Below are 282,487 nucleotides of genomic sequence, written 5' to 3'. Positions count from 1 at the left end.
TCTTATCACAATCCTCATTTAAAAAATGAAATTTAATTCTAGTGTCACAGCAAGAAAACAATGAAGTTGGGACTAGAATTCAAGCATTGAGATTTGCTGACTAGAAGTGCCCCCAAACTCTAGTCCAGTGGTTCTCAACCTGTGAATCATGACCCTTTTGGGTATCAAACAACCCTTTCACAGGGGTTGCATATCAGATGTCCTACATATCAGATATTTATGTTATCATTTGTCATAGTAGCAAGATTACAGTTAGGAAATAACAATGAAATAAGTTTATGATTGGGGGTCACCATGACTGTGTTATAGGGTCGCAGCCTTAGGAAAGTTGAGAATCACTGCTCTAGTCCATATAAGGTGTCAACACCATCTAACCAGAGAAGCTGGCTCTTGCTAGCAATGCCTGGCTGTGAGCTTTCTGTGACCCATACTCCACTGTTACTAGAAGGTAAGGAATGGACTGTAGAAACTTGGAGACTCTTAGCAGAAAACAGAGAACTCAAATAAAGGAATGATTACCAAGGACAGAGCCAAAGGAAGCAAGGGCTGCTGCAGCTAGAACCTGCCTGCAACTAGAACCTTCCACCCCTGAGGCCAAGGGGAAGAGCTAGCAGACAGTGTCCCTAGCACTCATTGAGCTCTGGGACCCATGTAGAGGTGTCCACAGGATGTCCCTTGAGAAGTGCGATGAGGTGGAAGAGCTGGATGGATAGAAGCTCACTGTCTGGTACCCTACAGTATGTGTGGTTTGGGTGGGATTAGCAATTGCATGAATGGCGCCAAGCATTCCATAACAGTCTTAATTGCTGCCAGCTTCCAAGAAACACCTTGGAGTCAGCTGGGTTGGGAGTTCTTATCTGCTACACATTTGCCCTAGAACATGCTAACGGGAGCTTTTCCTGTAACTGCTTTCATTTTTAGAAAGCATCTTAGGAGCCTTCTTGTCTTAGGTCCCTCCAACCTATGCTTCTTTTTGTAGCCTATGTGGAGTAGTGACCCTCTCCAAGGGAAGTTCATGGGGTAAGCAGTATAAGGACATCTACTATGAACCAAACTGCATCTTACCCAGAAGACCTCCCCTCCATAGAGTAGGGGGTAGGGTAGTCCATTGTGTCATCCCTCTAAGTCACACTATGTGCAGTCTGCCACATGGGAGACAGACTTGTTGATCAGTCTGACTAGAGTATTACATGAGCATACACTAAGCTCAAGGTGTAAGCACAAGACCCTTCCAGGCCTGTCCTAGGACAGGTGCTGAGCATGGAGTAAAATGAAAGAAGAAAGGTCAAGGGCATCCTGAGAGTGGACCTCATGTAAGCAAAGGTTGAGTGCAGCATTCTTGACCACTGCCTTTGGACCTGTCAGGAAGAGAAGGGGAACAACCGTAGAGCTAGATTCTCTCTGCCTGCCTGTGAATTGGGGGCATTCTTTTTGTTCCCTCACCATTTGTTTCCCTTGTGATCACTGATAACTGTCATATAGCAGGATGTCAGGTGTACCTGCCATACCTCTGTTCACAAGCTCCATGAAAAACAAAAGAAGCTTCCATGTGCACATGTGTTACTTTGCCGTCAACCCCCCCTTTTATGGGAACCCAGCTAATTAGTGATTTTCTGACATGCCTCCCTGTTTCCAAAATTAGCTTTTTTTTTTTTTATTTTACTTTTTTAAAGCTGTCAGATACCTAGGACTTGACCAGCCAGTTCCATGTCATTGTTTCTACAGAAGGAAATGAAAATTCTCTGACTGTTCACATGCCCTTTCGTTTTCCTGACCCTTCCTCGGATTTGGTTGCTTTGGAGACCTTGGTGAGGAAGCTGCTGTGGCTTCTCTTTAATGAAATGCGCTGTTCGGGCCTCCTGTGGCTACCCCTCAGTGAAGAGAGCAGGCACAGGGAAGTCAGCTCTCACAGGAAAGAAGGCTGGCCCTTGCTCCTTTCTCTTTGTCAAAGAATTCATATGGATGTGGTTTGAAATTGCTATATTCCCTTGAACACTGCTGAGTCACATTTAGAATCATTCTGTTGATAATAGTTTACTAAGACCATCATGCTCACCACAGAAAGAGCTGGGTTTGCAATGACTCCCAGTCATAAAGCCTTCCCTCCTGAGTCTGGAATTGCCATGCATCCAGAGACTTTAAGCCTTTGAGGGCTGGGCCTGGGTCTTATCCACTACTTAGGATAGCCTGGGGCATGAGGAGAACTTGACAAGGAATTGTGGAGCTCCGTGCCCACCCCCTGTACCTGTCCTCAGTTAAGGTTAATGTCCCTGCCCCGTGCTATGCTGTGGAAGGTCTACAGATCCCCTCAGCTGGTTTATTTGTGCTCATGAGAGGCTGGGAAAGTATCTAGGGCAGGAGCGAAGCTCAGGGCCATTGGCTCCATTGTAACAGCCACCCTCTGGCTTCTCTACCTTCTGGCTAAGTTTCTGGCAGACCTTTGACATTACTCTTGGCCCCTTTCACTCATACCCATGCACTTACTATGGGATAGCCTCAGCTTGTTTTCATTCATTGCCTTTCTCTTAGTTCCCAGAAGTGCCTGTTGCTCGCTGTTTGCTATAAAGCTAGCTGGGAACAGAGTTCACTGGACCAGTTCCCAGCGTTCCTTGAAGCAGCCTTCCCTTTAGAAATACCCAGAGTTCTGCTCTGTAGAGGAACTGGACCCACGCTGAAGCAACAGCACTTCACCCTGCAGCCAACACAGACAACCAACCACACTGGCTCCTTGAAGTTACCTGTTTACATAGCAGGGTCACATGTCTTGCCCCCTCACTCCCCACCCCCATCCCATGCCCTGTCCCCCCACATCCCCCACCCTCCACCTCCTCACCTCCCCATCCACCCTCCATCCCCCCATCCCCACTGCTGGAAGGAGATTCCACCCAGGGTTCTTGGGAAAAAAGACTTAATTCTGCTGTGAACTTCTTTCTGAGACTGTAATTTTTTATTCTCTACATTTGCTCCATTCTGTATGTTCTGTGGAGCACATTCACATGTATTGATCGGTCCTTTTCCACAGTAAGCCTATGAGCACCGTACATTTACAGTTAGTAAACACAAACAGCAAAAGAAACCACCTTTAGCTCATGTGCAGACTGTGGGTGGCATCTAAGGCCCAGGAGCTACTGAGAAGATGGGACTTTACCCCAGCTACAGGATGCCTGGACTATACACACACATACACACACACACACACACACACACAGAGAGAGAGAGAGAGAGAGAGAGAGAGAGAGAGAGAGAGAGGGAGGGAGGGAGGAAAGGAGGGAGGGAGAGAGAGAGCCAGGGAGAACAATGCCCTGACTATGTTTTTAGAAATTAAAATTATTCTATCTAATGCAGAGCCAGCAAACTTAACTAAAAATAATTGTGAAACCACAGTGATTAACCTCCAATCTCAGAGGTCACATTGTTTTTGCTCGAAAACATTTTATTTAAAAAGCAAAAACTTCTAGTCCCTGAAAAAGAATGACTTTTTAAGAAAAAATATTTGTTTTTTTTTTTTTTTTTTTTTTTTTTTTTTTAGGAGAGAAAAAAGGAGCAGTGTGTCAAAGTGAGTTATGGCATGAACAGCTCGACAGCGAAAACAGCTGAGAATGGAGAGTCCACCTCTGCCACTGTTATCAGGAATGGCCCTTGCTTATGTTATGCCACTGTCCCAGCACCCAGCATGCACCTCTGCCCCTGGTAGGTGTGCACTCACAGGCTCACCGGGCAGAAGGCAGGAGTCCATGAACGGAATATGGCACTTGATGCCTGTTCATGTGAAACTCTGTCCAACAGCTTACAGTTGTGAATCTCACAAGGGGAGACAGGAATCTGTGCCTTGTCTCCATATTTCATGAGATCTTTGCTTCTAAACCATTTGAATCCCGCCCAAGAAAACAGTCATCACCAGGAAATCAAGGTATGCACTTTTCCCAGGCTATGCATGGGAGAAGCCCTCCTATGTGGAGATCATAGCATCTGTTGACAATAAAAATCAAAAAGAGTGTCTTTGTGACACTTCCCAGGAAGCTGATGGGAGCTGGCGGATTAGCTGATGTCCTCTAACTCCAGATTTCCACATCGGGTTTAATCACAAATGTATCTTACTGCATTGGCTTTGTCTAAAGCATTACGGTCACTGTATCTTACTGCATTGGCTTTGTCTAAAGCATTACGGTCACTAGGTGAGTTCTTTGCCTCCCTGGCTTCCTCCCCCTCCTCCAACAGACCCAGAGCTGTGGGCCTCAGTTTTCAGAGCCAAGGAATGGGGACCACCTTCCTCGGTTTCAGTAACATATCAGATAGACAATCAACAAAGAAGAAAGTCTCTCTCATTGTGTGACTGTTAGAACTTTCTAACTTACCACTTCTCTTTAGTGTCTACAATAGCTTTCGACTAAAGGGATGAAATGAATTTGCTCTGGTTACCTTTTTTTAACCTCAAACTTCACCAAAGTGAGGTATTATGGGGGGAAAAATGCCCCTCAGCCTCAAATTGTAAACCATTTCTTACTGTGTTTAGGGGTCAGGTCAAAGATGCTGAACATATTAAGTGTTCCCTCTCATGGGACTGTGTCTTCATTGAGGGTAGAACCTATAACCAGGCTAACAGAAGGCCTCCCCGGAGAAACACACACCCCACCAGCAGTCCAGTCCTTGAATTATTTTAGAGTAATTTTGACAACAGCTAATACTCTCCGAGAAGATCTGCTGCACAATTTAGAGGGATAGTCCCCAGAGCTTCTTTGAGTAATGACAGCAACTGCCATTTAAACCAAGGGACAGAGAAATAGAAAACAACAGTGCTTGGGGTTTGTCTTTGGTTCTGCCTGACTATGGCAGAGGGTTGAATGGGCAACAGGGACTTCTGCATGGCTTCTAACCCTTTTTCTCTTCAGATCATCATGCCAGACCAGGTATCCTGAACCACAGGTTTGAATTTTAATTCACATCCTAACAGAGAATACAGGCTGCCTATAAGACACACCCATGCTGGTTGCTTGCCACCTTCCTGGCCATGTTGAACATGAGTGGCCATGCATACACACTATTTTCCACAGAAAGATACAGGCTAGAGCTAATTAAACAGCCCGTTGGGTTGCATCAGGTGCCAACAGACTGCAGCTGTCTGACCAACAAAAAATATTGTGAGCCTCCTGTAACCGTCTTTGGGGACAACAGAAATACAGGGAATCCGTCCCTTGTTTAACAGGGACAGTTCATCATGAAGGATGTCACCGTCTGGATGATCTCCTTCTGTTGTCAATCCCCTATTTTTTCTTATTTAAAAGAGAAAAACTGGTTAGCAGGATTTTAAATACCACAATCCTCATCCATCTAAACTATAAATTCATTGACTGCAGTAAGTCCACAAAGATGATTGGCCATCTTCAGAGTCCGATTTCTGAACATCCTCACCACCTAGTGAGACTGGCCTGTCCTCTTGTGTTTACTTCCCAATCCTACTGCTATCAGGGCCCAACTCCAACTCCCCTTCTGTTGACATTGCATTGATGCGGAATCACACTGCACAGGGTGCGCAGTGTCCCTGTCTGGCATCCTGTCTCCAGTGTAAGGTTGCTGACATTTGTCCTGCTATGATCTGTAGCAACAGACCTTTTCTGTTCCTTGACTAGTCTGCTTGTTTTTTACTTGACTCTAGGCTCATGGTGAGTGGGTAGGACCAGTGACTCTGCTGGGGCTGATCTTGCCCCCTGGGGGAAAATGTGGCAATATGTGGAGTTGTGTTTGCTTGTTACACCTGGGCTAGGGGATGCTTCTGGCATCTATTACAGAGGCAAGGTTGCTGCTGATTCCAGAAGTACAAAGAACAGCTCCTCAACTGAGAACTAACTCACTGGCACTGAGTTCAGAGAGCCTCCCCTGGATTCCCACTCCTCATTAGGGCTTCTTCTGTAAGTTAGAGCGACGTTAGAGCGACGTGGTGCTAATCTACCCATTTAATGGACTTGTGTGTCATACCATTGATGTTCTGTCTGATTTTTATGTGTATCTAAAACACAGATGCTTGTGAAACTGATCTCTTTTAGCCATTGTATCTACTTTTCACCAGAGGGGAAATGGAGGAGAGGGGATGAATAATTCCTGTCTCTTAATATATATTGGTTTAAAACATTTAGAAATTTTTAAAATAGTAAGTATTGGCTGCTAGAGATAAAACCCCGAGATGACATGAAACAAAATTTTGCATCTATGTTATTCTCAATGAGAAAAGATCAAGTCTGCACAGGGGTGGGGTTGGAAATAAAACAGAGCTAAGAAAACAAAGCTAAAGCTCTTATCACCCAGCATTTGGCAGAACATAAAACCCTCTTCGAGCAAGAAGAAATCAGCCAGAATTAAAATATTTCTTTTATCTGAGACCAGGGACTTGCTGGCTGCTTAAATCTCTCAAGGGTGACTGAGATGCCAAGAGGTGGAATTCTATCTCCCAGTTCTTTGTGGCTTTATGCAATGATACATTAGCAACAAAGTACTGTTTGGAGCTCTCTAACGTAAAAGGAGACTGATGCTGCATGAGTCAGAACATTGTGCCTGTCCAGCAGCAGGACCTTTGGGAATCTGACAAGTAAACAGCAGCATTTCGGCTACCCTGAGCAGCTTCTCCTCACTTTGACCCCTCTTTTGCTCCAGTGGGCAGCTCTGCCTCAGCCCTGTGAGGCTCAGTGATGACAAGAAAACACAGATGCCTGTAAATGTGCAGCAGAGAGGCCAGAGAGCATGGATCAGGGATGACCTTTATCCTCCTTTCCTGCACGCAGCAAAAATGAGCCATGTTGGAAGAAGAGGCTGGAAATGGGGTCTAACTTAGTGGTGGCCATTTACTTAATGTATACAAGCTCTGGCTTCTTATCCCATCACCACAAAGAGAGACAAAAGAATAATGAAACATATCATGAAAGTAAACTGAGGGCAATTCTCTTTCCTTCCCTGCCTCCCTCCCTCCCTCTCCTCCCCCCCCCCCAAAAAAAAACCAAACTCCAGACCTGTGCAGACACCTGCACCTGCATGTACATACATACATTCCTACATAACCGAAGGCACTCTACACACTGTCCATCTTGGCCACACATACACTGCATCTGTGTTCTGTTACGAAAGCTTTCTCCAGTCACTTACACAGCCTAAGGGCACAGGGTCTCAGCTGAAACAATTTTTCTCAAAATCCGAACTCCAAAAGGAGAAACAATGCAACAGTAAGTCTTGCTTTTAAAAAGCTGTGGAGGGGTGGAGGGAAGGGAAACTGTGTATGTATTGTATGAGAGAAGAATAAATGAAAACAGGAAAAACTTCACTAAAATGTAAGATTTTAAATAACAACCATAAAAGCAGTATACTTATTTAAAAGTGCTGTGTGTGTGTGTGTGTGTGTGTGTGTGTAAAACATATTGAATTATAAAGACGCCCCCATAGACCAGGCTGAAAAATAAAATTTTAATCCACACAATAAAACGAAAGAGAAAGAAAAAGAAGATGTAACTCTGGCCTGGAGATGTGACTGTGGATAAAAGCAGAGGACCTTCCTTTTGTTCCCAACACCCATGTCAGCTGGCTCACAGCTGACTGTGACTACAATTCAAGAGGATTTGAGGGCACGTCTACTCTCTCTCTCTCTCTCTCTCTCTCTCTCTTTCTCTCTCTCTCACTCACTCACTCTCTTAAAAAATTCTATCAAAAGTAGATAAACATTCCAGCTGTGGTTTCAGGAAACTTTCAGGCCTTTAGCTTGCTACACAGTCGTGCAATGACCTAATTCTCCACCTTTAAATAAAGTAAACACCTTTTCTAAAACTAAAAATAGCAGATGTATATTGCCCAAGTAGCCTGCATGCACTGTCTCCATCGTTCCTGAGAGAAAAGCAACCTCAACACCTTGTCAGACTTCCCGCAGCAACTTGCCAGGCAGTGCTTGGACAGACGGATACAGGTGGACCCCTGTACACAGACAACTCTCAGTGGACACTGTCCTATTACAGGCTGCTCTCTCTCACCAGTGCACATGACATTCTGTGTCAACATGCCTATTTCTATGTCATTATAATGGCCTTGTGCATTCGCAACCAGTATGTTCGATATGCAGTCTTTGAGGTTGGCGCCATTTTTCTAGCGTCGAGGATTCTTCCAACAAATGCCAGCTATAACGTGTAGTCTTCATCTTGTGGATGGGCCAGCTGGTCCCTGTCCTGCGCACCTACATGCTGGTGGAAGGAGATGAATCAAGACACAGGAAGTGAGAGTCAAGGAGGGGCTGTCATTATGGTGGGCACTGCCTCTACCCTTCTTGGGAATACTTGGGAAAATAGCATTTTTTCCTTCGGGTAATTTTCTAGAAATACCAAGGAATCACAGGTGCTGCACATGTGGCACAGGATGAGACTGTGATTAGTGTGTGATGGTAGAGCCAAACAGGTTCTGCCCAGCCTGTTCTTGCTCTCACTCCCCTTCTGTATTCCCATTGAGAAAAAGAAATGCAAATCTGCTCCCTCCTCCTGCCTTTCTTCTATGCTTTTTTCTAGGAATCTGCAGTTTGTTTGTGAGGAAGGGCCACAGGTGTTAGTTGGCTAGTGGGCAGGGCCAGTGAGAATCCTCAGTGCCTCTCTTCACCCTCCCAGGCCTGTGGGTGGGTGACTCTCTGAGAGCCCCAGGAAGGACTTCCTGTTCTCTGCAGTTACTCTTTCCCTCAGGGACTCTGTTCCTCTGTGACTGATGGGGACAGCCTGTCTCCTCGGAGGCCTTTGCTGCCAGTGGAGACTACATGGCTCAGGAACCTACCTCAGTCCTACAGGAAGACAGACATCTTTAACCCCTCCCCCCGAAGCCAGGTTCCTGTCCCCTGACCTCACCCAAATCCACAGATAAAGCCTGTCATACATGCTGCTTCCTAAACCTTCCACCCGGGGTCCTTTCTCTTTGAAGACATTTTATTTTGTAGAGAAGTGGGCTTGGGTTACTATTATTTTTAGGGACAATTCTGGCACTCGGGAAATGTTTTTCCCAGCTTTGGAAGATCTAAAGTACTGCACTGATCTAAAGTACAACGGGGGTGGGGGGAATCATTCAAAATTGGCTAACTGCCATCTGGCTCCAGCCCTTGGCTGAGGCAGGTTCTCACAGTGCCAAGAAAGAGGGTACACTGTCCTGTGTTTATAAACTGTCTCTCCAACTGAAGAGCACAGCACACTTTACCACAGCACACTTTACCCTGTGGTTTAATTTGTTTGTTTGTTTTCAATTTGACCAAAATATTGGGTTTGAGGTTGTTTTCAAATATGTGCACACCACGAAGTTCAAGAGATTGATCACATATCATGTGACTATTGCTAAAGTACTGCAGACTTAGAAAGAGTGAGTAGGCTAGGTGTATGCTAATTAGCTAGAGTTGCCACTGCACAGAGCATTCAGGGGCAGCTTTTGAACTCTTGCCCCTGTCCTGGGAGATGGTTTCCATGTCTCTGGAAAGGGAAAGAGACTGGTCTCCTCATCTCATCGGAAGGAGGGCATGCTTCCTGCCATCTACAGGCTGAGGATTTTAGACCTTGAATCGTCCAGTCTGTTTCTCCAGCTGTTTGTACTTTCTAACCAATGAGAAACCTGCTCAGGGCCCCTTAGTTAAAAATGACAGAGCGAGGACTCTACAAGAACCTTTGCCCAGAGGCTGCCCATGAGATCCTGCATCACAGGCCAGACATTTGTGGTCTATCTGCCCAGGGAGGGGGCCTCAGGGAGCCTCAGAGGAGTGAGTGGCTGAGGAGTACTGCATGCTGTCTTGTCCCCAGAAGGTCAGTGGAGCAGCTGGGGCCCCAAGTGGTCTGCCACCTAGGTTCTCAAGCTTTACTGGATTTTTTTTTTTAATGTGTAGTGTTTTACCTGCCTGTATATATGCATATTGTGTGTATGCCTAGTTCCCTTAGAGACCAGAGGAGGGAATTGGATCCCCTGAATCTAGAGTTACAGTTTTGGAACCAAACCCATGCCCTCTGCAAGAACAGCCAGTACTCTGACCACTGAGCAATTGAGCCTTCTTTACTTGCTTCTTTTGAAGAAGGGAAATATAAAATCTGTAAAGCATACTATTACAAACAGTCAGAATCCTACTTTAATCACTGATAATGTTTTGTCATGTTTGCTTGTATATATATATATATATATATGTGTGTGTGTGTGTGTGTGTGTGTGTGTGTGTGTGTGTGTGTGTGTGTATACACGTATATATACATACATATTCAAATATATTCTCTGTAACCTTTCCTTTTTTTGTTCATGTTTGGTGTTTTGTGTTGTGTTTTGAGATAAGTCTCACTATATAGCTATGGCTGGCTTCAAGATCAGGGTGCCTCCACCATGGCCCCTGAGTGCTGGCATTATAGACATGTACCACCAAGCCCAGAAAATGTCCATAGAGTTTTCAAGCAAAGGAAAGCCATATCTAGTTTATATAAGTGCATGTATAAAGGTTGAAAATAGGTCGGGGTATAGATCCCAGTCTCTTGGGAGGCAAGAGCAAGCAAGGCCTGGGGTAGGCTAAAGCAGGGACGAGACTGCATGCCACTGCCTCTTGAGGACTGTGAGGTCTCTGGGAGATTTAGTTACAAACACCCAAGCCTGCAGGTAATTATCTAAATGAGTTGCCTAGTGCTTGGCATAGCCATTCAGTTCCTAGACTCAGGCTGCTTAGGACAGGACAACAGGCTGCATTGTAGCATGAGATGGAAGTACCTAGAGCCTGTCTTGCTAAGCCCCATGGTCTAGTCTCCATGCTGGAACTTCTGCCGTTCCCTCAAAATGCCTTGCCCACTTAGACCCCCAGCCCCAGGTAACGCTGAGCTGGCCCCTGATCTGACATGCTGTCTCATAGGAAGCCTACCAGCTCCCCCTTCCCCAGGGCCGAGCTTTTCAGAACCGTCTTTGATCCCCAGACACATTCTTTGTTGCCTTCACCTAAGTAGAATCAAGAAGACTCCTCTTTTATGGTGTGTTATCACACTGAGGGGCCAGGGAGGACTCCATATTTGAAGTTAGAGATGATGTCTTACTTATCAACACCAACCTCCAAAAAGATGCCTGTTGTAAATGCTATTGAATAAATCATTCGATGAGTGTGGGGCTTTCCTAAGTCCATGTTGTCTGAACCTCTACAGACAGCAGGCTCTCTCTCTCTCTCTCTCTCTCTCTCTCTGTGTGTGTGTGTGTGTGTGTGTGTGTGTGTGTGTGTGTGAGAAAGAGAGAGAGAGAGACAAGTTACATTCCCACCCTCATCCCCTGAGACAGTCAATATCAAACAGCCATTTTGAGCATTTCAAACATAAGGATTGATTTCTCTTGGTTTGAATAGTTCATTCATTCGGGGCTTAAAACTGGATTCTACAACCCCACTGAAGGAGGATACATATATTGAGCCATTTTTGTCCCTGGGGAAGACTCCCCAGCCACCTGCAGGCCTTTAGAGACCATCTCCCTATAGAACCTTCTCTTGGGACACATAGCACCTCACTGGTGCCCACATAAGTTCACTGTCTCTGTCTAGGCTGAGGATCGCTTCGGTTTGCATTTTGATACTTAACATTACAAAAGGAAAAAAACAGCTGTGCAGATTATAAGACACCTGTGTTCACTTGGATGCAAGCTGTGGGGGTGGGGGTGGGGGGAGTGGGAAGGACTGTTCCCAGAGTGGTACTTGGTAAGGCACAGATCCTTGGCACCTGCTTGCTGAGGAAGTGAAGGCTCAGGGCTGAAACCAGCTTTCCATGAAGCACACACTGACGTACCTTAGGTAAAAAGACTTATATGGAATCACTGCCTTCCGGTCACTCCAGGCCTCCAATGGGCAGCATCCTAAGGCCAGCAGACAAGCTCCCCTTACCCGGGTCAAAGCACCTTCCCTGTAAATTATCTGCAGAGTTAAGGGGCATCTAGGGTCTAGTCTTCAGATGTGCAGAAAGATCACGGCAAAAAGGACTTTTCTTAACAGTTTCTTGAGTAGAGGTCAGCGCAAAGGACAGGCGAGGTGGTGGGCAGTGGCCATTGTATCAGAGGACAGATGCCACAACAGCAGCTGCAGAAGGAGTGGCCACAGAAAGCAGCCTTGGGGATGCTTGTGACCACAGAAGTGGTGGGAGAGACAAGTATTAGACAGTGGCAATGGCAGCCGACACAGTGGTGACAGGGGTGGTAGCAGTGGGGGCAGCAGCAGCTGAAGCAGCCGCAGTGGCAGTGATGAGCAGCAGCATCCCTCCATCAGCACCATCTACATGGCCAGTGATGCGCCAGCACTAGGTGTGAAGGCCCTGACATCCTAAACCAGCCTTTCCAAAGCCCACACGGGCTTCAGCTCTTCACTCGCCCCAGCCGCTTGCAGCAGTACCCACTGAGCCCCACCTCCTCATCGCTTGCCCACCAGCACAGCCTGCAGCCCTTTCAGTTCCTCAAAGGCAGCATCCTCTCCGCTTTTCCACTGCACAAGCCTCTCTCCCTCCCCTGAGGGCCTTTCCCACATCAGTCCCCTTAGGTCAAGCTTGATGAGTCCCTGCCTCTCCATCTGTAGAACCATCAGGGACAGTGTGGTCACTGAAGGTTAGGAGCTGGCCAGCAGGAGCTCCCATTGGCCAGAAGCAGGCCAAGCAAAACTGGTAGCATCACACTGGATCTGGGCTGGCAGCACATCAGTTCCTCAAGACCATGTTCCTATGGGGAAACAAACGGGCTGGGGTGTGGCTCAGTGGTAGAGCACTTGCCTAGCATTCACAAGGAAAAGTGCACAGCCTGTACGGGCGGGGCAGGGACGGTGCGTGGCAAAGCTGTGTTAGCATCATGTTAAACAGAGGGGGGTGATGGTTGAAGAAGCGTAGCTGACTGCACTGCGGACACCAGAGCAGGCTGCATCTTCAAAGCCGGATTTCCCACAAGGTTCCAGAGATTTCCTGCCCCGCCCCCCACCAATTTCCCACAAGCTTCCAAAGGTAACCCCCTGATTTCCCACAAGCTTTCAAAGGTAACCCGGAGTCTCCATGGGCTCCTGAGTTCTATGTGCTGCAGAATGAGTCAGAACATTAGGCGATTCTGTAAGATCCTGAAACCTATGACTTTCCCTGTAAAATATAAATTATTCACACTTCATCACACTTGAGGAATGTTTGTGACTCCGGCAGTATGTCTCCTAGTGTCATCAAGGCAGCGACAGCAATTGGAGAGAAGTGTTTAGACCAGTCTAAGGAAAGCCCACTCACCTGATTAGAGGGATTTGCCAAACAATGACACTGGGTGCTCTTTTCAGGTACTTCGCTCTGGCGTTTATTGTCCTCAGCCTGCTGAGTGTGTTCCTCTCTGGCTCTCAGGTATTTGTGCATATATTTGGTAAATACACGCTGACAAACTCTTACACATTCGTGTCCACCGATGCCACTGCTGAGATGTCCTGTCTTCTGGCTGCCTGCACTGCGCTCAACTGCATGAGGGCCTTACTGTCCTGGATCCTGTTTCCTTAAGAACTATTTTTAGAAAAATGAGGACAGAGGTTTGATTCCTAGTTCCAGGCTCCACAGGCTGGCAGAGGCTGGAATTGCTACATGGTTCTCTCCCTGGCCCTTCTCCAGGACATTTTGCTGAGTGATCAAGAGCCACTAAAGGAGATGGGAGTGGTTGATGTTACTAACCACTCTGAGCTGCTAGGCTGAGTGGGAGCTGTCCTAGGTGGTGTGGATTGTGGCTGGGTCCCAGCAGTCAAAGCCTTGTCCTTTGGTGGCCAGCATTTCCTACAGAAGGTAATGGCAGAAATCAATGATGACGTTGGAAAAGCTCCAGTACAGGATGGGTTTCAGGGAGGAGTGGTTGATGCCAGGGCTTGAAAGGGAGAGAATATGTGATGTGCCTGAGACATTTTTACAGCCAGGAAATAAGGAAGTGCTTAAAAAAAGAAAGGACACGTCAAAAGGCTGCAGAGCCAATCAGGGCCAAACGGGTGTAATTCGAACAAGTTGTTAGAGCACTATAGTCCAACCCACAGAGTAAAATAAATGCCCGGGAGTCCAAACGGACGTGCAATTGGATGAAGTGTTCCCGCCTGTGGCAGAATTCAGGTGAGCAGATATGGAAGTACAAGCTAGAAAAGTACAAAGCCACCATTACATGTGACAGTAATGACTCTAGGCAGACCACCCACAGTCACTGAATCACTAGGCACAGCATGAGGGAGACTGTATTTGCATAGTCTGGACTTATCTCTCCCATGAGAGAGAACAATTAGAGAGAAAAACCCAATCAGTAACCAGTGGGGAAACCCTTCAGTTATAACCCTAATTGGACCATCCTGTGCAACAGTGACACTAATAAACCCTGTTAACTGTCACATGTCCATTGCTGCGATGCACTGAGGACACAACATTGCTTCTGTGGGATTTTTGTCAAAAGCGCACAGACCTCAATGGAACCAGAACAAACATCAGACAATGGAGAGACATTCTGCAAAATCGCTGACTAGTGGTATCAAAAGCCTTGCAGCATGAACGACTAGGGAGGACCCAAAACCACCAGAGGGACCAGCCGTTAAAAAAAAAAAAATACTGCTCTGCTCCCCTCCAAACCAAAATGAGAGCCATGCACAGTGGTACTCAGGAGGTGAAGTCAGAAAGATCACTGTGAGTTCAATGAGGCCAGCCTGGGCTATATATCAAGACCTCTCTCTCTTTCTCTCTCTCCTTTTCTCCCTCTCTCTCTCTCTCTCTCTCTCTCTCTCTCACACACACACACACACACACACACACACACACACACTTAAAAGCACTAAAATGACAGAGTTTTGGGTGTTCTGAAGCCTTGGCAAAAGCTAAACATCACCTATCTCTCTGGGTTTGGTGTCAGGAGTAAAACAGAAAAAGAGAAGGCATCTGAGTGCACTGAGTGTAGCCATTCTCAATAATGAAGCCAAAATAACACATTAAATTAGAATCAGCCTTGTTCATTTACACAGCTGCAGCCACCTGATCTTTTAAAAAGTGTCAAAAACATATATTGGAGAAAAGACAGCCTCTTCACCATACTGTGCTAAAGAAAATGAACGAGCCACATGTATAAGAATGAAACCAGATCTGATGTCTCTCTGTACCAATAATAATAATATAACAATGATAAAATAAACAGTTCAAGTAGGATCAAAGATCTTAGTGTAGCCCTAAGAAACTTTTAGAGAAAAACACTCTAGACAGAGGTACAGACAAGGGTTTTTCCAAAAAGGACTCTGGTTGCACAAGAAATACCACCCAAGGATTGACAACTAAATTACAAGCTCCCCCACAGCAAAAGGAAACAGCGAAGAGGTGGCCACAGAGTAATGGGGGTGTCTCTGTCAACTGAGCATCTAACACTGATTAAAATCTAGAACCTGTAAGGAACTCAAACAACAAGCACAAAAGGATCAAAAAACAAAAAACAAACAAATTATCGATTTGATGAGTGAGCAATGAATAGAAGGCTGGTTCCCAAGGAAGTGCAAAGACTGTGAAATGCATCTTCAATTGTCCACAGCATTAGCCTTCTTGTAAATGCAACCCAAAACTTCACGAAGAGTCTTATCTCACCTCATTGAGTAGCTGTCTGGCATCAAGAGAACTCCCCCAAATAGTGCTGAGGCTGTGAGCAGAGAGAAGTCTTTATACATTTCTGGTAGCACGTAAACTGGGACTGGCACTGTAGAAATGAGTATGCAGTTCTGAAAAAGAAAATGTAACCATTATATAATCTAACTGTTCTACCCCTGGGTTTGCAGCCAAAGGATTCTAAATCATCATACCACAAAAATACTTCACATCCATGTTTTCAGGGGTTTTTTTCTGCATTTTTCACGACAGCCATAGTATGGAAAAGCCTTGAGGCTTGTCAACAGCACATAATGGGGTTTCATTCAGCCATAAACAAAAACTAAATACATTATTTGCCAGAAAATGAATGAAACTACAGATCATCCCTTAAGCAAAGTAAAAGACTCAGAAAGATAAATATTTCATATTTTATATGTAGGATCTGTATTTCACACACAGACAGAGGAAAGGAAGGCAGCTAGTGGGAAGAGGTGTAGGGAGCAAAAGAAATAATGCTGAGTGAATGAGTAAGGGGATACATTGATATATGTGCTTGGAGGTGTTATAAAGAAACCCATTATTTTGTATGCTACTAAAAACAAAATAAAGCAGAATTTAAAAAAACTGGCCTTATTTTTTAAAACAGTCTACAACTTTATACTTTTGGGGGGCAAGTAGTTTTTCTCTGTGCGTGATACTATTTTAAGTCTGCTAAGAAAAAATAAAATAAGAAATAAAAAGTGTGATCCTTGCTCTTGGAAGTTCCTGGGTTGAAATAAGATATAGCAAGAGAAACACACAGATCAAAGATTTAAAAGAATGCCTAGGGCTGGAGTGATTGCTCCATGGTGGAGAGCACCAGCTGCCTTTACAGAAAACCCAGGGTTAAGTTCACCTGATGGCTTACAACCACCTGTAACTACAGTTCCGGAAGATCTGAAGCCCTCTTCTGGCCTCTGTAGGCAACCAGGCATGCATATGGCTCACATAGTACCTGTAAGCAAACACTGCCATGCTTGAAATACAAATAGAGAAATAAAAAGAATGCCCACCGGGGGGAAAGAACCTCCGGATCACTGATGCTGGGAAGTCAAGTTAGTACAACCACTATGGGAAATAGGGTGAAATTCCTGAAAAAATTAAAAAAAAAAAAACTATTAAAGTATATGAAGGTCAACAATCCTGTTACTTAATATGTACCCAAAATTTAAGCGAGCATGGCAAAGAGATTGCTGAGCTCCTATGCTTGTTTTCTGCTCTCACAATAGCCACGTTATCTAATCAAATTGTATGTCCACCAATACAAGACTAGATGAAGGACACAGTGAGCTTAAATGATAGAATAATATATAACCTTCAAAGGGAAAGAAATCTGGCCATTTGTGATGATGTGGACGAATCAGGGGGACCTCATGTTAAAATAAACACCCAGGTTAGAAAGATAAATTTCACACTCTTAGAAGCAAATGGTGGATATAAAGATTCAGGGGAGAAGGGAACATGGGCAAATAGATAAAGAATTTCAGTTGGACAGAAAATGTATGTGTCCTATTGCACAGCATCATAAATATGGCTAACAACATGCAAAGCAAATATTATAAGGCAGGCTCATAGGAGAATGAAGTCATGCTGTTTGTGACAGCAGGGATGAATGTGGAAGCTATCATCTGAAATAGACAAGGCACAGGAAAACACTGCAGAATCTCATTATATGCATAATCTAAAATCATCCAATTTAGAAGCAAAGTGTAGAACGGTTACCAGAGGAAGGGACCCTGTATGGGAAGGGATTTGGGGGGATGTTAGTTAAAGGACACAAAACAAGAAAAGAAGAGTAAACTCATGGGACCTACATGGTGACTAGAATTTCAGACAATGAATTACATACTAGAGAACTGTTGGAGACTAGATAATGTGTTCTTGCTAAATAAGTAAGTGAGGAAATGCAGATCAGCCAGTTTAATCTAGCCATTCCGCAGTACATGCACACACCAGAGATATTAGTGTGCACAATATATACTGTCATCGGGTACTGAAAGGTAGCAGGACCTTAGGAAGTGGGTTTAGTGGAAGGAAGTTGGGCCACTTGTAGTTACCACTTGAAGCTGTGCTTCTCAGCTGCCATGATGGCACAGACTTCTTTCTACATATATTGACATGACATGCTTTGCCATCTCAGAACTACAGAAACAGGGCCAGGAGCTACAAACTGATCAGGATCCAAAACAAATCTTTCCTCCTTTTTAGTTAGTTATATCATATGTTTTGTCACAGAAATGAAAAGTTTACTAAGCAATAAATATGCACAGTTTTGTGCCCCCAGCCTTTAATTCTATAACTCTAGAATAAGAGGCAAGTGGATCTTTGTGAGTTTGAGGCCAGCCTGGTCTACAGAGAAAGTTTCAGGAGAGCCAGGGTTATACAGAGAAACCCTGTTTTGAAAAACCATAAAATCTACAGTCTTTGTCATTCAAATTGAGGGAAAGGAGAGAGAGAGAGAAATGGGGGGGAGAAAGGAAGAGAGAAAGGGAAGGAAGGAGAGAGGGAAATCAGAACAAAACAAATAGCTTGTTTTATTGGCTTTCAATTCCGTACTTATATATTTATAAATATATATTTTATACAAATTAAAACTACACTGTGAGTCTCATCCCAGTCAGAAAGCCAATTACCACCATCAAGAAAAGAATAACATCAACAAATGCTGGTGAGGATGTAGGGAAAAGGAACCCTTTACAATGCCAGTGGAAACACAAGTTGGTCCCGTCACTATGAAAAATCAGTGCAGAAATTTATTAAAAGAAAAAGATAGTTTTTAAAATAAAATTACCGTGTGACTTTGCTACACCATCCCTAGGAACACACCTGAAGGACTCGGTGGCAGCACTTTCATATTTTTCACAGCCTAAACATCCACAGACCACAGACAGATGAGGAGATATGAAGATATCATGTGTGTACACACACACACACACACACACACACACACACACACACACACACACACACACACACACAGGATTTTTTTATTCAGCTAGAAGGAAGAATGAAATTCTGTCATTTGCTAGAAAGTGAGTAGAGCTGTAGAGTGTCATGTTAAGCAAACTAAGACAGACTCAGAAAGACAAATGGCATATTTTCTCTCCTATGCTCAATCTAGGTAATATTAATAACTACAGGGTAAAAGTAGGAGGAATGCTGTGAGAAGATGGAAGAACTCTAAAGGGAGTGAACAGGAGAAGGTAGTTGGGAGAAGGAAGAAAGACAATATAACATGTGTTTTTAAATCATATGCAAGATGCAAACATAAGCACACATATGTCTGATCACACAAAAACAGAAGGACTTCTTGGGAGGAACCACTGGGAGGAAAGATGGAAAATCGGAAGAGGGTAGTGGACTGGCATGGTAAAATTATTTATATAATGGAATCCATTATTTTGTGCAACGAATTTTTAAAAGAAAATTTGGCTAGCACATTTTTTTTCAGAGTGCCCATAGATACTACCCATCCTATAAATATTAACTTTAGGTGGCAAAGGTGAGTGGGTTAGGCAGCACCATCCAGAAAAAGGAAGTTGTGGCACAGCCTGAACTGGCTGGTGAGAGGCCTGCCTTCTGCTCTGCAAAGAGCCTGGACTCTCCAGCAGGTGCAATGGCTGGAGGCAAGAGGCAGCAGCCAAGTTCTGTGGGGGCAACAATGAGCAGCGTAGGTCAACAGAAACGAGTGAAGACAGTATGATGGAGATGCCAGTCCTTCAGGTAGTGACTCAGCTTACTGGCCAACTGGACCGTATGGGGAGGCGTAGAGGTCTGAGAAGGAGGAAGGCGTGCTTGGTGGATCATGACGTGAGCACTGGCCGCCAAGGGTGCACAACACCCACAATGACCACAGTGGAGAGATGTCATGAGGGGACTGACCACCTTGGCAGAAGTGTTGAGAGGCCTAAAGGCTTAGAAAAGGGATGAGGCCGCTGGAATTTTGCCAGAAGATTGTCACTGGTGGTTTTGGTAAATACAGTTCCTCCAAAGTGAGGAGCCGAGATGAGGAGCCCCTCATCTGTCAGTGAGCTGCGGACAGGAACTACATTCCACTGTGTCTGTGTGTTCCTGTAACACAAGGCAGATCTCAAATAATCCAGAAAAAAGGGGGGCATTCATACAAAGATAAGAGCAACCGGCATCAAAGACATACTTCAGGAAACAACTATCCAACGAAAAGGAAGAGAAACAGGAGCTGCTAAAGCCAAGGGAGAGAAAGCTTGCTGTAAAGCAACATGGTTAGTTACGCTTGCTGGAAACTAATTTTCTCATCTTAAGAAATATCTCTATAGATTTAATAACGTGGTGTGTTTATCCTCAGAGAGCGTTAAATTCACGGGGGAAAAGAGAGAGAGAAAAAAAACATATATATAAATTCTGTGTGGCCCCCAACCATGTTGGTAACATGTTGGGGATTTCCCTAACTGCCATATCTTTTTCTCAGAGTTAAGATCACATCATGCATGCAATTTTGCATCTGCTATCTTCCCTTAACCTCGAATCATAAGCTTTTCCCCAAAATTAACGAAAATTTTCATAAGTCTAAGTTTCCAACTGTGCAGATGTGCCAATGCCTAGTTAGTGGTTCCCCCATGATTCAGTATTTAAAGTATCCCTTAGCGTCACCTCAGCCAGTGCTGAGATGAGTGTCTGAAAGACACTGAAAGAAAAATGCCCATCTTAGCCACATGGTTGTTATCTCCTCTCATATTAACGCATGTGCATTTGCTGTCTTTTTCCAATGGCCAGTCGCTTGTCCATCCACTCAGAAAACACCGTTTGCACAACTCCACATTCTAGTGGAGATGACACCAGAGAATAAGACAATCAAAGTTGCCTGTTTTCTGGTCAGAAGAAGTGACTGTAGAGCATACTTAGAGTAACCGGGGCAGAATGTGACCAGCCACCAGGGCTTTGTGGATAAGCCAATGTGTGAGTGCTGGAAACCCCTAAAGACAGCCTTGGAAGTGGCCTTTGAGTAAAGGCCTTAAGGGAGGCAGGAGGCAGACAGCATTCCAAAGAGTGATTGCTAATGAGGGTAGATGTGTTTTTCTTTATTGTTCATATGGGACATTTCTCAACGAGGCATGTGGCTGGCAGAGGCTGCCCTCACTGCCCAGATGGTTCTTTTGACATTGTGGAGCTTGGCAATTCCCCTTCACTGTACTGTACTCTCTAGAATGGAATTATAATGTCTAGTTATATGAGAAATTACTGAGATTCGGTAAAGAAAGTCCCATAGCCTCAGACCAGATAGCCAATTGACCCTTGTGCAGGTTGATGCCCAAGGCTAATTCAAGATTCAAAGTGGTTAAATCTCATACATGGCTACCTCCTGCCTCCCAAAACTTTTCTCAGTGATGGAACCAGGCCCCAGGCTGAGCCGCCAACTCTAGGTTCCCATTCCAGAGCTCAGTGCTTCAAAGTTGACTCAGGCGAGAATGCTCAAGTCACTCCATTCCTAGAAAGTCTCTTCAGACAGTGTCCCACACCATGCACACCCAATGAGGATCACTATCCCTTTCTTCAGGCTGCTGCCTTTGTGCCTTCCAGACAGGCAGCATTTCCTTCCTGAGCACAGGAGAATGCTACCAGCTTCCAAAGGAAGTGACCCTCACTGTTCCCACCCCAAGTGACTCCAAAGGCAAGATGAATAGACCTGCAGGGAGGAAGTGCTTACTGTCCATGGTCATAGGGAACCTAGTTCCTCCTGACCTTCCCCTGGCCCCGACCTAACCAGTCAGAGGCAGGAAAATAGAGAAGCCAGCTGCTTACCACAGTGTCCATTGTGTTCAAGATTCTTCACCATCCCCGTGTTCCCTGTGTGTGTACAGAAGCATCCTAGATGTGTGTGTCCAAGCTCACCACTTTGTGGGGTATTCTGGGTCATGGTGGCAAGGGCTTGAGATAGCTGGTCACTTTATGTCAGCAGCCAGGGAGCAGAGCAATATGCTTGTTAAGGCTGGGCTCTCTCCTTTATGTCAAGTTCAGGACTCCAGCCCATGAAATGATGCCATCCCATGCAGGTGGTCATTCTAGTTTGAGTTTTAGGCCTCAGAGTGCCATAACAAGGGGAGGCAGACCTCAAAGATATGGAGCTTTGGAGTGCACCAGCAGTGCCACCAATTTTAGGAAGAGTGGTTTCTGTAAACACTACCTCTTCACAAGACTGCTAAATATGGTAGACTATCTCATTGACTTACAGAACAATGCTGAGCCCCACACAGAGCAGGGGGCTCTGCAAAGCAGGGGCATGGCCGACAAAAAGAAACTGTGCACTGGCCCTTGGGAAGGATAGTTCATGGCAACAAGAAGGGAAGAAAGTGTGAAAGGTGAGCTGCAGGCACCTGCTCATTTGTCTTTTAAAGGCCTGGAGCCATTGTGAGTGCACATGCCCTGGAAAGTCAAGTTCCCTCTTGGAATATTGTGGCATGTTGAGATGTCTTTTCCTACTGGCCAGATGGAAAAGCCAGCAGATAGCTCTCCTTGTCATTTTCAAGCTTCATCTAATGCCTGATACCCTCAGGATACCTGGGTGATGGGAGATGTCACTCTGTAAATATGCTTCTCTTATTGGCTAATGAATAAAGCACTATTGGCAAATAGAAAGGCAAGATAGGCAGGACTAAGAGACAAGGAGGATTCTGGGAGATGTAGTAAGAGATACAAAATGTAGGACCAAGTGAGCAGAACTCTGGACCCTCTCTCCAGTAAGATAAGACCACATGGAAATACTTAGATGAATAGAAATGGGTTAATATTTAAGACAGAGCTAGCCAATAAGAAACACTAGTAACAGGCCAACAGCTTTATATCTAATACAGCATCTCTGTGTGTTATTTGGGGCTGGCATGGCTCTGGGACCAGGCTGGTGGAAAAACTACTCATAACAAAATGGCATCCAACCTGGAGCCCTTCCCCAGACCTAGTTTCCACGGGTAACATCTGCCCCTGTCCCCACCCCCAATGGGCATGGTCAGTGCCAAAGATGCAGACAAAGTGAATATCTCACTACACCTAAGTCCTGAGGATGCAACAGCAGTGGTCCTTTGCTGAATGCATCAGACTGGTCACAAAAGACTGACAATACTCATGTCAAAGATAACTGTGTTCTGAAAATGCCTCTTTGCTTATGCATTATCACCCACTGAATGCATACTGATGGAGTGAGTAGCTGTCTAGAACAAGCGTCAAAGTGATCACAACCTGAAATTTAACTTTGTTTGGGGATTTGTGCTTGATTTTTTCCAAAGGGGAAATAATTGAAGGAACTGGGAAGCTTCGATGGAGAAAATGTTGATTTATAGTTTGTAGAGGTAAATATTTAGATGTAAATAAGTCAATGCACAAGAGGCTGTCCATTACAGAGTCCCTGACAAAAAGCAAGAAGTATGAACTCAATAAAGGAAGTGCTATAAAATTAAAAGTCCATACAAATAAAAAAAAAAGTCTTAAAATTCGACATGTTAGGTTTCTTCTGTGCAGCTCACTCCCTCTGAGCATGCCCACATGGTGCTCAGAAGAATCCAGTTTTGCAGCTGATCACACTACCAGGGGCTACAGTGCACCGTGACTATTCCCCATCCATCAGAGTGCACCTGCCAAAAAGGACTTGTGGGAATACTCACAGCTGGCCCTCTGGGGAGTTGGGGGCCCTGGGAGCTCTTCTGTATGAATTAATTTCTTTTACACTCAGTGGGTAATATCAACTAAGAACAACATATTCTGTAGCCGCAAGTAGCCAAGGTCATCTATGTATTCATAAGAAACTACCTTTGGATCACTATTTTACAGAGTCAAGGGAAAATCACAATCTTTAGAACAGGCAGTGATTCCCAAATGGAGCATCATAACCTCAGTTGGTCTGGGCTGGTGAGGAGCCAGGTTGCCTTCAGTCACACTGAAGACTTTCAACAGGCTAAGCAAAGAGACCCTTCCAAGAAGATGCTTCCAAAGGCACCTGCGGAAACAGTACAGGAAAGCTGGAAGATGTGGAGGGAGGGAAAGAGCACCAAGATGCTCACGTGTTCAGAATCGAGGTGCACTCCATCTCACAGGGGATCTTGGGGCATTGTTTTTAAAACAAATTAGTGCGTCAGTACTGCTTGTGGCTGCTGCCTGCTTAAAAAACACATTTTATATAAAATAATCTACATCACATTTTCCTTTAGAGAATGTCCTCAACATGACCTGGACCCATGCCCTTATTGCCATTAGCACTTTCTACGTGAATGGACCGCCCACATACTGGGGAGAGGAGCAAATGAAGGTGGACAAAGTGAGCCATCCCAGACAGTGACCCCAGAGAGGTTAGATGAGCAGGCCAAAGCCTAGGAGAACATGACGTCTTCCAAGTGTGTGGTGAGGCAGTCCTCAACCTCAGCTGATTCCGTGGTCATCTGGACAACTTCAGGTGACAACCTGCTGTGGACATATTCCTTTCTAAAATAGGACCATAATCCCCCATGCATGTCCCACACCTGGTCATAGCAAAAACTGACTGAAACTGTAACCAGGTGCAGCACAACTCTTTGGAGTATCAGAGATGAGACTCACCTTCTTCAGGCTGCTACTGAGCTGAAGGTGTGTGCCATGGCACCCTGTAAAATCGGAAAGGCAGGGATTCTCATCCAAAGCCAATGCAGGTCTGTAGAGCAGGCCTCACTCCAGTTAAGAAAAAACTACACATTTCCCATCTGCCTTGGAAGACCTGTGGACACTTTATATCACACTGCCTTGAGGGCCTGCCCTTAGAGAGAAACAGAGAGCTGAAGAAGTAAATGTCACCCCTTCACTCAAGCTCGAAATTCAAAGTGTGAATTCAACATTTAGCTTCCAAACAAGTGTTTTCCTAGCTGTCACTGGCCCCACAGAGTAGATGGAAGGCACAAATCTAAAGTCCTGTCCAAACAGCCCTGGCTGCCGTGGCTATGCAGTCCTCTCTAGTTGAATTGGGAAAAAAAAAATCAGCTGTATTCATAAATGAGAGCCTTAGAATATTGAAGAGAAAACATGTTCAGATGTTTAAATGTACATGGAAGGAAGTTGAAAGAGAATCTGTTCCAGGTGATCTAATGCTGAAATAAATGGAAATAAACCTTTCAACTCTCTTGCTAAAGTTGGTTTGTTGTGAAAATCACTTCAGATGCTTGTGTTCTGCTGGAGTACAACATGGACTAAGTTGGACTCCAACAGTCTCCACTTTAAAATTGCCTCCCTAAACAGCAAGAGGCATGACTCCAGGACTCAGAATTGGAGTGGTCCCAACAACCACCCTGGGAAACTGGTCTGTTAGCCTCTGATTTCTCTATCTGGAATTTTCCTCCACCTGCCGGATCTGGAGAAGTCCAGTTCTGCAATCTGAGTTCTGCTCAAATGTGGCGTCTTACACCACAGTTCCTTTATACCCTCTGAATAGCCTAGTACCCATGTCTACTGTGTGGGACATTTTTCTGTTTAAACCTCAGGGAAGTATGATGCTCTCACACAAGTCATGTGGCACATGTTGGTACTCACTGGCTTATCACAGCATATATAAAAGAACACTGGAAACATATGTATCAAACTACTACATTGCACCCTAATAATACACACAATTTTTGTGTCTCTTTTTTTGTATCACCTAAAAGATAAGTTTAACTTGAAAAATGTTGAGCCCCTAATATGGGAAATAACTTCTGTATGCTAAGAATGCTTTGGATTGGAAACCACATCCTTTGCCTCTCTGCTGTAGCAGGACCAAAGAAACTCAAGATAACTGCTTCTGTGTACTTGCAATCATCAGATATAAGCAGCAAAAGTTGTAATATAACTGTTTTTTAGTTTCTCTTTCTGCCCTGTGTAGTAGGATAATCTGCATTAATAAACTATGTCAAGATTTTTAAAAAGAGAAGTGGAGGAGAAGGTAAGGGAAGCAGAATAGGGAGGAGGGGGAGAGAGGGAGGAAGGACAGAGGGAGGAGAGAGGAGAGGGGGGAGGGAGGAGGAACAAGCAGGTGAACTCTACACAGAGAAGACAGGAAGGAGATGCCCTGCACCATCCTTCCTGGATGCAGGAAATACAGCCCAGGTGGCCCTTGGGAAAGTCTCTCCTGCAAGTCACCCTGATCCAATTATCTGCACCTCCCCCACACCGTCCTCATGGCTATGCAGAAACCAACAGCCAGGGTTAAGTGACTAGAGACTAGATGGTGCATAATAGGGAGGATGGAGGCTGCTTTCAAAAGGAATCACAGTGTGGATGCTCTCCAATTTACCTTAGTTTGACTTAATAGTTTTTTTTATACTGGCTGAAAATGATGTGCATCTGGTAAAATTATCCTTTGAACTCTGAACTCTGATCCTTTCCTAAGTTAGCCACAAAGAGTTGAGTTGATTCTATGTAGCCAAGCATCGGGGGCTTCGACTCCCAGTCATAGCACTGTCACAATAGGAGACAAGTCCGCACTGTGTACTGTCTTCTGAAGCGAGGCTGTTTGAAAGGTTAACTGTAGTAACACACTTGACTTTTGGCATTTTCCACTTAGGATGTGTTTGGCACAGCATCAGCAGAAGTTGAGGAGCATCTATATCTACCTGGAAGGAGCCCTCATTGGGCTGGTTCTGGGGAAGTGGGGACACTGGCTCAGTTGATAGAAAAATCATTCTGTGGTCTTGCTTGGAGGATACGTGACACACTCAGAAAGACCCCTAGAGATGCTAACAACACACCACTCTAGGATTCCTGGAAGAGAGAACAAAGGCCCACAACAAGCAGGGAAGATATCAACAGCCAGGCTGTGAGGGAGAAGGGATGGAAGGATATAGTACACAACAAGCAAATCCCTGCACTTCCTATTCATCTTCAGAAAGCCAGTTCGAAGATGCTTGCCAGCACTGCCCAGAACTCTGCAGGATAGAGGTCCAGAAGACACAGAGAGCTACATTTGGCTAGAAGCTAAGATGGGCATTTAAAAGTCTCCTCTGGGGCTGGCAACAAGACACCATCGACATGCTGATTGTCTGAAGACATGGGGTTATTGTACATGAGATGCTGAGGACCAAGGGGACCGGCTTGGATACCCTTAGTTCTTTTCTGTCAGTGTTGATGGGCAACGATAAAGGGAATGCAGTACCTTTGGACCAGGAAGGATTTGGTGACCAGCAATTAAGACTCATCATGGCTGAAGGCTTGCGTTGTCTGGAGATCTACTAGCCCACTTTCCATAGCTGCCTTAAAAATTCCCGAGATTGGAGGGGTGTGTGTGTGTGTGTGTGTGTGTGTGTGTGTGTGTATTTCTAAGAAGCTACTTTGTCTGAGATTCATTTGCATACCTAGTGTTGTGATTTGAATGTCATCCCATACATACACACACACACACACTTATTATTTAGCCTACCATTTGGAGGTTATGACATCATCATCAGTTTTGATTTATCCAGACAAAACTCCATACCTGGTGAGGACCTTATGGCAGATGGTGTCACAGAAGCAGGGATACGTGGGAAAATGGCATATCTCACAGTGACTCTAAAAGTCAGAAACGGGGTAAGCTCACTCTTGCTCTTTATTTGCAGTCTTCTCATGATAACTAGCCAGAGAGCTTCATCAGTCCCTTCCAAGGGCACTTTCCATAATGGTCTAGTAACTTTCTGCTACACCTCATCTTTTAAAGACCCCACCATCACTTGCCTTCAGGACACTGAAGATCAAGCTTCTAATACATGAATCTTAAGAGACACCAAGCCTGAAAATATCTAAACTACAGCACTGGTTTTTAAAAAAAAAAAATGAAAACATTTAGAAAGGATAAGAGGAAGCTCTTGATGAACCAGGGCTGGAATTTACCCTACTTACCTTCCTCTTCTGCATTCCCCCAGAATATAGTTGTCAGAACTCTTCCTTTGTATTCTGCGTGTAAAAAGAATAGCAGGTGATTTACAAAGAAGATATTTTCATCATTCACAGTTTTGGAGGCTGGAAAGGCTGGAGCACGATGCACACATCTGGAGAAGCTGGGAGCATGATGTTCATATCTGGAGAGACTGTTTGGGATCATGATGCTCACATCTTCAGAGGCTGTTTGGTTGAATCATACATAGCAGGGCACAGCACTGTGTGGTGACACAAAGCAAGCAGCTAGTTCAGGCCTCTCTTCTTGTCCTTATAATGCTCCTTCTACTAACATGGGGCCACACTTAGGGCCCAACTAACGGTAATAAAGCCACCTAAAGCCACCACTTCCTAAAGCCACCACCCTACCAAATAAATTTTTACTGTGGAATTAAATTGCCAGTCCACAGCTGTGAGAGGACATATTCAAACCACAGCATCTTATTGTGGTTTAATAAGGATCAGGATAAACAATTAGGCTGAACAGATGTTTATTCAGGGAGAAATAACTCACAACATAGACAGGTGAACACCAACAGGTTCCTGCTTCCAAGAATTCCTCTGGATCTCCTCCTGTCCCTGTGCAGCTAGCAAGAGAGTGCTCTCCCAGGCCTCCTCCGACCTACCTAGTTCCCCAGTTCACTTCCGCCCCAGGCTCCACCCCCCAATGGGTGTGGTCAGTGCCACAGAAGGAGACAAAGTGAATATCCCACTACAATTCCCCTTTTAGTCTAAAGAAAACATTTAGGCTTTATACAAAACTATATACAAAACAGTGAATAACAAGTGTGCTCTAAGAAAAGGAAAATCAAGAACAAAATGACCTACATATCTAGTCCTAGGGTGAAGGCAAAACGGAGTTTACCATATAGTTGTCCTAAGCTGGAAAATTTAGGTCTAGTACCTAATATATCTAACTAGAAAGAGAGAATAATAGTTGTGATAGTTTAATCCCCAACCTCATCAAGACTTGAGAAGGAAAATAACTATACTAGGGTAGACAGGAAGTGTGGCTAGGCAACTTCCAAACAGTGCAACGAGGACAGAAACAGCAGGCTACCTGAAAAGTCACCCAAGGTCTCACAGCCACGTTGGTACACCCAGTTTTGGCTAAGGCCAAGAGTACTTGACAGACCACAACAGCAGGGAAATAGAAAGGCTGTCTTACCCTGACTTGGCAAGGTCCAGCAGTCTTCTATGTTTGTCTCCTGCAAGCAAATAGGACTGCATGTCCAAATCAGTGGTCAAGGTGGGGGAAGTTCTTTGCCCAAGAGGCCATTAGCTGAAGTGAGGATGAACTCCAGAAGGAGCAACAACAGTGTCCAACATATTTTCAAGTGCTGTCAGGAGCAATAGTGTCTCATGTCGACGGAGTACTAATATTAAAACATTTAAATGCCATGTTCTGCATGTCTATGAAGTGATCGAAGATTAAGCATCTATATCTGACTAATCTCATAGGTAAAGGAAACATGAGTGAAGATAATCTGTACGACTCAGGAACTTAGCTAAAAAACTGAATGAAACTTCCCTGGGTAAGGCAGGAACAAATACCTAAACAATATAACTATATATATATATATATATATATATATATATATATATATATGCATATATATATATGCATATATATATATATATGCATATATATATATGCATATAAATCCCTAAAATAGAGGTAGAGTAGAAATGTCTAGACAAGAGGTAGATCTATAAAGGGCAGCAATGTAAATATCCCAAGTTGTATCAATATACAAAATGTCTTGAATACAAGAAAAGTATACATACATAGAATATGGCAAGAATAAATGTGCATAAATTGTATCAATATATGAAATGTCTTGAACATAAGTAAAAGTATACATACATAGAATATGATAAGAATAATGTGCATAAAACATTGTAAGTGGAAAGATTTCACACAATATAACATAATATAATATACAATTCTTCTGGGAAGGGAATATAAACTTAATTTTACATAGCTTACCACAAATAAGAATATATAACAATGTAAGCTGTACAATACTATTATCTCACTCTTACTCGATAATTCAATAATTCACAAGAAGACAGGCCAATCTACCTATATCCCATCTAAACCATATCTTTCCCAACCATACCCTATTGCTGTCTAAAAGATAAAACTGAGTCTAAGCAACACCTTCCATACCCAACCCTAAATAACTAAAACCAACCCAAAGAAGATGAATATTATCCCCAAATTCCAAGAGTAGGGAAGGAGGAAAGAGGAGGTAGTAAGGAGGAGTCAAGGAGAGTCTGGAGAGAACAGGACACCAGCTGGCTCTCCGGTAAGAGCCCGTGGAAATATTAGACTAATAGAAATGGGTTAATAATTAAGACAGAGCTAGCCAATAAGAAACTAGTACATGGCCAACAGCATCATATCAAATACAGAGAGAGTCTCAGTGTGTTAATTGGGGCTAGTGCTGCGGTGGGACCAGACCAGTGGCGGGCAGAAAAACTCTACTCCTTGCAGCATCTGATATGCATTTGACCCTCAGATGAAGTAGCTTCAAATACTGTGTGGAGCATAAATTATAATAATTACTCATGTTTTATCTAAAACCCAAATTTAATTCTGAATTTAATTGTATGCTACAATGGGCAAGCCTACTCTAGGCAGAGAGGCAGAGAGATGCCTGGATGTGCTGTTCCTGGCAAGTATAAGCAGAAATGGATCAAAGCAGATCAAGACACAGACTTTGGAGGGCACTCTTCCATGATGGCCCAGATTTGCGTCAGGGGAGTGATTGCCTTGTTTCCCCAGGCTCTGAGAGGTTTGGTGAGGTGATACACTATGAATATTGTGCCAGTTCACCCCTCCATCCAGGGACAGCACAAAACCACCCATGGAGCTAAGCATCCTGTCCCAACTATGTAGCTGCCTCCTCCTAGCTCCAGAGCTCTGTAGCATGGACTGGAATCATCTTTGCCAGCAGCTGCTCAGTTCTTCTTTCATCCCTGCTTCTCTTTGACCCCCCCCCCCCGACACACACACACACTTTAGTGATATTCATCCCAAGCACTTTCTAACACAGGCTAAGCATCTGTAGTTTAAAAGTGTAATGCTACAAGCAAAATTACACATAATGAACCCCTGTTTTGTATGAAAGTATTGCATAAAACCTTTTGGCTATGTGCCAAAGGTATATATAAAACAAGGGATCACATGTTTAGAATTGGGTCCTGCAGTAGTTATTTTCCATGTTGTGATAAAATGCCCAACCAAAGCAACAGAAGAAAGGGTTTATATGAGCTAGAAGTTGACGTTATCAAACTTGGATACCCTCAAATTCAAAAGAAATCAGTCTCATGTAGCTTATCTCTTAGATAAGTCTAGATGCCATCAAGTTGACAGTATTAACACAGGTTCCAACAACAACAACAACAACAACTATCGAGAGAGAGAGAGAGAGAGAGAGAGAGAGAGAGATATTTCAATTTGATCATCAGTCTGAAGCACTTTTGGTCCCAAACCTTTTGGATATGAGATATGAGACTCTCAGCCTGTGAGTCTCCAACCCTGAGTCACACTTCCTCTGTGAATCTGGGAAGTGGATTATTGGTAGTACCATTTCCTAATCTCAGCACCTGGATCTTATGGTCCAACCTCATCAGGCCTCTTGTCCTCTTTCTTCCCATCCCCTCCCATTTCCCATGCCTACTCTGGCACCTCATCTCTCTCTGTAGAATCTTCTCAAGACTTCTAGACATTCCTCTCTGTCTGCCATTCCCAAGCACAGCCAGATAATTCCTTTGCTGTGGGCCTCATCTCCTAACAGGGGATGTGGGTCATGGCACTATAAATACTGCTAATTGTCAGCATCACAAGCCAGTTCAAGGTTCTTCTTGAATCCCTTTTCTTTGCCAGTGATCAAGGATATTTCAAACTAACTGGTCTTGAATAGCCCACACCAACAAGAAAGAACTCACATCCCTAAGCCTAAATTGAGCATACACAATGTAACATTCTCTGAAAGATATGCTCTAACACCCCAAGTGCCCCAGCATCAGAAATAATGGTACCTGTGTGACAAGTGATGTCACACTGTTTTTGCAGTATTCTGCTTGAAGAATAGCAGTTACAGTTTAGACTAATCCAGAACCAATGTTAGAAATGGGTGAAATGAGACAATGCCATTTGCCTTTCACCCATTGCTTCAGTTTTCAGAAGACAACAGCAATTGCACACCACTTGCATTTTTGTTGGCTGGGGAATAGGAGTTGGCAGTATCGAGTGGTTCCTTGCTTACAGGCACGTCACTATTTACGCAGCAAGCATATCAAGTCTGAGAGAAAGGAGTGTTACAAGGAAACTTCTTAGAATGCTGCCGATAAAAGGAGACAAAAAGGGAACAGCCCGTTGTTTATAAACATGACGGAATAGAAGGAAGGGACAATGTTGCCCTAGAGTCATAGACTGTGTGACTCCTTATTACATAATTGATTAAAATAACAAGTCTCGTTTCCTATAAGCCTGAAAGTGATTATTTTCTGCCTTCGAAATAGCCACATACATCGACTCCTGGCATCAACTGTGTCCACGACAGCTTCTGCTTCTCAATGGCTGGATGTTTGATACTGGAGCTGTGCTAAATCACTGAAACAGTCTGAGAATGTTGCAGTTTCAGTTAAGGAGCTATATTTAGTACTACATAAAAATAGTTGTATAAATTATTGCCCAGTTTTGCATCACTTTACTAAGAATGCTCAGTTCAGCTCTTAGGATCCACCTACCTTATCCTCTCAATTCTGAGGTTATATGAATACAAACCTATGTCCAGCTTTTCTACATGGTACTAAGGACTTGAGCTCAGGCCCAATCCTTATACTTGCAGAGTAAGCACTCTTGCCCACTGAGCCATCTCCCCATCCCCTGACTCTAACCCCAGGAGCAGCAAGTAGATGTAAAAATGGGAAAGACCAGTTCACAAAAGCTGAGTTCTTGACCAAGTCACAGAGGTGGCCAGTAGCCTTCTGGCCCTCTCTCCCCTGTTCACAATTGGACTGAAGGTGTGCTACCTTGAACAACATGGAGGTATGGTTGAAGGATAAGTGTCATTATGTCTGTGACACTTCCCAAGTGCTGATATAGGACACAGTCACAGTTCCAAGTGAGTAAACACTTGTGATGTTCATAACTTCATCGTTAGGAACTATAGAAGGTGGGTCACCATCACTCTTGAACATGGGAAAGGTAGATCACTAGCCAAGCCTTCATTCCTATGAACTCTAATCACCTCCTCCCTGCCAGTTACCACAGAGTTGTCAAAGGTCATACCTGGCATTCCCTGTCACTTACTATAGATTGGTCAGAGGTCATACACCTGCAGTCAGAATATCAGATTTTACTTTTGTAAATGAGAGGCAACCTGCATCAAAACAATAGGACATTTAAAAAAACTTTCCTGTTTTATTTTTAGTTTTTTACAAATGATCAAGAACAATTACATTAATATTTGTTCCCAGGGACATATTTTCACTGTTTTTTTTTTTTAATCTAATCATTGTTCTTATTTTAGGGAGTGAATTTATGAGAATATACATTTATCCAAAACAAGATCTTGACTTCTTGAAGGGATGACAACCTTGCTTTGGGTTGCTGGGGTTGAAGCCAGTGCCTGCCATGAGTTAGACAAGCATTCTACTAGCAACCTTGGCCAAATAATGACTTTTTGTGTGTCTAACATGGGCTCTGTAATCCATCTTTCTTCCATATGACTGTGTGATTTTAAAAGGTCAGTTCATAAAGCAGTGAACACAGGTGTATCCAGCTTTTCTCCAAGTCTCTTTATGATTAAATGTGAATGAAAAGTTTAACCCTTTCAGACCTGCTTCCCCACTGCCCACTCCATGGCTCTTTTAGTCAAATAACCCAAATAATCTCCGTGTGGACCATAGAGCTCTGTCTTTGGGATAGGTGCTCAATCAACCAATTTCCTATGACATTTTAGAATAACTGTCCACTACTTCACTGTGGAATATGTCGGTTTTCTTAAGTCTCAGTGGGAAAGAGGATGAGGGCGCTCTTAATCTCAAAACTGTCCTTTCTCCATCAACTGTGACTATGACTTAAGAAGTTCTCAGTGAGTAGCTGGCAGCACCCACTTGGTCACTCCTTTCTTGTCCCAGCGACAATGTGAACATCAAGAACTTCAGTGATTCATAAGGAAATTTCATTCGGCCAAAAGAGAAACCAAAATGCTCCGTTTGCAAGGAATGGTTGGTAAATGGATCTCAGTGTGTTGTGTGAAACAATCCAGTCTCTCAAACACGTGTAGCACACGCTTTCATGTGCTGGGTCAAGGGTATGAAAGTAAAAGGGGACTGCTTAAGGATGTGGGACAAAGGGGAAAGCTTCAGGGGTGAGAGGTAAGAAATGGCGATTGTGGGTGAATGTGATCTGACTAGTCTATATCTGTGTATGAAAATGTTACAATGAAACCCATTTCTGGGTGCAATTAAAAGATGCTAATAAAACAGGACGTTTTAATGATTCAGATAACTCATTGTTTGAATTCACCTCACTTTAAAGTATCACTTTTAGGGGATCCATAGAGCAAACAACAAACCAGAAGATGGCGTTGAAGATTAGTAATCATGTCTTCAAATGAAATGGCCATGTGAAGTCTCAAAAGGTTTCTTGTAATGACTGTTGTTCAAAATTCTGAAAACAGAGGGTGTGGATGGGTGAGGAAAATGTTAAAACCGTCTAAGCCAAGGCAGAGGACACGTGTACGAAAGTGCAAAAAACCCTCTGGTTTGTGCACACTTTGAAGCAAAGTAATCCCCCAGTGGTAAAGTGGTGCTATCTGAACCAGCGATCTCTGCTTTGCTCAGAGATGTCTTGTCTCCAGCGACAGGACAGTTCCCAACAGATAGGTGTTCAAAGCATATTTTTGAATGAACGAAGCTGTGAAGGGAGAAGAGGGGAAAATGGGTGTGACCAAAATTTTCTTTGAACGAAACTCTGTTGTTTACTACCCAGACTCTGACAATGGAAAACTGACTGGGGTGAAATAAAGACATGGCATCCTGTTAATTTCTGAGAAAGCCTGTTGGTGTTAGGAAAAAGCATTACCTGTGAGCATCACTGTGTCTGTTTTGCTATGGCTGAACCCGGCTATTTCTTCCAAAGTCCAGAACTCATGGTAGAAGATCAAAAGAAAAGCCGAGAAACAAGTGAAATGAAAAGACTCTACACATGTTCCAAGTTGACCTGTGGTGGCCGCGATCTAAAATCATATAGAAACTCGTTATCTGAGAGCTTACCTGAAAATATCAAGTAAACAAACATGGTGCAGACCTCCAAGGTGGGCTGGAGAAAGCGAGTGGTGAAAATGCAGGGGAGTTAAATTCGGAGGCCAAAGACAACGTAGAAAATAAACTCCTCAGTCCACTTAGCTCTTAACTTCTATTTGGGACATTCATGCCTCACCGGGTAACTGCCTCTCACAAGGCTGAGGTTAAAATTATCATTTTAAGGTGAATTGACATCCGGAAGTGCTAACTACCAGAATACTTAGGGATCCCCCATCTCTTTTATGTTGCCATAATTGAAACTTTGGGGGCTGTGCGTCGTCTGAGTCATCTCAATTCATCAGTTTCATACTTCCAAAGTGTGTAAGCGTTCCAGACACAGTATTTGGACCACGGTTTGTGGACTTGCCTTTCTATTTTCTTTTTAGTGAGCGTGATTGTGATTCTCTAAACACTGCTTAGAGACCGGGCTCCCTGTTGTCCATGCCAAGGTCTATCTCTTCCGTCATGTACTGTAAGAACCAAGTTCCCTGGGCTCCAGACCCTCCATCACTTCCTGCCCTGGCCATGCAGGTAGAGATGAGTGGTTACTAGTTATCAGCTGGTCTCCATGCAGGTTCTAGTATCCAGCCAAGATTCCCTTTCAGAGCTTTGCCCTCCACTGGAACGGGCCAGTGACTGTCCCATTGGGCTGAGGATTTCCGAGTGCGTCAGAGTCCCAAGCCCCTTCCACTGGGGGTAATGGAGAAAGTCAGAGCTTGTCCGCAGGGGGACAGCCCCTGACCCTATGGGCTACAGTCCCGATGCTTCTGTCCCAGCCTGATACCACGCTTTGGCCAGGCGCAGGGCAGGGATGGAGGGCGGGACTCCGTCTAGTTGAGTCACGCCTTTGCAGGCGGAGTCGCCCCGCCTTACCCAGTGCCGAACCCCGCCCCCGGCTCTATAAAGTTCCTCTTTCTCACCTCGCTTTCCGAGTTTCACCACTTGAACTTGGGACCCTTTGCTGCCCTCAGCTCAGAGTGCGGGTGAGGTAAGGCCTGGAGTGGGGAAGAAGGAGGAGTGTGAGGCTGGTGACAGAGGACAGGGAGGGAACGAGAAGTCCAGCTTCCATCTCTAAGCCCAAGCCTCTAGAAAGAGGGGAGAGATAGGGGTCCCCGGCTCCTGCAATCTGCGCTGGCCCGGGACATATGTACTGCGTGTTCTGTGTGAGGTTACTTGAACAAGCGTTCCAGAACATCTCCACGGGCTGGGCGGGACGAGCTAACGGGACTGTCATGCCATCAAAGGGTCATGCACAGACAGCAGCTTGTCTGCAGGGGGACAGCCACTGACCTTGTCTACTTCCATCAGAAGCTCCTTTCCCAAGCCTGGTTCAGAAAGGACCCAAACTCATAGAGGGCTCCAGCGCTCGATTCCTAGGTCGGATGGCCAAGGAGAACTAAGTGTTCCAAACTTAGGGTACCCCCCTACCCTCTCCTTCACTTCCCGCGCAGGGGAGCTGGCATTTCGCAGCACCCCGTATTCCCAGCCTCACCTTCATCCCCACCTGGGGTCGCGCTAACCCTCTGCAGGCTGGAATCTCCTGATTCTAGGCTGCGCTGCTCGCTCCATACCCAGGCTTCCACTTGTTGCTTCCAGGGTCCACATAATCGTCTCTGGCTGGGTAGGTAGGCCTGATGTTATTCCAGGGACAAAGTGAGGGTGTCGAAGAAAAAAAAGCGGAGGGAGAGAAGAGCTAGGTGCTCCACACCTACAAGGCATGGGCACAAGACCTGGACAACTGCTAGTCCACGTGCCAGGTCTTCCGCTAGAGCAGCCTAAATCCCCCCCCCCCCTGCGCCGGGGTGAGGGATGGAGGAGTAGAAACAGTAAGGAAAAAGTGGGGTGAAAGCAGCTTAAAGCAGGCAGAGGGAAGCGAGTAAGAAAACGGGCGCCCAGGGTGGCAGATAGTTGTGTGTCTAGGAGCTTGCTGTGGAGTGCATTAAAATAGTGAACAGCAACAGCGAGTGCAAGCTGAAGTGAAAGGACCAACTTTGAGGATGGTGCGCGCCAAGGGATGCTCCCCACACACACCTTCGCCAGAGTACTTTCTCTTGGGGTACTCTGGTGACATTGAGTGGCACCACACGCGAGCACCTCAGGGACTCCGGGGCCTCGTGGTCACTACAAGAGTTTGGGACAGGGCGACCCGAGAGCGATGCTATGGTGGCTGCAGGGAAGTTTGTCTTCCCGCAGCGCGCCAGCGCAGAGAAGGTTGGCACGCGGCATGAACCTGGAGGCGGGCAGCCGGGGAGCAGAGTTCGGCATGAGCGCGGTGAGCTGCGGCAACGGGAAACTCCGCCAGTGGCTGATCGACCAGATCGACAGTGGCAAGTACCCCGGGCTGGTGTGGGAGAACGAGGAGAAGAGTGTCTTCCGCATCCCGTGGAAGCACGCGGGCAAGCAGGACTACAACCGCGAGGAGGATGCAGCCCTTTTCAAGGTACCAGCACTGGGGATCACAGGCTGGGGAGAGTCAGGGAAGAGAGGCCACTTAGACAATTCAGTTCGCAACTCGCTGTGCCTCCAGAGCAAGGGACCTGGAGGTCGGCTGCCCCCCACCCCCCACCCCGAGAAGCAGAGGCCAGGGCACCACGCATTGGGTCCTGCTTGTCAGAAGCTCAGGCAGAAGGCTTCAAGCTCCCTGGAGATTACACAAATGGAAAACCAGGTCCCCACACAAGCTTGTGTGGAGGAAAGTTCCAGGGGCATCCCTAGGGCCCAGCGGTGACCTGAGGCTGGGGCTCCTGCAGCATAGCCGAATGGGCTGTTTCCTGCCACTGTCACCAGGAACTACTAACTAGGACCACTCTTAGCTTCCCTGTCTTTATTTCGCTACTTTTCTGAGTTTCTCTGGGGTTTTGTTTCTTTGGCTGGACCCCGATGACTGGTTCTAGTTCTGGAGGTTTCTATCTCTGTTTCTGTTGCTTGGGTGACTTTGACTATTCCCAGTCTTCCTCTGGGATCCCCACCCCCCACCCCATGTGAGTCCCTTAGGACTGATGTCCCTAGAGAGCTCACTGAACTGTGAAGCCCCCAGCCTCCACCTGCCAGCAGGGTAGGGAAAGGGGACTTCCTGCGGGATTTTGTTCATAGTACCTCAGTGTGATGTCCTCTCTGGGGCCTGCCCCTCTGCAGCTCTGCCAGTCTTGTCTACACTTGATGCAGGCTCTGGGTGCATACAGCTCACACTAAGGGTCTCCCTATCTCAGGGCAGGGTCCTAGTAGGGAAGTTCTTTGCTTAGAGGACTCCAGTATCATCATGTTCCACGTTTTGGGCAACAGCAAATCTGAGACACCAATCTTCCTTTCAGAAACACAACCTGTAGATTCCTTGTGAAGAGCTGAACTTTGACTTTTCCTTCTCTTCATTCTTAGGCTTGGGCACTATTTAAAGGAAAGTTCCGAGAAGGTATCGACAAGCCTGATCCTCCTACTTGGAAGACAAGATTACGATGCGCTCTGAATAAGAGCAATGATTTTGAGGAACTGGTAGAGAGGAGCCAGCTGGATATTTCAGATCCGTATAAGGTGTACAGGATCGTTCCAGAAGGAGCCAAAAAAGGTAGGGGATTTCCCCGATGTAGGTCACAGGATAGAGACAGTCTGGCACTCATGGAGCCTTAATTCCTACTCAGGATCACTTTCTACTTCTGTTTTGTAGACTACTACCTCCTGTCCCATGGCCAAGTCCAGCCACCTCTTTGTCCATGCTCTTTGGGTTATGAGTGAAAACCTTGTGGTGTTAGTTGAGGATTACTTCTCAGACTTTAAGCCCCATGGGCATGTGGGTATGCAGATGCAGATGTTAAGTGTTCCAGTTACTCCGTTCAGTTGGAGTCTGGACCAAATTTCCAAACAAAACTACAAGATCCATTAAAGTTTTACTTACCTAATTTTCTATAACAATTAAGCACTTTCTTTTTTAGAGAGAAAGCCCATCAAACACCCCATAAATATTCACATTTATTGTAATAAAAATGTCAGAGCTTCAGTACTTATGAAAATTCAGATCTTTACACCCCTCTTTCAAAGATTCCAACTGGTCTGTCTAGATCAGAGCCCAGCAATGTGCATTTGTTCCAGTCATTCAGGATGCCTCAACTAGGCACCATCTTGCTGCTGGAAACCTTGGTTTCACAGTGCCCTACATGGTATTTCTTTCTCTGGCTGTCAGAAACAAATCAGAGCCCATTTAATCAGTTTAATGGCAAGGACAAATAACTGCTAGAGGGACTTGCTCGAAAAAGCACCTGATTGGTTAGCATGGCTATGCATTCTAAGAATAAAGCACTCAGGTATTTTTCTAAGATTTGCTATTCAGTTAAGTCAGTTCCTTCTTTTTACTCTGTGTTATTTGTTCTTCTTCTTCTTCCCCAAACACTCAGGAGCAAAGCAGCTCACTTTGGAAGACACACAGATGGCTATGGGTCACCCCTACCCTATGACAGCACCTTATGGCTCCCTGCCAGCCCAGGTATGTGGAGGACTTGTTGGGCTTGGGGAAGCCTAGGCTGAATCTTCTGTGCTGGCTCCACAGAGAGGGGAAAACACAGATCCAAACAGGAGGACTTACAATTTGCTGTGGCTAGTACAAGTGCGAACAAACCCTGGTCAGAGAAGGATGTTTTGGTTTCAGCATGGTGTCACTGTCCTTGGTGGCTTAGTTGGGGAGTTTTATGTGTCCTGTCTGTTGGGATGTACTTTTCTAATGATGGTCAGATCTTCTGGGAATCAGACCTTTTGTAGAAGCCAAGGATTTTGGAAGTGGTACTTTATCATGTGAAACCACAGGGCAGCTGACTTCTCTAGGCTTCCCCGGTGTGAATTACAGTACTGTTTTATTTAATTTGGTGGCTTAAAAAGGGCAGACTTTGCTGCAGTATTGTGGTGCCAGGCTCAGCCATATGATGAAACTTTAAAAAAGTCACGGATTTACACAATGTCCCCATTGTGCTTTGTACCCTCTTTGCTGTTTCCTACCTAGTGTGATAGACAGTTCATGCCACTTTTTGGACAAAATTACTTGGCTTCTGGACAAAAGAAAGGATCCCTTGAGGAGTTGTGATAATGAAAGCACCCCAACACCCACTGATGCTTTCCTCTTAGCCCTGCCTGTTCTCTGCCAGCAGGTCCATAACTACATGATGCCACCTCATGACAGAGGCTGGAGGGACTATGCCCCTGATCAGCCACATCCAGAAATCCCGTATCAGTGTCCTGTGACATTTGGCCCCCGCAGCCACCACTGGCAAGGCCCATCTTGTGAAAATGGTAAGGAGTGTGCCAGGGAGGGAGGCAGAACAACAACCTGGGCTCGGGGTGCACCCTGGGTGGGTGGCCCATCCAGGCAGTACCACAGGGCTTTCACCTTCCCCAGAGATGCAGAGACATTGCGTGAGGCTTGGGAGGGATCTTGCTTTGTCCTATAAGATGCCGAAGTCCTCAGAGCTATGATAGTTATCACTCTGTGTGGGAACTTAATTAAAAGACCACAGAAATCATTTCAAGTAGATGAAAAATGCCCACCCCGTTTTTAAGAAATAAAGAAAAGCATGGTTATCTATCTACAAGTGACCATTGATAAAGGATGTCAATTATAAACCTTGTTTACTTTTTGTTCCAATTATTTTGTTAATATGTTTTCACTCTCTGTAACATTATGCTTTCTTTGTCACATTAGGATGGAGGGATAGATTTTTGTCAGTCTTTCCTCTGAATGTCCCTTATTACTTACTGATAGAGAGCCATACTATCTCCCTAATCTATTCCTTTCAATTCTCCTGTAAAGGGACCATACTACAGATGTGGCCAGCTCACCTCTGCAGAGACTTCAGGAGATCATTGTTGATTCATGTCCCTTGGGCAGTGATGAGTCATTTGTAGCTGTTTTTGATACTGAGGAAGGAATAGAACAAAAGTAATCCACAAAACTTCTCCATAAAAGAGTGCCAGGCTCCAAAAGACCCACAACTCCCATCCCAATGCTAAATGAACTCCCATAGAAGAAACACTTACTAAATTATCCAGACTAGATTGCTCTTGCACCCTCTTGCCTTGAACTCCTGAGTAGCTGGGATAACAGGCCTGTACCACTAGGCTGGATATAAAACAAGCTTTTAGGACTTTCAAGTTCATCATTTAAATAGAAGTCTTGTCACTGGTCACCACACATGCGGTCCTTTTATATTATTCTGCAAATAATTTCCATGTCACTGTTTCACTGCCCCCCCTCCAGCACCCAGATTCCATCTATGCTTAGACTGTTCTTGGTTTAATGTGACATAACTTCTCTGCTGCCAAGGAACATGGTTCAATTTTCCCCAAAACTTGTAAACAGCAAGCAGAATAATTGAGAATTGGATAATTTATTCATTTTTAAACTAGCCTTATGTAAATTTGAACTCTGGCCCTGCTGAGAACTTGCCATGTGAGCTGGTGCAAACCCGACTCCTTCTGGGCCTCAGTGTCCCTGTTGATGAATTATGGATGGAGCCCCACGTTTCCATCCAGAGCCATGCTGTGACTCCTTCCTCCCCATCGTCATGTATTTTTCCCACTGAATTTGAACTTTGGCCTTTGCCTCCTAGTCACATACTCTGCTAGCAGTGGGTGTTTTAGAGCCTCTCAAGCTTGGGTTGCAAGGTGACAGGATGTGGCTCCTCCCAACTCAAGAGCCTCCCTGAACTTGGACTCTGCTTAGACATCATCTGATTTTCATTTGCAAATGCAGGTTGCCAGGTGACAGGAACCTTTTATGCTTGTGCCCCACCTGAGTCCCAGGCTCCTGGAATCCCCATAGAGCCAAGCATAAGGTCAGCTGAAGCCTTGGCACTCTCAGGTGAGTGTAGCGCTCCCTTTAAGGCTCTGAGGGAGGTGGCATCTCTCCTCTGGGTAGGCTGGGTGAGGATTTAGACTCTTACCTTGGAAGAGTCTGGATTAGGCATGCAGGGACCAGGCTGTGTGACTATCACAGTAAACAAAGAACACTTAGAAATCTCCACTAGCTAGCCAAACACTATTTAGATGAAGTCATTTAACCTGTACATTGTTACCTGACCAGCTTTCCAGGAATGTGCAGCCAGGCTCCTCCTCCAGCTAACATACTTCAGCAGAGAGGCTTCTTAGGCACAAACGCTTTTCATTTCCAGATGCTGTTTGTCCTTTCAGGGTTAGCCAAAAACAGGTGGCCCTGAACTGCTTCCAGGGAACACAGGCTCTGGACCCTGGTCTCTGAGAAGTTCCTATGTCTCCAAAGGACCATATTGCTCTGTATCCCTTGAAACTTTGTTAGAATTTCTGAGCATGCATGGATTTGATCTGATTTTAAAGTTGCATTACTAATTAGAGATACTGACCTGTTTTAAGGAAGCCCCCAACACACTTGAAATATGCATCTGATGTCCATTGAGTCTTTAGATGATTTTTGGATGTTTATAAATCCACATTAGAATTCTCACAATGCCTAAGGCCACCTTAAAAGTCTGTGATTGAAAACATAGACTACATTTTGAACGTTTTAGACACTTCCCTTATTAACAAGGGAGGAAGAAGTCTGCCACCTGGTTCCTTCCAATTCTGATGCTCATGGAGACTGTGTGAGCCACTTAAGAGCAGAAGAGGGACACTTCTGAGCATCATCAGGGCTTGCATTGACACTAGAAACCTTTAGACCCCCTTTTGGAACATATAAGACTCGTATAGGTACCCCAAGAGTAGGAAATAAATAGCTATTTATAGCTCTGCAATCTTGTGACTCTGGTGACATTAAATGAAATGAAACCTGCCCTACCAGTCACCTCAGATGGCCAACGCCCCCTCTCTTTGGGTGCATCGCCTAACTTACTGTTTATAGCAGCAGGAATGGAAGACACCATGATGTGGGCTGTCTCAGAACCATTGAAGAACACGAGGGTTTTGTGGGTTTCTCTTTTTCTGGTTTGCATAATTAATGATCAACCCAGAGTGCACTCTTCAGAAAGCTACTCTTTCCAGGCATTGTTTGGGCTCCAACCACCACCATGGGTATCTGTCCCTGCTGGGGAGCCCTTTGCACACACAGCTTGCCCTTTAAGCTTGTGGGTGGTGTTTTAACGCGGTTTCTGAATAAAATCACCTGTCAATAAACTCCTGTCTTAAAGCTGTAGAAAATATAGTTGTTGGGTTCTTTTCAAAGTTGAACACAAAGTTTAGAGGGATTTCAGGAGATTTAACATTAACTATTGGTTCATAGAGCATTTTCTCATCAATTCCTTTCTCCCACCACAAGAAAACTGATTTAAGATAAGAAAATAAAAGTATCATTCTTCATAGCCCAGAAGTTGTTATTTTCGTGTTTACCTCCAACATATCTGTGTGGGTTTTCTTTTTGTTTTTGTTGTTGTTTTGTTTTTACTTAAATGACATCATGGTGACACTTTAGGGAAGTTCCAGAGCTGTCTACACATTTACTTTTCTTCTGAGATATCTCTGTTGTTTTTACTAGTAGAAATTACTCTTAGAGTTCAATTCCAAAATTAAAATTGATTTGGCTGGAAGATGAACTCCCATTCAGTGGTGTTACTTCATATTTTAGACAAAATGCTATCCCCAAAAAAGCTTCATAACAGAGGTGCTGTCTAGTAAAATTGGGCTGAAAATCCAAGCAATACACCCTTCCCCAAGATGGGTAAATAAGTGGCCACATCAACACTTGAAAATGACCGTGTTAAAGAAAGAAGTTTCTTTCCATGGGCTTCTCTTCGATTTGAATGTGCTTGCAATCTAGGAATCTGTAAGGGGACAAGGACATCTAACATCTCCCAGGCTTCCTTAGCCCTAAGATTTCCTACTTGTTCACAGAGTATCCTGATATACTAATGTTCCACCTGCTATCCTTCATATCAGAATAGTCATTGAGTCTTTGGGCCCCTGGGCATTGTGGTATCTGTCCCAGAGCCATCAGTACTGATTCTAGAGTTCTGTTCACAGACTGCCGGTTACATATCTGCCTGTACTACCGGGAAATCCTAGTGAAGGAGCTGACCACATCCAGCCCTGAAGGCTGCCGGATATCCCATGGACATACCTATGATGTCAGCAACCTAGACCAGGTCCTGTTCCCTTACCCAGAGGACAATGGGCAGAGGAAGAACATCGAAAAGTTGTTGAGCCACCTGGAGAGGGGACTGGTCCTCTGGATGGCCCCAGATGGGCTCTATGCCAAAAGACTCTGCCAGAGCAGGATCTACTGGAATGGGCCCCTGGCATTGTGCAATGATCGGCCCAACAAACTAGAAAGAGACCAGACTTGCAAGCTCTTTGACACACAGCAGTTCCTATCAGGTAATATACCTCACAATTTGCTAGAATGGAGGTGGCAATGGGTGCTGGCCAGGAAGGTGCTAAATGGTAGGGTCTGCTTACCTTGGGCAGGAGTCTTCCTCCTGAGATCAGTGAGCTCACAGGAATATTGTTTTCTGCCTGGTTCATGTCTTACCTTTGCCTGCTGTATGCTTCCCTTATTAGCAGAGGGCCAGGAAGAGGGCTCATATCAGCTGGCCGAGAGACTATGGTGCATGTTGATATCTTAAGTTATCGTAATTATTATCGGTCCTTTTATTTTTGAGGCAGAACCTATGTAGCTCAGGTTGGCCTAGAACTGGAGACTCCTTGGGATTGTATATGTGCACCATCACACCTGGCTAATGAATTAAAATGTGGGCTTTCAGCAGCACATGCCAGGGTATTGGCTCTCTGCTCTCAGAAAGTTTATCTGCGGACACAACAGCTTCCTGGGGCTTCCTAGAAAAATTAAGAGGGTTAGAAGCACATTGTTAACATTCTTGGTTATGATATGTGTCACCCTTATAAAAAGTGCCACACTGAAGGCGGGACCAAGGCTGAGAGTGGAAGGGACAGCTTCGGCGAGAGGGAAATGCTGAGGAAGCTTGGCCTTATCTCTGGCATATGAAGGCTTCAGTCATGTTTTCCAGAACCTATACATCTGACTGTTTGAATTCTGATTTCGTTTAGTTAAGTTAGTCCTGGGCTGGCTTATATGACAGCGTTAGCTATGGCACTGTGGAGTACCATCCGGTGGGCAGAGGATGTCTTTGGGAGAGGTGGCTGCTCTTTCGGCTGCTTGCTTTCTTCCTGTTGCCCCTTTCAAACAGCCCACGCCTCTGGCTTTTCCCGTGCTTTCCATTTGAACCTGAACTTGTTTTGCTCCTCTCATCTGTGCATACCATGGTGGTTTAGAATGTATGTACACTGTGTTATGGATAAGTTGTACCAATTACCTCCCTGCATGCCTTTCCTTTTTTTTTTTTTTTTTTTTTTTTTTTTTTTTAAGAATACTACTTGAAGTCTATTCTCAGCTATTTTCAAGTGCATGGTCCATTACTATAGTCAAGAGGATATGCCATTGTTGAGTTTGTGTTCAGCAAACTCCTCTTAGTGAGAGTTTCTATTCTTTGACCTACAGCTTCCTGGCTGCTCCCCACTTCAGGTGACCACCATTCACTGCTACTTTTACGAGTTCAACTATACTAGAGTTCACATGGGAGCATCATGCATGGTTAATTTCATTTAGCATGATGTTCTCCAGGCTCATCTGTTTTGTTACAAAACAAAGGACCTCTTTCTTTTTTAAAGGCTTAGGAATATTCTATTGTTATCTATACCACCTGATATTCACTTTATGTGTGTACATAAAGGGAAACTTGGGATGACTATCTGAGCTGCTCCAACTGGCGCTGTTGTCTATGGAAGTGCAGCTGTCTCTCCAACACTGATTTACTCTGCCTTGGATGTGTACACAGAAGGAAGACAACTGAATCCTCAATGTGTGTCTTCCTTCCATTCATTTACAATGAGGACATAAAGCACCGGTGTTCTTGGCATTAGTGGCATTTCCTCAGCCTTTTGGGCTCCAGTGGCCAGTATTTGCTTAGGCTCATCCAAATGCTTTCATTTCCCAAAGTGAAACATGTTCCTTGACAAATATCCTTCCCTAAGAGTTGGGACACAGGAAAAGGAATCATCTTAGGCTCCAAGGCAGCCACATGGTGAAGACCTTTGGAGCTGGCCATGAGCCAAGCCTTCGCCAGACTGTTTTGCCTCCCTTGGACTGAGTTCTAGTGTTCATAGTCCAAGGCAAAGAAAAGCAACTTCTTGGGATGATTGATTGCACATCCTATGTTTGTCCCGGGGTCTGGAAGTCCTCATGTGCTCCCTCTAGAAGGCTACCACTAATTCCCTGCTTGACTAAGGTAGCCCAGAACAATGACAATTACCAGAGATGGGACTGGGAGGTACACAAGTCTTGTTTTTTTCCAGTGGGGATCCAGGCAGGAGGCAGGCATCATAGTAGAACGGACACCATGGGCTGAACATTCACTTTCTAGAGCTTATTAGCTATCCATAAGCAAGAGCTGTTTGCTTTTGTTTCCCATGTGTAATGGTGCCTGTTCTTTTTGCCATCCACAGCCTCCACAGTCCCCACACCTCACTGAGGCTCGGGAAAGGGAAGATAACCCTGCAGCTGAGGGGCGGAGCAGCCTCTGCACCTAGGTATTCCCACCCAATGTTCTCCAGTTAGTAGGCTGAGGTGGGCTTTCTCAGCACTGTACTCACTTGCTACTCTGACTAGCACTACCTGTGGGGTGGGTGTCTTCCCAGCCACAGGACCATGCACTTTACACAATTGTGACTAAACCATTTGATTTGAATTCTGGAAGAAGAAAGAGAAAGAAAAGCAGGAAGTCGGGTCTGTGAGCTTCTAGAAGCTCTTCAGTTGCAGAGAGCAATGGGAGTCTTTGATATCTACCCATTCAGGATCTGCACCCTACTAGGGACAGTCCCCATAGGCTATAGGGTTGAACATTCACATCAGATAAGGGCAGAGTCTTCAGGGCTGCTCCGCAGGGGCAGAGCCTTTCTGTCGGTATCATGCAGATAAGACCTGGGAACTCAGGGCCAGGAGGAAGAGTAAGGGTCAGTGATTGGATGTGACTTTCTTTTTGTGCTTTGTAGCAGTGCTGGGGGTGGCGCCCAGGGCCTTGCACATGGAAGGCAAGTGCTGTGTCAGTGGCAGTGCCCCCAGCCATATGGACAGCTTTCTTTCCAACGATGACCTTGTCTATTTCACGTCTCTCTCAGGTAGGAACAGCCTCAGCAGGCACGTCCTTGCCAGAGATTGAAGTCTACTCAGGTCATAGTTTGGAGTTTTTGATCTCGTACCCAGTGGGACACAGCTGCCAACAGCTGGTGTGGGACACAGGTGCCCTTGGTGCCCAAACACCACGTGACCCCCCCATGGTTAGGCAGTGGTGTTTAAAAATAACCGGAGGCCACCAGAGCATTTTGACATTTTACATGAAAACATCACTTTTGCCTGTGCTGTTTGTTTGCATCAGCGAAGCTACTTTTCTTTGTCTTCTCTGTCCTCCCTCATTTCCTTCTCCGACCTTGTACATTTCTGTGAGTCCAGAGCTGCAGAAGCAAGTTCTTACACTTCAGTCATGTTCCCTCAATAATGAAGTAAAACAACCATGTGAAATCACTGTGAACTAGAACATGTGGTTTCGTGTCTGGGGTCTGCCTTAAGGGCTGGTCTTAGGGAAACAGAGCTTGGGCTCTCCCAAAGCAGAACCACATATGGCTCTTGTTTTCCATTCAGCCCACTTTACCAGGTGTCTGAGCAGTTTTTTTTTTTTTTTTTTTTTTTTTTTTTTTCTTGTGGGTTCTCAGAGCTGCAAGTGTTTGCTCACCATGGCCGGCCAACACCCAGATTCCAGGTGACTCTGTGCTTCGGTGAGGAGTTTCCAGACCCTCAGAGGCAGAGGAAGCTCATCACAGCTCATGTGAGTATCCAGTTACATCACTGTTGAGTCGCACGTTGTGGAGCAGGCCCTTTTAGAGAAGTAGCAAATGAACAGTAAATGTCAACTCACCTGGGAAAATAAATGCAGTTCTTAAAATAGCTTAGGAGGAAGCAGGCCCCAGTGAGCAACACAGCTCGAGGGACCCACAAACTTCCAGCCATACTTTGTCAGCACTGAAACAACAGGGTGGATGCCTTGAACCCAAGGCTCTGACTATCTGGAATTCTTCATCTTCCCTTTTAAAAGAATTTTAAGTAATTGGTACTAAGAGCTGTGTTCTGACACCTCTGTTTCTTGTGAGATGTTTGAGATGTTGTCTACTCTAGAAAAGCTTCCTTGGGGGTATGAACTTTTCCTCACTGGGAAGCTGTGTGCTGTGTGCTATATCCAGAGAGTTCCCAGGACCTCTTTTTATTTCTGAACTTTGGGAAGTCATTTATTAAGACAAGGGGTCCTGGAAGGAGGTCTGGTTTTCCCAGGAGTCCAGGTAGGACAGTTTGTCCTCACAGTTAGTGTAGTTTAAGATGGGTGCAACTGTGACCTGTAAATATCTTGTGCAAAGAAAAGATATTTAGATAATGTTTAGCACTAATTTAATAATTAAAAATTCTGAATAACTGATGTTTTTAATTAGAAAATTTTACTTCATTACACATCAAGAAAAGTATCCAGTACCAAGTAAATGTTACATCCCCAAAGATCCAGTTTCCAAATGCAAATGAGATTTTAGTTCTGATAGTATTTCTATCAGATTGAAGCCTGGGCATATAAGTCAGTGGTAAGCAGTTGTCTGGTACTAGTAAAGCCTTGGGTTCTAGACCCAGTTTGGGATGGGGTGGGACACTGATGTTGAGTGTTCAGCCTCACTGCTTGATTGCAAAACAAACTCCAAGAATCAATAAAACTATAGTACTGGACTTCAGTGTTTTCTCAGTTCTGTCTGGTGGTTGGTAACAAATGAGATTGTAAATGAGTGGATGAGTCTAGCATTGATAGCATTTTAAAAGTAGTGAGTGAGTTCCTTCATCAATCTGATTTTAAGGATTTTGGGTGCAGTGGGGCTCCACAAGGAAAAGGCAAGGATGGGCCCACAGGCGAGGGGCCTCAAACTGCTGCCGTAGATGGAAAACATAGGCAGGCGCACACTCATGGACTCAACTCATGTGGGTGCTTACAGAGGTATCATGTCAATGACTGCATAAAGTATTAATGTGGATAAGATTGGTTGGTACAGAGCATTGAGCCTGACCTGGTGGAGGCCGGCTTTGACTGGGGATGTGGTCTGTGCTCACCAACAAGCTAGATCCACCAGAGCCAGTGAACACCGTTTGCCATAACGATGTGTTGTGTTCTGTTTGTCATCTACTCATGCTTCAGTGTTGTCCATATGGCATTAGACGTTTGACCATTCCAGGTGATCCCTCTCACTGTCAAACTCATGAACCTAACTTGTCCTGAGTTTCACTTAGCATTTTAATTTGGTAATTTAACCTGATAATGTCCAGCCATTTCGTTAAATAAATTCCAAGAGGCAACTGATTTGAAAATTCCATATTTAGCTTCAGTTATAAAATCAAGAGTTCTATTTCCAGGATATTATACTCCAGGTATTATAAGGGCAAACAAAACTGGTTTTTCAAATGGCTCTGACTGTGACAATATTTCGTTATGTTATACAGTTGTGGTTTTGCTTAGAGTCTAAGGGTCATTCTTGATGCATCAATTGTATGGTGCAAAAAGGAATGTTTTTAAATGTCTACTAATGTTTTTTAATGTCTACTAATGTCTTTTTTTAATGTCTTATTAAAGGTGGAACCTCTGCTAGCCAAACAACTGTATTATTTTGCTGAACAAAACAGTGGACATTTCCTGAGGGGCTACGATATATCTGAACACATCAGCACTCCAGATTACCACCGATCCCTGCGCCATTCTTCCATTCAAGAGTGAGCCAGACACTGGGAGGATTTGGTTTCACTGTAAATACTCTGGCATGGCAGCTAATTGACACCCCCTTTCTTTGGAAGAGCCATGAAGTGGGTTCACAGTTGAAGACGACACCAGGGATTTGTGAAAAATGAAAACCAGCTCTGTTTGCCCAATAGAGGAGTTTGTCTCAGAAGAATGACTGTCATCCAGGTCTTGACAAATGCTGGTATTTTGGTGACTGTTCCCTGGCTTATAACTGTGAGATTTGATCAGTGATGTGTTTACATGTACTTAAATTCGGGCTTGGGCCTGGTATAGATGGGGCTTTTGCTTGAAGACTGAAAAACTGTTTCAGTATGATTGCCCAACTAGAGAAGGCAGAATTCAGCAGTATTATTGGTCAATTTCTCAGGGAAGTAAAGTCTAAACTGGAGACTCCTCTGCCTACCCACGGAGAAATGCATTCCTGGATGGAGGAGTGCAGTTCTCCTGGATCATGCCCACTGAGTGAAGGGTCCTGAATCTCAGCCCCAGGCTAGGCTACAATGTCACAGCCATGCAGACCATGGCTGTGGTCCAAGCGGACCCCGTCTGCATCCTATTTGCTCCCTCTCTACGGCCTTCCCTTACAGCCAGCTTGTGGACTCCGTAGTCACATACTTGAGGCAAAAGATGTCAGGGATACATAAGACGAGACATTTTTGTATGTCTTTCTATCTAACAATGACTAGAAAACATTTCACTGTTTTGTCCTCTTGTCCTCTCCCTTTTGGTTTTTGGGTTTTGCCTTTCATTCTTTAGAATTGTTGCTGGCTGTAGTTTTTTTTTTTTTTTTTCAGAAATAAAGGAAGGAAAGAAGAGAGAGAGAGAGAAAGAAATCAAGAGACTGAATACTAGAGATAGTTTTTAAAAGATCGGTGCCATTTCCCCTCTATTTGTTTTGTTGACCACCAGCAGTCTCCATGGCAACACTGGAGGGGAGGAGCTTTTGAGGAGGTTGGGTACTGTCAGGACACCGGTGGTTCAGCTGACTATACAGCTGCAGACTCAGTGGGCTGTTTCTGCTTATTTTGTATATTAGATGCTTCCTTGTGCCAATAATAGTTTGACAGAGCCTCAAAATGACTGGGCTTTTCCAAAAATACATTCCTTCAAAGAATTCCAAAGAGCCCGTTTGTCTTCATAAATCTGGCCCTTTACTTTCGTGTTACTGTTTTGTTTAGGTGGCTTTGTCATGCTCCAGGACTTTTCTTCTACTACAGTGTAATTTCTGTTTCTGCCAGGCTCAGGAAGAGTCAACTGTCAACACATGACACTTGGTTTTTCGTTTGTTTGTTTTTTTAAACACAGCACGCTTAATATTTCATTCAACATTGGGGTGTCCTTTTATTTTTCAAAAGTAGCCTTTGATAAGTAATACACATGACAGGAAAGGGAAAAATGAGAAGCATTTTATATTTAAACCTTCCTTCCTAGAATTAGTTCTGAGAGTTCAGTCTGTTCTTTAAACCCATTTTAGTTTTCTACACATGTACATGAAGTTGCCTTTTTTTTTTTTTTTTTTTTTTTTAAGGAGAGAGAGAGATGTGGTGACACACTTTTCTGTACCTAACTATGCAGACTTACCTCATCTTTTGAGTGGCATGTGGAATTCCACTGCAGTGTGCCTGGCTGTGGCTTAGACATCTCATTAGCTATTCATCATAGATGCATCCCAGCAGCCTACTGAGTCTTGTGAACTGAAGTCATTTATACATCTTATAGATGTAAAACATTCTGGGGTATATTATCCCAAGGGAAGATGAAGGAAAAATTGGGAAATGCCTTTCCCCCCTGAGGCTCCAAACTGTAGCTATGGTCCTGGAGAATATGTAACCACACCTACATCTGGCACTTCACCAAAGTTCTCTCCGGGTCCTAAATGACTGTGATTCTTCTTACCCCAAGCAGATGCTTCATCCCAGCTGTCATGTGAATCCTTTTTTCCTTTCTTTCTTCCTTCCTTCCTTCCTTCCTTTCTTTCTTTCTTTCTTCTTCTTTTTTTTTTTTTTTTCTTTCATGTTATGCTACTTTCACAGTGAAGCTGAATTTTCTGAAACATTCTGGATGGTTCAGACCACCAACTCCTATCTCACTTTACAGCCATGCATGCCTATGGCTTCAGTCTTGATGGATCTGTAGGAAAGTGAAGCACAGAATGGTCAGGCAAACACTCCCGACACAGAAGCAAATGGCCTCCTCACCCCTTGTTGAAACAAAGTGGAATGTGCATCCTGGAATTTAGTTTGCCCTCACTGGAAGGTGCCATTGAAGAGGCAGGTCTTGGGAACAGTGCATTGCAGGGAGAAAGTGCGAAAGTCTCCTGGGTACATGCTTGTCTCTTGTCCATGAGCAAGTCATTAATGTCCAGTTTAAAACCAAAAGCTTCTGTGGTGCTGGACAAAGAAAGTGGCACCCTGTGAGAGCCAGCTAGACTCTGGGATTGGAGCAAAGAGCCCCCCCCATTGTGAAAATGCCAGGACGGTAAAGGCCTGGTGTACTGCCTGGGTGGCTATATGCCAGGAACAAGGAATGCACAGGCGGATTAAGGCATGTGTGAGGTGTCCTTACTCTGTAGAGGGCATGAGTGTGAGATCCACCAGCAAAGGATTCTGGGAGTTTGGGCATCACTACTGCTTTAAGCTTAGGAGGCAGAGGCAGGCATATCTCTGTGAGTTCAAGGCCAGCCTGGTCTACAAGAGCCAGTTCCAGGACAGGCTCCACATCAATACAGAGAAACCCTACTTGGAAAACAAAACGAAAACAAACAAACCAAAACCAAACCAAACAAAACAAAACAAAAAACTGCTGCTTTAAGAACTTATTGTTCCATGGGTTATATTTTGACAAGATTTCAGAGGCTTAAATATCCTTTCATTCAAGTCCAATCACTCTTGTTCTTCCTACTGGTGAATATTTGTTGTTGTTGTTGCTGTTATTAGTGAAAATTGTGAATTGTTAAGGTCTCCCTAAATCATGTGGCTGCTGTATCCATTTTGATGTTTCCATAGGCTGCCCAACCACACACATCTTTTTGCAAATTGCCTCTTCACTAGTTGAGGCCTGCCTCATAAATGCTAACTTATGCAGTCTGTGCTGAGTGCTGCTCACTGCCACGTGAATGCAGGGAAGGCTGATTTTTCTGGATCTATTTTCACTGCTTTGAGAAACATATCTCCAGAGACTACTAAAGCGGAGGAGAAGAGAAAGGCCAGCAGGCCAGCTCTATTACACACTGCTTTATGCTTCGTATTCTTCAAGGGGGACCAGCCTCACAGAAAAGGTCATCCATGTCCTCCCTGCTCCCTGCTCTGTACACCCACTTCACAGTGAGAGAGCTGGGGGCCAGGACCCAGAGACCTCTGGCTAGAGCCCATACTTTGCCATGTCTGCATGTCTGAGCCTGGAAGGCAAGGACGCCCACCATCCTGCACGTACTGTTTGCATGTGCCATGGATTTTGCTGTAAACTCGCTTCACCAAGCAAACTGTGTTTTGTTTTGTTTTTTTAAATATTTGGTAAATAAAGGATTTCTAGGAAGACTGACTGCAGAACATATTTAATGCCATCCTGACAGCCCTTGACATACTTCCTCCATCTGCTGGGTTCTTGGTGAGGCTGTCAGCACCCTACTTCCTGGCTGCCTGTGTGTCCTTGAAATAGGAGCTCTAAAGTGTTCAGTTGAGAAGGGGTGGGGGGGGGAGGGAGTAAAGGAGAGAGGAAGAGAGGGGGAAGGGAGGCAAGGAGGAAGAGGAAGGGGGAAGGGAGCAAGGGCAGAGAGGGAGGAAAGACAGCAAGGTAGCTCCACAACTGTGCCCTATGGGCCTGAGTCTTCAGCTGTGTCTGAGAAGAGTACCCATTCACCCTGTGTTCCCTCTGTTCCGACTCCTCCTCCATGGAGCTGTGTTCTGAAAGGTCTGGTGGATCCAGGGAATATTTTTTCCATTTTAAGAAAAAAAATTAATTTATAGTGTGTGCGTGTGTGTGTGTGTGTGTGTGTGTGTGTGTGTGTGTGTGTGTGTGTGTGTTTGCTGTGTGTAGGTATATGCACATATAGGTGCCCATGGGGCCAGGAAGGTGGTCTGATCCCCTGTGGCTGTTGTTACAGGGGGGTGTGGAATAGAATTCCAGTCCTCTAGAAGAGCCATCTCTCCAGCCAGGAGAAGTAGTTTTTAATTGTTTAATGTTCTGTTTTATACTTCAAGTCCCTCTGAGTTTGTCATCACAGGGGTGACACATAGCAAGCCAGCATTCTGATAGGACAGATTTTGGGAAATAGGGTATAGGTAGATTCCTGGTGTTCCCTGGAACATCTTGGCTGAAGTTCTCTCTAAGAAGCCAAGGCAGAGGCCTGCTTTCCCAGCAGAATCTCTTTTCCTGACATGGCTGTGGACATCCATGTCGTCTAGTCTCACAGGAAAGACTGTCAAGCCACAACCATAGACTGGGCTGTGAAAAGCTCAGGGCTTCACAGAGCTCTGGAGAAAGGTTTTAGTGTGGCTGTAGATACCCAGAATATCGGGATAATTTTGATTTTACTAAACTGTAATCAGTTACCCCACTCCTTCTACTCTGGGGGCTCCCTGTGTCCCATAAGCATAGATGGACTCAGTCAGCATATGTAACCAGGGTTTCACCAAATAATTCTACTATTTGAACCTACTCTTGTCCAAAGGGATTTTTCTGGTTTAAGTTCTTAGGTAGTTTTGTATTCCTCCTGGGCCCCAGGTCTTAGACTTTTCTTTCCAGTACAAGTTTGGCTATTGTAACCAGTTGGTAGTGCCAGAACAAACACAGTTGTGCCTTGCACATGAGCAATACCCATCTGTCTCAGAAAAACATGGCATCAACACATGCCATCTTTCTGGAAAGGAGTTGCAGGGTTGGCTGTAATATCTCATGTTTTCTAGCAGAGGCATGTCTTTTCAATTTATATCTAATTATGAACTACAGGGCATCTGAGGCCAACCAAGATATGACTTCCACAGCTCAAGACAGTGGCTGGATGGCTATCTTGAGTATGTCTTCACAGGTACCCTGTTCCCCTCCCCTGGGAGACTTCTCTGGCCACCTGCTCACCCAGCCAGCCCTCTCCCATGAGGTTAGAGTGTCTTTTCTGGAAGCACTTCATCCTTCATGCATTCTCTGTTTGGTTCTGAAAAGGGTGGCAGATCTGTGCCACTGAGAAACAATTTCATACTCTATCTCTTGCTCTGCCTTCTCTAGTTTGGGACCAGGGATCAAAATGGCCAGAACTTTGAAAAAGACAAATCTTGTCAGCCCTGTTTGCCTTCTTGGTTAGCAGCCAAAATGTTTAATCTAGAGAGATAAGATAGATGATGAAACCAGATGGGGTATAGATGCCAATAGTCCCTCAAAAAGAGATTTTTCTTCTGCCTCCTGGAAGTGATCTGAGAGAGGTATGTTGGAAGGGATGGTGAGGACCACAGGTGATAAAGGACCACATAGACAGGATGGGAGGATGACTCCATGGTTGACTATGTGAACCAATAACTTTGAATGATGAGCATGCCCAGATTTCATGGTCTCACTTTTATAAAGGATCAATGCCAACATAGAGGACTTCAACATGGAGATGAATGAAGTGAGGCAATCAACTCAGGATCTAGATTTCAAGTATGCAAAGAGAAAATATTAAAAGCAATAAGGGATGAGGATGTCTGAAAAAGCCATGTGAAAATCTATTTTATAAGCTTCATATATACACAGAGAATAATGCTTATCCTTGAAGCCATATGCTGCCAACACCAAGTATGAGATACTTCCTCTTGAGTTATTGGTCAGAGGTGTCCTAGAGACACCCAAAACAATGCAGACCAATGTCATTGCTGTTGGTTGCCCACCAGAACTTCATGGTAAAACCCCATTGCTGAAGACATCACACACATTGGTCATAGGAAGAGAAAAATCAACTTGGTATTGACCAGGAAACTACCTAGTACTCCAGGTTGTTACATAGGGAATGGGGGAATACCATAAGTATTCTTATCTGGCTGTGAACCCTGTGAAATGTAATGATTGGTATGGAACAATAGTGGCATGAATGTTGTATAGGTAACTGGATTTAAGGTCTATTCCGCAGGAGGAAACTCATTGCCTGGTTACTGTAAATCTGTTCAAGAACCCATGGTAGATTATCTCATAGGCCTCAAGATATTATTCTATTAAGTGGGCATAGTTTCAAACTGCTCCTTAAATTCATATCTTTATACTCATAGATCAGTGTGACTTTCAAACCTCATCTGAGAAGTTTCTTTACAGAGTAGATGGTAGCTAATGTAGAAACTCACACATAACTGAAGTGCAGGAAATATATGTCAGTGGAGTGAGTTCTCAAGCACAAGTGGGACATCCAAATCACACCCCTCCAAGGACAAGTTAAAGAGAAGGGGGCAAAAAGATGGTAAGCTCCAGATATTGAGAAGGACCAGAGTAAAATAGTATCTCCTAGACACAGAAGAACTGTGGCACAAGGCACTCATGAACAAGGTCAGTCAACATTATGGCACAGAGGGAGAATATGTCCATGAGCCCCCACTCCTAACCAGGGAGCTATAGACAGTTGATGGCTTGTTCATAAGTCCCCCATTCATAACTGAGGGGCTACAGATGGGGGTGGTCAGTTTTCCTTTAAAAATGTGGCTCTGGTAAGTCAACCATGCTCCAATGTATGGTCTCACACTTAGGAGTATATGACAGAGCTAATCGGATTTGATGTGCTATTTTAAAAAGAAGACATAAAATCGGGTTCATAGAAAGGTAGGACTGGCTCTTGAAGATGAAAGACTGGGGGTTGATGTGTTCAAAATACATTGTATGAAACTTTCAAAAATAAATTTAAAACATTAAAAGAAACTACAAGGGAAAAGTGTTTGTTAACACGTAAATGAAAATTCATCAGAGTATCATCAGCTCAACAACACCAAGCCCAGCCTCTCATCTTTTCAAAGTTCTCTGTTGTTGTGGAGTAGAATATTTGTTTAACTATGTAAAGGTGTATTGCTTTTGTTTATGCTGCATTTGTTTAACCATGTAAAGATGTGCTGCTGTTTCACCTTGCCTGCCTAAGGCACCTGATTGTTCTAATAAGAAGCTGAATGGCAGCAGAGCAATAGGTAACTGGTGAGCAGAGAGATTAAGTACCAGTAGGAATCTAGCATCAAATAAGAACAAGAGAGAAAAAAGGGAGATAATGCCAGGGACCAGCCAGCTAGGCAGCTGCCAACCAGGCAGACAGGGAGTAAAAGCAGGAAAGTAAGACATACAGAATAAAAGAAAGCTAAAAAAAAGCCCCAAGACAAAATGTAGATGAAGAGGAAGAGGTTAAAATAAGTTAGAAGAGCTCACAAGACAAGTCTAAACCAAGGCCAAACATTCATTGTGTCATGATTTGGGGGCTGGCGGCCCAAAAAAGCCTGCTACACTCTGTGATGGTTAACTTTAACGGACAACTTAATGTAATCTAGGATCACCTGGGAAGAGAGTCTGAATGAGGGATTGTCAGCATTAGCTCAGCCTTTGAGCAAGCCTATAGAGAATATCTTATTAAGATAATTGATGTGGGAAGACCCAGCCTACTGTGAGTGGCACCACTCCCTAGGCAGGGGGTCTGAACTGTTTTAAGCATGTAGAAATGATCTAAGCACAGTAAGCTAGTATGTGCACATTCACTTCTCTCTCCCTTGTCTATAGGTTTGACTTGACTTGCTGTGTGATGTTTTTGCCTTGATGGACTGTAACCTAGAATTGTAAGTTGAAATACAACCCCATTTCCCCATAAGTATGGTTTGGGGGCAGGAAGTTTGTTTTGTTTTGCTTTTTCAAGACAGAGTTTCTCTGTAGCTTTGAAGGCTGTCCTAGAGCACACTCAGTAGACCAGGCTGGCCTCAAACTCAAAGAGATTCACTTGCCTCTGCCTCCCTAGTGCTGAGATTAAAGGTGATGTGCCAACAACACCTGACAAGAGAGATTTTTTTTTCTTAATCACACCAGGAGTTTCCAAACTAAAATATATCAGATACCAATGAACTTAACAGGTGTTAACAGACTCATTCATCTAAAAGATACAAAGTATATATTCTTACTTTCTCATTGAAGCTTCCTTAAAACGAATCACATTATAAACCACAAAATAATCCTTAACAAACATAAAAGAACACTCCCACCCCCACACTCCCACCCCATCCCACCCTACCCCCACCCCCAGTATTTGGAGACAAAGTCTCTCTGTGTAGTTCTGGCTGTTCTGGTACTCACTCAGTAGACCAGGCTGGCCTCAAACACACAGAGATCCTCCTGCCTCTGCTTCCCTAGTGCTAGGATTAAAGATGTACACCACCACCACCTGTCTAACAAACACAAAAGAACCTTTAAAAATCTCTTGTTTTTCATTATACCATAGTGGAATAGAACTAAAAATTAACAGATACTACACAAATTCTAGGAAAGTGAGCAATTTACTTCTGAATGAACTATGAGTCATTGAAGAAGCAAGGGCAGAAATTTATAATTCCTAGAATCAAATAAAAATAACATACAACTTATCAAAGAATTGGTATTTGAAAAGATAAACAAGTTTGGTATAGTTGATATACCTTTCAAATTAAGAAAATAAGAGACATAGCAGGAGGTGTTAAAATAGACTACAGTGTAACCCATAAGGTCACTAGAAAACACTTTGAAAACTAAATTTTAAAAGCTAAAAAGTCTAAAAGAAATAGATACATTTTAAAAACACATATGATCTATTAACAAATCAAGAAGATAAAAGCAACATAAACTGGCCAAAACAACCAATAAGTTTGAAGCAGTAACCAAAAAAAATCTCCCCACAAAGAAAATTCCCAAACCAGATAGATTCATTGCTTAATACTACCAAACTCTCAACAGACTTAACAGAATACACCTCAAACTGTTCCACAAGATGGAACAAGATAGGACAGGACCAAAATCATTTAACAAAGCCAATAAAACCAACCCAGATCCCAGACCTGGATAGAGATGCAACAACAAAAGCTAAAAACTGTAGAGCAATTTCCTTTAAGAATTTTCAACAAGATCCTTGCAAACCAAATTCAAGAACTCAATAAGACAACACTTCATAATAAAGTTACTCTCATCTCAAGGATGCAGAACTGATTTAACATGCAAATCAATAAATGTACTATATAATAAACTTGAATATAGGAATCAAAAGATCATCTTAAGTGACACAGATAAGACATTTGAAAATGGACAACATCGACAGATGTCCTGAAGAAACTAGAACAGAAGGAACATAAAGATGTTGTAAAAACCTATAGCCAATATTGTACTAAATGGGGAAAAACTCAGAGCATTTCTGCTAAAATCTGGAACAACACTAGGTTCCACACTATCTCTATTATTATTCAATATACTACTTAAAGTCTTAATTAGACAACAAAATAATGGAAAGAAATAAAATGAATACAAATAGAAAGGAAGAACTCAAGATATCTCCATTTTCAGATGGTATAAATAGACTTAAAAATCTACTAAAGATTCTGCCAAAACCTTTTATATATGATTAAATATTTTCTTTAAGGTAATAGGATGCATAAACAACATACAAAATCAGAATCTTTTTATATGGAAATATGGAATTAGCTGAGAAAGAAAAGAATAAAAATAGCTATTCACAAGAGCTTCAAAATACCTAAACATGAGCCTGATAAAGAATATGAATGCCCTTAAATGAGACCTTTAAGACAATAAAGAAAGAAATTTTAAAAAGTAATTAGAAAATGAAAATGCCTTCCATGCTTATGTAATGGCATAAATTAATATTGTAAAACTAACTACACTAGTGGAAGGGAATATAGGTTCAATTCTATTCTCAACAAACTTCTAATGTTATTCTTGACAGAAATCCTAAAATTCATATGGAAACACAAAAGTCATTAGACAGCCAAACCAATCCTAAATGAAAGAACAATATTGTAGACATCACAATTCCTCACCTCAAATTGTACTATAGTACCACAGTAACAAAGACAGCATGGTATTGGCACAAAACAGTCTAAACTAAATAGATTCGATTACAGTAACCAGAAATAAACCTATACAACTGCAGCAAAATAATTTTGATAATGGTGTCAAAAAACATACATTAGAAAAAAGTAGCATCTTTAAATAGTGCCAGGAGAACCAGATAGCCATGTTTTAAAGAATGAAATTAAATTAATATGCAAAAAATAAACCCGAAATGGATCAAAACCCTTAATATAACACCTGAAACTGCTAGATAACTATCTCAAGACAATGAGTTTCTGAAAAGGACATGTGTGACACAGGCAATAACCCCAAGGACTGACAAATAGGACTAAAGGAAATAAAAAGCGTTCCCATAGAAGGAAACAGTCACTAGAATGGAGATTCAGACTATAGAACAGAAGAAATGTTTGCTAACTGCACTTCCAATAAAGGGTTAATATCTAGATTTTTTTTTTAAAGTACCAAAAGAAAAAAAAAAATCAAGCACACACAAAACCAATTTTTCTAGTCAATAAATGAGTTAAAGAACTGAATAGACCGCTCTCAAAAGAAGATACACAAATGACCAACACATTTTTGAAGAAGTGGTCAACATCCTTAACCATCAGGAAAATTCAAGTTAAAACAACACTGAGACACTGAGACTTCATCTCACCCCAATCAGAAAATAATCACCAACAAACTCTGGGGAACAAGACACCTTTGCCAGTTTTGGGGCAAGCATGAACTCGTAGAGCCTCTATGGAAATCAGCATGGATAAAATAGAACTACCAATGACCCAGCCCTCTCATTTCTGGACGTGAAGGGATCCTAAGTGCTGTCTAGAGATACTTGCCTGCCCATTCTTACTGCCATGTTACTTACTAAAGCTAAGAAATGGAATGACCTAGGAATCCATCAAGGAAGGGAAAAGGAAAATCACCAGAACTTAGTTTCAGGATGAAGGTAAAACTCAGAGCTCCCTTCTCTGGAGGTCCAATCCCAAGGTTTGTCCTAAGGCTGGACCACATCACTGGCTGCCTACATCTGCCTAGGTCTCACCTGCCCTCCGTCCTCCTTGCCTGCTTTTTTATGTAACTCTGTGGCTAAGGAGATGCCCGCACACTCATTGCATGAACTCCTGTTCCCACTGAGGCTTCTCTTCTCCATCGCCTTCAAAGATGAGCAGAGGAAGTGAACAAAGTAACATTCACATGATATCCTAAGTCTCTGTTCCATCTTCCTCCTGCTGCCACCACACTGTGGCTATCGCCTGTCCCCACCCGGTCTGAGCATGCCATCTGCTCAAGGTCTTCCTTATGTGAGTCACATAGGCTTGAGAGAAAGTCCCTTGATATTAAAGAAGTCACATAGAAACAGGGCACAGAGTTGAAAAGCATGACCCTGGCGTCAAGAGTAAGGTCTTATACTCCAATTCTTTATCCAAGACAAGCAATCTGGATGGAGGTACATTGATTAAGAGAGGAAACCCTTCCTACATTGTTCCTAAGCTTTCCAGAGTGGCATCTCTCCCCAGAGATAACTAAGCCCAACAGGCAGGGAGTCCTCAGCCTATCATTTGATATTTTCCAGATTTACTGTTTGCCTGCCAAGAGAGCAGAAATAATATGCAAAGGACTATGTCACTGAGGGTACCTGTTTTGGAAGATGTGTGACTGGAAATGAATGGAAAATATTGCAATGGGTATGCTTTGTTCTACATCTCTATTCCAGTGATGCTGTCCTCTTTGTTTAGGTATCTTAAACTCAGCTATAATGTCAGTATCAGTAATTCCAATTTCTTGTTTAATTTCCATGCAAGATAGGGCTTGCCTGTAAAGTGCACTGACAGGCAGCAGTCTATATTTAGTGAAGCAGATGCTATCTACAAATTACAGGGAAGTGATTGCATCAAGGTCCTGGGTTGGTGAAATAAACCACAATAAAGAAATGAGGGGCAGGAGAGAAGCAACATTCTAGAAGTCACTAAGAACCAAAGTTGGTTGACTTTGACTGGTGAGGGTTTCTTGGTCCCCAAATGTCCTTCCATGCCTGAGCAGTATAGCTTTCATGCCGCTGGAGTTAAAGGAAGAGCAATCACATCAAACAATTTCCTCTGTACCCTGAGAAAATGCTTATCTGCTCCCCTGGACAGTTAAGTGTCTAAACCTCAAACCACCATTGCAACTGGGAGGGCGATGTTAGGAAGGCAGAGAAATGCAGCATACATCTTGTGACTTACCTAAACCCAGGAGCCATCAGAGGGCTTCAGGCCACTTTTTCAGGAAAACAAACAAACAAACAACAACAAAAACAGAGGTATGGGGCCTGCCATAGGACTGATCAAATTGAGGGCCCATGTCTGCAGCGGCCATGCCGGGTTCTTCTCATTTTGAATACAGAACTCTTTGAGATTGTCACCATAGACAAACAAGATTCAGGCTGCCATGGGGGAACTGCCTTTATGACAGTAAATTGCTCAGCAGGGCTTAAAATAAAAATATATGGTTATAATACATTTTATAATAGTCTGCATAATCTAACGCCATCTTTTTGGCTCACATACGTTTAATTATTAGGGATTCAAGCTACCTTATTTTTTCTTGCACTTGCTACACACGTTTATGCAGACCAGCTGCATGCCCATGTCAAGTCATCACTAATCATATGTGATCAAAGGCTGTCACTGTCCTGCTGGCCTATGAAAGTGAGGACTCAAGCACGTAATCAGAAGTTACAGCTCCGAGTTAAGGCCACCTCCTAGCTTTGTGTCCAGGTTTTCTCAGGTAGAAAGTCAGTCTGGCAAACCCCACCAGGCCAGATGGCTAGTAGTGTCTTACCAGCTGCCTAGCCCTGTGAAGTACACTGAGGGCCTCCACTATTGAGAGGAGTTCATGTGGAAGCATCGGGAAACATTCTTTCTTGGCTTGCCACTCAGAGTTATTCAGAACTCACAATGGCAGAGCTCATCAGTGCTCAGTTACTTCATTCATCTGGACACTTCTCTATGCAGGAGAGATTGACTTATCACAGCTTGACGATTAAGTGGCCAGATGCTGCACTGGGTAGAGAGGATGAGCACTCTGTACCGTGCATAATTGTTCTGAAACTCTGAAGCTGCTCTAAAACAGAAAGCTTGTTGATTATAATCAAGGCAGTCATTAGCCTGGATGGACTAGTATAGAAACAAGACACCCCTTCTTAAGCTAATGGTGTAGCCAGTCACCACAAGGCTGTACCAAATACACATAAGAATTACATAGGTGTATATATGTACATGTAGTGACATCCCTAGAGTTGTATGTATAGACCTACACATTAGTGTGTGGAGGCCCTGACTTAAAGTTACTTCATTGGAAAAAACAGTCCTGTGAATCAGTTACTAAAGTAGAAGTCAATGCAGCAATCCACTAACAGGAAAAAAAAAAAAAAAAAAAAAAAAAACTAAAACCAAAACAAAAAACCCAAACACATGCAAAGGCAGAGCATTAAGAAGGAAACAAGACTGGGAAGACAGATACAAGGAAAAGATTAGGAACAGCATGGGGTCCCTAGGCAAGACAAGTAGCCAGTTGTGCTGTGCATCAGACACTAGCTTCACCCCACCATGGCCTCCTGCTGTTACCTGTTCTGTTCTTACTGTTCTAAGTGGGCTGAATACCTGCTGACGTACCCCTGGGCTGCCTCAGTGCTGGGGACATCCCCAGGAGCCCCACAACTTATGAAGATAAGATATCAACTTCAGTCTCCTTAGTTCCTGGGGCCACAGTTCCCAAGAACATGAGTTGGCTCCCCAAAGTGGTCTCACTAACATGACTGACATCTGAGAAACATGCTGGACTGGCACAGGGAGGGAGCCTGGGCACATGTAGCATGGCTACCAGGGGACTTCTGTGCTGGAGTCCCATTGACTATGTCCCACATGTCCATAGACATGTTTTAAAGATGATGGACTCCTCATTGCTATCCACTGAAGTCCACATTATGGCTTTGGCCTTAGTCCTATTCACTAGTCAAAGAAGTTGACTCAACCACAGAGCCAGAAGGACACCACAAACAGTTTCAGATGGCTTTTTTTCCTAGTGAATTAAAATAACTCTAGCAAGATGTACTCACTGGTTTAAAAAGGGTATAAAGACAGTGGAGGAACCAATTAATTTTAAATTGAATTTAAGTCCAATGCCTCAAGATGAAACCCATATCTGTTACATTAAACCTACCAAGAGTGTATGGGCACGAGGGGGAACCTACTACTATTATTCTATATATATAGTATTAAACTAACTCTTGATGACATATCGTTACATCCATAGATCAACGCATCTCTCAGCCCTTATCTGAGAAGCTTCTATTTGCAGTAAATGGTGGTTTGGCACACAGATCCACAACTGGCTAAGGTACAGAGAATGAGAGACTGCAGAATGCTCAGCTCTCTAGGGAACATTTATACCACATTTCCCCTTCCCAAGGCTCAGGGATCATTTCTGAAGAGGAGGTGGAAAGGTTATAAAAGCCAGAAGATGACTACAAGGAACAGTGTGTTCTGGACACATCAGGACAGAGAAACATATATGAAACTCACAGGGGTTGCAATAGTATGCACAAGACCCAAGTAAGACCAAGCCATACCAAGTATCAGCATGAAGATGGGAGTTGGCCATAAAAACCCACCCCATCCATAGAATTGTTGGCAATTGTTAGCTGCTTGGAAAAGAGGAAACAATTTTCTCCAAGACTCTAGCTCCCAGAAAATTGACTACAATCCAATGAAAGAGCACACATCCAAGAATATTTGGATCACACAAATATTGACACAAAGTTGAATGAGTACGGATCTGGGAAGAGTTGGCATATGTGATAAATTTGATCACAACATGGTGTACAAAATCTCAAATATATATATATATATATATATATATATATATATATATATATATATTATGGAAGAGGGCACTTACCACTTCCATCCTGTCCATAAGTCAACACCATGGAGGAAGGGATCCCAAGAAGTGTCTGCCTTCAGTCTCATAGAGCTGGGCTGCTTCAAACCACATGCTCATAGAGACAAAAAGAACATTGCAAAGGACTGAGAGACAGTGGGTGTGACCACATCCACCATAGTTTAGTATCTCCTCAGTAAGGCCTGCAAAAAGAAAGGCCAGTCCAAATGGCAACACATCCTTGCCCAACATGAGAAACATACTATTGGAAGTGAGCCTGAAGGCTAGAGGCCTTAAATAGGTGGCCTGTTCCAGTTCCACTAAATATTCTCCATAAACATTTTCTGTGCTTGGTGCACTCTGAGTGCTGGTACGTGTAGATGCCTTTGAAGTGGGGGATATGTGAAGCCTTTGAGTCATTCCAAGTCTGTTAGTAACAACAAACTCATTGTTTCACTAAGATAGACATAGATGGGACCATTTGGTGTGTGTGTGGGGGGGGGGATTGTCATTGGTATCCTTGGTGACGTAAATAGACATTTGTTCATCTGTCCTAATGCAAAGTCAGACAGTGTGAACAAGTTCCCAAAGCCCTGCAACATGCTCACCATGGGACAGGCAAATTCCTTTTGTCACATCTTTGCTTCATCCTTCATAACAACACTGGCTTCTAGATGGTTTTGTCACTGATGTCTAACAGCCACAGAAATACCTGGGTGCTGGGTAGCTGGCCTCTGCCCTACCTGAAGCTGTGTGTTTCAATAGGCTATGTCTTGCTCAGGGATACTCCAGGGACCACCAACTGACTGGGGATGAATTTTAATGGTGAGTCACTGAAATGAGCCTAAAATAACCAAGGGCCTGGTGAAAGCCCATCTTGTGTTGTCCACAACTCCGCTTCTCAAAGGAAGGAGCAGGATCGCCACACATATGAACAGTGTCTTTAGGGAGAAGTCAGCTGGACCTAGAAGCATTATCTGTGTAGACCTCAGATTGTGCCCACAGAATAAAGAACATATCATCACTGTGAGAACTGCATTGGTAGAAATGGTCACTTTGGTCTAGCAAGAATACTCAGGTATGATTTATGTGTTTGTTCTGTCCCTTCCTTACAGAGTGTGGTAACAATACATACCTTGGCTTGAGGAGCCTTATGGCTGGGCTGGACAGTGAAGACACACATGACGAGGCTGTGATCATGGGGTCAGATAGAGGCAGAATGGCCAAGTAGAAAGGCTGAGCTGTGACTCATTTCTATGATGTGCATTTTCATTCTCTGCTGATCAACTGTCAGCTTGTAAGGGGAAAACGCCCAGGTCACACACAGTTCTTCAGTTATTAGAAATGCTCTGTGGTTCCCCTGATCCTTGGCCATAGCTCCTGGCATGATGTACAACACTAGAGGCTATTTCCCTGCTAGCAGCCTCACTTGTTTTTGATTAGAGTGAGTGAGGAGGGGAGAGACACAAATCTCTATGAGCCTGAGGCACTGATGGGTGGAAGCTGGCAATGCTACAGAAAGTAAATCTGGGGCTCAGGGCTAGAATGTAGATGGTCAGGAGATCAATACTCTCAGTTCTGCCATCTCTTTGCATGTGTAGCAACCGTCAACCCTCTGTTGGGACCTGGAGTTCCCACTTCTCTTAGAGGGACAGACTAGGCTCGGTCCCACTCATAGATGGAAAACCCTCCAAGTAGAACCAATGACCTCTAGTCTTTGTCTCAAATTGGCCCTGGCTTCAGCTCTGCCTGGAAGACACCTGCCATGCTACAGGACCCGGCAATCCCCCTCTTAGGCATATACCCAAAGGATTCACATCCATGCAACAAAGACATCTGTTCAACTATGTTCATAGCAGCACTATTTGTAATAGCAAGAACCTGGAAGCAACCTAGATGCCCCTCGATTGAAGAACGGTTAATGAAGATGTGGCACATCTACACAATGGAATCTACACTCTGCAGAAAAAAAAATAATGGTATCTTGAAATTCGCAGGCAAGTGGATGGCACTTGAAGAAACCATCCTGAATGAGGTAACCCAGTCACAAAAAAAGATGAACACAGTATGTCCTCACTCATATATGGATTTTAGACCTAGATCAAAGGATCACCAGCCTATAATTCACACCAACAGAGGAACTAGGATACAAGGTGTATTCTAAGAGATTCATATAAAGTCCCTCACAGAAGGGGGAAGGGACAAGTCCCCCAGAGCTCAGCGAATGGAGAGAGAAGTAGGAGAAAACGAGGGCGAAAAAAGGAAAACCTGTGCGACCAGGAAGATTGAGCCTGGTTAGGAATAGAAGACAGGAAAAAGAGAGAGAGAGAGAGAGAGAGAGAGAGAGAGAGAGAGAGAGAGAGAGAGAGAGAGAAACATAAAAGAGGGAGCAAATATTGGTTTGAAGATAAAATTGAACACAAAGAAAGGTCTAGAGAACTACAAGACTGCTGCCAAATAACAATTTGAGCTTCCGTGGAAAGGCTACCATAAATGCCCTTCCCGGAGAGATCAACAACTAACTTATCCATGGAGCCCTCAACTGATGCCTGTTGGAAACAGGAGCAAACACCCATACCTAAACACTGAGTCGAAGTAGAATTCAGATGCAGATGGAGAGGACAAGACCAGGCTGCAGAAACACATAGAGACAGCTGACCTGAACAAGGAGGAGCTAACGGCCACCAGACTGATAGCTGGAAAGCCAGCATGGGACTGACTCAGGCCCCCCTGAATATGAGTCTCAGCCAGAAGGACTGAGCAGTCTAAGGAACCTCAGAGAGTGGAGCCAGGATGTATCCCTGGTGCACAAAAGGACTTTGCGAACACATACCCCATGGAGGGATAACTGCCTTAATCTAGAGACAGGAGAGAAGCCCTAGTCCCTACTTCACATGACCTGTCAGATCTACATGACCCCAACTGGATGGCATCCCCCTACATATGGAATTGGGGTGGGGGGATGGGAGGGGAGGGTGGTTAGAGTGCATGTAAGAGGGCAGAGAGAGTAAAAGGGAGGGAAGGAGGGAGGGAGGAAGGAAGGGAGGGAGGAAGAGGGAACTGGGATCGACATGTAAAATAATAAATTAAATAAAAAAAAATGCTTTGACTCCAAAATTTAAGTTCAAGGACAATTTACTGGGGAAAAGAATTTCTATTTTTGTTTCCACAGAAAATGAAAAGATGTGGATTCCTTCCAGACTAATGTGGTTTGATCAAGCCAGACCACCTGAAACAGAGTACCAGGTGATCCTACATTCAAAACAGCTGGACAAAGCAGCCTTACAGACTACAGCCAGGATTTCTGAATCTTCTTCGAATCCCCCGTGACAGTGCCCCTTACCAGCAGGAAGTAGTTTGGAAAGAACGATGCCCAAATTCCCAAATATTGTCTGTGAATGTTTGTTTTCATTTAAATGGACTTGGTTATATAAAATAAAAAAAGAAAACATAATTTTTATTGATTCTTTCAGAATTTCACATCTTGTAGCCCAGCCCCACTCATTTCCCAGTCCCTCTATATCTGTCCTTCACCCTTGTAGTATCCTCTCCCCAAAGAAAACCTAAAAAGAAATAGTAAAAATAATTCAGATAAGAATATTAATTTTAAAACCCAACAAACAAAAACTACTTCTTTCCTCCATCTTTCCTGCCTGTCCATCGCCTCTTCTTTCCTCTGAGTGGCACTGGGAGCTGCGCTGTATCATGCAGTATACTCTTGTCCAAAGCTTTACATACACGTGTTCATTGTGTAGTATACTGTTGTTGGTGGTTGGTTCAAGACCTCTGGTACACCATCCACCATTAATGCTGGACCCTCACCAAAACCTCTCCCAGATATCTTTCTGTTGTCCCTAGTCATGGAGATCCTATGGCTATGGTTCCACTGGGCTAGTCCCTTCACGTGCTCCTGCAGGTCACAGATGGGGTAGATGTTGGGAGTGCTAATTCAAAGCCCCGGGTGTGTGCCTGGGTGGTAGCTGAAGTAGTCAGTTTGGGCTTCTGTGACCACCAGCCTTAGGGATAGGGCTATCTTTCTCAAGTGCAGGGGTTGGGGTGGGGAAGGGGCATCTCTCCTATGAGGAGCAGCACCAGCAGGAGCAGGATTGGCTCTCCTGGTATCCCATGAGTGGGAGCTGGCTCTCCCTAGGCCAGTGATGATCTGGGCCAGTCCAGCATCACCCCTGTACTTCAACACATGGTCCTACACATGGTTCGCATAGACCGCTGCTATAACTTAGGCAACAGACATAGACACAGACCCCAGCTGCATCAGGACCATGGATTCCGACATGACCAGCAGCAACAGCGTGGGCCCAGTTGTCATCATGGCACAGGCCTCTCAGATCAGAAAGGGTCAAGACCCTGAGTTTTTTTCTTGTTTTTAATCTGAGCATCCTGTTACTTAGGCCATAATACCTCACTCAAGTCTCATCCATGCTATAGCACAGGCAAGAGTTGCCTTCCTTTTATGGCTAAACTGAATTCAACTGCATGCTACATTTTGTTTATCAATCTAGACACTGTTGGACTGTGGGCAGCCCCCACCTTTGATTATTGTAAGTAATGTTGCTATGTCCATGGGTGGCTGGCCATACAGGCTCCTTCCAGCAGGAGGACCCCAGGAAGGGGAAGAGCTGCATCACATAGTAAGTGCACTAATTTAGAGGAATGGTCTTAGAGTTCTCCACAGCAGCTGCTTCATTTTATGATCTTGTCATGATTTAGGATGTTGTTTTAACACTTAGAGACAGGTATAAAGGTATTATTTTTAACCACAGTGGGGTTGTGGGTGTCTGCATCCCTGGGAGCTCGGGACAGGAGCACCTGCCTGCGCTTCTTTTACTCTCTTCAAATATGTACCCTACCAGCCAAATTTGAGGAAGGCAACTTGTTGGGACAATGGGGGGGGAAGGCACATCTGGCCACAACAGATCTCAGGGACCCTATAACCATGTCTCAGGAGCCAGAGTGACTAGGCTTCCCTGCATCAGGGAAACAAAATGGCACCATGAGTATAAGGATTGGTGTGGATCTGGCAGAAGCTAAGGTGCCCAGTATTCTTTTCTTTTAGGACATGTTAGCGCTCTCTCTCTCTCTCTCTCTCTCTCTCTCTCTCTCTCTCTCTCTCTCTCTCTCCCTCCTTCCCTCCCCCCTCTCTCTGGGCTAGGTGGGTGGATCTAAGAAAGTCAACTGAAAGGTGTTACATAGTCACTGAAACTGGCTGCCACTTGATGTATGAGGGACAGAGAGGTCACCTGGATCATGGGGGGCACTTGGGTTCACCTAGGGCAGCCTGACTGTAGAAGGAGGGTGTTGGGCAATAAACACCTGCCTCTCAGGGTGCGTGCAGTGGACTTGACAACACAGATAGTAAATGCACACACATGTGCAGTGCCACAGGGGTAGGGCTTGTGCGTGTTCTCTGTGACGGCGTTAACAAGGCCCACTGAAGGCCCCTAGTCACACTCAAGTTTGCGTACTTACTATGGCAGGGGAGAGATCAGTGCCCTGGCCTCCCATCTTTATGGCTGTCTGCATCTCACAACTTTTTGGGACCATAAACTTGGGCTGAGCCCAGTCTTCTGGATTTTATTTATTTAGAAGTCAATTCTGACATCATTAGCCATTTTTTTCACCCGCATAGCAGATGTCCAGGGATACTTCACACACCTTACATTTTGCAGTCTTTAAATTCATCTGCAGAAAGCACAAATACTCTCAAACTACTGATCACATTCTTCCCCTCCCCTCCCCCCTCCCCCCGCCACACACACACTAATCTGAAGGAACCAGAACTTGGGTCATCCATCAACAGATCCAGTAATTTTCACCTTATGGCCAGAGTTCTTGACTGCTACCACCCATCCCCTGGGATTGTATGGAAACAGATACTAGCCGTTATGTCAAGCAGGAAACCCATTTTAAAGCACGTCTGTAAGTGGGTCTCAGCCCACTTCTTATTTCAGAGAAATGTACTAAGCAATTGCAGTATCCAATTTTCATCATTTGAGTTTATCTAAATTGAGCAGGAAAAACTGTCTTCCTAACACTTTACCAATCCACTTGCACCAACAGTAAGATTGTTTTTTTTTTTTTTTTCTGTGTATTTTCATCACACCCCTGAAATGGGCCCAAAGAGTGTCTTGCAATATTAGAAAACATGAGGAGATGACATTTTCCCAGGAAAGCCCTGTTGATCAACTGACTGGGTGTAGCTAGGTCACTCCTGCCAGACTGGGCCTTGGAAGCTGTGGAGTCTGAGGAGAGGGTGTTGTAGAAGCTCTTCTAGGAAGTCAGCTTGTTGAAAACAGGCAAGACTGCCTCACTGCAGCCACATGGAGATGGAGACGTGTTCGGTCAGTGGCTTTGTGATAACCACCCTCTGTGATCTGAAGCTGAGGTGGCAATGAAGTATCTGACATCTGTCCAGCACTTTCCAATCAGGAAGGAAGGAAGAAAGAAAGGAAGGAAGGAAGGAAGGAAGAGGAAAAGGAAGACCTGCCTCTGCCTCACATCACCTTACATGCCTATCAGCTTCCATGCCTTATTTGTGGTTCACAGAAGGAATTCTGTGATGCAAACCTCAACGCGCTTGGAAATGTGGGCACATCAGGGACTGAACTTCCCTAATCGGGGCTTCTGTTCGGTCTGCTGAGATTTCTGATTCTTGACACATCTTCCCAGTGAACAGTCTTTGCTTCAAACTCTAGGCCAGCCAGAAGATGTCCTTCATCTTTCAGCAGTTGAGGCTGTGGGCGAGGCACATCACCATGGCCTAGGAGAGGAATGGTCTGTTTGGCACACCACTCCTAGGCTGGGAGCTTGATGAGACTACCTGAGCTTGAGAAGCAGGTACTCCAACCCATCCTATCCCATCCATGTTTTCTGTCACTACAGTAGTAATGTGACTATAATGATAATTTCACTATAATTTAATTTTAAAGCTAAAAGGTTTATTTTGCTTCATAGTTTTAGATATTTTAGCTCATGATTGCTTCGCTGCATTGCTTTGAGCCTGTGGAAGGCAAAGCACTTTGGGGTTTTGGAAGAGCAAAACTACTTTCTCAGACAGGAAGGAGAAGGAGGAAGACGATGGGATGGCCCCATAATCTTCAAGGGCAAGTCCTTAACCACTCGGAATCTTTTCCAAGATCTCATCTGCTAAAGGTCCCCCCATTTCCCAACCATGCCACCCTCAATGGCCATATCTTGGATATGTGGACATTTGGAGACAGCCAAACCACAATGCCACGTGTCTCATCTTATCTCATCCCATTTCCCCCCAGATGTGTTAGTGTTTGTGGCTGTGACCACAATACTTGACAGGAACAACTCCGTGGAGGAAAGGGTTACCCTGGTTCTAAATCTACCCAGGTGGAGAAAGCATTGCTCAATTATGGTCATGGGAACCTGAAGTGAGTGCTTCTCACCTCACAGTGGGCTGGGAAACAAAGAGAAGGACAGAACCAGGGACTAGGTATAGCCCTTGGAAGCCCACCTCAGCAAGACCCCACTTCTTAAGGTTTCCACAGACCTCCCAGAACAATGCCAGCTGCAGAGTGGCAAACATGTAAAACATTAGCCTGTGTGTGCTGGAAGCCATTTCAGATTTAAATCATAAAACCATCCTTACATTGCACCTTTCTTCCTCATTCTCTCCGGGCACATCCTTTCTCTTTCTATGATATCCTATTGGATTCCAACATCCCACCCCATCCCATCTATGTTAGACACTAATATCCCATCCCAGATTCCCATGCCTAGGGAAGCCAGCAAGCTGCAGCCACCAAACAGACTGTAACTTTATTTTCCTTTCTGGATAGTCTCGGCTGTTCACAGACATCATGGCAAGACTTCATTTCTTTGAAGTATAGCTCTCATCTGTCACCTACTAAGACCGAGGGAATGACTTGTGTCACCTCATGTGGATACCATAAGAGTAAGTGCACAGTGTTCCAGTGTCTCCTTCCCCTTGCCAGGGGGTGCACACCTGTATTATATTTTGGAGGATTCTGCCTGCTATCAGCTCATAGTTCAGTCCCTGCCTCGTTCCTACTTCCCCCAGCCCATTCAGCTGACACAGCCTACCCACTACACGCCACAAGCCTCCCACTCCAACACTGCTATGCTCTCTGAGGGTGAGATTTGGAAGGCAGAGGCACCTGTGAGATGGCAGGGATATTGCAACCTTCAGGTTGCAGATGGGACATCATGTACAGTTTTGAAGAGAGACTCTGTCTACACCATGGCATCACAGAGCACTTCCATAGGAGTGGAGTGGCCATCTCTCTTGGTTTGCCTGGCACCAACTGAAGGCCTCCCCACACAGTCTGTCTCTTCATGAAGTCCTCCTGTGCCCTTAAGCTCAAGAAATGTGACCTCTTCCATGCTCCACAGAGAAGTTCTGGCCTGACTGACTGCTGATTCACAGCCTGTGTAGAAGAAATCAAGATGCAGGCTCAGAACAGAGGAGATGTGTCACATGTACCTGGCTCCATTCCTGGGAGTGCCCAGACCTGGGACATGTGCTGGGCTGACAGGAATGGCTGTTTCTGATTTTCTGCTTACTGATTTACTGTGACGGGTTATTGCAGCTCTCTCCTGGTGTTCCATGCCTGGAGAGACATCTATGCCTGGAGAGGCATTGCCTCCCATGACACTCATCATGTGTTTCTATAGACACCTCCTGTGCTGTCAGCACCCAGGTTCATTGGCACACCATGTATCCTCTTCTTGTGCCCAAGCCACAAGTCCACCAATGTGAGGGGAGTGGGATGCAAAATCCCCACTCTGAGGGGATACTGAGTTTGAATGTGGACATTGCCTGGCCTCCCAGTAGGGCCAACTACAGATGACCCAACATCGCAGATGAATCCAGCATTGGTCAATGGACCATTTATTCACAGTTGTATTTTTAGACCCCTAGGAGCAAATCAAGGCCATAGATTACATGTCTGATGAAACAGGCTCTCCTAAAATCTTCTCTCAAAGCATTCAGCTACATAGTCATGTCCAAGGCTTCTAAGCCTATGTGACAGCCATATTTGTCTTTAGTTTCCTGATCAGACATTTAAGAGATCATGAAGAAAATGCCTCCGGGGTGGTTGTTATTGTAGGGCATACATATTTCACAAGTTACAACTACACACTTGTCGTAACTAAGGCCCATGGTCTAAGAGAATGGATCTGTTTCTGATGGGCACCCCTGCTTCTACAGTGCTGGGATATCAGAGTGCAGTAGGGGAAGGAAAGAGTGAAAAGCCAGAAGCTCATCTCTCTGGGGTTGCTCCTCAGCACCCCACCTTTTGGGGAGGGCTCCTTAACATCACACCTCTGTGGCTTCTTTGTTCCTTTCCAATCCCTGATCATATTCATGTGTTAGCTGCAATCACAATATAGATGCAATTTTGTCATTTGTAAAATAAGAAGTCTTCCATGACAGGAATAGTGAGGCAGTGTTACTAAGCACCATGCTTTGTTTCTTGAGTCTCTGTTGCTGACATTTAACTTGGCCCCATCAGTCAGCTCAAAGCATTCGTCAGCTTTCACGACTGCGATAAAACACCCAGAGCAGTTGACTTAGCTCAGCCTTGGAGGTGTGTGGGCGTGGCACCTGCATGAGCTCACTTCTGGTGAAGAACTCCCACTACAATCACAGCAACACACAGAAGGTTGGAGGCGTGCACGTGTGTGTGTGTGTGTGTGTGTGTGTGTGTGTGAGAGAGAGAGAGAGAGAGAGAGAGAGAGAGAGAGACAGACAGACAGACAGACAGACAGACAGACAGACAGAAGCTTATATTTCCCATAGGAAGTTAGGGAGAAGCCAAGATCCTACACTCCCTTCATGGGCATGGCCTCTGATAGAAGAATCTCACATTGGGTCCCTACTTCTAAAAGTTCTGCCATTTCCAAATGGCTCCACCCTGGAAATTCGGCTTTTTAATCACAAATATCCTTGAAGGACATCCAACCCATACCAGTTTTTGTCAACTTGACATAAACTAGAGTCCTTTGGGAAGGAGGAATCTTTTTTGGTTGTTGTTTCTTTTTTATATATTTATTAATTTTCTTATTTTACATATTGATCCCTGTTCCCTCTCCCTCCCTTCCTTCCTCCCATGCCCCAATACCCCTATCCCATCCTGCCCCCTTCCTACTCCACAGGGAGGGTGATGCCTTCAAGGAGGGATCATCAAAATCTGTCAAGCCCTCCCTCCTGCCTCTAGGCTAAGGGAGTATCCCTCTATGGGGAATGGACTCCTGGTTCCACTGTCAGAGGTCCCTTAGACTGCCCAGGCCTTCTAACAGAGACCCATGTTCAGGGGTTCTGAGTAGGTCAAATGCTGGTTTCCCAGCTGTCAGTCTGGGGTGTCCATGAGCTCCCCTTTGTTCAGGTTAGCTGTCTCTGTGGGTTTCTGTAGCCTGGTCTTGACCCCTTGGTCCATCACTCCTCCCTCTCTGCAACTAGATTCCAGGAGTTCAGCTGACTGTTTAGCTGTGGGTGTCTGCTTCTGTTTCCAACAGCTACTAGATGAGGGCTCTATGATGGCATATAAATTAGTCATCAATCTCATTATCAGGGAAGGGCATTTAAGGTAGCCTCTCCACTGTTGTTCAGATTGTTAGTTGCGATCATCCTTGTAGGTCTCTGAACATTTCTCTAGAGTCAGTTTTCTCTTCAAATCTATAATGGCTCCCTCTATTATGGTATCTCTTTTTTTCCACTCTCATCTATTTGTCCCCGCACTCAATCGGGAAGAAGGAACCTTAACCGAGACAATGCTTCCATTAGATTGCCCTGCAGACAAATCTGAGGGGACATTTTCTTGATTAATGATTGATGTGGGAGGGCCCTGCCCACTACACTGCCCACCGTGGGTGATGCTGCCTCTGGACTGGTGGTCATGAGTTGTATAAAAAGGAAGCTGAGCAAGCCAAGCCAGTAGTCAGTATTTCTCTGTGGACTCTGCTTCAGCTCCTGCCTCCAGGTTCCTCCTCTGACTTCCTTCAGTGATGGGCTAGGACTGGATTGTGCAAGCTGATAAACCCTTTCCTCACTGTCAACCTCTGGGACTTTTGTAATATACAATTATTTTGTCTACCTTTGCTGGAATTTTTCCTTATAAACACACTCTCTCTATGAAAGGGTGTTACAAGGCTCTTAACAGTATTTTTATTTCAGTCTCAAATGGTTTGCCTTCAATTTTTGAAGTAATAATAATAATTATTTGAAGTAATAATAACTGCTGTTAAAAAGAATAACTATCATTTGAGCTGCTTGTCCACATAGATCAAGTTTGTAGAATTCCTAAATGTCTTTTCTGGTTCTCACAGAGATTCTTCATGGGAACAAGAAAGAGGTTCATTATCCACAAGTGATGTGGGCTGTCCCTCTGTGTGCTGCGGATATGTGCGACTTTTATTGGTTAATAAAGCTGATTTTGCCAATGGCCAGGCAGCATATAGCTAGGCAGAAAATCCAAATAGATTTATGGAGATAAAGAAGGTGGAGTCAGGGAGACGCCATGTAGCCATCAGGGAAACAAGATGTGAGGTAAGAAGGTGTGGGCTTCATGGTAAAATATAAAAAATAGAAATGGGTTAATTTAATTGTGAGCGCTAGTCAGGAATATGCCTGAGCCATCAGCCAAGCAATGGTAACTGATATTAATGCTTAGAGTGGTTATTTAGGATTTGGCAGGCAGGATGAGAAACAACCTGCTACACACAAGGATTTGGCCCATGAAGCCAACATTATAACTATGTTCTAATTCTTTCAATAGAAATCTAAAGGGCTGGATAGATGGCTCAGACCAGCGTTTGTTTCCCAGCCCTCATGTGGGTGCTATTAACTCCAGCTCCAGGGGAGATGTACTCTTATGCACATACCCCACCACACACACATAAATAAAAATAAATCTTTATGTAAAATAAATTATGAAGGCATTATACATAAAGTACCAAGGAGTACAGCAAGGCTGACCATAGAAAGCTACTTGCTGCCAAAGCCAGCATAGGACATTCCCACACACATCGCTGATCCCTAACTTCTGCATTTGAAAGGGTGGTCTATTGCAGTGAATGCAAGAACTTGCTGTCCTGCCTCCAATTCTCCTCTGGTCACACTGCTGATGCCACCTTACCTGCCAGATTTGTTCCTCCTTATCTTGTTGGTGAGATCTTCCATCCATGGTTGCCCCATCTCGTAGGATCACTTAACATCTGTCTGTGATCAAATTGCAGGTGACATGTTCTTTTGGCTTGACTACCAAGTGACAGATGCGGCTATGACATTTTGTTGTTGTTGAGTTTCTGACTCACTAGTGGGGGACCCAACTAAAGCAGACAAGTGGGAGAAGAGCCAAAGGAAAGGACTAGGAATGCTGGAATATCATGTCGTCTTCCTAAAGGCACCAGAGATGCGTGGTAACCGCCTAGGAGCACAGGGTGTCATGCCACACTGTGGCTGCTAGGTCCTGGACTCCTCAGCTATGGCTCCAGTCTTGTAGTGAGGAGCAGCAGGGGAACATTCAGGAAGTGACTGAGTTCCCCAGGCTGGAAGCACAAAGAGAAAAGAGGGGGATTTCAATGCAAGCAAAGGAAACCTTGTCTGAAAAAGCTGTCACATGGAAAAAAGTTCGATCCCATGGAGGGGATGACACCTTCTCTGGGAAGGTGGTATTAAAGGAGAGGGTCCAGGACAGATGGAACGGCATATCATTGGCCACTCTGCCTCTCCACTGACTGCTAATAGGTCAAGAGTACCTGTCCTAGGTGTTGCCCCTCCTAACCTCCAACTGATCTCCAGAACAAGTCTCTTCCCAGGGTCTTTGATGGGAAGACCTAGGCCCTGGCGATCATAGTTTTGCCCAGTGAACATGGAGATGTTCGGTTGTTCCCTAGTGAAAATGGTGATGTTTTAGTCTCCTCTGATTTTCTAGGCCAGCCTGTGTCACCACCAGGAACGGAGCCATCCCTTAAGTGGGAATAGGTGAGGGGGGCTGGGGCTCCCAGCACTTCTGACTCCCCTTTCATTATTGTCCTTTCTTTCTTGAGACAAGGTCTTGCTATATAACCCATGCTGGCGTCAATATTGTGATCCTCCTACCTCCGTCCTCCTGAGAGTTGTATTGATTCAATAACAATTATATATTTGTCTTTGCTCTATTGCAACAGAATTGCCCACATGTGAAAATAGGGGCATCACATATGTGCTACCCCACTCTCCCTGGCACCCTCTAGACACCAAAACCAAACAGGCCTTTTGGAACTTGGATCCACAGCATTGGGTGATTTGGATTGAGCCTCTATATTTTTGGTCCACTGCTGTGAGATGTGCCCACCTCCCTTATGTGGTGGCCAACTTTGCTCAGTATGAGTCCTGCTACAGAACAGCTGGGCATTTGGGGAGTCCCTGACTCCCATCGTCTGTTAAGTGGAGAAGGAAGAAGACACAGTTGTACTCTGAGGGCCGTGGTGAGCATGTTCTGAGGAGGTAGAGGACAGTGATCTCTCACAGCAAGAGTGCATTAAAGGGCAATCCAAGTAGCACAGGCATTTTATACCCAGGGAAAAGATGCTTTCTGGGGCCCAAGATGAGACCCCAGCAATGGCTTCTGCCCCTGGGGTGGGGGCCATCCTCCGGAAAGGTAATGCCAGGGGAACTTGAGGAGCTTGGCTGAACACAGAGGTCCCAGAGTGTTCAGGAGGACACAGAGCAAGGCAGGCTGCTGGGAAATAGTTGGTGAATGGATTTAGTGACATGCTCATTGAGATTTTTCTGAATGGAACTTGAATGAGTTTGAAATCAAAGAGTAAACCACAACTCATGAGGAGGAAACAAGAGATGGTTCTAGAGAGGTCGAGGTTGACACAGTGGCAGACAGAAGGGCAGCCACCCATCCATCGGCTCAGAAACCCAACTTGAGCTGCTGGTTTTTTCTTTCCAGGTGACTATGATGACTGTGTTGTTTTGTTTTGTGCCTCTGGGTTTTCAGAGTTTGAAGTAGTAAGTTGGTAGGTTTATACAGAATCGCTGGAAATGAGCTCAGCGCGACTCAACTGGCTCGCTCACTGGCTACTTGGGTTCTGTGTTTTAGCTGTGGAAGATCAGAGACAAACACATGTAGAAGGCTTGAAGGGCTGTGCTTCATGCCCAGAGGCAGCTTCTGGGGCCTCTGTAGACCAGAGAGGCCCCAAGAAGACACTTAAAAGGAGATACAGGCACAGACCCACAGGGCCCTGGAAACACGGATAGACCATGCTAGAAATGTGTCACTTGTAATAAAATATGACACTCTATTAGCCTGTAAGATTGAGGTCAGACAACACGGCAGAGTGGTGCCATAGGGGTGAGCAGAAGCCCGCAGGGTGATGTTGAGGAGCCACAGGGAGATCTGTATCAATCAGGGACAGGACAGTGGCCTTGAAGCTCCAGGGCCCCATGGCCACAGGAAGGCAAGGCAGTGTGTGCTTGATGGCATTCATACCAAAGCTGGGGGAGGTCTTCAGGGCATTCAGCCCTCAAGGAGTGAGCAGCGAGGTCCACACACAGAAGTTTGCTGAAAAGCCTTGCCACACAGAACCATGGAGGTTTGTTTGGACCTTCAGCAGATTCCAGTACAGGGACTGAGTCTGTGGCTGAAGTTGGGGATAGATGTCTGGGTAGAGGGATGACACAAGACATGAGTGCAGGGTTTGCAGCCATCTTGACAAGGCCCTGGGTGGTACCACCCTACCCAATACAGCACATAGTTTACGTGCTGGACTTCAGTGGGATCTGAGAGGCCACCTGCTTCAATGCTACTGCATTTTCTTAGGGAAATGTTTGAGCCTGTCTCTTGGTCTCCTGCCCCAGATTCGAATTTTTGCAACTTCCCGTTTCTTGGTTACGGCTTCCAGAACCCTCCAGTACATCTCTCAGAACTTTTCTTGTTTGCCTGGCTCCCTAAGAGGACACATGGAGAGTGGGAGAGCATATCTTGGAGGGGCTCCAGGAAGAGAAGCTCCTGAAGAGAAAGTTCAAGCAGATGTTACATGCAGCAGGGAGATGGTGAAGGGCACTGAGAAGGAGCTAGCTTGGAAGCCCATTCTCCCCAGAGCATCCAAACAGTTCCAGTGCAGACAGAATTCAGTATGCAGAGGATGGTGGGCAGAGGAACCCTGAAAACAAGGTGTTGTGTGCCTTCTGCTGGCAATCTCCCTACTCCTCAGCTCCTCCTCCTTGGCTTCTCCTCCTGTCCATCTATCGTTTCCTTGAACTTTCAGCTCCCCACCTCGGATTGAAGTAGCTGGATCCAGGGGCCTCTGAAGTACGGGTGTGATGGGCCCTCCTGGGCTGCCTCGGGTTGGGGACAGCAGCCAGCACACTCCTCACCTCTTTAACCTACTTAGTGAATGACTTATGCAATTGAAAAAAACCCCAAGCCAAACAACAACAGAAACACAAGCCACAGCCCAGTGACTGAGTTCCACCGGGAAAGTCAACCTTCTTGGTGGAAACAGTGATGCAGTACTCAATCCTGTTTAGCTGGCACAGGCAGCTGCCGCAGCTCTACGAAAAAGAGGCGCGGCTGGCCTGACTCAGTGGAAGGAAGTGGTGTGTTTCCATCGCTGAGCTCAAAAACAAGGTGGTTTGAGGAACGGCCTGTGTCTCGTTGGCATTTCCCTGTCCTGTTTATGAAATGAGGTGGGAATAAATTCAGGCTTACTCTAATCTTGTCTTTTACAAGAAACCAAGAAGCCCTCAGTGGAAGGCAGGCTGAGGCAGGCTGGAGGCACTGGGGAAACCCAAGGGCAGTGAGGCACGCAGGGGGCTGATGTACTGCCTAGCTCTCCAACGCCTCATCTTAGATGACCAGACAGTCTAGCCTGATCACTGAGTCCTAGGCCAAGAAGAGATCTTATCTAAAATCATGCATGTGCGCTTGCATGCACACACACACACACACACACACACACACACACACACACACACACACACCACTCATAAGGCACAAAAGAACATGAGCACACACTGAGGGAGACCATGTGACAATACAAGGAAGCAACACCATCTCCAAGCCAGTGAGGTCTCCGGAGTAACTGGCCCTGTCTATGACTTGATCTTGTGTGCCAGCCTTCGGGACTATGAGCAAATAGACTGTGGTTGTCAGCGCTGTGTGGTCTAGAGTTTCTTATGGCAAGGCAGCACTTTCCTAGCGTCTGCCCCTTGCAAATAAGCTTAGGACCTATTGAACTGAACCCCCAAATTAGGTCCTCACCCCCAACAGGAACCAGTCACATTTCTTGAGTGTCCTGTAAGTGCCCGATCAAAGGAATAAACCAGAAGTACAGGAAGGTGTGTGGTTGGGTGGTGAAGTAGCTCCAGTGAGGGCCAGAAAGCATACAACTGCTGTAGCTGAAGCCCAGCAAAAGGGCAGAGGCAAGAGAGAAGATAGGCTGGCAGGACAGCAGCTTTGCAATGATGCCAGCGGTGGCTGGGGGTTGGATCTCTGGGCAGAGATCCAACTTCCACAATGGAGGGATGCCCTGACTGGTCAGGAGGCGATAGCAGGAAAGGAAGCAGTGAGGAGGCTGCCATACTTCTCACAAGGATGGTATGAGAGCAGTGGAGAATGTCTGGATGACCTTACTTATGGCAGGACATCTGTGTCAAGGTTGGATGTGTGTATAGGACAGAGGGGGAGAATCAAGAGAGTTCCTGAGCACAGATGTGTGACCATGCATCAGATGATGGGAGGTCATCCTCAAGCCTTCAGTGAACAATAGAGATCTGAGGACTGCAAAATACAGGGCCAGGGAGAAAAGGAGACATGGACCCAAGGGAGAGGAGGAGAAGGACAGGAGAAGGGACCAGGAAGCCAGTGAGGGCCAGAGTTCATCGAATTCTGCCAGGACCTCCAGTCTGTGATCGACAGATGTTGGTCAGTGAGACAAGATGAATTGTCAGGATGATACGTTTGGGCGATTCAAGGAGTGACTGTACAGAGGGGAACTGAGAGATCAGCAAGTGTTGGGGTGCCCTGAGTGGGGAGCATATTTTTAGCGGGAACTAGTGAGGCTTGGCATGACTAGAGAATGATGCTGTCCAGAGAATGTGCGCTAATGTGAGGGAGAGCGCGGCACCAAAGTTTAGCTGACAGCCTGGAGGGAAGGCCAGCGGCCTAGTGGCACCTGTCACTTCTTCTCTACTAGGAAGACCTAATTCTGTTCTCCTTCCAAGAAGCCATACCATTTAGGGAAGGCCCCTAAAGTGAGTGAGATCTCACCAAAAAGAAGTGTGACACTTACTGGCAGATGGAGTGGGTTCTGAAGGAAACTCCACCCTCCTATGAGTAGAGACACTGCAGGAATATGCCCTTCCTTCTCCTGGCCCTGGACTTAGACACTACTTGCAGCAACTTCCTTGGGGGATCTTAAGGAGACCATTTAAAACAAAAGCAAGCAGAACATGACAGGTGCTTGGTGTCACTAGTCACTGGGGACCAAACTCTAGCCTCTCCTTAGGTGAGGCCGTGAATGCCTCGCGAGTCAGGAGCCTTCTTGTCTTTCTTGTAATGTCTTTGATCTTAGAACCGGAGAATGGGTGAGCAGGTATCCTCTCCTGTGTTCTGAAAGTGATCCCATAGCATCACATCACACCAATAAATACTTGAAAACCAGTCCCATTGAAAAGAAGGCAGGTTTCCTCACTTTGGAGGACTTAGCCTGTGACGAGCTGAGTTCCACTGCAATGAATATCTACAAGAGCCTGGCACATGGTGGAGGAATACCATTTCTCTCATGGCTGGGGGTGGGCAGAGTCAGAGATAGCTTTGGGGTGCTATAATCTATTTCAAGGACACAACCCCAATAATCTAAAACTTTACCATAAGCCCTACCAATGAAGAGTACACCACCTCTTTGGGGACCATTCCAGATCCAAATTATATCAGGATTTATATTTCAAAATAATTTAATTTTTCTTCAAATATTTAAAATGTGTGAGGGAATCTAAGCCTAGAAATTTCTTTGTGAAAGGAATGTTAACTGTAAATCCAGTTATAACTGTTTGGGTCATCTAACTCTTTTCCTTTGAGATAGGATCTCACAATATAGCCCAGGCTAGTCTCTAATGTACTGTGTATCCTGAGCTGGGCAGGAGAGGCTGAGGAGGGGAAGGGAGATGGTGTGAGTTGCCAAGAGCACTGAGAAGCATGAGGAATATTCAGCCAATGGAGATACTAAAGGAAAATGAGAAAGGGAGACATCAGGTCTGGTTTGAAGAGCTTGGCTTTGACATTCTGAAACTCTAACACTCGCTTTGATAGTGGAGACAATCACTAGAAGAGAGGATGTTAATTTCATGTCACATGAATCCACTGCCTCTAGAGAAGTTGTTCCCAACCTTCCTAATGTGGCAACCCTCATGTTGTTGCGACCCCAACTATAAAATTATTTTGTTGCTAGCCCATTAGTGTAATTTTGCTTCTGCTGTGAATCATCATGTATATATCTTATATGCAAGATATCTGATATTCAATCCCCAAAGGGTTCATGACCCATAGGTTGAGAACTGCTGCTCTAGAGGATGCTGGGTCACTGAGGGGCAAAGGGCTTTCAGAATCCCAGGGCTCTTCAAGCTCACTGGAAATCATGTGAGCACCTGTTTATTTCAAGGCACTTGTCTAAACTTTCCCACTTGCTGCCATGACTGGTCCTGATGAGGCACCAACACTCTAAATAAAGCTCTTTAGGGGTAGAGCTGCTTAGTCATCACTTTAACTTGTAACATGCTTAAATGGCCCTAAATTCTCCCAGCAACTTATTTTGCACTAAATTTAGACAGACTGAATTGGGGAGATCACAGAGGGTGGCCACATACTCTTGATGTTAACTTTAATGTTAACATTTTTTTTTTCACAAGCATTGTAGAATCTTGCAAGCTGGAATCAATGCTACTTAAATACAAACTGCTTTCGGACTTGTGTAACACTTTAATGAAAACAATTATGCCCTTTGCAGGGGGTTGGCAAGTTTCAGTGCAGCCACCAGCAGGAGGCCTGACTTCACTGTCCCCAATCCTCCCAATGCACTGGTTACATCTTGAGGCTGCAGGTGCTGCTGAGTGAGCTGGGGAAGGAAACCAAGTCAGGTGGGAAGCACGCACTGTCACCTCTGCTCTGTGTCTTGATGGCCCTCTGAGGGTGAAAGTGCTAGCAGAACCATTCTGTTGTGGGTTGTTGTGGCGAGAGACCAGCTCTCTGATAGAGAGGAAGATAATGGCTGTGGGATACTTTACAGTTTACAGAGCTCTTCACAAAATGACTAAGGGTTGTCCAGAATCTGCGCGTGACTCACCGTAGGTGACTCCTAGAGAGATGAGGAGCTTTGGCAATGACTATCCTCCAGGCACAGAGACCGAATTTGGGAATGTTGCTGGGAGTTGCTTCTTCAGGGTCAGAGTTGAAGAGGGAAGAGCCTGCTGGACATCTACGTTTCCAGTGTTCTGTTAAACATTTTCAACCGTTCGCCAGAGTACCAGCTTCTGTGGCAGAAATTCCAGCTAAGACAGAAATCCAACGCCCACCCTCTGCTGTCCTGTTGATGAGCAAAGGTAAGTGTATGAGAGAACCACAGAGGATGCCCAGGCCATCCAACGCTTGCCCGCCCAAGAAGCAGAAACTCTGCTGGATTCAAGGGAGGCTTAGGGAACCCTTAGTTTGGGAATATGGAATTTTAATTCTTTTCCACTTTTTTCTTGAGGGTTCCTACTCAGAGATACCGACAGAGTTTTATGAAACCCAGTTTTTACTTGGGACATTTTTATGCTTAATAAAGTGTTCCATGTTTGTTGTTGTTGTTTTGTTTTGTTTTTGTCTATTTTTCAAATTAATATCTTCATGCTTTTAAAATACTCAGAACTACTTGAGTTTTGTTTGTGAGGCAAGTTATCAAAAATAGTCTTTTTTATTTAATAAATAAACACTTTCTTGGGTGAAGCAAAGTATTTATGACATTTTCTTCAATGGAATGGTGCTGAGGTCTTAAGAAATGAAGCAGTACAGTCCACTCTGCATGGAGGTTAGGGAGGAATCTGGAACCCATCAGCATGGTGGTAGACTCACTTGTTTGGGTACCAAACAGCACATCTCTCAATCTGATCTTCAGTATCTTCATCAGGCAATGAACCTCACAGCTCATGAGCAGGTGTGTATAAGGAATGATGGAGGCCGGGCTTCTCACACACATTGACTGCATCTTAATGAGCTTAATGGCTAATGACCTGAGTGACTTCTCCACTACATGGTGTTATCCAGAGAGAGTACTCAAGACAAAGGCAAGCTACATGGCTTGCACCGAATTATAATCTGTAAGGGCAGACTCATCCCCTAAATACAGAGTGTACAGGTTGGTCTGTAGGCTCCTGGGCTGACTTTCTCAATGGTAAAGCTGCTCCCATTATCATTGGGGATGATTTGGGATGCTCTTACAGGGGCACTTTAGCATACTCTGAATTTTCTCTGAGTTGTATTTTTCCTAAAAAGTAAGAGCAGGAAAAAACAGCACCTCTTATTAACAAATATCTCACTTTTCTTTAAAAGTGTAGGCTGCATCAGAGAGACAACTGTTGGCTTAATGCTTGTCAGCAGAACCTGCTGGGTAAGTCGCTGGAGGCAAGGGTGGTCTTGGGACATATCCTCTTTCTCTTTCCTTGCAGGCATCCCCTTGAGACCTTCCTCATTCCAAGCTCTGGAACCAAGATGAGACTTCATTTCAGGAACATGTGCAGTTTCCCATGATCAGCTGTCCCTGACAACCCCCCAGCCATGTCGCTCTGTCACTAGAGTATCCATCATGATCCCACACAGTAAACTGTGGGAGTGAAGTGGCTGCAGGAACACTGGGGGAGCATCTGATTTTAGACTTAAGCGTGGGATTTAGAAAAACAAGAAAGCTCTTAAAACACCAACCCAGATGTCAGAATTGTTGGTCAGAGATGATGGCTCAGATTTTTGTCCTACAATGCCAGTGGCTCTTTAGTGTAATAGACAATAAGTAGCTCTTTACACCCAGCCCAGAGGAATTGTGTAGTGATATATTATTCATGATTTATTAAAGCTTGACTGAGGATTCAGAAAAGCAAATCAGCCACAAGACTTAAAAGCTAGGCACACACCTTTAATCCCAGCAGCCAGAAGTTAGGAGATGGTGATACACACTTTTAATCCTAGGATTCAGAGGCAGACTGATCTCTGTGAGTCCAGGGTCACCCAGATATAAACAAAAGTAAATTAATCTAAAAGAGAATTAGAACTCACACCTTTAATCCCAGGACTCAACAGAGGTATTTAAGTCAGGAACAGATTCAGTATGAGGCATTCATTCTCCAAGAACATTGAGGAGAGGCATCAGTCTGAGGCTTGGTGAGAGCTTGTGGAGATAGGATCAGCCCTTTCAGCCTGAGGTAGAGGTAAGAAGCTAGTGGCCAGCTGCTTTGCTTTTCTGATATTCATCTTAAAGTTTGAACCCCAATACCACTCTCTGGGTCTTTTATTAATTCCTGTTACAGAATTGTTTACAGATAAAGTGTGATGTTTCCTTGTAGTTCAAATTGATTTTCAGGGAATTTCAGAAATATCAAAATAAACAAAGCAATATTCTGACATTCAGGAAGCAAAGTTGTCATCTATCAAGGATGTGAAATTTATCTCCACAGGCTTCATACTGCCACGGTGTCACTGACACAAAGCCTGAATGCCTGTCATTTCATACCTGCATACATGGAGCACATGGAGAATAAGGCTACTTTCTCTCACGAGAACACCATTATGACATTGACTCGCACTGACTCAGACAGATCATCAACTTCCAGACCATGTTTAAGCTCCTTCTGATTATACCCAAATCCTCACTGTATGCTTTTGCTTGACAGTTATTATAATATAGAAGCAAACTAAAGTGAAGGCACAATCCATTCAGATGATGAATTCTGATGTGAGTGTAGCCAGTCCCCCAAAGGCTGGAGAAATGAGTCGGTGGACAAAGCACAAGCTTGCTGCTCATGAGGACCTGACTTTAGATCCTCAGAGGCACATAAAAGCTGGCTGAGGTAGTAAGCATCTGTAATCTCAGCACTGCTACTACAAGATGGGAGACAGGGACAGAATTCCTGGAAGCTGTGGGCAAGCTGGACTGGCACACACATAAGAGGACATCAGCAAAAATACTGTTTTAAATAAGATGAAAGGCAAAGACTCACATCTAAGGCTGTCCTTCAAGCTCTCTGCCCCCTGGCATGCGCACACACACACACACACACACACACACACACACACACACACACACACACACACACAATCCTTCCAAGGAATACTCTTCCCTCTAGACTTCAGGTTGTGCAAGAGCTGAGGCCTAGCAGCTCACCCCAAGGAGGCCATTAGGGGGACCTCTCATTTGTCCTCTTCAATCAAGCTTCAGCCCCATGGTAAGAAAGGCTCCACTAAAATTAACTCTAAGACTCTATGAGTTGTGGGTTTTTCCCCCTCTCTTCCTTTCTCAAACGAATTGATGATTATACATAGGTAAGTCATTAAACTCTCCTGGCCTGTTTCCTCTGTTCAAAAATACAGATATTAAAAATATTCTGATGAAATTTGGTACCCGGAGGTTCTTGAAAAAGTGCCACGTGCTACACCTATGAGTTGCTGTCCCAGTCAGAAGTAGGATAAATATAGGCACACCTGTGCAGACATGTGGGCCACGAGCAGCTCTGGGGTGTCAGTGGTGATGGTATCTGTACTGGGACTGGCACTGCTGAGTAATTAGCTTGTTTCTTAAGACACATCACTGCCACCAGTATCTTCTTCAGTTGCACACTCGCTCTCCTGTGGGCATCAGGGACTGCACTGTTGAAGCTAAAGTGGCATCTGGTAGAAAAGTTGGCTGGCAATAATTTCCCCTAAAAATCTGTTCAATGGCTATCTGAGCTCATTTCTGAATTCTAGACTGTGATACACCACATTCCTTCTGCCCTGAAACCTCTGCATTATTCTGTCACCTACTATCTTAGTTAGGGCTTGTATTGCTTCATAAAACACTATGACTGAAGTAACTTTGATGGGAGATGTCATTCTGTAAATATGTTTCTCTTATTGGTTAATGAATAAAGCATTGTTGGACAATAGGAAAGCAAGATAGGCGGGACTAGGAGACTAGGAGGAGAGAGGAAGGAGAAGGGAGGAGATCCAAGATGGAAGATAGGGAGAAGAACGCCAGCCCCTCTCTCCAGTAAGATAAGATCACACGGAAGTACTTAGATTATTAGAAATGGGTTAATATTTAAGACAGAGCAAGCTGATAATAAACTAGTAACTGGCCAACACAACTTGGTGGGGAGAGGGCTTAATTGGCTTGTGTTTCCACAGCATTGTTCACCATTAAAGGAAGTCAGGGCAGGAACTCAAGCAAGGCAGGAGCTGACATGGAGGTCATGGAGGAGTGCCACTTGTCTTGCATTCCATGACTTGTTCAACATGGTTTCCTACAGAACTTAAGACCACCAGCCCAGGGATGACACTACCCACAATGGGCTGAGGGCCCTCTCCCACCAATCACACACACAAAAAACTTGCATAGACTTGCCTATAGCCTGACCTTAAATTGAGGTGTCCTCCTTTCAGACGACTCTAGCTTATGTCAAGTTGACATAAAGCTATCTAGCAGACCTGCCTCTATGGGCTGCCCCTTCAGCCTGCGCTGTCTGGAGTCCTGTCCAATGCCATCTCTCTATGACATCACATAGAAGTACAATCACATTCACTCTCCATGGTCTCCCCTAACATCTCTGAGCAGAACTTACAATTTCTTCAAATCACCAATAGTAAGTTCAGAAAGCTGGGAAAATAACCAGAGTTTCCATCAGCCTCACTTTTTGGTTAAAATTGCTTCCTTCCTTTGGAACAATAAACTTGCCAATGGCAACCAATCCAAGGACCAAGAACAGATGGATCCTTCTATTTCCTAGGAGGGCTCCTTGTCATGAAACACAGTGGCTGTGTCTGTGTCTTTTCGGGGCCTTCTGTACTCCTTATGAGTAGAGCAAACATGGTCTGTCTCCAAACCTCTGGAGTCAGGGACTCACCCACCTGCCTCTCTCTCACTCTGACCAGAACTCCAACAAGCCCAAACACATGCTCTGTGCTGGCCCTTCGCCACCACGAGGAACAGCTTCCAATTCAGCAAAGCTTTGCTGCCTTAAGGTCACTTGAAGCCAGAGCAGATGGCTGCTAAGTGAGTAGGCATTGCTGCAAGTCTCCTCAAGTGCTGGCTTTGTTCCTGGCTGTTCTTGTGGCCTTGGGCCAATCATTTGACCTCAGTGTACTTCAGTCTCCTTGTGTAAAGCTAGGATGGCATGTAGACCTGGAAAGACTTGAGTGTGAATGCTCATAGGTGTCAACTTAGAACAACGCTTGGCATATAGTAAAGGCTTAATGTCAGCAAAGTCCCAGGGGACACACCTAAGGTGACATGTCACAGAAGCTGGAAAGTGTAGGTGCTGAAGCCCTCTGCTTTGCACATATCAAAAGCCATAGGGAGTTAGGAAAGAGCATGGAAGCTGGGGCTCCTCCAAGTAACCAAGATTGATTGTGTCCAGTTGGCAATCGCAATGCTTCGTGTTCATGTTCTCATATTTCTGAATCATTTCCCTTCCCTTGAAACATAAAGCAGAGGAAATAACCAGGTTCTCCCCTCCCCTCTTTATCAGCATTATGTCTGTGGAGAAGCTAACCCATAAGGAGGGTTAGGGAGCTTGCATGCATCTGGACAAGCCATCATCTGCATGACAGGGGAGAGAAGAAGCAGACAGTTATAGTCATATATATATATATATATGTATATATATGCATATACATATACATATACATATACATATACATTATTTTTCTAAGGCTCTGGCTGGGAACCTGCATTTTTCAAGAGCCATTTGGTATTCAAAATGTCACCTTGATAATAGCTTACCTAGCAGTTTCATGTTGTTAACTGTCGAACACAGTATAACAACTTAAAAAGAAATTCCCATAAGGGAACAGGATGGTTGGGGAGGGGGATAAAGTGGAAAAACAATGAAAGGATGTCTTAATAGAGAGATCCACTGTGGGGTTAGGGAGAAACCTGGTGCTAGGGTTAATTCCCAAGAATCCACAAGGCTGACCCCAGCTGAGACTCACAGCAATAGTGGAGAGGATGTCCCAACTGGTCTACCCCTATTATCTGATTGGTGAATACTCTAAGTATTATCATAGAGCCTTTATCCAGTACTTGATGGAAGCAGATACAGAGATCCACAACTAAGTACCAGGCCAAGCTCCAGGAATCCGGTTGAAGAGAGGGAGGAGGGTATATATGAGCAAGGGAGGTCAAGATCATGATGGAGAAATCTACAGGGACGCCGAAGCAAGCATGTAGAAACTCATGAACTCTAGACTGACAGCTGTGGAGATTTCAGGGGACCGAACTAAGCCCTTTGTAGGTCAGAGACAGTTGTGAAGATTGATCTATCTAAGGAGTCTCTGGCAGTAGGACCAGGATCTATCCCTGGTACATGAGCTAGCTTGTTGGAGCCCACTCCCCATAGTGGGATGCCATGCTCAGCCTTAATGCATGGGAGAGAGGCTTGATTTTGCCCCGATTTAATGGGAGGAGTGGATGAGAGAGAGGTACGAAGAGGGGGTGGGAGGAGTTGAGGAGGAAGATCTAAGGTTGGAATGCAAAATGAAACTTTAAAAAATCAATGATATATATATAATCCCACATGACAGCTTCAAAGGAACCCCTCTTTCAGTGGGGACTTGCATTAAGCTCTGGGTGGCTGCTTGACCAGGTGTGGGGGGAAGGCTGACTGGTGGAGCAGCTAAATTTCCTGTTCTGTTAGGATGGTCAGAGGGCTGGGAGGCAGATGGTGGGAAGAGAAGGTGGCTCACTAGTATCTGTGCTTCCTGCCCTGCTGACCTGGTCGGGCTCTACAGCCTGCTCTGATGGAGATCTGTTTAACTGGGAAATGGCATATTTAAGAAGAGCTTCCTGCATCATTTCTTTCCTCATCCCAGACATCTGGCCTCAACCTCTTCTTTCCCCACCATGCCAAATTTGGTCCCTAGACTCCTTCAAACCGCTGTCAAAGTATTTTATTTGGCCACCGCTGCCTCAGCGTGTGTTTCCACTGCTGTCGCTAATTTCCTCCCCTCTGCTTTCTTTGTAATCATTCTTTTAATATTTTATAAAGTTTTGAGTTTGACACACAGCTCATGTTCAACAGTTCCTCCTCTTTCATCTAGCAATGAGAGGTAGGCATTTCCCGGATGAATTCACTCGATGTATACATTTTAATGAGAGCATGTTTCCTATTGTCGAGTGCTTGATTTTTCTTTGGATAAAATTTAATTTTGTGCACATCTGTGTTTTGCTTGCATGCATAGCTATACCACCTGTGTGCCTGGTGCTCATGGAGGCTAGAAGAGGGCACCAGATCCCCTGGAACTGGAGTTAAGGATGGTGTGAGCCACCACGTGGGTGCTGGGAATCAAACCCAAGTCATCTAGAAGAGGCTCCAGGGCGCTTAACCACTGAGCCATCTTTCTAGCCAGGTTCTTATTTTTCTAAGTTTTGGAAGGTTTCAGAAGCTAATCAGAAGCTGGCCTGGAGATCAGAATATAAAGCTAGTTACAACCATAGAGGCCAGGCAGTGGTGGTGGCACACACCTTTAATCCCAGCATTAGACTATGTAAGACAGGCGCATAGTCTCAGAGCTAGCATTCAGTCTTGGGTCAATAGTGTCCAGCCACGGTAGAGGTAACAGCTCTCTGGCAGTTTGGTTGCTTTGATTTTCTGATTGTCAGCCTGAACCACAGTATCTGTCTCTGGGGTTTTAATTATTTATGCTACACCCAGATATGCAGGTTGCAGACTCCTTTCTGTTACTGACCTGTAGAGTGCTGTCACAATGGTGGGAGAGTCCACTGCTCCCCTCGTGACTCGATGTGTAGTCACCTGTCATTAAAGACCCTGAAATTTCTGCCACATTAAGCTTGCTAACTACTGTTCAAATTTTTTTTTTCAATTAGATGATTATTACTTTTTTTTTTCCAGTTTAACTCACCAATCCTGAGGAAATTTTGTTAAAAATCCACTAATACAAATATTAATTGCAAATACTAAAAATTTAAAAATTATCTACCGAGGTTATATTAAGCAATTTTTCTTCTTAGAAGACTGATTTATCTATGTGGTAGCTTTTACTCCTAAGTAATTTTGCTCTTAAATGTCTTTTGTGGCATGTCGATTCTTAGCTCTCTTACCATGAATGTCCTTGATATTCATGGGATCTCAGATGGCAATAACAAAGTGGCCCTAAGGCAGGGGGTCTCAACCTTCCTACTTCTGCAACCCTTTAATACAGTTATGTTGTGGTGACCCCCAAACAAAATGGTTTTCATTGCTTCTCATAACTAATTTTCCTGTTATGAATTATAATAGAGATATCTGTTATGCAGGTTATCTGCTATGCAAGTCCCGTGAAAGGGTTGTTCAACACCCAGAAAGGGATTGAACACAGTTTGAGAACCACTGTCCTAAGGTCTACGATGAACCAGTTCATCTGCCATCGAATGTGTAGGCTTTGTCTTCATGATGGATGGATAGTTATATTACTTGGTTCCTTTGTTTCCACAACTCAGATTGATCCCATCTGTTCCTTGCTCTATAGCCTCATGAACTAGATTACGAAATCCTCACTGGTTTCTTGTTTAAAAGCATTTCCCAGTTCCATGCCTGGAATGGAAATGAGGTGGTACATTTCTTTAATCCCAGAATTTTTGAGACAGCAGCAGGAGGATCTCTAGAGTTCCAGGCCAGTCTGGTTGGTGAGTTCTAGACTAGCTAGGGACCAATTTCCCACTATCAGTTTCCTGGGCCATTACTGTTGCCCCCTTTGCCAGGTGTGTCACGGATTTTCTCTTCCTCTGTATTGGAGGTCAGACGGGAGGGTACCGTCCATCACTTCACACTTGCCTTGTCTTCACTGCCAGCTCTTCCCAGGAGTTTCGAGTGTTTGGATCCCAGGAGGGGCTATTTGCTATTTAGCACAGAACTAATTTGTACTGCCCCCCACACCTTTTTTTTTTTTTTTTTGGCCCCGGCTCATGAGAAATGGTAAGCTAGAACCTCCTCTCATTCTTTTTTACCTTTCTTTTTTTCCTGTCAGTTCAGAAACAAACGCTGAAGATAGCATCTGCATGCCTTTTTCTCATTGTAAGCCCCCCTTTGAGAGGAAGTCCTTTTGGGGAACACAGCTGAGCCTTGGTTGTACATTTTATTGCCCATAGAAAGGGCCACAGAACTGAAGTCACACCCTGTTTACAACCTTAAAGTGTCACTAGATTCTCTAGTCCATTTGCAGTTTGTGGGACATCCCCCATTCATCAAGATGTCTTGCTACCTACCCTACATAGAAGTCCCCCACCCCCAACCAGGATTCCCAGCCAGGACACTTGCCCTTCAGTCAGAGCAGGCTGAGCTGCCTATCTTTCCCCTCACAGCAGGGTCAGCGGGCCTGCCACCATAGCATGGAGACATGCTATTCCAGGACACACCAGGAATGGCCCCTGCAGAGGCTCCGCTGCACGAAGTTTAGTTTCCGTTGCACATCTCATCTCCCACAGCAGGTGTGCCCCTCCCAAACTCAGTGTTAATTTAGTCATGTCTCACACATAAGAGCCAAGATTTGTGAAGCACTCTTCCTAAGAAGACAAACAAATACCTATTCACTTCAGATAGGTCACTAACCACAAACCAAAGAAAGAATTCTGCTCAAGTCTAGCTTGGTGAAACAGTGAGCTGGATTAGAGCTCTTTACAGTAACACAGATAGCTTATGGCTAGCTATCCCACGACAGCAAACAACCTTCCTAGCAATAGTGAACTGCCTATACATCCACAGTAGTCAGGGGTGTGGGCTTGAGCCTCTGGGTGCACTGGTTTGAAAGAAAATGGCCTCCAAAGGGGCTGGCACTATTAGGAGGTGTGGCCTTGTTGGAGGAAGTGCGACACTGTGGGGTGGGCTTTCAGGTCTCTTTTGCTCAAGCTTCCTTTGGTGCGACAGTCAGTTGACTTCCTGGTGCCTGTAAGATGTCACCCTCAGCTCCATGTCTGCCTGCATGCTGCCATGTTTCCAGGCATGATGATAACGGACTGAACCTCTGAAAGAGCCACCCCAATTAAATGTTTTCTTTATAAGAGTTGCCATGGTCATGGTGTCTCTTTACAGCAATTAAAACCTAACTAAGACACTGGATTACAACTAGTGCGGGTGCTCTATTCATTTCTGTGCCTTTGGGTGGGGTTTCCTGTGCTACAGAGTTTATGGCTGTCATCCCACAGAATGTCAAAGGTATGAGGTTTTACCCAGAAAGAGAATTACATGCAGTTCTTTTTGAACTGAATTCCTAAGTTTTACTCAACTCTAATAATACTCATTAAAATACTAATCTTGGCTTGGTGACATAACTTGGTGATGGAGCACTGACCTAGCATGTATGAGATTCTGGGCTTGACCTCAGGATTGTTGAATGAATGAAGAATGAATGAGCACACCAATATTCCTAGCAGCCTTAAAAGAAGGAATTAAAATTTTTCTTTATACAACAAAAGTATGTCTTGTAAGGAGATTTCTTTTCTGATACTTGCTTGTACAGGTCACTGACAATAACATGGAAGGGAACAAATGACATGATTTCTCATAAAGTGATCAATGAACATTTGCCCTTAAGAAACACCCCTACATTAGTCACTTTTCTTATTGCTGTGACCCAATACTTGGTAAGAAGTGACTTCAGAGAAGAAAGGTTTACTCTGTCTCCAGTTAAAGAAGGGACACATTCCATCATGCGGGAAGGTGTAACAATAGGTGACTGAAGAGGCAAGTCACCTTGCATCCATAGTCAGGAAACAGAGAGACAAATCTGGTATTTAACTAGCTTTTCCCTCTCTCCCTCTCTCTCTCTCTCTCTCTCTCTCTCTCTCTCCTCTTTCTCTCCCTCCCTCCCTCACTCCCTCCCTCCCTCTCTCTCTCTCTCTCTCTCTCTCTCTCTCTCTCTCTCTCTCTCTCTCTCTTTCAGTCTGAGAGCTCGGCACACAGAATGGTGTCACTCACATCCAAGGGCAGTCCTTCCTCCTCAGTTGAACCTTCCTAGAAACACCCTCACAGATATGTCCAGTGGTATCTCCAAGGTGATGCCAAATCCTGTCAACTGACAAGGAAGATCAACCATCATAAGCCACTGGCTCACATCAGCTTTGTGCCTAAACATAGCTCCACACCCTTTGAATCTTGCTAGTGCCCAATATCCAGTGGCTTTACTGTCATCTTTTCCAATTATGAAAAGATTTGATACTAGTTACCTGCTCCTGTTTAACTGATTATGCTTTAGAATAATTTAAATGTGTAATCTGAGTTTCTCAGAGTGAAGTATTCTGACATGTGACTCAAGGTTCCCCAATGACTGGCTCTGGGCCATTCATTCTTACCTCATATGTCCTGCTCACCCTCCCCTTATCTTTAGTCTACTTTACATCCTCACCTACCTGTGCTTTTGAGGCAAACCTGACATTTAAAGGTTGAAGACATCATATGCACAGTTGTCCCTCAGGACTCCTTGTGGTATTAGTTCTGGGACCTCTGTGATATACAAATCTCTTATAAACAACCTAATGTACCCTGTGTTCTTGAATCATCTTCAAAATACATGTAATACCTAATCCTGTATCAATATCATCTAATTAGTTGTCACCTGCATTATTTAGGGAATGATGGCGAGAAAGGCATATGTCCCAGAAGTGATCACCATGGCCTACTATCAGGAAGGCCAGGTTTGGATAAAGTTCATACAAGAGCTGTGAGGACACGGGCAGCAGAAGCAGCAACAGGACAGCAGGGAACTGACACACTCTTCTGTGCACTCTTAGCATAGGGCTCGGTGCACCTCAAATTCAAGTTTTGTTTTTGAAATGTCTTAGAGGTTTCCTTGCAAATCCTTTCCGTCTGCAGTTGGTTGGGTCTATGGATGAGTGTGGAGCCATGGAAGACAGAGGGCTCCCCACAATCTATCTTTTCCAGAATCTTTTCCCCCTACAGATGTTTTAAGTTCACATCAAAACTGAGTGGTAAATTTGGAGTTCCCACCTACAGACCCTTAGTTCCAGCCAAGAAACATCACCTGCCATATGGCATATTTGCTACAATAACCCTCTACTGATACCTCATTATCATCCACTCTGAAGCACAGAGTTCAGGCTAGGTACTGCACTTTCTACAGGTTTTGAAAAATGTACAAGGATGATACCCATCACTGTATTAGCATAAATAGTTCCATTGCCCTAAAAACCCTGTGCTCTGTCTATTCACTTCTTCCTCCCCTCAAGTCCTGGAAAACACCAATTTTCTTCAGAACTTCATAGTATTTCCTTTCCAGAATGTCATTGATTGGACTCACAAGCATACAGCCTTCTCATATTGGCACCTCAATACACACATTTAGGATTCTACCCTATCTTTTCAAAGCTTTGACCTCTTATTGCTGAATGTCTTTGCACTGTCTGGAGGGACCATTTATTTATCCAGTGACACACAAGTTTGGGCAATTTTAAGTATTTGCTGTACCTAAAAAGTTATGATCCAAAACTCATCTAAGTTTTCTGTTACTAGGAGCTTTCTAGTTTTCATATTACAAATAGATGTACAGTCCATTTGAATCCACTTTTGTGAGAAGTCCGTGTCTATATTCATTTTTTTTGCAGTTTGATAATTGCTTTTTTGGCACCATTTGTTTTAAAGACTTCCTCACTGTATACACCTTTGCTCTATTGTCTAAGATCATGTGGCAGTATTTGTATAGGTTTATCTGTGGGCTCTAGTCTGTTCTATTTATCAAGTTACTTATTTTTAGTAATGACTTAAAACTCATAATCTCACATATGAAATATTAACAGTCCCTTACTACCATCAACACTGCTTAGAGATTTTTATTCTATGTGTACATGTGTGTTTGCTTGAATGGATCAATATGCCACATGCATACAGTGTCCATGGTAGACAGATCCCCCAGGACTCATACCACAGTCAGTTATGAGTTGCAATGTAGGTGCTGAGAACTAAACCCTGGTCTTCTGGAAAAGCATCCAATTGCTGACCCATCTCTCTAGTTCCTTAGTTAACATGCTTTAATTACTAGTGATAAATTTATTGGTTGAAATATTCAAAATCCGAACTATGTCCGCACAATGCCACTGGATGATGGATCTTGGAAGTATCTATTATTGTGTAGGATCTCTCTAGCCTCTCTCTCATACTCGTTAATTTTCCCTGCATTTCCTTCTTGAATTAATGTGGTTGTTTGCTTTCATTTCCAGCAATGTGTTGAGAGGCCACCAGGATTTTTCTGTCTTGAATTTCCTGTATTGTTAAGTAGACTACTTCACTGGGGTGTTTGCAGATCTTCTTTCTAACTAATGTACCAAAGATTATTTCCTGCATGCTAACCAAGGTTTGGTGATTCCACAGGTGACTAGGGAAAGAGGGTGAATTCTTAGGACCAGAAGGTCTACCTTCCATTAATATTATTTCATAGCTCAGGGAAAAGCAAAGCAGTATACACACAAACACTGTTGGTATAATCAAATTTAATCTTAGCTTTCCACTGCATATAGACTAGAGCTACACCAGTCTCAGTGTAGCTGAAATTGCAAACATCAGGACAAGGTTTGGGGATGTAGAGCTTCAAATAGAGTGCACATGTGTCTGTGTGCTTCTTCAGTTAGGTTGCAGGTTGGCAGGATTTCAAGCAAAAGATAAAAACATTTGAAATTCTCATTGCAAAATACCTAATACGGAATCCAGAAGTGAGGATTAAGTTAGGGTCAAAACCCAGTGATCAGTCCGAGGGCAATTAATAAACAGCCTGGTACCCCGGGTCTGCCTCTTGCCCACTCAATTGGGCAAACATCTTATCCTTTGACACCAGAGGTCAGGGCTTTTTTTTTTTTTTTTTTTTTTTTTTTTTTTTTTTCTGAAAAGGAGATGCAGAGGACTTGGGAATATCACTGCCAGCAGGCTACTGCTTGTGAAAAATGACCTCAGAGACTTCCTCCCCACTTGGCTCCCAGGAGCTCCCTCACATGAAACTCTAATCTTTCCTCTTGGAATCTGACCAGCCCCAGAATGATCCAAGAGTGATAATGCCAGAGATTCCCTACTGAATGCCCATCCCACTGTGACTGACATACCACTTGACTGGCCACGCCCACCATATAGCATTGCAACATCCATCAGCTTTAGAGACCCTTACTCTTAAATGCCATTAAGTATCCACAGCGATTATTTAAACCCACAGCTGGATGAACACAGAACCCTTCACCAGAGTATTGTGATTATTTCTAAGAAAATATATAAATGGGTCCTAAAAGTCAGTGGACAAAGAGCTTAAGTTAAAAAAATTCTCACTCAGAAAACAAGGAGATTTTTAAATTTAAAGGACACAGCTAGGGGATCCAAATACTAAGGATAAAGGAAAACAACCAACTGATTTAACCAACCATCCAGGGCTGCTGAAGATTTATAGAAACAATTCAAGGAAATTTCCCAGAATTTGCAACATTCTACTCCCCAGTAGGAACAAAAGAGCATCAATCCAGAACAGCATCACAAATTTCAGAAACTAGGCAAAGGAGAGATTCAGGGAGGAGAAGGAAGGAGAGAGGGAGGGAGAGATGGAGGGAGGGAGACAGGGAGGAGGGGAAGAGAGAGATAGAGATAGAGATAGATAGATAGAGAGAGAGAGAGAGAGAGAGAGAGAGAGAGAGAGAGAGAGAGAATATAGTGGAGAGCATCTGGGCAGAGACTTCGGAGAGCCGAGGGCAAATGATTTCCAGTCTAGAATTTGACATTCATGCAAGAAACTAATACAGATTTTCTTCAGATATGAAGGCCTCAAAATGTTTACTTCCAATGTATTCCTTCTGCAGGAAGTCACCAGAGAATGGATTCTACCAAGTGAAGGAGCAAACCAAAGTGGCACAAAGTGGCTAGCCAACCACAGAAGAGGAGTGAGGGTGAGTTCAGGAAGATGACTGTGGTAGGAGGTGCTAGATGGAGGCCTGCACAGCTCAGTGCACACGGGGACCTGCTTGCCACATTGTCAGGAACTTGCCAGAAAGATACATCTGTAAATACACCACAAAGACACCTGAATATTCGGCATGGAGGTAGTTTTTGAGAAAGTGAAAACAACACAGAATACACAGAAAATACAAAAAGCACAGTCGGCATGGGGGGTCAGTGTGTTACTGTTGAAGTGGATACAGGGTTAATATCGTAGACAGGGAATACTGCCCCAAGCAGAGCAAACCCACTGGAGGATGTGGCGGGAAGCTGTAACGAGAGACAAATTCTTTTATTTTTTTTTAAATAACATTTATTTAAATTAAAAACAATTTTGTTTTATATACCAACCCCAGTTCCCCCTCCCTTCCATCCTCCCATGCCTCCCCAACCCCACTCCCTATCCACTCCTCAGAGAGGGTGAGGCCTCCCATGAGGGATCATCAAAGTCTGTCACATCATTTGGGGCAGGACCTAGGCCCTCCCCCATGTCTCTAGGTTGAGAGAGTATCCCTCCATAGGGAATGGGCTCCCAAAGCCCATTCATGCACTAGGGATAAATACTGGTTCCACTGCCAGAGGTCATACAGACTGTCCAGGCACCCCAACTGATACTCATGTTCAGGGGGCCTGGTTCAGTCCTATGCTGGTTTCCCAGCTATCAGATTGGGGTCTGTGAGCTCCCACTTCTCAGGTCAGCTGTTTCTGTGGGTGTCCCCAGCATGGTCTTGACCCCTTTGGAGAGCCAAATTCTTACATCCAATTGTAGGAAGGCTATAGTGACCCAAACTGAAGGATTGAAGAAAGAATCAGTTAAAGCTGTAAGGAAGTAATATGGAGGTCATTACCAAAAGATTAAGGACAGGCCAAAACCAGCCAACCAATCAACCAACCAACCAACCAACCAAATAAATAGGATTATTTTGGGAAACTAAGGAGGGAAGGAGGATATGGATCTGACTTGCTATGTATTTAACTAAAATTATATAAAAAAGGACACATCTGCCAACATGACTTTAATCAGTAAATTGACAATTATCCCACAAGGGATAGTAGAGCTGGCACCTTATATCCCTGGCCTGGGGATGGGGCATGTAGACAAGGCAGGGAACCCTGGTGGCAGGACCTGGAGGTCTCTGAGTCAGTTAAGATACCACATCTGCATATGTCATGTCTGCAGAGATCCAGTAGACATGGGCATCATGGTATGAGCAGATGTGGGGGCAACGGGGCATGATTAGAAATCTGGGAGAACAAGGAGAGAGCCTAACAGGTAAATCTTACTTCATTTTCCAAGGCTGATGTGTATATGTGTATGTGTGTGTACTGTGTGTGTGTGGGGCAGGGCACTCTCTGCTCTTTAAGGAAATAGCAGCTGTCCTACAATCACCGAACTTGAGCTAGGGGACATGATCCACACAGTGTGGTTCAGTAGCCTCCTGGTTACTATACAGAAAAAGTGAACCATCAATTTCTGATCATGCTTGCCCCACCCCCTGTGTGCTGGATGGTAGGAATGCACAATGCCTGCTTTATACAGAGCTAGCTAGATATGGAGCCTAGGGCAACACACATGCTGGCAAGCACTCTGCCAACTCAGCCACATCCTGGTTCCCTTAGTTATGATTTTTTTCTGAATTCCAGGCTTAGTCATTTCTCAGGACCCACTCTTTTGGTATCTGTGATCTTTGATTTTGCTGACAATCTCTTACTACTGTAATTCGTGACCTTCCCTTGGGACCCCATTATTCTTTGTTTTCTATCTTCTTATCCTCTTGAGAGGGATCCTCTTGATTAGTCAAGAGTAGTGGTCATGGCTCTCAGCGATTCCTATCTAAGAGGAAAAGGAACCGGAATACTGTTTTTAAAATGTACACCCAGTAATAATAGCTGTGACAATGTTAACAGTGACCGATTACAAAATCAGCACAGTTAAAACCAAGGACTGGAGCTGTCAGTAAAAGAGCCTGGGCTCAAATCCCCAGTCTCCATGTAAAAGCCAGTAGGGAGTAGGGTGGTTCATGTTTATAATAGCAGCACTGTGGAGTCAGACAGGTACCCTGCATTTGCTGCCTGACTGTTCTAGCCAATTGGTGACCCCTGGGCTCAGGAAGACCCTGTCTCAAAATCTAGCAAGCAGTGACTGAGGAAGATTAGTGATGATCAGCCCCTGGACTCCACATGTGAATGCACAAACAGGCATTCACTCCCTCTCCAGGACTAGGGGCAAAAGAAAAGACATATTACCTTCCTACTGGCATCACCTCCAAAGTGACAACAGGTACTCTAAAGGCTTCGGTTCTGCTCACAGCACACTTACTGCTATGCATTTATAACCCCACCAAGCAGGAAAAGGCTTTCTAGTGACACATATCCTAAAACTTTAAAAGGCTGGTTAATAGAAAGGAGGCTAGTATATGGGAAGCATGATAGTCCTCAAATACACTCTGCAACTAGTAGTTAGGGTAGAGTGAGACTCAGTGTAACTGTTTCTTACACTGATCTACAACATCCAATATTATCACCTTTAGATGTTCAGATCAATTAATAAATCTGTATCACAGTTATCACAATACTATGGATAAACACTTAATGAAAGAGATACAATGTTCAGTTGATGGGGTGGAAATCTAATTGTTTTAATACATTGCAGCAATTATTTATTAAGTAGGGTTTTATTGCTGTGAAGAGGCACCATGACCATGGCAACTCTTATGAAGGAAAACATGTAATTGGGGCTGGCTGGCTTATAGGTCATAGGTTTAGTCTATTATCATCATGGAGGGAGGCATAGCTGCATGCAGGTAGGCATTGTGCTGGAGAAGGAGCTGAGAGTTCCATATTGATCTGCAGGCAGCAGCAAGAGACTGGGTACCATACTGGGTGTAGCTTGAGCTTATAAGACCTCGAAGCACGCCTCCACAGTAACACACTTCCTCCAACAAGGCCACACCTCCTACAAGTGCTACTCCCTATAGGCCAAACATTCAACACATGAGTCTATGGGACCATACCTATTCAAGCCACCACAGTGATTGAATCTTTATTTTTAGTGAGAATTTCATAAATGCATGTTTGACTCCCCGTCTCGTTTCTTCTCCTTCACTCCTTCTTCTATTTCTCCCCTACTACTTTTCTCTCCCAACTTAATGTGCTCTGTTTTTAAAAGCACATTGACCCCACCTGCATGCCTGCATGTGCATAGGAGCAGAGCCATCTACTAGAGTGTGGGAAGCCTTTCAAGTGCCCCATCCCCAAGAAAACTGATTCCCCCCACCCCCACAGTAGCCATCAGTTGCCAATAGCTGCTCAGCTGGGGAGCCAGCCTTCAGGAACCCCTTCCAATTTATGCTGAGATTTTTGTCAGGCTTGGTTCTATACAGATCTTGTGCATGCAGTCACAGCTGCTATGATTTAATGTACATAATGGCCCTGTCACGTCCAGAGTGATGCTGCAGATGTCCGTGACTCTTACAAGCTGTCTCCTCGCTCTTCCTTGATGTGACATAAACATCTCATTTAGAGCACAGCAATCCAGAATCTTATTCTCTAGGTGACTAGGAGGTGTAGATGTCTGTATTAAGTACCATTTACTGCAAGAAGAAGGTTCTCATAGACAGCACCTGACAGAAAAAAATTCTAAGCAGATGGAGCTAGAAAACTAGCCAGTGCAGCTACTCCTAACATCAGTAAAATCAACTCCAGAGCAAAGCTGACAGAAGGGGCAGGGTGGACCACTACATCCTTATCACCGAGCAATCTACCGAGGAGATAATACAACTCTAAACACATATAGCGTTGATTAGTTTACACAAACTTTACACAAACCTAAAAATACCTTGGAAGAGAGGAGCTGCCTCCCATAGACTGTCTTGTGTGCACATGCGAGGGGCATTTTCTTCATTAATGAATGATTGATGTGGAAGGGCCCAGCTTACAATGCAAGGTGCCGCTCCTGGGTGGATAGCAGGCTGAGCAAGCCGTGAGGAATAAGCCAGTAAGCACAGTTCCTGTCTGGTTCTGTTTCAGTCCGTGCCTTGGTTTCCTACCTTGACTTTCCCTAGTGAAGGGCTGTAACTATAAGATGAAACAATCCTTTTTCATCTCCAAGTTGCTTTTTGGTCATGACATTTATCACTGTAGTAGAAAGCAAACCGGGACACCCACAAAACACAAGTGCAACCAATTTCATAAGAGAAATGCTATTAGATCTAAAGATCACATAATAACTCCAACATAGTGATAGTGGGTGACTCTGACTTCACTCTCATTATATTTGGGTGAGGTCATCTGGACAAAAACTAGACAGAGAAACATTGAAGTTAAATGACCCCCCAACATTAAAGAATGAGCATTTTTCTTAGCAGCCCATAGACAAAATGTCTCAATAAATATAGAAAAATTGAAATCATATCCTGCATTAGATCTGACCAAAATGGAATAAAGTTAGATCCCCAAGGCAACACAGACTACACAAAGTACACAAGCTCATAGAAACTGAGCAACACACTACTGGAAGATAATCAGGGCAAGGAGAAATCAAGGAGGAAATTTTAAAATCCCTAGAAATGAAAATATACCATGAGACACAACAAAGGCAGACTGAAGAGGAAGGTTTATAGTACTAAATGCCTACAGTAAAAAATTAGTGATTTCAAATGAATAGTTTAATGATGAACTTGACGACCCTGGGAAAACAAACACCACACACAAAACAGTAAGGTATCAAAAAAAAAAAAAAAACAAAACAAAACAAAACAACAACAACAACAACAAAAAACAAAAACAAAAAACAGGGTTCAAATTAGTGAAATAAAAAAGAAAATATCAATACAAACATTAATGAAATAAAGGGTTGGTTCTTTGAAAAGATTAACAAGATTGATAAACATCTAGCCAAAATTAACAAAATTAGAGATGAAAAGGGAGACATTATAACAGACACTGAGTAAACTTGAGAGACTCAAAAGCACAGACTTAAAAAAATTCATATTCTTCTAATCTTTATTTTAAAGTAGTTGAAACTTAAAAAAAATACAGCAGTCTTACACAACTAATAGAATCCTCTACAGCACACACTCAAATCAGAAATACACACCATTACTTTGTATTCAAACCAGAACCACAATGCACCACAGTCATGCATTTTCTTTAAGGAACTAACTGCATGCTAGGGTGACAGAAACACAAGGGTGTCAGTGAGCTGTGCCTATGCCAATGCTGCTTGTTTTGCAATGCCCAAATCATTTCTAGAACATGCCACTTTCATGGTACATTGATATAGAAAGTCTTAGAAAAACCAAATCATTTCTAGTAGTCCTTTAGTCCTAAAGTTGAGGCCAATGTGATAACTTCTTTCATGAAGCCATGTGGAGCCACATAGGCATGGACTTGGTAAAGCCACATTTTCCCTAAGGAGAGGCGAGTCCCCTGTCACAAAGCCTGGTCTGCCTCTCAGCTTTCCTCTAACTCATGTCATGCTGCTGTTGCTCTTCACCACTAAACTTACCATTCATGTGTAACTCAAGCTTTTGAAATCCCCTTCTTCCAAGAAGTCCCCCATGACTTGTTGGAAGTTGTCGTCTTTGAACTCCCTCATTTGGATATGGGGCTTTCATGCCACTACTCTCCATTCTCTACGCCATGAAAGTTTTTATATACTCTAAGCTGCTGGAGTTTTAGCAGCCCTCATGCCTCAACTGTGGCCCCAGTGGAAGGATGACAGAAATTATGTTGATTTGGGAGGAAGAAGTGGGAGGAAGATGTTCAGGACCAGGAAACCAGAAAGTTCTAAGTGCAAGCATTGGTCTCCAGTCATCTCCTCCCTAGCTTTAAAGTCTCAGAAATAACTCACCCTTTGCTAGGCCTGCCTATGAGGCTGTCCTAACCAGTGTCTGGAATGGAACAATTCAGTGTCCATGGTACAGTCCTAATGCAATTAACAAGACACTTGATAAATGAAGACACAAGCACAGAATAAAACAGAGAACTCAATTTATTTTGAATATTAAAATTAGAAATATAAGTAATTACAGAGTTAATAAAAATGCTCAAGACAAGACACTTAGAGGTAAAATTTCAACTAAATAACATCTTACAGAGAAGAAAGATTATTGGCTTTGCATACTGTATTTGTTAAGTATTTAAAATAACAAATCATTCCGTACTTTCACTTTGGAATTTATTTCAGTTGTGTTAGATATAATACTAGTGTACCAAGAGGAGACAATGCTGCACATACTTGTCAGCTTTATCAACGCATTTACGGAAGACTAAATTTGTACTTCTAGTTACTGTGACAAAGAGACAAACATTTACTAACCTCAGATAATCCCTATTGTGCACACACTGTGCTCTGGAGTTACCTGAACTAAGAGTGACACCGATTTTGTCACTGAAAGAGCCTACACTATCCGTAGATCATTTTGAACAGTGAACTACAACTGATGCCGAGGATAGGACGGTGGGAGTTACAGAGCTGCTTGCAGGTCACAGTGACCGGATCTACTGGGCAGGCCAGTCAGCAGTGAGTCACCCCTCAATGCTTGGTGACCCAGGGGCACCTCAAATCTTTACAAAACACAGCATGTGTCAGAGCAGCATCTTCGCAACCATGGAGCAAGACACTTGAAGGGTGGGAAGTGGCAGAGAGGGGGGACCTGCTGGAGGGAAGGTTGCCGCTGCCTTGCCCAGAAGCTGGCTTCATCTTTCCATTGCACTGGACACCACAAGGCTTCCATGGGGCTTGTGGGTGTGACAGGGCCTCCATGTGAAGGCTGTTGTGAGCCCTCACACCACCACTGCACACTGATAGATCAACCTAAGTGTAAGTGACAACCAGAGACCTCAGTGTTTAGCGCTGGGAAAAATTAAAGCCAGACTATAGAATTCAGAGTTCACTTATGGACATCTGGGTCACCAGTTATACAAAATTTAACATTTTTATACATAGACTATATATTTTTCTTAAAAAAATTGGAGCTTTAGAACCATTTGTATGACTGATAATTTTTAGGGTTAGGACACAGCTCCCACGCTGTGACTTTAAATCTCTTCTCAGATGCCTCACCTGGGTTGGCGTTTGCCACTCTGAGGCGGTGAATGGTTGCTGAGAAGCACATTAACACACACCATGGGCCACTCCAGAACACTATGGAGAAGTCCCCTGAAGCTCATCCCATGCGATATTTAGCGAAGAAAAAACATTTTTAAAGTGTAAGGTATGTAGCCTTATAGGACCAAAGCCAATAACAACAAAAATTGTTTATATGTACATTTAAAATAGGGTTGTTTAAATAGGCTGAAATTAAACACCTATTGACACCTTTCTGTGTAACCATGCCGGGGGGGGGGGGAACAGAAGTTAAACGCAGTGCTTGGACATGGGATATCCTCACACCTGCTATCTCTAGATGCTCTTCCTCCACATGCGGCTTATGTTTTCATCATGGTTGGAGATGCAGCTTGGAAACAGGTGAGCTGCAAGTGCATACTGCTCTTGAACTTGTTGAGTAGCTCTTCTAGTAACCTGAAGGGAGGACATACTTTAACATTCTGACAGTAAAGGTCTGTGCTAACTAGTTATATGCCAACTTGACACTAACTATAGTCACTAGAGAGGGAAGTCTCAACGAGAAAATGCTGTCATAAATAGGCAAACCAGTAAGGCATTTTCTTAATTACTGATTGACAGTAGAGGGCCTTGCCTACTATGGGTGGTGCCAACCCTGGGCTGGTGGTCCTGGATTCTATAAGAAAGGTTTCAGCAAACCATATTGAGCGAGCCAGTAAGCAGCATTCCTCCATGGCCTTTGCGTCAGCTCTTGCCTCCAGGTTCCTACTCCACATGAGCTCCTGCCCTGACTTCAATGATGAACAGTGATGTAAAATCATAAGACAAACCACCCCCCAAGTTGCCCATAGTCATGGTGTTTCATTAAAGCAATAGTAATTCTAAGTAAGATAGGGTGGGTGTCCTAATCTGCTTTTCTGATGCTGTGATACAACACCATAACCAAAAGCAACTTGGAGAGATTTATTTGGATTACAGGTTACAGTCTATCCATCATCTGGGGAAGCCAAGGCAGAAACTCAAGGCAGGAATCACAGAGGGATGTTGTTTATTGGCTTGCCTTCAGGCCCACAGCAAGCTACCTTTCTTACATAGGCCAGGCCTGCCTGCCTAGGGATGGTAAAACACACAGTGAACAATTAGCAACCCCCCCCCACACACACACATCAAAAAGAAAAAAGAAAGAAAAAGAAAAAGAAAAACATGTCTCTCTGACATGCTATAGGCCAATGTGATGGAGCCAATTCCTCAACTGAGGTTCCTCTTTTCCTGCTGTCAAGTTGACAGCCAAGAATAGCCATCATACTTGCTTAGCAACTCAGCAAATATGCAGGGAGCTGGTGGCCCAGGTCTGACTGCCATGCTGTGTTTAGAGGAAAGCCACTGTTGATGGGATCTTAATCAGTAATAGAAACAGAGAAAGAGGGAGCTCAAAGGCTACAGTAAATACAAGTCTATGTATATTTTTAGTCATCCTCTTTATACTCCTTCTCTAGAGTCCTTCCTAGAACAGGATAATGCATAGGCTTACTCTTTTATAATCACCCTAACAATCAAGGAAAATGAAAACTCAGTCTTTTTGTTTTCCAGTTCTATGACTGTAGCAAGTACACAACGGAGGAACAGGACTTTCTCTCTACATTTTTCTTTTCATTTTATTTATTATTATTGTGTGTGTTGGGGGGAGGTGGCCTGCATGCCACAGCATACATGTGGAGGTCAGAGATCAACTCTGTGGAGTTAGCTCTCTGCCTTTCTGAGGTTGCCGTGGTCACAAGGCTTGCGCCATCCAGTGCCAATTGCCTTTACCTAACAGCCATTTCACTGACCGCAACCCTACTTTTTAGGCCGCCCCTCTGGTGTCAGCCTTTTCCTTTGAATCTGCCCCAGAGCCTCTACACAATTCGGTTATTGTTCTTTCTCATATCTTCCATTTTGTCTGCAGAGTAGTGAGCAGATGTGGTGAGCATGGAAGGGCCTGAGTCAGGTCTACCTCCACTGGAAATCACTGTGACTGAAATGTTCATTTCCCTTGTCTGAGATACTTTAATATGTCTAAAGCCAGAAGGACTCTCAGAGCTCAGCTAATACAGGGTGGAACCCAGAAATGCACTGAGGACCATGGAGCTCGATAGAGTCTGTCTAGGAGGAACAATGATCAACCCTGGCACATCATCCCCACAACACATCAGTCCTGGTCTAAGACACACTAGGTTTCCGGGTCTGTGCTTTGTTTTATTTTTGTTTTGTCTTTAATTTTAAGACAGACTCTCAGTTTTTAAGCCAGATTACTCTAGAAATCTAAATAAACACATGCATTTATTATTATTTTGAGTGAAAGAGAATATGTGCATGACACGTGGAAGGGGTGGGCACGGCAGCAGACTTCCACAGTAGGTATTTTAACTGATGGGGCATCCTGACCTAGACCTTCCAGTCTGCTTGCCCCTGAGTACCACACTTCAGGCACACAAGCACACCTGAAACACAACAGCACACCAGCTCAAACAGTCCGTCTTTGGCTGTTCGTGATGCTCAAATGCACTAACCCTTTGAATACGTTCAAGAATAGTGGTGACTATTCTATTTTTATCTTTTATTTTCAAGATAAGAATAGGGCTTGGAATGAATTCCAAAACAAAAACCGAGTAGGGAATGGAAGCCGGGTGTCCTGTGCTATGGGGCACTGTGCTGCTTGCCTGCCTGTGTGGAGGGTCTGCTCTGGGGTCACACAATCGGGAAAGCTGGGTTGTCCCCTTCCTCCCAAGCCTCCACTCTTCATGGCCACAGGTGGTCCAGGAGCTTTCTCTGTACCACATTCCTCTGGGTTTGTCCACAGAGTCCAGCACTGTGTGCTTTTCCCAAGAAAGGACAGGCGGGTTTTAACCAGGAAACAAAGCAAAGAGCTACAGGATCTCCACTGCCTAAGCTGAGGCCAGACTGGGCATTTGCAAAGATGCCTGGCCTAGACTTCCCCTCAGGCCACAATTTCCTGTTATACGAAGAGTAAAGTTTAAATTGAGGCTGAGCTCATTAATGTGGTAATGACACAGCTATTCTCTGTCATGTATGCAACTTGTCTAATACTCTGTTTTATAGAGGTCAAAGCCAATGGACAGTCCTGATTCCTCTTCTTAATACAGAAGCCAGAGCTGCAGGAGACTGACTAAGTCTAATGCCTTTCCTAGACTCTCTGTACTTGTCATCTAAAGCTGTAAGTCAAAGCTAAGAGACAGATTTCATCCTGGATGTTCAGGGAGACACAGGTAACCTAGCACACCACATTCCAGGGTAACCTACACTCTCCTTAGGCCCGCCTGAGTCACTCTCAGACTCTACAGCTGGCCTCTGCTTACCAGAGCTCCTTCAGCTCAGGCAGTGGGCTGGGAGCGCACTCAGAACTTACTTTTTGTCTGCACCACTTGCAAGCTGAGGCAGGGCTTCCAGGGCCTGTTTAAAGCTAGACCTGAAACACAAAAGCACATCAGCTCAGGCATCACTGTAAACATTCTTAAGCACATTTAAACCCAAAGAAACCAATGGAGACCAGTGAAGTAACTGGAGATGTGTAAGAAAAAGTAAAAGTGAAAAAAACAACAGAAAAAGGAAAAGGAAAAGGAAAAGTAAGGCTACCAAGAAGACTGGCAGGGCTGCAGGGGCAGGGCTAGAGAGACAAAGAGAGGCCACCAGGAAGTGGAGCTTGAACCAGACAAAGGCAAAGGGAGGCTGCACAGGAGAGCTAGGAGGCTGGTGTGACTGCAGAGAAGACTGGCGGGGTGGTGTGTGTGTGTGTGTGTTGAGGAGGATTTAAAAAAAAAAAAACTATAGATAGAGCAGCTGTCAAAGCACCAGGGCAGTAAGTAGAGATGGGATGTGTGCAGAACAGTTGAAGCATTGACAAGGACAGGGCCTGCTTTACAGCTATGTCTTCTCAAAGTGGACATGGGGGACAGTCTCCAGTTCTTATTAGAATTAACACGGACAGGAAAGGGAGATACTTTTCTTCCTGAGAATTTTGGATATATGATACTCAATCTGTATTATCTTGAATCTAGGTCTTAAAACATTCCATTCAGGGGGATAAACAGGCACTCATATTAAGCAACATGGCCTGGATTCTCCCTATTGTCTGTACCATTTTAGGCAGAAAAAGGAGTAGTTGGGAAAAGGTATTTAAACAACAAACATTATGAACAATCTAGAAATGGTTTGTGGTATGCCGTGGCAAGCAGAAAGAAGATAATTTTACCTCTTAAGGAAATAACGGCCATTTTCAGGTGTAGCAGTGACAAAAGGGTGATGGCACAGCCATGCCATCAAAGACTAGGGATGAAGGGACAGAGTCCCGCAGCGGCCTCATGCTCACAGCATAGACTGACTTCCCAGGCAACACTGTGACTGTGGCAAACAGCTCTGTGCACGTAGATCTGCTCATTTCATCTACTGATGTCTCAATAGTAGGAAATCCTGACTTTCATTCAAAACAGCTAAAAGTTACCATCAAATTTCCACTACAAAACTTTGCAAAGAAACCACAGGCTTCCTCTTACGCTGATATTTACAACACTCAAACTATCCAAGTCTGATGAAGATTTAATTTTTTTTTTTTTTTTTGGTTTTTCTTTTTAAAGTAGTATGTCATACTTGGCTATATTATTTAAGAGACTAAGATTTATAAGTAATAAAAGAAAAAAATTACATTAAAAGTATAATGTGCTCTAAAGAAGTGGCCTTGAGAGTCTCTGTCTTATTGTAGGCTTGTGTTTTTAGTAAAAATTTCTGATGAAATGTCAAATTTATTACAACACAAATTTATGAGCATCTTACTTTGGTGAGTTATCATGTACAAAGGACATAACATTTGGCATCTTACCTGCTTTCCGGGGTCAGGTAAATGGCTACCGTGTCTCTCAGAGCACAGATTTCAAGTCTTGCCTGAAGATGGAGAAAGGCAACAGTGGTAAGTGTCAGTTATCAAATAATAGCAAGTGTGAAGAAGGCAGCTTACTGCAGACCAGGCTGGCCACAACGACAACATGGTAACAATTTGCTGTGAAAGGACTCTCAAAGAACACTACTAACATATCAGTATGTCCTTTAACCCCAATGTCAAGTATGACTGTGTGGGCAGGGGATGGACATATTGCATGGGAATTACTACCTGACTAGTATTTGTCTTTTTTTTTTTTTTTTTTTTTTTTTTTTTTTCTCTTGTATTTCTAGCATTTGTCTTTTAGTATCGTTGTGGTGGTGGTAAAGGGTGGGGGTGGGGAAGAAACTAAAACAATAGCCTGAGTGGCTGGGCTTGCTTCCTGGCACCTATATCCTTTGAGGTACAGGTTCTTCTCCAGTAAAACCAAGCTCTATGAAGTCAGTCCAATCTCCGTTAAGTTCATGGATAAGCTTTTCAGGGGGGGTAAAAAAAAAAGCAAGCTGACATGCTAAGCCACATCAGGCACGGAGCTCGGTGATGCAGAAGGAGAGACAACTGATTTCAACAAGGGCCACAAACCATTCAGTGGGGGAAATATCCATTCAACAAACAGGGACAGCACAGCTGGAGCCACACAAGAGAATGAAGCCCAAGCCTCTCTTAATATAACAGACTACAGGCAGATCTAGACGTAAAAACAACAATGGACTATAAACTTCTGGAAGAAAGAGCTGTAAGTTTCTGTGACTTTAGCAAGTCTTCTAGGAAAACACCCAAAGTGCAAGGATCCGAGGGGAAATCAGCTGGACTTCATCAGAACGAAGCACGATCGCTCAATAACAGATGCCACGGGAAAGTGAGCACAAACCTCATAGAACAAGACGCCCCTTCACAGCCAGCTCTGTAGGGCAGTCTGTTAACAAGTGTTGATAAGGCAAGGGTTAACAAAAGGTCCCGTTAATGGCTGTCGGTGGACAGCAGCTTCACTGTTTTGGAAGATACTGTGGTACTTCCAATGAGGATATGTGCACCATCACTCCCACTGAGCCCACACCAACCTCTATTCTTTTGTTCTTGAGTCTTGCTGAACTGCCAGGCTGGTCTTGAACTCACTGTACAGATCACGCAAACCCTGACTTGTCATCTTCCTGTCTTGGGCTCTTGAGGAGCTGGGATTACAGGTGTGGACGGCCATGCCCACCAGTAGATCCACTTTCACTTCACGTTTTCTAGTCTGAGGTGGGTAGGTCAGAATGTTTCCTGGATCAACCAGGAATGTTGGCAGTATAGAGAGCTTCAATGCTGCTCTCTAGGACACTTGCCTGTGTTTGGGACTGCTTCAAAATCTAACCCGAAAACATGGGAAGATTTGTAGAGGGACAACTCCAAGGTTAAAGACCCAGGAAAAATGGGAAATTTACTGAAGCTCCATTTCTATTAAGTCTATTCCCTCAATGCCAGCCTGTTGCCCTTTGGTGTCATTAACTGAGGTATTATTTAAATACAGATGTTACATTTGCAAGTAGTAACTGCAGCAGGCAAGCTTGAGAGAACTTCCTCAGCTATCTGCTGAAGAGCTGCCACTGTACTTTTTAGTGTGTGTGTGTGTGTGTGTGTGTGTGTGTGTGTGTGTGTTAATGAGGAGTGAACCTTCAGGTCCCTCCCATACAAGTAAGCACACCTAACATCACTAAGCTATAGCCCTGTCTTGTGACTGCTTCTTCAAATGCACAAGACTGTCTCAATACACAGAAAGGTCACAAGCAGAAGGCCACTGTCCCCTCTACATGTGCAACTGCATCATAAGTTACCTCAATGAGGAGGAGGAGGAGACGACTGTTTACACCTGTGAACTACACGGCACTGAATGCCCTGGAAAGACATGGAAGGACTTGTGGGTCTGTGTTCAAATAGTTTTATAAAACTCTTGAAGGGTTCGCTCTGTTTTAATGTCTGAAACAGAACCTCTGGGAACTGCAGACAACACACACATTGTGTGTATGAACATGTACTTGTGTTCATGCACAGTGGGTATACACTGTACAGTGGGTATGGCTTATGTGTATGTATATGCTATGTTGTGTTATGTTGTGTGTGCTTTGTGTGTGTGTGTGTGTGTATGCTGCACAGGTATACACGCGCATGTATGTGTGTGCGCGTGTGTGCATCTGTGAAATTAGCTGGGGCACTGAAAATACACTTGTGTCTATAAGACAGGTAGCTAACACACAGTTGCCTATGTTAAAAATAAATTTCTCTATGAAACTGAAGATTGGGTTGTGACGATATTTTGTTTATGATCTAACGAATACAGCTTGCCTGAAGGTGACAGTGCAAAGCTAGTCACACTAGTCAGCCATATAGGCCAGACAGTGGTGGCAACACACCCCTTTATTCCCAGCAGTCACACTAGTCAGCCATAGAGGCTGGGCGGAGGCGGTGTAGCCTTTAATCCCAGCACTAGAGAGGAATGTAAGATGGGAAGAGACAGGCGCTCAGGGTCTCAGTCTGTATTCAGTCTGCAGTCATGCTGAGGACAGGACCGCCCCATCCTAGGTAGAGTAAGAACTCTCTAGTTGTCTGCTTTGCTTTTCTGATCTTCAGCTTGAACAGCATCTGTCTCTGGTTTTATTACTCATGTGCACTGGGTACCTGCAGTGCTCCATTTCTGCTGAAGGATGAGACACACTGCATCAGCCGGCTCAGCTCTTCAGACACTGCTTCTACCACCCTGGCCAGGACCCGTGGCACCAGCTCCTTGGAAACAGTGAACACCTGACCGGAGGGTTAGAAGAAGAAGAAACAGCCCGTTACAGATACTTTTTCTGTCAAAGCAAAGTGATAAAACAGTAACAAATCTCTGAAATTTTCTGAGCTATAGTTTTAAAAGATCAAAGTTATAAGATACATAAATTTTTAAAGATTTATTTTAATATGAACAAGAGTCAAGACCATGATGAGAAAACCCACAGAATCAGGTGACCCAAGCTAGTGAGAGATCACTGACTCCCTTAGTATAGGTGGCAATGGTGCAGCTGGGACAATATATGAGGCCACTGGCAGTGGGTCACAAACTGACATAGTGGAGCCCATTCTATAATGGAGAGATACCTTGTTCAGCCTAGACACAGGGATGTGGGGAGATGCCTTGGTCCTGCCTCAGAGAGATGATGGGGCAGACTTGGTAGACTTCCTAGGGGGAGGCCTTACCCTCTGTGAGAAGCAGATGGGGGGGGGGTATGGGGAACAGGAGGAGAGGAGGGAGAGGAAACTGGGATTGGAATTTAGAAAATTAATTAATTTAAAAAGATTTAATTGACTGTTTATGTGTGAGTGCTTTGCCTATACATATGTATGTATATCACACGTATGCCTGGTACTTATACAGCTCAGAAGAGGTCATCAGATCTCCTGGAATTGGAATCACCAGGGGATGTGAGCCACCATGTGGTGCTGGGGCCAAACCTAGGTCTTCCATAGGAGCAGCCAGTGCTCTTAACTGCTGAGCGTCTCTCCAGCCCCCAGGTGTATACTTTAGTTATAATTATTGATTAATGACCAAAAAAAAAAAAAACTTCTAAAAAAAGGTACTGCAGATGTTGACTAAAAATTGTCTTGAAAATTTTGTCTTCCTAATATCTTCTTTATAAGAAACAAAACTCCTGAAAGGGACAAAAGCTCTGGTATGTATTTGCACTATTTAAAAAAGACTGAGTGAGCTGGGTGTTAGTGTACTGGTGTGCACCTGCTATCCTGGCTGCTCATACTATGAGCAGGAAGAACTTCAAGCCAGGAGCTTGAGTCTGGCTTGGGCAATTTATAAGACCCCGTGTTTTATAAATAAATAAATTCAAGTTCTATTATCTGTATTGATAAACATTCCAGGTTTTTTTTTGTGTGTGTGTGTGTGTGTATATGTACTATAAATACATTACTGACATAAAACATTGTTGTTAAATTTATTTAACAACACACATATTCATAGAAAGTATAATTCCTCTCCCTCCCCCACTTTCTCCGTTGCATGCATGGGGAGGTGGTCTGGGGACAACTTAGGGGACTTAGTTTTCTCTTCCACTAGGGGGTTTTGGGGATCAAGCTCAGCTCATCAGGCTTGGCAATAAGTGCTTTTATATGCTGGGCCATGTTGGTGGCCTTATTTCAAATTTAACATTTGACAAAGTTATATCTGGATGTTTACTAATTCACCAATTAAAGTATGTTTTCTTTTTAGCTTTGTGTGTTCCCAGTTTGAGGTGCTAGTGTTAATCAAACATTGTGTCACCGCAAACAATTTGAGCATTCAACACAGATTTTGGCACTTTAAGATTTTATTACAAATGGTAGCCCTGGTGAACTTCTACTTTGGGTTACTGTGCTAAACTAATGGGGGGGGGTTGAAAGGCTGACACTTAAGTAACCTCACAGCTGTTCATGATGGCTAATAGCCAACCATCAAGACAGTCCTACAGTCCCTTACAGTCCTATGCCTGCACCTTCCTCTGCTCTCTGCACACACAATGTTCCTAACCACTAATCATTTAACACAAGAATTACCTCACATGTTCAATAAAATTACAGAGATCTATGAGGTCAACCCCTGCCAGAGTTAAGTCACATAGGATCTTTCTAGAGAGATGCTCGCAAACACCTTTCCTAAGTGAAAAGTCAGGAGGCAGCATCACCCTTTTGTTTTCTCTGGTTGCTCCGTTCTTCTATTTTTGTTGTCTTCATCTGTATTTTTTTCCAGATACTATGACAGTCTCCAAGTCTTCTAATGGAGAAAGCCACGTAAGCTCCTGCCTGGATGCCTACGGGAAGCTGAGGAGTCGGCTGAGCCCCAGTGCTAACTGTCCTGGCCTTGCTTTACTTTACAGCTTCCCACCGTTCTGTGAGCCACCCTTTGAGTGTGGGCCATAGAGCCACATCCAACTGAGATCACTGCATGAAAATGCAACAGCATGGGCGGCTCTGGCACCAATGGTGGGATCTTGTTTTCCAGTGGGCTTCAGAAGAGTGGCTCTCACTCCTAGGATGTCTACTAAGGATGCCAGCATGAAGTTTTAGAAGTAGAACTGTGGGGACAGCTTATGTGAAACATGGGCAGCGACACCCATACACCCCTGATTTACTAAGGATCACAGAAGACAAGTACGATTTCAGGAAAAGACCAAGCCATACAAACACACACACATCCTGATACATAGGAACACACAAAGACACCTGCATATACAGACACAAACACATGCACAAAGACACACATGCACACTGGTACATACAAATGTACATACATATAAACACACACGCACACAGGCATACTCACACATCCATGCACAGACACACATGCAGACATACATGCACACACACAGACACATACACACAAGAAAGCTGAGCTCTACTTTACTTATATGCACAAGACACATTCTGAAGGGGAAAAAGAGACCCCTCTCGTGAATAATAATCCAATTTGCTTCTTTTCTTTCCTCCCCCTCAATCACCTACTTTTGTAGGAACAGTTAATGACAGCTTACCTCTGCATGCACAGCAATTATATTCACCAAAGCTTCTTTTAGATAGTTCCTGACACCTGAAATTAAGATGGGGGAGGGAAAGGCACTCGGTGAAATCCTCAGCCAGCACTCTCCCCTGCAGCATCAGCATGCAACTGCCAGAGTGGTCTGAGGTGAAACTGAAAATAACACCATTACTGTCCATTTCCTTTTGAGATCAAAATGGTGAAAGGACTATTTCCAGAGAGGTTAAAACCAAAACAGCTTAAATGAGAAAATTTCTTTCACTCTTTTTCATTCTTGTCACTCTTTGCTCTGAATTTACTATCTGTTGGTCTGAAAGTCCAAATGTGAAAATGTCCTTCAGACAAAGTGCAGAGGACAAGAGGAAGGTGTGGACGTCTGCAAGACACACGTTAGACATCTACCATAGCATTAGACAGAATGAAGTTTTGATTCTGAGGAACCACTATTTTTCCTGTGTGTATGTGTGTTTATATGTACCACAATGTGCAGGTTCCTGCTGAGACCAGACAGCCAGAGGGCATCAGATCCACTGGAACCAGAGTTACAGGCAGTTGTGAACCACATGAAGTGGGTACTAGGAAGCAAAACAGGGTCCCCTACAAGAGCAAGTCCCCTAAACTCCTGAGCCATCTCTCCTGTCCATGAACGAATTTCAGAGAAGAAAACCTTAAAGTCTTGGAGATCACTCAGTGGATAAGAGGGCTGGGTGTGCAAGCATAAAGTCCCATGCTTGAAACCCACACACCCATGTAAAACCCTGGGCTGGGCAAGGCTGTGCCTTTGACCTCAGTTCTGTGGAGGTTGGGGTGGAGACGTGAGGATCACTGGGGCTTCCTGGACGCCAACCTAGCTCTAGGTTCAGTGATAGACTGCCTCAAGCAAGCAAGGCAAAGAGTGACAGAACAGGGTTCATAGGTGTGTCCCCCTCCATGCCCCATGTGCCCATATACCCCACTACACAAAACAAAGCGTGTCACAAAATTAATTAGACCCGATTCTACAAAGCAAGTTAAAGACTGGACAAAATAAAGATATCAGACTGTGGGTCCTGAATTAATGAGCACAGCTCCAGTTAACAGCAGCACCCAGATTATGGGTGCAGAGTATGTGGTCACAGCTTTCTGAACCTTCTAGTTGCAACTTTGGTAAGAAAGCCTTCCAACGTTCTGAGTGAGTGTAGATTTTGCACCTCTCTGCCAGACTGAAGTGAGGATAACAGTGACCATACATGCACATCCGTGCTCCCTAAGAGATTGCCAGGGTATAAGAAAAAGGCAAAAGCACAGAGTTGTTTTCTGGTAACTCTAACTCCAAAACGACAGCTTCTTCTGAAGTGGAATATTCTAGACTTTCGTCTAGAATTAACCACAAAGGCTGAAGGACAGTATTCTCTCAGACTGTCATCCATAGCTTAGATATGCACACACCATGAAATGTAATTAACATTTCCTGGTTGTTTGGAGGCAGGAACTTGCACAGTCCAAGCTGGTCCTGAACTCACTATGCAGTCCAGTGACCTTGGACTGATCCCTCCGATTCCCCCTTCCTGAGTGTTGGGATTACAGGTTAACTCCAAGGGAAACAGGACAGAAGAACACAAGGGACCCATGAAAGTTAAATACAGTAACTTGCCAAACAAAGCAATTCCTTCCAGGCAAGGTAAAGCCATGCTCCTGAGGTCCCCTGCAGCAGCTGGGCATGCAGAGCTGGGCCTTCTCTAGACAGCTCCTTGAGCATCACTCCAGGTGTCAGAGCAGGGCACACGGATGCACGTCACTCAAAAATCTGATCACTGTCTGGGGTCTAGGGCAGTCTGTGGGAGAGCAGCTCCTGTATGTTCATATCTCTCTATACCTACCTAATATGCACAATAACTAAAAACACAAGCCCAGTGGTGCTCTAATGAACTAAGAGTTCAATTCAACAGCCTCTGTCCTGTGAAACCAGGCTGTTAGTGCCACTGTAACACAGATGTCAGCAACGATGACTAGAAATGTAAGAGTTGGTTTACATTTTTAAAAACTCTTTAATGCAAAGTGAGAGGGGACTAGAGTGCTGACTACTGAGCCAAAGATTACACTTCGATTCACCAAAGGCATGTGACTCCTAGTGACCATATACTATGAACTCAACATCTAGCAAGAACATTACACTAAGCATTACCAACAAAAAACCCCACAGCAGAGATGGCACTGGATTAGTCAACGCAATTCTAAAGATGCAGCTGTGACAGTGGGCAGTAAGAGTACCAGCAGAGAAACCAGGCTGCTGTTAGCCCAACTGCAGATTCTGCATGGACAGCAGAAGGAGCCTGAACCCTGGGGAAGAGTATTATATAATTCTTGGAGTTTTTATCTTTATGACTAGAAAAAAGATAAAATGGCCTCTCCACAAAACAACAGATACCTGTTTCCAAGGCTAAGGGGCATGCTGGGGCAGAGAAGGGGCAGACAGCCTAGGATGAACAGAAACAGCTTTTCTCCTTAAGCAGTGTGTCAGGTCACTGATAGCAGAAGTGACAGGCTCATGTTGATCACCTCTGAAGAGAGCAATCGGCCTCAGCTGGGGTCTTGTTAAAGCAAATTAACCTCTCAAAGCAATGCATACACCACAGGAATAGCAATTACAAAACCAAAGCTGCTTAGGATGGGGGATGGAGCAGGCCTGCAATCCTAGAACCCAGGCAGCCAAGGAGAAGGAGAAGGACTGTGAGTGACAGGGCTACACAATGAGAGGTTTTAAAAAAAAAAAAAAGTTTAAAATTCTCTGACTCTTTTGCCTGCTCTTGGGACTCATTTTCCTCCTTTTGGGTTGCAGTGTCCAACTTTGGGATAGTCCTTGCTTCATCTAACTATATCTTATTTTGTTACATTTGGTTGTTATCTCTTAGAGGCCCATTCTTTTCTAATGAGAGGAAGAAAGGGAGTAGATCCATAGGGGAGCAGAGGTGGGAAGGAACTTGGAGGAATAGAAGGCAGGGAACTATAATAATCAGTATTTATTGCACGAGAAAAGAATCACTTTTCAATAAAAGAAAAAATGCTGGAAAAAAAAAACACAGGCTTCCTCAATAAATAAGCATCTTTTGCTATCAAGTGAGCTGACATATTTCATTCAAAGGAAGTGACTACAAATACTCATTCGTTCGTTAACACAGATTTCCTGGGATTCTCTGATGTGGTGAACTGCTAGGTGCAAGTCCAGTATTGAGCCCTTTAAGTAGAACATGTAGATAATCCCAGAAAGAAGACCACAAAGTTACTAAATCTTTGATCACTATTTACTGCTGTTGGATTTTGTCTATAATCACCTATAGCAAATTCATACATTGCAAAGAAAACCAGTTTAACAGCATTTGTGTGTTTAGTTGCTCTGCTCATTTTGTGAAGCTCTTAGCTTGTTAAACACTAATACTGAGTTAGAGGTGGAAAAAGTAAAAGGGAAGGGCTAGCCCAGGTAGCCTCTGTGTTTGGCAATGGTCAGGAAATGCCTGACCCTGTACGTGGTGGCCAGCGGCTGGCAAATGTGCTTTGTGCTGACTGGGCAAAGGAAAAGCACAGCTGGGCTTCCATATCCACAGATTCAACCAACAGCCAATGTAAACACCAAAAGCATCGAAACAGACACATTATGAGGAATCTAGAAGCAATTGGCAGCTAGGAGGCCACACAAGAGCTCTGTACAGCTCCGAACCCTTTCACAGAATGGACCAAGCATCCGGAGCATCTCTGTGGATGCTGTGGCAGAAGAAGAATGGAGACCTAATTCTCACTAAGGCTGTGGGCAGATGGTGCTTGGGAATGGGAGGCAGGGCCTCCCTCACCTGTGGCCTCAGGAACAACTGAATCTGCCATCTCTTTCTTCAGTGAGAGGCAGTACAAGGAAAGGAAGGCAGAAGCCAAGGAGATGTCACCCAAGAAAGATCCGAGGACAAATGTGCAGATATGCACTGTCTAGAACAAATGGCTGTCCTCCTGAGGTGAAACTCTGGCTTTGGTGCCAAGGCGTGGGATCAGAATGTGATTTTTGGTGAGGAAGCTATTTTGACAGGATAGAGGACTATGAGGAATGAATGATACTGTGGTCAACTCTGGTGGCAAATGTTTGTTTCTGTCCTTGTCACATTTTATTCTATTTTAATATTAATACTGACAATTGTTAATGACTTTCTATGTTCCTTGCTCGAGGTGACAAAAAGTACACCTAGGACCCAAATTGTTACCTTAGACAACTCAGTTTGCTTCTTAAGTGGCTGCCAAGTGATTATAGTGTCCTTTGCTAACAAAGTCATTATAAAGATACTGTTTAGTTCTTCACTCTTCAATAGCACCCATCCACCCTGTGTGAACACCAATAGTGTAGTGTAGAAAGTAGGCAGAGTACATATAGCCTGCAGCCCCAGGAGAGAGCAGACTTTGGTAGAAGAAGTGTTCTGTTGAGTCTCAAGCGGGACATACATGCCAAGGGCTATAGCTTTATATAAGGACATCAACAGCTGGCTGACAGGCACACTGAACATAAAATGCACCAACTACAGCTGTATCTTCTGAAACTCCAGGTGCACATGTGACTGCCATCCAGCTGCAGTGGAGTTGGTTTTGTTTTTTTTTTTTTTTTCTTCAGTACAGGAATTAACTGCTGAAAAGTTGTTTGTAACATGTGGTGGCAATAGGCAGCTTGACATGACACTCAATGTGGCTGTGGCTGTGGGGGGTTCTAATAGGGGCTCTGTCTCTGACAAAACTTATTCTGTGCTATTTTCACACCAAATGGAATTCATTATATTTTGCTTTGGCTCTGAAAGGAGTGGCAGGATATCACATATTTGCATGGCCAGGCGAGACCACAATATCTGGTTTGACCACTAGATTTTCAGGGCTGAACCATCTAAATGAACTGTTGTGTGAATGAATCAATAATTAAAGGAAAACTGAGGCATGCGTAAGATTTAAGATCCACAGTCAGGCAGCCTCAGCCTTCAGCAAGCTGCTAGCTAGAGACATGTGAACCTGTTATGAGCAGATGTCCTCTGGCTGGGCATCCCTTACTTTTCATAGGACACAGGGAAGCAAGGACAATATTTTTGAGATTAAGCACCAGGATACATTTTAAAATCCAGTTAAAGAAAGGAGAGCAGAATAAAATGTCACTGAGACTCAACCAAACAAGCTTTGCTTTTGTGGTGACAGCTTGTCCCAAACAAAAAGTACTGTTTTGCTCAGTGCCCGCAATGTGCTAGACACTATGGCAACACTCAGGTGGATAAGAACACAGTGGGCACACCCCGTGTGTTAGAAAATCCTGGGTTTAGCTTGCACTCCAACGGCAGTAAGCATGAAGTGCTACTGGCACAATACAGACCTGATTAGGAAAGGGGCCAGACTTGACAGCGTGCACAGGGGTAGAAAAGAAAGCTGACTTGCTTCTTAGAGTTGCAGGAAAGTGCCAGGTTTTTGTGATGTAGTCGTGAGTGTTGTTTTTAAAACAGCTCTACTTAGATAAACCCCCACAACTTTCCATGTTATTTAAGTGAGGGAATGAGAAGCAGTTTCTGAGCATTCAGAATATCGACCTTCTCTGCTCTGAATATGAAATTAGAATGTGTCATGATATTTGACCAACAAAGTGTCCCCACCCACACAGCATGAACTCAGATGATCACTTAGCAATTAATTAGAAGCCTAGTGTGGAAATTCCCCAAGGAGCACAGAGTTTGCTTCTTCTCTGAGCAAGGCCTTATGACTGCTGTTTGCATGGTCAGCTTCCGGTTAGTAAGCCTGTGTTACCTGACATCTCCTGCTAGGAAAACAGTGTTCGCACATATTAACCTAAAAAAAGAAATTTCTTAGCTGGGCGGTGGTGGCTCACGCCTTTAAGCCCTGTACTTGGGAGGCAGAGGCAGGTGAATCTCTGTGAGTCTGAGGCCAGCCTGCTGGTCTACTGGGCGAGTTCCAGGACAGCCTGCAATGCTACGGAGAAACCCTGTCTCAAAAAAAAACCAAGAAAAAAAAAAAAAAAAAAAAAAGAAACTTCTTGATCAGTTTGTCAGTTTCTTCTTTTTCAAGTAGGGAGGTCACATACTATTACTAAAAATATATATACAGAAAGCCTAATATTAATACTCCATGCCAGACACCATGTCCGGTCCTGAGGAGAGCAGAGATACCTTCCTCACAGAGCTTAGAGTTGAGGGAGGTTAACACCCAGGTTTAATATAATAAATGCTGTTTCTTACATATAAGAAAACAGCCCAGCAAACTACCCTTAAACAAGAAAATAGTTGCATGATATAAAATTAATCAGGCAAACAGTAAAAGCTGGCTCGGCAAAGGCAAGACTGCTGTACACGAGAGTGGCACCATTGTGACAAATGACACTGTTGATTGTTAAAGGGACACTGGTGTTCTTGTGTGTCCATTACACAAGAAGGCCTCCATCCTGCACTGCAATGAAAAGTGTTTAAAGTGTGGTTGGAAATCAGCTCATTTGAGCTCTCAAAAGGGCAAATGCTCTACTTACTAGAAAGTGCTACACAGCCCGGTTTGATTCTTTTCATTAATAATGTGAATAAGCTACCAGGCAAACTGCTGAGGATATACCAACAAGAAAGAACAGACTACTGAATAACAAGGCCTTCCTTCCTGTTTCTCTCTTTCTTTTTTAAATTTTGAAATTTAAAAAATTAAGTGTCTGCTGAAATAAACACAGTATATGAGTTTATTTAATAACAAGAGTTCAATAAATGCATTCTTCACCACTTTCCTCATAACAATTTGGTATATTCGTTCAGACTTTTGCCTAGGAATGTATTTATAGAAAGAGAGGCAATACTATAATTCTCTTCTTAAAATTTAATTATATTCTATTAAAAACAAAACAAAATGCTATAATTTCTTCAAAGCAGAGTCGTGTCTTCAATAATCTCAGGCAGAATACACAGACACCCAGGCAGTCCTGCTCCCACTCAGGACAGGTACCTTTCCAGGCAAGTACAGCCTTCCTACTGCCCCCCTCTCTCACTACAGTGATGGCCCAGAGGCCATGGTCTACATTACAGCCACTGTTGGATGTGTACAGACTCTAAGCGGCATATGTTCACCTCTACACTGGGATGTGAATGGTCTTTACCCTGAAGTTTCCTTCATGCCTCCCCCCCTCCACTAATCCTGAGCCACTAAGCTTTATCTCCCTTCACTGTTCGGCCCTTCCAGACTGTCACAGATACCGATGGCCCTGAGCTTTCAGTAATCTTCCTGCCTCAGCATCCCGAGTGCTAAGATTACAGGTATGTACCAGAGGTGGAGCTGCTGAGTTCAAAGGTTTTCAGTCTTGGCAGATTCTGCCTTTCAGACAACCACAGGAAACTGAACTCTTGCTTCTTCATGCTTTTTAAACATGAGTTTAAAAAGTAGTGTGTCCCAACTTAGTGGTGATAGCTCATTGCAAACGTTTAAACAGCTATTTGACAAAACTTTTCATTGAATCAGTCAATCAGTACTTTAAGCAAAATTTAAAGGTCAAAGACGTGACAGAGACAAGCAAACCTGACACTCTCATGTCTGAATGAAATCTCAGAAGGAGTTATAGAGAGCATACCACACACCATTCAAACCTATACCAAGAATGCAGACCTTCCTTCCCATGAAGCACTTCCTGGCACAACTGACATTACTTTTCTAGAGGCAGACTCACTCAAGGTACTCTGCCTAATGTTGTTTTGAAACCTGGCACTCCCCAGTAACACTTCAAGAAATCGGATTGGAAAGTCTGGAGACAACCTACTTCATATACCACATTTCCTGTTTTTAACCCCTGTGCCCTAAATCAGTTAGCACTCCTAGTCTATAGACAAAAATAGATCGAAAAAATACTATAAATATCCCACAATGTACTTTTTAAATTGTCAAACTGAAACAATACATGAAAGAAGCCTGGGGCATTTTTTTTCAAGTAAATTATCTACTCAATTATACTCTAAAGGCGCATCATGATTACTGCCTATTCTTTAAAATAAAATAAAAAGGTAGCCAGAAACTATCAATATTGGCATAACAGAAAAAGGAGCCTATATATCACACAATATAGGCAGCTTTTGCTGGAAAGGAAAAAGCAAGTTTCTGTTGTGTCCTGTTTTCTATCCCAGGACACGCTATCCTACTTTTGAGTATGGCGGGTTTCATAGGAAAAATTAACCCTTTAGAAAATAGAAAGTATTACTTGCAATGAAAATGCTAATGAGTCTATGGGTTTTATATTCATATATATATATATACACACATATATATTTACACACATGTGTGTGCATATATGTACACACACACACACACACACACACACACACACAGTTCAGCAGAACTTAACATCAATAAACTGCATAGAAAAACAGTTTTCCAAACTTAAAAACAGGCATGGGGAGCAAGAAGGGGGCATGAATCACATTAATATAACAGGTTACAGGATATTCTATACAATAAGCACACAAAGTCATTTTCACAAACCTGATGTATTACATTTCAGACTTAAAAGGAGACAGAATTAACATGAACTGACAAGTTACCTTGTTTTAACTCAGCTTTGTTCACACAATTATGCCCCCTCTGGCCAAGTTTTTCAGTAGAAAGCAGCCTCAATTGGAAAAGTGAAAGTAACAAGAATATAAGATTCATTGTCTACATGCAAATGAATGTTTTGAACTACCACTTCTGGATATAATATTGCATAAATAGGAACTGTTCAATTTTCAAAATCTTGAGATCTGTTTAAGGAAAGGATGACTTCAAATAAAATTGAAAGTCCTGCCACTCAGGATGGAAGCACTGCTGGGAAGAAGGCTACTGAGCTGTGCCTCTAGGATGAAATGTGAACCCTGGGGAGCATGCCCATGGCCTGGTACCTGCAGAAGGCACAGAGCTGCTTGTGGGCTTAAGACAGCAGAGGGTAGCAAGGCTGCCCTAGGACTGGAATTCCACTGTGGCCTAGAAGAGACTAAGTGTGGTCCTCATCATCCTCAACATCTAGCTCCACATGCTGATCTTTGGTAAGAAGGAAAAGCCCCCTGTTGCAAGTTATAGTCATTAAATCAAAGGAGAGATCTGGAAATTAAAAACTTTTAGTTTGAAATTGAAAGTCAGTACCTATGAGTCACTCAAGTGATATTTCCATGGTAAGAAGTCCAGGTAGAAGTGTCTGTCTCTAGAGTACTAATGTTTTTGCACATGCCACTTGTCTGATCGGAGCATTAAAATCACAAAGTGCTGAGTTTGAACCTGGGTGAATCCAATGGCAGAAGGAAGAGGTTAAGTGGAAAGGGCATGATGGAGGATCTGTGTGCCTCCAGCTCTCTGCAAGCTATCCCTCTACCTGAGTCTGTATTTGTAGAGCTGTGCTAACCAAAATGGTTCTGAGGACAAGGCATGCAGCCCGTGGGCAGCAAGAGATTTTCAGGATAGCAGAGAATCAGCATAAGATTTTGTTTTTGACTCCTTATAATTCAATCTTCCTTCAAATGTGTGAATTCAAATGGTCATTTCACTCCAACCACTGAGGTATTCTTTGTCTTCATAGGAAGCTTGGTGCTCCTGTCTGTTAAATGTATCCTTTGTGCTTTGCAATAGCTCAGTGTAGATTTTTAATGACAAAGAGATGCAACGCCTTTACTCTCACTAGTATCTCTGCCATTCCTATGAGGGACTTGCTGGTAACACCCCAAGGTGATTAAGGCCTGGGACCTGCTACCAGAAGAAACAATCTAATTCAGATTTTAAAATCTATTGAGTTGTTCAAATCAAAGGCAGACAAAATTTAACCCTCTCAACAAAAGTATATCTACATGTAAGGTTATAACTTGACCTAAATATAAAATGTCTATTTTATAAAAATGTGTCATACGCTATGTCTAGCGCTGGTAATCGGGTCTCAACACTGTGGTGGCCCTGGTCAGGAAACTTCGCTGGAATATAAATTTTCAAGGCCACAGATGTAGGAAGATAGAACAGAACCTCTCCCAGAAGGGGCCAGGAGTTTAGACAACTGCAGTACAATAGACAGTTTCATACTCACAGAGTATGAGAAGTGTTCTAGAGTTATTATTTTCATCATCTGAAGGTCTGAGTCTAAATCCAATTCATTTTTCTGACTAGATTTCATGGCTTTCATAACTAAGAAACCATCACACTAAGAAATAAAAGAGGCATCTTTACCTTTCACAAAATCTAGCTGTCAGGGTCTTTCCTTCTGTCTTAAAATGAAATATAACTTCCACAAAATGAACTATGCAATTCCATTGTATACAATTTGATTTTTCACATTTATATATATGCATATAGTTCCACATGCACTGTCAGGATAAGATAGGAAATAGAATTTCTAGAAGACTACAGTAGCCCTTGCCTATATGCAATGACACAACCTTCCTGACAGTGAATACACACACAGACACGCAGGCTGATCTGTAGTGGATGGTCACTGCATACATGTGTGCACACACATACACACACAGAGGCTGATCTGTTGTTCTCCTGCATGCTGAGCTGTAGTGCATGGTCATGGCACATGCCAATCTGTAGTATGAGGAGTATTGAGGAACTGGGCAGCAGGATAACAATCCCACCTAAAGGGCATCCCTGTCCAGTAGTTTACTTTTAAGGCTGCTCCATGTGAACTTTCATATATTCAAGTGACACTGCCTCTAATGAAAACAAAATTGGAAACAGGAATTGACAGATCTTTTAAAAAAATTACTGGTGTACCCATTTCCCAGCATATAAAAACATAAGCCATACCACCAAGCTACAAGGAAGAGAAATAAAAACCCAAGAACGCAAACCATTTTTTTCTTTTCTTCAGTCCAATAGAAGAGTACAAGATATTATATTTTTCATCTCCATCATATTTAAAGCTTGTGAAGACAGTTTCTGTAATTTTATAAAACCTATTATTAAAGCTCTTTAACACACAAACTTGCTATAAAAGTGATATGTATTCTACAGGAGATTCCTAAAAGTCCTTGTCACCATAATCACAGGGTGTCACAGCATTTGCAACCAGAAATGACAGCAATTTCAAAAAGCAAGAATGGGTTTTCAAGTATATGAGTATTTAGGAATTTATTGTGGTTGTCACTCAAACATTCTGATTATTAGTATGTGATTATTATCAGAAAAATTGAAGTCAATTGATCAAAAAAAAAAGAAGGCACATCCTGAGTATCCTGTACAAAAGAGGTTTTATTAACTTGCTCTGATAGACTCAAACTGCTTCATTTTGTTCCAAATATTTATAATATAGTCACTTGCTGAGTTTTGTATTTGAAGTATCTATTTTTTGACTGCTTATACAATGCAGAGTTCAGACACATTTAAAAAGTTGGGTTTTTTTTTTTTTTTTTTTTTTTTTTTTGCATCTACTTGTGTGTTTGTATGTATGTGTGGTCACAGAATGTGGAGATCAAAGGACATCCTGAGGGAGTAGTTCTCTCCCTCTACCATGTAGGCCTAAGGAACTGAACTCAGGCTGTCGGGCTAAGTCACCTTCCTGCCCTTCAGGCACACTAATTAGCTTGTTGATAATGTTATTTTTGGATAATCCAAGACAGGGAAATTCCAGGTTTGTCAAGCACAGGCAACTCTGCGGCTTAGAGAACATTTCAACTATGAAAGGTGAGGGGGTCCAATGCCTATCTGCCCACCTCAGACCTCTAACTTTCTCCTTTATTATGGACTCTTAGGAAAGGTTCAAGATCTTATTTTCAAAGGTACAGAAGTTGGCATCTGGAATTCAGAATAAACAGTAATCACAATGGCTAACTGCTATGCTGTGCAGGTGGCTTTTACTGATTAGTTGGAGAGAGCAGAACATTAGAAGTGATTGCTTCATTGAAGACTCACTAAGCACCTTTACCTGTGGTACTATTGGAGGAAGCACACAGCAAAGGCAAGTCTAACTGAGTAGGGACTGACTGACTGGTCCATGGAAGACACAGACAGAGAGGAGAATTCTAACCTGAGTAGACATGACAAGGAAGCGGTACTCATGCAATGTCAACAATGTGGTTACCTAAACACACATTCACAATGGTAATACCAGCTGACATGACACATGGATGGCGAAAATCTTCCAAGATCCCACATGTAGAGCTACAGGAAACTAAGAGCTGCCAGGAGAGGGAGAATCAGTTAGCCAATCCCAAGTGGTCAGCTCTAAACACATTTACACCTGAAAAACACTAAATGGACTAGATATTAAATAGCAGTTAAAGAAGAAGAGGTCTTGAATTTGAGAGAGGGTGGTGGGGACACAGGAGGAGTAGAAATGATGTGAATATAATACCTTGTAGCAAAGTCTCAAAAAATACATAAAACTAAACACAACTGTCTTTTAGTTCTAGTCACACACAAAAAGCATCTGAATGGTGCTGCTTTTTCATCAAAACTGAATCAAATCTGCAACAGTTACATATAAAGGAGAGGGTACTTGAAATACAGTTTGTTTTTCTAACTCTCAGAATTATTTTAATGGCTCAAAATTAGTAGCTAGGAGCTATAATCTATTTTACCCTACAACTCCGTAATACAATGAAAAGCAAAAGAATTTAGAAACACCCCGATGCAGGATGGCGGGCTGAGGAATGTGGGTGGTGGAAACGAATGAAGACCTGCATCTTCACCTCTTGTCTCTTCATCCCATCGATCTGTTATTTCTCATGCCCAGGAAATTATCTCCTCATAAGCATGAGGGCCTACATAAAAAAGATGAAGGTGGCAGTACACTCCTTATACCCTCAGCATTATGGGAACATGAACAAGTAGATCTCTGAAGCTCACCAGCCAGCCAGCCTAGCACAAACAATGGGTTTCAGGTTCATTGAGGGACCCCAGGCCCCAGGAAAGATACCTGACAGCAGCCTCAGGTTGTCACACTTATGTGCACCTTTGTGCACACACACACACACTAGCATCCATAGGTGCACACATCTACACCAACAAGCATACCTCATCAATGAGTTGCAAAATCCCCATGTTACACAAACCTCTAAAGGCAAACAGCATCTTCACAGATGACTGCAGTCACTCCAATCTCAGAGTTTCAGCTGGGAAGAGACACCCTCATCCTAGGGAGGGCAGGGCTAGCAACAATAGTCTCCATTACACAATGGTCTTCCATTACCCCCCACCCCCCACCCAAGAGTGGCCTTGAGTACCTGAGCCAAGCACAAAATGACCTCCAGTTTCTTTTCAGACAACTCATGGGTCCTGAGCCTCACTCCCATGACTCTGTTTTCTTAAATCCCAGGAAACAGGGCTACACTATAAAGACACCTTTGATGGTGACTTAAACCCCGTAAGTGGTCCAAATTTAACATTTGGAACCTATCTGGACTTTGGCTTTCTGTTGTGCTGAGTGTTATAAATCAGCAGGGAAGCACAGCACTGATCATTTCCCCAGTTCAACTCAATGTGGACTTGCTTATGTCACAGAGGGCAGTGCACTCACCCATCCAACTCTCATGGCAACCCTCAATTGTCACCCAGCCTCACCTTCAACACTGAGTGAAGAGGCTACCAGGAGCATCGAGGGTTTTCTACGCATCTGCTTTACAAGGCCAGGATTGTGACTCTAAGCAAGATTTAGTTTTGAATTGGTATCAGTGATAACATGGCAACAACCCAAATTTTTAACATTCACTCTGAATCTATGTTCTCAGACGTGGAGCTTGTACCCTGCCTAGACAGCTGTCCACCTGAGCAAGGGGACTGCTCACCAGACAAAGATCATTCTCAGCCAACTGAGTCAGACAACACCACAGAGCAGGCCCTCAAATGCCCTGTAAATACTTTTAGACAGAACTACTTAAGACAGACAGTTCAGGGCTAGCAGTAACCCAGTGTAACAGGCCACAAATGAGCACTACACAGACACATGGAGAAAAGCATGCCCAACAAGGGTTCTCGCAGGATCTCTCCTTTTTACCTTATTGTTTACTGCTGTGCAAAAGGCTGTACAGTGTGAAATTAGTTTTGGAAAGAGCCTCTTAGATTTATAGCTAGACAAAACGGGGAAATCCCTCACACTTTCCATAGTACTACAGAAGCTTAAGTCCCACAGGTTCAATACAGACACAAATTACTACAGAATATACACGTCTACTTTTTCCAGTGCCTCACTACCTGGAAGGGACTGCTGCAGAGATCAGGGACACACAATCTATCAACCAGTAAACCAATAAAAGGATGGTCTAAACAACACTTGAATTCAAGTTTTAACCCTAGCACCACGAACAGGGAGAATGAAAACCTTGGATACTATGGAGCTTTTTCTGTAAGTAAACTTACATGGAAACAGAATTTAACCTAATACCTTTTTATTAATTTGTGGGAAACACAAAGAACAGATAACAGCATAGAGAAACAATCCTAAAACTCAGGATTTCTGAAAATCTAGACAACAAAGACCCTAATTTATTCAACAAATACATTGGAAAAGAAGATCCTAGCGAGTTAATAAAACTAATCAACAAAGAACAAAAACAAGGGCTCATCAACCAAAGCAGAACAGAGACCAAAGGAACCCTGCGCATACCTTCTGTGTAATAAGCATCTAGAATCTGAACTGCAGGACATTTGGGGACATTAAGGAATTCCTATTAATTTTCTTCCATATCTTATAATGAATGGTATTATGATTGGTTGTGTTTCATTTGGAAAAAAATAGTCCTTATGTGATTTGCATATAGGTGAAACAATCGAGTATCTGGGATCTACTTCAAAATTATAGATCCTGCAGGCAATAGGAATCCAGGAGTACAGACAGAACACACAGGGTGAGGGTCAGTAACTGCTGGTGTTGGTCAACAGGTTCTATTCTGGTAACTGTCAGAAATTTTCTATGATAAAACTTAAAAGAATGAATTAGATTTGCACAATAGGACATTAGTTTACCCTGACACCAAACAGCATACTTTACAGCTATCAATTTAATACATAATAAATACTTCAGCAGATAAAACATTCAAAGAAGAAATATGCAAGCCACAGTCCATCTTAAGGTTAATCGGTTTCACATTGAGGACAAGAGAGGCCAAGATTAAGCTTTATTGAAAAATGCTTGGCAGACAAGGAAATTATAACCAAATGTTCAAAGCATGTACAAATGGTTTTAAGGCATTGACTATAATATATTAAACTGTTTGCAAAAAAGGAGACAAAGTCTGAAAAACAAAGTGATCTTACACAATTTAGCTGTGATCTAGAAAGATGAACAGCTAGGCTTATCCTCTTTCAACAATGGAAAACAACTTTTTTTTTTTTTTTTTGCTTATGAACAGATCAAATATAGGACTATTAAAAAACATCCTTACAAAACTTCCTAGGTGAGACCAAGAGGCATCCTGGAAGTTATGAAAGCTTTTCCTTCAGAGTTGGGGACAGAGAAGAAGGACTGGGGCACTCTTCATGGATGAGGTTAATCAGTTGGTATCTGTTTCCATTGAAAACAGCACCTTTTTTCTCTTTTTTAATTTATTTATTGTGTACAGTGTTCTATCTGCATGCATCCCTGTAGGCCAGAAGAGGGCACCAGATCTCATTACAGGTGATTGTGAGACACCACGTGGTGGCTGAGAATTGAACTCAGGACCTCTGGAAGAGCAATCAGTGTTCTTGACCACTGAGCCATCTCTCCACCCCTGAAGTTGAGCTGCTTACTGTAGGATTCCAGGAACCAAAAGGAGTGGACCCAGCACCAGGACACAGACAGGTTCCACATCCAGAGAAGAAACAGACTTTTGAGAAGTACCCAAGCATATAACATATGATCTGTAAGTCTCAAAGAATTATCAGAAATGTTCTGGACTGTTAGGGCCCCTTAGTGCTAAGTGCATTGTAAATACTCTGATTAGCTGTCTGTTATTTTTTGCAACTGCTATGGTATTTAACCAACAAAGTTCCCTTCTTTGACATTCACTGAGTAAGAATAGCTGATTCAATCTGTCATTCTGTTGTAAACATCCATTCATCTAAAAAATAAAGTGTCAACTGGCATTTTATTAATTGCTGCTTATCATCCCATTGTAACTTGCTGGAGGAAGTTTGTCAGGATGTTGCTCATGAATCAACTCATTAATTGCTCAGAGTCTGTCAGAGAATGCATGCTATGAGTCAAGTCCTACAGAAGGTGGACACAGCATTGAATAAAGTTCAGGCAAGGCAAAGAGCCAGGGGACACCAGGAGAGAAGTCCTGGGACAGGTTGAAGCAGCTGAAGGTGCTGCTTTATGTCCCATCTAAAGACCTCAGCTGGGGCTGGCAGGGTAGTGGAAAGTCCAGGGGAAGAAACACTATGTAGAAGGACCTCTGGGAAAGAATGCCATGCCCTGGGACTGGGAATAACTGCTAGTTACAGGAGTAAGTTATAGTAAGCAATGAGTCTGGAGAGGGACACAGGGTCAGATCATGACCAGCGCTCAAGTGTTGCTTGTTTCTGAGACTGTGGAGGGAGGTTGGTGGGGGTAGGGGGAGGTGGGGGAAGGAGGGGCTTTGGAAACCTCCAACCATCTCAGTCTATTACCAAGGCTACTGGTTGTTCTCTATAAACTAACAGTAAAGTCCTACTGCTGACAACAACACTTCCATATTTCACTGAACATGGAGAAGACAAGCTACTGACAGTTCATGGTACTGGAATGTCCTCCACATGCTAGCAGAGAAAAAACGCTGAACACCAACCCAGCTACAGACCCTCCCATCTACAATGGTGACTGCCGTGTGGTATATGCTGAGGAAATAGTGGCACAGACACAGGAGTAAGCAACCACGCTCTGATTTAAGGCTCACCCCATGAGATGGAAACCATACCCAATACTGCTCAGGTAGCCAAGAACATGATACCGGACAGACCACAAGCACCAGGAAAAACCCAATACTATTATTCTGCTAAAGGAACAAAGCAATAAGAAGGTTTCTAATGGCATTCTGCTATATCCATAGATCAGTGGCTTGCCCAACCATCATCACCAGAAAAGCTTTCTCTTAAAGTAAATGGGAACAAACACAGAGACCCACTACTGGACAATGTGAGGAGAATAAGAGGTTTGGAACACTCAGTCCTAAATGGGATGTTGTAATCAAACCTCTCCCTTCAGGGCTCAGGGAGCTAGCTATGTGGAAGAGGAGATGGAAACATTGTGGAGCCAGAGGGGATGGGTGATTCCAAGGAAACAGTGTCATCCAGACACAACAGGACTGATGCACACATGAACTCAGAGACTGTGGCAGTGTGCACGGGGCCTGCACAGGTTCAAGCCAGACTGTGTCCCAGTGCTGAGAAGAGGAAATGGACATGGGCTCCCACCCTTAGCCAAGAAGCTACCTCAATTGTCATTTGCTCGCAAAATTAAAAAAAAAAAAAAAAAAAAAAAAAAAAAAACTAGTTTTCTCCAACGGAGTCTCATAAACAAAAAAACTGGTTTTCTCCAACGGAGTCTCACAGGGAGAGAGGCTGGGGTCTGGGAATGGGTATAGTGAGTCTCCACAGGCTGGTGGCAGGGAGGGAAGGAGGGGGCAGAAAGGAGGGACACACAGGTGGAAACGGGAATGACTGCTGGGTTCCATTACCTAGAAAACCAGAAGTATTTAGGGAAAAATATTTCAAAGTTCATTTACAATGTATAAGTTAGCCCTACTGATCGTTTTGAAGTATCAGCACAAGTATTTCACTTGTATTGGAATTAATACTGAAACATTTAGCTGAAATATAAGCTTCATTAATGGGGTAGCATAATTTTATTTGCTGACACCAATCATATCATTTTTTTTTTTATACTCAGAGCTGATATTGGTCACACATTCATTATGTCAATTGACTACAACTAATAACCGCAATACAGTGTATCAATAATTACAAATAATATTAACTCACACAAGCATCACTTAGGAAGGTAAATTGATGCCTTGTAAAGGATCAGCCTCTCCCAGCATTTCTTTCACTGGTGTGAGAATACAGGCTTAGTCCTCTGTGAAGGACACAGCTACACAGTTCTACTGAATCAACACCTTGATCTTATACTCCCAAACTTATTCTTCATAAACCACCTGGCTGGAGGCATTTTCTTATAGCACCACAGAGGAATGAGAACACAGAGGAAAAGGAAGGGGCACAAACATTTATTTTAATGATTAATTGTTGGGGAGCAATACCAAGATTGTCTTTAGTGTTCAGATTTTTCAAAATCAAATGAACAATCCAATTTTTTTTTTTATCTCCACTCCTCCAGCATCTCTTTTATTCTCTAGATATTTTAAGTGGAGCCTGAGCTCCAAATGATTCATGTGACAAGATAACAACAGATTATAACGGAACTGTGCAATGTCTTTCGTACAGTTCTGTGAGAATACGTCAGACAGATCCCAAAGGTGGAGATCTGAAGGCACAGATGAAGTTGCTCTGGGGAAAACAAACACAGACATGGAAGAGCTAGGTACTTACTATGTCACATGAGCAGTGCATATCTGTTGTGTTTCAGACTTAAGAATTGCTACCTAATGCTCCACTCCGGCAGCAGATAGCTAATAACTCTAACAGTTCAGTCATGGGTCAGGGCACTATGGGTTGTGTTTGACCCATTGTGGGGAGTTAGAATCATGCTGCTCTGGACCACAAATATTGCCTACTCAAGCTTTTGACTGAAGTGTGATTCCAGAGTATTACAAGACATTTCATGTCATAACATCTGTGAATCTCTACATACCCATAGGAAATCTACATATCACAACTAATATAAAGCACTTGGATTAAAAATCAACTGTATACTTTACCTGGATAAAAATGGTTAGGTTTAAATTCATTTATTAAATACTTTCAAAATGTTTATAAATTTAAGTTTATATGCATGATATATAAAAATAGCTGAAAATAGTTAAGAGAAAATTTAAAGTTTTCCCCTGATATGCTTCTAAAACCTAAACTTGCATGTGTATTTGACAAGGAGATACCAACAATATTTTCGATTTTGCTAAAATTCGTAAAATGTAAATACTCAAGAAGCTCCTAATACTCAAGGGTAATAGAACACCTAAAATCTTAAGAACAGTCAGTTATGTGACACAAAACTAGCAAGAATAATTTTAGTGACATATATACCAATGGAAAAGTATATAAGTATCTGTTAGGTTGAAAACAACATAGCTATGGATTTAGCAGAAATTTCTTCTTAAATCATGAAATTAATCAACTAGATTAATTCTTTAAAAACTGCATATAGTTTTGGAAACACAATTTACTAAAAATTCCTGTGATTTGTAATTAGTTACCTATGTGATTTGTACAATTCAGTTTCTTAAATGGTAATGTCCATTTTGACAGATCACTTGACATGAGATCCCTGCTTTTAACCAACAAAAGCTCACTAAATGACCACATAAGACTGAGGTTCAAGTGTAATCAAGAAGTCAAAACTATACAAAGGACAAAACAAAATAATGTTAACAAGTAAAATAAACTTGTTAGTGTACTTGCAATGTGAGAAATGCAAACTGTTGACAGTGCCATAAAGGAAGCTTATCTTACAATTAAGATTAAACTAGGTAAAAATGCCACACAGTCAAACAGAATGAATCCCTATGCTGAAAAGCCTGAGACTATTAATTAGTATAAAGAAAATTCTTAAGATTAAATATTTCACACCCTAATCCTAATCCAAGTGTCATGGGTGGAAGGATCTGAAGATAACAGAGAAATCAGATTTTGGTTACCTGAGCTAAAAACAGTAGAAGATGTGGAACTGTGAAGCCCTGGTTATATAAATGAAGTCAAGGGAAACTTCTCCTGGCACTGGCAATCACACACCTCTCTGGTAAATTACACTGATGTGCTGTCACAGGGTCCATACCACATGAAAATGGCCAGCAGACTCTGTACCCGAAGTGCTGGGACCTCACAACGCTCTCTGCTGGAGAAAGTAGGACTTCAAGAGTGTCTGTGCCAGTTCAAAGATGTCCCTAGAGAGGGAAGTGGGACAAAAACCTGGTTTTCCCCCACTGGGGAATCCTCACTACTACTGCCAGCACTCGTCATTATGAAGCTCTGCTTTCTGCCCCGAGCAGCAGTCAAGGAGTCAGAGAGTGAGGAACAGGAAACTCTCCTCAGGCGCAGTGCAAGTTGCTACTGTTCCTCGGGGTCAATGTAGCTTTCGGTGAAGGCACTCATGAACCCCTGACAACAGAGACTGAAACTCATTTGCCAATTCTAATTTGTGGAAGCTTATTAAAGCAGTTGTACCATGAGTCACAACAACAAAAAGAACATACAAAAGTAGACACCATAGCGATAGGACAGAGCAGAAGGCCTAGAAGCAAATCTGCAAAACAGAAACACCCTGACTCTCAACACAGGTCTAAAAAATACACACTGGATAAAAAAGACAAACCTTTCACCAAATGCTGCTGGATGGAAACATTAAGAAGTATAAAACTAGATTCTTGTTTTTCATTCTGTACATGAATCAACTCACAATAGATTAAAAGAAAAAGTAGCCTCCATATGAAACTTTTGAGCTTGGGAAATAAGAGCAAGAACTGCCAAAGGGGCCTTCACCAGATCTGAAAGCTTCTGGCGGGCAAAGGAAAACAATCTGCACAGCAAAGAGACAGCCTACAGAATGGAGGATACAGGGATGGGTTGGTCCAGCTCTTCACATGATACAGGCTATTAAAAATGCCCCCTCCCAACAACAGCCCCCAATTATCCAATCTACAAAGGGGCAATGGATAGAAATTCTCAAAAGAAGCACAAATAACCAGCAAATATATGAAAACATATTCAAACCAGGTGGTGGTGTAGCACACCTTTAATCCCAGTACTTGGGAAGCACTGATCAGTGGATCTGTGGATCTTTGTGAGTTCAAGGCTAGCCTGGCCTACAAAGCAAGTTCTAGGACAGGCAAAACTACACAGAGAACCCCTGTCTAAAAGAAGAAGAAAGGAGGAGGAGGAAGAGGGGGAGGAGAAGAAGGAAAAGAAGAAAAGAAGGAGAAGAAAACAAGGAGGAGAAGGAAGGAGGAAGAGGAGGAAGAAGGAGGAGAAGAAAAGAATGAGAAGGAGGAGAAGAAGAAGGAAAGAAGGAAGGAGGAGAAGGAGAAGAAGGAGAAGGAGAAGAAAAGGAGAAGGAGAAGGAGGAGGAGAAGGAGGAGGAAGAGGAGGAAGAAGAGGAGGAGCAGCAGGAGCGCAACAGAAGAAGAAGGAGGAGGAAGAGGAGGAGGAGGAAGAAGGAAGAAGGAGGAGGAGAAGAAATAATAAACACTATACAAAAATTTCATTTCACCTCAGCCACAATGATTACCAAGAAAATGATATCAACAGATATTAGGAAGGATTGGAAAGGGAGTTTTAAATTGGCACAGGAACATATCAATCAAGGTAGAGGGTCCTCAAACACTGTAATTACTGCTAGGTAATGCAGCTATTCTACCCTTGGGTGTACAACTGAAAGAATCTAATTCTGCCCCCCACACATACCTGCATAGCCATTTATTGTGGCACTATTTATACAATTCAAGTTACAGGATCAACCTGGGTGACAGTAACAGAGATAAAGAAAGTTTTTTGTTAGCTGGACAAAACAGCCCTACAGACTACAGCTAGGATATCTGAATTTTCTTCGAATCCCCCAAGACAGCGCCCCTTACCAGCAGGAAGTAGTTTGGAAAGAACGACACCCAAATTCCCAAATATTGTGTATAAATGTTTGTTTTCATTTAATTGGACTTTGTTATATAAAATTAAATAAAAAAAATAAAAAAAAGAAAGTTTTTTGTTGAACTAGTGTTTTTATTAAAAAAAATCAGATGTCCATTGGTGTGTGGATTTATGTCTAGGTATTCAATTCCACTGATCAATGCATCTGTTTTTATGGCATACCACATATTGTTTATCACTACAGCTCTTTAGTATACCTTGAGATCAGGTACAGTGACATCTCCAGCAGTTCCTTCACTGTTCAGGATTTTTTTAGCACTCCTGGATTTGGGTTTTTTGTTTGTTTGTTTCCATTTGAAATTGAGAACTGTCTTTACAAGGTCTATAAAGAATTGTTTTGGAATTGTGATGAAGATTACAATGAATCTGGAGATTGCTTTTGGTAAGATAGCTATTTGGCCATTTTTACTATGTTAATCCTACTGATCAATGAGCATGGGGAATCTTACTGTCTTCTGATATCTTCTTCAATTTCTTTCCTCAAATACTGGAAATTTTTATCATACATGTCTTTTACTTGCTTCTTTAGAGTTATCCCAAGATATTTTATATTGTGAAAAGTATTGTTTCTTTGGTTCCTTTCTCAGTCCATCTGTCATTTGTATAAAGGAGGGATATAGATATATTTATTTATTTATTTATTTATTTATTTAGGTAATCTTGTATTTATCTACTTCACTAAAGATGTTTATCAGCTTTAGGAGTTCCCTGATGGAATTTTTAAGGTCACTCATGTATACTGTCATATCATCTGCAAATAATGATACTTAAACTTCTTCCTTTCCAATTTGTATTCCTTTGATCTCCTTAAGTTGTCTTGTTGCTCTAGCTAAGACTTAAGTACTATATTGAATAGATATGGAAAGAATGGACTAGGATTTTAGAAGACTTGCTTTGACTTTCTCTCCATTTAAGTTGCTGTTGATTGCCTTTATTACGCTAGATCTGTTCCTTGTATCCCTAATAACTCTAGGACTTTTATCATTACGGGGTGTTGGATTTTGTTAAAGGCTTTTCACATCTAGTGAGATAATCCTGTTTTTTTGTTTGTTTGTTTGTTTTTGTTTTTTTTCTCCTTTTGGTTTGTTTATATGGAGGAATACATTTATTTATTTTTGTATGTTGAATCATCCTGGCATTTCTGGGATGAAATCTACTTGATCATGGTGGATGATCTTTTTGATGTGCTCCTGGATTCAGCTTACAAATATTTTACTGAATATTTTTACATCTATGTTCCTAAGGGAAATTGGTCTGTGATTCTCTTTCTCTGTTGAGTCTTTATGTATTTTGGGTATCAGGGTAACTGTGGCCTCATTAAATTAATTTGGCATGTTCCTTCTGTTTCTATTTTGGGACATAATTTGAGGAGTATTGGCATTTGTGCTTCTTTGAAAGTCTGGCAGAATTCTGAGCTAAAACAAATTGGTCCTGGACTTACTTGGTAGACTTTAAAGACTGCTTCTATTTCCTGGAGAGTTATAGGTCTATTTAAATTGTTTATCTGATTTTGATTTAACCTTGGTTGGTAAGCGGAACCTATTGAGAAAGTTATCCATTTCTTTTAGATTTTCCAATTTGGTAGAGTACAGGTTTTTAAACTATGTCTTTGTGATTCTCTGGGTTTGCTCAGTTTCTGTTGCTTTGTCCCCTTTTTCATTTCTGCTTTTATTAATCTGGATGTTCTCTCTCTCTCTCTCTCTCTCTCTCTCTCTCTCTCTCTCTCTCTCTGTCTCTCTCTCTCTTAGTTAGCTTGGATAAGGTTTTTGCCTGTCTTGATGTTCTTAAAGAACCAACTCTTTGTTTCAGTGATTCTTTGTAATGTTCTCTTTGTTTCTATTGCCATCTACTCCTCTTGGGTGTGTTTGCTTCTTTTTGCTCTAGAGCTTTCAGGCGTGCTGTTAAGATGCTAGCATGAGATCCCAGAGACTGAATCAACAAGCACGGGGCCGCATGAGCCTGTACCACTTCTTCTGTGCGTATGCTGTGGCTGTCAGCCTGGTGATTTTGTGGGACTCCTAACAGTGAAAGTGGATGTGTCTTTGACTCTTTTGCCTGCTTCTGCAACTCTTTTCCTCACGCTGGGCTGCCTTGTCCATTTGCCTTGTCTTACTGTATTTTGTTCTGTCATATTTGGTTGTTGTCTGTTGTCTTTTCTGAAGGGAGACAGAGCGGGACTGGATCAAGGAGAGAGGGGAGAGGTGAGGGGAGCTTGGAGGAGTGGAGGGAATGAAAACTGGTCGGGATGTATTGCATGAGAGGAGAATCTATTTTCAATTAAAAAAAGAAAAGAAAGTTTTACTTGCTCATAAGGAAGAATGCAGACAGACAGAACTGGGGGTTATCATAAAACAAACCACCATTAAGAAAGATGTTTTCTTTCACATGCACAGTCTAGATTGTATTAACACAAGTGATGTGAAAATAGAAGGGAGGGATGACTTGGAGTGAGGAGGAGAATCAGCAATAGAGATGATACGATGCCAAGAGACAGTAATTGGGGGGCAGGCATACGGTACAAGTCCAGGATATAAATGTATGAAAACACCACGTCCAGAATACACATGTATGAGAGCAACACAGAGAATTCTGGTATTTTGTACAATGCTTGCATGATAATAAAAAAGGAGGGAAAAACTGCTGTTTAAAAAATTAAGTAATCATGTTCATATAAAAAAGGTATTTAATGGTTCTGACTTGGGCATTACTAAATGTAAATAGTGCACAATAAAAACTAAAGGTGTTTCATAAGCTCATCACCATCTAGCAAGAGCAATGTATAATAATTAAAAAAAAAAAAAAGCCACAGTGAGGATGAAGATAAGAACAAAAATCCTTAGCCAACAACCACTTGTAGACCTGAATATATGTGCCCACGAGGACCTGGGGTTAATATTAGTATGGCCACTCCCACAAAAACAGGAGTTCATGAGGTCCATAGTAGTTTAGAAAAAGAAACAACTATTATGTAAATCATAAAGTTTTTAGGAAGACTCAGATCTTTTCTCTCTCTCTCTGATACACGCATACACACACACACACACACACACACAGAGAGAGAGAGAGAGATTTAAAATATTTACTTGATTAAAAAAGCAACAGCTATTTTTAAAAGATCTAAAGTGACAGAAGTTGCTTTCAGCTATCTCACAAACTTAACCCTGGTACTCCACCACCAGCCATCCTGTGTAGTGATTTTTTTCTCTCCCCAAATTACTGTAGTCATCTCATTTCTGTACATTTTCCTTTGATCCTTTATGCTTTCAGCATCAACAATTAGATACTGCACAGAACTAAATTTCTTTTTTTATTTTTTGCCAACACAAGATCACAGAATAAAACTATCAGTCACTCTGATATCTAAGTGGAAAAAGGATATTGTAGGAAGGCACTCTGCATCTCTAAGCCACACACAATCATAAGGTATAATTAATGATTCTTGGGAGGTAAAGAATAAAATCCTGAGTATTCATAAGTGAAAGGACACTGAATTCACTATCAAACATGATTTAAACCAACAAGCAAAAATAACAAAAGTCCTATCTTTGCTAAGAACAGGAAAGAACAAATATAAAGAAAAAGAGTTAAATACATCTTGGTTGACAGAAGCCTGTCTCCATCTATCACCCTAGATAGCATTTGGAGAAGCTGGGAATGTTTCGAGACTTACCTGCTGGAGGCAGGCAGTCTTTCCAGTCAAAATAGCCTGCATATATCCCAGGTTCCAAGGATCCAACAATAGGATCTGCTTTTAGTTCAATGTAACTTTCAAAGAGTCGTAGGTCTAGTTCTTTCAGCAACGCCATGCTAACCTACAACACAAGACAAAGAGTGTAAGATGCCAACTTACAAGTAAAGGAAAAAATAAAATAATGCAAGTAAACACCCAATTATTTTAAAAGTACTTTTCTACAAAGCTCAGGTTTCTATCTTATCTACCACTGTAATAAGGAGAACTATTAGCATGGCTATGTTACACAGTAAGAAGCAGATCCCATCTATTGAATATAGGTTATGATTCAGAACACTTTAAACCTTCATTCTGTAGGCAGAGCAGAAAGGCAGTATAAATACTAAACAGCCAGTAACCTACAATACAAAGGGCACCCACATCAGTGATGTCATTCAAAGGCATCCTGTTCTAATAACTTGCATGTGGCTACCCTGGCTTCCTTCAATCACATGTCTGCATGACTGAGATGTGTCTGCTACTAGAGAGTCTTGGTTTGTGTATCACAAACAGGTTAGCACCAGCCTTACAGGAGTGGGCTTCGTTTCCATGGCATTCAAATTACTAAGATGCCATTTGACAGCAAAAGTGTGTTGGCCCAGGGTACTGTGCAGTGGGGCATGACCCACCTTCTTTCACGCCATTTACCTGAGGGGTACACAGGCTTCTTGAACATCAGGCCTGATCTTCCACAAACTGACAAGAAAGTGGAATGTGCATCTAAAGAGTGAAGTGGAATGTGCATCCAAGAAGTGCACCTAATGGCAACCGAGGTGCCCACCAGGCAGCGATGAGAGCAAGAGCAGGAACAGAACACAATGAAAACCCTGTAGAATGGGTTAGAGCAGATCACAGAACATGATTTTATGGAGACAGGCAGGGCATGATTTCCAAAGAGACTGAAGTGAAAGGTGAGCTGCCCTTCAAAGCACAAGGTGCACAGAAATCTAAAGCTGAAGTTAGAAACCGGGAAGATGGTTCCAGGAGGCCGTGTAACAAAAACCCACAGAAATTAAGGGGAGAGAAATGAACAAGAGAAGACCCAACAATTCAACAGGCAAATGAAGAAATCCTAAGTGGATTTTGAGTCAGATTTTGAACTACAGCAGATTGCTGAATTCCAAGCTAGACTGATGCCATGGGACATATCTAGGCTCATGCTATAAGAGTTTCTTCCCAGTTTCTAAGTGACTATGGGAGGGGGGTGGCGGCGGTGAGAATCTTTCACGTTTATAGAAGACAGTAGTAACACCTACACAGAATAAAGGATCAGTGTGAATTCTGAAATGTCATCCTCAAAGCTGAGAGCACTGCAAGCATTTGCAGTAAAAGAACCCAACCTCAGAACCACGTCAATCCCTAACTAAGTCCAGAAAACATACATTTGGTTATAAAAGGACTCAAAGAATGTATCACATACATTTGTGAGAAAGGGCACTAACCTAAAGTCAAACAAATCAGACTGGGGAAGATGAACCATTGAGGAAAACAGTGGTAGAAAATGAAGTCCAAGTCCCTTCCCAAAGGCCTTCCTTCATGTGTAACATCTACAAACAAACCTAACAGATTAGAACCATCCTAGCAATGTGAAATATAAGTTCTAAATAAGTGTTCTTTTAGAAGGGGTTTTGTTTTATGTGTTCTGCCTGTATGCATGTATGTGCACCACCTGTGCTGAGGTGCCCATGGAGGCCAGAAGAGGACATCAGATCTCCTGGAACTAGAGCTACAGATGGTTGTAGGCTAGCATGTGGGTGCCAGAACCAGATCTGTGTCCTCTGTAGAAACAGCAAGTGTTGTTAACCTCAGAGCTACCTCTCCAGCTCCAAAGATGCTTTAACATATTCTTAAAAGAGGGTAGGAAGTGAAACATGTGCTTAGCATTCAAGAGGGCTTGAAACAAAAAGAGGCTGACAACAAAAATGAAACATATATAAACCCATGTGGAGAGGGCTGGAGAGATGGCTCGGAGGTTAAGAGCACTGGCTGCTCTTCCACAGATCCTGAGTTCAATTCCCAGCAACCACATGGTGGCTCACCACCATCTACAGTAGGATCTGACGCCCTCTTCTGGCATAAAGGTATACATGCAGAGAGAGCATTCATACATATTAAATAAATACCCCTTTAAAAAAAAAGCTTAAAATAAATGTTTAAAACTCCTTAGAGCAGCTAATAAAATAGAAAATTAAAGTAAAAGGAACAAATTCCATTATTTAAGAGATTAAAGAAAACCATTTATGCCAAACAAAGGCTTCAAAGTAGGTAGGTTCTTTGAAAAAAGAAAAACGTGGGGTGTAGCTCAGAGAACCCTTGCCTAGTTCAGAGAAGGTCCTCAGCTGAATACCTGGGGTATAGGAGAGGAGGCAAGAAGGGAAGAAAGGGGAGAATTGGGGTGTGGGAAAAGGAAGAAATGGGACAAAATGAGAGAAATCAAAATTACTGGCAAGGCCAATCCTGAAATGAAGATAGGGCTGGGAGACAGCTCAGCTGGTAAAGAAACAGTCATGTATCCACTTGGAAAGCCACTCATGTAAAAGAGCCAGGCCATAAAAAGACAGTTATGATGACACATACTTGTAATCCCCACATTGGGGAGGCAGACACAGCAGATACCTGGAGATTACTAGCTGGTTGGCCTAGCCTGATAGTGAGCAACTATCTTGGAAATTCTTGGAAAGAGACTTGGTCTCAAAAACATAAATAAATAAATAAATAAATAAAAAATAAAAAACAAACAAACAAAAAAAAAAAAAAAAACATGGACAGCTCATGAGGAATGACATATGAAGTTGATCCCTGACCTCTACATACAAGTGCATACAGACCATGCATACATGGACACACACACAAATGTAGCTGCACACATATGAACATACATACACACATTCTTGCATGCTTACCGCCTAAAAATGAAAAAAAAATTACTGTAACAGAAATAAAAGGGAGCACTACTTCATACCCTCTACTGGCACACTAGAAAGAGGTTATTCCAGTTTTATGCTGGGAAGTTTGATAACACTGAGAAAACAGGCAACTCAAAAGTCAATTGAGGCCATTAATTTAAAAAGCTTTGCACTTGCTACTCTTGCAGAGGATCAGAGTTCCTCTGCAAGTCCCAGGACTTGCATTGTTTGGCTTATAATCACCTGTAACTCCAACTCCAGGAGAGCTAATGCTCTCTTTTGGCCTCTGCGCGTACCTAAACATACATGGTACACACACACATCCACCAGTAAGGCAAATCTTTAAAACTTAATTTGGAAGAGCTGGGCACAGTGGTGCATGCTTTTAATCCTAGCACTTGGGAGGCAGAGGCAGGTGGATTTCTGTGAGTTGGACAACAGCCTGATCTACAAAGTGAGTTCCAGGACAGCTAGGGCTGTTACACAAAGAAATTCTGTCTCAAAACAAAACAACAACAAAAAGAATTAATTTGGAACAAGAAGCTAATAGGTAGTAAGAAGTATCATTATTAACAGAAGAAAGCAAACTGGATGAAGCAGGATACAAGTTGATGGCAGTTCAAGAACTAGCCGCTAGCCTTCCCTTGCAGTGGGTCTCAGTGACTTTCTAAACCTGGGTGATGAATATACCTACACCCCAAATGTTGTTTAATAAGCCATCTGATAACCGAGGACTGGGCTTTACTCCTTTGTTCCAGGCTCCCTCAATGGCATTTTCACATACCTTCATAGACTGTTTGACTTAGCCCCTCACACCCATTGAAGGATACATGAAGAACTCCACTGCTGGTGCTCAGAATTATTCCACAGTAGGTCACCTGGTTTTCCTTCCTTCCTGCTCCCCCCAAAAACTAAGATGCTAGAGTTAGGAATTAATTGAAATATAATTCCAAGGATCAGCAAATTTCAGGGAGATTAGACACAAGTGAAGCTATAAAGAGTAAGAGCTAAAGAAATAACCTATGCAGTACTGAGAATTAATGATGAGGATCAACGAGCAATGACTAACCCTGAAGCACCATAGACACTAAAGCGAGGAAGCTTTATGGTGGATGAGCTAATGAGAATGCAGTCAGGTACCCTTTAGTGGTGGGAAGGAAGTATCACATAATGAAAAAAGGCCAATGGTTCAGAGGTAACAAGATGTTGTCAAGCTGAGACTGATTAAAGAAAAGCCATTCTACACAGACAGGGAAAGCCACGGCAACAGAGCACGAGAAAGACAACACTCCAAATTCAGGGAAATGGAGGAATGTCTTCCATATATACCAGCCAGGGGCATCTTGGTTTTGCTAGTCAGATGTTCTGAAATCCCACTGGATATGTCTAGTGAAGATGTATAGTAGGAAATGGATATCAAGTCAAGGGAGGAGGTGGAAGGTTCAAGCATTTGGGCACCACTAGCATTAATTAATGGTAGATAAAGCTGTGGGCAGATTTGATCACCAAAGGAAACTGCAGGGTGATGGAAGCTACACTCACATGGTTACAGTACACAAACATAAGGGAGATGGTGAAAGAGAGATGCTCTCACCTGCTCAGAAGAATGTTTCTAACTTGACACCCTTACACTCTATCCCGGAGAAGTGGCCATTGCACTCCTTTGCTCCTGTCCGTTCACAGCTTTGTAGAGACACAGAAGGGAATCCAGTCCCTCTTACTTCTGAAACCATGTCCTGTGCCTGAACCTTTCATCTCCTTTCCTGACAGCTTTCTAAAGGCTGCACTGGAGAACACGCTGTCAACGATGGGTTCTTGACTTGACTAATGTATAGTTTTCTTTTCTCCACTCTCTTCACCCTCACTCCCTTTTCTTTCTTTCCTCCCTCCCTCCCTCCCTCTCTGCCCCCTTCTCTCTCTCACTGTGGATTGAACTACTACCAAGCAAACCTACTCTACTCCTGAGTTATATCCTCAGCCCCCACCATGTATTTATTCATGTATGTATCTTTTTTTTGCCTTTCCCATATATAGTAAATAAAATCATCTATGAGGGGGTAGGGAGCTGGCCAGGTTGGTCAGTGCCCTATGCGTGAGCATGAATCCCAGCTATAGTGGCGTGTGCCTATAACCCAGGACTTGATGGCCAAATAGCCTCACCAAACTGGTGAAGTTTAGGTTTAGTAGAGAGCCTGCCTCAAAAAATAAGAGAGAAAATAGAGGCAGACCCCTGATATTAGACTCTGGGTTACACAGACAACATCCCGCAACACACACATACACACACACACACACACACACACACACACACACACACACACAGAGAGATAGAGAGAGAGAGAAACACATATGAATAAAACACACATGAAAATTACCCTAAGAATACAGCTATATCTGTGAAATCGTCCCATCCTTCAATGTCATTGGTCATTAAATGTTAATCAAGTCCTAAAAAGCATGACTATGTATGTACTAGTTACATATGAAATCTGCTCTATTTCAAAGGTTAAGAACAAAATGAAGGGGCCAGAGTGATGACACAGTTGGTGAAGGTACTGGGTGCCAAGCCTGATCATCTGAATCCAATCCCTGGGATTCATATGGTGGAAAGAGAGAAAGAGCTCCCACAAGTTGTCCTTTGACCGCCACGAAATGGAATGGCATGTACAACATAATAAATTTCTTTTTTAAAAAAAACAAGGTAATTAGATAGTTAAGTACTTTAAAAAATAAAATGAAAGGAATCTTAGAAATGGTGTTTTCAGGCTTCTATTGGCAAAGCACCAATAAAGAAGAAAATGGGGAGGGAAAGGAAAGGCAGGAGAAAGGGAGGAAGAGAAAAGAGGAAGGAATCATCATGGAGAAGCCTCCCCCCTTGCCCTTGCAGCCAGCACATCCCGTGGAAGGGATGGAGAGAAGGCTGGCATCCAGTGACCATAGGAGAGACCCTTTAAGAAAGCATGACCTGCAGGACAAATACACAAACAGCTGTCCATGTGACCTGCCCTTATGACTTTCTTGGCAGGCATCTAGAGTTATGTCATTGGAAAGGGAACTGTGAAAAATAAGAGCTTTGGATGACCTTTTCCTACTTGCTTGACACCTGGAGATAAGAGCTTTGGCACACAGGTGTGTGGTCCTAACTGCTTTACTCTGTTCCTTTCAGCCACAACTGAACAATTTTGAAGACATTCAAGAAATCATTTCCAAAAACATAATGTTGAGTGGGCAAAAAGCCTATTGCTCATTGTAAGCCATCTGGGGTCCTCATATAATTTTTCTCTGTGATTCAGACAAAGGTAGGGAATGATATAAAAAACCTTCCTTTATGTCAGTTTCATTTTGCTTTATACAGTTCAGTATAAACTGAGGCAACATAATTTCTGCTTATTACCTCACAAAAAGAGAAAGTCGAACACTGCTTCAACCTATGCAATTCTTAATCATCCCACACACGAGTATTTGACTGAATAAAAGCAAAGTGCCCACTTTCCACAGATCTTGCAATTATGAACATGAAAATTTTCTGGAAATAAACGAGACATTTGGCCTCAAAACCTTAAATCATAGCATTTATCAGCAGGATGATTAATCTTTACGAAAAGGCAGGAAAACAAGACAGAGCCACCCACTCTGACATTTTCATTCTTAAAAAAAAAAAAAAAAGAAAAAACAAAACAAAAAAAACCCAAGCTAGTTTATGAACTGAAAGCATCATTTATGAAAAGCAGATCGTCCACTGAGAGTAAACTCTGATTACATGATTAACAAGATGGTTATCTCTCTTGTTTTCTTCGCTGAGGAAAGTGCACTGGCATTAGACAGCTGGCTCAGTTTTACCCAGAAATCTGATAAACTTTGCTCAGGAACTAGTAACATTTACAGGTACTTCATTCTTTCCTTTTCTGCTTATTTGAAAAATTATAAACAAGAGAGCGAACATCCTAAAACACGAAACCAGCTCCACTAATCTGCATACACACTTTTGCCTACTTCCAGCAGGCGGAGCACAAAGCACACAAAAGTTCTGGTAAGCCAGGAAGGAAGGGGCCAGAGGCTAGATAGCAGGATGTGAGCATGCTCTGCCTTAAGCAGTCAGGCAGGGCTGCAATTTTAGGGGAAGGAAGGGGGGGGGGGGAGGAAACAGGCTGGATCAGCAGGAAGAGGTCTCTGTGCAGTCAGGATCAGGGCTACTGTCAGCAGTGCCTAAAGACTTAAGCCAGCACCGAAGCCAAATGGGGAAGATACTTAAAGATTTCGGTTTGATGTTTTTGTCTCCTAATTGTCTTACCTGACTTTTGAACAGCTCTGACAGGGTTAAGCAAACCATTTCAACTGCAAGAAAGCTTTGCTCCAGAGAAAAGCAGTGTTGCATTAACAGCAAGGAAGGAAGTCATTCCCATAGGTGGGGTGAGAAGAATGGGAGCCTGGGGGAGCCCAGGAAGTGCCCAGAAAACAGTGTGACCTTGCCGACTGCACTTACCTGTGTTATTTTTTCTATTCCCTGGAAGTTGTGTTTTTCAAAATGCTCTGCAATGTTTAAGAAGGTGTGGCGTTCTAAATAGCAGCAATTGCTCAGGACTATCAAAAGCCGCTGCTCCTAAAATTCAAACAAGCTGTTAGAAGTATCCATCGACAGTACTGATGAATGCAACGATAACCTTGATGGCACATGAAGTGTAATGACAGGCTTCTACCCTTTAACATCAATATCTACTGCCTTTATTTTTCTTGGCTATTTATTTCCTAAAATCGACACACAGAAAAACATTCTACTAATTGTTGATTATTCCATTTACATCGAAGAATTAAAAGAGACTTGGTGTTCAGCTTGGCCTTGAGTTGTTCTATGGAATGTGCAAGGCTCTGGGTTCTGCACCCAATATCCCCCAAATAAAAGAGTCAAATATTTCCTTCAATATTTTATGTACATAAAGGACCCCACAAATTTATATTATGAATATAATATAAAATGTAGAAACTATAGAAAATAGTTTATGTATCTTTCACAACTTGAGAACATGTTAATATCATATTATCTATCTTAAGGGCTCCTTGTTCCTTCAAGAAGTTTCTGTATGTGTGGGCCTGTGGGAATGTTTTCAATCTCCAGGAAGAGCCTCCTTCCAATGGGGAGTGAGTTCTCTGAGGCCACCCCTGCCCCCAGGAAGACAAGGAACAGGGAAGAGAGCCTCTTGTTATATTCTTCAAGGCTTTACCCACCTAAATAATTTCCTACACAATTATCAGACTGCACTTGCAATGCTATGAATACAATGGGCTTTTTACAGTTCAGAAGAACTATATAGGTAAATAAAATTCTATGAATGGCCCCTGCTGCTACTGTGGTTCACTTCAGGGTAACCCGGGTCAGTGTCCCTGCAGGTGGGAGGCATTCTCTGGAATGGTGACTCATCCAGGGCCTTCAGTCAAGATCCTCCACTAAAACTAAGGCAAAAGCATTTTCCAGGAACAGTGCTCACCCACAGTTGGTTAGTCTTTCTGTGCATAATCAGAGAAACTTATAGTTAAGTTCTCCAGGGGAGAAATGCAGAAAAACACAGGTTTCTGCTCTTTGAGACACGTGAACCAAGGGATGAACTAGAGCCTCTAAAGTCAATAGCCAAGCAAATCTATCTTCTAGTAATTATACCGACCTCATCCAAATGTCCAACATCTTCTCACTTATTTATTACAATTTCCTATCTTTAGTTCCAGCACAATGTTGCCTACTAGCCACTGGTTTTGGTCATTTACAGATATAAATAAAAGATTGGAGAGCCCTTAAAGTAACCCAGACAACAAAATGCTGCTGGTGGCCCTGAACTAACTTTTAGATGGGAAATGGAATTTTAAAAAGGCCAAAGGAGGTCATAGTCTATATTACATTATTTTTCCATAGTGAATACATGGCAAGAACAATATTAGAAAGTAAGCAAGTTGAGCATGGTGAAGCCATATTCCCTTTGTCACCTTCTGTCATATCATGACACATTGCTTTTATAGGGCACGAAGTAAATTACTTTCCAGCAGCCACTCCCAACATGCTGAACCACACAAATGTGTCAAATGACTTCAAACCCACCCTTTACCACTCTTTCATTTAGGCCTGGACTTCCATTCTAGTAGACTAAGCCCACAGGTCCTTCCTGCTCTGGTCCCCAGATGTCTTGACTTGCTTTTTTCCCACTATAGCATGTATGGAACCTCTTCATAATGAGAAGAAATACTTCCGTGACCTAAAGACTAACTTTTAGCAAGTATATTTTGTTCATACATGTTATATGGAACATCACATGAAATGAAAGCGGAAAGAACAGAAGAATGACAACAATCTAATTCTGAAGCTTGCATGGTTCATCTGACGCTTTTCAGCGCCTGGTGCCGGTGTAAAGACTCACATTTGACCATAACAGTTCTGACCCATAGTCCCTGCATACGCAGGAATGGGCCTTATGTATGACTTCTCTGTACTTCCAGACAGCACCAGGGATAGACATTCTGGCACACAAAGCTCTTGGAGACTGTGAGTAATAACAGTCTTCTAACTCTAAATCTAGATCTCTTTCTTATCAAATTGGCTTTCCTTCTGGTTAGCACAGCCCTGAGAGGAACTTGGTCTCCCGAGGCGAAGACACCCACCCCTCATAAGGAAGAACACCAGAACAAATTTTGGAAACTGATGAATGTATCTTGGAAAGTAAGTGGACAGGTATGAGGAGTAAAAGTTAGTGCAAAACCCTGGAGACTGCTGAGAGCTGATGGGCAGCTCTACACCTTCTGGCAGAAGGATCACATGAACCACCTTGCTCTCCTCTCTATCCCTAATGAGGGATGGAAGGCTCAGAGCAGCAAGCACTCCATAGCAAGGGTGCACACAAACCACCTGGGAAATGGCCTGATGGGTCCCAGTGTTTGATGGGAGGTGGGAAGGGAACAAAGGCCAGAAAGGTCACTGTGTATCAATTAAGGTCCTTCTAAAAGACCAAGAAAACAAAAGCGAAATTGGTCCAGATGGTTGGTAAGGTCTTAGCTCCAAAGGCTTTTTCCTCCAGCCCCATCCCTTCTACCCCTGTTCCCCTAGATTCACAAGGGAAAGCTGGTTTCAATCCACTTGATGGCTTCCTTTATTAGCTCTTGCTCCTTGTCCTAGGTGATTTTGTTCTGTGTTTGGCATTTTACTTACTGAGGTCAAACTAAAGTCTTCATGGATGCTTCCAAACAGATCAGGAGAAGAAACATCAACAGAAAGACTAAAAGCAGAAGAGACAAGAAAGCAGTCACAATTAAAACTGACTGAAAACTGCAATGACTTCAAATGTTTTTGATAAAAGCATCTGTACAGCTTTCTGTAGATTTCCTTTGTGTTTAATTATTAATATCATAAGGAAGCACTGAGGACTATCTTTTATCCTGGGTCATATGAAACTTATATGGGAGCATTCTCAATACTCAAGTGGCTGCATTAAATTAAAAAAAAAAATTACCAAATGGGAAAATGTCAAATAATATTCACATAGTTAAAATGTTTTTGACTATCAAAATTCCCAGGGGACGGACTGAAGCTCACTTTCACAGTTTTACAGGTGAGCTAAGAAATTAGTTGATAACTCAAAAACAATCAAAAATGTAAAAAATATGAAAGATGAGAGCAGGTAAGTAACCCACTAATTAATATACTGAATTAATGGAATCAGAACACCTTAACAGAATTTTTCTTTAGACTTTACTGACTTGAATTCATATGGAAGTCTAAAATGGTCAATATGAAATAATACTTCTAAATAGAGATAATAAAAAAGATCCCAATCAGAGAGAGGTAGTGGTACATGTCTTTAATCCCAGCACTTGAAAGGCAGGCAGATCTCTGTGAGTTCTAGGACAGCCTGGTCTACAGAGTGAGTTCCAGGAGAGCCAGGGCTACACAGAGAAATCTGTCTCAAATAAAACAAACAACAACACCACACACACACACACACACACACACACAAAAAAAAAAAAAAAAAAAAAAAAAACTAAAAACAACAAAAAGATACCAATCTGAAAAGAGTTGCAATATAAAGTAATGATAGCACTAACTGGTATAGAATGTATTTGAATGATTAGAGCAGAAGAAAAGTTTGGAAATGTTGCACTACCCATTAGAATCTAACAATGTAGGAAACAGGAATTTTAACAAAGTAATAAGAAAAGACTGACTTAACCAGATCACAGATCTGGCTGTGAATAGTAACATAACATTCTGGTGGGGTAATGAGCCAAATATATGAAGTCAAGTCAAAGAAGACTACAGGAACTAGCGTGGGTTGGGGAGATGACTGTGGTACAGGGCTTGCCACCCAGTGTGAGAAACAGAGTTCAGATCTCTAAAAGCCATGTAAGTATCAGCTGGGCAGGACAGCTCACCTGCACTCTCAGAACTTATGAGGTGGAAACGAACCAGCTAGAAAAGCTGAGTCAGTGTGCTCCTGGTTCAAATGGATGACCCAGCCTAAAAACATTTTTCATCTATTTCTGACCACAAAGTGTCCAATCTCTCTCTCTCTCTCTCTCTCTCTCTCTCTCTCTCTCTCTCTCTCTCTCCCTCCCTCCCTCCCTCCCCCCCCCTCTCTCTCTCTCTCACACACACACACACACGTATACACATGCAGGTAAACACACTGGGCATGTGTACATACACACAATTTTTTAAAAAGTATTTGTTCACTGGAGATGACAGTTTATATACTGAAGAGCAAAAGTTAATGGTAGGTATGGTGGTTTGAATAGGAATGGCCTGCACAGATTCATGTGTTTGGATGCCCAGACAGTGGCACTATCAGGTTTAACCTTGTTGGAGAAAGTGTGTGGGGACAAGCTTTGCACTCCCATATATGCTCAAGCTACTCCCAGAACACAGTTTCTCCTTCTACTGCCTTCAGATCAAGACATAGAACTCTCAGATCCTTCTCCAGCACCATGCCTGCCCACCACCATTTCCATGATGATAATGGACTGAACCTCTGAAACTGTAAGCCATGCCAATTAAATGCTTTCCTTGATAAATGTTGCCATGGTCATGGCGTCTTTTCACAGCAACAGAAAACCAAACTAAGACACAAGTAAGCAGAAAAATTCTCAAATTGCCAATTAGATTCAAACACCCCTTTTGATACTGTCTATATTAAAGCAGGACCTTTAGGTGCGCAGGAGTTTCACATGTCAAGTGTCAACCAAAAAACTGCTCCATGGAACAGTATTGGGAGACAACTATAAGTGTCCGTCAAAAGTCAGGGCTGGGCATGGTCTCAGAAGGCTCAGGACTGCAGAGAGTGAGGGCAGCCAAAGCACATAAGTCACAGCAATCTAGATTACATGTGACTACCTCAGTATGGAATGTATGTCTTATATTTTATTACTCTTAAATGCTTCAATGAAATTAATTATTTTTACTTACTGAGTAGTATCTATGTCTGCATCAGGCTTGGTGCTCAGTTGTTCCAGACAGTATATAAAAACCTGGATTAAAAACAGCAAGTTTCAGAAGTATGAGTTTTCAGGTATCAGTCTATCTGAATAAAAACAATTTTATACAAATTAAAGCAGAAGTGTCTAGCCCATAAAAAATGAGGTAGGGGAGAGATGTATCTAATAATGTAGGTGTGTAGGGGTAGGGGTGTGTGTGTGTGGGGGGAGACATGTGAACTAAGTAATAGAAATATACATTCCCCATCAACGTCTAATTACGTAAGTGACAGAATATTAAAAGAACCTTGCTTAAGTCAATTGTTATGTCCCTAAATACATTTTAGAAGAAAGACACTTTTTCTTTCCCTTATTTATCCACAAACATGCTCAACTACGTTGATGTACCTATGAAGCACTGGTCCTAATCAAACAACTTTAAAAATCTAGATGAGTTACAAGCAACCAATTTTCATTGAGTTGACTCTCCATCTAAAGGATATGAATGCAAAGTACCATGAAAACAGACAGAACACAATAGAAACGAAATACACAGGCACTGCTAAAATAAATGAGAACTAATCTACAATAGCTCCATCTGCACAGCTGTCTTACTCTAAACGCTTATGTACAGAGATGAAATTTTAAAGAACTCGTATTTAATAGTAAGATCAATATTACCAATGGTGAATGACAGATCAATGCACGGATTCAGAGTCTATACCACTATTTTTAGTTACCTGCATGATATTGATGCTTAGTTGGCAAACCTCCTCCTGTGTTTTAGGCTGTTGAAAGACCTATGAGAAAAAATTTAGATAAAAAAGTTTTGATTATGCCAAGGAAACAAAAGTTAGATATAAAAGCTAAAAGACAGAAAGCCACTCTGCCTGTCAGCTATCTTACTCCAAAGGGCTAGCCTTAGGTGGCTTCCTATCTATGTTGGTTCTGACCCCCAATTGGCTGACAATACCCAAGTAGGTCATTCAGTCCACAAGAACCTTGCTCTGCTTGAAGCTGCTGGACTCACATTTTAACTGCTCAGACTGCCATGGAACCTGAACTCAACACGTCTATGTAGAGAACTAAATGAAATCATTTCAGAAGAGAGTGGCTCTAGGACATCAATTAACTACTGCTTACTGAGATTCCTAGGCAGAGAATCCCTTTTCGTTTTTACATCCCAACCAGAGTTTCCCCTCCCTCCTCTCTTCCCAGTCCCTCCCTACCAAGCATAGACTTCTTAAGAAGGCTAAAGCAGGTAGAACACAACAGAAACTCACGCTGGCTTCTCCAGGCTTGCAATCAACAACACCCTTCAATGACTGTAGGGAGTGCACGATGCACTGTTCAAACTGGCATGGCTGAAAGAAAGAAAACCTCCTTAAACACAGACACTGCCCTGGCTATGAATATGTATTCATAAAGTTGAATGTGGCTAAAAGCTCAAGTCCTCAGAGTTACAGAAAGGAACAAAGACCAGAAGTCTATCCTCAATGAGGTTGTGATTGGAATGTTTAAAAGGGATAAAACTTTTGAAACTAAAGCTTTTCTAATTCATGTAGGAACTGAGTAAATTTTTTTTCACCAAAATTCTCTTTTCATAGAAAACGGACAAGGAGCAAATATAAGGCATGCATACTTGAGGACTACACTGCACGCATGCTCAATTTTCTAGGTGGGCCATCTCTTAGATAGTTCAGTCAAACCCAATGTTGTTACATCAACCATCTGGAGGAGGTGCAAGATCCTACATCACTAAGTCAAAAACTGAAAGTTGCAGCTCACCTTTAATCCTAGCACTCATGTAGAGGGAGGCAGGTGTTAGGATTTGAACTAGATACCTTGATTAGGATTTGAAGTAGACTTGCTTAATCTTTACACCCATATGAATTCCATGAATGGATAGGAAACACTAGACAGTTTAGAGAGCAGCTACAGTCAAGGCAGCAGGAAATAGCAGTCTAAACAACTGCTCTTCCTATTCTAGAAACTTCTTCGTCTCTTTGTCAATCACCTACCTGTAAGAGGTTATCAAAACCACTCTAGTTCTCAAAGAATCCTCCAAGTTAAAAAAAAAAAAAAAAAGAAAGAAAGAAAAGAAAAGGAGGGAGGGAGGGAGGGAGGGAGGGAGGGAGGGAGCGAGGGAGGAAGGAAGGGAGGATGCATTTTTGCCAAAACAGCACACTGTCCACTGAGCTGCTGAGGGGCTTTGGTGAGGTTCTGGCTAAAGACACATTCCAGATCAAGAGCAGCCAGGACCTCAAAGGCTCAGAGCTCACTTCCAGAGCACACAAGGGACCCTTTCTAATCCCAGGCACAGGGAAGGGAGAAGCAGTCTCCTCAAAGGGGTCAGGCAAAGGTTAAGGGCATCTAAATGATCCTGTCCCCCCCGTTACTACAAGCATTAACTTAAATAAAATCCTTTGCAATCCTTTGCAGTTTACAGCATGCTTTAGTGCACAGACCCCTTTTACTTCTAAGCCATCTGAGAGGGGAGCCTAGCTCAGCAGCTGCCCAGATCAGATCAGCCTGTGGATGTCTGTGGAGGGTTGTCCTTCTAACTGATACAGTAGGGCCAGCCCGCTGTGGGCAGCACCACCCTAAATAAACTGTTCCCAACTACACAAAAGTTAATGGGAATATAAGCCTGCTGCCAGCCATCAAACATCCTCTCCCATGGTTCTTGCTTGACTCACTGGCTGTGAAGTGAGTCCCTTGGCTGAAGACAAGGCCTTGAGTTCTTGCCCTGACTCCTTTCAATGACTGACTGTGACCTGGGATGGTAAGCTAAAGACTCCTTTTCTTCCCCTACACTGCTTCTGCACAGTATTTTAAATAGCAACAGGAAGGAAACTAGAGTATTCAAATGATTTCAACATATAATCAACATAAAAGCTCTCTTACAGTGAGAAAGTGAAGAGCTGAGTATTATATATACCCTTTCTCTACAGATTTTTTGAGAGAACTAATCAAAGAATACTATTTATTTCAATGCAAATAATGGAATGAACAGAACAAATCCAACCAGTTAGACATTTCTATCTATCTGCAATAAAATAACTGACTTACTAAACATAATGAACTTTCCCAACTCATCTCTTGAATGATTTAACTTAGAAAACACTGGAGGTGGGCACGTCTTTTCTAAGCTTAGAGAATACTGGTATCCATTTATACTGACCTGGAGTAGAGTCTTGAACTTCATAGGCAACAACCAGCCCCAACTTCTAAAGTAAGACTACTTAGAGCCCATGTAGACTCCAGCAAAAGGAATAATGCTCTGTGGGACCTCCATTCCCAACTTAAAAGTGCTTTACAATTTGTGGGGCCAAATCCACTTTATTCTTGGCAGGGGCTAGAAGTTCCATCCTCAGAATTTATTTTCTGTCCCTTGCAAAGGAGTACATGAAAGAAACTGGCAGTAGCCATATTATTTCTTGGGGCATGGGGACACTTTCTGGCCAACAGGCTCTGGAGATAGTGGCTATGGTACTCAGAGACTGCTTTGCTTTCTTCCTGACAGGTAAGTCCTAAAGGAGCCACCAGGACTGCCACAAAGAAACTGGTGCAAATAGTCATAAAGACCGACAGTGACCCTGGGCACTGGCTGCATGACAAGCTGTCCAGCCAGCGTGAGGAAAAGGCAACCACTGTCCCCCTGTGTAAGGTCAGTTTCAGCAACAACCCAGTCCCTATCAGACTGTTAGGGCACCCATCGGACAGGCATGAAAAATTATGAAAAGTATTTTCAAAGGTACTTGAAATTCTAAACCCACCTGGAAAGAGGTTGATTCTAGAAAGAACAGATCAAATCTGTGCACTGCCTGACCTGTGTGCACGTCTTGCATGTCTTGTTTTAGTATTGTTTTAGCTTTAGGGACAGAACCATTATTCTTCTATCTTGCTTTTCTGAAAACTTCCAAGTTGCTAAGTAATGCAGCAGAATTAAGCACACTCTAGTTTTTTTAAATGTCTTTGATTAGCATTAAGTAAAACTGACTTTAGGAAAAAATATTTTAAGATTGTGTTATGATTTCTGGAAACTAGTAGGAGTAATAATATGAAATAAGTATGGTCCTTATTTATATAAAAACATTTAATTGTATATAACAAACACTAATGACTAATAATGAAAAAAACAATTTAAACTTACTAGGGAAGTCAGTCCTTCATTATCAACAATCCAATCTTCTTTTTCAGCTAATCTCTTTATTTCTACATGGAAAACAAGGACACAAATACTTTCTATTATAATTACCTCAATGAACTCCCAACAGAAACAAAAACGTCCATGGGTTGTGTTTTTTAATTATTTTACATGCTTGTGAAAAAAGAAATACAATGTAATATTGGTAGATTTGAGGAGTTAGTTATGTATTCTTTACATGTGTTTTTCTTTTTTTTTTTCTTTGTTTGTAAGACAGTTTCTCGGTTTAGCTCTATCCTGAAACTCACTCTGTAGACCAGGCTGGCCTCGAACTTAGAGATCCACCTGCCTCTGCCTTCTAGGAGTGCTGAGATAAAAGGCGTGCACCACCATCATGCTCATGCAAACACTTTTGGGGTTTTTGTTTGTTTTTAACACACAGCCTTCTAGACTAGGATCAAAGATACCTCACAACAGTGTTACTCACTCAGTATTCGTCACAAAGTGCTAGATATGTGTAAAGTAAGCCTCCAATATTTCTGCTCTGAACTCCAAACTGTAGGTTAGACTTAGAGTGGGTCCTCTTTCTCATTCCTGAATGGTAGCTGCATCTCACTTGAGGCATGAGCCTTGCCCAAACTTTCAGCAGGGAGGCTTGCTTAGGTGAAGGTGGAGGGAAGTGTTTAGATTCTTAACTGGATTCCATTTTCTTCCCTTTGACACAATGCATCGACTACAAATTATACAGGGCAGGGCCTTCCACACTTAAAATCCTGGTGGCAGATGATAATGGCCTATGCTGTTTATAAAAAAGTTCTAGGGTTTTTTTTTTTTTTTTTTTTTTACTGTATAATTTCTAGTATTCATAGAAACACTGCCAGTGGTGTTCTGATTTCATGTGAATTTTAAATTTACATAGAAAAGATCCACATGCTTTTAAACATATTTTACATATACTTTTCTATTCAGTAGTTTCTACTTAAAATTTATTGTAAAGATGTTCTTAAATTCTTTAGTTTCAGCTGGGCATTGGTGGTGCATGCCTTTAATCCTAGCACTCCAGAGGCAGAGGCAGGTGGACCTCTTGAGTTCAAGGCCAGCCTGGTCTACAAGAGCTATTTCCAGGACAGGTTCCAAAGCAATACAGAGAAACCCTGTCTCCAAAAAAAAAAAAAAAAAAAAAAAAAAAAAAAAAATCATAGTTTCAAGTACATCCACCTTACCTTCTGCAGTATGTTAAATCCCAAGTAAATTATTTTTAAAAAGATACTTTAAAAAAAAATAATAAACACATGCAAATTTCCCTAACACTGGTTTTCTCTTATTTTCATGGCCTTGGAAGCTGGAAAGAAGTCAACTCAGGGAACTCTCCTAGTAAAAGCTATTAATTTTCCTAACATACCTTCTGCAGTGTGTTGCAATGTCACCATTATACAACGTATACGGAGGTCCAAAATTAGGTCCTGGATAATCTGTAACATGTCATTAGGAATTTCTAGGGCTGTCAATGATTCATAAGTCAGCCTGGCAAACAAATGAAATACAACACAGTGAATAAATGGGGCCCCAAGCAATCCCTGCCACTGCCTGCACTATCCTATAATTACATCTTACAGAGCTTATGAGCAACAGTGTTAGCTTGAACGTTGAGTGCAGCAGGAGCTGTACAGGGTCCCTGCAATAGATGGATGCAATACAGGATGACCCTCTCATCCAGCACAGACACCACAAATGCTTAAGAGCTGCTTGGTTAGATTTTAAGTGAGAAATAGGAGCAGTAGCAGGACAGAGAGATAGAAAGTTAATTCTTTGTTGACATATTAAACAACACATCATACCCTGGAGTGCTGACCATTTTCAAAGAGTACTAATGCAAACAAACATATGTAGACCCACTGAGTCCTTTCAATGCCTATGGCTCCCATGGGTCCATACTTACCTTATGGTCTGGATGACATGGGCGAGCCACTGCCCTGAGAGCTCTGCCTGCACCTCCCAACCTCCATATTGTCTTCCATCTCCCTCTCTGAGGCTGAGTGGGAGCAAGGCTCCCCGGATCAGCTTCACCAGGGAGTGCATTACTTCCTGAATCATTTTCTAGAAAATAAAAAGGGAAACTGCATGACAAAGTGTATCATATCATGCCTATAAAGTCTTCAATAAGGCTGGGAGAGGAAACCAGTGCTCTGAAGAGTTGGCAGCCTCATCCCTCACTTACCTTGACATCACTTTGTCTCTGCCTTACATTCTTCGCTCTTTCGATCTGGCCTGACTTCTCAGCAGTCTTCAAAAGAGAAGAACAAATATTAGCTCCCTTGTAGAAAAGTTAAGAAATGCTTTAACATCTATGCACGAAGACACATAAACTTCCCTGGATTAAATGAAATGCTAAGACATAAGCAGAAAAACCTTTCTTATTCCAAAAGAAGTTAGCTTGCCTCTTTCTCGGTTCTGGTAAAAATCTATGTACAAACCCAAGAATCAAGTTGAAACTACAAATTTTGTAGGTGAATTGTGTATGCCTAATTCACTAATTTTTCATCAACAACCTATACCATTAAATCACCAGGTTCTGTGTCCATGACAGTATCCTTCCCATCATGCTGCACTGTTGGGCACAGAGACAAAGGAAGAGTAAAGTCTGAATTAGTGGAACAATCCCTAGGCCATCTGTTCCATTTCTTCTGTAAGTAAACATTTATTATAAACACAAACACTACGTCTGTCACTTAATTTTTGTTTATAAATCGTCTTCTTTTCAGTGTACCTTAGAGAATACATTCTGCCATTCTAGAATTATTTATTTCTGTTTACTCATAAAGCCTATGTCTTTCTTAATGTAATGTGTGGAAGACTGTTTTCATAATTAAGAGTAATCTGTTCAACTGGAATTCTTCTAGTTTCTTATTAATAGATGTTTTAATAACCAAATATTACTACATAAAATACCCTAAAAAACAAGCTTATAACCTTTTCAGATAAATAATCAATAACAAAATTAAACACTGTAAAAACAAACTCTGATATTTCATTAACATAATACAAAACCTAACTGTTAAGTTTAAAATTTCAGGTATTGTTGGATAAGGTTAAAGTCATGTCAAAAGACCTTTCTAGTTAAGAACAGGGACATCATAAGTAATTACATTATTACCTTGAAGTTAATGTGAGAATATATATTCACATATATTATACACATGCTAGAGATGCAGCCATGGAGCTGGTTTATACATGAACATCATTGACGTGAATGAGTAAAAAAGGGTGAGATATTTTAAGAAGCAATATTCATCATATATATATATATATATATATATATATATATATATATGAGATATCACATACCCTTTAACTTACATGGGTCTTAAAATTTCATATTATGCTGTGGAGCTTTTATTAGTTTTTTTTTTTCCTTTGTAAAAATATTCTTTTGCTTTGAAAGTTAAAATGTAAATTGCAAGTTTACTTCATAATCACTGAAAAAACTAACTCCTGAGTTCACTGTCTTATGACATTTCTTTGCAAAACAAGATGGGTTATATTTTGATTTTCAATACAAATGAGAAATACCCCAAGTGTAGTAAGTAGGGAAGTGCCAGGCTTAGGCATTCAGTAATGATAAGCAAGCTCTGGGTTGGCCTCAATGTCTCAAGGGGCAGGCCATGTGCACAGGTGAGGTGCTGTTACAGCCAGGAAGGTATCACACCAAAAATGTTTTTCTCTTCTGCCCAGCTAAACCACAGGGCTCTACTGACCTCATTTCTGCTTTGTCCAGCTCACTAAGTGGTATACAGCAGCCTTCCAAATGCTGCTATTTGTCAGATATTAGTCGGGACGCATTTTCTCTTCTGTCTTCTCTCACTAATTTTGCCTATAGCTTCATATACTATCTCCCATATGTGTATCTGCAACCCAAACCCTTTGAGACTCAATTACCTACTATCTCTTAAATAATTCACAGGAGCCTCACATACAGCACAATAAGAAACGGAAACCTGGCGGGTTTTCTCCAAGAAAGAGACTTTGTGCATGGTACCTTCTTAGCCAGAAACCTGCTGCACTGCTATATCTGAATTCTTGCCCTCATCTCTCCCCACGATCCACCAACAATACCTGCACACCACCTCTGAATAAAAACTACACCACTACTTGCTCTCCACCTTCACTGACAACACCTCTCTTACCCCTGTGCTTCCTGCACACACAGCCCTATGGCTTCTTCCCGTGATTCTCTCCAAAAGGCAGCGGGCCCACTGTGCTTCCAGGCTCTCCTTGGAGCCTTCCCTTGGAGATGCATGTGCTGTGTTAGCTCCTGTCCACTTTTTGTAAGCTAAGGTTCAACCTAGAGATTATGTCTCCTGAGTCCGCTTTTCTCTGCATCCCACTATTGACCATCTTCATTAGAAGCCTGGCTTTGTTCCTTTGATAGATACTCAAGAATTAGGATAAGTTTTTAAAAATTAACTTTTAATCGGCATCTTCAAGAAGGGACGAGAGTAAAAGTTTATGTCAGTCATTGTTTTCTTCACATGGTATCTGAGTGTTTTGGAATGGACTTATGCATGTATGGTACATGTGTGCCCATGTATATAGCATGTACATAAAAGTGTGTGCATCAGCAGCTGGCACACTGGCTAAGAGCCTGTTCTGAACATGCTTTTAAAAGCATTCTTACCTTCAATCTGTGCCTCCCAGAATCACCTAGGTATCAAGTCTTATTGTGACAGACTAGCCAGCCACCAAGGAATAACATTCTGTACTTGCTATATGAAACATAATATACTGTATGATGCTACACTACACTGTGCTACACTATACTACAAATACAGCTCCTGAAAAGCCTGGCAAATTCAGTTCTTTCCCAAAGGCTTAACTATCAACAAAATGGAGAGCAGAGGGATGAGAGTTCTGTGTGATGGCAACACTTTCTGGTTGTTTTGATATTACAGAACTGGACAATCCCAATATAGAATATAGGTTTATAATGTCTGCCCTATTTAAAAGTAATTTTTCAGCTTTTGATAAAATTTAAATTTTCTTAAAGCTTTAGGACTTTTAAATTGTTGATTCCTAACATTTAAAAATTATTTGATGCTTTAAAATACACTACATTCGAAGCACACCCACAGGTGAGATAGTATTATGACCCACTTCGTTAACGAAAGCCTCAGCCCTTTCCTGCACACACAGACCAAAACCAGTTTGTGGTGAGCCCAACGGCAGATTTCACTGTTCTGATTCACATGGGTCCAAATAGTTTAAAGAAGTGACTACTGTTTAAACTGCTAGAAACGTTTAACGAACAAGCTGTCAGTAGACCAAGAGAGTTCGATAACAAGAAAAACAGGACACTTAGTGAAATCTGTTTCAAGGTCTTCCCTCTTACATCAATTATCTAAAGTGCTAGACCTCCTCCTAGTGTCCACTTAACCAAGTTTCAAGTTTCATTCATAGCCTAACTGAGTGGGTGCACTTTCCAACTCTTCTCCTTCTTGCTACTTTCCCGTGGTGGCTCCCAAGCTTCTCGATAGAGAATAAATGCTCTAAAAACATGATGAGTTTCTGAACACAAATAAGATAGAAACACCACAGGCATAGCCAGTTCAGTAGACTAATCAAAATGCATTTATTTGCATTTCAACAGTTTTCTATCATGAAATCTGAAATACATCATGGTTTTTTAATGAACAACCAACTAGGTAGGACATATAAGAAACTATAATCTCTTTTAACTGAGGTAGCAAAAGACCAAAGCCATTTGTCAACTTTGAGTCTTGAAAGACACAAAGCAACTCTGCATGTGAGATGTGCCTCCTACAGGTGGTGGTGCACACCTTTAGACCAGCAGTCAGGAGGCAAAGGCAGGCAGATACCTGCTGTAAGGCCTGCCTGGTGTACAGAGTGAGTTCCAGAATGGCCAGAACTACACAGAAACTCTATGCTACAGAAACAAAAAGAAGTGATCCAAATTACTGAACTAAAACACTTGGCTGGAAATAAGCAACATGGCTTAAAATCTATTTTCTAGGGGACTTGTTTTTATATGCATTAATCTACCTTACATTCTTTGGTGCTACTGTAGAATTTCATCACTCTGGTACTTTTCAATGCTACTAAATTTGTTTACACCTGTGTGTGCCAGGCCAATGTCATTTCAAATACTGGAATAATTCTAATGGGGGACTTTGGGCCTACTCTACTGTTTTTTAGACAAAACTCTACCATGGGGTCACATTCTCAATAACTTAGCAACGCAGCTTTCCATGGACTACCAGTTGTTTCTCCTCAACATCTGTACTTGAAGAGATGGCATTGACATTTTTCACCAGGCCATTAAGTGACTAAAATTCAAAGTGCATTTCTATTGGATGTGCATAATTTTCACACCTTCATAATTGGGGACAGATGTATAATGTGATTAAGATACTCAGTAAATGTGAGAAATTGCAAGGGAAGTGCAGCTCTTCACATACATAAGACCTGCAGTACCAAAAAGAGGCTGTGATGGAGTGCAGAGGGCCACAGGGAACTCCAGAAAAGGACTTGCTACCTCCCCTCTCTGACACACCAGAATCTGAGTCTGCAGAGATCAAAGATTCCCATTCTCTCCTTTACACAGCACCCCAAGGAACCTGCTAGAGCCCGAGATTTGGGAACTTCACCTTTTAACTCGGAGCAGCTGTGCCAGCAAACCACTCCGTAAGTGCTGTTTTTACGGCTTGCCTTCTATTACACTCTTGACTGTACAATTTAAGATGTTTTGCCTTTGCTTGTACATTGCTCAGTAGGGTCTTAGGCTGTTGTTTCTTTTCTCCACCCAGTTTACTGGCATTCAGTATACTCTAGTCACATCTCATACATTCACTCTCACTCCCACATCTTTTCTTCTTTCTCTCATACTTAACCACTCATCATTTTCCTTCTTGATTGTAACCTTCCACATACTTAATGCTCTGAGATATGTGGACTTAGCAGTATCCCAACTTTCCCCTCCCGCTACTTTACCCACTTCAATATTTTAATTTGATCTAATCCTCAACTGCTATCTTTATCAACCCTACTTCTTAGGCTAATCTTATTAGCCAAAATCCAAGCCTACTCCATACTAAGCTTGCCTGTTTATCCTCTAGGAGCTACTGAAGTCAAAACAGCCACTGTTATTAATTGGCTAATATGACTTTTGCACAGCAGTAATAGCAAGCAGATGTGGTTGCTCTCCCACTTAATAATTTACTCAAGGCATAATACAGTATTTACAACAGACACCATGAACCCCTAGACTGAGGAATTATTTTCTAAGCTATTTCCTCAATTATATCACACCCAAGTCCCGCTTGAACATTGTAAATTCTTCATAGCTGATAAAAATATACAAAACAAAGTAACACCAGATATATAAATTACAATGCAGTTACAAAAGAAGTTGAATATAACAACATAACTCCTCCAAAAATGATTAACCCACAGCAATGCCACCTAGTGAGAGTAAGTTAAATGAAATCCCAGAGAATGAGTTCAGGTATGTTCAAAGGCACAAGCAAAAGGCTGAAACAAAAACAAAAACGAGTAGGGTGATATATGGTATAAAGGAGAAATTCAACAAAGAGAAAAACTAAAATGTTGAAACAAAAACATTAAGTTCAATATAAAAATCCTATGGTGCCTGAGTAGTAGAATGAATTAGGGAAGGAGAGGACAGAATATCTCGGCTTGAGAGCAAAGTGGAGGAGCTTGAACAAGGCAACAAGACAAAGATAACTAATAAGAAGGTACTAATGAGCATCTGAAGACACACTTGACATTCTGAAAAGCCCAAATCTAAAGATACTTGACATAAGAGAAAAATCTTGTCCTAAAGGCATAGGAAACATTTTCAAAAGAATCATAATAGAAAACACCCAGAGTTAGGAAAAGAGATGCCACTCCAGATACAGGATGGATTTAGGATACCAGACAAACAAGACCAGGAAAGGACTTCCTCGTATCAGGAAGATACAGAGAGAACACCAGGTGACATGAAAAGCAACTACTAGAATATCAGTAGACTATTAATCTGAAACCTCAAAAGCCAAGATGGCTTCAACAACTCTGTGTGTGTGTGTGTGTGTGTGTGTGTGTGTATGTGTATGTGTGTGTGTTAATTAAAGTAACCTATCATAAATGGAGGAAAATTTTTAAAAAACTTTTCATGATAAAAACAGAATAAAGCAATTTATGACTCTAAGCTCTACAGAAGATACTTGAGGGGATACTTCAGACCAAAGGAAAAAACAAGTCCATTGACAAAGTCACAAGAAAGCATGAGCCCACCCTAAAACTATAGTTAAGCAAGAGAAGGGAAGAAACAAAACACTACGAGATCAACAAGATGATAGGAATTAGCACAGCTTTCAATCAAAATTCACAATACTGATGGTTTCAATTCCCCATTCAAAAAGCACAAGGTAGTATACTGAATCAAAAAGCAAAGATTATCTACTTGTCTCCAAGGAATGTACCTCTTCTCAAAAGGTAGACAGTGCCTTCAGATAAAGGATGGAGACTCACGTTCTAAGCAAATGAACCTAAGAAATAAGCAGGTATCACTCAGCTGAGTATTTAGTATTGTTTTTAGGTAATATATATGGTTTTATGAATCCAGAGCTTCCTATGATGTTTTACCAAACAAACAAAAAACCAACTCAGCCAGGCAGTGATACTGCATGCCTTTAATTCTAGCTCCTGGGAGGCAGAAGCAGGTGGCTCTCTATGAGTTCAAGCCCAGCCTGTTCTAATAACAAGTTCCAGGACAGCAAGGACTACACTGAGAAATCCAGTCTTAAAAAATAAGCAAAAATACTCTACTAGCCTGGAAAATCTATAAGAAATGTATGAATTCCTACAGGCATGTGACTTATCAAAATTAAACCAAGATGAAATAATTTTAAAAATATCTATACCATGCTGTTAGGATAGCAACAACACTTCTCAAGCTATCCCCTAACAGAAAGGCCATTACCAAACTCTTCTAACCCTGATATGCAAACCAGACAACGATGAAAAGAAATTACAAATCCATTTCCCTGATGAACATCAACACAAAAATTACCATCAAAATACGTCCCAACCTGACTGACAGGAGGAAATCCAACCCAGCCACCATGCAGTTCAGCTCAGGCTGATCTCTCAGTGGCATAGCCAGCTGGGGCCCTCAAGGCCCTGGCTGACAGGAAGATATCCATGGCCCACTCGGGTGCCATGAGGCACCAGGCAGGTGGGTCCCATCATAATGAGCAAATATGTGGTGGAGAAATGGGAGGGAAAGAGAAATGAAATGGTTCATGGGCCATGGGGGAGGGCTCCGGGGCTAGGGGAGGATATGGGGGACAGGTAGGTGAGTGGAATTAGGGTACATGATGTGAAATTCCAAAAGAATCAATAAGGAAATTGTGTTAAAAAGAATACATCCTAACCAATTCAAGAACACATTTATCATGAACAAGTCGGCTTTACTACAGAAGTATGAGGATCATTAAATATCATTAAGTCTATATAAATCAACTAATACTATAAATTACATAATGGTCTCAAGAACAGAAATCACATGGTCATCTTGACAGAAGAAAAGGCTTGACAAAAAAATCTAGCATCCCTTCCTGTTAAAAGTCTTGAAAATTCCAGTGACATTCTTCAATAGAAAAACAAAATCTTAAAATATATGGAAGCAAAAAGATCCCAGAGAGCCAAAGCAATCCTGAGCAAAGATAATACTGCAGAAGGTAAAACCATACCTGACTTCAAACTATGCTGTAGAGCTACAATCATAAAAGCAGCACAATTATGGCCCAAAAACAGACATGGAGGTCAATGGAAAACAACAGATGACCCAGATATAAACCTATATATCTACAGCCACTTGATTTTTGACAAAGATAACAAATATACACATTGGAGAAAGGGCAGCATCTGAACAAAGAGCAATGAGAAAATTCAATGTTTACATGCAGATGAAACTAGATCCTTGTATCTCATCTGCACAAAAGACCACCAAATGGCTCAACATGACACTATGAAACTGCTGGAGAACATTTCAAAATAAAGTAGTAGGTAAAGTCTTTCTGACTATGAATCCAATTGCTCAGGAAACAGGCCAGTAATTGTGCTGTTATCAACTTTGGTCAGAAAAGCTTACTTCTGTAGTGAGCAGAGACTCATAATTTGTTACGAACAGTTTTCCTGCCAGCCTGGTCCCAGAGCCACGCCAGCCCCAAATAACACACAGAGACGCTGTATTAGATATAAAGCTGTTGGCCTGTTTAGTGTTTCTTATTGGCTCTTTCTTAAATATTAATTAATTTCTATTAATCTAAGTGTTTCCACATGATGTTATTTTACCAGAGAGAGGATCAGGACCTCTTCTTCTCAAGTCCCTACATCCTGACTCCTCCCTACTACATCTCCCAGAATCCTCCTTGTCTCCTAGTCCCACCTATCTTGCCTTCCTATTTGCCAACTGCACTTTATTCATTAACCAATAAGAGAAACATATTTACAGAATGACATCTCCCATCAATAATTGGTCAAAGAGGCAAGAATAAGTGGCTGAATGTTCAGCCCTAAGTGGGACACTTGTAGAAGAAGATGCAGAATGAAGTAAGTCAGAGGACAGGGAAGGTGCTGGGAAGTGCTGTCCTCTGGACATGCCATGCCTGCTGCCCTGGGGAACTCACAGCAGCTGTGGCTACTGCACCAAGACCTGCACAAGATCAAACCCAGAAGATTCAAGCACAATATGGTACAGCTCATGAGGCCCCAGCCCTACCCTAGGCTACTGACACATGCTGGTTGCTAAGAGAGAGAAACCATTTTTCTTTGGAGATATGTCCCCTAGAAGATTACAACTGACCCCTGTGGATGTCCAATTCCCATGTGCATAGACATCACTAACTGGGCTCTGTGAGTCAGATCGTCTGGGAGACAGACGATTAGGGCTACTTGATGGAGTTGGGAGGAAACTGCTGTGGGCAACCAGGGTGAGTTAGAGGGAGAATGATCAAAATACATTGTATACATCTGTGAAATTCTCAAAGAATAAATTAAAAACATTATGTTAAAAAAAGATACTCACTAAATGCTGACCTGAATGGGTAAAAACGTATAAAATGTACAAAGCCAGGGTCCAGACCACTGGGAAACTCAAATCTATGGCCCAGCTCCAGGGTTCCTCCTTGTCCATCATTTGGTCATACATAATAACATACACACAGTTTGGTCTGATTGACATTCCACTCAATTCTGAATCTCTAAAACAATGCCTAGTCCTCTTCCTTTAGATGCATATCTATCTCATTTACTCCTTAGGACCACTTGCTTGGCAAGAGAACCTTTCTAGTCTCTGTTTACAGGTAAGAAATCTATGTTCCAGTCAATCATATAACAAGCTTAAGGCAGCAGGGATTTATAATGCATTTAACTGATCTTAAAAATGTGAAAATGGACCTGAACAAGGAGGAGCTAAGGGCCACTAGACTGATAGCTGGGAAGCCAACAGGGGTCTGACTCGGACCCCCCTGAATATGGGTCTCAGCCAGAAGGTCTGAGCAGTCTAAGAGACCTCAGACAGTGGAGCCAGGATGTATCCCTGGTGCACAAAAGGACTTTGCAAACATATCCCCCATGGAGGGATAACTGCCTTATTCTAGAGATAGGAGAGAAGCCCTAGTCCCTACTTCACAGGACCTGTCAGATCTACATGACCCCAACTGGATGGCATTCCCCTACATATTGTATTGTGGTGGGGGGTTGGGAGGGGAGGGTGTTTAGAGTGCATGGGAGAGGGTAGAGAGGGCAAAAGGGAGGGAAGGAGGGAGGGAGGGCGTGGGGGGAGGGAGGGAGGGAGGGAGAGGGAACTGGGATCGACATGTAAAATAATAATAATAAAAAAAAAAAAAAAAAAAAAAACGCTTTGACTCCAAAATTTAAGTTGAAGAACAAGTTATTGGGGAAAAGTATTTCTATTTTTGTTTCCACAGAAAATGAAAAGATGTGGATTCCTTCCAGACTAATGTGGTTTGATCACACCAGACCGCCTGAAACAGAGTACAAGCTGATCCTACATTCCAAACAGCTGGACAAAACAGCCCTACAGACTACAGCTAGGATATCTGAATCTTCTTCGAATCCCCCAAGACAGCGCCCCTTACCAGCAGGAAGTAGTTTGGAAAGAACGACGCCCAAATTCCCAAATATTGTGTATAAATGTTTGTTTTCATTTAATTGGACTTTGTTATATAAAATTAAATAAAAAATACTCTATATGCATAAAAAAAATGTGAAAATGGCTAATCTTGGTGGTTGATACTTTTATTTACTTACAAGTTTCTTTTATAATAAAGTTTATAAATTAAAAAAAAAATATGTGAAAGTGGATAAAGGTCTTAGATTTTTGAGTCTTCCAAAGAGAAACTTAATAACTTAAGTTTGAAGACCAGAAATTCAGTGCCCCAGCTCCATCTGTACTCAGAAGTGTATACATACCTCACTGAAAAGACTTCCATTAACATACGAAATCCAGAGTTTCCAGAAGTTAGGCAGCTGACTTAACACAAGTTTGGTTAATTTTTCAACAAATGCCACTCTGTGGGGAGTTTTGTACCTCCATGCTAAAGGATAAAAGAATAAAACACTATGAATACATATTTGAAACAAGAAGGACGACCTAGTGGAACACAGTGACCCCGCCCCTTCCCTTCTCTCTGATGAGGATGCGGTTCCTCAGCAGCACACTGCCAACATCAGGCAGAGGGCAGTGCTCCACCCTCGTCCTCAGGGCTGTTAGTTTCTCTCTAAAAAGCCAAACATGGGGCTGGAGAGACGACTCTGAGAGCACTTGTTCTTGCAGAGGACGAGGGTTCAATTCTCAACATTCACATGGTTCACAACTGTTTGTAACTCCAGTTCCTGGGGATATGACACCCTATTCTGACCTACAGGGATACTGGGCATGTATGTGGTGCAAAACACACAAAAGTGGGGGAAAAAACCCTAAAAATAAAACACAAACAAACAAACAAACAAATAAATAAATAAATGCCTTTAGCCAGCAAAGAAAATACCAACTTAAGGCCTGTTGACAGAATAGAACAAAACTAAATCTGCTGTAGCTGTCAGTAAACACCCCTAGTGGTGAGAAGTCAGTCAAGAACCCAGGAACACGTCAAGTGCAGTCACACAAAGAACAGCATCCCGGACAGAAACGTAAGGTGAAAAGTGTGCCAGTATCTCATTTAATAGAAGAAACAAGTGGAGAAAGTCAAGCATGCTGGCCATTTCCTGGTTCTCCTACCTTTGGGCTATGAGACCATTATGCCCTCTGCCTACAGTTTCCACAGCAGCCACCAGGAACACTCGGGGGTCTAGTCCTGACCCTTACTCTGCCTGAGAGGAGGGTGTCCATTCACTCTATAACCAAAGCCAGGCTTCTTTATGAGATATCCCTAGGCAGGGGTGCCTTGTGGCTTAAGTGTCTAGCACATATAGTACCACAGGTTCTTCCTTCATAGGCAGAAAAAAAGAGTGAAGGCAGGCAGAATAAAGAAACACCAGACAAAAAGTGCTGGGGTTTGCATTCCAGTGACAGAGGGGTGTGGCTGGTTTATTTTAAAATATTTATTACCATCCTGACCTGACAATAAGCTGGAAAATAAGCCTTCAATGACACTTGTCCAGTGGTAAAGAGCCACTGTTACTTGTTTCATGTAACTCTTTGCCAAATACTTCTTATATAAACAAGCAAATACAATTACATTCTCAACAGTCTCAAGTGTCCTGAGATTGCTTTCTTTTTGAAACAAAGTTTGGCTTTCTCTACTTCCCATAGCTGGTTCCTGCAGTTCCAGACTCATACACAGAGCACTTCCTTTTCTCGCCTAGATACAGACTATTTCATTTGCAATTTGTAAGGTGTACAGGTTTTTCTGCCTGCCGCCGCCCGGTCTTGTCCTGCCACTGCGCCAGCCCCAAATAACACACAGAGACTCTGTATTTGATACAATGCTATTGGCCAGGTACTAGTTTCTTATTGGCTAGCTCTGCCTTAGTTATTAACCCATTTGTGTTAATCTATGTATGTCCACGCGTTCTTCTTACCGGGAGCCTGCAGCCGCATACTGCTCTCTCCAGACTCTCCATCTTGACTCCTCCTTACTACTTCCTATTTCCTCCTTGTCTCCTAGTCCCTCCTATCTTCCTTTCCTAATGGCCAACAGTGCTTTATTATTAACCAGTATGAGAAACATATACAGAATGACATCTCCCATCAGCAATTATTCAAATTAACAAGCTTCCTTCTAACAGCTAAGACTGCCTTCCACATTTTAGTTAAAACTGATGCTTTCACTAAAAGAAACCCTCCTCACTTAGCACATGTGCAAAAGAGAATAAATCCCCCAAGAACCACTGGGGCAAGAGTGTGGTTATGGGAATGTTGAAAGGGGCCGCACTGCTTGAGAAGGGTATCTGCACACTTGCAGAAGGAACAGGAAAGCAGCAGCTTTGTGATATAACAAACAAGCTCCCCAAACCCAAGACAAAACATCACAAAGTCTGTCCCTAGGGGCTTTGTGGGACTGAAGTATTATTAACTGTCTTTTAAAACGGTTATTGTCATGAGTGAGAGCGAGGACCTGCATGTGCTTAGGAACCACTGAGACTTCCTTGTGCCAGCTTAGGGACCCTGCATGCTTGAGCTTATCAGTATTTCTACATTGCGGAGAAAAGTTTTGAACTCATTTCCATAAGTAAAAGGAGTAGTTCTTTATAATGAAGGGTATTGTAAACTTTGATCTGCTCCTCTGGTGAAAACCTAAAGACATCTGTGCACTTACAATACAGATCTGTCCTGATCTATGTGGACTGTTGAATAACTGAGCAAACTCTGCCTTCAATATTTCTAGAATAGAAACCAAGTCTACCAAGATGCAGATTTCATCTGAAACAAGGTTATTTTCCCTAAAAGTAAATGATAACGCCAAACTATTTTAAAAATGACAGACAGCATGTTGCCTGGAATGCACAGGCTGTGTGGTCAGGAGTCATAATGTCCAAACTTAGAAAATCTTTGAAAAAAATTAATTTGAATTCTATTTAAACGTTATCTATCTGAGTGTATGTTTTGGCTGCATGGATGTACGTGTACCATGGTGTCTGATGCCCATGGATGTGAGATGAGAGCTTTGGATCCCCTGCAACTGGAGTTACAGATGGTTGTGAGCCACCATGTGGGTTCTGGGAACCACACCTGGGCCATCTGCAGAGAGCAGCAAGGGGCCTTAACTGCTGAGCAATCTCTCCAGCTCCCAATTAAATTCTTTTAGCGGAAGCACTGAAGATTTGCCTGACCACAGCAGTTACATGGGATGTTTTCCAAGAACAGTATTTCAAAGCACTGTGATCACACCATGTAGCTCTCTGACCACTGCTCTGCATTCCTACTGTGGAACACTGTACCCTTATCTCATGGAGTCTTGGTTGGGAAATAAATGAAAGCAACAGGGACAGAACCCAAGTCCCTGTGGTCACTGAAGATGGCAGAACTCTGAATGGCCTGACAAGTTCCTGTGCACTCTACCCATGCATGTACACAGTGAGCAGAACAGACATCTAATCACAGATTCATACATGCTCCATACACAGTCTGCTCTGTAGCACCAAAGAAAAGGGGAACTCTGATTTCTCGCTGACTTAAAAACAAAATACTATTTGAAAACCAACAAGAAGAACAAAAAGAGAGTAAACTCAGCTTCTTTCTTAAACCCAATAATAAGTATTATTGTAACTGAAATCATTTGATGATAGGAATATGATTTAATTATTTTAAAATAGCAAACTGAATCCAAAAGCCTGATTCACTAATCTTTTACAGCAGATTAGTGGGCAAATTGTATTGTCCCATTTCACAGCAATGGAGAAGGCTGGACAGTGCTGTCAGACAGACAGTGGCGGGAGAGACCCTGCAGGTACTGGGCATACTGTTGTTCAATCACCTAGGCCCTTGGTTCTTAATACAGTACTGCTCAGTCATCTAGTCCTGTGCAAGCACGGGGGAACTCAAGAGTATCACGGTCTCTTTCATCTTTTTCCTACCTGCCAATTTTCTTAAGTATGAGATGGAGTCTTTTTTACCACATACCTTCAAAGTGTACAAATCTGAAAGATCATGTGGAGGAAGGGGGTGATAACTTACTGTCATCACGACCAGACTGAAAGCTACTACCCCTCTTCAGTGACGCTGTCTGGCTGAGATGGCCCAAAACTGAGGGGCGCACATCGTTATCCAGGTCCAGCATGGGGCTGTGCGGGCCTGGATTACCTGGAAGAGAGATAGCATTACCGATTACCATGTGATTTGATGTAATGTAGTGCTTGCTTCTCCAAGGCTATTTCTTGTTCAACCTTTCCACTCTTTTAAATATATAATTTAAGGAAAATTTTCTCCAAATAGCCTTTGCATTTTTAAATTTCTTACGGTGCTGAGGACTGAGTTCAGAGCATCATTTAATCTATGTATAACCCTAAACATATATTTACAAAGTCATTTCCATTATGACACATATGGAAAACTCAATTTGCCATTCTGGCTTAAAACAAAGTTCTAAGAGACAATATGGTGGAGTTAATGCATACTTTAAAAGTGAATGCAGAACTTGATATGCCAGTTTTGTTGCTACCCATAGGAAACCTGTCTTTTGTTAAACAGAAACAGGAGTGGATTGGTGAGGGAGAACAAAGGAGGGGTGGAGGGAGGGACTGGGAATAGAGGAGGAGGGGAAACTGTGGTCAGGATATAAAATAAATAAACAAATAAGTTTATTAAAAAAAATAATGACTGCATCAAAATTAGGTGTGGCTATACTACATTAAGATGTCAACTTCTGCAAAAACAAGATCCAGGCTTAGAAAGGAAACTACCAGCTTCCGACCTTTGTTTCTCATACTGGGCACACATATTTACATCATAAATGCACACACCATACATGCTCACTTGCTTTCACAGTCTGTCTCCTTGGGATGTAGGATTTGGTTCCCAAGTTTCACTCCTGGTGCCAGTCACCAAGTTTAACTTCTAACCTCACGCTATTACTATGGCTGAACATTCTACTTCTGTGGAGAAAGTCCACACCTGTCACTGAAGTACTTAGTAGGCAGGGGCAGGAGGAACAGCAGTTTAATGCCACTTCAGGCCAGCCTGGGCTACAAATGTAAACAAATACAAATTAGTTTCTTTTTGGTATTGGCTGAGGCGGGGAAGGGGGAAGAGGGAGGCCTCACCTGCTCTCTTGCTGTATTTACTATTTTATCTACCAGCAGACCACACCCATCACTTCTCTTCATCCATTTATCTTTCATCCCTAAAGATTCAACTGCCACAGCTACTGCTTAGCCAGCTGCTGCCCCAACTGAAAGTACTTTCCACCTGCACTGCTTCTGAGAGAACAGACAACGTGCTCCACTCTGCCAGCTTCTTGTTGCCCGTGAGCAGTTTGGGACAGTCCACCTCCCAGCTGGCTTGCTGGCTCGTCGGGGGTAAGAACTGAGTATTTTATCTCTCCATCCCCAACGTCACTGGACCTTCCACAGACAACGCCCTCAAGAAAAGAGTGACTGATTTCCAGTTACTCACTAAGAACTGTATTCTTCATTAGTTCACAATTTAAATTTAAAGGCATATGGATATTTTTTAAGTTCTAAAGGAAAAATATTTAAATATTTTAATGAGAATCAAGTGATATTTTTATAACAACACAGATGACAGCTAGTCAATAACATCTAACAGGTACTTACTGAGCCATCCTATGTACATTGTTCTGGAGCATTTTAGATTCTGGCTGACTGGGGGCTGCAAATAAATCAGTAACAAAATATAACTCTACTTGCTATTCAGAGAATGCCCTGAGAAGGAACAGGACCTTTTCTCACAGGACCCTGCCACTGTGGATCACCACTGGCTACATTCTACCAGTGGGTTTTGCAGGAAGGAAATCATGTCACTTAGACATGGAATACAATAGTGGAATGCAATATTTGAGGACTATGTTCTGATGACTCTGCTGAATTCCTATTTGGGAATATATTACATATAAAACAAGACTTCTATAATTCTTCTGAAAAGCTTAAATCTTAAAAGGCATATGATATAGAGTTTAAGAGTTATGGCGGCTAACTGCCAGGGTCTGCAATGGCCTTGTAGGTGAGTGTCCTCCACACCCGTGAGGGATTACATGACTGGGTTAACAGAGATGGGAGACCCATGCTGACATGGGCAGCACCGTCCTCTGAGCTGGGTCCTAATTGTACAGGATGCTCGTGAGCACAAGCGCATCTTGCTATCTGCCTCCTGACTGTGAATAGAATCTGTGGCTTAGACCTTGCCACCATGACTGCAGGCCCAACTCTGCTGAGTAAACCTCTGTGCCTGATAGCAGCCTGTGCACAGCGTTTTCTAACAGTAACAGCAAAAGGAGTTAAGACAGGTAGGATAAGATAAAATATACATGATTTTTTTCCACATTAAATAGAAAATCTGTGTGGAACTTTTCACGATTTATAACATTTTACACTGTAGTTCACACAGTCTTCACTGTTACTAATTATAGAATTCAAGAAATATCAAAACATGAATTTTCTGATGTGTCAGAAAAAATATAAAGGGCCTTAAACTTAGTAACATATTAAAAATATTTGAAAATTCATAATGTTTATAAACATGGATATTAAAAAACTTTACAAAATGCTTTTATTTTATACTTATGATTAAGAAGGAAACATTCTTAGGTCTCATGAAAACATACTATTTATATTCCTACAAATATTACAATTACCATTGCTAAAATGGATCCTCAGAAAATTACTTTCCTCTGTAACTGGTATTTTAACAACTTTAACTTAAATGATGTGATATTATTTGGAGTTTAAGCAAGGCTTGAATTTTGAAACTCGAAGATTGGCTTATCGTTTTCTTTAATGTCAGAATCTTTATTAGCTATATTCTGTTGTATCAGAAACTACTTCATCAGTGCTCCATTGGCCACACATGAAAGACTTTCTTAACTGGTAATTAGCATTACCAACAAGGATAACTCAGCAGGCAGCTGAAACAGCACATGCCCAGTAGGTCCAATAGGCACCTGGAACATCTTTGGAGGTGCTATGTGAGTTCAACGGCCAGAAGGTGGCGCTGCAGGGCTGCACGCAAGTGATTGGCACTAACCTGGGAATGAGTTTCTCTCCCAAGGTTTAGTTTCTTTCCTCTGACAAAAGGTCAGGAAACTAGGGAATTTATTCAAACATTTATTTAAGACAAACCATTTATCATGGTTTGCATGATAAGTTGCATCATGTTAAAATCAAAAAGCCTTGAAGATTCTGACATTTCTTCAATTACAGGACTCGATACTCAATGATTACAGATATGAAGTCACTTTGACAGTGAGTATGACTATAAGACAATGAAGAACAAGAGGAACACTTTTATTTTTTTCAATACAGGATATTCTGTCCTGGAACTCTGTAGACCAGGCTGGTCTTAAACTCAGTCTGCCTCTGCCTCCTGAGTGCTGGTGCTGGGGTTAAAGATGTGCATCACCACACCCAGCTGAGAAACATACTGTTTTCACTATAAAATCAGCAAAAGACTTTAAAATACTTCACAAAAAAGTTAGCCCTTCCCCCCCTTGATTGTTTTTACCTTTATAATGCACTTATCTCCCGATGGGCTTGAAATAATCTGTTCATTAGACAAAGTATATACAACTGGCACTGGAGAGAGGACGCGGTGGCAGGACACTTGCTGCTATTGCAGACAACCCAAGCTCAGTTCCCAGCACCCACACGGTCCCAGCTCCAGGGGATGCTTTTGGCCTCCTAGACATTGGCAATATATGTGCACACACCCACATACATATACACAACTTAAAATGAAGTAATTTTTAAAAGCACATTCAATTGAAGATGATGCCATTTTGTTTATTTTCTCTGAAAGATCACTGGCAATCAGTGGAGGAGAAGGGTCTCCACTGTCACACAATTTTAGGCTCTCATTACAGTGTTTGCACTGGGCCCTTCTACAGGTGACAGGGAACAAAGTTTTGTAATGCCATGTTTGGCCCTGTTCTTTTCCAAATAATATTAAACTAACATGGATTATGAGCAATTGTTTTCCTGGATATAAATTTTTTCAAAACTCATACTCTTAAGATTTTTGCTGAGTAGAGCTGGGCTGGGGGTTACTGGCAGCACTGGGGAGGAGGACCGGTTCCACTTAGTCTCTGAGCTACATCTCCAGCACGTGGACAACTTTAAAAACCTTATCATCAAATACGAAACTATTGTATTTATCCACTAACTGCTCTCCCGCATCAGAAACCAGGGCAGGAATTTATCTGAAGAAGTCACATGGCTATCAGTAGCAGAACATTGTGTTGAAAATTGGGAGCTACAAAGATTAATGCTTTAAACAATGCAATAGTTCTACCTCTAAAATTATGATTTTATGATTCAGAGTTCCAATCTGAAATTCTGCATCATTTGAATGAACAAAATTGAAAGCATACTGTTTTTGCTCCCTGGCTCTACAATTTTGGGCTGGATTGGTAATGTTATTTGATTAAAGATATAAAGTTTGCCACTTCACATTGAGAATAGACGCAAACTATGCCATGAATGAATGAATGAAGATCAGCCACCTGTACTGAGATCTATGGAAGCTATCTTGAATCCCCCCACAAAAGTAAGAGCTCATGTTATTTTCCCAGTCATGTCACCATTTTTCACAATTTCCTATGAATTTGAAACATTTCTGATTTTATTTGTGCAAACTGGGATTTCTATCAGAGAAACGCTCTCCAGCTCTTAACTGTTTCAGCAAGAGCTCTTATGAGGCTCACAAACTTCATGTGTGCATTTCTATCAATGGTAACAGTGATGAAGACTTTAGAAGACTATAAAAAAGAAACCTTCCGAAGGCTTCCAGGAAACCTTATCATGGGTCTATATCCTGATTATCAGGTATCAAATTTTAAAGCAAGGATTTTCCTATTTTTGAATGCAAATATTGGTTAGAATGTGTTTAACATGCTTTACCCATATCAGCATGAAGGGCAAAGGAGTACTTAATGGCAGCATGCAGATGTGGAACCAGGTGACTACTGTATTTCCATGCCTCCTGCCTCCTGTGGCAAGTTTCTCACAGTCTACAATAGTGGGGGAACACTGATCCATGGCCCCAGACTCAGGAGGGCAGCCTACTTCCTTACCACCCTTAAACACCTTTGAACACATTTTCCTGTGCACAGCGGGCCTTGTCCTGCACTGTGGCCTGACCACCCACTGTTGCTTGTTGACCAAACATGTAGGGCCAGGAGCCTCCAGGCAGAGGCAGGATAGGATTCCTTTCAAGCATCACACAGAGGGATTTCAATGCCAAGGCTGGGCCGGGGGTGGGTGTATCAAGGCAGAATTACAAATTCCTCACGAATTAGACCTGTGTCAACAGATAAAAATTCTCTTTGATCTTCTGACTCTATATATTTGAAGCTCCAACAGAGAGATTTCCTCAATTTAAAGGGAATAATTTAATCCAAATTAACCCAGGAAGTCACGGTCACCACAGTTTACCTCGCTCACAGTGGAGCTTCCCGGCCAGGCTCTAGACTCTGCTTCCGGCATGTATTTCACCACCATTCAAAGCAACAGTTTAGGAAAGGAAATGCATTTTGAAAACAAAATTAAAGATGTGAACATTCATGACACCTAACAGCTAACTGGCCAGTTAAGCAGTGTGTAATAAGGTGGGTATAGGAATAACCAACAAGGATTATTTATGCTTTTATTAAAGTCTTATATTTTACAGCAGGTAGGTGTGTGTGTGTGTGTGTGTGTGTGTGTGTGTGTGTGTGTGTGTATGTATGTGTGTATGTATATATGAGAAAATATGCCTATACTAAGCTAAAGAATTGCGACAGAATACAGAATAAAAATACTTGCAGTAGTCACCATTTTAAAATTACCAAACAATGTGTGCACATTTTAAAATGATGTATACTTGTGTTTAGAGTTAACCTTACTTTCTATTAAGAAAGATGGGATCAGTTAGACATAAAGTGGCTCTCACTGTAAGAAGTCTTCAATCTCTACAGTAAACCACAAAGAACCAGCTGCTGGGACACCCCATGGGAAAGGTGATCTTGCAAGGAGAGCATGATCCAGCTGTTCCCTATGGCACACAGCAGTCCTTATTTTGCTATGCAGACCAGAATGCCATTATAAAGGCAAACCAAATTCTTAGTCTTTACCACTTTTTTAAAAAGTGCCTAAATTACTGGTCTTAATTATTGGTCTCATTTTTTTATTTGAAAGGTAAAATTGTCATTGTGCTCATTACTTTTTTGTCAACTTGATAGAGCTAGGATTATTTGGGAAGAGGAACTTCAACTGAGAAAATACCTCCATCATATTGGCCTGTAGGCAAGTCTATGCCTTGATTAATGATTGATGTGGACCCAGGCTACAGTGGAAGATGCCAGCCCTGGGCAGGTGGTCTTAGGTGGTATAGGAAAGCAAGCTGAGCAAGCCATTAAACAACATTCCTCCATGCTTCGGCTTTAGCTCCTGCCTCCATGGTTCTTTCCTGCCTCTGCCCCTGCTGAGCTTCTCCTACCTGCTTCTCAATGGTAGACTACAGCTTGTAAGCTGCAATAAACCCTTCCCTCTACCATACACTGCTTTTGGTCAGGGTTTTATCACAGCAACAGAAAAGTAAACTAAGATAGTCAGACAGACAAACAGACACACACACACACACACACACACACACACACACACACACATACACACACACAATCTACAATCAATGTGTTAAAAAGTGTCAATCTATATTCTGGCAAATACAACTGTTTATATATACCTATGCAACTTTCAGACAAAAGTGACCGTTTCTAATGTGGGCACTCTGAGTCCGACTCATGATGCTCTTCCTCCTCTCAAGAAAAGGCAAAGAATGGAAAAGCTCGCCCTGGCCAGGCTGGGGAGAAGACTGCTTCAGGCTCAGCACTGGTCCTATCTTCCCTCTCCTGCATCCACTTTATCCTGTGTCCCTATAGAGCTCCCAGATTTAAAGCAGGTAACCAAATCCTGCTAAACATTCCTCCTTCTAAAGCCAAATTAAACGACTGTTATCACAACATGAGAAGAACAACTGTCCAGGTGAAGTGCTTCCCCCACCAGAAGTCAGCAACTAGATACGGCCCATTATGCTCTCAATAATGGAGGACCTGGCTGCAGAGAGAAGATGAAGACCAGTGTGAATCTACCTGCACTTGCTGCGGCGGTGTATTCTCTCTCCTTCTCTTGAAACCAAGTGCAACCACTCAGGGTATGTTGTGGCAAACACTGCGGAGAAAAACTACTTTCCTTCCATCTCCAGGAAATGAACTCCATAATGACCTCTTCCCTATGTGTAACCACCTTACAACTTTAAAATAGAGTATAATTTTATTAAAATAATGTGTAAAATATATTTACTGCCTTCTTAAGTAAGGAAATATTTTCTACGGTTCTAAAAAACATGAATGAATCTAACAGTTTCCTAATGGGGCCAGCGATTTAGTACAAGGAAACCAACATACTCTTCTATCAGGATGGTATCAGAATTGTATTACTAGCCCCATTATTTAAAATGTTTATGTATAAAATGTATGCATAAAGATAATTGCTATATTAGATAAAATTAATAAAATTAGATAAATTTTAGATAAATTAGATAAATATTAATAAAAGCATAGTTGAGTTATATTACATAAATACACTCAAAATGTAGATACTATTACTCAATGAGCTTCAGCTGAAAAGTTTCAGCTTTTTTGTTTTTTTGTTTTTTTTTTTTTTTTCAGTGAGCATTTAACAATCTGCTACATGTTTGAAATCATTAAATCTTATTTTATTGGCTGGTTGGTTCCCAGTGCTGGGCATCAAACCCAGCACCTTAAGCACTGGGAGTCCTGAGCCACTTCTCCTGGGTGCACTGCTACAGCCCCCACACCACTGTATATACCGAGAAAAGGCTGCTCAGGTGTGACATGTCCCCTCCAAGTCTTCAAAGACAAGCTGAGCCGTGTGTGAGTGTTCCTCCCTTCTGCTGTGTGTCTATTTTGAAGAACTTATTGCTTACATAAGTTCTGGCTCCTCTTCTAAATGTCCCTCGCTGAGCCCTAATTCTAGGAAGTCCTTCTGGAAGTCCTAATTAGAGCACAGATCCCAAGATGCCAGAGCAAGCTGATGGCCTTTCCCCCAGTTTAACAGCTGCTCTGAAGAGTTAAAACCAAGCCATTTTAGGAAGAAAGGAAAAGACACCTTTGATGACCACCTTTCAAAGTCCATTTGAGAATTCCAGCAGGGGGTTAAGCAAAGGCTTTTCCTGCCAGGAAACCTTAAGGCACACTCTAATTTTGGAGCTATTTCATAGGAATTCCTAGAGACCAGTCCTCATGCAGTGGGAAGAGTTTAACACGTGCAATGGTTCAGAGCACTGGGTGCTTTGCACTGAGGGCATCGGAAGCAGGATGGTCACTCAAGTTCAGACTGGAAAAACACACTACTCAAACCCTCTGTATTTAAACTTTCACAATAGGGTTTTATAGTGTACACAAATCATCAAAATTGTAAAAACCTAAAAATACTTATGTTCCTCCAACATAAAACATTAGTTTTAGCCTGACATTTTTCCTCAATGGGGAAAAGACCAGAGATCACACTTGGACTTCAGGGCCAGGAAGGACCCTGAAGGGGGAGGGAGGAAGGAAAGGGGAAGGGAGGGGGGGTATCTATGGTGCCATCTCTGTGAGGGAGTCGGTAAGCCTGTGTCCTTGTTTTAGTTTGATAAGCAGCATCTGCCAGGGCAACTGTAACACTAATATTGTAACAACTGAAGTCCTTAGGAGGGCCTACCCCAGTCCTCAAGGGAAGTCATGGTCAAAAAGACACCAAGAATTCTTTCCCTGCTTTTAATATTTATAGTCTATCCATTTAAAACTGGGTTTATTTCACAAACTGTCTCGGTTCTTAGTCACTGTTTTGTCTGGGTTTAAATAACTGCATCCACTTCTCTTCTCCAGAGTTATAGTTTAAGTGCAGTCACTTGAGACCCAGAGTTTTTAGATTGAGAGGACAAGGAGCACTTATTCTGATGGGAGGTTCCTGAGATGTCTTTGAAAGCCACTATACTCTAAGAACAAGGTTCTAGAGGGAATACAGAGCACACCTCTTCTAAACAGTATCTAATAGCTGGGATACTAATCACCTTCTCACAGGCAGGAGCCACCAACAGACAGCTACAATCAATTCCAAGCTTGCACTTGCCAGGCAATCAGGTACTGTCTCTGACACATCAAATCAAGCCACAAGTGCCATCAGGTAAACCAATGGCAGTGCCTTTTTCCACCTGCCACCCCTGAGTCCTATAGTACTGAGGGGAGGGGAGAGGAGTCTGTCCTGCTCAGCTCCAACCATAATTTATGGGCCCCTTCTAGCAGTCACCTTCATCTTCTCAAGAGTGTCAGCTCAGAGTACTTACTTATACTAAGAGTCACTTCAGAAATTACTAATTAGTACTATACTTTCCTTAATAAAATCTACCTATGACAGAATATGAGCATCATAAATCACCGAAGTTGAAGTGGCTCACAGAGCTCGGGGATTTTCAGCACAGGCCCTGGCACTTTCCTTCCCAGGAAAGAAATCCAGGCTGACAGAATACTTGCAGACAGTGCATTACAGGGAGAAGGGGAGTGACATGCTGTGATGTACAGGCCTGGCAAGAGCAGTGTGGTATGACAAAGACATATCTGGACATGAGCTCCTTCTTCCCATCTTCAGTGTACAGATCTGTCACAGGCTCCTGTGACACTTCCTCACAAGGGACATGGGTCTGCGGTCAGCCATTGCTACATGTCCCTCTAGGTTCCTCCAAATCCAACACATCACCATTAGGAAGGTAGGAATGATGGAGGACCCACATATTTAGTGCATGTTCCTCTGTTCTGCCTTACATTACAACATATTTAATTAAGAAAATTGTAAATATCTGTTAAAGGAGTAAATCAACAACTATTGATTACATGAAAGAACAATTGTTTATTCCCTGTGAACTTATTCTGGAGGCATGTCACACAGACATGTCACCATCATTACATTGCATGCCAAACTCTAAGTGTGTGTTGCCAATGGCATATACACATAAAATGCTGACATGAAAACACCCATGTGCAAAGGATCAACGCTGACGAATCTTCCCAGTGATTGGTTCTTCTGTGCTTGGAAACAACTCCACTGTGTATAGGACACAACTGCCAATATGTCTACAGAAGTACCAGTTCAAAAGTCATGGTATCATTGCTTCTTGGCTTTTAGCTAAGATCAAGTGTAAAAAAGCATGGCATAACACTGAACTTAAAAATCAACAGATATTTGTTATTAAGAAGTCATTAACATTAGGAATGGTGGCACACACCCAATTCCAGGACTCAGAAGGCTGAGACCAGAGGTTCTGCAAGTTATAGGCCAGCCTGGGCTACATAAAGATTCTGTCTTAAAACAAACAAACAAACAAACAAAAACCAAGAAACCCCCAAACAGAAATAAGATACTGATAATATTTTAAGCACTGATATTGATATTTTAATTTAAAAATTTTAAATATCCCTTACCTCTGAAAAATTCAAAATTCATAGATAATTATGTGGCCTACTTCAAATAATATGAGGAAGAGTAAGTAGCAGGTGAAGAGTTAGCTATATGTTAACAACCAATTACAACATGTTAGGTCTATGAGAAATTGTTGTATGTATGTGTGTGTGGGGGGATTGTGCACATGTGTACGAGTGTGAGTGTGTATGTTGTGTGCTTGTGAAAAAAAAATATATGTACACACACACGGGGGTCAGTATGTGCATGTCCCTGTGTGTATACCTTGCTTTTAGACATGCTTGGTGCTAAGAGTGTATGTAAGGTCCTGGATTTAGTCCCCAGCACTTGAGTGCATGCGTATGCATGTGGTTTCTAAAATGAAATAATAAAAACTGCTTCTTCCAAAGGCCACATCAATCTTTTAATTAAATGTTATATGCTAAAATTATTTACATTTAGCACTATTTGGATTTGGGGTTATTAATAACAAAAAGAAAGAATAAGAAGCCATAAAGTTGAGAGTGAGATAGGTTGGGGCACTAGGGGAAATTGGAGGAAGATAGCGTTGGATGGATATGGTCACAATACATTGTATAAATGTTAGGAGCTTTCAAAGAATAAAAACTATTGTTTAAAAATTATTTAAATTCATATTAGTATTTATTAGCAACAAAAGTATATTTAAGCATATTCAGAAGGCTAAAAGACAAATTAATTTCAACAACAACCCATTTAAATTTGCCTAACGAGTTTAGGGAATTAAATGGTACTGCCATGAAGTCTGCAGAGCAGGTTCAAAGACATGTAAGGTACCATATTTTACTTTCAATTAAGAAAAAAAGTTTATAACTAACATTCAATTAATGAGTAAGATCTACAGATATTTTCAGGAAAAAAAAAACTAGAGGGATCCAATTACATGTAAGTTTTTTCAAATACAAACATATACAGCAACATATAACATGAAACAGTCAGTAAGAGGGGCTGGACATACAGTTAGGAGGCAGCGCTTGCCTAACACACACAAGTGTCACGTTTTGTCCTTTTTAAAAAAGTACACAGAAATACCCCAGAAATTTGCATACCTTCGTACTAAATTATCTCTTCAGACTGTTTCTAACAAGCATAGGTAACACAATCCATAGTGCAAACACATCCTGTATGTGGCCAGCAAACAGTGACAGTGTTGAGTACCATTAACATGGATCCCGAAACCTGCTTTGTGCTCCTGCCACCAGACTAGGAACTCCTGCAATATGATTTCACAAATGTCTCTCCACGCTTCCCAACCTTTTCACAATTACAATCAAACATGTACTTATGGCATTTGAAAACACTGTATGTCCCACAGACCCAAAGCTCCAGCAGGCCTGCTCACCACTGTCCTGTGACTCTGGCTCGACATCCAGAACACTGATGATGCAGCCTGGCTGGATGTGACCTGTACTCTGTAGTCTGCAGTCACAGAATTTAGCAGGCATATCCCATCTTTAACCTGTGGGTTGATTGAGCCACATGATAGCCATGAATGTAGCTATCACATAGCCATAAATTTACAATAAAACTTGAATTTTTTCTTATTGTTTTGTTTATCTGTCTGTTTGGTGGATTTGATTTGCTTTTCTAACTCTAGAGGTTGAGAACTTGAACTTTTCAGACCACAGTTTTCTGTCATAATGTCAAAAGGCTGGGCATGCCTATGAGTAGAGGCTATTAGATGACAGATGTTAAAACCATTCTGGGATTCTGATGGCCAGTCAATGGAAAAGAGTAGACAAAAATGATCAGATGAAACTCTTAATGTTTCCAAAGACTGTCCGTATCATATGCTTTCATCTTCTCTTGCAACAAATACAAAACAATTAATGACAACTGAAGTTGTGTATCAGTTCATAATACATGTTTCCAAAGACTGTCCATATCATATGCTTTCATCTTCCCTTGCAAACAATTAATGACAACTGAGGTTGCATATCAGTTCATAATACATGGAGTTATGACAGTATCAAACATACAAACAGAATTGGAACTGAAAATTACATAAACTCAAGACAGCTCATAAATAACAAATATATTACAAATGAAGGTTGACATCTTCCCAGCCACCTCTCTGTGATGACACAATGCTGACCTCATGTGGCTTGTTCCCCATATTCCTGGGACCTGGTTGCCAACGATATTCCCTTCCCAGAGGCCTAACTACAATCACCAACGATACCACCGCAGCCTTAGTGCTCAAGCCATGAACCTCTTTGTTCTATCCCTTTGGTTTCTGCAACTATACTGTCATGCTGCCCCTGTGGCCACCTCTTCACTGTTGCTGTTCTAGGCTTCTCTTCTTTTCAAAGCCATTTACTCAGGCCCCTCGGGCCTTTGTTTTCTTTCTTTTTCCATCTTCATGAATAAATGCATACATTTCAAGGGACCATTTGGGTACAAAACATCTCCAAGTCTCTGAATCTTTAACTGCAACTACCTCTTGGATAGGGGATCTGTCTTCTTTCATGTTAGACAATTCCAAGCTCACCCATCAAATTCAAGTTGGTAAGCACTAAGTTCCCTGGTTCTCAAAAGCACCACCCTGCTAATGAGCTACTTTAGACAGCTGTAGACTTCTAGGAGGCACCGTTCCTCCCTTTCTTCCTCATGGGCCCACTTCCAACCCTAGTCCAATCTATTTCCTAAGCAGCCCTGACTTGACCCTCATCCTTTAAACACCCCCACCCCTGTGCTAGGTCAGTTGCTGGTGTCTGCCTGCCAACCTCACCAATCCTGTGACAGAACTGTTCCTTCTTATCCATTCTCCACATGAAAGCCAGAGATATGATGTTTCCCTGCTTATGGTCACTCCATGCTATCCGCACTGCTCTCTGGACAATCTCCTCTAGGCAGCTAACAAAGTGCATTGCTTGATCATCTTACTGTACTGAACTCTTGTAGCTTTTATCAGTGCTCAGTTCCACTTGCCACAGAGAACACAAGGCTGTCTCTGGCTCTCTTACGTTCTTTCTAGGATAGTTTTTCATTCTATTCAGATCTTTCTTCTTCCTTCCAATATAGATTTCTCAACACCTCTTCACTATCCCGCAAAGCTTGGGTCAGAATTTGCTCCCGTAAGCTTTCGTGCCACCTAGAATGGCCTTGTTTTAGGAAGTGACATATTCTACAGCGTTCCACCTAGTCAGTTACCTCTGTCTCCTTTAGCATGCTGGACACAAATCAGACCCTCATATATGTACTGACAACTATCAGTACCTAAAGCACAGTCAGCAGTGTGTATGTGCTGAATGACAGAATGAAACAAAGAAACATCACCAAATCTGCACACAAAGACAGTTTTAATTTCTTCATTCAAACTTACCTCACAGTCCTGGCCAGTGCTTCCTTTCTCAAGCAACTACTTCCAATTCTTAGCTAATATGGAACCTCTGTAAGCTCTCTTCTCAAAGCAACTGCCTTCAAAATCTTTGTCTTTGTTCGTTTCAATCACTTATCTCAGCCCTATAATTGGCTAGCTGCATGTTTCGGACATTTCCCTTCCTCTACCGGTGACTCCTGGAGGCAGGGCCTGCTTCTCTCACTTGCCACTGTCCCTCTGGGTAGCACTTGGTACCCACCTGACCCACAAGCGACTGCCCAATGAGGAGGGGAACCTATGAAGGACTAATACAGTTTCTACAATATCACATCTACCTCTTGCAAAATTTAATTCTTCCATAAAGTACAATAAAGTTTTGTCAATACTGCTAGACAACCAAACACAGATCTATTAAAAGAGTACTCTCCCTGACTGACTTTGAGCACCCATTGTTAGGTGTAGTGCTAAACAGAGGGGCAGAGGACCAACAACAACAAAGACAGCTACCGATACCAAGGAAGTCTGGCCATCATTCCACTAACTACTAAACATTGTAAAGCAAGTAGAATCTCTTGCCTTTTAGGCTCTTCATGTGGCCCTCTTTGCAGTCTTGCATGAGTTTGAGGGTCCATTTGTGCTGAGCTCCAATGCACTGCCAAGCGGGGTCACCAGGGGCATGGAGGTCAGAGAGATACCTGAAAAAGCAAATTGCAAGGCCCCTCCTGTTATTACAGCAAAAGCAAAGGTTGGTGTTATAATATCACTACCATTTTTCAAAGAAAAAATAAACTTAACTAGTAAAACTAGTAAAGCACTTGACAATATTCATCTTTAATACTTTATTCACAGTGAAACATATTAAATTGTTTCATGCAGTAGGAAATGATAATGCTACGGGGTTTTTTTCTTCTAATTTTTTTTTTTAATTTCATGTGTATGCATGTTTTGCCTACATTGTGTATGTGTACCAGGTAAGTCCCTGGTGCCTGCAGAGGTCCAAAGATGGCCCTGGGTTCCCTTGAACTGGAGTTACAGGCCATTGTTAACTTCCAAGTGGTTAGTGGTTATCAAACCCAGGTCCTCTAAGAGCAGCCAGAGCTCTTAACAACTGAGTCATCTCTGCAAGCCCAGCTGTAGGCTTTTAATTTATCTCTTTGCCTAAGTGTCAACAAGAACGACAAAAACAACTTGACAAAGGCTAAAGTTTTAAGGATTTGTTGAGAACACTTCTTTATATTTAAAGTTATTTTCACTTTCTTATTTAAAGAAAAACAAGGAAGAACAAAAGGGGTAGGGAGAGGGACAAGGTGAAGGGGAGGGGGAGAGACAGCTGGAAAGAGGGAGGGGTAGAGGAATAAACCAGCTGACCAGTAGTGATGAGGAGCCATTATACTTCCCACTTATCAAACACCAGATCCTCTATCCATCCCTTCTAGTGTACTCTACTCCTATAAACGAGCGAACCGCATCACAACAGGCATTAATCATGACCCTGCAACGCAAAGCATTCAACCTAAACCTGGGGTGGGTTTTTTTGTTTTTTGTTTGAGGAAGCGGGAAAAACTAACTTTACATTTAAAGTCACTTCTCTCAAGTGTTTCTATTACCTGACAGTCATTTCATTTAACCTAGATGGAAGCCAGCAGAGGGCACTGAGTGAAAACTTCCCCCCTTTCCAGTATAAACTGTGGCCACTGGATGGCAATGTGACTCTGTTCTACATGACTTAAGTTAGAGGCCACTGAAGTTTAAGATCTCTGACAACATGCACTTACCTCTAGGGTGTAAACTAATTCACAACTGAGGAACTATTTCTCTATGAAATGCAGTGCAGATTGATGCTTTCTTAACTTCCAATGCCTCTTAAAATATTTAGTTTTCTTTGTGCAAGAAATACCCACATCCAGGTAGAAAACTTTAATCTATTTCAACTGATTTTTTTCTACTAAACATGACTCATTTGGCTCTGAGCCCTTATATAATACGAACATGTATCAATTCCAGAAGCATGCTCAAATGAACTTACTGCCCTAAAACAGTTTTTAATCCTCAGCTTCTTTTGTCTTGAGGTTAAAAAATTGTGGTCCATGATAAATGTTCATTGATGGTTACAAGCTGTGACCTTAGCCAAGTCCTAATCACTGGGGCATACCCACATTTCTTCAGTAGTGGGTACTCATTACTCAGACATCTCAATTAGTAGCTAATTAGAGGAGAAATAAATCCATTGTATAATAAGTTCCCAACAAACAAGATGGTGAGCACAAAGCTGTCATGCAGCCAGGAACGCCCCATGCCAAGCCTGACCCTCAGGAGCTGATGGCTTGGAGGCCTGACTCCTAGAGCAGCAGCTCTGCCTGCCAAGCACTGTGGTGGCTGTCTGCCCTACCTGTGACTGTTCAGAGGTTGCAAACAGCTGTGTCTATATGCTGAGAGGGAGGAAGGTGACATAAAGAAAGGATTTCTCTGTGTAAAGAAGGCACTCTGAGTCTTCCTCATTTGTGAGAACACATTCCAGCAAATTACATTTAGGTTAGTATAAGGAATTCAATCCAAACAAGTTCCCCAAATCCAATCTGATTTTTCCTCTCCCACGGAGCTTTTTCTCTTTTATCATCCGAGATCTAGATGCAGCAAATAGTAGCTTGTAACCTTCCTTCCCTAAGAACACACTTTCTGTTCTTTCCTGCTGAGAACTCTTGCAACAATCTCCCTATAAGGCTGCTCTGCTCTCATAGTGCAGAAAGCCTAACATGTTCAATCCCCTGGCGTTCACTGTCCACAGCAAAGCGCGGCACTGTTCTCTTGCTCCCTTTCGGCTGTGACAGTACGGGCTAAGAAGGCAGGCAGTGTGGCTCTGGTCTGGACCCTTTAGCAGTAAACCAGCAAACTTGTTTTGTAACTTCACAAATTATAAATCTCTAACATATACACTATGGCCCTGAAATTTTTAATAATCCTCTATCATCTTAATAAGAAAGTAAGGCTCTTACAAATATTTTATGAATAAAAATGGAGTCCTTGTCACAGAAATTCTAGAGAATGCTTCAGTTACAAAGTGTGATGATTTTGTTCTAGACTTCAATACATTTTCTTTTCTTTTTAATATCAAGCTTAAAACTGGCAGTTTCATTACAAAATCTCTGTTTAGATGGTACAGGTTATTGCTCTTTTTCAAAAACATATTAGAGAACATTTTTGGAAAAGGCTTTCTAGTAGGGTAGGGTAGGGAGGTAAAGAATCTTAATTCTAATGAGCACAGATTAAGAGTTTTAGAATTTAAGGATAAGCATTTTCAATGAGAATGGGCTAAATTCTCAGGAAAACAAAGGAAACCCAAAAGCATTTTCAGCCATCCTCAGCAGCTCCAGGAGTAGAGCTATACTGCCACAGAGAAGAGAGTTGAACTCTGCTTCTTGTGAAGCTACACACAGAGGATACCTTCAGTTAAGCGTGGGGAACCTGTCTGACATATACGGCTGAGCCCAGGCTGTCTCTGGCTTTACTTGGTGCTCACAGGACCTATCAACATAAACAAAATCAAACAGACCTGACTGGCTCTGACCTTATTTTTCTACTCATTAATGGCTAGAATTTTTAATGTTAATTTCTCAGTGCCTTCTTAGTGTACTGTTGAAGGGAAATTTAGCTTGCTCATGGGAATAAAACCTCTAGACAGAAGCAGCAAAGGTTTATTTCCACTTTAAATTTGCAATTCTGGAAGCCAGGAGAGCTCCTCGTATATACATTTCCTTAGAAAGACAGCTGAAGAAAGGCACAGGTGGGCTCTGACACCAGGAAAGCAGGTGTCCTGACTGTGTGCACTTTCACAAGCTTGGGTTCCTTAACCTACCCGGGCACTCTGACCGGAAAGGAAACAGTACCCAGCCCAGTGTGGGCACATGGCCTGCATTTCCCAGCAGCAGCAATCAGTTTCATTGCTCTCTGGCTCCATTGCTAAAACCTCTGTCCTACATCTGCTCCCACTGTCCCCATCATCCCTCCCAACCATATTCAGGCCAGGCCATCCTCCCTGGTCTACAGACAGTATTTCCCACGGCCACACGATGACCAGAGGCAAATGCATACACATATATGCAGTCAATTTCATTTTCAAGCTACTGAAACTTTTATAAATTTCACTACCTAAAGAAGTCATGGAATTTGGGGAAGAACAGATTGTTCTGAAAACAGACCACACTTAAGATAGCCCCAGCAGAAAATAAGTCAGCCTTTTAAATCTCAGATATGAAAATCTTATGATTTATGCTTTATCTCCAAGTGCTCGTGTAAGCTATGCCCCTAAGTGCCAGGTACTGGACTAACCCTTTAAATGGTCACCTTCCCAACAACCCTGAGACACAGCTGTGCTGCCTGTGATGTTTGCTCTGCAGATGAAGAAACGGAAGTTCAGGACTCATGTGAGTGTCCCAGAATGAAAGTCTCATTCCTACAGACATGCCCCAACTCCTCAGCTTCTCTACCGCACTGTGAGATCCATCGCCTCAGATTGCACTGGTTATTTCTTTAAAGTATTCCCAACTTAATATTCCCACAATTACTTCTCACAATGATCACTACAGGGCTTATACACTGACACATACTCAAAGGAAAACCTTCCATAGCCTTTGTTGCCGTGGAGCTATGGCACTAACTTAACACTAAATCCCAGGTGGAGCGCCCAATCCACCTGGGAGTCACATGGTAATCATTACTCAGCAGGAGGAACAGGTGACTAAGCAATGAGGTTGCTTTTCCTTTGGCCAACCTGGCGGGTCGGCTTTCCTTCTAAGGGGAAGTTCTCTGTAACTGCTCCCAATTTATTCACATTCAAGGGATACTCATCCTATACCAGGTCCCCCAAGTTCCTATTGTCTTGCCTTTCACCACTTCATTAGTCTCCTTACTGCCCCCAAATCAGCTTTGCAGGTTTCACAATATAGCACATACATAACACGCAATCTATCAGAATCCTTACACAGGTTTTACCTTATGTAACGCTTTTGGTCATGTAAGGTTGATGGGGTCTCCAGCAATTTCTTTAGAAGCAATTCTCTTAGGTCTTCAATTCCCGCTTCTACTTCAGCATAATCTATTTTTAAAAGATGCACGGTTCACAGAACTGAACTTAAAATCAAATTTCAGAAAGCAGAATACTGGTTGCTTTTTGACTAAGAGACACAAGGGACCTTTGTGGAGGGATCAAAACACACCATCCCACGTGTATGTGAGGGCATAAGCATTCGTCAGAATTCAGTGACCTGTGACATGTAAGGTCTGTGCATTTCACTGCATGTAAATTTCACCACAGTAAAGAAACAAATTCTGCTTTTTGAGAGCTTATGGGTTTCATTCTTTTAAATTTAATAAGACCTATGGTATTTCTCCTAGTTAATAAGTTTTTAACCAGAAGATATTTAAGCTTCCCCCCCCCATAAGCCTGGAATGCAGAGTAATTTTTAAAAGTATTGAGTTTGCTTTAGAGTAAGATTAGAGCTCATAAATACTCTGTTTTAGCCTGAGAAGGAAGACTGAAGTGCACGTTTCCATGTCTGTAAAAGGCTTGTCACTGCTTCTTTCTCCTATGAAAGCTTTTAATAGCACTGTGGTTAATAACCAGCAAAGAGTATCTGAGACTAGCCCCCACCTTACATGCTCATTCTTACTCCATGGCAATAAGAAAACTTGTGAAATAAGAAAACTTATTTTGAACTAATTGTTTTATGTTTTAAAGAAAGTACCACATAAACAAGATCTAAGATTCAAGTAGCACTCTTTGTAGATTAGACACTCCACAGTTACACAAAAGGAAAGGAAAGGTCTGGAAGTAACAAATTCTTGAGTCTTACATTTCTTGAAAACTTGTACCTCTGTTTTTCCAAAGAGTGACTTGGCTTTTTCATAATCATTAATAACCACATCATAATCCCCCTGAAAGTAAGAAACACAGGATGAGGTCATCAGGAAAGAACAGTAAGCACATTGGTTAATATAAAATAGCTTAATACATCTTTAAGATTGGCAGCATCTATAACTGTATATACACATATACTCTACCTTTTGAATATTCCGTTTAATATTGAGAGGAAGGTTGAAGAGAAATTTAAATCTCTGAAGCACATTGAGTGCATTCCTAGTGGCATCTGCCTTGTCTTTTCGACCTAACACTTCTTGAAACAATGTGTCAGCCGTATTACTTGCTCCTGTTTTCAACAGACAAAAAAAAAGAACACTGGTGACTGACAGGGAGCTGAATATGAACACTAAATACAAATGTCATATTGTTACTGTATCTTTACACTGAAATTCAGCAGACATTTTAAAAAGATAACTACAGAGAGATCTTTCATAGTTTGCTAAAAAAAAAAATGTTTAAGTGCTTTCATATGTTAAGAATGGTATCTAATTAAAATAACAACATTTACTAAGGCCAAGTAATTTTCTCTAATGTGAATCTGTACTTATTTTAGTTACTCTTCTAAATTTTGTAACAATTATGGTGTTTAGGCTGCACACACACACACACACACACACACACACACAACCAGTTAAGTTCAATTACTCCTGTATCAAACTATCAGGTAATAAATGAGATATCAGAAACTATTTTCAGAATTTTTTTTTTAAAGACATTATAGTTAACACAACTTTTTGAAAGAATTATCCCTTTATGTTGCAGGGACAGAGAATTATATAAACCTAAATGACAAAAACCAAAACACAGTATCATTACTATTCCTTAAGTCAGCTGAATTTTATAAAATCAGGTACAAAGGGAATATTTCATAAGATTCTTTCCTTTAAAAAGTACAAATTATATGTATCACTTTAATGAATGCTATTTTCTAAGGCAAAATTTGCTATATATGAAAATAGTTTAAATTTTGTAGCATGTGAATTATTTTTAATTAGCTACAAGGGAAAGAGAGAGGATAAACTGCTTTCAGCTGTTTGACCTGCTTGTAAAAAGTTTCTACATTATCTGGTCTAGTGACTATACTTTAAGCAAAGATGAAAAACTCACCTCATCTCACTGGGTGGCTTGCACACCATAGCCACACTGTGGGTGGCCTGATCCTGTTAAAAGTCGTCTTTGTAACATGATTGTTTTATCTAAATAATGTTTAAATTCTGTTGAAATTTTAAAGGTCCGATATAAAAACTTGGTTTGGTCAGGAAAGCTGTTTTTTCCACGCGCTATTTAATGTGGATACTAAACCTCTATTGTGGGATGAGAAATAGATTTCCTTTTTACCATCAAGCCACGAAATGAAGGCTTGAGTATTTGAAATCTGACTAGAATTTTAAAACTTTCTTCAAGAAAAACTATCTTAAAGCATTTGCTTATATTTTAAAAATAGAAACTTCATGAGTTCAAACTTTGTAATGGGATAAGCACATGGAACAGAATCTTTTTAAAGGGCTACTTATTTATATGTGAACTTTTGGTCTTAGACCAGCAAATTCCTTTTTTCTATGCAACAAAGAACACAGCAAACAGTTTGAGTTCAAAAATGAATTATTCTCATCATTTTAAAGTAGCAAGAAATTTACAGCTAGTAATTTTAACCCCAAACAAGAACAGGTAGAAAACATATTATCAAATAAAACATATACATTTTCTAGAAATAGTTTTTGTAGGAAGAAATTATAAACTATGAAAAAATTAATTTATGCCAAAATTTATGAAGTAAGAATTTGAATTTATACAAGGTTGAAATTTATATAGACAAAAAATTATGATTCTGCTGTGATTTTTACTGTAGTCACAATAAAAATATAATTCATATTCTGACAGCTAGGAGAGAGAGTAAATATATGAGAAATTAATGAAACCAAGATCTACAAAGCAATCACAAAGTGCTCTGAGTATCTTTCTTTTCTAGGACTATAAGGAGACAAAAGCACTGTGCCTGCCAGTGGGACTAATAATGCAGACAAAGACTTCACCTAGCTGTCCACAAATCACGTGACAAAAATCTTCCTTGTATGCTAATCCACACACATCTTACTCCACCCTCACACCATGAGTCACCACAGAACAAATGAATGTGGACAAATGAATGTGGGTTGAATGGCCATGCCTTTGCCCTCAGATGCTAATGGAACCTGGTGTTGGGTCTCAAACATCCTCACTGACTAATGGTGTCCCTGCAGTGGATATGGACAATGACTACCACTGCCTCACAATTACACATGGGCCCCAGAAACTAACTAATGGCAAAGCCGCTATGCACACTACAGTGGCCAGCACAGTGGCTGGACTCACAGAGCTCTGAAACATGCCCCAGTGTAGCAAGGGAAGAAGTTGCTGTCACACTACACACTGACCCATCACACTCATACCTGCCTCTTACAGCCACCTAGAAAATCTAGCTTTGTCATTAGAACGGTGTCTTATAATCTCAGGCATATTTATTTAAAGTAGACATTATGCTGTCTCCTATTTCAAAGTGTCCACACTGGTCCCTTTCTTTGTCCTGACAACTTGAGACGTGAGATCACAGAAGTGTGTGTGTGTGTGTGTGGTGTGGTGTGGTGTGTGGTGTGTGGTGTATGCCTCATGGGAACACAGGGGCTGGAACCACACAGTCGTTCCCAACCATCTCACAGTTTGTTCCCAGAGAAAGACAAGCTATGTGAGAGTAGAGGAGCAAATCTGAAAGCAGCTGGAGAATTAAAGTACCTCAAAAATGCACACAGACATTTGGCAAAGTCAGGGCCCCCTAAACCCAAACCTACTTTGAGTGCCTCTGTTTCAACAGGCGCCAGGGCGACTAGCTAGCTGTTCTCTGTAACTGAATGCTAAAACAGAATACCTGAGACAGTGTGCACCTCGCACACAGCCACGCCACACCCTGGGGCCTTACAGAGCCACATCATGTGCACACACCCAGAATGACAGCCGAAGCTGCTGCCTCTCATGGATCAATTTGTTTCAATACAAGTTTGGAGAAGGCTAAAATTAGGGCTGGTTCATCTTTTTCTTTTGGAATGCAACTTAATAAGTTTCTTTCTCACAGACTTAATTCTTCTTGAGAGTTGCTGATTCTCTACTTACTGCTCTAAGCGTCCAGCCTGGTCATTTTCATTTTACGCACACTGCTTAGATTAAGTCACTCAGTCTCACTGCTTCAAATACCATCTCTATGCTACTGACCCCTAACTCTGTATGTCAGGATGTGTCTGTGAACTTTACAGTAAATCTTTTGAGTATTTTCTCTAGACATTTGCTCACACATTTGCTTTACAGGGCATTGCTACTGTAAAGGAAGTGCACACACACACAGAGACACAGACACAAACACACACACACACACATACAGAGACACACACAGACACACATACATACATACATACACACACACACACACACAGGCACACACAGAGACACACACATACACAGACACACACAGAGATACACACATACATACACACAGACACACATAGACACACGCACACTCCACTGTGCACACACTCATACCACTCCAAGACAAACAATGCTTCTTCTCATTTCACAGTGAAAGCAACTGACCCACAGGTCACCTCTTCTGCCCAACACTTCTTAAAATATTTTAAATTTACTGAGAATTTCTTATATGGATACAATGTGATCACATATACCCATTACCCGCTTTAGCACACCCAGGCCCGCCTAACACATGTTTCTCCCAATTTCATATTTTTTTAAACTTATCAACTTCACATTTTTTATTAAACTCACTGAGTATAATTAAGGCTGTTCATCCATATACACAGGTGTGTGATCATCCAATGAAGCATGAAAAGCCTACCAATGATGACACCTTCACAGAAAAAATGGCTGTCTCCTACAGCAGCCATCAACTGTGTCAATATCACCTCAGCTAAGGGTGGAACCTGATGAGTCCCTCCCCAATCCATGCTAGAGTTTTGATTGGCTTATTCTGTGCAAGTTCAGTGCAGACAACCATAGCTACTGTGAGTTCTTGATAACATTTCACAGCACTCCCCCTCAACCTCTGGTTCTTACATTCTTTTCAATTCCTCTCCCACAAGGTGGAGGGGAGTGATACAGATGAACCATTAAGAGCTGAGGTCTCACATTCATTCACTTATCAGCACTTGGACCAGTTATGATATGAGTCTCTGTGTTAACAACAATCCACTGCAAAAAGAAGCTTCTCTGACTGATCAATGTTGGGAGTAAAACAAGCCTATATGAATAAACTCTTCTCTCTCTCTCTCTCTCTCTCTCTCTCTCTCTCTCTCTCTCTCTCTCTCTCTCTCTCTCTCTCTCTCTTCTTCTCTCCCTCTCTCCCTTTCTTCCCCCCTCCCCCCCTCATTTAGAAGGCAGCTTGACAACAGAACTATTTAATAAAACAAGAATAGGTTTCCCACTAGGCTTTAAGATTTTTCCAGACCAACTTTACAGGCATGAGCCTAAAAGTCACAAGAGGTTGGTTACCCTCACAACAGCCATGCCACTACTGCACTAATGCACACATCTTGCCTGGCAGGTCAGTTTGACAGCATGCTGGGGCCAGTTCTGGGTAAGACTGTACTGATATATTTTCGACTCCAAAAGCATGAAAGCTCATTTGCTTTATTTAATGCCAGGAAGTAGTGAAAGTCAGGAAGATACTCAGTGATGCACTCTCAGGAATCCCACCCTCAGGTAACACATGAACTGAAAAGAATTTTCTCTTCTACTCTCTCCTTATGCCCTAAACCAGCTAGCTCCCCTTGTCTTCATTTAAGGCTAAAAACTACTTTACTTTTTTTATTGCACATATAAAACCAATGAGCCAATATCATCATCTTTATTTCCGCCCTGCCATTGGCTCCTGGTCTAGTTCTGTGAGCTATGACTGCTGCCCTTTATCTGTCTCCTATCGAATCTACAGTGGTGCCATCTAGCCTATTCTCCTCATGACTCATCACATAGCGTACTCATCCTTGAGGGCCTCACCATCTTCAAGAACTCTGTTGAGCACAGCAGTCATCTATATGACTCTCAACTCACTGGCTGCAACCTATCTATCCCTTTTCTATCAGGAGACACGGCTGTACCCACCTATCTCACTGCTGGCCTGCTTACCTATTTGGCTGTGTCCTGTGTCTCTTTTAAGGCACATTTGATGATTTCCATATTCTCTGAGGCTAGGGAAAAACAGGCCCTACACTGGGAATGGAACCCAGAGCCTCACTTGTGCTGGGCAAGTGTTATACCATTGAGACACTCCTCCTCTAGTTTCCTTACATTTTAAATAGGTGATTTTTGTATGAGTTCCAGATATACCGCTGGATTATCACCAGCAAAACATGTATTGCTACAGATACTAACACAGCATGACTCAATAACCTGTTTACATGTCTATATTTTCCAAGCAGTTACACACACTTAAACACAAAGCATAGGTTCTATCTGTATACCCTTGAATACATACTAATGAGTGCTCATTAAATGATTATAGAGCCAAGGACTATAGCTCAGGTAAAGTATTCTTTACCCAAAAGGCACAGCACAGTATAGAAAGGCCTTATGAGGTGCCATGGCAACAGATATACAAGCTGAAACACAGCAAAGTGATTTATCAGTAGGAGCAATGTCAGTGACTGTGCTATATCACCTTTTAAAAATTACTCAAATAATCTCATTCTTTTGACATGATGACAGCTCCAATACCCTTTGAGTGAAAATATTCTTCCAAACCTTTACCATATCTAGCAGCACTGGTACAAGAAATGGCTTTGGTAAATATTTATTTGAGTAAAATTCAGAATATATTGATTTTAACAAAGTTTGTGCCATGGTTTTCAGAAGCAAAAGCACAGCAAACCTCAAGGTAAGCAGCAATAATAACAATAATGATAATAATAATAATAACAACAACAGCAATAATAGTAATAATAATAACTGTGAAATCCACATATTTAGGATGAAATGTCCAAGTATTCAAATTCTAACACCAAGGTTAAAATTCTTTACACAAAATTCTTTCTTTCTGACATCACTAGGTCTATGAAGTGATGGTAACATAAGGACCCAGAACATTCTACTCATGGGACTAAACCAAGCTATAAATACAAAATTAACTTTGTGTCATAATCCTGCATTTATAAAATTCCTAAACATCTATGTGAGGTTGCCTGTTTTGTGCTTTTTTTTAATCCCTTCTTTACAAGGAACTCATATAGTCTTGTGAACATCATTGCTTTATATTGCACATTGACTATGTGTGTGAAACATAACTTACATGAAAAACACACTACAATAAAAACTACTTCGTCTGATGAGTTTCTTCTCTGTTAGTAGAGTAAGTAACTTGGAACAAAAAAGGAACAAAAGGGAAAGTGGAAGAGACACCAAATGTGGGGTCCGCTGGGCCCACAACTTTTACAAAATGTTCCAGAGTACATCTGTGGGGAAAGGCAGTGTAAGTCAACAGACACTGCCTGGGCAGCTGTTGCAGGAGCTGAGGTGCTGCACTGTGCACTGGCCCATGTGAGGATGGAGACCCCAGCGTCTGCTCACTGGGAGTCCTGGCTGCTGTCTCTGTGCCTTCTGTTACAGGGTAGCAAATGACAGCTCTTGAGAAGTGTAACTATTCCAGATAATGGTAAATGAAAACAGATTCATCTCACTCCCAGTGCCCTTCAAGTTCCTTAAGTCCTTGTTTAGAAGAGAATGCTAAAACAACTCACAACTTTGCCGTGGGAAATCCTTCGGAACTACACTGTACCTCGTTATAAAGGCCATTAATAGTCTGGGGTAGGAGAGCAAACTTACTGTTGAGGACATTCTCCAATTTCTGTGTCATGGACCCTTCTACTTTTTCTGTTCCATCTGCTTCCAGTTTTTGATGGATAGCTAGGATAAAACAAACAAGTCTAGTTAAAATGTGGGCCTCTTTAATGGGCAGAAACTTATTTCATCAAAATAACATTCTGAAGCCCATTTTTACAAATTAGTCTATTATTTTTACCAAGTACGAGGAACAGACATACGCAATATTCTGGAATGGAGGGGGGGGGGGAAACCCACAGATGAACAGATGACACCATTTCCATTGTTCACAGCTTAACATTATTCAAGTAGTACATAACACACACTCACCCGGGCTTCAACACAGAGTGAAAAAGGAAAAGGGGGGGGGGGCTTCAGGCACTGCGGGCATTCAGCGCCATCTCCCAATGTGGCCACAGGAGAAAGCCTTACTCCCTAGAGTTACTTTGTAAAACAGAAGCACTACTATTTGGATCCTACCAACCTCAAAAAAATGAGGATTGGGCCAGGACTATAACATGAGGAATATATATTATTCCTCTTACATTCACAATAATTTCCTGGACGTTCCAAGGAAACATTAGACGACAACTATCAATGAACCAACTCTGGACAGATGAAATGTTTACAATGCTTGACTCTGATAAGGAATATTGGGAAATGGGTCACTTAGTAACATGTCTAAAGCTGTTGCCTGGTGAAAAGGGGAGGTTTCACACAGCTATCATGCTCCTTTTGGTGAGGGATTACGACTATAATTTCAGATGTGAAAGCTGAACCCAGGAGAGCAAGCACTCGCTGTAAAGAGACTATGCACTGAGCACTACACTTCTGAGGTTTCGTTCTGGTCTTTGAGAATTAACATAGTGAAATAAACATCACTCTTAACTATTAGGTACTAACATTCAAATTGTAAGTCCGTCCCAGAGTCTTCTCTATAACCTAGGCACAGGTGCCAGATTGAGACTACACAAACAATCAAACAAGCCACTCCATGCAAATGTGGATGTGTTTATTTCTTTTATGAGACGTATGTAACTCAATTTGACCCACTGGTCTTAAAAAACTCAAAAGTTAAATTCAGGGTTCAAATGCTTATGAATATGTTCTCAACTCCAGAGAACATTTATTTTTCTGCTCCTTATAATTAGTTTTTAATCCTAATTTTGTCCTTACAACTACATTTTCCTGTACTGCTACCTCCGTTTTGTTTTAAATTCTAAAACACACAGACTGCTTCTGTATTGAAGTTGAATAAACACATTCATAAAAAGAAAAACAAATACATGGGGGAGAAGTAGTCACTACATAGTTTAATCGTCTTCGTTGATTTAGAGTAAAGAAAAAGTGATTTCTTTACTGTCCAAACCTAAGTTATATAGTAGAAGTGACCCAGCTTACATTCAACTTGTAAAGTGAAATGGAACATTCCTACCTCTAAGCATAAAAGCTAAACTAGAAAGACATCTACCCACACCACCTTTAACGCTGCTGCAATGCTCTGACAAGCTTGGTTGTAGAAGCAGAACTGACATATGTGCGGCTTACTGTGCAGGACCACGCATGCCCTGTCCTGAGCATGAAGGTAGTACATTTTACATGTGAATGTTATTCTCTTAAGTCTAAATTAGCCTTAAAGGAAATCGTGCAGCCACATTTTCTGATGCTGACACAAGCCATCAGCGATCAGCAGGTCAAGATGGGGTGAGCTGGTTCTCTGAGCTCAGTTTACAGCCCTTTCTGCTGACAAAGCAACTTCCTCCTGCCCATCTCTACCACAGCAGAGTCACTGTCAAGCTGTCAGCCAAGCATGAGGACTGAGAGACACTGGGATCTGATAAAGGCAATCCTATTTTCCAGAAAATTAAACCAAATAAGCCGGTGTCTGGTTCATTTGGCCTTTTATTTTCTCTGAAAACATTTTTAAATAGAATAACTCAATAAGCAACTGGGTACATGATCACAGGTTTGTTATTGTTTCTAATCTATTAAAAACTTAAATATGTGAACCAGTTGAACATCATAAGCTTAAATTTAGGAAACAAAAAGTCAAAGGAAAACTGAGGTTCTAGGCAAGTGTCTATTTCACTGGAATTGTATCGTCATTTCATTTAACTTGAGTAAAACATACATTGAATACAATATGAAACTACAAATTCAATCAAAAAAATCAAAATGCCTGAACATGCACTTACATAGATGCCATTGTTAAATGAGGCACTAAGAATGTGTGTGGCATGTGTGTGTACGTGTCTGTGTCAGTATCTATAAGAATGCCAGCATCGATAAGTATGCATTGCTAAGTAAGGATAGAGTCTGTATACATACATAAATACATACATACATACATACATACATACATACATACATTCTAACCATTGTGCTTGCTGCTAGCCTTGGATGAGACAGAACATTAGAACATTAAAGACAGAGCAGAGACAATCAAATCACAGAGCAAAGATGTTATAACTTCTATCTTGTAGTTATCATCATCATCACCATCATCATTTTTTTTTTTTCTTACAACTACCTTAAAAGCACAGCCATAGTTAGTTCCAGGCCCATATACCTAGGCTGTAGCCCCATCATGTTAATGTCCCAAACTATGAAGGTTATACTTACTAAAAAAGAGATCGAAGGGGTGACATATGGTATACAGTTAATACAAATTCATTAAAAAGCCTCTTATACATTTAGTTTCTATTAACTATCACAGAAAACTTCTATCACTGCTATAGTTTAGGTGTTGAATGTCCCCAATTATGCACTTGTGGAGGCTTTGATTGCAATGGTGGTACTAGGGCATGTTGTGGGTCATTTGGGCATGCCTTTAAGGGAATACTGTTGCTTTGGGCCTCTGCCTAGAGCTCCTCTTGCTTTCTGCTGTGCTCTGCCATATACCCCCAGCATGATATGATTGCCTTACTAGAGGACAAAAGCAACACCCACCCCCACAACTAGGAAAATTAGAACAAAACCCCAGAAACTAGGAGTCAAAATGAACCTTTTTCTTGTAAGTCAGTTATCATGAATATTTCATTACAGTAACAGAAAGCTAACACACAATGGTTATACCATATGTTACATTTAAATTGACTAAGTAACCTGTGATTCCTTTTCTTCCCTAATTATATTGCAAATAAAAAATAATAAAACAATCCCGGGTGCCACATAAAGACAACAGGTAAGAATGACTCACTTAGATAACAGTCCTAGAATAGCATGCTGCCTACACCACCTTTGTACATCAACACACCAACAACAGAAAATGCCAAACTCGGTTCTGCTTCAGGCTTCCTGAGGTTGCTACAACATGGAAGCACTGTACTGAGCTGCTAGTGTATGGCTCCTGCCCTAGTCTCTGTGTACTGCCAAGAGTATTCATTTAATTTGGTCCTAGTTCTTAAGAGACAAGAACGCTCACAGGTTTGGCTTGCCAAGTGACTACACAAATCTAGATGCATGAACTCCAAGAGCATCCAGGGAAATGGTGATGCAATACAGGAGTCGATCCAAAAGTGCCAAGGAGCTCAGAAGGGCCTCCCACAATAATGTGTGCTGCAGAAACATCTCTCAAGCTAGAAGCCCACTAGAGGCTGGCCTGAATAGAAGCCTAAGACCCTCAGGTGCATTGAGACACCAAAGAGTGGGAGAAAACAGCAAAGCAGAATCCAGGGAAAGAGATGCCTGCTGCTAGAAATGCTTTTGCAGGCTAATGTAAAGAAGAGTGACAGATTACTGAACACAACAAGGGCTGAGCAGGTTGAGCACATTCTACCTGGTATAGAAGGACAAGACTGTATCTTTATTTAAGACTATTTGAGACAAACTATGATTTATGACATCAAAAAAACTATTTTTGAGAAACGAAGGCAATGGTTGGCAGCCTCCAAAGTTAAGCAAGCACTAGAATAAGGAAATGGAAACAAAAAGCTTTAGTATGTCCTGTAAGAGATGTGCCCTACTATCTCTACCTTCTGCCCAACTCCTTTTTAATTCAAGGCTATACAATTATATCTTTTAATATTTTGGTGGAGGTGAACAACTAATTTATATACAAATAAAAAGGATTTCTTCTCAGTAGCATCATCACTAGAATCAATGCCTCCTAGGATAATTATCTTGCAGTCCAGTGGCTGTTCATACATAATGGCAACAGACATTTAAAAATTTATAGGAAAGAGGACAAAAATATATTCCACTGCTCAAAATTTAAAAAATCAAAACAAAAAGGTAGGAATAAAACTTCAAATTTAAAGACAGGGAGATGCACAGAAAATAACAAAGCCATTTTAAAAACAAAACTGACTACAAACTACTATGTCTAAGAGCAAATAATACAAATTTTAAGAGCAGGCCAATAAGAAAAGAAGATACCAATAACAGAACCAATGTAAAAAGATAAAATGTGGTATGCATTCATTTATATGTGGATATTAAACATTAAATAAATGATAACCTATAATCCATAGACCAAGGAAGGGACTTGGGAGGACACATGGATCTCCCTTGAAGGAATAAACAGAATAGATTTCATAGGTGGACTGAGAGGGATGAGTATGGAAGGATCAGGTGAGAAGGGAGGACAGGGCTGAGGGAGGAAATGTGGGGAGAGACTACAGGAATTAAGGGACATTTGAAGGACAATATGGAAACATACTGCAGTGGAAACTTCCTAAAATATATGAAGGTGATCTAATGAGATCTTCTAATAATGGGAGAGATGGAGCCCCAACTAGCCATCTCTTGTCACCAAACAAGGCTTCCAGTACCAGGACTGGATTACAATGGATTGAGTTGTTGGTCAAAGGGGTCTCATGGAAATCTCCAAACAACCCAGGCTGTTGCCAAGATAATAGGTTGCTCTCCACAAACTGAAAAGTCAGCCCAATTGCTGAAGGCAACACCTACACAACTCACTGACCATGGAGAAGTCAAGCTGGTTTCTAAAAGGAGCCTTCACTGCTATGTGCTAATAACATCTTTGCTACAGAAAGGCACTCTTGTTGGGGAATAATCTTTTTGTACACTGTAAAGATCTGTCACTTGGATCGGTTTACTAAAAAGCTAAGTGAACAATAGCTAGGCAGGATTTTCTGGGCAGAGAGGACAGTGGGAAGAAGGGCAGAAAATGGAGAGTCACCAGCCAGAGACAGAAGAAGCAGGAAACAGCATGGGCAGAACAGAGTAAAGGTAATAAAGCCACAAGACAGAAAGTAAATTAACAGAAATGGCTTAATTTAAGTTATAAGAGCTACTTAGAAACAAGCCAAAGCTATTGGCTGAGCTTCATGAGTAATAATAAGTCTCCATGTCATGATATGGGAGATGGCAGATAGGACAGAAAAATCCACCTACAAATGGTACCTAACATCCAGTCATGTATATTCACATAAGAACTGAGAAAGTTAAAAAAAAAAAAAAAAAAGGTTCTAAACACACAAAGATGGAGCCAAACTGAACTCACTACTCTCATGTATCTCAAGCCAGCTAAGGTACAGACACATCTCCCAGTAGCTGCCTGCAATGCTTGAACTGCCAGTGTGCCATGAGCTAAACCACGGGGCAGGGTTAGGGTTTTGCTCATGCAGACAGAAAAGGTTACAGATATACAATAAAGCAAGTTCAGGCAGAAAAGCAAACAGGTTACAGTGTGTTTAACAGTGTACATAGGCTTAAGAAAAAAAATGGGTATAAACAGTCATAGAAAAAAGATAGTTTAAAAGTAAAATCTTTAAAGAAATAGTAAAATAATAAAATAAAAAAAAATAAGCCATGTAAGGATGGAAATATACAGGGAGTCTGGATCCTATATGGTATCATGTTAACTTTCAATTTTTAAATGCTAATATATAAAAAAACAACAGTTTCTCAGAGACATTGAATTACAGAAACTACTAAATTAAACCAACCTGGGTATTTTAAAAATGTCTTAACTTCAAAATGGAAAAAATGCCTTGTGTTGGGGAAGAGGTTATACTTTTGTTTCCAAGGGGGGGGGGGGGAAAGCTGTAATTCCTTCCAGATTAATAGAGATCAGATTTGACCATGAGAGACCTCTTGAGTATCTTGGCTTCAGACACAGGGGAGGAAGACAAGAAAGACTACAGGACAGGTGATATGTAAGTTGATCTCTTGACAAGGGGAATAGCCCTGAGACAAGATGAGACATGATAAATCTTGTTGGCTACAGAGTCCACATGACTTATTATTACATGCCATCCTTTCAAACGGCATGGGGTAGAGATTATATTACAGTTTGATCTGAGTTAAGGCCCACTCCAGAAGATGGAACCCATATAAGAAACTGGTTGAGTGATAAAGGATCTAAAAATAGATAGCCCAGGGAACTAGTAAAATCAAATAGTACTGTTCACTAAAAGAATAAGGCAATAAAATGACTCCTAATGGTATTTTGCTATACTCATAGACCAATGCCTTAATCAGTCATCATCAGGGATTCTTCCTCCTGCAACTGATGAGAAACTCCCAGCCAGACATTATGCAGAGAGCGCCTTGGAATGCACAGTTCTAAAGGGATATCTCCCTCATCCTCTACCTCCGCCCCCCCCACACACACACACTTCCCGGCTCAGATGACCCCAAGGAAAAGGAGGCAGAAAGAGCATAGGAGCCAGAGGGGATGGAAGACACCAGGAGAACAAGGCCCTGTCAATCAACTGAGCAAAGATCATCACTCACAGAGATTGAAGCAGCAAACACAGGGCTGACACAGGGCTGCACTAGGTCCTCTATATTATAGTTTTCAAATTTGTACTTTTGTGGAATTCCTGGGTGTGTAAATGAGTGGGTCTCTGATTCTTGTGTCTGTTCTTGGGACTCATTTAATTCTGTTGAGTTGCCTTGTTCAGCCTCAACTTGATGGATTTTGTTTTATCTTATTATATTTTATTTTGTCGTGTTTGGTTTTATCTCTTAGAAGCCTATGTTTTCCTAATGAGAGACAGAACAGGAACAGTTCCAGAGAGGAGGAGAGATGGGAAGGAGTAGAAGGAGGAGAAACCATTATTAGGATATATTTATGAGAAAAGAATCTATTTTCAATAAAAGGGAAAAAGCAAAATAATATATACAGATAAACTAAACAGACCATGACAAGGCCTATACCCAGATATTAAGTAATTTGAAAATTATATGCAACACTAAAACATTTTTTAAGAAATTATATATTTGCCAAGCTAAAATAAATAAAATATAGACAACAGAAACTGTGTGTGTGTGGGGGGGGGGGGAGGAGGGAAGAAGGGGGATAGAGAGAGAGAAAGAGAAAAAGACTTATGAAGCCTAACCATCACTATTACCAGCCCTGCCACACACTAAGACTTCTGATCTAACAAGAACAACATGATCTCAGACCAAGATACTGAAATTGAAACCAGAAACACAATGACGTTAAATGACACCATGGGGTGGAAATCAGTGAAATTCCCAGAGTGGAATACAGTACAAGGTCTTGTTTCTTCAATGGCATGAAAAATTAAAAGGGTAAGAAATGAGAGGAACCATTTCAGTTTAAGAGATGAGCTGAAAATGAAGAATTCTTATTAACTGTATTATTTTTTCTAGCAGTATTATAAATACAAATGGTCTTAAGAAGGGGATTTATACAAAGGCGTAAAGGGAAAAAAAAACATGCTACTTGATATTTGCTTTAAAAATGTAACATAAAATACAAACTAATCTCAAAAACACCGATAAATCAAGTTTAGAGAAATACTCATAACTATGAAATTCTGGTATACTGGGCTTGGTGATACTATATATATATATACATATGTATGTATATATATATATGTATATACATATGTATATATATATAGTGATACTATATAATATAATAAGAAGTCAGAGAAACAATCTCATTCATAATAGCCACAAAAATAAAAACAACAAAACAAACAAACAGAATCTTAGAATAAATCCAATGAAGTAAAAGACATACAATAAACCCTTTAAGACACAAAAGAAAGAAATTGAAGAAGATACCAGAAGATGGAAAGACCTGTGAAGATGCCCATCCTATCAAAAGCAACCTACAGAGTCATTAAAATTCCTATCAAAAGTCTAACACAATTCTTAACAAAAATTGAAAAAGATCTTAAACTTCATATGGAAACATACAAAAATTCAGAGTAGCCAAACAATCCTGAAAAATAGAACTGAAAGAGGTATCACCATCTCTCACTTTAAGCTCTACCACAGAGCTAGAGTATTAAAAACAGCATGGTACTGACAAAAAACCAGAAACACTGATCAGTGGAATAGTATATACTTATGTACCTACACTTGAGTTTTTGCAAAGAAGACAAAAAAAAAAAAAAAAAATACACACTGGAGAAAATATAGCATCTTCAATAAATAATGGATAGCAAATTGTAGAAAAGGTAAAATAGATCCTTATCATTCACCCTAAATAAAACTCAATTTCAACGAGCAAAGACTTCAACATAAGAAAAGAGAAAGGGGAGACATGTCTTAATGTCATGGCACAGGAAAGGATTTTCTGAACAGTATCCAGGTAGCACAGGCAGCAATGCTAACAGTTGATAAATGAGACCATATGAAACGAAAAACAAAACAAAACAAAACAACAAATAAACAAACAAAAAACTTGAATGTAGTAAAGCATACCTTCATTTGAGGGAAGATGCAGTCTACAGAATGGGAAAAAAAAAATCTTTATTAGGTATACATTTGACAGGGCTGGTATTTAGACTATGCAAAAGAGTTCTCAAAAGAAGAGAGATAGCTAAGAAGTATTTTTTTTAACACTATTCGTTATTGGTGGGAGTGCAATCTAATTTCACTATGGAAATCAGTGTGAAAGTTCCTCAAAAAGCTACAAAAATCAGCCATAAGATATGGCTATATGATTCTTAGGCATATACCCAAAGAACTCTATGTCTTACTATATAAATATCTGGTTCATCCATATTTATCACTGCTCTTCATGACAGCTGGAAAAAAAAAAAACAGAAACAGCCTACATATATATCCATCAGATGATAGATGGATAGTGAAAATGTGGTGCATATGCACATTGACATATTATCTAGCTGTAAAGAAAAATGAAATTCATAGATAAATGGATAGACCTAGAAATAATCATTCTGAATGAGGTAGCCCAGACCCAGAAAGATAAATGCTTCCGGCCTTTTGCATGTGTGGATACTAGCTTTGAATCTTCAGATGTGTGCATTACTTCTAGAATACTCACGTATTCACGTAGGCAGGAAATATGTTAAGAGCCCACGGTGGGAAGGAAAAATTTCATAAGAAGAGGGTTACAACACAGGTAGTATGAAAGGGTAAAGAGGATAATGAATCAGGAAAGCTAAATGGTGTAGGAATAGGAGGGCAGGGAAGAAGTGGGAAGGTATAACTAACAGAAGACCCCTGAAAATGCAATGTGGAAACCTATTATTGTCAAAGCTCCATAAAATAAATACATCTACACATATACACATGTGTGTGTTCACAAACATGCATGCATGCATCCATGAACAGGTAACACTGTGGAGTGTTATCCTATAGTAGAAGGGGAGAAGCCAGAGACTATCCCAAAAAAAAAAAAAAAAGGCTGAGTGCCAGATGTGGTCTACTTCTTTTCGAGGTGTTGTTCAGTGGGGTCCCATAGAAACCCTCCAAACATTTTTTTTGTCATTATCATTCCTTCTGTCGTTGTTCTTGATTCCTCCAGAACATGATGGAAAGACATAGAAAAATCATGGTAGTACTAACCTAGAAACATCTCTACTAGTGTTAGAAGGTGCTGTGGTAGTTTGTACTTAGCCCCCACAAGCTTACTGGGAGTGGCACTGATAGGAGGTGTGGCCTTGTTGGAGGAGGTGTGGTCTTGTTGGAAGAGGCTAGATGACACATGGCTTTAACCCAGACCTTGAGGCTGGAAGGCACACCTTTAATCTGGGCCACACTTGTTGGAAGTGTGTCACTGGGGGGTCAGGCTTTGAGAACTTTTTCTCAAGCTTCCCTCAGTGTGACAGTCAGTTGATTTCCTGTTGCCTGCAAGATGACAGGACTCTCAGCTCCAGCATCACATCTGCCTGCACTCCGCCATGCTCCCTGCTATGACAATAACCGACTGAACCTCTGAAACTGTAAGCAAGCCCCCTTAATTAAATGCTTTCTTTATAAAAGCTGATGTGGTCATGGTGTCCTCCTAGCAATAAAAACGCAAACTAAGACAGGTGCTATCCATGCTTATTGAAGAAACCTCATCAACATTCTTAACTGGATATGAATTCTGTGAGCCATAATAAGTGCCAAGATATGCCCACTGGTGCATAGAGGGATGAATGTCATAGGAGTAACCAACCCACTTTCTGACAGGATTCAAAACCTGCTCCACAGACAGAACTTATATCTGACTGTTGAGTGGGGCAAAAAGTCATGGCTGGCAAGGTCATAGCCCTAGAGGAGAACCAAGTGCTATTATTCTGCAAAATGGCCATCATAATAACCTGTCCCTAAGTTCTTTTCTTTATTGGCATAGATTAGCACATTTCTCAATATAGAGACCTACAACTGGCCCATGCGCTAAGGACTGGTCAGCTCTGAATTAGACATCTACATCAGAGCTCCTTCCCCCAAGGTTGAAGAATCACTGCAGAAGAAGGCACAAAAAGATGGTAAGAGCCAGAGGGAATAGACATCTGCAGTGAACCAGTATTTGTCAGATATGACAACTCTGTTGCACACATGAACTCACAGGGACTAGGACTGCAAGAACAAAACCTATACAATATCAAGCCAACACAGATATGGAGAAGTACTCATGAAATTCCACACCAATCTGAGGAGCAATTGGTAACTGATGGATGCTGGGGAGGGAAGAGTGTATTAGTAACTTTTCTACTGCTGGAATAAAACACCATGACAAAGTTAAGTTATAAAATAAAGGGTTTATTTGGGCTCATGGTTCTAGAGGATTAGGAGCTCATGATGACAGAGTGAAGGCATGTTTGCACGAGAAGGGAGCTGAGAGCTGAAATCTAGAATCAAAAGCATAAACAAAGAAAGCATACTGGGAATAGTATAAAGCTCTAAAACCCCAAATAGCACCACCAAGTAATCAAATCCCTTTGTACAACATCTCATTCAAAACACCACAGCAGGCAGTGCTGATCAGGGATGCAGGCCCTGAAGTGTTACCCATTCTCCATTAGATACCCCTCACCCGCCTATAAACATAGAAGTAGAACTAAACAGACTCACTGACTTAAAGGGGTTAAAAAAAAGAACACAAACTTTAGAGACAAAAAGTGATAGAGAGCATAGAAAAGAAATTGGGACAGGATGCAGGTGGATTAGATCAAAACACAATACATACATGTATGAAATATGTGGATGGAATTCTCAAACAAATGTAACACACACAGCACATGAATAGACTCAAGGAGAAAAATCACATGTTCATCTAAATAAAATTAGAATGACCTCTGACTAAGTTCAACACTGCTTTATACTAAAGGGGGGGTGGAAAATATGAATAAAAGAAACATTCCCTAGAATAATGGTTACAGACAACAAAGGTGTGTCAACATTATAGTAAACAAGAAAAGGTAGAAAGCATTTCCTCTAAAGTCAGGCCTGGGGTAGGGTCTTTTGTTATCTCCACAGTTATTTCAAAGTCTTGGCCTGGGGAATGTGGGGGTAGGCAAGAAAAATAAAGGGGAAAGAAACAGGAATGGAAGGACTTAAATGATCCCTGTGTACAGTTGTTGTAGGACCTTTCCTCCAGAACACAAAGGGAAACTCATGAAACTCAGAAGACAAAAAACTAAACTGGAAAACTGGAAATGTGAAAGCATTTCTCACAAGATGCTGCCTAGCTCTAGGGACAGAATATGTAAATGTTGGGGGGAGACTCTAGTCAGCTAAGCTCCTTCATTGAGAAGGTGTCTTTAGACTATAGAGCCACCTACAAGGGCAGCAAAGAGCTCCAAGGAGGCACTTTTGGGAGTTGTCACACATGTTGGGTTTGGCTTTTGGGTGATGCAGTTGGATTTTTAAGTCATCCCTGCTCATCTAAGCAATTCCCACCAATACTTCTGTTAGCAACCTCTATAATGATGCATGGTTCATCAAGTTGAGCTTGCTGCAATCATTACTTTGGTCTATCATGAGTTTCCTCTCTGGGATGAACAGACATGAATGGGTGTATTGTATCTCCATAGGAAGCATCTGTAACATAACAACAATTGATATGATCCTATAGTTAAAAGATGGGATTCTACCGGAAAACTCTTAGATCAATAAGCACTTTCAGCAAAGTAGCAAGATATAAAAATCACTATTAAATGTCAGTTGCTTTACTATATATATATATATATATATATATATATATATATATATACATACATACATACATATGTATACACACACACACACACACACACACACACACACACACACACACACACCAATAAAGAACCGGACAAAATAAAAATCAGAAAAAGAGAATTCCAATCACAATGGCTCCACAACAAAACAAAATGAAATAAATCTAGGAATAATCTTAAGAAACTGAAAGGACTCTACAGTGAAACTTTAAAATCACTGGGAGGAAAAAATGAAGGGTTTTCTATGCTTATATACTGGCAAGATTATTAGTATTGTGAAAATGGCTATTACTAAAAATTATTTACACATTCAATGCAATCTCTATCAAAATTCAAGTACCATTCTCTACACAAATAATCAATTCTGAGTTTCATGGGGAAGCACAAAACACTCTTGAGTAGCCAAAGCAACCTTGAGCAAAAAGAACAATAATAGAATAGTATCATATATTACTTAAGTTGTAAATCCATAAGAAAATCAGAATTATACTAGCACAAAAACACACAATCTAATGGAATAGAGTAGAGGACCCCAAAATAATCCCATAAAGCTATAGCTACCTAATTTTTTGACAAAGGTGTCTAAAACATCCACTGGAGAAAAGACAGACTCTTCAACAAATGATTCTGGGAAAAATTATACTCACATGTTGGATTTCCACAGAACGAAACTACATTCCTATCTTTCATCTGGTTTTAAACAAACAACAGCAATAAGAACAAAACACCCTACACAAAAGGGATTAAGACCTTACTGTAAGCCTTTAAATTGTGAAGCTGTTAAAGATAAAAGCGAAAAACCCTCAAAATACGGGACTGACAAGGACTTCCTGAAAAGGACTAAAATTGTTCAGAAAATAAAACCAGGATTTGACAAATGGATTGCATAAAGTCACAAGCCTTGGTACAGTAAAAAGGAAAGGAAGGAAGGAAGGAAGGAAGGAAGGAAGGAAGGAAGGAAGGAAGGAAGGAAGGAAGGAAGGCCAGTGAAGAGACAGTCTATGAAATACAGGAAATCTTTGTTGACTATTCATCTGACAGGGGACTGATATCTATATGTAAAGAACTAAAAAAATAAATATCACACCCTATATAATTCTGATAAACAGAAAAAGGAAATGAGGGGCACTTCTCAAAACATGAAGGATCAAGGCCCAGCAAACACATGAGAGAATGATCACATCTTTAGTCCTTGGAGAAAGTCAAATGGAAACTACACTGAGATTCCACCTCACCCATCAGAATGTGGTCACTAAGAAAGACAAACAACAAACAGTACTGTCAAGGAGGCAAGGGTTTGGAAAGAGAAAGAACCTTTATACACTGCTGGCAATGTAAACCAGTGCAGCCATTATGAAGATTCCTCAAAAGATTAAAAATAGAGCCATCATACGATCCACATATACCATTCCTGGGAATACATCCAAAGGAATCTAAGTCAGCATACCACAGAGATGACCTGCAAATCCATGTTTATTGCAGTGTTACTCACAACAGCCAAGTTAGCAAATCACCATAGGTGTCAACCAACAGATGCACAGGTAAGAAAAATGTGACCCATTAAATAGATGATAGATACAGATAGATAGACAGACACAAGGATAGATAAATAACAGAGTTTTATTCAGCCACAGTAAGAGGAAAAGACATACTGGAGATCCTATTGAGTGAAGTAAGCAGATCCAGATGTCCGTTGGTCTGTCACTCACACACACACACACACACACACACACACACACACACACACACACACGAGGGAGGGTCTACCTGAGAGAAGGACAAGAGGAACAGGGTGGGAAGTAAATATAAACAGAGAACATGATCTATTAGAAAAAATTATAAAAAATATCACTTTACACAATGAATATAAACAAAAGGTTTCTAGTACATATAACTCTACATATGGTGGTATGATCTCATTGTAACACAGTCTTAATATTAGCAAAGAAAATACATCACAATGTTAATATGACAATCTCCACCAATAAATAACTCTTAATTATTTCTGCTTTTCAACAAATGCTTTCTCTTTCTATAAATAAAACAGAAGCTAGATTTATGGCATGTTGCTAATGTTTTTAAATTGACTATGATAACCATTTTGTATATGCTATAAAGTTATTAAATGCCTAACAGCCAGAATGATCTTTGCTAAATCTGAAGCTCCTAACATACTTCTAGAGTAATGTCTGGTAAATTCTGTATTTACCTTACAACACTAAACTGTTCACACAAGCTCAGGTCTCTCTTGTTGCCACAAGAATAACTACTGGTAATGCAGAGAGACAGCAATGACATCTCAGTAATCACAGGGCACCAGGGACTCTCCTTGTTCTACTTCCTCCCAGCATGCACATTTCACACAACCAAAGTCCTAACCTCCACCTACAAGGAAGGCACAATATGAAACACTCTTAGTAAAGAGAGGAATATAATTATCTGATTTAAAAAAGAGTTCTTAATACACGTTAACTATTAAAAAGTCTGTCTTTCTTAAGAAGGTGCAATCTTTTACTGTACAGCTAAGAAAGGTGGATAGTTATGGATGGGTAAGATAGCTCAGTGGGCAAAAGTACTTGCCACCAAGCCTCATAACCTTTCATCCCCAGGCACTATGGAAGAAGAATTGACTTCCTCAGTTCTCTGACCTCTGCACAAGTGCTATGGTACACATACACATACACATACACATACACACACACACACACACACACACACACACACACACACATATAAATGAGTACATAAATTATTAATAGCATATAAGTACTTAGTTATACGGACTTTCATTTTCAAAAGTGGTAAATTTTATTCATGTATATTTATATATATACTAAAAATATATAAAATACATATATTTTCACTTTAGGAACCTACTCAATGCCTTTCATTGTGATATCTAAAACTCTGGTAACATAATTTTCCTTTCTTATAATGATGATGTCGTAGATTGTGCAAGTTGGGGGCCTTTAGGATAACAGCTAAAAATACCGCCACATTTCATCAGTCCTTCCCCAATGAAACACGTAATGGGGAACATTTTTAGAATGAGTAAAATGTGATGTCTGTAAAAGGATTTTAAGAATTCGAGAACTTTGCCCATTGGGATTCAATTTCTTATCAGCCCCAAAGACTGAGCATCATGGAGAGGAACAGGAGTCTCCTGTTTCACATGTAAGATGGGTCAACAGAGCTTTCGAGACAAATATTTACAGTACTAGGCCTTCAAAGAGATTCCAGCCTAGTCTGCAACAAATATTTATGGAACGTTTTAAACCTCTACTTTTATAAATACAGACTGAATGTCACACCCCATAAACATGAGGGAGTACAGTGTCAGGTTTCCACAGTGGGAGCCCCAGCAGATGGTTCTCAGGGTTGCCTTACCTGAGAGAGCATCTTGAGCTTCAAAGAAGGTACTGAGGCCGCCCTTCACGTAGGCCAGACTCCCCTCACTCTTCTTGTTGGCCTGCCTTTTGAGGTTGGTGACTGCCATCTTGAGCTGTTCAAAACTGAATGAATTAAAAAAAAAAAATCAACTGTCTTGAGATTTCTCACAAGGTATTCCATTAAGTGTAAAGCGATAGGAATTATAAAGGTTCTGTGAAGCATATACGTTAACATAATAACCACATAAAAACACAAATCTTTCACATTCTTATCTATATTTTAGCCTTTTATTCATTGTGGTGCCCGAGATATATAAAACAAGTATTACAGCTTCACTAATTCCAAGTATATCTATAGATATTATAACATACAAAATTTGGCAGAGAGGTTCTGAGTATCTTTGACTGACAGGAGACCCAGCCTGCCCAGTTCAAAGACTGATTTTTCTAGTCACTCATGCAAGTATCCTGGAACACGAAGCACAATTGTCATCTCACCCTCAATACACAGTCCTCTGTCTTTAATGACAAAATTATGCAAAGCCGCTGGGTGACTCACAATTTAAACAAGAAGAGACAAAACACATGAGAGAATGTGTGAAGAGGCATGATGGGAGCCACTATTGTGTGTTAGCTTAGAACCATTTTATTTCTATCAAAAGCTGACAGCAAGGAAAGGTAGGCCTCTGTATTTAGAAATTTTATTTCCATTTGAGCTGACAAAATCTGTTAATAAAATGTCAGCACTGTTTTAAGTACTCCACAGTAACTCTGCACAACAAACACATCGGTTCTAAGTTATGACAGAAAAAGCCTGTCCATAACAAAAAATTAAAGCTAACTTCTACAATTACAGACTGACTCTGTGTTTTAAAACATTATCAGACCAAACTTACTTATGCATTAAAATACCAACTTTTCCTCGTGTTTTTTAATAATGGTTTTCACCTCTGTGAGTGAGTAACGTTATATTAACATACACTTTGACTGACTGACAAAGAATATGAATCTTAAGTAACAAACAACTCCTTTATCTAAATGGGCTCGTTCACACTGCTGTGTTAGCAGGCAAGTCCCCAGTGTGTTCTCTACAGTTGAGCAAAATGCCAAAGGACAAATGAGTTTGCAGGTGCAACGCTCTCCTTATCTTCACATTGCAGTAAAGGAACACAGGTTCCTGTGCTCTGTGTCTCACGTTTCACACAGAACTCACCATTTTTGTGTGACTGACAAGGAAACATATCACATTCACATTATCTCCATTTCGGTCCCCTACGAAGACGCTAAAAAATGTTAATTAACACAAATAATGAAACACAAAGTGGTGGGGTGAGGAATAAAAGTCTTCTAAGAATGACATTTTACAAACAAGGCAACAGATAACTGAGACAGTTAGCGACTCACGCCGCAAAGAACTCACAAACCTATAGCTGTGTTACCATCTGCAAGGCCAAACTTAAGTCAGGGTTACTGCACAGGCCCCCTGTCGGAGCCCCTCAGAGTTCAGGGTTCGAAGCCCACTAACCTGGTGGTGGAGTGATTCTCTATGAGATACCAGGCAGCTGAAAAGTTCTCACTTGTAAAATCAGCACTCATGCCATGGAACAATGCTTCCAAGTCCTTCTGGGGGAGTTTACTTCTAGAAAGAAAAAGAGTTAAAATACATTACAACTGATATACTAGCATCGCCAAGTACTATCCAATCAATTAAAATACAAGCCTGTACGTTTATATACCATAAGCTATCAAGAACATATTTGAACATAGTATGTACCATGTAAACTTTGTTGTGGCAAACTGACATTTAAAATTAACCAGTGCAGGTGAAATCATTTCTTTAACCTGCCACTGTCCTATCTGAGGTGAACACTACACTGTCCTTGTCCCATCTGAGGTGAACAGATGTATGTTGCTTCCCAGGAAAAGTCCACACTGTATCTACCCTGACCAGACCCTGTCCCTAGTCACACAATTTTGCAAGCTTTGCTACAGACCACATCCCTGTTTGCAGGAGGAAGTCTAAGTTCTCAGCTCTATATTCACTTAAGACTCATTTCTGCAACCCTAGTTCTCTCACTATAAGCTTCAGAGCCTCAAACAGATTCTGCTCTCTGGTACACGTCATGCTTGTGACCTTTCCTTCTTATTAGCAGAACTCTTTATTGAAAATGATTGCCAGGACCTGATAAGACTGTTCAAACCAGATTATAGGTATAAACAGGACACTTACATTTTATTCAATGAGAAACACCCCTATGCAAGAGAAGACACGAGCAGTTCTAGTGTTTCTATATTCATGTCTGGAGTCCTCATATCTGAGTATTACACATCTAGTTCTCACATACACTAAGGAACCTCACCATGATCAACGCTGCTTCACCCCAAGGTAATATTGTTTCTTCCTTCTCCCAGCCATGATGAATAGGCTGACTGCTACAGGGTGGGTAGATGGTGACAGACTATTTTTCCTCTGTTAGTTATTATGCCACACCACTGTAGGTTATAATGGGCACTTAAAGGCTGTTTTTGCAGGCCAGACACAGTGGCACAAGCCTTTAATTCCGCATTCAGGAGGCAGAGGACAGCAGATCTCTGAACATAGCAAGTTCCATGACAACAAGAGAAACCTCTCAAAAAACCAAAAAAAAAAAAGGACAAAGGAAGAAACTGGTTTTGCCCTGACTCACTACTTGGGCCCTCGAGATAACTGAAAGCAAAGGAGTCCTTTCCTAAATCTGTAGTCATCTTGGCCAGATCACCCCCTAGACAAGCAGAGTTGTCCATGACAGCAAAGCTGCACCCTGGAGCAAAAGTTCACCTTCTAGAAACTAGAACGACCCACTCATAGGACAAGAACTTTGTCCAACAACCTCCCAGTACCATTTAGAGCTCACCTTGGCCAGGACAAATAATCACACACATCTATTGTTCCTTACCCCCATCCTGCCTCTTTTGAAACCTCAAGTTCATGCCAGTAACCCGAAATGGATTTGAGATCAACTGAACCACTGAACCCTTTATCTGCCCTTCCTAATACAGTCATGTCAGAGGTGACAGGAACTGAGACACAGTCACCTGCAGCAGCCTGAGAAGTTCCCTTACATTTTAAAGACCTTAACTGAGGTAAAACCGATTCTGGCCTTCAACACAGAAGAGAATTTCAACATGAACCAATATGAAGCAGAACTGGGTTTACTTAAAAGACATCTTCAACACAGAATGACACTTGCTTCACATAGAAAAGGGGACAAAGAAGAGCGTAAGGCCTCTGACAGGTGAGTATGATGTTCCTTCCCCTCAGGTGGCTTTTGGAGACCCCTACCAATGGTCTTTAGATGCATTCACTTGCTCCTTACATTCACTTACACTGGGCTGTCACTCCTAGGAAACACTCATACAGCACTAGCATTGGGGACAATGACTGCATGCTGTAAGCCAAGCATGTGCCACTCTCCTCTGACTCTTTATTTGGTGGCCCCACTCAGATCAGTGATGTCTGAGAAAGTCTTTCTGGAAAAGGCCTCTAATTTTAAAGAGCATTCAGAAGAAAGAGACATTCTTTCACTTCTGAACATCATTATGCCAAGTTTCAAAACCAAGAATTATAGAACACATTTTATAATTATGAAGGAAACTGGTTTATCAGAAGAAGAAACCTGAGTTCTGCAAACCTCAGTGACATGACTACGAGTGTCATCTCTGAATTTTGTAGATTATGAGAAAAGAAATGTCCTTTTCATTCATTTAAAACAAATGAATTGTCATTTTCCATTACATATAGCTGAAGGCATCTTGATTTAATACTAGCTAGCCTTAAAAATAAGCTAAAATATACTAATCTTTTACACGGATACCCAGAAAATGTGAAACAGAAACAGGGGCTGCAGAGACTCATGCCAGGACTCACGGGGGACAGACAGGGATCGGGTACCCATAAGAGCCAAGGCCCCCCTGTATGCACATCCTGGAAAAGCAGCTAACCTCTCCAGATTCCATTTACTCCTGAGGATCACAACAGCTTACTCTTGGCAATAGTTTGAGGATTAAAATTTATGGCAATTCAGGAAAGCTATTCAAAAATGTATTAGCTGTTAAATTTTCTTCTTTATATCATATATATATATATATATATATATATCTGACAGATTGTTTTCTTAAGTACCATTGTGTTTTACCCTCAATGTAGCAAGTAAATTAAATATTCTCATTTTTACAAATGAATTAACATACTTAGAAGTTTTATGTCTTTAGTCATGGTTTTGCCTGGTACTTCTCCTAAACAAAGAACTAGTCTTAGCTCTGAAATAAAAGCACTGCCACAGATCTATGAAGACTAAAATGCCCATGATGTCCCTCATAGCAAAGGGAAGGGGGGAGCACTGGGCCAGGCTGGTCCACAAGCCTGTCAAGAGACAAGGATGTAGGAGGCTAGCCTTCCAAGACAAGGACAGCTCAACAAGCCTGTGAGAGAAAGCAAGATGAGTATTGAGACTTCATCTGCACTTTCTCCACTAGCTGGGAGGGAGAGACCAGGAGGCACCATGAAAACTCCAAGATATTGTCATGAAGGAATCAAAGCTCTTGCTGCCCCTAAAAATGTTCCTGTTAGATGTAGTGAGATTATCCCTCTGTGGTCTTTGAAGGAGTTGAAGACAGATAGTTACGGTTATAGTTTTCCTTAGTTAGGATTAAAGATAAGATACTTTAGACACACAAAGATAGGATAGATGATGGAATATTTTCTTCAAATCTTGCTAAATGTTAATGGACTAAATAGTGTTAACTGTGATTCTTATTTGATAACTGTTATGTGATAGATTTTGCTATGTTAAGGTTAAAACCCTTCTTTTTTATTTAGACAGAAAAGAGGAGATGATGGGAGATGTTATTCTGTATATGTTTCTCATACTGGTTAATGAATAAAGCACTGTTGGCCAATAGGAAAGCAAGATAGGCGGGACTAGGAGACAAGGAGGAAATAGGAAGTAGTAAGGAGGAGCCAAGATGGAGAGTCTGGAGAAAGCAGAATGCCAGCCAGCTCCCCGGTAAGAGAAATACATAGATCAGTAGAAATGGGTTAATAATTAAGACAGAGCTAGCGGATAAGAAACAAGTAACCAGGCCAACAGCATTATATCAAATACAGAGTCTCTGTGTGTTAATTGGGGCTGGCGCGGCGGCGGGACAAAACCAAGCGGCAGGCAGAAAACCGTACTCCTTACAGTTAGATGGCAGTGTAAACTCAGACTTCATCCTTCTAAAAAGGGTCAGCCTCAGGCATCCGACCAAGTAGACAGATATATAACAGGCGTGGTCATAAAACACATACTAGAAAACATGCTGTGTGCTTCTCTGCTTTCCTTGATGCCATAATGGCAGGCAGGCGAGCTGCTGCTGACAGTTAAGATACTGATGCTGTGCTTTGAAGGCAAGTGCTATACTCATTTCTATCAGCTTTCAATTTCAACAACACAATTTACAATGTTACATTAAATATTACAGGAAAAGTTTTGTTTTAAAATCTGGTATAGTTTCTGGACTTAGGCACGGTACCACAGCCCACAAATCTACTCTTAGAAAATTCTAAACGGTAAACTCGAGACACTTCTATGGTCTTCCTAGGAATGACTCTGATGTCCCCTGTCCTTTGGGTAAAGGCAGCTTTCTAAATGTACTTGGAAGACTGGTCGCTGTTTCCTTCTCTTGGAAATTGGACCTGATAAGAACAGAGCCAGATGTGCACTGCCCAAAAGCCACACAGAAATAAAACAGATAATGTGTATGCACCAGCGGGCAGAAGGTAACAGCCCGCTAGAAAATGGGAGGTGATTGGAAACAGGAGCCATGCTCCGCGTCTCTGCCTTCACTTCACACAGGCACCGCTGCCAAGACTTTCCTGATAAACATTTTCCCAGGGCACACAGGACTTTCAAGAAACAAAATCTAGTGAAGACTTTCACTTACTAGGAGCCTATTTTTATCTTCTTTTACAGCTTAAATAGTTTGTATCCATTATAACTGAAACCAGGCAAGAACATATATATTTGTGACAACCAGCCCAGTAAATCAGAAATACAGACCTTTTACAAGCAAAGCCTAGTCTCTGTCAAAGTGAAGTTACCTTTTCAGAGCAATTAGTAACATTTTTATAAGTGTCATGGCACCATGTGTGCAAAAACATCAGTTAAAAATTTGGGGACATGAAGGGCTTTAACAGTCAAAGGCACCAATAAATGCCAGTTGTTAAAAACTTGTGGGCTGAAAGATGACGGCATGCATGCTGGGTTCACCAATAAAATATATTAAAACCTGACTCATACCAAAAGCAACAAGGAACCTATATTGTGTTATTCTCACTTGCTTTTTCATAGTCAAAGAACACAGCCACAGCAGCACAGGACTCCTCACCCTTCCACTGTTCACCTAAGTGGGCTACAGTGAACCGCTAGCATTCACAGGGCAATTACCAGGTGCTGACTCAGCTTCCAAAGGCCTCCTCCCACTAGTCTGAGAAGTCACCAGGACCACAGCTGATTATTTTATAACATGCATTTATACTTCTTCAGACCTTGTTGATTACTATCTTTCCACTAGTAAATAACAGTAAAATCCCCATGTTTTTCATTCAACAATTTAAAAAAAAAAAAAAATTCTAAATGATTTACAGAATGCATACACAAGACAGTAAAAACCAGAGGCATTAAGAATTCTAAGCCGAATGCAGCATCACTCTCTACAAGGACAGAGGGTTTACTGAAACTATGAACTGCATTAGGAAAATAGCCCCGCACTAGTGTTTGACATTATGCCTCTCCTTTCCCTCATTCCGTTTCTACCTGGGCCAGGGAATGATTCAGTCTAAAGCTCATGCTTAGCTCCTCCTCCAGCACACCAAAAGGATAAACGAATCCTCAAGTAACAGAATTCAGGTAAATCCATGTCGGTTTCTTAAATGGGAAGGAGGGAGCAGTAGAGAGAAGGAGAAAGGGAGAAAACCTACTTGAATAAATAATATCTGTTTTTAATATTAGCACAATTTATTTCTGTATAAACTTACTTGTGATAGTTTTAAATGTCAACATGCCACAACGTCTTGAAAGAGGCCCTAACAGAGGAATTACGTAGATCAGGTGGACCTCTAGGCATGTGGGGGGGGATTGTCTTGACTGTTAACTGTTAACGGAGGTGGGGAGAGACACCTTGAATGTGGGTGGTGCCATGTCATGAGACGGGCCCCAGAACTGCTCAAGAGTGAACTAGCTAAGTACTGAACAACAAGCACTCTCCCTCTGCACATGACTGTGGATGTGATGTAAAAGGACAGGAGGTGCCACAGGACATACCAAGATCAAGTTCTCAGCATGAAGGAGACGCATGTGCCCTGCAGAGGCAAAGACAGAGGAAGAGAGAGGGGAGAAAAGGATCAAGAGAGAAGGGTGTAGTGATATCTTACTTGTACAAATAAAGCCTGTCTGAGGGTCAGAGAACGGAGCTTGCCACTAGCTAACCACAGAGGTCTGGAGGTGTGTACAGACAGAAGTGAGGTATCGGGGTAGAAAGAGGTTATAAGCAGAGAGAAACAAGAACTCGCTCTCTTGACTGCTGAGATGCTGAGGAGGTAAGGTGTGGACATGGCTTTTTCCTTCTCTCTGATCTCTCAGCATTTTCCTCTATATCTGACTCTGTGTTTTTATTACTTGGACCAATTAAAAACTCCACTTACAGAAGGGGAAGGGATATTTGCCCTGGAGGAACAGAAGACTGCTTCTGGATAAAGTAGAGGCAGGCATGTCCCACAGGCAGATGGCAGTTTGTAAAGAGAAAAAGGGAAACCGCGTTAGGAGGAGTTGGTTTGTTTTTATTGGGCAGGTTAATTAGGTTAGCCAAAAGTGAGGTCTTGATTGCTGGACTTCAATACTTTGAAACCTGGACCTTGGTGGTCAGCCCCAGGAATGAGTTTGGAAGAAGAAAGTATCCAAATAAGGGAACAGACTCTGGTGACTAGCTTTAGAAATGTAAACTAACAGTTTATAAGGAAGAGAGAATGGGGGAAGGCAAGATCTGCCAGAGCCATGTTTGCCATGCTTGAGCCTACTAAAACCCTTCATGCTTTTAGTTTCTGCCTTGACTTCCCCACAATAATATAACCTGGAATTTTAGTCAAATAAACTCTTTCTCCCCTAAGTTGCTTTTAGCCAGGGTATTTTATCATAACAATAGAAAGAAACTACAATGTTTATTTAAAAGATTTGTGTCCTCAGTCAGAGAGAAGCAAAGTTCCATGGCAATAATAAGCACACAACCCACTATGGCTACAGTGCTGGCCTATCCTCATGCACAGCCCTCACAACAGCCCAAGGAAAGGCCTGATCTTATTTCATCAGTAGTAAGTCCTAGATGCATAATCCAAAACCAGAAGGTTTAGCTCCAAGTCACATGATGCTACCTCTTAAGAGAAACATAAAGAAATTCTGAAGCAAGCTGAGCCCTCTGTCATGCCATGTTTTTGCCGGCCTTCATGACTTTACAAATGTCACTAGCGATGGTTCACACTAAACTGCTTTGTGGCTAGCAGCAGCAATGTCAAAAGGTAAGAAAAGGCAGAGACAGCAAGAACAACTACAGAAAAACTAGCTACCAAAATGAAAATGGGGACAGCAACTATGACAGTGAACATATCCTAACTTGGTTGTTGAACCTTGGGCCAAATCCTAACTTGGCTGTTGTGCTGGTCAACTGTAAGTCAACTTATAACAAGCTAGACGACAGAGGAACTCTCAAATGAGAGAAACCCTCTATAAGACTGTCCTGAAGGCAAGCCTATAGTGCATTTTCTTAATTAGTGACAGATGTGGTAGGGCCCAGCCTATTGTGGGTGGCGCCACCCCTGGACTACTGCAGTAGAACAGTTTCCTCTCCAAGATTGAAGCATTCCACCCTCAGGCAACTCCTTAAGTGGGAAAGTAAACAATGTAAAAATAGCTTCAGGGAGTCCCTGAAAGTGACAAGATTCACTAGGCACCTATGGGCCAGAGTAAGCAATAAAAGCCAGTCCCTCTCAGATAAAGACACTGAGCTACAAAGAAGATTCTCAAAGGAGAAAAGCTTCAAGGAAGACTCTGAGACCCGAACAATGCCTGGAAGAAGCAGAAACCAGCCCAGCTGCCTATAAGAAGTTTAGACCAATTGAGGTACCTAAAAAGGACACTCTCCAACCTGTTGAGCTAGCTGCAGGTTGTGCAGTGTGTGTGCTCCAGGTTCCCAGCTTTGTGAGCTGTCACCCATGCTGGGGTGGGTTTTCGTAATACAGCTGTCTTTGACTCATTTCTCTTTCTGTAAGTAACCCCAATAAAACTCATTGGTTCACCAACTGGTGGTATCCATACTTTGGTCTGTTATAGAATTCCTATCTGGGGTGAGTAAACATATGTGTTATCTCCCAGGAAATGTTGTCACACAACAGCTGAAGGTCCTAGGTGCTGTTAGAAAATAGGCTGAGCAAACTATGCAGCAAGCCAGTAAGCCTTTACATTACTTCCTGCCTCTGAGTTCCTACCCTGACTTCTCACAGTGATGGATATGACCTGAGAGCTGTAAGATGAAATAAACCCTTTCCTCCCCTAGTTGCACTCTCCAGGACATCCCTGAATGTGATTCCCTCCATTGCAAGAACATTAAACGTTTTGAAGATGGAAATTAAAGAGCCAGATGGTACTCACTTTTCAATTTCAATGCCAAGCGGATTTGCAGGACGGAGTGACAAGGGAGGAATCCCTTTATTCCTGTCAGTCCGCATATCATAATAATTCATTTCGTCCACCCACACTGCAGACTGATCTAAAATGCCTGTAAAAGTTAAGAAAATGTACTCAGTAAGACAAAGATTCTCCAGGTACTTTTACATCTCACCACACTGCTTTGTTTTGTTTAAGATTTAAGGACACTACAATGCAAATTCTTTTCATGCCTTGTGGTTTTATAAAAAATACTGAGAATGTATAGAATGGCAAAAGTAACATCTCTTGGTTTATGGTGTCACTATACATTATTCATTGGAGGTGACTTTAACCACTTACAAAACATTCCGGAAAAAAAAAAAAAAAAAAAAAAAAGAACAAGATACTTTCCAAATAACATTATTTGTACACTGTTAAGTATTAATGATTAAGTATATAGTAACATTTGGAATATTAAATATAAGATGCAATGATATAACTTATAGTAACTCTTTATGCAAGAAAATACTCTGAACTCTGTCAGTTTGGGGGAGAAAACGGCTGAGAAATCTCAAGACACAAAACATTCAAGTTAAGCGTTAAATCAATAGAAAGCTCCTTGAACGTGACTTCTGAGACGCCATCACACACATGTCTCACTTGTACGTAACATAGAGGTTCTTTTCCTAACTTCCATAATCAAAAGTCATTTTACTACAGGTGAAACACAAACGTTTTGAAAGTTGTTTTTGGAAACTTTCAAGGAATGCCTTTTCTTTATCTCTCTAAACACCAACATGTTCATGAATAATTATGTCAAAACAGCACAGTCCTTGTTATTTCTCATTCTCTTCATTATTCAGAATTCTGGAAATATCCTACATGACACTTTAAAAATTCCCTAGGTTAGGCTGATTTGGTAAGTCCAACAAAATATCAAACAATTAAATTGTTTAAAGAATGCATGGCTTCCATCATGGAAATGTCTATATTATTCAGGGAAAGCCAACTGGATACAGATCTGAAAACAAGATACAAACTCCACAGACAGCATTGTCTTTCATGGGACCAAGCTCTGTACTGTCCTAGTCAATACAGCACATACCTATTACCACTCTAGGGACTCTGGGCATCAATAGAGCAGGACTGAAGAATGGAGCATAACGGAGCAAGTATGCCCTGCTGGCTGCACTGAGAGTGGTGGAGGCTGAGGCATCCCAGGATAAGGTTGTCTAACACCAGGCAACAACAGCAAACAGACTACTTCAGCAGCCATAGCAGACATTAACAAGGGCTCCATACAAGCCTATGCAGAAGTCCAACACTCTGGGGCTATGTCATTAAATCTATCTGCACTGCATCTTCTATGAGACATTCTAAATACCCTGGGCTGTGTATTCAAAATAAAATTATACTTCCAGCTAAGTTTTCGTCATGTGCTATATAAACAAATAGTATAAAATATGTATTTTACCCAAATGTTTACACTTCCTCCAGAAAGTTGTAAAACGGGCTCATGCTTTGATTTCAGAGTTCACTTTCTGAAGATGTGAATATATATATATACATACATACATACATACATGCATACATATATATATATATATATTAATTAAATGGGGTTACATTTCCATATATACATGAATACATAATACACTAATTCAAACTTTACTTTCCCTCCATTCCCTACATTTGCACTTTGAAAGTGTACATGAGGATTTATGGAGGACAGCACTTTAGAAACGCCCTATGAGCTGAGACAGATAATAAAACTTGATTTTTCACTATGGTGAGTGTACTGCCTGAATTTAATTAAGACTGCTGTTCTTTTATTACACAACAATTCTGTTTTTGTATATTTGTGCAAGATCATACTGGATCACAATGAGAGTTCTAACAATATTTTATTGAGAGATAAAGTATCCATGGGAATAATCTTAAAATTACTAATTTGTTTTTTAAAGTACTACACACTTTTATAGGACATTTATGTTCTAACTTGTCCAATCCTATGAGATAGATGTTACCATTCTACTTTTATTCCCAGAAAACAGGCATTGGAGCTATATAGCTATTGGTGGTAAGAACCAGGGTTAAGAATTTGAAGAGTCTGACTCCTCAGACCCAAATCTTAACTAAGTGCTGCAAGGTAGCAGGAAGTAAGCACATAAGAAAAAAGGAAGTGCAATTCTAAGGGAACAAAGAAGAACATGGAAAGCTAGAAGGCCACATGTCATCTGGCCCTAAGGGAAAATAATGAAAGGAGGGATATGATTTAGATAAGACCACCACAGATTAGGCCAAAGCAGAGCTATCTCACTTTGAATTTTAACTGTATAACAGTGAGAAAGCAAAGTCATTTGTTCAAGATCAAGAAGCCAAAACTAGTATCCCAAACTGCCAAGGGGACAGACTTTATCAGTTGTAAGACATTTCTTTATAATTATCATCTTCACATTGATAGTCAGCTCAGTAAGCTGCCTTTCAAAAGAACAGTACAGTGAGTTCAGAGCCAGCCCATGAGGCTCTACCAGGACAGAGAAAAAAGGTTAGGCAAACTAAACTCTGAGACTCATACCGGTGTCATCAAAATGAACACTCTATATCTCCTGAGACATGACAGTTAGGTGTGTTTTATACAAATTCCACAAGTTTTGAACATCTGAGGGATGTTCAGGATAAAGTTACTACAAGTCTTACCTATTTTTTCAGGTTTGAGTAGCTTAAAAGAGACTGTTGAGGTTCCTTTGCCCCCTGACTTGGTTGTGACAATAATGTCTCCTTTGTCATTTTTGGCTTGCCCTACTCGACACACAATTTTACTTGCAGACATCCATTCTGCCGTGAGGAGGCAATTATGTCCACAAATTGTCAGGCCTGAAAGTAAAAGCATGTTTACAACAAATTAAAAATAAATAAACAACAACAACAGTCTTACAGTCTTACTGAATGGACTGAACGGGGGGGGGGGGGGTGCTGGATATATTTCAAGCACAGGCTAGAACAGTGACTCACAGATGACCCTAGGCCACTAGTGGATTACTCTCAGTTCTTACATCTCCCCAGCAGCTTCTCAGAAGTAGTTTATCTGCTTAGGGTTTTCCTAACAAAACTGTCACTACACTAGCCTTCCATCATTTGGCTCCCCAGTAAACCAGCAACCCAACTCAGACCCATCTCCAGGCCTTGACAAGGGATGACTAAAAGTAATGCCCAGCCAGGCTGTCTCAGAGAATGACTCAACTCTAAATGCCAGAGCATGGTGTAAAAACACAGTATTGTGAAGCACACTCATAAGATAAGTATCCTGCCAGGTAACAACTCTGTAATTCACACTGAGAAATGGGAGCAGATTTCAGACCCACTTCATATGAGTCAATATGACTGATATCCAGAAAGGCACAAGTGGTATCAACTACTCAAGATCAAGGTTATGCCTCTGCTCATGCCTGTTATACCAGCTGTCAAGGCTCCTCTGATTTAGTATTGACCTGCATTTTACCCCAAAGATTAATAATCACCATATAATTTAAATAGAGTCCAACAATTATTTTGACTATCACAAAGTAAAAATAAGAGATGTGATCTATTTGTTTTATTTCTTAAGCCCTCTTTTATTTTTTGTTGTTGTTGTTATTATGATTATTATGATTATGATTATTATTATTATTATGCATACTTACAAAAAATTAACAAATCTACCCAATGAAACACAATAGCATCACTTTTTATTGTTTAGGGTACACTGGAGTTTTTTGCTGACACTGTTCATTGAGACAGTGTACGTTGTGCTGACTGGTCTGGAACTCCATATTGACCAGGCTGGGCTCAACCTCATGGAGATCTGGCTACGCTGACTCAAAGGAGCACAAAGGAACACACCACCATTACTGTCTTAGCCTCAGGTTTTAAAAAGTAACTTGACTAACACAGGTGTCATCTCAGTTAAAAACACAGAAATTGTTTATCAAGTAGAGTTTGCTCGTTTTTTAAAATGGTTTCTTGGCAACAAATGAGGCAGGTTGAAAATTAAACTAGCAAGGTTATGAAAGTAATATTCACTTGGTCAAATAAAAACAGCACCATCCAAAGCTAAAGCAAGATTAAACTGAACAGAGACAATTAGTTGTCATATTTTGACACTATAGGTTACAATTTTGGAAAGGAATTCCATCTAGAACTAGACTGAACTATGTCAAAAGCCAAGACATTGAATTAGACATGACAATCTCAATCTCTGGCCTGAAATGTGGCTCCTTCAGTAGAAAGCTTGCTTAGCACATACAAAGCCCTGGGTCTGGTCCCCAGCTTGCCTACAATCCCAGCAATTGGTAGGAAGAGGCAAAAAGATAAAGGTCATCCTCTTCACTCACTTATCTTTGTAAGACTAAATTTAAGAGATGCTTCCTATCAAAAGCTAAGGAAAACCAGAAAATTGCACATAATATAGTTAAATAACACAAGAAAAGATGACTAGCTAGGAAGCACAAACTTCAATTACTAACTACAATGCTAAACTTCAATTTGCTTTCCCTAAAAATAAACCATTTTCTAGATAGTCAAACTAGTCACCAGCATTAACATGGGAAGACAGTTCCAGCTCAGACTCAGCACTGGGTCTCCAGTAGTTAATGAAATCAGTCTAAAGAATGTCAAGTCTAGAGTGAACTCATGAAAGAGTAGAACAATATCCAACAGCATGTACTGGGAATGCACCCCTTCACCCTCCTTATAATTGATCTTAAAGTTATATTTTAAATTTTCCCTCCAGCCCAACTATCTAACATTCACTTCTATTTTTAAGGCCAGTATTTAACTTTCATTATTAGCAAAATAAGCAAGACTCTCCACGTTGAAGGAGCAGGAAGAAATCTCAGCCATGGCAAATTTTCTAAAGAATCTGGAGAAAGACAGCATAGAGATCATTTGATAAATAATAACTTACACACACAAATAGAAAATAATTCATTTTTATTCAGGCCACTTTATAGTGATCACTACTCAAAACTACATATCCTACCTTAACAATTCAAAATAAAACACAGCTTGACATAATGTATCAGAGCCCATGGCCCTTACCTATAAGGTCAGTGGGGCCAGTACCCAGGTTCTCCCCTCTAATGGTAACCTTGGTCCAAGGTATCCCTTCATTCGGAGAGATGCCCGTCACAAGCGGAGGCTGCCGGGATCGAGACATTGTGCTTCACGCAGCAAACACGTGATCCGGTTACAGAAGCAACCTGATAAAGAAAGGAAGAAAAACTGGTTGGTGCCAACTGAGGTAACACTGACTACAAGCATGCGATGTTTGACAGTTGATGCCAAAGCATAAAAAGTATTCATTCACTACAGTTTTGGGCTCGTGATTGGTTTGGTCATTCAGCATATCTGTCAACAGTTACAAAAGATGAAGTTTATGATGGACAATTGTTAGCACTGTGAAAAATACTTCAAAGAAGCAAAGAGCTAAGCTCTGCATTCTAAATGTTTATTTCACACATATTGTCACTGCATAGCTATAGGCCTACACAACTAAATCTCAAGTACACACATGAAATCATCCTATTGCTCTACTCTCCAAGCTTTCTAACAAACATAATCTAGTAATTAAAATACATTTATATTCCAATAAGTGTAGGAATTCACCTCGTTTTGAATTATTGTATAGTTTATACTTTCTATCATGCACTAGGTAAATATGCATACAACTCATAAAACAACTGTCCTCATAAGAATTACCGATGCTTTCTGAAAACCTATGGCATAGATTTACAAGCAGAAGCACTTACTGCTAAGAACAGGCAGCATGAATAAAAATGCACACTGGGAAGTCAGATAGATGTATGCTCAAATCCTGTATTTACTAATTCTGTTCTAATTTAGTTGTTCTTTTTGTATCTGAAATGAAGGTAATGGTAGAACCCATTCCATAAGGGTTGTTACACAAATTATGTAGATAATCCTTGGAAACAGAACAAGGCATATGGGAGGCAACTAATAACTCTGCCTTCCCCAAAGATTCAGGGATTTGGATGCTTCAGACCAGGCTCACAGGCAAACACAAAAACTTGCTGCTTATCTGCATGATTATGGACTAGAAAGCTGGACCCTGCTTCCTTCCTTCATTCTAGTCAGGTAGATCACAAGTTTAGGTTCCTAAGTCATAGGATGGGTGTAGGAGAGTTGTAGCAGGTTGAAAATAGGTATCAGAGGGAACCTGGGCAGTAAAGTGGGATCCTTAAACATCCCCAGCTCCTACCTATTCTTACAGCACTGTTCCTGGTGTGAGAACCCATTACACTCTTGCATAGGAGGAAAAAAAAAAAAAAATCAAAGATCCTGCATGTATATGTCCCCTTCTCAGCTATCACAGGTAATATATAGGTAAACTATGTAAATACAAACTAAATTCACTCAGTTGTCAATAGCCTCACTCTAAAATATAGGACAAAGAACACATTAAGAAAAATATGGAAGAGAGAGATGGAAGGCAAACATACTGCACATAGTACATGTGCTAAACTGTTTCCTTCCCATGTCCTTCATGCAAACTTAAGACACTGAAGTCTTAAACTCAGGTACCTCAGATTGTGCCATAGGAAACAACAGACTTTAAAGGGCTAAGAAAGATAAAATGAGGTCATTGGGGTTCTATAATCCAATATGACCAGTGTCCTTAAGAAGCATTCAAGAAACACACTGAGAGAAGACCATGTGAGGATACAGGAAGACATCACCTGCAAGGCAAAGAAGGAAGAAACACAAGGGAAACAGCCCAGACACATCGTGTCCTGGCACCTCCAGCCTACAGAATAGTGAACAAATGAATTCCTTTGGCTAGGACACTTATCTACAGGAATTTGTTATAGCAGCCATAGCAAAAGAATATAGCAGGTAACAAACGGATTAGAAAATTTGAAAACAATTAAGTATCTTCTAAGAAAGAAAACTTTCATCCCAGAAGAAAAAGGATGCCATGAACACACACGCACGCATGCACACACGTGCACACGCACACACACACACACACACACACACACACACACACACACAAGAACTCTTAAAACAAAAAAATAAAATAAAAAGCAGCAAGATTTATACAGTCCTAATAATGCAGGAAATGCTCACTACTTTCACCAGAAGTCTACAAGAGGCAGCTGTAACACAAGTAATATAAACCGAGAGATACTGGGGTTAAAGCTGAAAGTCAGATAAGCAAAGCAGCCAGCCACTAGAGGGTTCTCACCTCTACCAATTCTCAGACCAAAAGGGTGATCCCCTGAACCTCAGACTGCAACTCCAGAATGCACTGCTCTCCACCAAGCCTCAGAATATTAGACTGCTATGTTCTTTTCAATGTAGTTGGAGACTGTGTTTGGGAGACAAAGGCAGAGGGGACTATTGCTTACACCTCTGCAACAGGGAACCGACAGCTAATGTCTAAAATTAACTGTCAAGAAATGGCAGGTGAGACATGCAGAGTTGATGGCAGAAGAGAGGGTTCCAGCAGTCTGGCTCGGTTGTATCTATGATCAAGAATTTGCTTGGCCTTCCCCCCCTTGGTTTCTGGAAGGGAAAAGTTAACTTTAGGACTTTCAAGCAAGGGATGAGGGTGACTGGCGTTATTGAGGCACTCAAACCACATTTGAGCTGAGTCTAACAAGATGATTGTGTCTTGCCAGATGGCCATGATTCTAGGCTTGAGGACTGGGCAAAATGAAAGCCACATACCTACCTATGGAGAGAAGGCCATCAAACTAAGTGCAATCACATAGCAATGACTTAATGACACCTGTATGAACTCTTTAACACAAACAAAATAGCCTAACACCACTTTTTTTTTTTTTTAAGCCAAATGAGATTATCATTCATCCAAGTAAGATGATTTAGTCTTTCCTTTGGTGTGGTACCTTCTCCTTGCCCTGATCAAATAAACAGTCAAAACCTTTCTGTTGGAATCTAATGGTCAATCTGTCTTATCTAGCTTAGGCTTTCGTTCTTTTCTTGTCGCTCTACCCAGTAACCCTCCACTCTCAGCAATTATTGGGTAGTTGTCCAACTAAGTATCTAATCAACTCCATGCTTGCTTTTAAAAATCTTGGTAAGACACCCACAGTTCACAAAATACTCAGTGCCGTGTTTAAAACCTGTCAGAACTAGACTCTTCTACCTCTCCTCCTCCATCTTCAGCCACTTCATTCACATCCAAAACCAGAAAATTATCAATCATCTCTGAAAATGCTGAAGAAGCTCTACATCCTACAGCATCAAATGGTTAGCCTGGACATTAGCCTTTATGTAATCATTAACAAGCACATCCATTTCATTAATATGCAAGTCTGCATTCATCCTTAACAACTGCCAAAATTCTGTATCAAAAGACTGATTCAAAAGAAATTTATTTATGCTTTATTATTGAACATGTTTATATATTAACTTTATGTACCTACAAACATCTCAGTAAATAAAAGTCACAAGCTGGGTGGTGGTGGTGCACACCTTTAATCCCAGCACTCAGAAGACAGAGGCAGACGGATCTCTGTGAGTTCCAAGCCAGCCTAGTCTACAGAGAGTGCCAGGACAGGCTCCAAAGCTACACAGAGAAACCCTGTCTCGAAAAACAAAACAAAATAACAAGTGGAGTGCAAAAACTCAACACTAATAACTGAGTTTAACTGTATTAGAATCAGCATCTATATATGTAAAAATCAGTTGTTTAGGGCTGGAGAAATATCTCAGCAGTTATGAGCACATACTGCTCTTGCACTCCAAGTACCATGCTGAATAGCTGACAACCACATGTAACTCTAATTCCAGGATGATTTGATGCCTCTGGCCTCTGTGGACATGTGCTCACATGCACATACATTCACATTATGGAAAAAAAATCCTTTAAAAATTAAGTTACTTAAAATATTCTAGAAGAAAATAATTAGAAAATAAAATTTTCTATTTCTATTTATAAGCCACATATGTAGTTCACCTAAAAACCCTTGCCTAGCATGCATAGAGACCTGGGTTGGATCCCCAACACTGCATATACTGAGGGTCTTGGCCCTTGCCTGTAAGTTCAGGACTTGAGAAATTCAGGCAAGATGATCAGAAGTTCAAGGTCACCCTTGGCTACATAGTGACTTTAAGGATAGCCTGATTTTAATGACCATGTGTGACTAAAAAGAATTTTTAATTGAAAATATTATGAGCAATGAAACATTTAAACAGGAATAGGTGAAGATCTACATTACAATTCATGAGCCAGTTTGTTTTTTAACTGATTTTTTTTTAACTTTACTAAGTTTCCTAGGGTGAGGGGGATCCATAATAATGATGTATAAGTAGCTTATATAAGGAACTTATGCAACGTAACTGCAAAATGTTCTTAAATAAGCAGAAGATTTGAAGACATTTGTTTGGGGATATAATGGCACACATCTGTAATCCCAGTACTCAGGAAGCTGAAGAAGATTATGAGCTCAAAAGTAGCCTGTGTTATACATTGTGACCCTGTTTCAAAGTTAAGTTTTATATGGATAAATAAATACATACCTAAGCATGTGTATGTACATACATATCTATAATGCATAAGTTGTACAAAGACATAAGAAAAATCACTCAGGGAACACTAAAACTAGTAAGTACATTTTTTTTTTTTTTAAAAAAAAAAAAAAAAAGAACAATTTGTAACCAAAACTTTAGTTTCAAGGATTCTCACAAACATATTACAAATGACAACATGGAAAAGAAATCTTGCACAGTAACTCAAAGGTTCAGCTCTACAATGTACCCTTACACTGATAGGACACTGGTAACTTAAAGTCTTTCATTTCCAAATAAAGAATGTTACAGCTATGCGTCCATATATAGCAATCAGTAAGGAACCTCTGAAAGCCTTCAGGGTGCAGTTCCCATCCTTTACCTGATAGCTGGTGTTCACTAACAGCTTTTAAAGACTGCCTATCATTTTACCCACAGCTCCACACCATATCCCAGCTATTAGACAAACTAGAGCTTTATTGCATTTCTGCCATTGGTTTCTGTATCATTAGCACAACACATTTTAACTGGGCAGGATCTATGTTTACTTCAGTATATGAAAAACTAAAGTTCAAAGCAAATTTGAACAGCTAAAACATCTTAAAAATGCACCAAGATTATGAAGTCTCAAACAAAACTTGAATTTCCTGTACATACGCCTGTCAAATGAAGTTATTTCCTGTACACCACTTCTTTAGCAAGCTGGTCTTCTACTTCCTTTCATTTGACCTAGATCGGCTTACGAGACCTAGAGAAGGACCGAGATGGCTGTGGCTTCTCTCCCAAGACAGAGTCCTTTCTCTTCTTCTATCTCTAGAAAGTGACCTGCTTTGGCTTCGAGAGAAGCTTCTCCTTCTTGGAAATCTTCGCCAAGGTGGAGGACTCCTCCTTCAGAATCTGGCCTAGTTCACGCAAAGAACCAAATTTCTGCTCTGCTTTCTTTGTTGCCAGAAAAACAGTAGCATGACAACTTAAAGAAAGTAAGTAATTACCATTGGCATTATAAAGGAAGGATGTCTAACAGAAATGTTAATGTCAGTAATCCTTGAGAATGGTGACTTTGGATAGTAGAAAGGACTTACTAGTACTAGTATTCACAAAGAAAGAAGACATTTGACCAATCCAATGAAAGCCAAGTCCTTAATCTGAACAAACTGTGCCCCAGTGATATACAATGAATTTTAGCTATGTCTACACCATGACTGTCACCTGCTGTCAAGATTGCCTACCATGATGGATTCTTATTGCTCTAAAAACCACAAACAAAAAAACCCTCCTCTTTCTATAAATTGTTTTAGCCAAGGTGTTGGAACTTAATGAAAGAAATCGCTATCTTTTTGTTACAGCAAAGACAAACCACAATGTGGTGATCCTGAAGCTTTCCAAAATGGCTTACACATAATCCTAATGGTACCCTGGGAGTTCAGCTCTTCAAGGCCATCTCCAGAGTTTGAGGAAGAAGTCCACAGAAAAGCAAAACTGAGCTTAAAAGTCTTTATTCGTCTGCCTATTTTTCTGTCCTCTAATTTTCTTCTAAGTTCTAATTCTTTCTAGTTCTCCTTTGTTTCAATACTTCTTTGCTTCTCTGTTCACACCATTTAAATACATTTTTTTACAGGAGGCTTAAGGCAAAAAGTTACAATAATCTTCATTAGTCATAGAACATTCCCTGGGTAAATGATAAGGAGCTGAGCCATTTACCATGGCAACATGGTGCCTGGCACCTCCCCAGGCAGTGGCATTGAAAACATCCCAAAACCCCAAACCCCCAAATTATCTTATCTTGTTTGTAACCCCAGAACAAAAGGTGGGGGGGGGTTACTTTGGCTGCAAGGCCAGAGCATCCTTTGTTGTCCTGGCTAACTGTGACTAACTATGAACCTTTACCAGCAGTAGCTGGACATAGGACTAATTCTTTTGGACTTCGTTAATCAATTGATAGTTATTTGGAACCTAAACAATAAACAATTAGTTACTTAAAGCTTGAGTTTTATATCATAAATTGAGGTTAGAATTTTGTGTAGAGTTTTAATTGCTAAAAGTGTAGTAGGGAATGCTGCTGGTCCTTTTATCAGCTGGACCTGGTGACTTGGTGGGGGAAGCTAGCAAGCAATTCAGCTCACTTTTATCTCTGAAGGACTTTGACTCAACAACCTAGACACTTTATAATTCTGACCTTGAGTATAATCTGTGTAAGTCCAACTACTTGTCTATCCACAGAGACACTACATCTGGTCAATACACTGTGTCAGCTTAGCTAATTATAAAGAACAAGCATCTAATGAAGCATATTCTAGTATTTTTTCCTCTATATATAAAAATTATATAGCTTGATGAGAAGTCATCTTCCTGGCCATCCATAGATACATGTACCTGTAAGATTGAGATGCAATCATGAGATTACATATACATATCACATGAGATTACACACTACAGTGCAGGTAATGGGGAGACACCATAGCTGCTCTTGCATGTGTGAAATTACAGACAGGAACAATAGTTTCCAGAGATGGTCATCCTGCAGGCCCTGCCTGAACAGGATTCCATCTGAATACTAGCTATCACCTGCTGTATCACAGCCCTCAACATAATCCTCACATTTTTTTAAATAGCTGACTAAACTAAACAATCCCACACATCTGACTAAGAAGTGAGAAAGTAAACTGTTGCAGAGTTTAATGTCTCCGAAATAGTTACTCACCAATAATGTTAAGAAAATGTTTAGAAAATAATTGTTTATCTTCTTGAATCAAAAGACTTTAATGAGACAACATTCAACTGATCTAAGTTCAATGTTTGTGTCCTCTCAATAACACAGGTGGAATTTAGAAATAAGCAAAACAGAAATAAACCAAACTCTATCATCTAATAAGTAAAACATCTGAGTCCATCATCAAAACTAATTATTCGTTACTGATGAAAATATAGTCATGAGAATTTACTAAATGCACAAAAATAAGTTACCAGGTCCACAGACAGCCTTAATCTATTATTTATCAAACTAAAATTAATATGAAATAATGAACCTACTCTCAGGGAGACTGTTCTTCACTGCACCAACACTTTATAATATTTTTTATTCCTCAAATAATGAAATACTAAGATTTATTTTCTGGGGCAATGGCTCTACAGTTAAGAGAACTTGCTCTTCCAGAAACCCACCATCCACATCAGCCTACAATGGTCTCTCACTCTACTTCTGGGAGATTCGGTTCCCTCTTCTGGCCTCTATGGGCCGCAGGCACACAAATAATGCACTTACACGCAAGCAGGCAAAGCACTCATACATATAAAATAAAATAATTATTTTCTAAATGGAAATAATGGAACACCATGGGCAAAAGGAAAAATAAAAAATGGAAACTTGGTTTACTCAAAAATAACCCATAAGCAACATCTTGGTTCAAGATGAGCAACGAGTTCCAGGGATTCAGATTTCTTGAGTGGACTTTTCAGTTACAAAGCTGCCTGAGTCTTCTGTACTCCTATAACCCCAAATATACTCATAGGTTCTCTATGCTATACTTGGAGTGAATCTCTTTAGGCTTTTAGATGTCTTCCTTATCTGCAGTTAACATAGACTTGTCATGTCTCCGAAAGAAAAGTCACACAGCAGTCCCTTAACTAAATAAAATATATGAAAAATAAATAGCCATCTCAAACTTTCTCTACGATATACCCAAAGGCATACATTTTTACCTTGAACAGCTAGAGGTTATAGGTGCCAACTCTATGCAACAGAAAATCTGTAAATAACCTCAGACTACCTACAACACCAAGAGAAGGTGGTTATTAATTTACAATAGTACAGTATGTACCACAGCTAATATTATGTAGCCACATTGCATCTTTACATTTATCTCCATTGTGAATGGCACCATGTTTAGTCTGTATACTTAAGCACTGATACATGTTAACTTAGCAGATGTATATACTTTATAGTACTGAATGTCAAGACTATAATCTACACATATTTATGTATTTTTGTTAATACCGAAGTATTTTATGCTGCACAACTCCTCTGAATTAATAAAAAAAAGAATGTTACAAATACACACACACACAAAAAAAAAAAAAAAAAATCTGCCTATCAGTGGACCAAAGCAATCCAAATCTTTGTTGTATAATAAATAGTCAAGTGTATACTATTCCAGTGTAGGCACAAACACTGAGTATCTTGGAATTTTCTCAAAAGGGTCCCCTAAAACTGGAACCCAGGCAAAACATATTTTAACAAATGTGATGCACGCACAAGTACAAAATCCATCTTATACTTTTCAAAGAGACTGAGCTCACTAAATTAAGTCTCTCAAAAATAATGTATATTTATTTTAAAAGGAAAAATTTCTCATTCTTCACAATAGTATTTCATAATAAAATAAAACAATCTTTTCAGGATTCAGTTATTTTATTTTATTACAACCCTTTTTTCCAAAACAAGTAAGTTGAATATAATTTAACTGCCAAAGCCAAAAAAACAATTTAACTGCCAAAGCCAAAAAACAAGCACATGAACTATCCAATTATTTCTCCAATTGTTGCTTAACATTTTACAAAGGAAGTGCTCGACAAAATAAACACCCTACATAATCCACAGGGGTGCAGGCTTTTAATTGAAGTAACTCAGAGATTCAGTTCTGGAAAGATCTTCATTAAATTAAGATTTCATTGAAAAAGAAAATTAGGGCTGCAAGAATATTTATGAAGCAGGAATAAAATACTGAAGGGAGATATCATCATGAACCAAAACGAGATGAAGCAGAGTATTGCTCAAAATATTACACAAGGCCATCGTGGGGTTTATCTGTTGCTGTCCTTCGAAAAACAATAGAAGCTTCCTGTTGTCCACTCTCACTTGTACCATGTTCTCTGGGTCTTTACCTTTGGTGACATTCAGAACGGCCTCTGGAGGATTTCCAAGATTTTTAAAATAGCTTTTAATAGTCACCATATCCGTTTCTACACTCAAGTTCATGTTGCCGTTTAGATTTGCTTCCACCAGCACACGATCGCCCACATTTGCCATCCTCTCCACCATGCTCTTCAGGGTCTTCAGGGCAGGCAGGGAAACACTCACATCGGAGGCTGGAACCCGGGGCTCTGCACACTCCTTCCACCACCTTCTGGGAAGCACCTTCACAGGCAAGTCGTGGACCATCGCACGGCTGTGGCCGGGGCACGAAGCCAGCTCCACCACCACAGTGAGGCAGGGACGCCTCTTGTTGGTGAGCTGGAGCTTCAGGGATGAAGCGTGGCCCGCATTCCTCACGGCTCTGGCCAGATGCTCAGACATCAGCTCTAGATAGATCTCATTGAATTCCTCCGAGACACCTTCCATGCAGAAGTGGCGGAAGACTCCCCGCCTCACCTCACCCCACAGCTGGGCCTCACCCAGCAGCCCAGGGGGGCAGAAACACAGCCTGTCGGGACACACGCGGAGCACACAGACCTTCGCCAGCCTCGCCACAGTGCCGCTGACCAGAATGAAGAGCTCTAGAATACTCTTGCTGGTGATCTTGGCCCGAAACTTCATGGCTTCTGGCTGGCAGAGGGAGTGCTGTGCAGAGAAAGCTGACAGGCAGGACAGCTGGTTCGCCCTTCCGGCCAGGAGTGCAGCCCACTTAGCCTTCCGGGCTGGGGCGCTGCTGGTTTACCTACCCAGTCTGAGGTGACCCCGCCGCCCATCCCTCTAGCCCCAAGACTGCCTACACTTTGGTTCCACCTGAATGCAGCCGCACTTCCATCTGAGGCAACTTAGGGCAAACACAATGGGAGAATGGCCTCTGGACGCATCCTTACCTTCCCACCTGCCTGTCCTATTTGAATGCCTCACTGCTTCTGGTAATCTTATAACAAGGACACTCTACACAGTGTGACCACAATTAAAAGCACCATTAAGATAACCAGCCCTTGTAAAACATTTCAGTACGTACATATATACATACATACATATATACATACATACATACTCCAAATATATATAGCCTCGTTCAATCCGGATGTTACTTGCAAATGTCACACAATGTAATAATTTAGACATGCACTTTACAACCTGATATTTGCATCCAAAATACAGATATATAATGGATATCATTCCACACCATTAAAAAATAACAAGTCTATATCATTTTCGTGGCTTTCCATTATATTGATAAAATAATTATTCCACAAGAGGAATTCACATGATCCGATTTTGATCTATTAACAGGATAACAATGAATATGTTATCAAAATACTTTTACTTTTGTCAATATTTACTTGCAGCTAGGTAGTGGTGGCTCATGTCTTTAATCCCAGCACTGTGGTGGCAGAGGCAGGTGGATCTCTGTGAGTTTGAGGCCAGCCTGGTCTACAAAGTGAGTTTCAGGACAGACAGAGCTGTTACACAGAGAAACCCTGTCTCAAAAAACAAACAAAAAAAAAAAAAAAAAGAAAGAAAGAAAGAAAGAAAAGAAAAGAAAAAAATTTACTTGTATTAAATTTAAAGGGAAAATCCTGGTCATAACATATACACATAAAACTCTTCTATGTTACCAAACTGTCACTAAGAAAATTCTATCAACATACCTTCCCATCAGCACCATTGTATAGCAATCTACTTCGCATGCAGCAATGTGACGGGTAGAATAATATGGCTTTAATTTGTAAGGTAAGTATGTCAATTTTACTTTTATGACTTTTCATGGAGTTTGTTGCTTGACTTTTAAGATCTCTAGTAAGGTCCGCCTGGTGACACATGCCAATAATTCTAACACTGGAAGCCAGAGGCAAGGAGGATCACAGGTTTAAGGAAAGCTAGGGTTACATTCCAAGGCCAGTCTAAGCTATATAGTGAGATTTTAATTCAAATAAATAAATGAATAACAAAAGAATAAAAATCTCTGGCAAGAACATTAGCCCTCTATCCCTATAAACACTGCCTAGATTAGTCCTTGGCTTTCATATTGTTTATGGTGCTCTTTGCACTTAAAAAAAAAAAAAAAACTAGACATTTATAAGTTAAATGCATTCTTTTCTCTGTTACTCCCGGAGTCCTGAACCATGTGAAATACAGAATATGCAGCTCAAGCTTCTATATTGATTCTATTACAGTAGAATGTATGTTTAGCCCCATTGTTTTCAACAAGGCAGGATTTCATAGTGATGGTGCAGCCCTTTAAGGTCTCTTGGAGCCACACGATCTGATGACTGGTTACTTCTTCAGTTTACTTCTGGCCCAAAATGAGTCCTGAATCTCATCCCAATCGACAGCTGCATCCCAGCTAGGAGATTATACCAATCAGTGGCTCTATGTAAACTTTAAGCTCCTCTTTGTCTCAAAGTTACTGTTCTACTGCTGTAAAGAGACCTAGGCAACTCTTTTTGGACAAAATGCTTAATTGGGGACTTGCTAGCAGTTTAAGAGTTGGTTCATTTATCATCATGGTGGGAAGCATAGAGATATGGCATTAGAGCTGTAGATGAGAGCTTGACAACCTTGATCCACAGGCAACAGAATCGGCAGAAGCAGCAAAGAGACTGGTCCCGGCATGGGCTTTTCAAACCTCAAAGCCTGACAGCAACAATGTACCTCCTAATCCTCCCAAACAGTTCATCAACTAAAGCTAAGAACATATATGAGCCTATGCGGACCATTCTCATTCAAACCATAATACTCTTAGTGACCTCTATCTGTCTATGGGTACCTTCAGGATTTCCTCTAACATGTTCACCTTTCTCATGATCAGATTATTGAAGGTCAGACATTTCAGGTGTTCATGTATCACCTGGGACACAAGGGAATGTATGCTTCTGTACTTACACTGTGTTCTATCTATTAAAAGGCAGAGACCCAGTCACCACCACATAGAGGATGACTCCAAGATTTGCTATATCTACCTCGGGGCCCTTATACTTTTTTTGAATTAGAAGGGGACTACAGTATATGGTACCTAGCTTGTTTCTAAAACTGAACACATTGCAGACGCCAGTCCATGAGATGGATGTTCAGGTCAGCATCTACTATAGCTTGGATGTAAAGTGTCCCACAAAAGTCGATGAGTTAAATGCTTGATATTCAGGGTGTGCTACTAGGAAGTGTAGTGGACCTTTAGAAGGTGGGGCCTAGCCCTCAGGCTACTGGGGCAAGCATTCAAAGACACTGTGGGATCCTCACCTTACTCTATTTCTTTCTGCTCCCTGGAACATGAGAGAATTGGTGTTGTTCCTCCATGATACCTGCCAAAATGTGCTGCCTGCCCTCAAACCTTCAAGTATATGAACCAAAATAACCCTTTTCTCTTTGCAATTGTCTCAGGTATATCATTATAGTGACAGAAAGCTGACCAACACAGATGAAAGGGCAGGTTGTTAGTACAGAAAGGAATTTTGAAATGGGATGAAATTTTAGGCTGGGATGGAACAAAACAAAATAGAATGGGATGATATAGAATAATGGGTAGGATGGAATGGGATGATATAGAATGATGGGTAGGATGGAATGGGATGATATAGAATGATGGGATAGAATGGAATGGGATGATATAGAATGATGGGTAGGATGGAATGGGATGATATAGAATTGGGATAGGATGAAATGGGATGATATAGAATGATGGGTAGGATGGAATGGGATGATATAGAATGATGGGTAGGATGGAATGGGATGATATAGAATGATGGGATAGGATGGAATGGGATGATATAGAATGATGGGTAGGATGGAATGGGATGATATAGAATGATGGATAGGTTGGAATGGGATGATAAAGAATGATGGGTAGGATGGAATGGGATGATATAGAATTGGGATAGGATGGAATGGGATGATATAGAATTGGGATAGGATGAAATGGGATGATATAGAATGATGGGATAGGATGGAATGTAGAAATGGAATGGAATGTTAGGATAGGATACAATAGGATAGGATGGGATGGAAAGCAAAAGGAATAAGCTGCAACACTGGAGTGAAATGGGGTGATAAAATGGATGGAATGGAACAGGATGGGGTAGGATGTAATGCCTATTTACATTACTTATCTGTTATTACATCAGGTACTATTTCCATTACAGCCTTTGACATGTAATTGTGGTTGTAAGCTGTTAATCCTCACATCTATGTCATACAAAAGCATGGTTGCAATGTTTGTTTTTTCTCCAAACTATTGCACATGGTATGCTAGTTAACCCAGTACTAAGCAACCATGGAAAAGGGGCTGCTATGCAGACAGAGGCAAACCTCTGTACCTACCTATTTGTCTCTATATGTGTAGGGAAACGTGAGAAGTACAAGAAGGAGATATGTTAGGGATTTTCATATTAATTTTTTTTTAAAATCTAAAGTTTTTCATTACTAGAGGAACACAAGAGAGTGATCTCCAAGATTTTTGCATTCCAGATCAGAAACTGAAAAAAATTTTGTAACATTTATATTACTAAACTTCAAGAATAGCCTTTACAATATACTCAGACTTTAGTATATATAAAGGTATCTTAATGGAATGTGTATTACTGAATTAAAAGTAAAAACCAGAAGTATATGCATTATGTTTTAAAACTCATATACCAAAGAAAGATTAACAGAAAAAAATATCATATAACTATACAGTTTTGAACTGTATATATTTTTATTGGTAAGCTTCCTTTTAAAGCAGGGCTCTGACCAATGTAGCAAGTAAGCTATAAACTGCAGCAGTATACTGTAATATTTTCAGCTACTTGAAAATTAAAGGTGAGATAGGGTGGCTTGAGTAAGAATGGCCTCTATAAACGCATATATTTGAATGCCTGCTCCCCAGGTGGAGGGACTGTTTGGGAAGGATTAGAAGGTTTGGCCTTGTTGGTGTCACTGAGGGGCAGGCTAAGGTTTCAAAAGCTCACAACCAGTTAGTGTAAGATCTCCCTCTCTCCCCGCTTCTCTCCCTTGCATGCTCTCCGTTTCTCTGAGTGCTTCTGTCTGTCTCTCTCTCTCTCTCTCTCTCTCTCTCTCTCTCTCTCTCTCTCTCTCTCTCTCTCTCTCTCTCTCTCTCTCTCATTGCTGGGCCTCAGGATGTAAGCTCTCAATTATTGCTCCAGCGCCATGCCTGTCTGCTTGCTCACATGCTCCCTGCCATGATGGCCGTGACTCACCCTCTAATTGTAAGCACCAATAAACTCTTTCTTCTATAAGTTGCCTTGGTAATGGTGTCTGTCAACAACAACTAAAAGCAAGTAAGACATTAGGGATGGAAGATGGCTCAGAGGAGCATAAGGACCTCATCCAGATCCCCAACCCTTAAAAAGCAGGGCACAATGGTATGTACTTGTAATGCCAGTCTTGAAGTGGAAGTTGTCTCAAAAAATAAAGGTAGAGCCCATAGAAATATGTGTGATGTCGATCATAGGCACCACACACACATATACACATGCATGCACACATGCACACATGAGATGAAAAATGCAAAATGAAATTCTTTTACTACCTAGAAGTAGAAAAGATTTCTAAGACTTACAAAACCCTTAGAATGAGAGGAACAGAACCATTCTAATAGTTTTTGAAACTGTTTGCAAACATGCACCATGATATAACAAGGTTTTACTTACTAGACGCCAATAATAATGAGGGATTTTGAAAATGTGTCTGCAAAATATAGCACAATGTAGCAAGGTTTCACTTACTAGAGGTCATAAATAATGAGATAGTCTCCATAAAGGAAATTTCTAAGTAAAAGGCTTTAAACTTTAAAAATGTATCTAATAATTTTCAAGTTACTTTGGCCAAGATGTTTCTACTCTGCATTTGCCTTTCCAGTAGTTAATAAATTCTGGGCTGGAAATGTGGCTTAGTGATAGAGCATTAGCCTATCATAGGCAAAGCTCTGGTTTTAATTCCCAGCACAGCAAAAACTAAAAATTCATCACAGAATACCATAATTCTTTTTTTAAGTTACCATGAACATTAATGACTGTTCTTGGCATGTTCCTAGATTACTGCTTCAGACTACAGTGTTTAATAAGCTTTTTTTAAAATAGTCTTACTTGATATCAGACTCTTACTGATTATTAAAAACAGGGTGCCAGCCAGCCCCCTGCCAAGTCTCTCAACTTCTGAACAGTTCCTGATAGCCACTCCGCCTGGCTCTCCTGCTCCAGGATGGGAGCTCTGGTGATGTTCATGATGTTCAGACAACGCTTAGGCCTCTCTCAAGACAGGAAGAGCCAGAGTATCTTGTTCTTCCTGTCCCAAACTGGAGTTCTCCACTGCAGCAATAACCCAAGTTTGGACAGGACCAATCTCTGTGGTAAAGGCTTTTCTGTGTACAGCAAGACATTCAACAGCATAGCTGGTCTCTGTGCACTATGCCAGTAGTTCAGCTGCATGAACTGTGTAAGAATGAAAAATTTAAGCTGAACACATAAGCAAGCAGCATGCTCGTATCCACTTTTCACTCATGTTAGCTAACGGTGTGATGAGACTAAATGCTTCAAGTCCCTGCTGCCTTGACTTCTCCACAACAATGGACTTAAAGGAATAAACCTTTTTCCTCTAAGTTGCTTTCTATCATGGTATTTTATCATAGCAACAGAAATGATACTAAGACACAGCTGAAGACCAAGCACTTAGACACAAATCTGTAGGTAAAACTTGAGATTCACAACACAGCACTGCCCCTCAAACTCACAACCTTATGGTAACATCATAACCTTTCTGAAATCATGCCTTATGTTTCCTTTAGTCACAGAAGGAACCTAACTCCTGCATCCTACACGCCCACACTTTAAGCTCCATCTATAGTACCTTAAGATTTCTGTCTAAAAAGGTACAAGCAAGCAATAAGACAATGTTGTAGCAGTGATAGTGTCTATTCTGTATCAGTTTAGCCACAAGGCTCCAGACAGGTGGACATGATATCAAACAATGACCAAAAAGTATTGCCTATGACTTACATAATTAAACTGGAGGCTGAGTATGTCCCATGATCCAAAAATGACAAACTAAGAACTAGCAGAATCTATTTTTAGTTAAGTTTTATATTGCTATCCCTGGGTCTAAGAGAACTAAAAACTTCTAAGAGGTTAAATAAAACATAATTAGTCATAATTCACATGCAAATGTTACAGAGAAATTGAGGTCACATTTTAAGTTCTTAGTGTCATTAATGAAAGAATTTAGAAACAGACTCTGAAGAAAGCCCAAGGCCAATTTTATTAAGAGTCAGAGAGATAAAAAATAATAGGTCCAGCGAGCTGAAAATCTCAGCAGTTGCCAGTAGGAGGACAGAGAAGAGGAAGACAGTCGTGCCTTTAGGAAAGCAGGCAGCTTTGGTAAGGAAAACAGCAAGCAGCTATGACAGAGGGAGTGGGACTTCCCAGAAAAAGGATGAGAAAGCAGAGTGTGCAGGAAGCATGGCCAAGCAAATACCCAAAAGGTCATGACTATGCCAAAGAAGAAAAGGTTAAAAGTAACACTTTTCTGAGCAACCAAAAAAAAAGCCAACAGGCACCCATGCTAGATGATGGAAGCTACCCAAATGACTGCACAAGGAAGTCTCTTGGAAGGGTAAACAAATTATCCCTTCGAGGGAGTAATTACTCCTACCTCTTTGGCTTGGCTTTAGGTGGACCAGGCTTCCTGAAAGGTGGTCTCTTGACCAGGTGATTGACAGACAATATTCTTTGGAGCAGATAGGAAATGTCATGTCTCCATCCAGGGTCAGGGGTAGATGCCATTCTTTGGCCAGGAGGAAACAGCTTGCCCTTAATGGGCCTCAACAGAGCCCTTACATCCTCAATGGCCTCCAAGGCCACTATAAAGGCAAATCTGAACAGTTAAAACTAACTAAATGAATCCAAACATCGAACCTTTGAGTGACCCTGCTGCAGCCTGACCCAGCAGCAAAAGCCAACCCTGTGTTTTACTGAGGGAGGCAGAAGCCGGAAGAGACTGTGCACTCACACCCTAAAACTCTCACACCTCACCTTTGCCCTCAGTTTTAAGAGAAAGGAGACACAAAGGTAGACAATCATTTCTGGGTTAGTTGGCTGGACAGGTGCTCCAACTTACCCCCAAGATCCGTGGTATTGGGACATTTCTCCCTCTCTCTGTTGCAGGAAGGAGTTCCCTACGCCAAGGCTAGTGGTTCCTCCAGAGCCGATCCTCAAAATAACATCTCAATTAATGAGCAGTTCAGAGCAAGCAAACCTTTAGCAGTGTGCACTCCTTCCTAACATGAAAGGCAAACGTCTGCCTTACAGTGCAAGCTCCACACAGGGCAAGTGCTCCACACCCTGCCCTCTAACAGAGCCAGCTTTACTGCCATGACAGCTATGGGACAGGAGTCCAAAATGAGTAACCAAGATTTGTGGTCACTCCATTGCCCTCCCTGAAGAGCAGCACACCTGACATGGAACCTCCTGCAAGGTCTGGTGACTGATGGGAAGCTTAGTGCTCGCTTGAGAAGAGGCTGGGATGCTGCAGGTCCAGAGCCTAACCACAGTTATAACAGGTTATCTTCAGCCTCCTCTGAGGCCATTGCTCACTGACTGAACATCCTTTTAACTAACACGCCAAACTTTTATGAAGCTATTCACACATTACAAGGAATGCCTCCTGGGGTCCATAATCTCCTTTCTCGAAATACATCTTCTAAATCCTGAAGCTACAGTTCCAAGTCTTCCCAGTATGATGGGGACTAGAGAAATAGATCACCTGAGCCTTCTCTCCAGCATCAGTTCCCAGCACCTACATGGTGGCTTCCAGAGGAGCCAGGTTCAGTTCCCAACACCCACATGGTAATTCACAACCATCCATAACTCCAGTTCCAGGGGATTTAATGGCCTCTTCTGACCTCCCCATGCACTAGGCACACATGTGGTCAGACACACATGCAAGCAAAACACACATAAAATAAATATTTGTTAAAAAGATCCTCCAGGTATGAGAATCATGCTTTCTTTTCAGTGATTTGTGACGGTTACCTGGAAAGCTGGTTAGTTCCTAAGGACAGAAAACATCAGGACTGAGAACACACCTTTGGTATGCAAACCAAACAATCAGGGGTCTAAGCTACCTTTAAATCAGGAGCCCATAGTCTGGACACTAAGAACCTACCTTAAACATCCTGAGTACCAACCAACAAGAGCATCACAAGGCAGGAGCACAAAAAGAATAATTCAAACTCTGCCATTCTAAACTTGCTTATGTGACCTAACCTTGCTTGCCCCATCCTCTCCATGGAGACCATAATAAAGGCTTTGGCTCAGGCTTCCCCTGGTTCCTTCTGCCTCATGATCTACCTGGGTGCTTCCCTGGCACAGCCCTGCCTCAGGAATTAGCTTTCAACTCTTCCTTTGCAATTGCAACCCTTTCCTATTCCAATGAACTCACCAGCCCTGCATTAATAAGACCTCCATTTAAAAGTCTCTTAGAGCAGACTGTAGTGAGTAACTTAGAGACACAAGCCAGTGATCCAGTACACTATAAAAGATACAGAAAGAGAACGTATCTAAAATACAAGGCCAGGAATCGAGAATGAGGAGAGAGAAAAGGGAGAGTAAAGAGAGAAGCAGAAATGGTGAAAGTGTGTTATTTTCATGTATGAATGTGCCAAAATGAAGCACTTCATTCCATGTAAAGGCATCAATAAAAAATTTCAAGAGAGAAATAACTTTGATGTTTATGATTTGTCTGGGATCACTTAATAACGAATTTACATGGATTTCCACTTAATTTTAAACATTTAACTTAATAAATGAAAACAAAGAATTTTCCCTTTCCAATTTTTTCCTGGACCTCTAGATCAATGTAAACCCTCTCTTCCTTTTCTCCCAAAAAAGAAGGTCTCAAGGTCAGAGGAGATGGGGGGGGGGAAGGGTTGAAATGCAATCTATTATTAACTGAACTTCCCAGAAAAGTTACACTTTATCCTGAAGATTTTACAAGGCTCACTGATAAGAACTTCCTGATTGTGGTAAGTTAGAATGTTACAGATCCAGGGGCAAAATTATACTGACTACCCCCTCAGTCCACTAAATAGCCATTCACTGTCTACCTTCTAGATCTGACTTAGTCATCTGTAGGTAAAACCTTTGGAATGTATTAACTTAGTAGATCACAAGCTTCAAGTAACAAAAAGCTCAGAGAGGGTGGAGGTAGAGATTACCACCAAATGAAAGAAGGCTCCGCTGGACATCTGGGCTGCTAGCTCCCTGTAGAAACAGCAGAAAGTGTACGTATATAAATAAATCATAAAAGGTCATAAAGCCCCTGCCTCTTCCTCTCTTGGAGCTAGACCACCCAGATGCAGGTCTGGCAGGCAATTCCATGCTTCACCTGTCTCTCTACGAACTCTTCATGAGTCTCTGCACAACTCCTTCTGGAGCACAAGTAAGAGCCCTTCACATAAATCAGACAGCACCTGAGACCTACCGCACAGCTGTCCCTGCTTGGAAACAGCCTGCTACCTGCTGTCCCCACTACATTTAGTACATCCTTCATTTTCTGTCGTTCCATGACTACATAAAATTCATGTGACCACTTCCATGGTGGAACATGTCATTCAGGGTGACCTGAACCTGTGTGTGAATGGCCACGGTCATTCAAGTTTGGTTTAGAATAAACTCTCTTGTTTTCGATTCTTCACACAGTAACAGCAGAGAGATCCAGAACACCTGATTCCTGGCTTCTCCGGAACCACACAGGAGAAAGTGCTGCCTCCATTCTGAGAAAGGGGACCTGGGACAGAGCAGACGTTGAGGTCTCCTTACTTAGGAGGCTGAAGTCTTCATGTGTGTCCCACAGTTGGTACCTGAGGTGTGTGTTTGGGGATAAACATGGATTCAGGGTTTACTTAAAATACGTTTCAAGCTAGGGTGCAGAGCTCGGTGACAGGCCTTCCAGTCATGAAGATATTCTCAAGAGACACTTCTTCTCTCAATCTGACTATCAAACTATAAAAATAACGGACCCCAAAGAACTGGAGGATGAAAAGGCAGCAGCAGAGAAGGAACTTGTTTCCAAGGAGATTTCACACAGTTCTAACAACTTACAAGATGAGAAGGAAGCCCAGACAGTGACAGTGTGTGGAACCACACTTTAAGGGAAGGTTTGGATAAGCATACCCTTGGCCTGCATTAACTTACACTCGGAAAAAGTTCAGTTTCAGGGTGCAGCATCATTTTCTTGATTACATTATTATAAATGTCTAGAGTTTAAAAGGCCTGGTTATTTAACTATCAAACATACGCACAATTTTAATTCAACCAAAATCAACTAGAAAATCCTATGAACGGTGTGTCACAGCTAAGTGACAGGTGGAGCATGGCAGATGTGAGGGAAGACCCAGGAGGGGAGCACACTGATGCCTCAGCCACACAGATAGTGTACCTTCTGCACGTTAGTGAAAGACAACCAAAGTTGAAATACAGCAAGAAATCTGAGATGTCCAAAACAACAAAACATTGCTTAATGTTTATAAACAGCTCACAAAGATCAATGAAACACAAATCCCTCAAAAGAGGAGGTTGAAGGGAGACAGGGCAAACAGTTCACAAAAGACGAGTTGAAACCAACGTATGTGAAAAAGAAACTCAACCTCAGGGAAGCGTGAGAGCCAGGTGGCATTGTTGGCTCTTACCTGAGGCCTGAAGGCTCCGGGCTGCCCACTGACTCTGAGTACTATGACTGCTGGCAGCAATATAAGCTCTTTCAATACTGCAGAGAATTACAATTCAGCCCAAATGTGCCAACGTCTTAGCTATGCTTCTACACCGACTTAAAATATTCTTGAAAAGTGAACAATGACAAAAATAATCTACACTAGACACAAAGATTCCTGCAGTTACATTCATCTATTAGAGCCAGGGGCTGCAGAACAACCACAATGAGCAGGAAATTCTTTAAGGCAACATGAAGGTCCAGCCAGGGAAATGCTTCATAGTAAATAAAACATGAAAACTATGGAAGAGCAGAGAGGACTTAAGTCAAATTACTAAATAAAGATATAAATTTAGATTGTGATAGACAGGATTAGCTAGATGACAGGCTGATCCCCAAAGTATTCTAAAATGCTTAATTGTCTCACTGGCAGAGACCAAACAACTGCTCAGAGTTACAGTTGGGAGCACATACATATACTTAGTCCTTGTGCCTCAGAAGCCAGAGGCGGGAGGATGGCTCTAGCCTAGGAGTTGGGGCCAGCCAGGACCAAAAACAAAAAAAGGAAAACTTGTCTCAAGGACATCACTATAAAGTAACTGTGGTGGTCTGAATAGGAGTGGCCCCATGGGCTCATAGACTTGAATGTTTAGTCATTAGGGAGTGGAGGTACTTGACAGGGATTAGGAGGTGCTGCCTTATAGGAGGAAATATGTCACTTGGGTTAGGCTTTGGGGTTTCAAATGCTCAAGCCAGGTCCAGTGTGTGTGTGTGTGTGTGTGTGTGTGTGTGTGTGTGTGTGTGTGTCTTTCTCTGTGTCTATCTCTCTGTATGTCTCTGTCTCTCAGTCTCTCTCTCTTTTCCTGTTGCCTGCCAAACCAGATGTACATCTCCTCAGCTACCATTCCAGCACCCTACCTGCATGCTGCCATGCTTCCTTTGTAAGAGTTGTCATGGCAGCATAGGCGGGGGATACCCTCCACCTCATTCACCAATGCCTGAGGCAGTTGGGAGAGTTCACCCTGAGGTCATAAGAGCGGGAGATCTGTCTCTGTCCCCCACCAGCTGCAACTCTTGGAACAGCAGGCCCTGCACATCACCTGAGCAGCACAATAGAGCCAAACTTGCTGGCAGAGGAGTGAGTGAGCCAACCCTGAAGTTGTGAGCATGAGAGAGCTGTGCCCACTACTCATCTGTCATGAGGCAGTGTGGGTAGTGGAGAGATGCACCTCCTTACCCCGCGCCCTTTACTGCCTACAACGGATGAGCAAGCTGACCCTCCCCCCTTACCAGCTGCAGCACTGGGGGAAATGGACCCTGCACTTCACCTGGGCAGCACAATAGAGCTATCCCTGTTGGCAGAGGTATGGGCAAGCCAGCCCCCCCCCCAGGTGTGAGCACGGAAGAGCTGTCCCCATTACTATCTTTCATGCAGTGGCACGGGCAGGGGAGCGATGCCCCCCCCCCTTAGCCATTAACACCTGAGGCAGAAGAGCTGTCCCTGCCCCTCATGAGCTGTAGCACTGGGGAGAGCGGTCCCTACACCTCACCTGGACAACACAGTAGAACTGGCCCTGAAGCTGCAGGTGTGGGAGAACCAACCCTGAGGATGTGAAAGCAGAATTGGTCCTGCCCTGCTCATTGCTGCAAGGAGTGAACTAGCCAGAGCAGTGCTGGAGAGCGCACCCTTGTGGTGAAGACAGGGAAGAGCTGGTGGGCTGACCAGTCCTGCAGCAACCCAGGACCAGAACCAGAACCAGGGTTGTATGTTGGCCTACCCCAACATCCACCATCTGTGACCTGCTGGAGCATGGAGGTGTGGACCCAAGCTGCAGGACCTCCAGGACACAGTGTAGCAAGAGGATGTCCAGGAAGAGTCCCAGTGAGGGCCCAGCATCAATGGTGTAGCACAGACCAGGGGCCCTGAACCAGACCAATGATTCTTTGTGAAGAACGCCTGCATGTAAAAAAATGTGTAAATAACTTTGTGACTCACTGTGTCACACTGCAACTTCCATAATGAGATTTCCCTTCTCTTTTTCCTTTTTTCTCTTAAATTTTATTTTCTTTTATTCTGGGAGGGAGGGATATGGGTGGAATTGGGACGCATGATATGAAAAACATGGAAGAATAAATAAAGTTAAAAAATTTAAATAAGAAAAAAAACAAAGTTGCCATGATCATGGTGTTTCTTCACAGCAATAAAACACTGACTAAGAGAGCAGCAGAACTGGGATCTGAAATTAGGCCCATACTATTCTAATTCTCCACTAATTGGTTTGTTCTACTGCGAAAATCTTCAGCATACACAAGGGCCTCTATGCCCCATCATTCAGCATCTTCTTTCCTGTCTGAACCATCTCACCACTTTGACAAACTTCCATGTTGTTTTCTGAATGAGCACTTCAAAACATACTGCCTTATCCACACATCTCAGTTTGTATTCTTACAAAAGTCTGGATATGCAGCTCAAATGTAAATGTTTTACATCTTATCCCCACAACTGCCACAATTCATGTACCAGAACTAGGATCAAATTAATATAATGTTTTTATAAAACAAAAGCTACCTTTCTGCAAATATGTATGTATACATGTATGTATACTGAATGAACACAGAGAAAGGATGAGAAAGATCCACGTCATAGGGTAACACTAAAGTGGATGAGGTGGAGAGGGGTGGAAGGGGTGGAAACAAATGCTTTAAATAGAGTTCTATATGGTTTGCCTGTGGCTATGAGTATGAATACATACACAATTTTACAAGTATAGGCAGGCCTTGAACAAACACACCAAATAGAGCACACCCAGAGGGAGCACTCTGGATGGGGACACAAGGCAGAGAGCAGAGGAACACAGACCATGTGAGGTTTTGCTATTCTGCCCTACCCTTACTCATTCTCCTGTGACACTGTCTCAGCAGCATGACTAAGACTGTCATATGAACTCCTATATCCAGCGCAGTGCCAGATCCCAGGGAAGACTGCCTTGGCTGTGCAGTTCCAAGAACACAAGACTCTCTGGTTTGGCTCTTTTATAAGCTTTACAACCAGAGCTGCAGGGACCTCAAAGACCAGGTGGAATTCCAGCGATGTAAAACCCTGAAATAAGGCCTTTGAGGGGACATCAGCTGAATGGTACTATAGAGGACACGCCATTGTTGTTTCAGGACTGTGTCCCAAGTGCTTTGGAGGTTTTTATTTTTTATTTGTGTGTGTGCACATGTAAAGGGACATATGATCAGTATATAAACATGTATGTGGAGGTCAGAGGACAATTCTGTGGAGTCAGTTCTCCCTTCTATTTCCATGTAGGTTAGGTTCTGGGGACTGAACTCTTTGACTGTCAGGCCTGCATGGTAAGTGCCTTTTCCCACTGAGCCATCTTGCCAATGCTAAATCAATAAACCTTCATAATAACAAACACCAGAAGCTACCACAGAACAGGAGTTTGCTAATTACATCTTACACTGCCAATCAATCATGACAGCTAGTCTTGATCACCAATACAGAAACATGCTACGAGAAAGAGAGAGAAAGAGAGAGAGAGAGAGAGAGAGAGAGTGAGAGAGAGAGAGAGAGAGAGGGAGAGAGGGGGGGGGGGATTCTACCAAGATCTGAGCCGAGCAGTTCCTTTGCTAGAGCACAAAAGGTACAAAGATCAAATTCTCTTGTTTCTCTAAGAATTACCTTAGACAAGGTAATTACCTTAGACAAGACAAATCAAAAATTCAAATTTGTAGGCCTAAAATTTTTTCTTAATTACTTCACTGAAATGAATCCTACCCCTTTACCAATCTTGATATTAGAAAAATCTGTTGTTCTCCAACCTAATGGAACAAGCCTATAAACGCACTACTCAGAAGCTGAAGCAGGAGGATCTCATTCCAGGCCCACCTGGCAACACAGTGAGTTTCAGGCTACCCTGAGCAACTTACTTAGATCTTGTAAGCAAAAAGCAAAAAGAGGGCTAAGGACACAGCTCAGTGGGAACCTGTGGTTTACTAAAGCTTTTAAGGATTCAGAAAGCAAAGTCAGCCACAAGCTATAGAAACCAGGCATACACCTTTAATCCAGCAGCCAGCAGCTAGGAGGTGGTGTACACACCTTTAATCCGAAACTCAGGATTAGAAGATAGATGGATCTCTGTGAGTCCAAGGCCACCCAGATCTACACAAGATTGAATCAGTCTAAAGAGAATTATACCTCACACTTTTCATCCCAGGACTCATGAGAGGTATATAAGTCACTATCAGGATTCAGCATGAGGAATTCATTCTCCAGCCACACTGAGGAGAGGCAGCAGTTTGAGACTTGATGAAGAGCTCGTGCATGCATCAGCCCTTTCAGCCTGAGCTTGAGGTGAGAGTTAGTGGCTGGCAGCTTTGCTTCCCTGATCTTCAGCTTGAACCCCAATATCTGTCTCTGGATCTTTTATCTTCATGTTCCAGGAGCCCGCTTGCTTAGCACAGATGAGAACCGAAGCTCAGTCACTAGTATCACAAAAAAGAAAAACTATTGTTTTTTTTTTTTTTTTTTTTTTTTTTCAGTTTAAAACAGCCATACATGAAAGAGGAAGGGACAGTACTGACAATATATAAAATGTAACAACCTTTCAGTTCTAAATCATGAAAAATCCAGAAGGAAGTAGTGAGTTTTCTTAGGTTCAGAAATAAACCTGTCTTCCACAGAAACGTGCCTGAACCACTGTCTCTATATGTCCTACAGACATTTTGTCTACTTCTCTTAAGAGGGTCTGCTCCTAAGGTCCACTCCCAGTGGCCCTTTTCCTGTCCAGTTCATTTCTGAAGGAGCAGCCCAGAAACAGCTCAACTAGAAACAATGGGATTCAGCTAACCAAGGACCACCCTTTGGAGTTCCCTATCTGCAGTCAACAAGCACTCGAAGTGGCAAAGCCCAAGGGTGGTAGGCAACTAAGAGACAAAGACAGTGTACTCCCATGATATGAAAGCCTAAAGCCATCATGTCCCCAAAACACAATTTCATTTTCAGTTATCATTATTTGACTTAGCCATCATTTGTATTTTTTTCTTTCTACATTAAAAAAATTATTTATTAAATAAATGTCTCAGGTCATGACTAATACTATTCATTTACTTTACCATAATTAACACAAGCAGTCAAATTACCAGAAAGTTCAGACCAAATAAACTCAAACACACAGAAAGTAGAATGGCAGCGCCACAAGATGGCTCAGTAAGTAAAGGTGCCTGCTGCCAAGTCTGACTACCAGAGTTTAATCCTAGGACCCCATGAAGTGCAAGGAGGTGACTACATGACGTCATGTCCTTGATCACTCTGCCCTACACTTGCCCATTTCGCCTGTGAGGTGTGCTTGTGGAGTTATCTTGGCAGCATGGCCAGGATGTTCATGGGAATTCCTATTCCTCCATCTAGCTGGACCCCAGGGAAGAGTGCTTGGACTACAAGGCTCCAAGAACACAGCTCACCAACTGGCTCTTTTCTAAGTTCCTGTCACAGTAGAGAGAACAGACTCCCGACTAAATTGTCCACCAATCCCTACACATGGACTGTGACGCATGAGGTTCTCCACATAAATAATGTAAAAAAATACATTTTGAAAAGAAAGTTAATTAGTTGTAGTTACAGGAATGAAGAATGTTAAAGGACAGCTGATAAGTTCAGGGTTGTCTTCTGGACTGAAGAAAATATTCTAGAATCAATGGGGATGGCCACCCAACTTTGAAAACATACTGACTGTGCTTCATAACTTCTGTTTTAGAGTAACAAATATCATTGTCACAAAAAAAAAACACAATACCAAGAAAGTTGAACACCAGAAGATATATATATTTAAAACACAAGTTGTAAAAGTATCCAACACTACTACATCCTTGAAGTCTTCTGATTCTAGATATAAAAGCTAAGAAGAACCATGTCCTCCTGGAAGAGACACAGGAGGAGGAAGGGGAGGCTTTCTCCTCTCATGGGTGTCAAATGAGTGCATGTACTATAACTAAAGCGGGAGGGGTGTGATGGGGTGCAGAATCCAGGGGACTCTCTGAAAAGATACCCTCAGTCTAGACTTCCTTGTCCTCACTGGACAGATCATCAACAAAGCAATCCCACTCCAGCAAGACTGCCGGGAGGACAGGAAAGAAAAGCTAAACAATACACAAATCCCAAGGAATGTTAAAAAGTCTCCAGCTATTTATCCAAATGACAATGCACTTGAGCACCTCAAAAAAATGTCCAGAAATAACACCAAGGAAATATTATTGAGATATTCATAATCCAAGCATTAGGAAAAGGTTACTGCCCTAGTGTACACTACAATATAAAACAAAAATTCATTTGTCTCAACTTGTCAGGTATTTAAGATGAAATAAGGCAATATCCCCTGCTGACAAAACAACAGTAAACAGGCATGCCAAATATCAATGGGCGTTTGCATGGAAGGTCAAGGAATCAACCATCAGCTTAAATTGCTTTATGTTATTAAAATGATTAAACATGACAGATGTCACCCAACTCCCAGATTCTTTTATATGACCACAGTTTCAATCCAAAATCTGAATTACAGCTTTCCCAATTTCTAAAAATACATCAACTTCATCCCTATCTTACAGTTTCTGCTTTATTTGTCTAGCTCCATCTCAAAAGAAATTTCTTCAAGGCCATATATCTTGACATAGTGAAAGGAAATAATCAGCACTCAGCAGTGCCATTAACATTTCTGAGCCACAGGGGATTAAACAGGCAGATGCAGAGGAAAGTGCCTGTCTGAGAGGCCAGGGCAGCTCAGCCTGCACTGCATCTGTGAGAGATTGAAGCTGCTAGTAGTGCAGTCAAGCTTAGGAGGAACCCTGAGCACAATTCCAGCATCCGAAATAAATTAAAGTAAACAGTATTGCTCTCTCTCATCCACCCTGTTAGCAGCCTCTCCGAGGAGCTGGAGACCACACACTCGGACCACACAGCGCCAGTCGAGCTCACTCGCACGCAACATCTACAAGCTGTCACTCTGCAGATGGGGGGGGGGGCGCTAGAAGAAGGATGAAGGGAGGGGAGAGAGCAGGAAAGCAGAGGGAAGAGGTCCCTGCACAGACAGCTGGAGGGTGGTGTGGGCTTTGGGGGAGATGGGGAGGGTGGAATCCATAACCCTCCTTGAGAAAACAATCTGGCCGTGGCCCTGTGCAGTCTTGACCTGGACTCCCCCACACCAATTTAGTAGCTGATGAAGGATTAACAAAGCATCCATTTAACATCAATTAACCTCCTATCCATCACAGGTCAAAAGAGAAAATCACTACTATAAAAGCAGTTTGTTAAAATAAAGTCAAAATGTCATCTTTTCTTATAATTTATAATGTATAATTTCATTTTCTTTATGGATTTATATTAGACAGATTATACAGTCTATCTCTTCACCATTAACGACATACATTGAAGGGTTTTTGAAACAGTTATCAAAGAAAACTGTGTGTGTGTGTGTGTGTGTGTGTGTGTGTGTGTGTGTGTGTGTGTGTGTGTGTTTGTAATATGTGTGCAGGGTGTGCTCACCCAAGAATGCAAAAGTGGAGGCCAGAGGCCAGTCAGATACCTTCTCCTACTGCTCTCCACCTTCTAGGTTTTTACCTTCTCTCCCATACTCAAGGTGAGGCTCACCATTCTCCTGGGCTGCCTGCTAGCTCCAGGGATCTGCCTGCCTCCAAGCCTCAGTAGTAGAATAATAGATGGCAGGCTGTTACATGGGTGATGGGGATCCAAACTCAGGTCCTCATGTTAACACAGCAAGCACCTGACCCACTAAGCCAGCTCCCCAGCTTGAAACCAGAAATGTTTCCCTTTATTGCACTGAGGCATAAACTTCATTTTCCAAAATATTTATTAGTAGAATAAAAGAAAGTAACTTGCTACTGCCTGTAACAGAATTTCAAGTTAAAATTAACTGGTAGAAATAATATTAGGAAAAAGTCAGAAAATTAAACTATGACCAAGAAGGAGTTCTAGAATCAAAAAAATAAATAAATAAAAGTAATCTGTTTTCCCCTCAGGCCTCAATGCAAAACTATGGTTAATGCAAACAAAAAATTAATTCTTGGGATGTCAGAAACTATATAATAATCAGTGAATAATCTTTTTCTTCAGGACTCAATGCAAAACCATAGTAAACAAAAGCAAAAACCAACTCAAACCTGAAAGAAGGCTGAGGCCAAACTGTACTGCATTGGATGGAGCCTGGTCAGACTCTGGGTCTCAGATGCTCTGCAGAAAGGCAGGCTAAGTGGGCCAAAGCTTCCTGCCTGCCCTTCCCTGCTCTCTCTAGAACACATTTTCTTGTTTAGCTCCACAAATGAAAAGTAACTGAAATATGTATTAAGAACTTACGGTTTTTAATGAAAAACATTACATTTTACTTTACATTTTAGACTATTAGGGGGAATATAGTAATTAAGGTAACAATAAATGAATGGCACATAAGTTTTTAAATTATATCTCATGTCTATTTGTTTATAGATGATGAAAAACTATTACCTCCTACTCCATTTGGACATGTGGGATCGGGGAAGGGCATGCGCCTGAGGTGACCAAGAAGCAATAATGACCAGAACTACAGAGAACACAGGTGAAATCTGACAAGGCCTTCAAAGCTCCTACATAACTCATCTGTCACATAAACCTGGGTTACTCAGCTATTCTTGTGAACCAGCATTGACTCGCTGGGAAGAGTCACTCAGAATCTGCCTCTTTCCCCAGAACTAGTGCCACAGCTAAGCCTCTTCCCACACTGCACAGCCAAAGCCTGAGACCTAAAGGTTTCTGGCTGGTTCTCAACCCACTGGACACTGACAAACTGTCAGCAATGAAGTCACCCTGCTTAAGGAAAGGAAAAAGGGTGGCTTCACATAAAAAGTGCACTAGTCACTCAAAAATAGTTTGCAAATTGTATCCCATGTACACAGCAATCTGTTCTGCTTAGATCCTCGTGGAACAACAAAAACTAATTCTGGGGATGTCAGAAATTGTATGTTTCAGAAAAAAAAAAGTTCAGGTGTCACACCTAAAAGGCAAAAGATTGAAGAAGTCATTAGCAAATAAAACTACAGATTATGCCAGAGACAATTTGGGTCCTAAAAGAAAAAGATCACATGGAACCTCAACGGGCTGGATCCCCGTAATCAGGGGCAGGGAGGGGGCTAAAGAGAAACTAGGACTGTGAAAAGCCTGGTTCAACCAAAATACTCATAAGGGGCTCGCTGTATCCCCAGGTGCTACAGTGAGCAGAAGCATTGGAAAATCAGGAGGGATTTTTAAAAACACAGCTGGGAAGGGAAGAAGTAGAGAAACAAATGAATAACAAGATTCTGAGACAGAGGGGGGGGCTGATTTCGTCCTGCAGGGGTCCTTCTTGTTGCTGCCCCTAGGCATACACAAAGGCCAAGGGCAAAGAGCTGCTGTGATAACTACACCAGAATGACAGTCAGGCAGAAGCAGATGAGCTCCCGAGCCAGGTACACAGATTTGTCTCTGTCCATAACTGGAAAAGAAACGGTCTTGGTACAAGGACCATGGGGATTCTACTCCGACAGTTCTATTTTTCTGGAGCAAGACCACCTACAAAGAGTAGATGTGAATGGACGAGCAGTTTGAAAAGCATGAAAAATGCTCAAGCAGATTTTGCATAGATCAGAAAGTATGTGATAATCTAGAAGATTCCTTGATAGCCCAGTTAAAGGGTACCACTCCCTGCCTCAAGCCCTCAACAGCCTCTGCTTCCTCACTCTGTCCTTCCAGCTATTTGCTGCTCTCTGAGACTCTTCATCTTTAAAATAGCCACACCTCTCTAAATAGTCCCTTAATTGAGTCTCATTTGAACCATCTGGCATGAGTTCTGACTCCTGCAGCGCCCTAACTTATATACACATACATCATGTCACTCACAGGGGGCTCCCATTATGAAACCACAGCAAAATAACTCAGGCTATTTATCTTGCTTTCTTGCTCAGTAAAATTATAATATAATGAATGTAATTACATAACTTCCAAAGTCACATTAAAACTGAAAATGACCTTTATAAACACACTGAATCCTAACATTTGAGAAGCAGAGGCAGGTGGGTCTCTGAGTTTGAGGCCAGCTTGGTCAGTCCAGGCCAACCAGGTCTACAGGAATACACAGTAAGACCTCAAAAAAGGGAGGAAGGAAGGGAAGTAAGGAAGAAAAGAAAGAAGAGAGGGAAAGAAAGAAGGAAGGGAGGGCAGAAAGGAAGAAAGGGAGGGAGGGAAGAAAAGAGGGAGGGAGGGCAGGAAGGGAGGGAGGAAGGGAGGGAGGGGAGGAAGGAAGGAAAGAAGGAAGGAAGGAAGGAAGGAAGGAAGGAAGGAAGGAAGGAAGGAAGAAAGAAAGAAAGGAAGGAACGAAGGAACGAAGGAAATTATTAAAGCTTCCAGAAGAACCTGCTGGCAAAACAAGGCAGCACCTTCAACACTGGGTACTTCTTGGATCCACCCTGGGCAGCCAATTTTCTCATCAACAACACTCTAGACTTCCTTAGGTCCAAGAGAACAAATTATACTCTAAAAATAAAAACAAAACGAATGCTCTGCTTCAGTGGTAAGTCCCACCAGCACTACTGAGTTTAAGAATGTTCAGGAAGCTTTTTCAATAGTAAAGTATAATTGTAGGGAGGGGGAGGTGTCTAACAACTCATTTTCACTGGATAAACATTTAAGAACATTCTACAAATACTTTGGAGTAGGCATCACAAGGATCCTGGGACCAACGAAGGTGAGGAAAGAAAAGCCAAGCATGGTGGTGTGTCCTAGCACTGAGGAAAGTGGATATAAGGATCATTTGAGACAAGGAGTTCAAGACCGACCTGAGCACACAATGAGACCATCTCAAGAGAAATAATAAAGAAAACCAGAATATATGTGCAAAAGTAACTCAGAGACAAGTCTATCGCTAGCATTTCCTGTGTGCTCAGATCCTGCTGTTGTTACACACTTAAGAGAGTGTATTCAATAAAGTCCTTTACCAGCATGCAGAGTCTTAAACTGTGGGTAGCAATCCTGTAAGTTACATAAGGTCATAAGGTCATGTAACTTAATGGGGGGGGTTGCAAAAAGTAAAAGAAACTGGGCAAAATGAAAGTCTTCTGAACACACAGGATGAAAAACAAATTTAAAAATCAAACCCATAGTGAATTTTTGGTGTTGCTAGCAAGCAGGCCCCAATCTCTCACTTTATCAGCCTTTGTTCTGAACTTCTCTCTGTGCACAGACATAAAAACCAAGTGAAACACTTCAATTCAGAGTCAATTTACTGTATGTTATGAATTGCAGTGTTTTTGATGTATGTTACTATTTGAATATAAAACATCCCCTGTGGGTTTAAATGTTTGTCCACCTCCAGGTAGTTCTGAATGCTTTAGGGATGAAGAGACCTGTTGGAAAACTGAGTCACTAGGGACAGGGACTTGAGGTTTTAAAGCCCAGCCCCATATCCTGACTTCTGTTTGCATCCTGTTCCACCAGAAGGTGAGGTGTCCCAGGGCACAGTCCTGCTATCATGGAGCTGCCTTGCTGCTAAGCTTTCCTCTCTGGCATGGGCTGTCTAACTCCAAACTGAAAGCCAGAGTAATCCCTTCCTCCCTAAAGTTGCTTCTTGCAGGTACTTGGTTACAGCAATGAAAAAACTAACACACTATATATATGCAGAGTGTCCCCCTCCTAAAGAAAGAAAACACTCTGATTACAGAAAGCAAAGACTAGATACATTTCCCTACTGGCATCCCTCAGCATATAACCATCAAGAGTGGGTCTTAGACTCCCAATGCCCAAATTTTGATCTGAAGAACTACCCTTTGAATAGCTGACTTGAAGTTCTAAAAGATCACCAATGACTTTTGCTTGGGAGTAAGGACAAACTTCCAACAAAACATTCCCACTTCTACCATTTTGTACGACATATTTGTATAGAGCAATGTTCTCAGTATTGACAATTATAAAATTAAAATGTCAATCAACTCCGAAAAACACACTGGATGTTCAGTGTTCTGTAGTATCAAATATTTAACCAAGACTTAATTCTTTTGGGGTTTATTTGTTTGTTTGTTTGTGAGAGGGCTTCTCTGTGTAACAGCCCTGGCTGTCCTGGATCTCTTTGTAGACCAAGCTGACCTCAAACTCAGAGATCCATCTGCCTCTGCCTCCCGAGTGCTGGGATTAAAGGTGTGTGTCACCACACCAGGATAAGACACTTCTTTATGTAAAAAGAAATGAGTGCACCCAGCTCTATGTTTTTATCTTCAATAAATGGAAAAATTACATGTATTCAAAAAATTGTTTTAAAATAAAATGATTTGTAATTTATGATTAGTGAATGCTTCATTGTCTAATTATTTCATATACTTATATAGGCAAGGTCACAGAAATTCTTTCAAAAGTTTTAAGTGGCAAAAGTTGAAGCACCTAATTAAAACACTGTATTTACAAGATGCTTTGAATTTAATCTACGAGGTTATTTATCACCTTTTGAAAGGTAATAATTCAGAATGTCTGGTACAGGAAATTAAATAATTGACAAGGGGGAAAAGGAGGGGTCACTTTCTAACGACTCCAAGCGCTGTCCTCAACAGATGAGGAAACATTCTGTTTCCCTACTTAAAAATACTGAGTCTACTGAGTCACACAAAGAACATGTAAGCAGCGAAGAGTTCGCATCAGCGTCTTTATCTATACCTTGAGAATGTCTAATTGTTCACACTTAAGTCATCCTTGTTTTGGCTTTCAAAGCACGGGCCGTTACAAGCTAAGCTTTATAAACAAAGTCTTAGTATGCATGAGTGGAGTGGCCCCGGTTGACACTAGCTTTTCAATGGAGAACACCAAGTGGCCTAATGGAGGTGTGGCTGGCTTAGCAACACTCACTTGGTGCTTTCACTACGTCGGCTCACAGAGTCGTAAAGATACCACTTAAGCTTCCCATCCGCATCAGTGCGGTGGTCTTCTGCAGATTAAAAGCCGACCCGTCCACACCGCCGCTCCTCCCGGGATCCAGCCTGGCGGCCTGCGCGGAGGCGGACGCGCGGCGGGCGGACGGGCACAAGGCTTGCTGGGCGGCTCGTACACAGAGCATCGCGGTCTGATCTCCTCACCCCGCCTTCCCAGCTCGCCCAGATCCGCCGGACCCGGGGCGTCCTCAGCAGGGACACGACTCTTACCTCCAGCTTCCACTGCCAGCAGCCGGCATCAGGTCTCCGCCGCTGACCCACCCCAGCTCCAGCCACAGCGGCCCGGCGTAGGGCCGCACTTCCGCACGCTGCGAGCGCCGAGCGCGTCGATCCGCCGCCTAGCCGAGCGCCGAGCGCTGGATGGACCGCCTCTTCCAGCAGGGGGTGGTGGAGGGAGGGAGGAGGGAGAGGACTAACAGAAGGGAAGAGGAAAGGGAGGGGCCAGAAGGAAAAGAAGGGGGTGAGGAGAGGAGGGTAGAGAGGTGGGAGAAGAGGAATTGGTGGGGAGAGGAGAAAAGGGAGGAAGGAAGCAGAAAGGAGGAGAGAGAAAGTGGAAGTGTGGGATTAGGAGAGGAAAAAGAGGGGAGGGACAAAGAAGGTACGGTGGGTTAGGTCACTGTAGCTGTCACAGCACATCAGAGGTCAGCACCAGGTCCCCAGGCAGACCTCAGTCAAAGGACTGCATCAAACTAGGAGTGCCTGCCATACTAAAGGACCCCTAAAGTCAGAACTCTGGGGTTCCAAGAGCCTGAGAGGCAGATTGACTTGCAAACTCACAAGACCCCAAAATTACAGAAATGACTTCCATCTACAGCACAGAAGTCCTAAACTTCGAATGTGCCCTCTTGCGGGCTGGGCTCTGTAGTTCTAGAGATGGCCAGATGAAGCAAGCATTCCTGTAGCTTCTTCTATAGCAGTCCAGGCAACAAAGGACAGTGATCTGCACCAGAAGACAATGGAGGAGGCAGAGAACAGAGGTCTACTTGGGCTTGTGTTGCCATGGCTGTGGAGAGAAATAGCTGTAGGGTGCTGGTCAAGAGTATCATTATTTAAGACCAACAACAATCTAAGCTATTACTTTTCAAATCCTTTCTGAATCAGTGCATGTGTAGAAGGGGCTATTGTACAGATAACTGAATTAAGAGGTGTAGTATGGCTTTGTTTTTCTCTCCTATTAGTGGGAACCATCCATCTCAAAGACCAAGGGGAGACTCTTTAAATATGAGCGAGAGACTTGGCAGCAGAGGTGCTCAGGAAATACTGTAAGAAATGTGTGGCAGCCATGCATCCTTTCACGGTGAAACCAAACCCTTTGGGTCCCAGTGACATGCCATTTCTCAGGTTAGGCTGTCCTGCCATCAAAGCCAGAGTGTTGGGTCTTGAGAGCTCACAGATTTTTCCTGGATCGAAAAATAGTAATAAATATGCCATAGCACTGAAACAGAAACGCTCTGGAGAGGAAAGGGCTCTTCTGTTATTACAAAGAACACTGGTACAATTTTCTTTCTTTCTTTTGTTTTTTCTCCCTCAAATTTCTACTCTTAACTCTAAGCCAACTAGCAGAGGTTGCCAGAAGATAAAACCGTTAACCCTAAAAGTGTAGTAGTGGCTGCTGGGGCAATTACAATCATTGTATAGGGTTATGTTTTCAACACTGTTTCAGATTGCATTAGAACTACAAAGAAGGCCTTTGACGCAGTTTTCAACACTGTTTCAGATTGCATTAGAACTAAAAAGAAGGCCTTTGACGCAGTCCTCCCTATTCCTTCCAAAACAATCTTTGAAAACACTGGGAGACTCTGCTCTGCTCCTTGGATAATTCATGTGTCTGTTTTGCTTTACATCAACACCTTAAGTACTCAGTACTGCGCAGCATGTTTGGTTGAAAGGGCCCTAGTTAGCGTGTAACCTAGCCCTCAAAATAACTGTTAATGTGCCATCTCTTCATGTTCCTTTTTAGCAGAAGCTAATGATTAAGTCATTGAACTCACAGACTCTAAGATCCTTGCTGGAGCATCCCTGCCTTATTTGTTGTCATAGTATGTACCACAGAGATCCACTATGACAGTTATTCGGTCCATCAGTCTGATCATCCAAAGACCAGTAGTCATAGCCTGTCAACAGAGTACTGTCTCTTTGCTTACTTTTTTTTTTTTTTTTGTCTTACCCCTGAACATCTTGAAGGAAGGGATTTTGTGTGCTTCACCCTAGATAAATACCTGCTGGATGAAAAGCTGAAGTTCAAGTGTTTGTTATGGTAACACCAGAGCTGTGGGGGAGAGACCTGTTTCCAGTTGTCTGTTTCAAAATATATCAAAAGGCCATGCAAAAGGGCGAGGGAGGGAGACAATATTTGATAAATAAATCCTGACAGTATAGTGACAACTGACATGCTTTAGAGAATACCAGAATACCACCAGCTTTGACATTCTTCATGTTTAAAACTACAGAGAGGATTTGAAATCCTGCAAGGTTGACACAATACCAATCTGTTATAGCAATTCCTTAGCGATGGTTCTTGGTTTAGGGAACTCTGACTCATATTCTTTTTACCTTCATTTTAACTATTGTATGCACTTAGTGAATGCCTTGGTGTGGGCTTACCCACCTTTATTTCTCATTGGCTTTAGGTCTCTGTGTGAAAAGTCCTCAACATAGTCATATGTCTCTGATCAATTTTACAGTGAAATGGAGCCCTGTGGGCTTTTTACTAACTTGAAATTTGCATATTTCTGTTTGAAAATTGTAAACAAGCTTGGCTCTAAAGAAGAGACATGGTGTTACCGCTACCCCAACCATATGGCTCTTACTGCCATTCAGTGCAATAGTGCAGAAGTGCTGAACACCTGTGTTTACATCTGGGTGTCTCTGGCAGTGGGCTATGCCCGTAGGTGGTCCACGAGGGAGGGAAGAAATTGAGGAAAGGCTCTCTTTGCCAAAGATATATTAGAGCCACATAGCCTGGGAAAAAAAAGAACCGAGTCAGAATGTGGAAACGGCTGAGTTAGCATCCAATGTAGGTGCTCTCCAATCTCTGCTCAGTCCCCAGAGGGCAGCAATAACCAAATTCTGTGATTTTATGAGAATAGGAATTAAGGTTTCTTTATGTCCTGATAGGGAAGTTCTATGTGAATATATGATCCCATTTTAATTACTTTTAATTTTTCTTGTTTTGTCATTTTTGCCATTGTTGTTTAAAAGAATCTCACTGTGTTGCCCAGACTGACTTTGAAATTCCCCTGCCTTTGCCTCCCAGATGGTGGGATTATAGGGATGTCCTGCAGCACCCAGTTTTTAATTTAGTTTAGATTGCTAGCTAGGAGTAGGTGACTCTGCGTGTGTGTGTGTGTGTGTGTGTGTGTGTGTGTGTGTGTCTGTGTCTGTCTGTCTGTCTGTCTGTCTGTGTGTGTCTATGTGTGTGTGTGTGTATATGTCTGTCTGTGTGTGTGTCTATGTGTGTGTATGTGTTTGTATGTGTGTATATGTCTGTCTGTCTGTGTGTGTGTCTGTGTGTGTGTCTATGTATGTGTGTGTATATGTCTGTCTGTGTGTCTGTCTGTGTGATATTAGGCATTTTTGTTTTTTGTTTTTCATTTGTTTTTTTTTTTTAACTTGGAGACATGTATACCTGGTTCAGTTGAAACAAAATAAATTTGCACTTTGTCATCAATGTCAGTGGCCATAGGACTGACATAGAAAATGTCAACATATTCCCAGTTTACCCATGGATGTGGTAGCATCCTATGAAGATGCAGATTCTGGGCAGAGTGACTGGCTTGCTGCCAAGGTCTATTCTGGTACTGGGACCAGAAGGATCAGCTGTGGTATCATACTGTGTAAAGACTTGAGTCTTTCTACCCTCCTTTAGGAAGGCTCCCCACTGTTCAAAGTATCAGCTTGCAACAATTTGCCAATTTGTCTTCAGATCCTATTTCTAAAATTTCAACATGACAAAAATACTATCCCCACCCTTTCAGCCCAGGTTTCCCTATGCTCCCTAAATTGGAAGGCTCAGAAGCATGTCTCTCAAAGAGACTGACCTGGGGTCCTCAAGTCACTGACAGGACACTGGCATTGATGACTACGGGGCACATGAGAAACTATGTGAAAAGGTGGCTGTGTACTGAGCACTTGACATGTCTTCATCCTCAAGTATCTGTCCTGCAGATCAGGAAGCAGCCCATTGTCCGCATGTTTTTATATTTCCAGGGTCCTAAGACGTAAGGAGCACATGCACAAATAAACGCTGGGGAATGCTTCCACACCCACATGCTTTCCACTTCTACCACTCGAAACCTTTCTTCTTCCTGACTGCATCCTTGAAACAAAGACACTTCAACTGTAGAGTTGAGATGTAGTTCATTTTTCACTCCTAGAGAAAACACTCAAAGTGTTCAACAGCAAATCACAACAGGAAACAAAATTATCCATAGCCCTGAAAGAATCTACAACTGACTATAGCACTGCTGATTAAAAGGAAATTACATTGACAATCTAAAACCCACATTCTGGTTCCTACATGATGTGACCCCTGAGTCTTTGACCTCTGGAAAGTTGTAGTTATCTCGTTTTTTTAAGATTAGATGATTGGATAGGAGAGAGCCTGGAGTGCTGTAAGCCCTGAAATCTTACAAGTAGGCTTCAGCAACATCCCTCTGAAGGAGTGTTGGCAGAGCTTCAAGACCCTCTCATCTGGCACCTCTGTCTGGCCGTCTGGGTGGAATGGGACATATGGGTGGTGTTAGTGCAGTTTTTCCAAATAATTCTGTATGCTGTGGGAGTGGATCACACTAATTACTCTGCTGTTCAATTGATGGGTGGGGTCCCCCAGAGGCTTTGTTCTGTGACTATGTTACCTATAATACAATCCCTTTGAAACAAAACTTCAAGGTGGTGCTCTCCTCCTCTCTGTTTCTATAATCCCTCACTCCCTGGTCCTCAATCATGTCCACACCTCCCTGTTAACCTCTCACCCTGTAAGTAATTACTGCGCTAAGGTACAATCATCTAAAAGCATTTTACAGGGCTAACTGTGAAGTAAAGTAATAAAAAAGAAAACAATGTAACAATAAATGGGTGAGCTGTGCTTTCAATTTTTCATTTTTATTGAATTTCTGCTTTTTCCATTAAATAAGTTTTCCTATGCTTGACCACATTCTTCAGACCCTAGATGTATGGGTTATGTTTTTATGTTTTCTTTCTACTTAGTGTGATGAATACCCATCTTACTAACAGATTAGAAATTGAGGTGAATGCAATGGACATGAATAGTATGCTTCCTTCAGATAAACAATACCTTTTCCTACCTCATGAACATGTGAGGATTCTTATAAAGTTTTTGTTTAAGAGCAAAGATAATTAAAAGTATACATCTGCAAATGATATACCCTTGATAGCTGATAAGCCTTTGAAAACTTCATTTTAAGGGGGTAAAAAATAAATGTCAATGGTGGCTATTTGTCCCATCATGTCACTTTGGGTTTTAAATCTATTTAAATGTAATCCTTACTGCTGCTAAGTGACTCCTATTTGAAAGCATGCATTTGTTTAAAAAAAAAAAAACACATTCAAAAGGAAGTTTCTATTTATTTTTTTTTTTTTTTAAGAAAATCAGTTTTGAATGGAAATTTCTAGACCTTGGTTACAGTTCTGGCTTGCTTTAAAGTGCCAATCCTTTTCAACTGCCTAATGGAAAAATGACTAGCCATGGTGTGACAAGTTACCATGTTGATCAATATCCAGGAAAAAAACATTAAACACCATGCAGCTTCTTAGGCACTTGCTTTACATAAATAGGCTGATAACCACTGACTCTACATTTGGCAGAGAGTCTTCCAGTAAATATCATCTCAAGCCAAAAACTCTATAAGTAGAATATGAGTCAAAGGCAAAAAAAAAGGGGGACTCAATGTAGTGCTCTATCTGCCCTTCCTCCAAATGGGGCTGGGCATGTTTTAAAAGAAATAAAATACCAAGTAATTCTCAAAGTACTTGGGTTGCTTTGCAGCCTGAGATGAGTCAGGACCCCACATCACAGAGACAGGGGGACCTTTAACATATTTAGCCTATAGTTTGTATTTTCAGAATTTCCACAGTATTTTAATCATTCATGACACAATAATCTTTCCCCTTAAAGGTATCTAAGAAACCTGCTTCTAGCTGATTCTAGTGGCACTTTCAGGAAGCACTTTACTCCTCTCCCAAAAAGGTTTTTTTTTTTTCTGCACAAAATGTAAACTTTCCACTCCTTAATTCAGAGAGATATTCAGCATGTGAACATTGCAGCAGTTCAAATGAAACGCTTTTCAGTTCCAAGAATGTTGATCGAGACCTCTTATATGCATGACATTGTTCATTTTATGTACATTACCTCTTATTCTCTATACATTAAGTCAATCTGCCATCAAAACAGAGAACTGTAAATAATAACTAATAGTTTCCCAGAACACAATCCTAAGTATCAGTAGGTAGAGAAAATAAATGAAAAATCTTGACTCATCTATTTATTTATTTATGACCAGATTTTGTTGTTTGGTCAATGTTTATAATTGGGGCTGTCTGATACAAACAAGTTTGCCTTGTGAAAGATTTTTGAGGAATATCTTTAGCAACTAAGGTAACGGCTATTGAAACATTAAAGATTCTGCTCATTTTTTAGATGTGTTAAAAATCAACAAATTCTGTGTGGGACCAAATAAAGGATGACACTATTGGTTAAGTTCATGTGAAATCTTGATTACATAAGAGGGATTTGAGGGTGGGAACAATTCCACGCACAAGGCTACTGTCACAATTAGTCTCTTTATAATGGATATCTTACAACTTTAAAATGTTGAATGCCCCATAGCTGTCAGTCCTCAAGATTTTTAAGGTGAATTTATTCACATTGGAAAATATAATAACACATGATTTGCATATTCATTGTAGAAGCTTGTTGAAATACAAAATGATAGTTTTGGTTGTGAGCCTAGCCTTTAACAGCTGAGCCATCTCTCCAGCCTAAGGGGAGAAGGGGGGGAGGGGGATGGAGTAGGAGTAGGAGAACATGAGGGGTCAGGAAGACTGAAACAGGGAAGGAATAGAGGAGAGCATGAAAACAGATACCTTAATAGAGGGAGCCAGTATAGGTTTAAAGAGAAATCTGTTACTAGGTAAATGTTCAGAGATCCACAAAGATGGCCCTAACTAAGAATCTAGGCAGTAGTGGAGAGGCTACTTTAAATGCCCTTCCTCTATAACGAAACTGATGACTACCTTACTTGCCATCCTAGAGCCTTCATCCAGTAGCTGATGGAAGCAGAAGCAGACACCCATGGCTAAGCACTGAACCACACTCCTGGAACCCAGTTGTACAGAGGGAGGAGGATGAGCAAAAGGGTCAAGACCATGCTGAAGAAACCTACAGAAACAGCTGACCTGACCTAGAGAGAGCACATGGACCCCAGTCATAAAGCTGGGGAACCAGCATTGGACCAAAGCAAGCCCTCTGATTGTGGGTGCCAGTCAGGAGGCCTGGGCTGTCCATGGGACCTCTAACAGTGGAACCAATATTTATCTCTAGTGCACAAATGGACTTTGGGAGCCCATTCCCCATGGAGGGATACTATTTCAGCCCAGATACCCAGAGGAGGTCCTAGGCTCTCCCCCAAATGATGTGACAGACTTTGATTATCCCCCATGTAAGGCCTCACTATCCTTGGAGAGTGGATGGGGGAATGGAATGGGGGTGTCAGCGGGGGCCATGGGAGGATGGGAGGGAGAGGGAACAGGGTGATTGATATGTAAAATAAAATTGCTTCTAAAAAAAGAAATACAAAATGATGAGCATTTAAGGGGTGGATATAGATGTTGCTCAGTATTAGAAGAATTTTCTTAGCATGGTCCATGCCTGTGATTTCATTCACAGCTCTATAAAGCAACAACAACAAAAACCAACACTAAGTAATTTCCTTTTTTAAAAAGGAAAGTGAGAAGATAGAGGTAGGTGGATCTCTGTGAGTTCAAGACAGCCTACAAGAGCTAGTTCCAGGACAGTCTCCAAAGCCACAGAGAAACCCTGTCTCAAGAAACCAGAAAAAAACAAAAGAAAAGAAAAAAAGGAAGGTGAGCATCACATGAAAAGCATTATATCATTATACTGTTAACTTAAATACAATTTTTGTAAAATGGCAACAAATTATTCAAATATATTTTAAAATTGTATGTAGATACTGAGACTCTAATAACTATGTTGGTTCACACTTGCAATGTCAGCATTTGCGATGCTGAGGTACCAAGGCAGGAAAATTACTATAAATTCAATGCTAGCTTGAGATAAGAGTTTCAGTTTGAGCTTCAGAGTGAGAACCTGTGTCAAAAATAAAACAAAAATACTAATAATTGCTCAAGTTGATCAGAAATATGTATTTCATGACATCTAGGATACTCAACATTTCTTTAAAGAATTCAAGTTCATTCACAGAATCAAGGCTTTCTACTTTTATCCAGTATTTTCTTGGCACATAAACTAACAAATACATCAGATTTTTATAGGCCCAAGAGTCTTTAACATTTCTTAAACAGAATCAAAATGTTTCTGAATGTAAAAGCATTTTAGGAAGTAAAAACACATCATGTAATGAACTATTCTTCAACAAAATCTTCACTATTTGCTTACTTAGATATGAAATAACTAAATATAAAGCCATTGAGTAACTTTGATCATTGAACTTATGCTGTGCATTGTCTCTTGGCATATCTTTAATATTGCTGCTATTGACAACATTGCTTCTGAGAGTTGTGATTGATAAAGTCCTTCAATCCCCAAGAAACCTCGACACCTGCTAGTGTACACCAGAATGAGGAGTCCCAACTGTTAAAATCTCTTAGAACACCTTTGTGTCTGTTTCAGACCAGGGTAAACATACTTCACACCCTAGTGGCCAGCCAGGAGTGCCCATTCTCTAGGGGTATGCTTAGCCACCAAAACAAACTTTGCAACCTTTTGTGAAGGTGGGAGACACCAACTTCCTATTCTTTCTGCATAGGGAATTCATCTCCAGTTCATAAAGACTGAGAATTATTCTTTCACCCTTTATCTCCAAAAGTTGCCATTTCTATATTAAGGAGAGAAAGGCTGTTACAAACTCAAAAGTAGATGGCACTATACAAGTTTGGATTATTGATTAACAAGAGAAAGGGGGAGAGGGATAGAGGGAGGAAGGAAAGTGAACATAGATGAAAGTTTCTTCCTCCCCTCCCTTCCCCTCCCCTTCTATCCTCTCTTCTTCTCTCCCCTCCTCTCCTTTCTTCCTCTTTCCAGCCCTCTTCCATTTCTTTTTTTATTTTAAGCAGAACAATTTTCCTGAGATCAGAAATTATTTCTGTTGAAATCAATAACAGGTGTCTGTGACTGCTTTCAGTGCACACACACACATACATACATACATGCATACATACACACATGCACACTGTGCACACCCCTATGCATATGTGTTAAGGACTTATGTCCACATGCACATGCTTTCATATAGGCATTATCAACCCACATGTACATAAGATTATGCATAGCCATGTGCATACACACAGTCACACATATCTAGGCTCACACACAATCACACATGAAAAGAATGAAAACTTCAACAGAATTTGGAAGTAGAAGCTTCTACAAAGAGCTCAGTGGGTGAATGGAGGCAGATCCCACTGCAAATGACTTCAGGTGGTGGGCACAGGAACTGTGGGGTCTCACTTCCTTTGGGGTGTTTAGATTCTGTTTTACTTAGCCTGCCTTTCATCCTCCTGTCCCATCGATCATAATTTCAATATTTATTCCCTGCATGACTTGGGTCTTCAGCACAATCCCGTGTGAAAAGAATCCTGACATCAGGGCTCCAACTATTTTTTTTATCTCTAATTAGCATATTTCTTTCCTTGGCTCATCACAAGAAGATTGTTCAATGGTTCTTTGCTTTCCCCAGCTCTCCAGATCACTTGAGGAATATGGCAGTAGAGAACTGTGTTTGGGAAGGTTTGGGCTTTCTGGCCACAGGCATCTTCAATCCGAAAGTGAGCTCACAGCTTACAGCTCACACTAGCCAGTCTGTAGGCCTACAGGTCTGTTGCTCTCTTAACTCTATTGCCTCTTGCTGCCTCTGAGAAAGGGCTCTGAGGAACCCTGGTTTATTTTGCCTTATGCTTTGGATAAACTAAGCCGAATCAGGTGAATTATAAGTCGTTTACAATTGGATGTCAAATGCAGAAAGCTGACTCAAAGAGCCAATAATTGTATAATCCAACACCGCACAAATACTCCAGTCTTCTGTCTAAGTCACTGAATTTCACCAGAGAGCAGAGAGGGTGGTTCGTACTTGGGCTGTTCCGTTGTTTTGTTTCATGGCACCATGCAGGAGCCTCTCCTGAACCAGGCACAGTGCAGATGATGGTCTGTCCTCTGTCCTGTAAGTCCTTTTTGCATTTGTAGAAGGCACAGTTTTGAAATTCTAGGAATTAACTTCTTTTGTACAGTGCCTAAATCCAGCTGTGACTTGAGTCTGCAAATTGTAAAACACACTGTGAAGTGACATGTCTCTGTTAAAATGGAGGCTCCGGGCCCCACCCTGCTGAGGGTAAGTCACGAAAGGTGATCCTGTTTTTATCCACGTTATGAAATACATTTCTTTGAAAAACATTTTAGATTTGTTATTTGAAACCAAGAGAACTACCTCATGCATTCTAAAATTTATTGTTAATCGCAGGAAAGTGAATATGATAATAGAAAACATTTAAAAGAAACAAGTTTTGTATTTTAGCATTTTGTAAAAAATAATGAAGACAACTTTCTTCTGTCTGTCCAGACTTATCCACAAGAGCTCAGGCTTCTAAATAGACTATATCTTAGGTGATATTTATTTTTATGAAACACAATATGACATAGCAATATAGATGGGTCAGAGTTTAGCATGCTACTGCAAAGGGAAAAAAATAACACAAAAGACAAGAAAAAGAAAAAGAAAGAAAGGAAGAAAGGAAAAAAGAAAAAAGAAAGTAAATAAAAGCACTGTAGTTACAAGAGTGTGACTTACTTTTTTAACATTTTCTTTTTAAAAGATCACATGGGAAGTCTGATAAGTTGAAAACAGTCACATTTACCCAGTTAATGCTTTTTTAAAAAAATGTTTGCTAAAGTAGAATTCAATAATTTTATTCTTCAGCATATTAACTCTTTTACATAGCCATTCAAAGTTAAATACACACATTCCCTGTGCTTCTTGCTGACTCTACTTTGAAACTGTTTACCATAAAGAAATATAAACTCATTTTTCTTTATATTTTTTAATTGAACTTAATATATCTTTCAAGTAGGTTAGCTTCAGAGAATTATGAATCTCAATGAGATATATTGGAAAATGCTCTTTATAGTCTATGGAAAGTCATATAACAAAAAGTATTGCCATTATTATATATAGGGCATAGCTTAGGTATTAAGTTTCAAATGTATAACTGATCATATTATTATTATTATTAGTAGTAGTATTATTCAACCTGCATATGTATATTCAAAGTAAGCTTTTTTACTAGGCAATATTTGCATAACCAATGATTTCCTCCCTCATGAACTCCTTTAACTATGAAATAAGACATAGGAGGTAAGGAAACCAGGGTTCAAGTCCACCACAAATGAAGGGAAAAGGGAAAAAAAGAAAAAATAAAGTTTACATTGAAAACAAAACCTATTTGTGGATTATAGTGAGGCATTAATACACTTTTTTACTCAAGAAATCAAATATCTGTGTATTTTTATTTTTATCTAAAGAAATGATTTTTGGCAGTTTAGAGCTATTTCTATAAAAAGGAACTCACCTCATACCACCATTTTTAATTAAAATGCACAGATGAAGCTTTTTTAACCCCTCAGAATCAGCCAAAATTTTAAAAGCTAACATGTTTTTTAAGATTTTAGTTCCCAAGTAGACTTTTTCTCTACAGAAAGATATTTTTGTCTTTGAGGTGAGTCCACGAAAGCTGTAAACAGGTCAATTACCTGCTAGCAGAAATTGGTCTGAATCAAGGGAAGGGACCTCTCAAGATTAAGAAAGGGATCAAGAGCCAGGTCACTTTGAAGACAAAAATAGTGGAAATTTACTTGCCCTTCAGTCTGCACCCTTTTGGAGAGTTGAATTAAAGCAATCATCTCCAGTAGCCAAATCTATTAAACATACACAGATCATTCAACCACTCTAAAATTCTCTTTTAATAGATATATACAAAATGTTTAAAGTTTACTCTTTCTTCATAGTTTTAGTTTAGAAATCAAGGGTGCACACACACAGGATGAAATCGAAAGTCAACTTTGAAGTGTAAATTCCCTAAGCTATGCGTGTAAATTTAATTTTGCCAAAATTGTGTTTTTATACAATTCCACTGAGACTTTTTTTGACTGTCAGGCAATACAAGATCCACCAAAAGGCAGATTATTAGAACAACGTGGCTTGGGCAGGCTTGAGAAAATTAAAATTTCACCGTTAGCTTTCGTGTTCTTAAGTAAAAATGCTTGTAGAATATGTAAAGTGCCATGACCTGTTCCAACCTCAGCGCGACAGGATGCTGAAGTAGCTCTGCTTTTTAATATTAAAAGAACAGAAATCAGAGGCAGTATGTTTTATGAAGAGCGGTTACATGGTGGCAGCTCCGTCTTAGCTGGCATTTGTCAGGATGATGAGCCTGTCACCATGTACCCGGCCGACCGAGAGATGTCTGTACCGAGCTGAGCAAAGGCTCCGCAGTCTCCTGGAACAGCAGGCTTCTCCATCGACAGCCAGAGCCTATCTCCTGCTCCTGCTCCTGCTCCTGCTGCTGACTGGGACTGGCTTTTCTTCTTGCTGTAGTTTGAAATTGAATCGCCGCACTGCTGAGAAAATGCCATGAAAATATAACCCGCCGCATTCCAGGAAAATAAATAAGCAAGGCCACCCAAATTTTCAATTAGTGCCGCAGCCGCATGCAGGAAATGGCATGCGATCCGTCCAAGGCGCCCTAGGCCGCCGAGGGGCAATGGGGACAAGGAGGGGTGGGAGGTTGTGACAGCGCCTTTCACCCTGGCCGGCACTGCCACGCTTGCCTGAACTTCCTATTTCCTAGTTTGATACAAGCGTGGCATGTTAGGCGCCTGGAACAGCAACGCTCTGGGAGGTTGATGAAGATCGTAAAAGCCTTTGATTCCAGGCATCAGACTTTAAAATCTGGTTGTTACCAATAACTGGCCAGTAGCCTGATGCCACAGGCAGCCCTGGAGGCCACTGTCTATAGGCTGCAGGACTGGTCTTGTGCTCAAGGGTCCAACAGACCTCCACAGTGAGCAAGGGATGGTAGGGTCTCTGCTATGCCTGCCAGAGAGAAGTCAGCGTAGCAACTCCCTTCCTTGAGGGAGGGGGGTTTGTCTGGAATGTTCAAATCCCTAGTTTGAAGGCAGGGATTCTTCCCAGGGTTCTGCTTCTCTATCCGGGACCTGCTTTCTGTTTCACTTTGCAGCTCTTCACCACAGTTTGTTATTTTCCAACTCACCATGTTGGAGTTGGTTGGAAGAGGAGGGTCACGGATGGCTTTTCCGTGGAATGGTGCCGCTTCCTCCACAAGGCAGTTATTACTCTGCATGAATCCTACCAGTGATGTGGGGCTAATTATTTTTAAACCTAGAACTAACTTTTTTTTTTTTATCTCCATTCGCAGTGAACTGATAAACAAAAAGCAAATTGACACAGGCTGGTTTAAAAAAAAAAAAAAATCAAGACATGAACTAATTGAGCCCCTCCTGCAGTAAAGGAAATCTGCTAGTAATCTCGTACGTTATTGTGTGGGGCAGAAAAGAAGCACACGGGAGACAAATGAGCCTCACTTCAGCTGAATGCCAAGTATGAAATTCAAATTGTGCTTTGTAATTATGTGACTCTCCATGCTGCAAGTTAGTGTCAATGGCAGGAGAGCCTTTAAAAAGATAATGTGTCCCCTAGCAATGACAGTGGAAATAAAGCACTCGCTGTACATTTCTTCTTAGCTGCCTTCTTGTCGTTCATAACATTTTCTTGGCAAATCAATTATTTTGTTAGGTCCGAAGGGCTATCATTTCCTTTTCACAATAAAATCCTGAATTTCATTTTGCACAATGTGGCAGCACTTCCTTTAATTGAATTCTAGTGGTTTTGGAGTATGTTTTTTACTTTACAAAGTAAGGAAGGGGGAAGCCTTCTCCATTTACATAGTTTCAAAACATTCATGCTCTTTAGCTGTAGCAGGTTGTAGAGTCTGGAGCTACAGGCAGATCAAGATTTGTATCCTGCTGTAAGCCAGGAGCTCAGTCACAAAGCTGGCCTTCTGAGACAGTCTGACAAGCTTTCCTGGCCTGGGCTCTCCAGCTGTCCCCCACAGACTCTAATCAGGTGCCCATTCTCTCTTTGTCCTCCACTGTCACACTCCAGCCTCAAACCCATTCCCAGGAAGTTATCTAACAGATAAGTATTAAGGGTAAGTTTGGTTGGTAGAATTTAATTTAGTTATCCAGCTTACTTGGTGAGGTCTCAGAAATATAGACACTATACTGGTACATTTCATATGGATAAAATCCTCCCATCCCATCTCAGAAAGTACTGTAATGCAAAGGTTTTGTCTCCATGTCAGGACTGGAAGAGACCTTTTCACCCTGTAAACCAAACCTTTGATTATAGGTGAGAAAGTTAAGGCTAAGAATAAGCCAATTGGCATGACCTGCTGGTTTACCTAGTGACATTTCTGGATTACATCACTATCCAAATCATTTTGTTTAGCACAGTAGGTAGAATTGTTCAAATATAGCCTCTTCAAGAGCCTTCTCCCCCTGAGAGAATTACACCTTCATTCTGCTCATGACAGCCTATCTGTGTGACTTGTTTCAACAATGGAACAGAACAGATAAGGTCTGTGACATCTGCCATCATTTCCCCTCTTTCAGGACAACCCCAATGTCTCAGATAAAAGCTGATTTTCCTGCCTAGGTTCCATGATAAAGAGCACAGCAGATGCCAGGTGGTGGCGGCACACGCCTTTTATCCCAGTACTCTGGGAAGCAGAGTCAGGCAGATCTCTTTGAGTTCAGAACAAAGTGGGTTTTAGGACAGCCAGGGCTGTTACACAGAGAAACCATGTCTCAAAAAACCACAAAACAAAACAAACTCATGAGATGAAGTCACAGTTGTGGATATAACTAGAATAAGAGAGAAGTCACTATTATAAGAACCCTGAGATGGTGGTTATTGCAACAAGACACCACTTAGCAGATGGATCTGTCACCGTTTGCTGAAAGGGAGCAGTTACTCTCTTCTGTAAGATTTAACTGGGGAGATATCATTATGGACAAAGTGACCCTTTATTAGTATTATTTATTTGTACAGTGTTGAGGATAAACTTGGGACCTTACACATGTTAAGCAAGCACTCTATTACTGAGCAGCGATGATTCTAGATTTTATTCTATGCACTCAAGGGGAAACGTGGAGCTGAGGTTTCTACCGCTTTGTACTGTTTGTGCTATAGGATGGTCTGATTTCTCAAGGATGGGCCCAGGTGGACAGAAGCCCAACTGGAAGGCGGTAGATTTCCACTGCCCAGTGAACAGGCCTTGAAGTGCTTTTATTTGACAGAATGTTAGGGGCATTAGCTGTCTGAGAGGGAAAGAGTCTCCAGAAAGGATGGAAAGATGGGCTTTGTCTCTTGGGACATTCTTGGATCTTAGGAAATGGCCTTTTGCAGTAAATGCCTGATGATCAGAGGCATCATCTGGAAAGTCTCTGAGGGGAGCCAAGGAAGTAACTCAACACCATTTGGCATGTGCAAGGCCCTGGGTTCAGTCCCCAGTGCTATTTTTAAAAAGGCCCTCAGAACGGCTTGCAGTTCATTTAGCTCTTATTGCTCCTTCTAGGAGCACATGCGCTTAAATAAAGAACAAAACCATAACCAAAAGAACTGTGCCATTGAGCATGCAATTACACTTATTAGATTAGGCCAAGTGTCTTTTTGTGTTTTCCTAGCAGGAGGAAGCAGCTCTGAATTTCTTGTGAGTGTCTCTGGTTGGATTCCTTACAGCCAGTTGCTAGTATGTTAGGACTGATCACCAGTTATGATGGTTTCTCAACTTCTAAGTGTGTTCTCTACCCTGATCATGGATACAGTCAAGGGCATGGGAAGAGCTTTGCTGGGCACTTACTCACCCTGAAACCTAACAAGTTCCCTAACGCAAACTAGCATGTAGCAAATACCCATTGAAGAAGAATAAATTAATAATATCATCAGCTTTCCCATTCTTCATATTTAGAAAGTATGACTGTTTTGCAAAGTGAAGGGCTTCTATTCTTGCTTTTAACAGACAAGAAAACATTTCTTGTCAGAATTTGCCCCAAAATAATGAGGGCCTTCCCTGACAAGCAAGTGAAATGCCTTCTTTTAAATCGTATTTCTCAGCTGGGCTATGTGTCTTCCAATTGTACATGTAACCATATGTGCCATTCAGAATCCACTGATGGCAAAATATTTTAGAAACTGGATAAAAATAGTGGATGCCATGAAGTTGTTTTATAAACCACTGCTTATGTCAGTTTCATGCTCTATGGTGACATTTATAACAATTTACATTTTATTTTCTTTCCCTGGGAGGATCTTTGGAAGTTCAGCAGTCACAGACTATGCCCTCT

At 41.9% G+C, this 282,487-nt stretch overlaps 3 protein-coding genes across 6 annotated transcripts; 1 reads left to right on the top strand and 2 right to left on the bottom strand.

Annotated features, from left to right (window-relative positions):
• Positions 1-37,018: 37,018 nt before the first annotated feature.
• Irf4 (interferon regulatory factor 4) lies at positions 37,019-53,187 on the top strand. 3 transcript variants are annotated; one of them, XM_051194490.1, is made up of 8 exons: positions 37,019-37,260; positions 38,196-38,382; positions 39,206-39,294; positions 39,950-40,091; positions 41,551-41,658; positions 43,788-44,141; positions 47,550-47,662; positions 49,493-53,187. In XM_051194490.1, the coding sequence occupies exons 1-8, from the start codon at positions 37,045-37,047 to the stop codon at positions 49,631-49,633; spliced, it is 1,350 nt and encodes a 449-aa protein (XP_051050447.1). In that variant the 5' UTR covers positions 37,019-37,044; the 3' UTR covers positions 49,634-53,187. The 3 variants fall into 3 exon arrangements, with proteins under 3 accessions (XP_051050447.1, XP_051050446.1, XP_051050448.1); XM_051194489.1 differs by having other exon boundaries at positions 39,947-40,091; XM_051194491.1 differs by lacking the exon at positions 41,551-41,658 and having other exon boundaries at positions 39,947-40,091.
• Positions 53,188-106,158: 52,971 nt separating this feature from the next.
• Exoc2 (exocyst complex component 2) lies at positions 106,159-231,889 on the bottom strand. Of its 2 annotated transcripts, XM_051194486.1 has the most exons (27): positions 231,729-231,889; positions 229,350-229,526; positions 226,653-226,779; positions 218,459-218,572; positions 216,932-217,056; positions 201,165-201,245; positions 194,450-194,595; positions 194,242-194,323; positions 193,382-193,484; positions 188,969-189,087; positions 174,542-174,667; positions 170,836-170,960; positions 160,538-160,603; positions 160,259-160,416; positions 159,722-159,843; positions 158,326-158,387; positions 155,453-155,533; positions 154,910-154,969; positions 154,162-154,223; positions 151,912-151,978; positions 149,209-149,325; positions 141,760-141,901; positions 116,338-116,393; positions 113,459-113,581; positions 110,747-110,808; positions 109,280-109,339; positions 106,159-106,329 (listed from the first exon to the last, which is right to left on the bottom strand). In XM_051194486.1, exons 1-27 carry the CDS (start codon positions 231,844-231,846, stop codon positions 106,236-106,238), a joined length of 2,775 nt encoding a protein of 924 aa, XP_051050443.1. In that variant the 5' UTR covers positions 231,847-231,889; the 3' UTR covers positions 106,159-106,235. The 2 variants fall into 2 exon arrangements, with proteins under 2 accessions (XP_051050443.1, XP_051050444.1); XM_051194487.1 differs by lacking the exons at positions 226,653-226,779; positions 229,350-229,526 and having other exon boundaries at positions 231,729-231,856.
• Positions 231,890-240,711: 8,822 nt separating this feature from the next.
• Hus1b (HUS1 checkpoint clamp component B) lies at positions 240,712-241,773 on the bottom strand. The gene has a single exon (XM_051194488.1). The coding sequence runs from the start codon at positions 241,714-241,716 to the stop codon at positions 240,883-240,885; it is 834 nt and encodes a 277-aa protein (XP_051050445.1). The 5' UTR covers positions 241,717-241,773; the 3' UTR covers positions 240,712-240,882.
• Positions 241,774-282,487: the final 40,714 nt, after the last annotated feature.

Source organism: Phodopus roborovskii, unplaced genomic scaffold (genome assembly GCF_943737965.1).
Source record: "Phodopus roborovskii unplaced genomic scaffold, PHOROB, whole genome shotgun sequence".
Lineage (NCBI taxonomy): Eukaryota > Metazoa > Chordata > Mammalia > Rodentia > Cricetidae > Phodopus > Phodopus roborovskii.
Note: the sequence above shows the minus strand (reverse complement) of the source record. Positions and strands in the feature narration are given on the sequence as shown.

Excerpts from the sequence above, each read along its gene's own strand:
- Exoc2 (XM_051194486.1), bottom strand. The coding sequence starts at position 231,846 with ATGTCTCGATCCCGGCAGCCTCCGCTTGTGACGGGCATCTCTCCGAAT. Across the intron at positions 189,088-193,381 it reads GACCAAAAGCGTTACATAAG|GTATCTCTCTGACCTCCATG; the intron begins GTAAAACCTGTG and ends TTGCTTTTTCAG. Across the intron at positions 109,340-110,746 it reads TACCTGACCCCGGAAAGCAG|GTCTAGCTTTAAACAGGCCC; the intron begins GTAAGATGCCAA and ends TTTGTGTTTCAG.
- Hus1b (XM_051194488.1), bottom strand. The coding sequence starts at position 241,716 with ATGAAGTTTCGGGCCAAGATCACCAGCAAGAGTATTCTAGAGCTCTTC.
- Irf4 (XM_051194489.1), top strand. The coding sequence starts at position 37,045 with ATGAACCTGGAGGCGGGCAGCCGGGGAGCAGAGTTCGGCATGAGCGCG. Across the intron at positions 38,383-39,205 it reads TCCAGAAGGAGCCAAAAAAG|GAGCAAAGCAGCTCACTTTG; the intron begins GTAGGGGATTTC and ends CCAAACACTCAG. Across the intron at positions 40,092-41,550 it reads AGGCCCATCTTGTGAAAATG|GTTGCCAGGTGACAGGAACC; the intron begins GTAAGGAGTGTG and ends TTGCAAATGCAG.